At 32.7% G+C, this 270,612-nt stretch overlaps 7 protein-coding genes across 8 annotated transcripts; 5 read left to right on the top strand and 2 right to left on the bottom strand.

Moving 5' to 3' along the window:
* The first annotated feature begins 10,590 nt into the window (after positions 1-10,590).
* LOC133180629 (homeobox protein slou-like) lies at positions 10,591-14,938 on the top strand. The gene is made up of 2 exons (XM_061315103.1): positions 10,591-10,940; positions 14,011-14,938. Exons 1-2 carry the CDS (start codon positions 10,652-10,654, stop codon positions 14,568-14,570), a joined length of 849 nt encoding a protein of 282 aa, XP_061171087.1. The 5' UTR covers positions 10,591-10,651; the 3' UTR covers positions 14,571-14,938.
* Positions 14,939-36,678: 21,740 nt separating this feature from the next.
* LOC133181567 (uncharacterized) lies at positions 36,679-38,635 on the top strand. The gene is made up of 3 exons (XM_061316065.1): positions 36,679-36,795; positions 36,957-37,164; positions 38,559-38,635. Exons 1-3 carry the CDS (start codon positions 36,679-36,681, stop codon positions 38,633-38,635), a joined length of 402 nt encoding a protein of 133 aa, XP_061172049.1.
* A 1,822-nt stretch (positions 38,636-40,457) lies between these two features.
* Positions 40,458-41,492, top strand: LOC133181560 (uncharacterized). Its single transcript, XM_061316050.1, has 3 exons — positions 40,458-40,565; positions 40,730-40,916; positions 41,354-41,492. The coding sequence occupies exons 1-3, from the start codon at positions 40,458-40,460 to the stop codon at positions 41,440-41,442; spliced, it is 384 nt and encodes a 127-aa protein (XP_061172034.1). The 3' UTR covers positions 41,443-41,492.
* A 3,419-nt stretch (positions 41,493-44,911) lies between these two features.
* On the top strand, positions 44,912-46,119 carry LOC133181550 (uncharacterized). The gene is made up of 3 exons (XM_061316039.1): positions 44,912-45,004; positions 45,551-45,749; positions 46,043-46,119. Exons 1-3 carry the CDS (start codon positions 44,912-44,914, stop codon positions 46,117-46,119), a joined length of 369 nt encoding a protein of 122 aa, XP_061172023.1.
* Positions 46,120-50,928: 4,809 nt separating this feature from the next.
* LOC133194097 (actin-interacting protein 1-like) lies at positions 50,929-62,873 on the top strand. Its single transcript, XM_061330067.1, has 16 exons — positions 50,929-51,045; positions 52,694-52,818; positions 52,921-53,011; positions 53,116-53,263; positions 53,508-53,688; positions 54,032-54,109; positions 54,250-54,330; positions 54,686-54,777; positions 56,549-56,690; positions 58,603-58,684; positions 59,750-59,903; positions 60,139-60,217; positions 60,421-60,531; positions 60,678-60,851; positions 61,183-61,333; positions 61,455-62,873. Exons 1-16 carry the CDS (start codon positions 51,027-51,029, stop codon positions 61,559-61,561), a joined length of 1,815 nt encoding a protein of 604 aa, XP_061186051.1. The 5' UTR covers positions 50,929-51,026; the 3' UTR covers positions 61,562-62,873.
* A 67,681-nt stretch (positions 62,874-130,554) lies between these two features.
* LOC133194105 (5-hydroxytryptamine receptor 1-like) lies at positions 130,555-235,431 on the bottom strand. 2 transcript variants are annotated; one of them, XM_061330079.1, is made up of 5 exons: positions 235,219-235,431; positions 176,745-176,783; positions 158,870-158,963; positions 148,541-148,608; positions 130,555-133,592 (listed from the first exon to the last, which is right to left on the bottom strand). In XM_061330079.1, the coding sequence occupies exon 5, from the start codon at positions 132,551-132,553 to the stop codon at positions 131,102-131,104; it is 1,452 nt and encodes a 483-aa protein (XP_061186063.1). In that variant the 5' UTR covers positions 132,554-133,592; positions 148,541-148,608; positions 158,870-158,963; positions 176,745-176,783; positions 235,219-235,431; the 3' UTR covers positions 130,555-131,101. The 2 variants fall into 2 exon arrangements, with proteins under 2 accessions (XP_061186063.1, XP_061186072.1); XM_061330088.1 differs by lacking the exon at positions 148,541-148,608.
* A 1,252-nt stretch (positions 235,432-236,683) lies between these two features.
* Positions 236,684-241,235, bottom strand: LOC133198305 (uncharacterized). The gene is made up of 8 exons (XM_061334417.1): positions 241,109-241,235; positions 240,319-240,448; positions 239,152-239,306; positions 238,770-238,923; positions 238,297-238,412; positions 238,023-238,077; positions 237,723-237,887; positions 236,684-237,045 (listed from the first exon to the last, which is right to left on the bottom strand). The coding sequence occupies exons 1-8, from the start codon at positions 241,233-241,235 to the stop codon at positions 236,928-236,930; spliced, it is 1,020 nt and encodes a 339-aa protein (XP_061190401.1). The 3' UTR covers positions 236,684-236,927.
* Positions 241,236-270,612: the final 29,377 nt, after the last annotated feature.

Below are 270,612 nucleotides of genomic sequence, written 5' to 3'. Positions count from 1 at the left end.
TACCCTTATCAGCTGCATATGGGGTGTATATCTATCAGTTGATTCGATACGCAAGAGCATGCTCTACGGCTCTACGTATTCCAAATTTCTAAAACGAGGTAAGTTATTGACAAACAAGTTGATGAAACAAGAATATCAACAGTCTTTTTAAAGTCATAATTTCGTAAGATCTTTGGTCGATACAATGACCTTGTCAGCGAATACAATCTATCATTAAGTCATATGCTGACTGACATTTTTCATGCTAATTGTTAGGCCATTATTTACACACTGAATTGTCGAAGGGGTTTTCCGTTATTTCCCAGTCATGACAAGGAGCACACATGTGTGACCGGTCGGCAGGGGATGCTCGCTCCTCCGTGAAACCTGATCCCACCTCTGATGTTTTTGGAGATCCGTGTTTGCTCTGCTCCCTATTTGTAATGTTTAAATGCACTTTGAGCTTGAATCCTGTCCGTTAGTTATCTCAATATTTCATGAATTAATTCGATTTTTTAAAATATATTTTAAATGAATGATTGACTGTTTGCTGTTTAACTTCCCATTCAAAAAAAAATCACTCATAAAGAGATGCTTTAAATGAAGATATTTATGATCTTGGTCATTGATAACACATAATTATTTTTCATTTTATAGGTAGTTCTTTTTATTTTATGTGTATTTGACGGGGAAAGCCGAATGACATACAATGAACTGAAATTGAAAGACAAAACATACATGTATTAGAAAAAGAGTTGAAATTAAAAAAAAAACGTAGCCATTTGAAAATCATAAATAACCCTTTTTTTGACGCCAAAAGATATAAATGTAAGTTAAATACGTAGCATATTGTTTAACTTGAATAATTCTGTATTCTTTTCTTGGAAGTATTAAAGACATTTTTCATTTACAATAAAGCATTAATTCTAATGAAATTTTCATTCGGATAGCTTATTTGGTATATGTAAAATACACATCTAACGCTTTCCAATTTTCATACATTTTAAAGAATATCAATTTCAGCATATTTGTTGATTTCTATCAATTCTTTGTTTCTAAATAAGTTATGTAAAGTGGACGTAAAATAAGGTATGCAAGTTTTGTCCTCGAGCAAGAAATATTTGCGAACCATTTATTTAATGAAATGTGTTTTAATATTTCAGCTTGATAATAGATATTTTACTTAACACGTAGTCAAGAAACACGTCAAAGTAAGACTCTATCAGAAGGCACCGCCCTTCTTTTCTTTCATAATTTTCTCAAATTCAGAACAGGTAGAAATTTCTATATAAAGTCTTTACAAATGCAGTTTGTAGAAAGCTATACATATCAACATTAATATTTAATGATTTGATTAGACTTCAATAAAAACAGGTGAAGATAACAAACAGTGATCACCCTCATAAATCCTGTAAACCGAAAACAAGGCAAAAACACGGACCTCAGGAAACACCGGATAACACAGACCTCAGGAAACACCGGATAACACAGACCTCAGGAAACACCGGATAACACAGACCTCAGGAAATACCGGATAACACAGACCTCAGGAAACACCGGATAACACGGACCCCAGGAAACACCGGATAACACGGACCTCAGGAAACACCGGATAACACGGACCTCAGGAAACACCGGATAACACGGACCCCAGGAAACACCGGATAACACGGACCTCAGGAAACACCGGATAACACGGACCTCATGAAACACCGGATAACACGGACCTCAGGAAACACCGGATAACACGGACCCCAGGAAACACCGGATAACACGGACCTCAGGAAACACCGGATAACACGGACCTCAGGAAACACCGGATAACACGGACCTCAGGAAACACCGGAAAACACGGACCCCAGGAAACACCGGATAACACGGACCCCAGGAAACACCGGATAACACGGACCTCATGAAACACCGGATAACACGGACCTCAGGAAACACCGGATAACAAGGACCCCAGGAAACACCGGATAACACGGACCTCAGGAAACACCGGATAACACGGACCTCAGGAAACACCGGATAACACGGACCTCATGAAACACCGGATAACACGGACCCCAGGAAACACCGGATAACACGGACCCCAGGAAACACCGGATAACACGGACCCCAGGAAACACCGGATAACACGGACCTCAGGAAACACCGGATAACACGGACCTCAGGAAACACCGGAAAACATGGACCTCAGGAAACACCGGATAACACGGACCTCAGGAAACACCGGATAACACGGACCCCAGGAAACACCGGATAACACGGACCTCAGGAAACACCGGATAACACGGACCCCAGGAAACACCGGATAACACGGACCTCAGGAAACACCGGATAACACGGACCTCAGGAAACACCGGATAACACGGACCCCAGGAAACACCGGATAACACGGACCTCATGAAACACCGGATAACACGGACCTCAGGAAACACCGGATAACACGGACCCCAGGAAACACCGGATAACACGGACCCCAGGAAACACCGGATAGGTCTGATTTTGTGTCTAGGAGGAGAGGGAGGTGTGAATATGATTTGGATCATCAGATGTTGAAATAAAGGCATCGTCTAAAATGAAGTTGTAATAATGAGCCATTCAAACAAGGACCATAGATGTGTGTTGTTGCAAGCTTTTACGACTGGAACCATTAATCTGTATATGTAATCTCCCTAATGCCTTTACCATTTTCAGTCAACTGAAGGCAGAAGGATAGAATGTACACCCTATTCCTTTGGACTGTCTTTTCTGAGTCTTCAGTATGCATCTAATACTCACTATACACTATCCACTATGACAAAGGTCAGGGTCTTCCCCTTCATATGTAGCCCATTGTTTGGTATGTTTTCAACGGAAGTTATAGAAGAAATGAAGTTCTCTCGCCATCTGATCGGAGCTCCCTAATTTCTGGACCATTTAAAATGATTATTTTCGGGTTGCCATTTTTCTTTATATTTACATCATCAGTAATGGCGCGTCCAGCAGGACAATGGTTGAAAGAAGACGAAGAACAGGAGGATTTCGTTTTAGAAGTTCAATTATTTAGGCACTGTAGAGTTTGTTTTAATTGAAAGTTTTGGATGCGATTGAGGAATATCTGTAGGAAATACAGGGTGTAGACTTCAACTTAAAATATGGTGGAATGCAAGAATGAATATTCTGATGAAGAAGAAAAGAGACTGAAGGGATGATTCGTCCATTTCATTATAAAGAATCTCAGATAGGCAACAAATCACAAAACTACCCTGTATACTGATATCAATAATACAAGTATACACCAGGCTCCGGGGGAAATAAAACTTATAGACAAGCTCACTTTTGATCTCAGTCTCACGTTTCCACTATATATTCCTCTTGTAAAAGTGAGACTGAGATCAAAAGTGAGCTCGTCTAATTTTTATGGCCCCGGAGCCTGCTTTAGCTTTTTGGAATAGTCCATATAAAAGTTTCAAAGAAACGAGTTAAGTTTTGTGGGAATGTGAATGTGATATTTTATGGTATTCAAGCCACACGGTGCGCTTGAAGAATTCCTCATATTATTATGATAGTTGCATCCATGCATTTGGATGCAACGATCATATCAATAATATGGGGAATGTCGGTAGAGCAATCTCTGCTCGTGAGTTCAAGCCCCGGCCGCGACAGACTTAAGTCGATAAAATATGTAGCAACTGTTCCTTCGCCAAGCGCTCGACACTTAGAAGTGAAAATTGAGGGGCATCCGATGAGACTTTAAACAACAAGGCCCCGTGTCACGGTAGGCGTTGGCACGATAAAGATCTCTACTGCCCAATAGTCCTGAGTGCCGAGTAAAGGTCTAAATTTGAAGCGGCTTATGATGACGTCCCTATAAATGTGAAAAATTCTTCAATGGGACGTAAAACAATACAATCAATCAATCCATGCATTTGAAAGCGGTGCCCAATTACCTGATTTGGTATTTTTTTCTATTTAGTACTGAACAACCTCGTTTAAATGCAGCATTTCGTAAAATTCTGTGGTGGTTATATTGGTCTATTATTCAAACATGAAAAAGAAGACCTTGATACTTTGTCAAAATGGATTAAAAGTATCATATGCATGTTGAGATCTCCCATTAAACGGTTGAGGGGCGATATAAAAACTATTTATCCTTCTGCCTTTAATGATTCAGAAGTGACAACAAATTAAATAGATCACATGATCAATATGTATCAACATTGTTTTTGTTTTTAAGGCTCATTATTTTAATTGCATTTTAGAGGAACTTGAATTTAATTCTGCAAGTGGTAATTCAACTTACACTCATAGTTCCTTTTCTAAGGAGAAAATTCTTCGAAATCATTTATCAATTTTGAATATTTTTAACATTCGCTACAATGAAATTGACTTCGAATTACCATACCTAAACTGGATTCCTAAACAATACAAAAATTCTTACATAGATACATAACGGGTTCCAGTAAATGTTCTACCAAGTCTCTTTCCTTCCTCTAAAATTTTAATAACAATGTGAGAGAAACTTCAGGACAACTTTTTAATAATTAACTGTATAAATATCGAGAGGTGAAGTTTAACTAAATATTGCACACGACATCGTTTTACACGACGTAATTGTGATAAAAACGCTGTATATTTACATTTTCCGTATACGGGAAAAAAAACTATGACGCCACACGAAAGCATTTTGCAAGCAATATAAATGACATAAATACAAAAAAAAAATTCTGCTTATATCCAAGCAAAAAGTATTATTGTGTTTCCTCTTTCACTTAATACCTCTAAATGGGCTGAAAATAAAGTTGACCTTGTAATAAGGCTCAGGGATCATGAAACTGTCTTAAGTCTTAAGTCAGACATAACTCCATAAATTTGCACTTAAAATATAAGCAGATCACAAAAAATGACTTAGATTTAAGATTGGAATTTTGTCTTAAATTTTAAGACAGCCCATAGGCTTTTCATCTGCAAATTATTTTGCTAAAATTATTCAGATTGTACACACAAGTACTCTGAAGTTGATATTAAAAAGATGAGTTTCTGATTGACAATATCTATGCGGTTTTTGGAGACCAGGTCTTCCAACAAACTGTTGGAATCCCCATGGGTACTAATTACTAGCAGACCTTTTTTTAAAATTCATATGAAGCAGAATTTATTCAAAAACTTTTAAATGAAAAGAAGAAGTCTCTTCCTGTGACCTTCAATTCGACATTTAGATATATAGACTGTTAATTAATAATGTTAATTTTCAATCCTATGTTGATTTGATATATCCCTTTAAACTCGAAATAAAAGACACCACAGAGTCTGACATATCATTTTCATATTCGACTATTTTGCTAGAGAAAATTATTCATGGCATGCTAACAACAAATGATGTTTTTAGAAGTCCGTGTTTACTCTGCTCGCAATTTGTATTTTTCCAGTGGATTCTTTAGCTTAATTACTGTACGTTATCTTCATATTTCATTGTATAAAGTTTTGAAAAGTCGTACGTTTTCATGTTACTCATATTTGAAAACTTTTGTGATTATAAATTTTCTATAAGTTCTTTGGAGGTTTTCAGTACTTCTGAAGTTTCTCCTTTAAAGCAGTTAATATTTTTGTGAGAAGTAAAGATAGGGGCATGGTAGATCATTTGCTGGATCTGTCAATGTGTTTTTGTAAGGATTTTTATGAAGTTTAGAAATCCTTATAGGTAGGGTAGATCGAAATCTCCGTCGTTGACTGGAATGTAAAAAGTATTTATGACTGAAATGAGATTTTGAAGAATGTTAAATTATCCTTAGAAAGTGAAATGTAAGTATAAGTTGGATTTCCAGATGTAGAATTTATACAAAGTTCTTCTAAAATGCAGTTTTTACAATGAGCCTTACAAACAAAGACGATATCGCAAGAAGCCTTGTTTGCAGGAACCATAACATATTGTTAATGTAGATCTTTATAAATCTTTCATCACCTCTGATTTAGTGAACTTGTATATATTTTGAATCAGCCCCGATACTATGTGCCAAAGAGTTACGTGCAGATAACACATGCATGGGTTCGAACCCAGACCGAGACAAACTTGGGTCCATAAAAAATAGGTAGCAACAGTTCCTTCGCAGTTTGGACGTTGCACGCTACCCCTCCCCCATACACACAGCTGATTGGTTTGAAGCCCTTTATCGGCATTCAGTGACGTTTAACTTGCAAGGGACGTATAACTACAAACAATCAAAAGAAATATTTATAATAATATTAACAAACAAAAAACATTTCTTTGCTTCCTTTTTGTGATCGCAATGTGACAACGTGAGCAATGTTTTGAAAAACAAAAATTTTATAAAAATTCGTTGGCAAATTTTATTACATTTGACCCAGATCTTCTGGAGAACGTATGTGGATTCAAAAATGATCTCTCCCTATTTCTTCATCCTACTTCTTAACCATTCTAAAAGAGCATGGTCATTTATTTGAATAAAAAAACACCCCTACCAAAGAATATAGTATGCTAAGTTTGACTTTTGAATACTCTCAAATGTACTGAAGTCCATTTAGGACCTATCAAAATATTTTTGAATTCGATTTAACGAATTACAAAAATTGATAAACTTATTAAAACGAATTCAATTTGCTATATCATTTTTTTAAATCAGTTATTACGAATTTAGTCTGTCACAACGAATGATGAATTTGTTACGAAAATTTTCGATTTTTTTTTATAAAGAATTAAATTCTTTTCAAAGTATTCTTAAATTTGTTATAGCAAATTAAATTCCTTTAAACGAGTTCGATAATTTGTTACATCGAATTCATTAATATTTTCAATTCTTTATTCACTCAAAACCAGATTACTGGTACAAGAGGAACATATACACATATATACAAACAAAAATTACAGTCAAGGGTAAAAAAATAGACAGGTATATAAAGAAAAAAGAAAAGAAGTAAACATATAATCAGTTATATATATGGAGGATTCAAGAAGGACAGACAGTTTTGAAGATTTTCTTAATAAATTTTGACAATGATTTTTGTATTTCTACATTATTTGTGTTCATTAGTTCATTAAATTTGAAAGTGTTAGGATTTTTACAATATCTATTTTGGAGAAATATTTTTCTGTCATTCGAAAGGAACTTGCATTCCATAACATAATGAAATTCATCACCAATAGTTTTACAATCACAAATGGTACATTTGGTGCAAGAGGTCCTAAATGTCGAAATCGATTAAACGAATTTAATTTGTCATAACAAATTTAAGAATTCGATTAAACGAATTTAATGCCTTATTACAAATTTTGAAATTCGATTAAACGATTTCGACAAAACTGTTATCACAGTGATAACAAAAGTGCATGACAATTATACCCGTTATGTAGTATGCAATTTTTTTTTTTGGACAGTTGCTTATTTAAAAGTATTTACTCATCCTCTATATCTTGTTCGATGCAGATTGGCCTCTTCTGATATGTTTGTGCTTGCAACTTTTTATGTATTGCGTGAGGACAAACGAATTTTAATGATGCATCTAAATTAAAGTATCTGTTCTTACAAACTTGGCTAATTGAGAAATATGAGGTGGCGATAAAGTCCTTGCTGCATTGCTGCAATGAAATTGAATGTACATGTACCCTATGAATATATATTGCATAAAAATGACTAAGTTCACAACAACTTGTATTTTCTCCATGAATGATCATAAATGAAATAAAATGCCAGGTACCATGCTCAACTCTAATATATGTATACAATTGATTTGCCAAAAAAACACACACACACACACACACACAAACACCCTCACACACACACACACACACACAAAAGCAGACTTCCTATCTTTAGGTTTTATGAGGAGCTATCCGGACAAATTATGTACCCTTTAAGTAATATTTTACACAAAAATGACGAAGTTCAACAATTAAAGTGTTTTTTTCCTCATAAATTTTCAAAAATCAAAGTCCAATTAACATGCACATTTCTAATATATGTATACAATTGATCATCAAAATATAATTTCCTGTCTTGAAAACTGTAGGGGGAGTTATCCGGAGAAATGATGTAACCTTTTAGTAGCCACCCGCCCATCATTTTCACTATTTCCGATGGAATACCCACCATTGATAAAGGGAGAGTACCATCCAAGGTTTTGAAGCAGGTGTCCACTCCCTTTAAAACATTGTCAATAAAAAATATGCAAACAGAAAAATAAATATTGCATTTATTGCACTTATTATTGGGAGAATTAATAACCCTTTTAGTTAATAAAATGTTACAGCAGTAATTTTTTCAACCGTGTCTTTTTTTTCATTTTCTACATATCATTTTCTGTTTTTAGTATTGAACAAGGAATTCTCATTTTACAATTTGTAATGGTAAATGCCAGGATTGAACAAGTAATGAAGCCAATCAAATAGCACGTTACAATCAGAATTAACTTACTGTACATGATTTGATGATAAAAAGAAGCAAATGAAGTTGAATTAAGTCAATATCGTGGGTTTTTATTGGGGTGTATTTTTTGGGTTTGATTTTGTTTTGTTTTCTTAATTTTTAAAAAAAAAAATAATTTTTGGCAATTGTAATTCTTTTATGTAACACTTTTAAAAAATGCTTCCATCATTACCATATCTGCAAAGTACTCTTGAAAACCTACGTTTAATGCTTTTTCTTGAAGGCTATATCGTTTCCTTCAGGAATCAAAATTAAGAAACAAAATATTAACACCACCTCGCTCTCCCAGGAGTGGTCGACACATGTACGCCTAGAACCGACCAGATTTTTCTGAGACCCGTTCGTCTATTTTTTTTCCCTTTAATCCTTCTTAAGAAGAGTTAATTACCACTGTTCAAAGGTCTGTGTAAATATCCTTAATGACAACTAAGCCTTGAGTAAATATTGCCTTTATCTCGCTAATTCCAGGAATGATTTCAAGTGAATCAAATCTTCGACTGCTCATTACTGATTCCGGACATTTACATCAGAATAGGATTTCAGCCTCCCAATTTTCCCAGTTTTTGAAAATATTAAAATATGACCGAGTTCGTCATGTCAATTCCTAATCAGTGATTCATTTTAACTATTTCTAGCATGTTGACATTAGTTTTCTTTAAGCACATGCATGTACAAAAACTCATTTTTTTCAAGAAAAACACATGAATTTAATATTTTCCATATTTCTTACAAACACAATGGTTGAGAGTTAAAAAAGACATCTTTTTGAACAAGAATATCAAAGTTTATAACAATAAACATTACTAGAGGAATCAGAAAAATTATATCTTTTAACATAGACTATATCAAGACAACAAAAATAAAGGCAACAAAAATAAATCAGCATTTCTTAGACAATACCGTAGCAATGAAGAGCTCAAGTGTGTGAGAAAACTGAAATCTATGATTATTACCAAGTGAAAAAATTTGAAGACACCCCCTTCCCCTGCCCCGCAAAAGAGAGAGAGAAAAAAAATGAGAAAAGAAGAAAGAGATTTTTTTTTCTTTTATAACTTACTATGCAGAATCATAGCGAATAAGCTTAAGAGCTGGTGATTTATGTACTTTTTAACTTGCTTGGGTTTTTTTTTTACTAACATCTATCCCTTCTCTCAAAAAAGTAGAGAGAGAGAGAGGGAGAGAGGGAGAGATTTCATTTTATAATCATATTGCCAAATGAAAACTTTAAACTTATAATTCGTAAAATATTTCAAAATAATTATAATGTGCAAAGAATACAAAAAAGTCATACTTCAAAAATGAGAATGTAATATATTATTGATAATGCTATTCAAAAAATCAAAATCCCTATTCTTAGTAATCCTTTAAACAAATGTATACATTTTTTTTTTTTTTTTTTTTTTTTTTTTTTGAGATTTTTTTTTTTTTATTTTAGGTTTTTATGAAATAAATCAAAAGTTTTTTGAAGACGGACAATCGATTCATCACTCCATATGTTGCTATGTTTTTAATTATTCATCTTAATGTGTTTTAAATTTTGATCCCATTGTGTGTGGGATAAGATCGTATTGGACAGAGGATTAAATCATTTAATTGTAAATGTTTCTAAATGAGATCAAGCACGTTTTTATACATCACAGAGCCGCTTATTTAAATAAAATAACAGAGGAAAAGCTTATGCTAGAAATTGACTCCTCAAAATCCAATTAATGGACTAAATAAAGTTTTATTTTCTATTTGAAAAAATACTTCAATCCGTCACGGATGATTTCTTAGGATAAACTTTGCTGCCGGCTTCGGTTTATTTTCCACATCAAACAAGTGCACTGAACGACGGAGAATGTTTACATATTTTGTTTATTTTCACAGAAAATCTTTCTTCGAACCTTTGAATGATCGCCTAATTTTCTCTTCAGTGTTATCAATTAGCTTTATATCCAATTAAAGACACCTCGAGAAAATCAGTTGTCAGTCTCCGATATCCCTCTGTTTTTCATCCATCTGCGAACACGCGTCAATTTTAGGATGTCTTGCACATGCGCAGTAGTAGTCAAAAAGAATAAATTGATACAGTATACATTTCACACGAACCAATCAAAAAGGTGTAACAATTTCTACAATTGCGAGTCAAGGGACGGCCCCCTTTTCACAAACGTTCATCTATATCTCTCAGTTCTTTTGAGAATTTTAACACTTTATTTACACCGCTATCAGATAAAGTAGGAATTCATTTTTGTTACCCTAAAATGTCGTCGCCGAAAAAAGACGACAAATTGTCGCCATCAGAGGAATCTAAAAATGAAAGTAGTGATGCTGTAAAAGAGAGACTGCAGGGGCAGGAAGACAATAATGAGGACAATTCAGAAACAGTGCGGACCACTTCTTTCTCTGTGGCCGACATACTGGACCCTCGGAAATTTACGGGATGTTCGGTGACGGAAAAATCTCGAGTGTGGACTCCATGGAAAGACCGGAAGCGGCGGCTGACGGACAGTGGCGAAAGTACCTCAGATGACGACAGAACGGAAGGGCCAGGTACATATATAATGTATACAAGGGTTAGGGGGGTAGGGAGAGGAAACCAAACATTTGGTTGTTTTATACAGTAATATTTCAACCAACCAAAACAATACAAAAGGAAAATAATTTTATTCTTCCCCTTTAAATTTAATAATTATGCTATTAGTTTCATGTTATCTCGTATTTTCACTTTTTTCGCCGTGTTTTAAAGTCTGTTCAAATCGTAAGAATATTTGATTTTGATTAATTTCATATATTTTTGTTTTTGTTTTATTTTCAAGTTATTGTTTTTTTTAGTATATATATTTTGTTTTGTTTGTTTTCCAGTTATTATTATTTAGTACATTTTTTCTAAATATCCTTAGTTTATCTTTGCAGAAAAAAATTCTGTTTGGTATTTTATATACTTTCAAAAATATTTGATTCTGTTTGTTTAATTATTAAAATTTTCTAAATATTCCGCGGGGAATTCTTACTATGACATCTTCATTAGACGAATTAACGAAGCGGCTTCCCTTCGTCATTAATTAATTAGGACATGTTGCTAGATAAGAAGACTTGAAACATTAACCACACTTAACAGTGTGGTGGTCATTAGTTAAGATTTGTCCTAATGAAGATAAGCCAAATTAAGAGTCGCTGTTGACGCGATAACGGTCATTTCTGCCACACCAGCGCCCCCTGCTGGGAAACTGACACTTGGTACAGACGGGGACTCAATAAGTTTACGTCATAATGGAGAAACACAAAAACTCCAAATATTCCCCTATCTTAGAAGATTCCCAATGTGACAAGGTTTATTAGAGAAATTTTACAATCGATTTAGTTCTAATTTATGGTTAATTGGTTTATTAGTATACAACAAAGATCTCCAATCGTTCTTATCTGGATTAGATAATTGAATAAGTAATTGGCTGAAGATTTCCTGGAATATCAAACATTTTTACTCTCAATATTTTCGAAAACCCTTGAAGATAAAGAGAATGTCTGTCTTTTATCGTTACTATTTGAGATGCCAGAATACGGAAGCATTATCTAATTACCCCCCAAAACCCCACAGCGGCTAAATATGATTAGTGTGCATTATGCACAAATAGCATATAATAATTATTTTAGCAATTCATCGATAATTGATGTTAATACTTGTGTTACTATAACTTACGATGGCACACACCTTGTATGTTTCCTTGCCCAGATGTAGGTATAATAAGTTATCTTTGTTGGGGTTGTACTGAAAATGTAAACAGAGAGACAGATTTTGAAAAATAAATCAAACAGTGTTTACAAAAGCAAGGAAACAAATTAAAATATGGCGAGCGCGTTGACTGTCTGGAGGCGAAAGCATGTGTGTCCCATACCGTCCCAGGATGAAACACCCCCTCTCTTTCTTTCTGCTTCATTTAAAACTCTCTCACATTTGTCGTTGTCTGTCAGTTTCTGATTTTTGATGAAAATTTAACGTTAATCTGTCCCATACTTGTAACCAGATTTGCAGGATTTATCAAGTCATGAAATAACTTTTGTTTAAAATGAATGGAAATTCAAAAATCGTGAAAAATATTTTAATTTTATATTAACTTGAAAAAAAAGGGGAAAAAATGATCGTGATGGAAAGCGAATTTCATTACGGAATAGAAAATAGGAACGTTTTTATAATTGAGCTATATATCAATATTGCCAAATTTGTTTGAAAATGAAATGTTCAAAACGCAGTTTTCTTTTCAAATTCTTCAATGGACCAGGGGGACAGTTTTTAGCGAACAATTAAGATAATTTATATAACATGAGATAGTATTTTATGCAATTTCCCGGGCTATTACCCGTTCCTGTGCAAAACCATCCAGAGTAAAAATTTGTGGTATTTTATTGTCATCAAGACACCCGTTTACGTTAATAGCTTGTCATAATAATACATTACGTTTGATATCTCTATCAAGAAGTTTGTCACATATGTCAAATTTAATGTTTAAGGCATCAAATGACACAGATGTTCCTGCTATTCAACACTGTTGTATATTAATTATACAAAAAACGCACTCGTTTCTTCTGCCTTATTTTCTTTTGTAAATTGAGGTAAATAGAAAGCCTTATATAAATTGGCAATAAATTTTGTATTGTAACTTCCATTTAATTTTGTTTGTTCACAATTTACAACCATTTTTTTTTATTCATCTCAACTCATGAAAATTTTACCAGGATTTTGTTAATGTTCAATATTATCTTTGATTTTCCTTTTTCTGATAGTAGGAGATTTAGCATGGTATGAATAATTTAAAAATTTAGAAAAATCTCTGCCTGGTTCTTTGATAGATTACAAAGTATCTCCACTTCTTTGATATCAAAACAAATCATAAGAACTTTCTTATATACATTTTTTTCACAATAATAATTTTGTATTCAGTTGTATTCGCATTTGAATTTGATTTCTCATATCAAACAAGAAAAATGTATGCTTTAAGAAAGTCCAAATTTTAATAATAAAATAGCACATAAAATATTTGTGTACTGTAGATAACATTATAATTATCTTTACTTTCTGGACATTAAATTGTAGTTACTTTTCAATCATTGCTATTACAATTTCTTCTTTTTTTTATTCAAAAGAAATTTGTCGATGTCTGTGTTTGAAAATTTGTAGCTATATTGCAAGTAAATTAGCATAGTTTTTTTTCCCTTAAAATATCTTGATTCTGGAATTTTTCTGCATAGAATACAAATAAAATAATTTTTTTACAGGTTATAAACGACACACATAAATTATTGTATTAAAATTCACAAAAGAAATGGTTTCCATTTATACTGTAAATTAATTTTTTATTTTGGGTTCCGGTAAATTTTGTTGTTTTTTGAGTACTCAAGTGATCACATCCCTCATGACTTGTTTTGATTTTATTTTTAGAAAAATGAATTTTTGTTTTCTAATTTTTATATAATTTTTTTCATCATTGACAACGAGATAAGTTGAATAATTTATAGAATAATTAGTATTTATACACGAAATTAATTATTGTACATGACATATATTTCCAAATCTTACCAAAAGTAATTTTTTATAGTTTTCTTATTTTCTACTTCCCTTTTTCAGGTAGCACGGAGACAGCCACTGATTTGTCTTGCAAAAGTAGAGTGGGGTCTGAAGCAGAAGATGATCTACGTCATGATGACGAAATGGATGACGAAGAGGATTTGTTAAGTGACAATGAAGACTGTTTGGACAAAAAATGTAAAAACTTTGATTCTTCAAAAGCGGGAAAACCTCGACGAGCGAGGACAGCGTTCACATATGAACAGTTAGTCGCTTTAGAGAACAAATTCAAAACGACCAGATACCTCTCTGTTTGTGAAAGACTCAACTTGGCCCTTTCATTGAACCTAACTGAAACCCAAGTAAAAATCTGGTTTCAAAATCGTCGCACGAAATGGAAGAAGCAGAACCCAGGAATGGATGTAAACAGCCCCACAGTGCCAGTTTCTTCAAGTGTGTCCACATTTTCTTCCCCCTACTCGTCTCTTTATGGACAGGGGCTCCATCCCTATCTACCTAGTCATAACTTGATGGGGGCGCTAGGGCTACTTCGGGCCCACCCTGCCTATGCCGGTCAGAATCATCCAATGTACTACCCCTACCTAGGACAGAGTACGTAATAAATATATCAGTCTGAAAAATTGTGAAAATGTGTTTTTGTGGAATAAATGATTCCTCTTTGAAATGGCTCGGATTCGTTTTTGCGGTTTTGAAACGTATTTGAACAAGAGAAAGGAACCATGAAAATATTCACAGCATTAGTGACTTTGGTGACGCGCTGTGAGTGATACTAAAGTACCCCTAGGGATCGATTTTTGATCTCGTGCAAAAGAACGGTAAACTAATATTTAATATTTATTCACCAGACTCATTATATAATGACGAGTTGTCACGGAGAAAATTTATTAATTGTACTGATTTCAAAGTAGAAATTTATATTTCCCTGTATATGTGCTAGTGATAATTTTATTGTAAATAAAGAGAATGATTTATGGATATCAGTTGTGTATCATTGGCAATTATCTTAATTATAATTTCTTGGATCACATTTTGCTACATGGATCGCGGATAAAAAGTGTACAGTAATACACTTTTTCAACAAATTAGCAAATATCACTGTCATCGATGACGCAAATTTGCATTGAAAAAAAATTCTCTTATATCCTCTATCGCGTAATGGCATTCACTTAAGTGAAAGAAAATTACATTGGTTATACTTGTCTGAATGTTTACGAGTAAAGACAAATGATCTACAAATGAGAAAAGTTTACTAAGTTAGCCAAGAGGGAGAGTAAATTCATCATTTGATTGTCTGACTGACACGTGTCCCCAGATCAAATCATTACATTTAAGTATTTGTAATTAAGAAGATTCCGTTTGATTAGCACTGACTTGACAGGGGCCCCGGAAATGTTAAGCGAACCGTTGCATGGTGATAGTGTCACATGACTTGTATATTGCTATATGAATGTTTTACTCACGCAATGGTTTTGTGATTTCACTTCCGATTGAGAAAGATAACTGTTATCTCCGAGAAAAAAAGGTATCGTCTTTATTACAATATGCATCATAGTTACATATTCCACAGTTAATCAAAACTTTTTTTTTTTGTGAAATCTATGGCTTAAAATGAGTCCACAATCATATTCCGGCAATATCGATGACGTTTTATCAATTAACAATAATAATTTTCATTCAAACGTTGATTCGATATAACCAATTGAACTCAAAATAAAAGACTCCACGGAGTTTGCATGGATGCACTGCTTAATATTTGGATATTTTACTAACAACTAAACTTAATGATAAACCTGATGACTTTTCCATCGTCAACTTCCCTAATTTTGGCAGTAATAGACCATTATCACCCGCGTATGGGGTTTATGTCTTACATTTGATTCGATATGCAAGAGCATGTTCTTACGATTAATTTTTAAATTAAGACAGGTTACTGACAAAGAAGTTGATGATACAAGGGTGTCTATAATTTCGCTTGAAATCAATACTTAAAAAATTAAATTACAAAAATTAAATGGTCTATTCATTGACCTCGTTAGCAAGTACAATCTGCCGTTAGGTCGAATGTTGACTGATGTTTTTCATACAAATTGTTAGGCCATTATTTTCTTACTGAAATGACTACGGATTTCTCCCTTCACCCAATCGTGGCAAAAAGCACACGGCGGATGTGACCGGTCAGCAGGGGATACCTACTCTTCCATGGCACCTGATCCCACCTCTGATGTTTTTAGAAGTCCGTGTTTGATCTGCTCACAATTTGTATTGTTTAAATGGAATTTTGAGCAGGGTTATATTCATATTTCATCCATAAAAATATGACAATCTACTGTAATGTGCACTGTGAGCCTTCCTCATATTTACACATGCAGTCATCAACATGAGAGAACCTCAACTGAGCGTTCCAAGAAAAAAAAACACTTCAAATGTATACTTCACAATAACTAATAAATTATTGACAATTTGACTTTTATCATGTACAGAAACTACAAAGTATCACTTTGATAAGCAAAACTTTAAGGACAGACGATAATACGTTCCTCAATAATATATAATTTTTTCTACGATTTTGTCATTGAAGTATTGCTACTTTAACATGTTTACTCGCAAAAAATTGAAGTACCTTGCCAGGTATTCGTGCAAGATACCAGAGGATGTTTTTCCTATAAAATCCTTTTGGGGAAAACTTAATAATCAATAACACATTTTTTGGTGTTTCAAATTTTTAAAGACAAATAGAAACCAGTTTAGAAATCAGAAGGTAACTAAAATTTTGAATATTTTCCACACAATACGAAGATATTCAAAACAGATATTTGAGGAACGTATCTTCTAACCTTAACAGTTGTAATGCCTTAAAAGAGTTTAAAGACAAAAATATGCAGTAAATCAATGATCCGCATTTCCCATTGTACATGTAAGTAAGTAAGTAAATATTTTATTATAGTGACTTGTGTATAACATAATTTTACATTCATTAGACAAATAAACATACAACAACCAAGTCACTTTTACCAACATAGATATTCATTGCATATATGAATCAGGTATCTTCAATATCTCAGTCAAAAATTCCAAATTACAAAGGAAAATAAAACTTAATTTAAAAAATCCTTTTTTAAAAATTTATTTATTTATTTATTTATTTATTTATTTATTTATTATTGAGATGCTGGAAATTTATCTTTTTTTATGATAAACATTTTAAATAATCAATCTAAGTAATCTACTGCAATGTGAAAAATCAGCCTTCTTAATTGTATTTACAAACAACATGTGTAAGATAGTAACTGTTTGAGAATTCAGAACGTTCAATTAACTAATAAATTATTGGAAGATCTGAGTTTTATTGTTCATACAGGAACTGTATAGGATTACTTTGATAAACAGAGGCAGTAAAATGGAAAATGCCTCAAAAATAAGGCGTAAAGGAAACAAGGCGTAATTATGCAATGATTTATGCATCAGTATTTTTATCTCCCATCAAAAAAAGGACTTATGAACATCAGATCGAACTTCTGAATATTCCAAATTACCAAGAAAAATTGTACACCCCTCAAAAAAGATAGGTATCTTTTTTTTCTTATTCTTTTAGATGCAGTTTTTTTTTTTTTTTAAATCTAGATTAAGATATGACTAATCTATTAAGCTTATATACAAATAATAGCTGGTATATTACACGTATCAGCTGTTTATGTGATCCTTATTATTGTTATATCATATCATTCTTATTAGTCATCACCTCTTAAGCCGTCGAGTGCCATTTAAATCAAAATCACACAAATAAAATATTTTTCCGTGTTTATGTAATTAAACAAATTTTACCACTGAATGTAAACGTTTAAGTCATGAAATCCAATGTTTAAGTAGCTTTTAAATATTTCTGGAATGGTTTTTACAAGTTAATTTGGGGATAATGCAGGTATGTTAAATTTTCCATACTGGCAATTTTCCGTATTGTGTAGGCAAAAAGTCGGGCGACAGGTGAAAGTTCTCAATTTAAATATTTTATGAAGTAAAATCATATATGCTCCTTGTGTTAAACTATCTTTTGACTGGGACTAATTCGCATCCAAGCCGTCAAATCAAACACATGTACCACAAATTTGCTTAGTACTGTATATTCTCCAAACTTATTTCATGAAACATATTTGTACATGACAAAATATTTTAAACTTCAAAAATAAACCAAGCCATATTTGTAGCACTTGTGGCATTGCAAAAACAATCAAATCAAGCCTTATATTCTATGCAATTTTTTAATAAATAATACAGTAAGTAAGTAATTGTTTATTTAAGTGTCACAATTCCAAACAAAATGTACTACCATTACAAATAAACAACACAATTACAATTGCATGTAAAATATTGGCATCCTGTCTCAAAGACATGCAAGACTCTAAAAAATGTATGAATTATAACTTTTCCCACAATTTTAAAATATTACTAGTTAGATTACATCAACCACAGGACTTATTTTAAAATATCTGTATGTTTCCTTCTTTTGTACATTAAAAAAATAATATTTTGGTTATCACAGTCTGTATTTCAATGTTCTTCATTAAAAAGTATAACATAACAATTTCACTAAACGAAGAATAACACATACTAAATAGACCATTTAGATATTGCTTCATTTACTGTCTCTTATACAGGAGAAAATATGACAAGGAAAACTATTCATTTACAGGAACTTAGATCTACTATCCGCATCACACATGGGGCACATGACATAGATTCCACACAACTGAAGAAAATCTGACAAGTTTAAATAAGTTTAAACTAACTGTGCGCAAGCGTTGGGAAAAATTATAGGCCTACTTCAAAATATTATAGATATTTACAAAAACGGGCCACTATAAACTGAGTCGTTTAAGAATACTTTATCTTGTTTTATTAGAATATCCTTATATTTAATTATATGTCTTCTTTTTTTTAAACAGATGTATATATATCTGTTTAAGAATACTGAATACTTAGTGGTGGTTACACTATTTTTAAACAGAGATTAAATACTCTGTTATATATATTATCAATTTTCCAGTTGAGAGAGGGGATGGGGAAAAAAGAACATCCGTTTTGTGATGTCTTTGATGTTATCAGTAAAAGATTATGGTAATTATTTTATACAGAATTAATCATATTACTTACATAGCATAATGATCAATAATAGATAAAGCCAACATATAATGCTAATTACATAAAGACTGTCTCTGGCGTTTAAATAGATTCGCCATTACTTCTGACGTGAAATGCATATCAACGATAATCACGTGACAATATTATGATTTACCCTTTGCTCATCAAACAGCAATTCGGATATCCAACGTCTTTGATTCTGAGCATTACAAAGGAAATATGGACCTTTAGAAATCAGCGTCTTCTCTCTGTCGAGCCGTTTTTCCTGTTTACATTTCTATGAAAAAGCTATTTCATGGTTTAATTGGCGTTTGTGGAGGGTTAAAACTACATCGTTTGGTCAGAAAATAGCTACTTATATTGAGATATATTTAATTGACTCAGTTAATGTAAATCGGAAATCTCAAGAGTTGTAGAAACTTGTTGAAAGATAATCTATGTCTTCCAGATGGATTAGGCCATAAAGCGATTTGATGACCATCCCAGCTGTATACACAGTACCATATGGATATGTGAGAAAACTCTGGGAACTTTAATTTTAGCGTAATTTATTTACGTTATTGATTCAGTTAAAAAAAGAAAAAGAAAGATTCCATAATTTGATGAATTCATAGGGATACATTTTGTTTTGTAAAGAAGAATATTTCTATACCTTTAAAAATTTGTTTTCTATATAAATCTACACTAAAAAAGTCTAACTATTCAGTGTTTTATTGAGCGGTCCAAAAAAAAATCGTTGTTGGACCGCTGAGTGAGATATTGGACCTTTCGATGAGATATTGGACCGCTATGACGTATTTTACGTCACACTGTGGGCGGGATCAGCTATATCATCAAATATAGAAGCCAGAGCAAGATATGTAAAAAAAACAAAACAAAACTAATCGAAAAGTTATTTTAAAAAAATATATTCACTGTGTTATCGGGTTAAATGCGTTTTGTCGACCCCTCAGATCAAACTGTATGGTTCTTGGGGCCGACAAAACGCTTGTTGGCCTCGAACCCATTCAATAAATGTTTATTCTAATAATTTTGTTGCATTTTTTTTTAAAGTATACAACGTGACAATCCTTCAGTATGACCCTCCATGGTGATACAAATACTTTAATTAATTGAATAAAGGTGTAAAGCAAAGTGGTTTTGATCGTCCTTTATAGTAAAACCCCAGCTGAAGTACACACTTCTGTTTCTCGGCATTAGTTTGAAGACAAAGCACCTCTAAAGATGCTAGATTTCAACCATAAAATCATCCATATGAATCAATGTATCAAATATGAAATTCAATTTATTATGAAAATCAATTTAAGGCAATTTCTAATTTATTTGGAGCCAGATGTAATTGAATGATAGAAGGGAATCATCGTATTGTTGTCAATCCTTAATGACTACCCAGAGGGCGATCACGCCAATCATAAAATCCTCTTCTACAATTTCGACAAGTTTAGGCAATTTGAAATAAAACAACGTAACGGCCATTAGCCATCAGTGAAAAGAATATACATGTCGCGTGTTATGAGCCAAATGGCACAACCAAGATACCAAGTTTACATTAAATTTAATGAATCAAAAAATTGACGCAAAATTTGGGAAAGTTAAAAGCTCTTAGGGTGATTTTTAATAAAACGCCCGGCGGATCTGACAAATGATAAAGTAACAGTATGATCGGAATCTGTCCGTACATCCTTCACTATAATTTGTTACATATTAGTGCCATCCTTCGGCAAGATATTAGCGCCTTCCTTCGGCAATATAAGCCCATTTTTAACATTACATATGAACTTTTTATCAGATATACAAAGCTAAAAATATATATCTAATCTTTCGTCTTTTTTTCAAAAATTGAATCAAATTGTTAAAATGCCTTTTTCACAGGGTTTAACATTTATTGAAGATGTGTTCGATAACTGAAAATGTACAAGTTGGGTGAAAATAAAATGTATTGAGGCGTTTTATGTAGATGATGACCGTTTGATCCTAAACTAGTATTTGTGATTTGATTTAATATTATTTTTTAAATTTATGAATAATTGTACCACTTCCTGTTATCATCTGTAGGATTGTAGTCATGTTTATTTTATTTTTTTTTAGTTCATAACCAATAAAAATTGAAATGAATTAAGATTATGGAGAATGACAATTTATATAACTAAAAATATTTCTGTGAACTTGATATAAGTTCATTTAAAAACTGCGTTTTACAATAACATTGTCTTTTCGTACATACATTATTATGCATGTATAACATTATAACATTATGTAATAATGAGGATTCGTTTGTACTTTTTGCATTATACATTAGGTCTTTTGTCCATAAGCATGATACTGTAAAAAGTGAGCATATATAATCCGAGATTATTATGATTGCAGTATCATTACATGAATCAATTAAAGGTAAGAATGTTATATTAGAATTTTTTTATCAGTTTTAACCATTCTTTACCTGTTACAGAGGGCAAATTTATGATGCTTTGGTGCTTTCATTAAGAGCGCTATGCTGTAAGCTTCCGAGCCTCAAAATTAGCTAGATCATCGGATGTTAATGGAACTAATTCAATTTCCTTTAGTGAAATATTTTCGCTGGTTGCCGGATTACGGTTATCGCCATTCAATAAGGGCGATTTAAAGTGATAACAATTTAATTAAAATGGAAATTGCTACCGAATGGGAAGACTTGATCGCTTGTCATGGATTTCCTTCTATAGTAATAATTGTCTACAAATTGAAGGGAATTCCATCTAGTGGGCCCTTAGCCTCTTGTCTCCTTAGAAGAAATCGGGAATGGTTCTAACCATTATCTGCACCATTCTTCCAAAATTTGATTTAGCAGAAACAAAATTAAATTGTTCAGCATTAGCGTGGAATTATTTACTAATTGGATTGCTCATTTCGTTGAACAGCTTTCAATTGCCACCTTTTTGGCGATAAATAAGATTAAACGCTAAAAACACCCTTCAAACTAAGCCTCAACTTAAAGCACGTGTTATTAAAAATATGGCCTACTGGGTTGCAAAAACATGCTCATTTTTACAGCTGCATCTTCAAAACAGTTTCTTCAATGAATTTGTTCTCAATACATCCGTGTCTGTTTATTTAAATTTCTTAACAGTTTGTTGACAATTAAATCGTGAAGAGCGATGGCTATTCGTTATATTATAATTCCCTGTAACCACAAAACCCTAACTAAGCAAAATACAGTATATACCTGAATGGAAATATTTTGGCAAACATTGTCAAAACCCCTCCGCAAAGGAACGATGGTTCTATGTCTAATTTGGCGGTAATACTTAGCGCTGAAATAAAATTCTGTTCGTGATCATTATTCTTTCATTAAGATTTAAAAGGATAGATGAGGAAAGTTTTGATTTCTATTTAAACCTGATGAGATTGTTCATGATTGTACTATTAGCATGTTTATTGAAGTAGATTATCAAAACACTTCCAGATTATCTTCTTTAATGCGAGCTTTACTTTAAATATTTTCGGGAGAAATGTTGATGGTTTATTTCAAGTTCAATTGAAGTTAAACAAAATCTTTACTCCTAAATAAACAGCTCACGGCTTTAACAGATAAATGTTAAATAAATTCTCCCGATGTTATTTTTATCTTTTCGGTGTAACACTCAATATTTCGATTACTTGATTAAAAAATTCCACAAATTTGTACATGTGCAACAAACTTTGACGAACTGAAGACATAGTTCAATTCAAAATTGATTAGACTGAAGAATATATACAAACTGTAAATTATGCGTTTTATGTAATATGTCATAAAACTAATCAAAGTCATATTTATACTTATTCTCCAAATAATTACCGGAAAATTTCAGACTTATTTTAATATTAACAATTCATTAAAAATTTTAATAGACTTAAATTTTTTGGTAGATCTAATTTCCTCGGTTTTTCCAAAAATTTATATAATATGACAACATATGCAATTCGTCACTTTTCCTGGAAACTTTAATTATATTATTTAGATCGCTTTGTTTTCTTTGATAGATGTTGAATATAGTTTTGGCGACAAAGTGATTGACATTATATGCTTCATATACTTACTCATATCTATAAGATATCTTATTATTACTACATGTAGCAATTTTGTCTTAAAACATTTCGGAGCTTTATTTTTGGGATTTTACTTCTTTTTTATAACTTTTTTCTTCCCCTGCCTTATTATGACACAGACATCTCTCTCTCCCTCTCTCTCTCTCTCTCTCTCTCTCTCTCTCTCTCTCTCTCTCTCTGTACACACTGTATAAACTAGTACATAGACATAAATATATATAAATAGTTGCTTATGATTTGCTGATTTGTTCTTGGGGTGGGGATCTTAATTCCATTTGAAGGGTAACCTAATTCTGAGAAAGATTTATTGGGGCGCCTTCAGTTCCGTGGGACAGGCATATCTATAGGGCTATATCGTTAGTTGAATCAACGAACCAAATAAACGCCTGCAATGTCTTGCAAGATGGCCATTAAAATTATTTAAAGCGTATATAAACAAACGAAGACTTGATAAGAACAAAGTAAAGAAAACTGTTTATGTATACTTCTCTGACCATCTGCAATTAGTTCCAAATGGTGTGAAGTTATCAAGGCAGAAAACGAAACTAATATATTTTATGTAAAGCGAAAATAAACAAAATCAAATAAGCGTACTAGCTTTTCTGTTCAAAAAGACGCAAAGGAAATTTGATGTAAATTAAAGACGATTAGAAAACGGACTTTTAATGGGAAATACACAAAAATTTTATTGAAGACACTTTGGCAAATATTCCGTTTAATTTAGCGCGGTGTTTCCTCTTACCATAAATGTCTGAGCCGCTTTTCAGACGTTAATAACATTTGCATTAGTTCCTCGAAGAATGGCCACAACAATGCTCGATTGGCTGTACATTTCACGGATGATCAATTGCTGTAATTAGCTTGACCCTTCGGATGCTGCTTCAGTGAATACAATTTACTGATCCGGGGGTTTATCTACTTCATCCCGGGGCCAGGGGTCAGACTAAATACAAGTTAAATATTAAGTTTCTTCGAACATAAAATAAAGCTCGACTCACTGTAGAAAGACACCAAAAGGAGACATCATCTTCACTCTGAATTAAAATGGTTCTAAAGCCCTGGATACAATAAATTGAGGCAGTTAATAAATAGACAGAATTTTCCCCTTTTTCTATAATTTTAAAATATTCCAAACAATTACAATCACGTAGTTTAATTATTATCGTTACACAGAATAATTGCTTTTCTCTGAAATTTAAAAAAGTTGTCTATTAAATGTGCATATCAGATGAGAACACCTGGCCCTTTCACCAGTGTGTTTGTAAGATTGTCCTTATGTAGTGTTACTTTTTAATGTTGATGGTGTTTTCTTTTTTTAAATTTTTGTCATCGTTTTAAAACTGTATTGAACATATTTTTAAATTGAGAGGGTCAGTTATTATGATTTTCACATAATATCACTATTGGCAGTGTATTGAAAATAAAATTGTAAAAATTATGTTTTGTGTTTGTGTGTGTGATGTCTTTTTGATATCATTTAAAGAATTTGAAGAAACATACAATGTAAAATTATATCAGAGATTCCCTCTTGTTTTATAAAGAGCAGTTTCTTATTTCAAGTAAATAAGGATTTATGTAAAACTGTAGTAGTAGTAGTAGTGTTTATTTATTATAGTGACATGTGTTAAACGAAATAGATAATCACTTAGAATTATATCACAATTTACAAACACCTGGCACGATGGACCTATATGTCACCTTTAAAAAATACTATAATATATACATCACTTGACTTTCAGCTATAAAAATGTTTATGTCTTTTTGAATAAGCTTATACTATGAACTTTGCAAGTTTTCTTGGATAAAATGACATTAAAATTTTTAATTGTTCACAGTGGTACAAAGGTCGAAAATTATTCTTTCACTATAATTCCAGACTGTCTAATTGGCTCAGACTTGATCACATGATTAAGTACATGTATATAGGATTCCTAAAATGCATATCGATTTGATGATTCTATAAAATGGAAATAAACTTATATAAACAATCACTTTTCTTGAATTAGTGTTTAGCTCAGTATTCAAGTTATTTTTATCAAACCTTATATCATGATACATATACTATAGGAACGATTCAGCTTCACATTTTGACCTTGACTTTTCCTTTGAGCTTTCTTAAATTTGTATTTGGCCAAGTTTCAAAGACCTTTCTTTTGACATGACCTCACTTTTCAAATTTGTTTAGCTCCGTTTCAAAGAATATTTTTATGTAAACTTATGCGCTGATACATTATTTGGTGAGATTTCACCAACTATGTCCATTTTTATTTTTACCTTGACCTTCCCAATGACCTTTGAATTTACTATTTATTGTGTATAAAACTCAGTTTTAATTAAAGAAACTATTCAAGATATTTTCATTAAACTTCATACACAAATCCAAATTTTCATGTTGCATTACTAATGAACCCTGCGCGGGACCTACATGTCCAATGGACATATTTCTGGGTTTTTTTTTTTTTTTTTTTGGTTTTTTTTTTGGTTTTTTTTTTTTTCAATATTTCCATTTTTTTTACACTGTGAATAATTTTAAAATAGCAGTTCCTTTAGGGAATTCAAGAAAATAGAATTTTTAACAAGTCTTTATCAATATTTTCCACAGAGAAAGTGTAAGGAAGCAGAAGACATTACAGTCTTTCCATGCCATACAAGAAGACATTAATGACTACAATCAAATTACCATTAAAGACGGAAAATGGTTTGTTGCAGTCCTATTACGAGATAATTATACAATACAGAACCAAACAAGACGTAAAATTAGAAAACGTCGGTTATCATCACTATAATGAAAAACGAATCTCGTTGTAGCTAACGGGAAGCAGAAGATCTACAGACTCGATTTTTTATTAATTCCTTTAAAGCAGGGATTCAGTGGAGTTTAAATATGTCAGGCCGTTTATAGAATGGACCTTCTATTGACTTAACAAGGATTATTGAAATCTCCATCGCCTTAGAGGCGCAGCAAATTGGACTCATCAAGGGGGTTACGCTGGAAAACGCGGGAATAACGATAGGAGAATGGAGATCCATCATCTTACGATGGTCAATTATCCTGCCACTAGCCATCAATCACCACAGACGGAGCTAATGCGCATGCCTACTAATCTTTCTGAAAATGAAAATCATAATCAATCTGGCATTACGAAGGAATGGAACGAACGCGTATTGTTTCAATTTTTTGTCAACAAATGTTTAAGCAATTTCGTCAACATTCGGGTAAAATATATGTATTTTGCCCTCTAGATTTTTTTTCTATTCATTTGATTTGAAAAAATAAATTTATCGAGATTAAGGACATATATACTAACGGGATAGGCAACTCTCGCAAGTTCAGCGATATCTCATTTTTCAAGGGATTGCGTATGTCAGTTTCATATATATATATATATATATATATTTAATATCTTAATCAGACCAAAATCTATATTTGTCATTATTAGAATTATTCAAAATTTGTCATTTGCTAAATATATTTACTTTCAGTTTAGATTTTCCAATAAAAAAATCCTGATCGGTAGAATCGCTTGGTCATGATTACAGTGGTTGTTTACTTATATTTGAATTATCTAAGAAATTAGGTATCATTTTTAAACCTTTATCGGGATGTAAATACGGGTTGGTCATGTGATCAAATCCCATAAAGCCCGAAGGTCTTATGGTAGATTTGATCACGTGCAAACCCGTATTTACATCCCAATAAAAAAATTAAAATGATACCGTATTACTTATATTTACATTTCTAAATGATTTATTACAAATAGTTGGGTCCTATAGTCTTAAACCATAAACTGATTATTTTTTTTTTATTAAACCTCAACGGTATAAATTGAATGAGTTGAACGCTTCGATCACTTATGACGCCACTATGAAATTACGTAGATCGTTTATGACTAAACAATCAATTTATGGTCACATGACGAACCTATTTTTACACATGTGTAAAAACGACTTGCTCATATAGTTTTATTTAAGGAGGAATTCTTCTCATATTTCTAGTATTTAAAAATTAATGAAACTTTCATAGATACAAGAAGACATAATCATTAACTTATGGTAACAATTAGATTAAATTTGACTGTTTTATTTTAAAAGCAAGGTCAGGTCAAGGTCATTATCTTTTTCCTTGACCGTAAGAATAAAAAAAATTACTGTTGCCAATCATGTGATATCTACTTCTATTTCAAAAGATTAAATGTTTTTCTTTTAGCGTAAAAAGATATTACCATATAGGGTCTATCAGAAGATACTACCAAATTGACATAAATAATTTAACTAAAATAGATATTGGCTAATCCGAATTTCCCCCTTTTTTCTTAGATTTTTAAGATATATTAGTTATTTTTATATGCTTCGTATATTTAAATTTTTCTTATTTTCACATATGGTAAAGTAGTCATATAAAGATACAAATTGATACAAAAACAAAAAGTTTTGACCGTTTACTAAGAGAGAAAAACACTTTGTATGGATTTTTGCTCAAATCCGTACTTAGATTGGAAGCCTTTAAAAGTTAACAAAATTGTAGTTTGTTTGGGAAATCATATTTATTTGATATATTGTAAAACTTCAGTCCATTATTATTAATTTTACTTACATTTGAAATTTTCTCTAAGTTTTGATTGGTTAAAATTTTTTAACTAAATTTATTGTTCTATAGTAATTTTGAGAAGGAGAAAAGGAGATATTTTCATACGCCGCCATTCCGCCAAAAATATAGTCCCTGCTGAATTCAGACTCAGTTTACCATTTTTATTGAAGTTGTACAGTTATGTTGAGGAAAGAAAATATGATCTTTTAAATCCCTTACATCTAAATATATGACATATGAGCAAATATACGTTGAATATTTCATCTAGTCAGAAACCAGACAAGAATCCCTCCTTAAGGAAACGCATTTGCAAATGTAAATATTTTACAATGTATGCTTTCAAATATATCAAATAACCCATCCCCATTAACAAGAAGAACAGACTACATTGTATATTTATTAAAAAAAATATTTTACTGAGAATAAACGTAGTTTCAAAAACTTGTAAGTGTGCGTGTAGGTAATGTAACATGGCACTAAGTTGTACAAATATACACGTCTATATCCCGGTCGAGATAAAAGAAAAGAAGAGCTAGAGAACATATTTTCCAATATCTTAATTTGTCAATGATGAGATGTTTACAAGTTATTGATCTTAAGGCTACCGTTTTGTAATGATGATATTTAAATCTGTTGAACTGGGAAGGAATGTTTCTTTCTTTTGCTATCTTTCAAAATGTCCGATATGAAATGAATTATAGGGGGTCGGGCTCGCGATTCCTGCGCCAATGACTTCCATTAGATATATCATGACAGGAATTCCTGATTATATCGCAACGATTAAGAAATAACCAGTATTCAATCACAAAAACAGCGATATAATGGGCTTTTATCGTGATGCAAATCTACAGAGAACTCGCGATATTGCACAGAAACGATCTGTCTGAATTCTGATTTGCAAGCGAAACTCGGAAAAGGAGTCCTATTTGAACCCTTCTATCAAATATGACAATAATATAAATGACAAAAAATAATCGACATTTTGTTATCATTTTTCATTTTTTGTTATTGAGATTATTAGAAGATAGATGTGTTCAATCATTTCTGGAGCGTATCTGAGAGACATGTCATTTCATGCCTCTAATAAGCAATAATGATGGAACAAACGATATGGTAGATGCACATTGTTGCAACTGAATTCAACCTTTGGTAAAATGTTAATTTGTACCAAGTTTGAATAGGAAACAGTTTTGTCAGTCATGGAGGAAGTGTATTCTTCTTATTGTTTCTTTGCTTTAGAACAATGATCATGCATACTTGGATCGAATGATTTTTTTTCTATCAAAAATTGATATATTTGACTATTTTTACATATTGATGTTCTTGGCATAGAATTTTAAGCTGAACACGCATACATAAAGCTCAAGCAATTGTAAAAGTTAAACATATATCGACTTACTCTCAAAAGAAATTGAATAAATCGCACTATTGACCTTTTTCTGTATATACACATCCAAATACGAACACGTATCATTTGTTTAATCGTAATTTAATTACAATAACAATAAACTCAGTGGTAAAATGATGAGAATGTCTTTAAAGGGCTTAAGTCTATTAGACCCAACAACAACAATGAAAGGGGAAAATGGAAGAAAAATAAAAGTAACTGAGAAGAGAAAGGGGGGTAATACAGCGCTAAGTAGAATTAAATGAAACGAAAATAGCCGTCGGACCCCCTCCAAACAGGTGAACATGTTGTGGTTTACACAATAATCGGCCATTTATCATTTGACTGAGATTCAGAGGAATTTAAGTTTCTTGAATTATAAAGAAAAGGTATAAATCCCAAACACTGGTGTGTGTGTGTTTACTTCTTGTTCATTGTTTATATTTCCAATGTTATTTTTCTTGTCTAAGGATAGATATTATAACACAAACATTTTTTTCCATCCAAAATTCAAATATATTTGTTTAAATAGGTATCTCTCTTACTAAAGAAGTGAATTTTGATTAGGTAAACGGCTTCATGTTTTACCAATCCAGATAATTCGGCGAAAAGTGGGAAAATGTAACTTTAGTTAAATTAAAAATTCAATTTAATTTTTGAAAAGTTTTTAAAAATATGTGAAGTCTTCTTGATATAAAGTTTCTGGGAAATTTTCAAGAATCTATATTTACATTTTACACAATTAAAATATACTTATTAGATTTCAATTAAAAGAAATATTGAAAAAAAAATAGTAAAGTAACTCTTCTAATAAGAAAAAATGTTAGTTGTATGTGTATCTTTAAAATAGATTTTCAGTGGGTTTTTTTTAACTATATTATATCACTATTTGAATTAACATATTTTTGATTTACAGTTTTTTATCATAATGGCAATTATTAACATCAAAATTATGAATAAGGCCCGTAGGAAGCAATTTCACTTTGAGGGGGCACAACCATACATTTTCAGTTGAGGGGGTACGGCAAAATTATTGGGGGGGCACGCCCCCCACCCCGTGCCCCCCCCCCATTCCCCCGGTTCCTACGGCCATGAAGGTACTTGTAACCTTCAAGAAAATTTATGGTTATTTTTCAAATATACTCTTAGAGAGGGAGAGGACTATATATATTGCAAAAGTAAGAAGAACTTCAGTCTGTACATTAATTTCAATAAAATGTGTATATACCATTAAAACTTATAGGATGAGCTATGGGGAAACATTTGCCATATATGTGAACAGTTTATAAAATGCAGAACACGTATTGGATTGGCGTCAGTATGAATCAGTATATAGAGATATAAAGTGTCCATAAAATTGACTAGAAAAGATCGTTCCTACATCAGACTGTCTAGATCAAGATTGACCGCTATTTACTTCATTAAATTGTGACAACTTAAACATTTTACCCATTTAAAATTCGATTTATTTAAATGTTCTTTGGAAAAGATCCATCATCATGCCTCATATGGCATCAATTTGATAAATATCGCCGCTATAAATCCGAAACATTTTCCTGGGATTCGGTTAAATTTTTAATGAAGTGGTGGTCATTAATGTGTTTTTCGTCTGGATAAGAATTAAAATCGTCTCCTGATGACCGCTAGATTCTGATCAGCTTGATATTTACACATCATTAATGTATTTAAGTACACGATCAATGCATTATTCTGCCACTAAAAGTGTTCCCGCCTTAGAAGTCCTAAAATCTTAATAATTCAAAGATATATGTCATCAAGTCATCTTTTAAAAATAAATAAAAAATCAGAAATTATTATTTGAAACCTGCCTTTAAGTGCTAGTTAGTTTCATGCATTAGCTCGCTTACGATTAGAAAGGTTAAAAAAAAAAGTTGAAATTATGAAAAATCTTGAAAATAAATACATGCATTTGATTTGAACGTATATTTTATTGTATATTTTGTACAAAAAGATTGGCTACAAGTTAATTCTTTCTACTTAGCGGCACCTTTCCTAGATTTGCCAATGATTGTCAAACAAAAAAATCTCGTGATTATATTTTAAATTTAAAGTTATACAATGTATACATGTTATATATTTAAGGTAATCATTTTTATGCTAATAACTGTTTGGCTATCACGGTCACACATCAGTTAATTTGGAATAATTGGGAATACACCTTTATGGTTCCTCCCATAAATCCGTTTAATATAAATTTATATAAGACAGGATTGTTACGCCCATTTCGCTATCAAAATACAAAGCTGTTCGAAAGAGGAATGTCAGTGTTGATACTCCTATAATTGCTTAATCATAAAGCTCTATACGGGAGCAGGTGTGTGAGCGCTCGGGGCTTCTTGTCGTATGAATGGTCCACAGTCCGGTATAGATGGCTTAACCCGCATCTTGCCCATCGATGGTCATCTCATCCGAATTATTTATTAAGAAGACCAGGCCGTATTGTCCGCTAATGATTTCCAAATGAGAAATTAGCCTCTTTTTGTTGATCGCTGTTTAAACCCCATCATCGAAAACAGATCGGGTGCCAAGAATGGCAATGGATCAGATTGTGGCAAAGGGATGGATAATTGGAGTGTCAATCGGGGCTACTCAAAGGTCGGGATCGTTATACAAAAGAGCAGCTCCTATAAACATATCACTCAATCAATAAATCCTCTAACTTGTGACCAACAATTGAAATCAACTCTACTTTCTTTGAAATTTATGAAATACAAATAAAAATACACTCATTTTTTTATGATAAAAGACTCTTAATTGTAAAAATGATGTTTTGGAAGTTAAACATAATGGTTTCTCACCAAACACGAAATACTTCTTAGTACGTCTTTACACTTATAAACAAAGCGTATTTGCTCATCACTTAAACATTGTTTTATAGAAGTAAAAACCTTTATTCACAAGTTTTTAAATTCACATAGGGTTCAATTTACAGGAATCTTTTCCTTATTATATGCGGGAAAGACACTTCCATTCTCTTTAAGTTTCCTTGCTGCCAAACTCGTCTGTTTCGGAGCGAGGCTGATGAGGAGAAGATAGAGCATTCTCCCGCCTTTTTATCTGGACAGTGTCAAACACGTGAGGACAGACATGTCAGGGTCCCTTAATTACTCTGGGACGACTTTATCCCCTCGGTCTCAAAAGCAGCACGACCCTATAATGGGCTACAAAGAGATAACAATTTATAATAAAAACACCTCAATTTTCCTGATACTTAGAAAAAAAGTGCTGCCGATTGTAGTGTGTAATATATCACCATTAAACAGTTACGGTGCTTTCGTGTATAACAATTTTAATGTAAATGTTCATTTCTTAAATTCAAATTGACAGTATCATCTTCTTTCGTTTCAACTAGTATGAACCTGGCAAAAATTTATCGCTCTTATCTAGCTTCTGATAAAATTCTCCCACAATAAAAAATCAGATAACAAGGCTAACGACACAAGCTGGTAAGCTCATCAACCTGCAAAGAGGAATGAAAATATTATTTTTCAGTATGCATCAGTAAGAATAATGTGCCGCTTTCTGCAAATGTGAGAATGACAAATCACTTTTCTCTGTTTGTTCTTGAGAGATACCACCCCTGACAATAAAACGGAATACCTCCAGTAATCGCTTCTCTAGCTCACTTAATGGTAAGACACTCTCCAAAACGCTAGAAATAATTTAGCGTGCGATGAAAGCGCTACTTACATTACAGGTTAAGTCAGAAAACATGTGTGAAACGTCCAAGGAATCAAACGAATGACTACACAGTCAGAGGAAGTCATTTGTTGGGAATCGAGTAAACGGGCCGATGGAAAAAAAGGGATCCTGAGCCCCAAATGGCGACGGGGTATCATCAATGGCGATCAGGAATGATTTATAGACGAAGAATAATAAATTTTTTTGTCACTAATGAGACTTTCAACAATGTTAGCTAGAAATTAGATAAGTCAGCACTAAATCTTAGGTTGAGAAAAAAATGCATTGTTCTCGCAGAATTTGAGTTGTTCCCCTTATTTAAATTGAATTGAAGTATTTTTATGTATTTCATTTTAATTCAAAAGTCGTAAGATACTAGCTTTTTGCGATTAAACTTTCACTGTTCAATGGTACTACCAAACCTTTCCTCGTCTTCAACTAAATAAAAAAGGTATATTTGTATAATAAACTGACAATTAACTCCATTTCTAATGCATAAATTAATGTCAGTAACCAATCTAACTATAAGAATGACTTTGAGGAAGATAAAAACAATTGTCTTTATTTCAACAAAACACTAGAACGTATTCAGATATACAAGCCAAGTCAACCAGAGCGAGGCCTATGCCTCATTACCAGAGTGGGAAAACAGTCTGCAGTAAATTGGAAAATGTTTAACATTTCATATTCGGTTCACTTAAACTGATTTTTAGCAGTTGCGAAAACTGCCCCTGAAACGATTATTCCAGAGAGAACAATGTGATTTAGGCCTAGTATCCTAAGGCACAAGGAAATTCAGAGAGGGTATTGAAACCACAAAGTAGACCATATAAAATACACCTGCTACAAAAATGTGAGGGGAAAACTGTTTCAGCTTCGATGATTCTGAATCTATTGAAAGAAAAACCTCATTAGAATGTAATCTATTGTTGTTATGAAAGAGTGAATAACTGTTATTGTCCTTTGAAAGTATGATATGAAAGAGCAGGTGTAATGCTTGTAATATTCCCGTATCATGCAATATCTGCTGTTAATTTCATTACACTTTTTATCACATAATTACTTTCAAATATGGTTTCTTAAATTTGATCAAATTTAAATTTATTTTTGTCAATAACATGGGAGATATTTCTAACCTTTGTTACTTTAAGTGGAATTTAAAAATCAATTCACTTTCAATGTGTATATAAACGATCAATCTATTTTACATCAGAAATAATTCATGATAGTTAAAAGTTTTTCAAATATATTACAACAGATTTCAAAAGACTTGTAATGCTGTCAAGTGTGAATAATTGAATAACTTTATATATGTCCAAATATACATCGATTAACATTGCACCAAAGAGCCTTGGTTTAGTGGTTCGATATTATGTTGCAAGAGGAATAACTCAAAACAGCCGTAGCAAATCGAATATTTGTGCAAAATGGGAATACACCGTTTAGTTTTCCCGAAATCTAATTATCCCTGATTCGGGTTTTACTTGAATATGCTGCGTTTTCTTTGATGCAGAATTGTGCTTTATTTAAAAACAAAAATTATGTCACATAAGTGGCGAATTGAGAAAAGAGTGTCCTCTCTGATTCAAACATAATTTATTGTATGCTCTATATTATAGTTTTCAGTCCATGTAAATTTTAGATGAGGTGCAAAGAAATGTACAACTGAATTAAACATGAGAAAAGTAGATATATACGGAGATACATTAATCAGGAAAAACGAACCACAGATCTGTAATTACTTCATATACACAATATTATAGTAAGCGTTAGTAAAACACAAGTATACAGTCTTGAACAATACCTTAACTCAATATACATGTACATTAAACAATCTTTTTCTGGTAGTTGATAACGTGTGTTATTCTAAACCATACTGGTAATGGAACAAATTTGGAGAAGGGCAAACACGGACCTCTAAAAACATCAGAGGTGGGATCAGGTGCTATAGAGGAGTACGCATCCTCTGTTGACCGGTCACACCCGCCGTGTGCTCCTTGTCATGATCGGGAAATAACGGAAAAATCCGTAGACAAATCAGTGTGAAAATAATGGCCTAACAATTTGAATGAAAAAACGTCAGTCAACATTCGATTTATCGATATATTGAATTCGCTAACATAGTCTTTGTATCGATCATAGAATTTGCGAAATGCTGACTTCAAACGGGGCTGTTGATATCCTAGAAATATCAACTTACTTGTCAATAGCTTGTCTCATTTTTGAAAAAAATGTTCGTACATAGAGCATGCTTTTGCGTATCAAATTAACTGGGAGACGTAAACCCCATAACTATGCAGGTGATAATGGCAGGCTTATATTGCTACATAAGTAAGGGAAGTTGACGAAAGAAAAGTTGAAGTCATGACGTTTATAAAGATTTGTTGTTAGTTTGCCATTAACGTCTTTTTCTAGTAAAATATCCAAATATGAAACAGATGTGTCAGACTCCCTGGTGTCTTTAATTTCTAGTTCTAACGGTTATACCAAATCAACATAGGAACATGAATATTGTTAATTGATAAAACGTCGTCGATATACATGATCTAAATGTCGAATGGAAGGCCAAATCAAGAGACTTCTTTTCATGTAAAGCTTTTAAATAAATTCTGCTTCATATGACTACAAAAATAGGTCTGCTTATAACAGGGAGCAAAAAGTACCCATCAAGAAATTCCAACAGATCGTTGGAAAACACTACAGTAGTACATAGATTTATGTATTGTCAATAATAAACTCAAGCATCTTTTTAACATCAACTTCGGAGTACTTGTAAGTTCAATCAGATTTTTTAACAAAATAATTTTGCTGATGACCAATGACAAGGTATGTACTTTTTTATTGAAAAAGCAGCTGTCTATGATGTCAAAAAGTCTGGACTTTATTTGTCGTGGGGAATGGTTGTTTAATAAAAATTTGCTTGATTTATTTATTTATTCTTTACATTATAAAGCAATGCTTTAGAAATTGTGAAGGAATTTAACTCTTTGGGGATTGTATTTTCACGTATATACGTGCTAATTTTTTAAAATTAGACAGTTTAATCACCCTCAAATATCTACTGGATCTGTTTGTTGTTGTTTTACCAGTAATTTTGTTTAATTGTGAAATCTGGAATTTGATAATCTGGCAGGATGTTCAAATTTGTTTAAAAAAAATTTGTCGGATTTTTTAAGATTAGAAAATTTAGAATTTTCTTTTATTCTTCTGAGTTGGTCGTTCGTGCGCATGCTTTGTTGAGTTATTGGAGAAACATCTATCTTATTTTGTTTGATACTTTTATAATTTTTAATCGTTTTTCCTTAAGAATTTCTGTAGTTACTTCTGTTCAGCATGTCATGTTGTAAATTTTGAATTTACCTCCCCCTAGTAAATTAAAAATTTACAACATGATAATGTACATGTATGTTTTTCTAAAAAGTACTTTACACTTTGGTTTATTATTCTCTCTCTCTCTCTCTCATTTTTGTTTACATATGAAGTTCTATTCTCTTCGTGACAGTTGGGAAATCAACTATGGCTTAACAATTGTTTATTATTAACTAAAATATCTTTTTTATTAAAATAAAGAGACAAAGAAGGAGCAATATATGAGAATAAATATCTAACGTCCAGAAACACGTGATCAATACCTGTCCATCTTAACGGTCACTATCTGATGTCTACTTGTGTGATGACGTATAAAAATTGCCGAAAGGACGGCACATTTCACCTAATCGACACTTAATCTTTCTAGACTGTTGCTATCGAAACTACCATCGCGTGTTGACAGGATTTAAGGTGTGGGATACCCCGACAGGACCCATCTATCCTTTTGTTGTTGATCAGTATGGCTCGCTTAGGGATCATCATTTATATCGCTCTTACTTTGATCTGTTTTGTTAATTGTTTAACACTTCAAAAGAAGCATATTAAATCGGAAAAGAGAAATGTTTTAAAGGAACTGGTGAGTACCTTTCAAGTAAAAAAAATTATAAAATTTAATTTTAAGGGAAAAGTTAGCAAAGATATAATTGATTGGATAGAGGTACTTACTGTCATGTAGGGTATATTTTTAATTCTTACAAAACTCCAAAATTGTTTTAAGTGTTTGAAACATTTATGTAGGTTGATGATCTGAGAAAAGAAGAAAAACGTAGCGAACACGCCCATGGTATCATCTTCTTCTTTGGTGACCTGAACAGAGACGGAAGATTGACGGAAGTGGAACTTAGAAGACTCTTCTCCGGAAACGTGTTTGCTTCTCATCTCGATGACCTCATCACTGTTCTAATGTCACGTGATCTAGACAACAGTCAATCTCTGGATGTAAATGGTAACACTTTTTATTAAACAAATTATTCGTAAATGTTTCTTTTTTAAGCGGAAGTGACGTTAGTGCCTCTGGATTGCTTGGAATTGCACTTTTATTATATAACTACATTGCCTATTAAAGCATATTTGGCCGAATGACATTCAACATAAAAAATGAATGACATTGAATACTTTGGTAGCTAAACACAGTTTCGTATAAAATCCAGAGGGGTTTTATTAGAGAAAAGCATGATGGGTAGGAATTCCCCTGCTATTTTTATGCAGTGTACATGAAAATTGCAGCTTTTTTATTTTTATTTGCATAAAGCAGAGTCTTATCTTAAGATTAAATGAAAAAAGTATACAAATATTTTTTGAGAATTAATTTTTGTGTGACTTTTTAATAGTGAGAGATAACTCTAAAAACACCCATTTTTCACATGTGAAGAATTGCATGATTTGAGTAGCAGGTAAAGTATCTCTTTAAAAAGCTGGAAAATGTACCCTAAAAGTACAACAAAAAGAAACCTAAGGACTTGTTCTGTGAAATGCATAGCACTTATATTTGCTGATTTCTGCACTGTTTGTGATCAAGGGAGCTAAAATTGCATAGGTGTACTACCCATAAACTTCCCAATTTCCTCCATGTTTCATTTGTCAAATACTTCTTATTAGTAAGTGATAAATGCAATATATGTATATGTTTATAAAATTCACCATTTTATCTTTCTGTTGATATATAGATGTCTATGTAACAAGTCTTCATATTATTTATTTATGGGGGTCACTTTGCATGTCCCTCATTTAGTTACGTCGTGATAACGTCATACATAAAACTGTGTTTTGCACCCTTAGTATCGCGATTACCTCGGTTATCTAACTTACTGCCCCTCATTTGCGGCGGAGTCGAGGAAGCTCTAATATTCTCGCAAGATTTCCGGGCATAACTGACAATCGAATGATTCGAACAATCATTATGCTGAAAGTACAATGTATTAATGAGGGTTGAACTCCAAAGAGTAGGCTGTTTAATTAGGAATGTTTAGAGTATTTTATCAGGTTCTAAAAGCAATGATTTTCAGAAAGAAATGGTTGAATTTGATAAGAAGAGTGGGTTTATAATAGTGAACAGTATCATCAAAACTATAACACATAAGGAGTAGCTCCTCTAGATCTCGAAGTTTTATTCGCATTGTTTAACGATTGTTCAGGAAGATATTTCACCAGAACTTCTTTCTTGTCTGTCCTTTAAAAAAAAAGATCGATCTTACTTAGCCAACAGACGTTTCCTACCTCCACCGTGAAAGAGTTCCGTAAAGTTAAGTAATTGCGATACCAACTATCAACATCAAATAAATTTATTATATATACATCATGCAATACATCTACAAATATTTACCTTTTTTCTCTTCACAGAGTGGGAAGACATTGAGTCGATGTCCAGATCGGAGCTAGCCATGATGTTGTTAGCAGCCCATGAAATAAATAATTGAAACTTGATTGAAACAGGATTGAAGTCACGAAGTCTATAATTAGTTTTGTTAATGAACAAATGCTTTTACTGAATGTTTTGTTAATAAATTTCCTAGAAAATAAAAGACATGAGATGATTAAGGCTTTAAACTGTTAAAAACAATGGTATCTTACGAAAAAGATAAATCACTTTTCTTCTCCCCTGATCGAATCATCGATTTCTATTATTTGATGCCATATTATATCTAAAAAAATTACTATCTAATTTTAAAAAAAGTTGTTCCTGACTTAGCCGCATCTCCAAGCATTTTCCTACTGATCACACATCAACGCAAATCTCAAATCTCATAAAAACATTTCGTAGCACTCATTATGACAGTTCTACCTAGTTTCTTGCACAACTGTTTTGTTTTGAACATATGTTATTGATTAAATCAAAAGGATTGGAAACAAGTTCTAAAATAACTTACTAGTTCCTCTCCTTATATAATACAATATGTCATGCAAATTAAAGAAAAATAATAATACAAATGTTACAAATAAAATTTAAATATCAACTAAGAAAATCTACATGTTTCATCAATAAATTTATGAACAGCAGCAAAAATACTGTTACTTGCACAACTCAAACCAGTATGTCAGCTAACAAAATGATGTGAAGATACTTAATTCTAGTTTATCTCGGAGAAAATTCCCAATACCACATAAAAGGGATAATAACCTGCCTCCATCGACCAGTATTCTTTAATTGACACTTTGCAGTGTAAATAGATATGACATATTAATGAGCCGTTTAATTTGATGATCGTGGGTAACTGAACTGGTATCTTAATTATATTCAAATAAAATATGAAATAAAAAATGGAATCATTGGATATAAAATTTATCATTTTACTCTTAGTCATTCGAAGATCAATTAAACGATCTTCAGATGAAGAGTCAATTTTTAATTGAATGAATTAATACTGGAGAATGCACAGGTTGATAACTACAGACAACAAACACCAGATAGAAATTCACTAAACACATTAATTCAATATATTTTCCCTTCCAAAAAATTCATGTGTATAAGACCAAAACATTTTCAATCGTTAAGCTATGTTCACCACACCAAACTTTAAGACGACCCCAGAAGCAATGGGTTGAATTGCACAGCTGAAAATTTAGCCTAACTGAAAACTTATAGATTTTCTTCCCTGGAAATTGTACCTTGCTTCTATCAAAATTAAAGTTTAAATAAATGACAGTCTTCATGAGTGTAGTTTTTTATTCATTTTCTACAGATATGAAGCCTTTTTTCTTTTTTTTTTTTTAAAATATTTTAGTTTGTGTAGCTAAGTAAAATAAATGTTGGTCACAGTAAACTAAAAGGCGAACTTTTCGACGAAAGAATGTTTACTTCAAAAACCCTATAAATCTTCATCATTTATTTTTAAAAAGCACCAACCTCCAAAAAAAAGTTCACCATTGAACATAAACAATCTAATTAAAATCAGACTTCTTAGATCCGCGCCGTATATACTCTGCGTAAGAGTGAATACGGATCTACATGTGCAAGAAGTCTGATTTGATTATAGATTGTGAACATAGATTTATGAAATTAATAGTTGAACATGATTATACATATACTACACAGTAAACCATTTTCTCACTTTTATTAGACTGCAGTAATTTAAAACATTTAGTAATATGTTATCAACAAAATGATCTTAATTGAGCCGCTGCAATATCTATAAATGTACGTTTTAAAATCTCCCCTATCTTTGAATGATGTAGCTAGCCTATAAAAGGCTTAATTTTCAGGCTATTGAGACGTCGATATTTGTTTCTCTTTCTTTCAAGATGAAGTTCTGGATGCTAGCTGTGAGCCTTGCAGCCATTTTAAGTTTTACCCAAGGGTTTGATGTCTTGACAAGAAGTAAGAGAACAGCTGTTGAGAGACATATCAAGGTAGGATGTCAACTTTTCATTATAAGACCGCATGGCCTACGAAACAGAATCCTTTTGTAGAGATGCATGTCTTTGTCATTTGTTAAAAAATTAGCTTATTGTCGTCCGGATTAGCGATTTTAATATAATATAATATTAATAATATTATATTATACTATCCTTAGGTCAGACAGGAGGAGAAGTATGATATGGATTACCTGATATTTAATTATGGGGACACTAACAAGGACGGACTTTTGTCGGAGGAAGAGGTTAGAAAGCTCTTCAATTGTGGAACCTTCGCTCCCCACGTGAATGACATTATACTGAAACTTCGGAAGCCTGATGGCTCCCTGTCTATGGATATCGCGGGTAGGTACATGTAAATTGCTCGGTATGCTTAAGATTTTGCCAATAAGGCATGTTAGTAATCTATAGCGTTGTTTTTCGATTTGTTAATATATTGTAAGAAAGTAGAAATGCAAAATGTTTGGGTAGAACTCAAAAAAGGCACAAAGAGAAAAAATGTCATAAACAATCCCATTTTTCCCGCAGTTTATTTAGGGATTTAAATCATACTCACTAGTATTATAACGTCACATTCCAAAAAAAACTGAAATTATGCAAAAGGTTTAAATACATGTAAGATGTAGAATTTCTTGGAATTCCGGTCCCTGAATCCTTAGCCGATGAATTGATGCATATGTGAATTAAGCCTTATTTACCTGGACTTATCCGTTGTAACTTGTTCGTTGCTTCTTTTTTAATGCTAGAATGCACAGCCATCTAAGAACTATCTTATTTTGTAGCTTGGCGGGCAGTGGTGTTCACAGAGGCTGATATGAAGGATTTGACACGGTCTCCTTATGTGCTTATTTTATCCAGGAATAATAAATAAATTATGGAATACCATTTTCAACTAGATAAATAAAGATATCAAAATTATAATGTGATAGTTGTTATTATTGTCAGTAAACTATTTTACATGTAAATGGCTCAGGTTAGTCTTTTAAATCATAATATAATATAATATTAAAAAAATGATCAGTCATGAGCATTCAATCTTATTTTTTAATTTCTTACACATTGCGTCTCCCGCATGGCGCAGTGTGTTTGAGATAGTTATAAGAGTAATGAATCAGCGTCGATAAATAACGATTTGATATCCTTACGTCGTAAATTGGAATAATTAATCCACTGCAGGAAATGGAGACAAACTCATCGAATAAGACCGTATAAACCGAGTAACCTGGCATGGAGGTTAAAAACATTTTCTGTACTCCAAAACCATACTCATGCTTAAACATCCACTCTAAATTGTATAAAAATGTTGAGTTTGAGTATGCTTTTGGAGTACAGAGTTTGAGTTTTAGCACAGGGTACGAACTCAAAATGTTTTATAACCTCCAGGCCAGAAGGTGCTGGCACCAAAAAGATCTACTGCTCAATAGCTATATGTTCAGTGTAAATGTCTTAATATGCAGCCTTCCACAGGCAATTGATGCTTTTCCAAGGCTAAAAATTCAATCAAACTAACACAACATGCACACTGCAGCTATTTGTAGAGGCGCTGTACATGATCGGCAATTTGATTTTAATATCCATAATTAATTATATTACGATTGAATACCTGAAGACATCTCGTTTGTCATACAGTTGGCCCTCATCGTCTCTAGTAAATAAAACATCCAAAAAATGAAACTAAATCTGAATGTCGAGTTTAAGGCCAGAATGAGTGTTTTCTTCTTCTCATGTAGAAGTTTTTGAATAATATAAATTCTGCTTCATAGGAATAGAAAAACAGGTCGGCTAATAAAGGAGTATAATTCCAACAAATTGCTGGAAGACCTGATCACTGAGAACTATATAAATGCATCCCTTTAATAGATGCCTCTAAATACTTTTACATCTTTATTTCTAAGGATTTTTATGAAATTTAGAAATCCGATATAGGTAGGGTAGATCGAACTCACCTTCGTTAAACGGAATGTTAAAAGTTTTAAAGACTGAAATCTGATTTTGAAGAATCTCATCCTTAGAAAGAAGTAATTTTGCTGTATATTTAATTTTTTTAATATTTAAGTATCAAGTCTTAAACTAAGGGGAATATGGATGACTGATATATGATGTCCACCCTTGTATACTCAGCTATTGATTAGGGTTAGATACAGTTTTTACATATATTATTAAACAGTTAAACAGATTCTGCATCTCCACATATCTACACGATATATTTAATTGATAATTTCCACTTTCTTTGTTATCTTATTCAGCAGTTACATAAGCTTGTTCAATAAGTGTGTGCTTTGCAATAGCATAGAACAGTTTTTAAAACTATAAAGAAAACAAAATTAAAGATTTCATGATACCTTTATCATTAATGCCTAATAAAACTTTGTAACAAAAATCCAATCAAAAATTGTCTTCGGTTGATACTTAGTATACTTGAAATTTTACGATTTTTTCTCTTTGATATATCGAGTTATTCCTGGGCCCTGATCAAAAGTTTATAGAAGCATCCTACAAAATGTGTTTAAAATAAAGAGTTGCTCTCTAAATCAAGTGCTATGTCATGTTCTAAATTTTGAATTTACCAGGTGGGAGTAAAAACAAAATTTAGAACATGATAGCTATTTTACTTTGGCCCTAAATGAGTCTAGCTGAAACAGAATTGTTTGGTTATTATCATTATTTCTTGATAGCTTAGAAGATTAATTATGGAAATTGGAGAAATTATAAAAAATACCTTTGAGGAATAAAATGGTACGAGGGTCGTTCAATAAATAATGCAAAAGGTCATCTAAAAATAGGAATAGCATGTAAAGCAGATTAATACTTTCAATACCTCAAAACATTCCCTGTTAATATTTACACATGTCTAAAGTCTTTTTACCCATGACCAGAAAATCTCAGCATACTCATTTGTAGGGATGCCCTAAAGACACTGATGAATAGCACTTTCCATGATATACAATGTATCTGAAAATGTACAATCTTCCTTTGATTACTTTCGTATTAACTTTCTGGGTGAATTTTTTTTTACATAAAGGTTACTATTAATAGTCCTTCCTTTTGGCTGTATTACATGTTTTACTGGACTTCTTGAATTAAAAGAAAACTAATAAAACATATATGGAACCCTTGCTTCTCTTTGCAATAATAGGACGACAGTTTTCTCTTTTATTCCACATTTTATTCTTGATATTCCTTTTCGGCTATAAAAACTACACCCATGTTTCGTCATTCATCACTCAAGTTTATAAAATCTTTTTTGTAAAAATGCTTATTTTTAAATAGACCATGCATTTGCATACCGTATTTAACGTGTGTTTTCTCATAAGCATTTGTAAAGAAATAAGGCACCCATCTGATTGAATTATTGTTAAATTTATTTCATTTGTCAGAACTCTAAAACCTGTTATGACGATGAAATGTTTCGTATTTTAGCAAAGTCTATCAACGGAAATTTGGCATTTTCAGATTTCATGCTGTTCACAGTATCGATATTTATTGGTGCCCCTACAGATTTCGAACGACCAGTTTGACTGTAATCTTTTAATTGTACTTTTTTTTCTTTCAAATTTCCAAATCCATCTGAAAACTATATATAGCGTGAAAGACTAGTTTTCCACATATCAAAATCATATCTTTAATATGGGTTATTCAGATATTTATGTAATGAAGCACAGTTTTCATATACGCCCTCATTTTCATCTTCTTGGCAGATATAATTTCTAAACAGTTTTCAGTTCAGTGTAGTGACCATGCTTACTTTAAAAATGAATTCATTTGTGACAACAATAGGAAGAAGCATGGGGTTTTCTGTGATTAGGAGTTCTTTAATAGAACTTTTCAACTGTTAAAAAATAAAATTAAATACTTCTACATTTATTATGATAAACTGTATGTTGCATTACTTTTTGAATGACCCTCGTAAATAAAAGTAGAAAAAGAATGTTTTTAGTATATTCTAAAATTGACAACTCCGTTCGTATATATAAATTCAAAAGTCAAGGTGAAAATGAATATTAAGTAGATTATATCTCCTATATTTAGGAACCCCGAAGGTATCATTCCTTGAACTTTCACATCATTAGATTTTGTGAATAATGATGCTTCTTTTATTTTACAACTCTTTTTAAGTGTACATAACTATGTTTGCCAGAAATATTTTGCTGGTGATTAACTATTATCGACAATTTTATAATAACAGTTCAAAAGAAAGCATTTTGTGAACAAACATCTTTATTGCGCGTATTGCACCTTGTGGCGGATGTCCCTGGACCACCGGGTTAGACAGGAGTCATATAAAACCTGTCCACTCGGGGCAGGTTGTTTCTTACTTGGTACTGATTTCGGTGATCAAGATGCGCTTGGCGGTCATGGTAGTGATGGCTTTGGTCTTATCTGTAGAGGGACTGGAATTCAAGAAAAGAGATAGAGCGAATGCTGATTTGATGGTCAGTGATTTTTTTCTTAGCAGTTCAAACGGGTAAAAATTGTCTTTAAGATTACATTACTCAAGTAAAAGGGGTGGGGTGGGGGGGAGAAAACGGTAAAAATTGAAACTATGAAATAGATAAAAATTTATGTATTAATTTCTCCATTTTGATGAATTTCAGAAGTGTATGAGATAGTAATCAAGACATGATTTATAACAAGTGTTAGTAAATTATTGATTTATTGATTTATTTATTTATTTTACTTCATTTTTTTTATTTCAACGAATTAAGCAGGAAAATTAATTTTCTCTCTGAAGAATTTAATTATGAAACTTGCAATAAACTGCATGGTCTGAAACTTTTGATTTATTTAGGATTTTTTAGCTACGAGACAAAGTACATCCGCCTCTCAATTCAACTGAAATGTGATGTTATACTAATGTTACGTTAAATCAAAAATGAAACTAAAATTAAAATATATCGAATATTGTATATTACATGTTCAAAAAAGAAAGAGAGAACGGGGGATAGCAAACGACACTTTATCCACTTTTAAATTTGTAGAATCGAGAGAAGCGCGCGACAGAATCTGGCGTCCTTGACCTGCTATTTCAGTTTGGCGACTCAAACAAGGACGATAGATTAGATGAAAAGGAGGTTCGAAGTTTATTTTGTGGGCAATTGTTCGCCTCCCAAGTCAACGACATTGTCATTGCCCTCATGTCACGTGACTCTGATCAATCTAATAGTCTAGACCTCAATGGTAATAATTAAACAATTTATTTTAATACGTATTGAATTCAATCTGATTGAAATCAAATACGGAACATATCACTTTAAATCAAAATATTTGTGTGATCAAAACACACTTGCAATTTTCAGTCTAATCTTCGCCTAGTTTTGAATCATTTGTACTGAAACATAGCTCCGCGGAAACGCAAAGGCGTTTCAAACTGTTTTAAAGTGTCCCGTAAGAAATAAAATGCAGAAAAGAAATTGGTTATGTAAAGTTTCCCGGATATGTATTTACAGTGTATGTGTTTTTTTCTTTTTTAGAATGGCGATCCATTGTGTTTTCAGAAGCTGAGTTGCAAACATTCCGGAATTCTCCAATGTTCAATATCCTGGCCTAATTTTTTAGGAATATTTGAGTTGTGATATTTTTTTTGTTATGAAGCAATAAAGTTCATGGTGAGTTTTATGTATAATAGTACTTTTTGTTTTGTTCTGTTTTAAATTCATACGAATGAATTACATTAATTTAAAGAAATAAAAAGAATGATATTGGAAGGAAAATGCTCGGAAATAAATAAAAAAAATATTTGACTTAAAAAATAAATCAAACAAAAATTATTGAGTAAATTCATATTGCTTTTTTTTTTTTAGAAAGAAAAAGATATGTGAATTGAAACTAACATTTTGATGCGTCATTTAAAGTATGAAATGATTATATATATATATATATATATATATATATATATATATATATATATATATATATATATATATATATATATATATATATATATATATATATATATATATACATAGTTTATTGAAAAAATCATAATTTGAATTTCATACTTCGTGCTGAATTTTGTTGACGTCCATCGAAATGGATGCTGTAAATTATAAAGCTAAATGTACACTGATATATAAGTTATGTTGATGGACCTTTAGAAACGAAAGAAATTAAAACATGTACATGTAACATTAAAAAAAATACACATAAGATTTTATCTAATGTTTAAACAATTACGAAACAGTTGAAGCATATTTGTAAAAGGAATATGGAGTCTACATGTATGTTTTGATCAATAGTGAAAACAAAACAGGCATTATTTTCATTTGAAGGAAATAATTGTTTTTTTTAAACAAGATATTGTACTCTGATAATAAGCAAAATCAATATTCCCAAAATGATTCATGATTTTATTCTGTTTGAATTGCAAAGTGTATGTAAAATGTCACATAATATTGCACATATATAACAAAAAAAGTGCAAAATCGACAAACTTGCATTTTTATTCAAAAACAAAGAACTTAAAGACTCATGGTCTTACAAATATCTCGGTATTTTGTTTAATGCATCTGGCTCTTTTGTGAATTTTTAGCATGGTTTATATAAGCTTGGTTTGAAGGATTTCTTTCAACTGATAAAAATGTTTTGGCAATACTAACTTAAGGCAAACATAGCATATTGTTACGCCTTTTAGACCACACTGTGAAACCTAACTATAAATTCAAAATGTGCAGCTTCTTAAAACAAAATTTATTTATATTGTTGAAATTTCATAAATAATTTGTATGAGGATAAACTATATGAGATATGGACATAACGAACAGTATTCAAGCTCATAGTCCATTTAAATTTTACCAATCGGTAGCAGAGCAAACATGGACCTCCAAAACCTTCAGAGGCGGGATCAGGTGACATGGAGAAGTAAGCATCCCCTGTCGAACGGTCACACCTGCCGAATGCTCCTTGTCATGATCGGATAAACGGAAAAATCCAAATACTATTCAGTGTGTAAATAATGGCCTAGCAATTTGTATGAAAAACGTCAGTCAGCATTTGACTTATTGATTTATTGTATTTGCTGATAAGGTCATTGTATCGACCATAGAACTTACGAAATGATGACTTCAAACGAGACTGTTGATATCCTTGTTTCATCAATTTGCTGGTTGATAGTTTGCCTCGTTTTAAAAATTGATCGTTCGTAGAGCATGCTCTCGTATCAAATAATCTGGGAGACAAAACCCCATATGCAGGTGATAAGGGTATATTGCTAAATAAGTAAGGGAAAATGATGTGTTGAATTTAAGTCATTACGTGTTCATAAAGTTGTGTTGTTACCATATACGTCTTTCTCTTGTCAAATATCCAAATATGAAACAGATGTATCAGACTCTGTGGTGTCTTTTGTTTCAAATTCACAGGGATACATCGAATCGACATATGAATGGAAGTTTAACTTTTGTTTAATTGATAGTACGTCGTCGATATATCAAAATGTCAATTCCTTCGTTGGTGTATTGAAGTTTGAGGAACAAACGTGTTGTTTGAGCAGTGTTATCCTCCGTGAAAAAGCCTATGATTTGCAATATCCATAATCACCGATACGAGCCTGTACACTGGTGTCAAAGAATGATCAGAATCCAATTAACTTTCCTAGACTTTTACAAATAGACTATTTAAAACTTTCAAAGGGACAGAGTTGAGTTTGGTGCAATTGTGATGAAGACCTAACTATTTACATAAGGTAGTAGTGAATCAAAGGAGACATCATGTATAATAGGTTTATTGTAAGACCGCGATATCCATGAATACACTTACGTCTCTGTGTACTGCACAGGCACTTGGGGTATGGACCATTTTTCATAAAATCTGGGGTCGTCACCTTTTTCCCATTTTTGTATTCTAATGTGCACTCTATGTTATCAATAATGTAACTCTTTTGTCTCTATAAGCTGATTTTAAATATATCGTTTTCGACTGATGCATAAAAAGAGAGCTCCAATATTTAAAAAGAAAAAAATGGAAAGGGGGGTCCATACCCGAAGTGCCCGTGATCACATTCACATTGCTAAATTGTGGCCTTGAAAAATTCCCAACACCACTGACATTGTCATTGCTACCATATGGAAAGATCTTGCCTAATTTTCTGATCCAGCATTCTTCTCATTTTCAACGGAAAAGTGTACTTGCAAATGGTGATGGGCTATAAGTATGATGGTGAATCTTTTCTGCAATTCTAACTTTCAGTGACAAAATAGAATGATCAGGTAAATTAAAATGCTTGTATAAGAAGCTGCTGGCCCAGTTTAATTTGAAATCTGTGCCCTGATATTCTTCTATTCAGGGAACCTTTGGTTTCGCCAACATAAATTAGCCCACAAAGGGTCCATTCTATTCCGTAGACAACATTAGAAGATTTGCAATTCAGATTTTCCCAAGTTTTGATATAGAAGTTTACTAGAAAACGAAGAGCTTGTAATCAAAACATCGCAGGTTTTACAGTTTTTGACAGAACATTTTAAAGCTCTTTTGAAAACACATATATAGGAGACCCCTTAGCAACGGTTTCAAAAGGGGGGGGGGGGAACCTCCTCAAAAAATCTGACAAGCAAAAACCCTAAACTGTCCAAATCTTGGAATTTGCCAGTGCTCTACCTTACAGTAACAAAATGTGCTCGAGGGGGGGGGGGGGATAAGCATCGAAACGAAAATTACTTTTGCAAAATACTATACTCAGAAAAAAAAGTGCCCCCCCCCCGGCTTCTACGGGGCGGTAAAAAAGCCTCCAACCATGCTGTCATTGGTTATTAGAAATATTCATTATACATGTATTATATTGAGACTGTATCTGACTGTGTTAAATTTTTGCAACATATTGACAAATCATGACACAAACTCTTTGATGATTATTACTTGCAAATCCATTGGAACAGAACAAAATGTTCTATCATAACAAGAAGAATTGTCAGTTGAATAATGTTTATTTCTTACATATAACACAGAAAAGAACTTGTAGAATATATTCAAAATATTAAAACAAAAATTTTTCCACTTTATCAAATAAGAATAAATTAATGTGGCTCATGACAAATGAATGAAATGAAATAGTAACTTGTTCTGCGGAATAAATATGTAAATGTTTTCAAACAAAAAAAAAGACTTCACAGGATGAATATAGAACCATGCACTACATAATTATCTAAAGTACTCAGTGTTACTTGGAGACGTGTTGTTACTTTTATGTGATTGATGTCTCAAACATTTGGATCTTTCGCCCTCTCTATTGTTTATTTGTTTGTTCTTTTATTTCATTTTATTTTATTTTTTGGTTTGATAAAAAAAAAAAGAAAAAAAATTATTTTTGTTTGATGTTGTTCTCATATGCCCTTGGTCCCAAAATTGGAAATAAAAAAAATTATAACTTGCTTTCTGTATCAATGAAATCTTTAACCACTAGATTCATAATAAAAGGGGAGCAATATTTGATAAATACAGATAAATTGAATCTTTTGTACCATGATGTCATATAATAGCATAACTGTTGTTAAAAAGATATAACTAAATCATATTGGGTCATTTCACAGGTGCTTGGGGACGGGACATCCCCCTTTTCGTGTTCCGTATCCCAAGGGTTCTCTGACTTTTTTTAAATAAATATTTTTGTATGAAAAATTCACAAAGTATATATTACAACTGAAAAATCAAAATATGACCTAAAATTAGCCTTTTGTAAGAATTCACACTCTCTGATTCTAAAAGAGAACTTTTAGTATAAGAGAGTGTGAATTTTTATAAAACATGTAAAAGGCTAGTTTTAGGTCATATTTTTAAATTTTTCAATTGTAATACTCTGTGAATATGTCATAGAAGGATATTAAAGATATAAAAAGTCGAAGAACCTCTAGGGTACGGAAGTCGGGGGGGGGGGGTCCCGTCCCCAAGCACCTGTGGGTCATTTCAGCAAAGCAGTTTTCAAGTTAATTCTTATTTCAGTACTGCATATGCAGATGGGAAAGTAATCTTCGGTAATTATATTAAAAAAATAATACACTGACCTATATTCATGATGAACCTTAATTGCAATATTAATTGATCATCAGTTCCATTTCAATTTTCAAATTATATATTTGTTGATTTGTTTCTTATATGGTTTGGACGACGCTGATTCTCAAAGTATTTTTGTCTCAATAATCTTTAGATAATGTCAGAGACATATAAAAAAGTTTTTATATGTCTCTGATAATGTGCACTGTTTATATTTTGCCAACAAACGGCTTTTTAAATCAACAGGCACAAAATTAAGATTTTGGATGTATTCTCAATTAGTTCAGTTTTTTAATTTTTGAAATGACTCACTGGACCTTTTCTTTCGATTTGAAGTTGACTGCATGCTCTTACCATATATGGAAACAAGGAAGTCCCTTGGTGTAATGCGCATGCGTTATTTTGGGTTATTTTATTTCCGGATTACAGGCCGGTGTGTTTAGACTTGGTATAATTCACTTAATTCTACAGAAAATGGGGAGCTATGAACAAGGTAAGGTGTTGATCCCAGTAGAGACGTGGAAGTAAGGAAATGCTTTCTCTAAAATTCTCAGAATGCATGCAACAAAAATACTTAGTTCGAATTTTCTCAGTACGGAAGCTGAACATCTCGGGCTTCTGAGGTTGAACAGTTGAAGTAATGTTGCCAAGAGCATTGATGGTTGCTACAGATCATTGATGCACTGCATGTATTTAATACTGCTTATTCAGATTAAGAAGTGTCATGTTTTAATACTTCGTTATTAAACAATAGAATGCCCCTCCCCTTTTAGATCTTTATATTTTATCTAGACCTAGCCCATCAACTCTAACAAACGTTTTTCTTAAAAAAAAAAAATAATAATAATAAATAAAAACAAACAAAGAAACAAAAGTATTTAAAAGACGAAGTGTAAGTTTTTTTAACACCAGTGTTTACTATATAAATCCCCAAGGAAACTATAAGTATTGTGACACAAGTTGTAACAGGAAAGGAGAAAATGTATGACTGGACTGGGAATCGAAATTAGGACCCCTGCATTACTAGCCAGGTGCTCTACTGGTACCCAGGCCGATAACTACAGTGCAAACCATTACACTCCTCCCTCCTTAAATTGTCTTCGCCCTCAAAAAAACACACAACCCAAGTACTTGTTGCCCCTGGCAGGACTGATCAACGACACCAAATTATGTAACAGGAAAGGAGAAAGTGCATGGCTGGACCAGGAATTGAACCTGGGACCCCTGCATCACTAGTCAGGTCCTCTATCAACTGATCTACCCAGGCCGATAACATTGGTCCAAACCATTACTCAGATATCTTATCACATTCATGTACAGTATCTCAGTCACAGTATAAACAGATGAAGTCAGTTTCTCACATGGAAATTATGTTGTTAACCAACTATTATTCACAGTAACTTTTATTCATGCATTGTTAGTTTGAAATTTGAGTCAACTAATTTTCATGACTTAGGAAATATTCTTTGTAAATACACATTGAAATAAGTAGTTCACAGCAAGAAATATTTATGAGTACAGCAAGGACAAGAAACCCATTGATATTTCTTGCACGTGAATAAATGTTGGTTTACAGTAATTGGTGATAAAGCACTGGCTTTAAATATCCATGATTTTATACCAATGTTTTTGCATATATGACTGCATATGAACTTTATGTTGTCAGTACCACCTCTGGCATAAAACCTCATCAGTTCTGTCACTACAAATATTTCCCTTTTTGTTTACTTTTCAGAGAATACTGGCAAAGCAATTTTTTTAAATTTCTTCCTTCTGCATAGCTATTAAGAGTTTGTTTGTTACTGGTACTAAATTTATCAAATATTCAAATGTGAATAGAATTGCTGTAAATCTTTATAATTATACTTTAGTCTTAATTTTACTGTCGACAAATTACTTCAAAAGTAATACTGTGGTATTTTTTTTAGCAATTTTAATACACTACATGTATTGCTTTGACACTAAAAAAAATCATGCTTGTTATAAGACTTTTATTTTACTTTTTCTTCAGTTGAATATTTTAATGAAATTCTCAAGACACAAGAGTATAATCATTGAACTTATTTTTGGATATGTCTAGTCATTTGGTGGCTGTTTCATGTGAAATATGTAATCTGTAAATGTATATTTGTATTTTATAGTCAAGTGCTTTGCAAGTTTACCAAGAACAACAAGAGGCAAGCCCCTGGTCCTGAATGGAGACCCAAAGAACAAAGCCAACATGCTGTATACCAATGGAAACAGCGTCATAATTAGGGATGTCGAGGTAAGGAACTGAACAAGTGGACTTTGCTCCACATTTTGGCTATAGTGATTTTGTTGAATACTTGTTTTAGTTAGTGATTGAATCCTTTTTTTTCATTATCAGAATCCAGCAGTTTCAGACATCTACACTGAGCATGCCACTCAGACCACATGTGCAGCTTACTCCCCCAGCGGATTCTATATAGCATCTGGAGGTCTTGTAACAAAGATTTCTCTGCATTGAAGAATTTTTCTTATGACAAATTTGTCATTTTATGTTTTTTTCATAAGTTTTAATAGAGCATTTTTTGTCTTTTAGACATGTCTGGTAAAGTTCGGGTTTGGGATACAGTAAATAAGGAGCACATTTTGAAAAATGAATACCAGCCATTTGCTGGAGAAGTGAAGGACATAACCTGGTCTGGAGACAGTCAGAGGATTGCAGCAGGTGGACAGGGAAACCAAAAGTAACCAATCACTGACTAGCAACAGATTGTCATTTAGAAAAATGGTCTATGTCCATAAATGTTGTTGCAAAATCTTTAATTTAGTAATTACATGTTATCCTCTTTTGGGGAATTATAAGTTCATGCAGACAGACAGTTTAAAAACCTTTAAAGTCTAATGATATTTACCTGTAAATTTTAAAGTAAGAAAGAATGATCAAGTCTGGGAACAGTTCAAATCAAAGTTTGATGTTTATTTTTACAGATTTTCTCATGTGTTCACTGCAGACAGTGGGAATTCCCTGGGTGATTTGATTGGTCACAGTGCTGCAGTGAATGCCATCAGTTTCCGTCCAGAGCGGCCATTTAGACTGGTCAGTGCCAGTGAGGACAATAGCCTCTGCTTCTATGAGGGCCCACCATTTAAATTCAAAGTCTCCCTGAAGGTATGTCAGTGAACTAATTAGTGTTTAAGTTATATATAAGAATTGTCAAGGTTAAAAAAGAAATAGTGAATACAGCTATGATTTTTTAATACACATAAAAATTTGTTTTATCTTTTTTCACTGTTAATCTTCCCAAAATCCACTGTATCTTCAAAATCTTTGAAAATAATTATTTAAAACTTCTTATAAAAGGCTGTTTTCATTTAAATTCATTTTCAGTAATGAGTCCAAAACAAGTAGAAAATTTGATAGATGGCTGTGCAGTTTTTATAACAATCGGAATTTGCAGTCATTTTTTTTAACTTAAAAAAAGTGAATTGACTGTTTTTCTCTTACTTTGAAGGACCACACAAACTTTGTAAATGCAGTCAGGTACTCCCCAAAAGGAGAAGTATTTATTAGTGGTGGCGCAGACAAAAGGGTATGTTTAATCCATGGCATAAGAACTATAATTTTAAATAGTTAATTAGCTTTAAAACTAAACTATAAATAAAAGATTCTTTTTAATGGAGGATTGCCATATTTATTTTATTAAATGAATGTGTTTTTCATTTACCTCAGGCTTTTATATATGATGGAAAAACTGCTGAAAAAATTGGAGAACTTGGTTCACCTTCTGCACACAATGGTGGAATTTATGCTGTAAGTATGCTATACAATGATGGAATTTATGCTGGAAATATTCTGTACAGTGGTGGAATTTATGCTGTAAATATTCTGTACAGTGGTGGAATTTATGCTGTAAATATTCTGTACAGTGGTGGAATTTATGCCATATGTACTTTATGCTGTGGTGGAATTTGTAAAATATTATGAAGTAAATGTTAAACATTCTTTTGATTTCTTTATTTATTTTTATCAACCCTTTCAGCATTTGCTTTAAAGAAAAAAAGTAGTATTAGTTTTGTATCCAAGAAAAATTTCAAAGTTCCCTGATCTCTTAAACAATTTTGAATTTATTTGTGGTGTTGCATATATAAATTGTCTCCCTTTACAGCTGTGTTTCAATGATGATGGGTCACAAGTTCTGACAGTGTCTGGAGACAAAACGGCCAAAATATTTAAAGTTCCCAGTGGAGAATTAGTTCAGTATGTTAACTCAGATTTTCACAATCTACATTTATGTATGTATATCATCTAGTGAAAGTATTCTCATTATTAAAATGGTTAAATAAATTTTGAATAACCTGGTATCTTTCTAAAGGGTCTTTCAGTTTACAAACAAGAACTGTGAAATGCATGTCAGGTACAATCTGTTCAAGAAATATTGGCAGTTTCATATTTAATATTAAAAATAATAGTTCAGTTATGAAGTTAAATTTAAATTAATAAATCCATTGAATTATATTTTAAATGTTTTTCCCCTTGGGGACATTTGAGAAAGAATTACTTTGAGTTTTCATCTGTTGAATGTTTTTTCCCCTTGTAGGAAGTTTGAGATAGAATTACTCTATGAGTTTTCACCTGTTGTATTTTGTGTCCCTTTGTAGGAAGTTTGAGATAGAATTACTCTATGAGTTTTCACCTGTTGTATTTTGTGTCCCTTTGTAGGACGTTTGAGGTAGAATTACTCTATGAGTTTTCACCTGTTGTATTTTGTGTCCTTTTGTAGGACGTTTGAGATAGAATTACTCTATGAGTTTTCACCTGTTGTATTTTGTGTCCTTTTGTAGGACGTTTGAGATAGAATTTCTCTATGAGTTTTCACCTGTTGTATTTTGTGTCCCTTTATAGGACGTTTGAGATAGAATTACTCTATGAGTTTTCACCTGTTGTCTTTGTAGGACGTTTGAGATAGAATTACTCTATGAGTTTTCACCTGTTGTATTTTGTGTCCCTTTGTAGGACGTTTGAGATAGAATTACTCTATGAGTTTTCACCTGTTGTATTTTGTGTCCTTTTGTAGGACGTTTGAGATAGAATTACTCTATGAGTTTTCACCTGTTGTATTTTGTGTCCTTTTGTAGGACGTTTGAGATAGAATTACTCTATGAGTTTTCACCTGTTGTATTTTGTGTCCCTTTATAGGACGTTTGAGATAGAATTACTCTATGAGTTTTCACCTGTTGTATTTTGTGTCCCCTTGTAGGACGTTTGAGATAGAATTACTGTATGAGTTTTCACCTGTTGTATTTTGTGTCCCTTTATAGGACGTTTGAGATAGAATAACTCTATGAGTTTTCACCTGTTGTCTTTGTAGGACGTTTGAGATAGAATTACTCTATGAGTTTTCACCTGTTGTATTTTTTGTCCCCTTGTAGGACGTTTGAGGTAGAATTACTCTATGAGTTTTCACCTGTTGTATTTTGTGTCCCTTTATAGGACGTTTGAGATAGAATTACTCTATGAGTTTTCACCTGTTGTCTTTGTAGTACGTTTGAGATAGAATTACTCTATGAGTTTTCACCTGTTGTATTTTGTGTCCCTTTATAGGACGTTTGAGATAGAATTACTCTATGAGTTTTCACCTGTTGTATTTTGTGTCCTTTTGTAGGACGTTTGAGATAGAATTACTCTATGAGTTTTCACCTGTTGTATTTTGTGTCCTTTTGTAGGACGTTTGAGGTAGAATTACTCTATGAGTTTTCACCTGTTGTATTTTGTGTCCCTTTATAGGACGTTTGAGATAGAATTACTCTATGAGTTTTCACCTGTTGTATTTTGTGTCCTTTTGTAGGACGTTTGAGATAGAATTACTGTATGAGTTTTCACCTGTTGTATTTTGTGTCCTTTTGTAGGACGTTTGAGATAGAATTACTGTATGAGTTTTCACCTGTTGTATTTTGTGTCCTTTTGTAGGACGTTTGAGATAGAATTACTTTATGAGTTTTCTCCTGTTAAATGTCTTGACCCTTTGTAGGACGTTTGAGATGGGTAAGACAGTAGAGGACATGCAGGTGGGTTGTTTGTGGCAGGGAAACAGCATTCTCACAGTGTCGTTGTCAGGGTTCATCAACTACCTAGACGTAAACAACCCCTCCACACCACGACGAGTGTTAAAGGTGAGACATACTTAGACATTAACACCCCCACCCCCTACACACACACACCACAGTGAGTGTACTTAGACAACCCCTCCCTCCCCCCCCTCCCTTCACCCACCCACACACACACCACAGTGGGTGTTAAAGATGAGGTGTACTTGGACATAACCCCCCCCACACACACACACACACACAAACACACACCACAGTGATTGTTAAAGGTGAGACATACTTAGATATAAACCCCCTTCTCCCCCCCCCACCCCCCCCCCACCCCCCTGTACACACACACACACACACACACACCACAGTGAGTGTTAAAGGTGAGAAATACTTAGACATAAACCAGGCCCGTAGGAAGCAATTTCAGTTTGGGGGGGCACAGCCATACATTTTTTTTCAGTTGAAAGTTGAGGGGGCACTACCTAAAATTTATTGACAAGCCAAAAAAAAAAAAGGTCATCACAGGTTTTTATTGAGGGGGCACAAGCACATATTATCTATGTTTACAATAGTAATCTATATATCGGCAAAATTATTGGGGGGGGCATGGCCCCCCGTGCCCCCCCCCCTCCCCCCAGTTCCTACGGCCAAGTAAACATCCCCCCCCACACACACACACACCACAGTGAGTGTTAAAGGTGAGAACTACTTAGACATAAACACACACCCCCTTCCACCTAAACACACACAGTGAGTGTTAAAGGTGAGAAGGTTGTGGTATTATTAATGTCTTATAACCATCCCAAAGCTCTCTTTCTTCTGATCAGGTATGCAGTGTCAAAATGGAAAATACCTTCTGATGATATACATGCTCTTAAATCTTTTTAAATGCATTTTAAACTGTGAGTTTCCTGTTGAAAGAATGGGTGGACTTAAGTGTCCAGAAAAAATGCCATAAATTAAAATGTCATAAAATGCTTACTTCTTTCTATCATATAAATCCCCGATATCTTAACTGTACAATGTATATTTGTGGTACAGATATGAATTTAAAACACGCTCTTTTTGAGAAAAACTAAATAAATATCGAAGGCATGGGGCCCACAGATTTCTTGAATATCAATAGAGTATCAGGGTCACACGTTTTTCATCCTCTGAATACATACCGGTAGTCAGCGCATTTTTGTCGGCTGTTCTTAAGAAAACTGTAGTTTTATATTGAACAAAAAAATGTCATATTAAAAGGAGCAGAGCCCACAAATGTGCGCTCATACTTAAATTTACAAAAAAAAACGTGTTCAAAACAAACTTCTCGCTTCCATTGTTATGACTGCGTTGACCTTGATTTGACTTTGATTGACCTGTTCAATATTACAATTCATCACCTGATGTCCACCTGCTAGTGTACTCGTGAAAACAGTTACTTTGTATTCTTCAACCTGACCTTGATCCAAATCACTTCTTGGAGCTTGTTTGGTTGCAATTTTCAAAATTTAACAAATTAGATGTTATTATAATTTCGCGTGTCCTCACATTTTTTTTAAATTTCATATTAACATCGCTATAATATACCATACACAAATTTCTAGAGAGAGAGAAATGTTGACACTGACGCTGATCGATAGCCCCGCCTCCTATTAATATTGATTATGTGACTTAAAAACCACTCCGGGTACATATCAAATTCTGGACGGTGACACTAATGTATCATTGCTTCAATTTTGATTCATAGCAACAAGGCAGTGCTTTTGTACAAATTTTCTACCTAATACAATCCTGTATACATAGCTCTTTCTATTGCTTGTAAAATATTTTGGATTCATTTCATTTACAGCTTGGCAGAGGAATCGCAAAAAGATCCAAAATAGGGCATTAAGTCCACTCATTCTTTAAATAAAGTTAAGCATATTTATCATGATAGTCATGAGATGATGATTATATTAATGAAAGAATACTCGGATTTGACTTTTTCTTTTTTTTTCCCCAGGGACACAATAAACCAATCACTGCCATGGCTCTTTGTGAAGGGACAATCTATTCAGCTGCTGGAGCCCAGGACTCTCATATCAGTATCCTGTGTTTATATCACTAATCACCAGTAGAAATATTGGATATCTAGACATTTTACTAGATATCTTTGTTTATATCACTAGTCACCAGTAATAATATTGGATATCAAGATGTTTTACCAGATATCTTTGTTTATATCACTAGTCACCAGTAGAAATATTGGATATCTAGACATTTTACCAGATATCTTTGTTTATATCACTAGTCACCAGTAATAATATTGGATACCAAGATGTTTTACCAGATATCTTTGTTTATATCACTAGTCACCAGTAGTAATATTGGATATCTAGACATTTTACCAGATATCTTTGTTTATATCACTAGTCACCAGTAATAATATTGGATATCTGGGCATTTTACCAGGTATCTTTGTTTATATCACTAGTCACCAGTAATAATATTGGATATCTGGGCATTTTACCAGATATCTTTGTTTATATCACTAGTCACCAGAAATAATATTGGATATCTGGGCATTTTACCAGATATCTTTGTTTATATCACTAGTCACCAGTAATAATATTGGATACCAAGATGTTTTACCAGATATCTTTGTTTATATCACTAGTCACCAGTAGTAATATTGGATATCTAGACATTTTACCAGATATCTTTGTTTATATCACTAGTCACCAGTAATAATATTGGATATCTGGGCATTTTACCAGGTATCTTTGTTTATATCACTAGTCACCAGTAATAATATTGGATATCTGGGCATTTTACCAGATATCTTTGTTTATATCACTAGTCACCAGAAATAATATTGGATATCTGGGCATTTTACCAGATATCTTTGTTTATATCACTAGTCACCAGTAGAAGTATTGAATATCTAGACATTTTACCAGATACCGAGTATCCAAAAGTACAACAGCACAAAGTCACTAGTCATAAGTATCATTTTTATTAGATATTTAAGCATGTACATGTAACTAGAGATCTAAAACACTATTCTTGTAACTAAGTGACCAGTAGAACTGTCCTAATTAACAAGGCTAGACTGTATAGGTATAAATATAATGTGAAGTTTCAGTGTTGATTTCCTGAGCCTTGGTAAGATTACTGGGATGCAGGAACCGGAGAGAATGACCGGTTTACTGGTACCGGTCATAAGAACCAGATTCAGGATATGGTAATTTCTAATGGAGAATTAATCACAGTTAGTATGGATGACACCCTCAAGTTCTCCAACGTGGGTAGTAAACAGTTTGGGTAGGTCTTCATTTTTAATTTTTTTTAAATGTTTCCTCATAAAATAGCATTTCAGTCAAGTTGATAATTACAATGTACTGGTTCTTTCTGTAATGAGTTAAAAATTTTTAATTGCATTTCATTAAATAATAATGTTTTTGATGCCATGGACTTTGAAGTTTTAATTAAGACAAATTCATATTGTTTTACAAACTTCAGCATTTGTAGTATTAAGCTATCTTATTTTTTGTTGTAGAGAATCCCATAGCTTAGAATCCATGCCCAAAGCATTGGCAGCAGGGTCAATGTTTGTGGTAGTGGCTTGTATCAAACATGTGAGCATTGTAAATCAAACTGACAATTTCAGACAGAATGAATTAATGTTGTTGATAAATCAATGAGAGTATGCAGAGTTTTTTTCTGAATTGTAAATTCAAGAAGCCAGCTTGCATGTCTTTGCAGATAATAAAAAAAAAATCAAACTATGATTCACATAAGATGTCTGATTTCAAAGGACTCTTTTGTTTTTGTATTTTAGGTGGTCGTTTTCCAGAATAGAGCTAAGACTTTCTCTCAGGCGGTGCCTTATGAACCAGCCAGTGTGGCCATGCATCCCAGTAGACCTGTGGTAGCTGTCTGTGGAACCACTGTAAGAAAAACTTTTTATCTCTACACATGTTCAGTGAGAATGTGAATTATTTAAGAGTTATTTCCCTTTAAAATGCAACGCGTTATTATTTTTGAATGGACAGGGTGCACCTTAATATTTGTTTTTTTATTTGTTCTGTTTGACAGGACAAGAAGATTCATCTGTACAGTATCAGTGAATCCAATGGAGCCCTACAGGAATTACAGACCATAGACAACGAGGGCGTGGCGGGGGACATGATGTTCTCTCCTGATGGCGAGTATCTGGCGACAGCTGGGGTCGATAGATACGTCAGGTGCTTCAAACTTCCAGATTACGAGGTCAGTATTGGCTTAAGTCAAATCAGCAATTTTATTATTTAAAACAAAGTATGACTGTACAAGTGATATAAATAAAATATGTGGTATTATCAGATGTTTTAATTTGAATTACCACAATAAATGAATCATGAATAATCTGCAAATAAAAAATCAAACAAATTAAATTTTGATCAGATATCATTTTATTTTCATGTGTTTACAAACTTGCTACATGTATATAATAAAGGGAAACTTTTGCAAAGTTTAAAAAAAATTGAATCCAACTAATGTATAACAAATAAGAAGTCGGAAAGTTTTCTTTTTAATCTGTTACAAACTGTTGTTTTTACAGCTGGTGTTTAGTGATCCCACGCACTCGGCTCGAGCCACGTGTATTTCCTGGTCTCCCGATTCCTCTTTGTTTGCCTCAGGTTCTCTGGATCAGGGTATCGTTGTGTGGAAACCTACAGCTCCTCACAGTAAACGTAGTCTGGTCATCAAAGGTTAGACAAAATCTCAGCAATATTTAAGACCCTTGGCAAAAATATTTTATTTTTTTCAACTTAAAACGAAGCCTGAAATGACCATTGTAGAAGTAATTATGATGTAATATTCTATTTTTAGGTGCACATAAGATGAGTCATCCAACGAGAATTTGCTGGTTAAACAACGACACCATTGTATCAGCAGGACACGACAGTCACATTAAACAGTGGAAAATTCAGTTCTAATTAAACTTAGATAATAGACATTCATTCTATAAACTTGTAGTATTATCATCATTTCTGTTAGGATTGTGGCCATATTTGAGTGGATGTGTTCATATCTATAGAAAACCAAGGACTATTTTTCTATTGCATTATGATAATGTTTCACATTTTATTTAATGTTGAATATAATGATATAACTGCATTTCTATTTTTTCAAATTATATTATAAGATACTACACATTTTCAGGGCAATTTAGAGAAAATCTGCTGCACAGTAAAGACGAAGTAAAACCGTCTGTTGTGGGCAAATTTTAAATCATTATTGTCCAGATTTTTCCATTTTGTTTGTATAATGTAAATTTTACATAAAAATATATATTTAAGAATGATGTATGAATTGTAAAGCAATACAGTTATATGATAAAGTATAACTATATTTTAAATTAGGAGCACTAAAAAATTTGGGAAGTGTTTTACATGAAAATGTATAATTAAGAATGATCAATCATGTGTATATTTAAAAAAATGGTTAAAATACAATGTACAAACATGTATATATAATTAATGTCTGATATTAGAAATCTAAGAATCTTCACAAACTTTTGGTTTTTTTTTAACCCAAGACTGTTTATTGTTCATACCTATGGCTGCAATATACATGTACATGTATAAGACTTTTCTGTTGTGCAGTTATTAAGTGTCTTTTAAAGCCTGTATTGACAAAACTGAATGACTACATTGTTAAATTTATATTAATTGTGACTTCAGTGTGATATTCCTGTTTACTAACACTTCTGTTTCAATATTGTAGGTGTGTTGGTTACTGAAAGTCATTTAACTAATATGTTACTAAATAATTTGATGTATCCCTTGTTTTATGCAAAAGCCACTTAAAAAACCAAGCATATTAAAATAATTGATGTAACAAGTCTAAGCTGTGCTTCCCACTCAAGTTCTGGGTGTTATGACTACATTATTTACTTTAAAGTTATGTTTATATTTACATTGGATGGTTTCTGTGAGAATGCTCGCACTTCTTTCAATAAAAAATCCAAAGTTGTATAATAAAAGTTGATAAGTTGTATAGGGAGACTTATAGCTCAATCTTTTTCTTGAGATAATTGGTCTGCTACTTTCTTTTTCCTGAAAGCAAATATGAAGGTAACACAATGAATTTCACAAACACAGTATAGGACAAAGTGTCCTCTTACCTTTAATGTTTTATGTTACATAGTGGCTTTATAAAAAGAACTGTAGTATTATATTGAATCTACAAATCATCAGTATGATGCATTACTTTAACTCTTAAGAATTAAAAATGATATATTAGTAATTTTATCTTATAATTGTTTGATGGTGAATAAGAGAGTGTACAACTAATTGGGGGGGGGGGGGGGGGGGTAAAAATGTCGATAATCTCCTACTTCTCATATATTCTTTAAAGTAATATGAGCTGCAACATTGATTTCAGAAATTTTTTTTGCAAAATTGTAATTAACTATTTCAATGACGGAAAAAGAACATTTATAAACTTCTGTTGTTCATATTTGTGATGGAAGAGCTATTTATAAGCTTTGATTGAAGCAAAGTTACATTATTGTCATCCTGTACAATATTGATTTCTTATATATTTACATTTGCAAAATTTATGTTTTCTCTTAAATAACACTATTTGAACAAGTCGTTTTTACACCTGTGTAATAACAGGTTTGACATGTGACCATAAATTGATTGTTTAGTCATATTAGTACGTAATTTCATATTGGCGTCATAAGTGATCTAGGCGTTCAACACATTCAATTTATACTGTTGAAATTTGAAAAAATAAATAAATTTATGGATTAAAACTATAGGACCCAACTATTTGTAACAAATCATTCACAAATGTAAATATAAGTAATAAGGTATCATTATTAAACGTTTATCGGGATTTAAATATGGATTGGCACGTGATCAAATTTACCATAAAGCCCCTCGGTTTTGATCACATGACCAACCCGTATTTACATCCCGATAAAAGTTCAGAAATGATACCTTATTTCTTAAATAATATATATGTTTGATTGTACAGAATCCTTTACTCTGAAATTGATACTTTATTTCTCTCTTCTTGAACAAAAAGGTTTAAAATACATACACATTTATCATAATAAAACATTTCAACAGAGAAATAAATTCTCAAAAGTGCAGCTCATATTGCTTTAAAGAATGAATTTAATAGCTATCCAAGTTATACTGTATAACTTGGGTTGGGGCAGTTTACGCTTTATAAACTGTGAAGCGGTTTATAAAAAAAAGTGTAAACTGTTCCAACCCAGGTTATACCAGGATAACTTGGATAGCTATTGCATTCATTCCATATTATTTAATTTAACATCACTAAGTGTAGAAAATAATACAAGGTCTCCTTCGCCTTCAAATTGTACATAGTACATACACATTGTATGTTAAATGTAACGCCAAGAGGATTGATACGTTTTTGACGTAATTATAAGTCATTGTGGACGTATGCAACACAGCTAGGTTATACCATACAAGCTAATTTTTTTATCCAATCAAATGACGCTTTACAACCAAAATTGAATTATTTCATTTTATCTTCATCTTTGAGTAGCTTTTCTTTCTGAATATTGAAATATTGAAGGTCAACAGGAATTTTCTGATTTAGTTGCTTCTGTCATCATCACTGTTGCAGAGATGGTAACATGCCTTTTAGTGGACTTTTGCAAGAAGTGCTGACTTTTACAGTCAGCGGTTACTTTGACATTTAAACCTGCGTTATTTTTGTATTTATATGACGCAGAATCAACAATTGTTATTTTCATTCATATGTCGACACGATATATCCCGGTAAGATTGAGATAAAAGATACCACAGTCTGACACATCTGTTTCATATTTGGATATTTTATTAGAAAAAGACGTTAATGGTAATCTAACAACCAAGTTTTATGATAAACGTGATGACTTTTAACTTTTCAATCGTCAACTTCTCTTACTTATGCAGCAATATACTCTTATTACGTGCATATGGGGTTTATATCTCTCAGTTGATTCGATACGCAAGAGCATGATCTACGTATGAACAATTTCTAATACGAGGTAAGTTATTGACAAACAAGTTGATGAAACAAGAGTATCAGCAGTCTCGTTTAAGGTCTTCATTTCGTAAGTTCTATGGTCGATACAATGACGTCAGCAAATACAATCTATCATTTAAGTCAAATGCTGACTGACTTTTTTTAATACTAATTGTTAGGCCATTATTTATACACTGAATTGTCACGGATTTTCCCGTTATTTCCCGATCATAACAAGGAACACACGGCGGGTGTGACCGGTCGGCAGGGGATGCTCATTCCTCCATGGCACCTGATCCCACCTCTGATGTTTTTGGAGATCCGTGTTTGCTCTGCTCCTATTTTGTAATATTTAATGGACTTTTGAGCTCGAACACCGTTCGTTATCTCCACAAATTTCATTTGACCTACTTTTGAAAAACATTAACCTTGGCTATATCTTTTGAAAGGTTGGTGCTTGGGCTTTCATTCTTCATATGTGCAATCTTTGTGACAACACCTTTCTTTGGATACAATCAACTTTGACCCTTTGACCATGACCTAGGAGTTTGATCTCTTTTTTAAAAACTTTAACCTTGGCCATAACTTTAGAATGGTTGGTCACATCTTGGTGCTATGGCTTTTATACTTCACATATGTAATCCTTGTGACAAGACCTTTCTTTGGATACCAACAACTTTGACCCTTTGGCCTTGACCTTGGAGTTTGACCTACTTTTGAAAAACTTTAACCTTGGCCATACCTTTTGAACTTTTGGGGTTACAGCTTTCATGTTTGACATGTTTATTTCTTGTGAGAAGGCCTTTCCTTGGGCACCATTAATTTTGACCATTCGACCTTGCCCTTGATGTTTGACTTACTTTTGAAAAAAATTAACTTTTTCCATATCTATTCAATGGTTGTCGCTATGGCTTTCATATTTCACATGTATATTTCTCGAGACAAGTCCTTACTTTGGGTACGAATATATTTGATTTGCATTTGAGAAAGTTAAACCTTTGCTATAAGTTGCCATACAGGGGCATCAGTGTTTCACAAACACATCTTGTTTAAAACAGTTTCAAGCTAAGTGAAGTGACTTTATTCATTTTAAAAGTGGATTTTTTTTGCAAAGACAAAAGGAAAAAACATGCGGTTTTCGGTGATGAGGAGATGTTAAATAGAACTTTCCTTACGTTAAAAAAAGTCGACCGCGTGGCGCAGTGGTTAGAGCGTTGCTCTAGAGTCGCGAGGTAAGGAGTTGATCCTTACGTCGCGGGTTCGAATCCCACTGTGTCACGTGGAGACCGGTCCTTCAGATGAGACCGTATAAACCGAGGTCCCGTGTCGCAGTAGGTGCTGGCATGAAAAAGATCCCTCACTGCCCAAAGGCCGTAAGTGCCGAGTATAGGACAAAATTTGCAGCTCTCCACCGGCAAGTGGTGGCGTCTCCATATGAGTGAAAAATTCTCGAGAGGGACGTTAAACAACATACATACAAACAAACAAACAAACGTTGAAAAAATCATCTGTTTCTACATTTATTATGATAAACCGTATGTTGCATTTTCTTTTACTTTTTGAACGACCCTCGTTCGTAACTGAGGGGAAGTTGACGATAGAAATGCTGAAGACATCAAGTTTATCAAAATTTGCCATTAATGTCTTATATAGTAAAATATCCATTACATGAAAACAGATGTGTCACTCTCTATGATGTCTCTTTTTTTCGAGTGCAAGGAAATGTATCGAATAAGTGTAAGAATGAAAAGGAAAAATGTTAATGATATAACATCTTCGATAAATCTAAATTTTGAAATGGAAGCCACATCAAGGAGCTTCTTCTTTTGATGTAGTTTTTGCATAAATGAATAAATCATAATAAAATCATTAAAACAATACTATATTTCAGGAATGAATTTAATAGCTACCCAATTTATACGGTATAAACTAAGTTGGGGCAGTTTACCTCAAAGCGGTTTATACAAAAAGCAAATACTTTTCCAACCCAATAAGAAAAAAAAAAGTAAAAAAAAAAACAAAAAACAACCAAGTAAGGACGAGTCCAAAAGAGGGGATCAAAGTTATACATTGAAACATGTATGAAAAAGTCTTTAAAAATCTTCTCAAGAACAAGTGGTCTTAAAATATTGTGGGTCTTCTTATATGAAATAGTGTAAAACATGTGATACCTATGTGTAAAACGTATGATAAAAAGAAACTCCCAATGTCTGTGGTTAGAAATGGTTTTTTTATCCAACAAAAAACGTGGCAGATCATATATGCATTTTAAATAATAAAAAAGGATAGAATGGGGTTTTACACTTGACTATATACTATTAGGTTATATAGGTACATGTAAAATATTTTGAAAATTTTCCCAAGAACCAGAATCGATTCATTCAATCGCAAATATTATTAAGTTGTGTGGATTCATTTTTTTCCAAACTATGTAACCCTCGTTAAATTTAGCTAAAATAGGGATCAAATGTATGCAAAATAATGATTTTCTTCTCCATTACTGCGAGTCATGTTAGTCATAATGAAGTATCTCCATGTCAGAGACCTTTAGAGTTAGAGTGAGGCTATCATATGGAATCATATCATAATGTTTACTTAAACAAATCCGAATCTCGGAAAATACAATATATTTTTGAAATTCCATGTAGGTAAAAATTAAATGAAGTTCTGAGAGAAATGCTGGAATAATAGCTATATAAGATACTTGTAATAATTGTTGCATTACTCAAAACAAGAATTCTTGGAACTTAACATTAATAATCACATAGTAAGTACTGAGTATAAACTTTGACTGCAATACTATTTTGTTAATACGATGCTAGATTTATAAAATTCTCTCTCATAGTTCTCTCTCTCTCTCTGATATTTCGATTTTTGGGACACCTGAATCACTCGTTGACATATTGCTATCTGTTTTCATCTCGTCGTCCGTCGGTTGTTAACTTGTGAACCTTTTCAAATTTTTCTCTAGACCAATTTTTAGCCGTATTTTGCATATAGCCTTTATTGGTAAAAGAGAACAAAGATTATGAATTTCATGGTCCCTACTCCCATGAGGCTTGAGGGGTGGAGCCAAAACATCAAAACTTACTATCTCCTAAAATCTTCTTAAGTCCTGTTCACCAAGCAGTCAAACTGTTGGCATGATTGTAAAACGCATTGAGCCCGATATCAAATTTGTGAAATTTATGGCCCACATGTGAGAAGCTCTAATATTAATGTGGGGATCTATTGATCAAATATTGAAAATGCATTTATTCTGTGAAAATCTTCTTCCCTGCTCCTGGGTATTTAGCAGACAATGTAAGTGCATGATTATGATGAGCAAGAGTGCGTCTTCCAAAATTGTGAAATTCATAACTCCTGTGTCAGGGGTTCCGTATCGGGTTCTATAGATCACATAGTGAAAATGCCTGAATTCTTCGAAAATCTTCTTTAGGTATGTTACGAAGCTATCTTAGGACTAAGAAACATCCTATGATATACTTAGGAGTTATTTCACTTCTTAGCGCGGTTTTCGAAAGTATCTTTGCTTGGGAAATTTTTTTTTATCATCGGAAAAATTGAGATTCCTATTTGATTCATTATGCATATATAAAGCGAACGTGTGTGTCTAAATAGATTATAGTGTTGTTCATACCCACGCACAAATCTCGGGTGCTTTTCATTGTTCAAAATGAGAAAATGATATAATAAAAAAAAGATTTACCCTAACAAAGATAGATATATTACATTTGTTGATAAATGAGTATGTTATTTTCAGTATTTCTGGACATTTGCTATTAAAGCAAAGCTGGAGAATTTTAATGTAAAATACAAAAAGTACATTCATAGTGATTTAGACATGTAAATAATAGATAAATAAAAATGAGACAAAAGTACATTACATATGTTCATTAAATGCTATTCAGAGACCAAAAGAAGTCAATGGTTGAGGATCGTGCTTGCTTTACTATGTGAATATTATGATTTATTGTACAGTTGTATTTGGTGATAGTGATAGTGTGTAGATAGTACTGAAAGGCTTCTGGGTTGGTGCAGATTATTTTGTTGATCCCTGATCATCCTATTTCTCCTTTTTATTGATTATCTTATTGATCATTCACAGGGTTATATTACAATGTATATTCAGGTGAGTTTTAAGCCCCTTGGGCCTCTCGTTTTCAGCAGAAATAATAGAAAAATGATTTTTTTTTTTTAAATTTCACTTTCTTTTTGACACGACGGCACATTTATTTATGAAATGTTAGCCTTTTTTGGTCCCTGATACCTAAGTAAACTTAAAAAGGACAGCCAGCAATGATATCAACCATATAGATTATTTTTTTTTATCCTTAATCTACAAATGAATGTTTGTTCTGTGTAAAGAGGATATGTATCTGTGTATTCTATAAAACAGTCAAATAATTTAGATACATGTAAATGAAAAAAATATTATCTACCGTATGAAAATCTCTCTCTCTCTCTCTCTCTCTCTCTCTCTCTCTCTCTCTCTCTCTCTCTCTCTCTCTCTCTCCGTTTGTGTTTGTGTGTATTTTGTTTTGTTTTTTTAATCTTGAAATGTTTTTATTATTTATTTATTTTTTAAACATTTTTTTCAGTCATAGAAAGCCAAAAGTTTTGCCTCAAATCATCTGGTACTGTTCTATGGTAATTAAATAAGAAGTATTTTGGAAAATATTTCATAGAAAATCAAAATTTTTGGACATAATTTTTACATTATTTTAAAGTAAAAAAAAAAAACTATGTCAAATAAAACCATATGCATTTTTATTGGCTTGTATCCACAAAGGGCTGGGATAAACATCTTCTATAAAACTTCAGCTTTGTTGTATATTCATTGTGCTGGCTTAAAAAAAAAACGCTCACCTGAGTCAATCACCTGAGTCAATATGGTCCTGTTGTTCTTCATTTTCAGATTTTTTTTCTTTGCTTTTGCTTTTCTCTGCTTCTCATTTTTTATAAATGTAACCCACCCTACCAATCGGGGTAATGATTTGAACTAACTTTAATCTCGCTACCTCAAAATATTTAAATATTAATGTATGAGATTAAACATGATTTTGCTGTTCCTGAGAAAAAGATTTCAAACTATTTTTTTTTATACCTCCGTATGTTAAACTCTGATAGTACATTGTGGCCCAACCCTACCCTCGGGGATCATTATTTGAACAAACTTGAATCTACACTGCCTGTTTCCATATCAACAGGACTAAGCATGGCTTTCCAGTTCTTGTGAAGAAGGATTCTGAAGATTTTCTTTGTAAAACTTTGATCCCCCATCGTGGCCCCATCCATCCCCAGGGGTCATGATTTGAACAAATTTGAATCTACACTGCCTGAGGATGCTTCATTATTAATATGACTAAACATGGATTTGCTCTTCTTGAGAAGACTTTTAAAGATTTTTCCCTATATATTCGTATGTAAAACTTTGATTCCACGTAGTAGCCCAACCCTACCATCGGGGATCATGATTTGAACAAACTTGAATCTACACCTGAAGATGTTTCCATATCAATATGACTAATATTGGCTTTGCTGTTCTTGAGAAGAAGATTTTTAAAGATTTTCCTTTATATTCCTATGTAAAACTTTGATCCCCCCATTATGATTTGAAGAAATTGAAATCTAAACTATGTAAAAAAAGTTTTATATAAGTTACAAGTTATTTCATTCAGTGGTTCTTGAGAGGAATATTTTTAAAAGATACCACCATTAAAACAAACTTGATTTCCCTTTACCCAAGGGTGTTTTCTAGCAATTAAGTTTGGTTGAAATTGGCCAAGTGGTTCTGGAGAAGAAATCGAAATTGTGAAAAGTTTACAGACGGACAGACAGACGGACGATGGAAAAAATGTTATCAAAAAAGCTCATTTGAGATTTCAGCTCAGGAGAGCTAAAAAGTGTACATTTTCATTAGCTTGCATTCACAAAGGATTAGAATAAATATTTTTTTATAAAACTTTTACTTTGCTGCATATTCATTGGACTGGTTTTAAATAGATTTCGAGTGTATCTAGTTACTGTATGGGTAAACGTCAAAATAAATAACCTATACTTTTTAGATCCCAGACAAACATTCATTCGAATCTGTAATTAAAAAATGAATCCGTAAAAAGCCCAATTTCTAATTTTTGTTTATTTCACTAAAAATAAAAACGGGGTCAAATTGTTTAAATTCAAATGCAGTGAATCACTAAATAGGTATTTTAAAGCACACACAAGTATGTAAACACCTGTAAATTATTACATAACTTCATAATTCAGGTTTTTATAAGCTGTATAGTATCCTAAAAATACCACAACTTCTAAGAATCAGCAGATTTTTTTTGCACGGTATGAATTTTTGTCAAAACTGATAAAAAGATAGGCATATATAAATATATTTGTAACGTACATCGACCTAGTACATCCCGAGTATTTTCATTGTAAGGGGATTTACATGTAGGGGATTCTATATACTTCTAGATAAAACGTTTTTGTCGTGTTTAATCATTAAACTGTACCCCATTAGGACATCCATTTAAAATTCCGGATGTATTATATATTCATATATTGTTAATAAAAAAAATCTTCAAGATTGTTCAATATTAAGTTGTTATCTATTAAAGGTGATGTGTAACATTCCCACGGTCAATAATAATGAATTTAAATTTAGAAATTTTATCTATACGAAGAATGTTATACGTCCTGAAAACCCGGACAAGCCATTCAACAAAACATTCGAGTGGAACTAGTAAGGAGATTAATAAGTATGTAATTTTTTGTTGTTGTTTTTGAAAAGTGAGTTGTGAAACCGCTGAAACCAGCATCATTATTTTGCAAAGCAATGGCACAACATGTAATTAGCAATATATAAAATACACAAATAAGATGGTGTTTGGTCTTTTGTTTTATATTTGTAGAGCTATTATTAAATTAAAAGCATGATAATCAGATGAAGGTTAAGGCCCATTACTGCTATCATCAACTTATTTAAGTGATGAGATTGAGAGCAATAAATGATCTGATGGACATGTTCTCATTAATTCCTTTCATTAAAATTATTTTACAACGATTTTGTTAGAGGACAATGCACGTGCACATTAATTATTTTAAAGAGAACAAGAAAACCAACAAACAGATTTTTTTTTATAGAATAATGGATATATGGACTTGAAGATATTACAAATCAAATACATGTAGTTGCTCCTTCTAAAACAATTGTTCCCTGTATTAATTGAATTAATGCTAACAATAATAAACTGAAGTGAGTTATGATTTATTGATTGTAATTGAATTGATGCGCACAATTATTCAATTAAAGAGAGCAATATTTCAGATTATATTAAAGATATTAAAGATATTAATTATTAAACATTATTGCGCGCATTTATTGAATTGCGCAATCTAATGAATTGAAGTTCTATTCCAACAATGAAAGATATCCTTAATTATTTGAGCTTCTGTTAATTTGGCGCTCCCTATATTTTGTAGCTTTTAAACATCAACATTTGTTGAATTTTTCCTGCTAATGTCATTCACTCTAACTTACGAATTTGTAGATTCCCACGATCATTATCTTATGAATATGCAATCTAGGAATGTTGTCATTTCAGAGAATTTCAAGTCTTTGAATCCGAGCAAGAGTAAGAAACACACCGGAAGTTGTGAATTTATCAATGGATAGTAAACTTTGCACTGGTAAACTTCAATTAATTAGATTCACATGTTTGCACTATTTCAACTTTGAAATCTACTGTTAAAACAATACTAGTGTTGCAAATGTGGGTCCAAAATATTTGTCTGTGAGAACCTTTTTGGAAGTGATAGTTGATTATCACTTCATAATAAGGAAAGCTGACGATGGAAAAGCTTAAGTCATTTCGTTTGTCACACAGTTTAGTTATTAATTTGCATTTTTCGTTTAGAATCAGTAAAATATCCAAATATGAAAGGGATGTGGCAGACTCTGTGGTGGTTTTTACATCGAGTCGACATACGTATGAATGGAACTAACTATTGATAAAACGTCGTCGATATATCTGAATTCGATTTGAAGGCCATAGCAAGTGTTTTCTTCTTTTCGTGTAGGCTTTTGAATAAAAGCATTATGAGACTCCGGTTTGACATTTAGTTATATATTCATAATGGTAGTCAAATAGTTAAACCAAATTTGGAAAGTGAATAGATAATTTCTTGTTGTTCTTTCTAAGGTTTTTCCTATTCCAGATTTATTTAAATATTTGATATGCGCAACAATTCAGTTGATTGTCTTTCTAGAAAAAAAAAATAATTTTTTTTAAACTTCATCTTCTGAATTATTGCTGAATTTGATGCATGCAATTATTTATTTGTTGTTCAAATAATCAAATAAAAAAAAATCATTTATGTAATTAATGTGCGCAATTAGAGAGAAAGTATTTATAATAAATTAGTGATACCCTGAGAAAAAATGCTATAGTTTACTATAAATCAAAGTTTTTACTGCAGTAAATCAACGTAATTTTACTATGAATTTCAGATTGTTATATTATCTTTTCTCCAGGTTTTACATGCAATATTTTGATATTAAAAGGAAATATTACTTGTAAATTCACTTATTATTTCTAAAAATTTACATCATTTTTTGTAATAAAAAAGATGTTATGGTCTTGAATATATATATATATTTTTTTAAAAATTCTAGAGTAAAGTTCCATGGTAAATCAAAGTATTTAATATAGTTAATTATTGTAAACTACGATAGTTGTCCCGTAAAATCGTAGACAAGTTGTCTTAGAGTGAAAAATAATCGCCATTGCGTTCTAAAATTTTCACTATTCTTTAGTACATTTTTCATCAATATACATAGTAAATTTCAAATAGATATATGCTCAAATAAACAAAATATGAGATTTTATGTTAAGTGTGGTATCGCCTTATGGCGCACGGATGATTACGCCAAAGTGTCTAAAGCAGCGTTACGTTTCCTCTTTGTTAAAAAAAAATTGGATAAACCTTACTTAAATTCGGGAATTTCATTGATGCACATACTGGAGCTTCTTTTTATTCCTCCATAAACAGTCGAGGAACCAATTTCGCACACACATGGGACCTTCTGAAGATTTATTAGTAAGTTATGGACAGTACTCTCACTATAATTCAACTAAATATGGTATCTTATATCGACGGTCTACACTGACAGCGTCTTTTGCTATTGCCAGTTGCTGTTGGTCCGTATGTTTTGTTCTACCGGGGACTCGATCAAAAAGCTTCTGCTTAAAAAATTCCCATTTCACTTGTATACTAAGGATCTAGTTACAATTTAATATTTTATTTCTTCTGTAGTCATTCAAAATCTCTTGGGGCGTCATTACTACATCTAAATCAAACTGAACTACTGTGTGCCGGTGTGCCGTAACGACATCAAACGTCGCCATTTGTCGTGTCTTGTGTTTACCACTTTCCCATTTCAAATGCTCTGAAAACTGCCAAAAGAAAATGGGTGAACAAGGCGTGCAGAATGCCTATAGCTTCAGATATTTTAAAAAAATCATATTCAATTTGTGAATTAAGTATTTAAAATAAAGTTCTCATTATTGAAATTTATGAAATTATGATCAACAAAACTTTTCTGAGAAAAAAAAAGATCTCGGAAAAAAATATTCTTTTATCAAAAAATAAAATGGTATTCGTATCCTAGCAATACGTATCATATTGCTTTGAGACTAACACGGTTTTTTTTTAATCTTTTATTGATAAATCTTACAAATAATACAATACATATATATCACAGTCAATATCCACTATATGTAGTCAATACATCATTTAACAAAAAAAAATTTTAAAAAAATGAAAAATAAGGTTCCTTCTGTTTCTTTCAAAATAGGATTTTTTCTGTAATAAGTGTAATGTCTTATTAAGTATTTGCAGAATCTTTCCAATTCTAGTTTTTAATTGCTTTGTAAAAACAACTGTCTCCTTGTATAAATATTAAATCTACAAATTGATATGAAAAAATTAACGAAAAAAGTATTAACATTCTCAATACATGCAACTATTTATTTGTTGTTCAAATAATTAAATAAAAAAAATCATTTATCTAATTAATGTGCGCGATTAGAGAGAAACTATTTATAAAAAAAAATAGTGATACCCTGAGAAAAAATGCTATAGTTTACTACAAATCAAAGTTTTTACTGTCGTAAATAAAAGTGATTTAATTTGAATTTCAAATCGTTATATTTTTTCGAGGTTTAACATGCAATATTTTGGTATTAAATTTCTAATATTCCTCTACATTCAAATAATGTGCGTTTTTTTTTCTGGGAATGTTTTAAAATTATTTTAATAATTTAATAATTTTTGTAGATGTTACCCAATTTTTACTAAGTTATGATGTTTAGTGATAATGTGTTAAATTGGATAATGATGAACACGATGAAAGCAATGATGATGGCAATAATAATTGCAATGTAACGTCGACTGCAGGTTTATTAGCACTTCAGCAAAAATTAAATTATGCAATTTTTGAAATCAATATTCGGTGCAACAGGACGGATACTTTAACATTACAAATTACATCACTGATGAGAATGAACTGTCGCAGTTCCGCATTTATTCTGAGAATAAGCATATTTTTTATATACGAAATGTTTCTAAACAAATTGGAAACTAAACATTTGTTTCTAAACAAATGGGTACAAGGGCTTCTTACCGTGGATTTACCTGTAAGGGAGTGTACATATTTCTAGAAAAACTATTTGACTACAGCCCCATCCAAACTTCGGAATGAATCATACCTACATAACCTATTGCAAGCAAATTTCTATCTAAATATATTAAGCTGTATTAATGACATTCCACGAGTACTAATAAATATTTAAGGTGTGTGTTTTAAGTACGGTATGTCCGTTTAAAATACGGTAGATACGTGTGGGTTTTGTAAGGAACTCATGCACTTCTTTTCCTGATACTTGTCCGGTCTTCTCAAGTTGATATCTCTTGGACCTAAGTCACAACTGAACAAATACCGATAGTGAAACCGATAAACCGGACATGCTCCAGACACCGACCGTACGTCCGTTAGTCTATCATTCGTTGAACGTTTTGTCCGTTTTCCATGCGTTGCTCATTTGTTTTACACGGTACTCATTCGTTATGAGAAAAGTGAAATCTGTTAATTGGCCGTTGCTTGTACATACATGTCCGATAATTATTCGGTTTTAACTGGGTTTTTTTCACGTTTTATACGTTTCGTACGTTGATTGCAAAGCCTCAAAATGCGGCGGGAGACTATTTTCAGCAATATATTATCACCGAAATGCGTTCTGTTTCTGTTTCTTCATTCGTTTAATATCTGTTATAGTTCTATCTGGTAAGGCTTGACTGAGCCCTAAGGTTTTACAGTAAAGGTCTTCAAATCACATGTTTGTGACTTCACGTTGGACATAAAGATATTTCAGTAATCAAAGATAAAACAAGCTAAGAAAATTGAGATTTCTTAATTAGTTAAATAGTAATTCCTGTTTATTTTCAGATGGTAATGATAGGTATGTATTTAAATTTAAAAGTCCAGGTAGATATTATATTTAATAATGATGAAATAACAATGATGGTAAAATTTGTTATCATAATGAAAAAAGGTAGAGATATTGAAAGTGATTGATCTTTAAAAAAAATACAATTCTGTAAACAGATAAAAAAAAAAAGGACCCCCGGAAATTTCGGATTTAGGATCAGATGGCCAGGAGGCGTTTGCATCCTCAGCATCCTCAGACCCGCCGACAGCCCTGTGTACTTTCCGGTGGAGGGCTGCAAATTTAAACCTATACTAGGCACCTAGGGCCTTGAGCAGTGAGGGATCTTAATTTTTCAGCAAGCACCTACTGAGACACGGGACCTCAGTTTATACGGTATCATTCGAAGGACCGGTCATCATGTCCCGAAGTGGGATTCGAATGTGCGACGTAAAGATAAACTCCTTTGCATTAGTCCGCGACTTCAGAATAAACGCACTAACCACTGCACCATTCGGGTGACCTTAACTATTTTATAGGATACTGTATATAAATAGTATATAAATTGATTGAACTGAGTAATCTCTGTGCATTGTAATTGTACCATTTAATTGAATGTGTATTACACTACGGATATAGAAATATTACAGGAAGGAATTTTAAACAATACAGGAATGAAAGATAGCTTAGATTGATTATGGATATATTTTGTTCGCATCAACCCTTTTTATTCATGAACTCCAATATCTAAATCTGTATTAATAAATACTTGTGTAGTTGTTCTGTTTATTTTCTTCATAATCGTAAATATAAAAGAACCTAAAAGAACCTATCATGATCACTGTTTTAGCATAGTCATAAATAAATAAAATTCTATATATATCTATATTATCTTCCTTAACACTCACAGAATATAATTATATAACGCACCTGAAAAAGAGCAACACTGTATATTTTATTGTGTCAGATCTACTATAAAGATACAAGGCCACGATGGAAATTTATCAAAGCACTATAATAAGAAACGACACGAAAAATAGAAATTGGCAAATTTTCACGACACCCTGTCTCCCTTCCTCATTACAAAGAATAGATGATAAAGCCAATGAATTTTAAAAAAAAATCATAAATCTGATTTAAAACAAACATAAGTAGTGACGGTGTCGGATGTTTTTTTGTTTCTTTATTTGTTTGTCTGTGTGTTTTTTATTTTGTTTTGACGTGTTGTTGTTTTGTTTTGTTTTTTTGTTTAATTTTTTTTTTTATTTATTTATTTATTTATTTTTTTTTTTTTGTTTTGTTTTTTTTTTTTTGGTTTTGTTTTGGGGTTTTTTGTTTTGGTTTTGTTTTCTTGTTTTTTTTTTCTTTCAATCATTTTTAATATCTATTGTATTTTCATATAAATATAGACACCCTATTATTGCGTTACTAAATCCTAATAGATTATAGTTCAAAAAGAGTAAAACTAAAATCATTTATTTAAAGTCTATTAGTTATTTACGTTCTTCAATCGTCCCTCGGTCACTGACAATCTGTATGTCGTTCAAAAAGACATGCTTGAAAAAATCACGCTTCCAGTGTTCGAGGCGCCATTTGTTCAATCCTGCAGAGTTGTTTGTATTGAAGAATGTCTTTTGAATATTTTATATTACACTGAAACGTCTAGCGTAAGTATAGAAATACATTATAGATATTGTTTACTACAAAGTTTGAGGTAAGGAAACAATTTGCGAGCAGTTGTTTCCTCTTTATGAACAAGTTATGCAATATCATAGCGGAGTGTGTGTTATTATCTAAAAAAAAAATATGGTCTTCCTGAAAGTTTTTTTGAACAAAAGGAAGAAATAAGGTTCGATATCCAAAAATATTATAAGAAGATTCTAAAATATTTCAATTTTTATCCTTGCAATTTAATATGTGATTGTTAATATTTGATTGATTTAATACTTGACGAAATATGAAACTTTCATCTAGATAGACTATTTAACGTAGAGAAAACAATATATATGTGAATACTTATCCATCCAAATACAAAAAAGTGTGATTACCTCCTATGTTGAGCTACAATCTTTCAGGTCATCAACGAATGTGATTTTTACAAAACAGAACCCTTTCTTTAAAATATATGTAGATTGCATGACTTTGATGCAGCAAACATATTAATTATTCCTTTGAATTTAATGCTAAAACAAGACGTTTCTCTTTAAATTTTTCCATTCGAAAAATATAAAGTGCATTGCATCAAGCAGAATGGCACCTGATCCCACCTATGGAGTTTCCAGATGTCCGTATTTTATGCCCTGTTCAGAGATTTGTATTGTTTAGATCTTTTGAGATCGATCACTGTTTGTTATCTTCACCGTTTTAATGAAAAGATTTTCCAACTTTATTGCATAGCTATGATTTTAGAGACCTTTCATAAAACAAATAGATTTTCCTTATTTTACATCTATTTTTAAGAATTAGTTTTGCCCAATAAAGGTTTGTACTTTAGGAATATTAGTTGACAATAAAATATGTTGATCTTGTTCGAAACACTCTTTATGACCCGTCATCACCTCCTAGGCACCTGATCCCACCTCTGGAATTTCCAGGGGTCCGTGTTTTATGCCCTATTCACATATTTGTATTGTTTCCTAATTTTAAATATATAACCTATCATTGGGTCGTATTTTGGCTGAATTGTTTCATATTAATTGTTAGGCCTTTGTTTTTGAACTTTATATTCTACGGAAAGTTCTGTCTACCTGATCAATACATATGGCTTACGGCGGGTATGACTTGTTATCACCTCCTAGGCACCTGATCCCACCTCTGGAATTTCCAGGGGTCTATGTTTTATGCCCTATTCACAGATTTCTATTGTTAATATTTTTAGATTGATCACTGTTTATTAACTTCACCTTTTTCATTATATCTACATGGGTATATCACACATAAGAGCTTAGGTTACTTATTGCACGAGAATATGGTTGATGAAATCCAAAGATATACTAGAATTGCATATTTATAAAACATGTTTTTCAGAAAACAATTAAATAAAGAAAAAGTGCTGTACCATGCACAAAATCCACTAGCATCATTTTTTTCACTCCTTAACCAATTATATAATGTAATTAAACATATTTTTAGGACAAAAGAAGAGCGCCATTGTTTCTAAGTTTTCCATTTTTGGGGGAAAACATTTTAATTTCTACAAATGATATATATTTTACAACGCTTTTATTTTCTTTGTGACATTAATTCTTTGATATAAGAAAAAGGTGCAACGATTTTCAAATCTAAAAAAAAATATTCAATGCATAAATAATAAACGTTAATTTTAATTCAGGCTTAATTTACGTTTTAAAATCTGTAAAAAAAAATGTGAAGATAACAAACAATAATAAAGTATCAAATCCAACTAAACATTCAAATTCAGGGAAAAAAATTCAGATGGAAAAATCAGAGATAGGATTAGTTGCCATAGAAGAGTAACTAACCCCTGTCTAAAAACACACCCACTGTATTGTTCTTTGTTTAAATCAGGTTAATAGAGTTATCCGTAGACAAATTAGTATGAAAATGTGGTATTAAAACGTCAGTCAAACATTCAATTTATCATATGGTTGCGTTTGAAGACAAGGTTATTGTAACGATCATATGACTTCCACAGTTTTGACTTAAAAGAAAGATTGTTTCACCCTTGTACATGTAACGTCAACGTCAGAAGGCTGTCTCAGTTTAGTAGTTGATCGTACGCAGAACAAGCTCTACCGTATCAAGATCAATAAATGTGTGGGGTGGGGGTGCAAGCATCAACAATGAACCATATTAGAACATGATATCGAGGTAACCCCATGGTTAAAGGTGAAAAAATAACAATATAAAATGTTACAACACTGCTTGTTTAATCATTTCCTTCTGAGGTCAAATTCTGCGAAAGACCATTTATACATTTGATTAGAATTAAATAATGTAAAAAATAAGAAAATTAATTAATATATGATATATGAATAACATCTCCCTCGTTCTCTCTCTCTTCATCATTTCACAATAAATTAATGTAAACATGAACATTAGAATTGAAAAGAAAGAGAATAAAATACAGATACATGTATTGCCTATATCATTTCAATACTTTGAATTATCTTATTAGTAATGATGTATTGTTATTAACAATTATTATCCTATTCATCTATTTAAGTAACATCAGAATTTGAATGTATTTTATTGCTGTGTATATTTGTTTTGCGTTCTCATTTGTTTAGCTTTTTTATTTTTCTTCTAAGGTTTTGTGCACGGCCTCAAATCCCTCCAGAGTCGAGGTGTGATTTTGAAACACGTTTCTCTTTTCACAGACTTTGGTCATTTTAAAGCTCATCATTCGGCGAGATGGTCTGGACTTATTCTTTCTGCAGTAAATCTTACGGTTGACCATGACCAAATTGCACATTACTTTCATCAGTTCGTTTTTTATGCTCAAATGATCCCCTTTAAAATTATCCGATTCCCTTTTTAATATGTCAAACACATATGATATGTTGGAATACGTCTCATGAATAAAGCGGTCCTGCAAAATTATAACGTTAAGCCTACATGTGAACTCTTAATACATCAGCGATATCATAGATTTGTGTGCAAAAAAGGAGGTTTTCTTTCAAAAAATCATTAACTGAATATTATTTATTTTATGAATTAATTTCTTAATCTTGGGTTTTACATTTTTATAGAATGATATTGTGTGGCGAATGCATACCTTATACTTCTTTGGCAATCTTTGTTTAACTTCTTCCGTTAATGGACCCTGAATACTTTTTGGTGTGGAATATCCGGCATTTTGTATAAAGTTATATCTGCTTTTCTGCAAAACAGAATATTTATTAGTATAATGTTACTATAGTAAAGAAAGATGATATCTGTAAAATTTTCTGAAACGAACATTCATTTAAAAGAACTGCTCAAAGTTTCAGCATTTCATTCTCTAGTGATGTAAATGTATAATTCAGCGCTTTCAAAGAATTGAGAACAGCTTCTTTCGTTACATTGTGATCACATGTACCGGTTTTATTAATATATACTGCTGACCGACCAACACATGGGCGACATCTATTGGCATGTAAACCAGCTACGAGGGAGATAACTACCACACATGTTTGAACTATAGTAATTCTGATATCTATCAATATATAAAAATATACTTATATTACATGAAAACACCATTCTGAATATCAAATTTAAATTTGAGAAAAAAAGTTAAAATTTCAAAATTTTAAATTCAAAAAAGGAACAATATAAAGATAATAAAGGAATAGACGATCTAGAACTAGATTTACATGAGAAGAACACGTCTCATAATAACATTGTTTATGTTTGATTTCTCTTTACAAACCTTCCATGATTCAATATGAATTCTTTTATCAAATGTGTTTTAATACAGTTTATATACATGAAAGTTGCCTACATTTTGGTTTTTTAAAGGTAAAATAAATTGAAATTTATCACACTGGGTTGGTAATTTTACTTTATGACAATATCTGTTGGAATTCGAAACTTTAGGAGCTGCTGCTATTTTTCATCAGAATGTGAGGAAGGAATTCTTGGTAAAGCATTATTTAACATTGATCCAAACATAAATAAGTACCAGGAACCATATGTATGGATTGTCGGAATAAACATTATATGAATTGTTTTCCGGTGCTTCATGCATTGTACTGAATTCAAATTAACAAAATAAGAATAGAAATAATACATGTAATTTAACTTAACTTAATTATTCTTCAAAAAGCATCCCGGGTATCTAACCATTGTGATTATTAACTTGATTAAGACCGTTTATATTCTTACAAAATATTTTAGATATCAAAACCGCTGACTTTGAAAGAATGACTATCAGTCAAAAAATAAAACAGAAACTTTAGAACTTTCCAAAATAAAAATCAAGGTGAAAATACATCATTATACATGTATTGCATTTGATAAATTGTTTAATTTTATATATTTTAAACTATAATTATTTTGTTGACAAAGCCATGAATAAAAACTTATTTTATTTTATTCATCAATTTGTTTTGCTAAAGTTTGTGAATATTTTAGTTATAAAGATCTTATAATAATCTCAGTATTCGAATTATAAATCATTACTCCTCTCCTCCTCCTTAATAAAATTGAGTAAATATTAAACGCATTGATGAATGTGGGATTGGACGTTCATTTATGTTGTCTCGCACTTTGGAACCTTTGTTTGAAATGGGACTTTTAACAATATACAAAGATGTAAGTGTAGTCAAGGACATCAATATTACAATTATCCTGTTATACATGATGTCTATCCTGTTATACACAATGAAATATGTGGAGATAACGAACAGTATTTGAGCTCAAAAGTCCATTAAACATTACAAAATAAGAGCGGAGCAAACACGGACCTCTAAAACTTCAGAGGTGGGATCAGGTGCTATGGAAGAGTGAGCATCCCCTGCCGACCGGTCACACCCGCCATACGCTCCTCGTCATGATCGGGAAACAACGGGAAAAAATCGTAAACATTTCAATGTGAAAATATTGGCCTAACAATTAGTATGAAAAAAAAACGTATGCAGCATTCGACTTAATGATAGATTGTATTTGCTGACAAAATCATTGTATCAACCATAGAACTTGCAAAATTAAACGAGACTGTTGATATTCTTGTTTCATCATTTTGTTTGTCAATAACTTGCCTCTTTTTAGAAATTGTTCGTAGAACATGCTTTTGAATATCATCTGGGAGCCATAAACCCCATATGCTGGTGATAAGGATATATTGATACTTAAGTAAGGGACGTAGGCTGCGCCTCGGTTGATAATGATTTTCCTGGGGTGAAAACTTTCGATGTTACCCTCAACTATATGCAGTATTTATATATTTATTATATGTCGTCGATATATTTAATTGTCGAGTTTAAGGTCAAAACAAGTGTTTTCTTCTTCTCATTTAAAGTTTTTAAAAATAAATTCTGCTTCATGTGAATACAAAATAGGTCTGCCTATAATGGGGCACAATTGGTACCCATAGGGTTTCCGACAGATTGTTGGAAGTATTTTCTGATTGTACACACAAGATCTCCGAAGTTGATGTTTAAAAGATGCTTGTGTTACTGATTGACAATATCTGTGTATTTTTGGAGATCAAACATTCCGACAAACTATTGGAATTTCCATGGGTACTTATTGCGCCCCGTTATTAATAGACCTATTCTTGTACGCATATTTATTCAAAAACTTATACATGAAAAGAAGAAGTATTTTGCTGTGGCCTTCAATTCGACATTTAGATGAAAAAGCTGAAGATAGCAAACAATGATCGATCTAAAACACACACACACACAAACAATACAAATCTATAAACAGGGTCTTAAACACGTACCCCCTGGAAATTCCAGAAGTGGGATAAGGATGAATAAGAATCCCCTTTCGACCGGTCAAACCCGCAATGATCCCTATGAATTGATCAGGAAGATGGAATATTTCGAAGTCAAATTCAGTATTAAAAACAAAGGTCTAACAATTGGTATGGAATATTACATATTACCCGATGGTAAGTTATATTACCTAATAACAAATAGAATTTACGAAATGCTGACTTTAAACGAGATTGTTGAAAGCTTGGTAACATCAACTTATATGTCAGTAGCCTGCCTTGGTTTAAAAGCCATATCGATAACGTTTTATCAATTTACAATATAAGTTTCATTCCTACGTTAATTCGATATATTCCACTGAACTCAAAATAAAAGACACCACAGAGTTTGACACACCTGTTTCAAACTTGAATATTTTACTAGAAAAAAGACATGAACGGAAAACTAACAACAGAAGTTTATGATAAAATTGTCGACTTCAACTTTTCCATCGTCGACTTTCCTTACTTATGTATCAATATACTATTAGCATCTGCATATGAAATTTATCTCCCAATTGATCGATATCCAAGATCATGTTCTAGGTACAACATACATCAGTATATCAAAATTTAAAAACTAGCAGCTTGACTGATAGAGTGTTGTGATAAATTGATAAATAACTTCTATGACTTACGACATTTCCTATTTTATTCCTGGATTGTGCTATCAGTGATAAAAATAAATTCTCTATTTTTGTAATGGCATCAACTATATTCAGATAAATGAGTAACAACAGAAAAATCAGAAATAACCCTGACAATTTTCAAACTATGACTATCTTATAAAAAGAATCTCACATGGTTTGTGATTGGATATCACTTTTATTCAAAGTTGTTTTCTTTTTCAATAAAAAAAGTCTTAGTCAATTATCAAAAGATGGGTTATTCTTTTATATTATGTTTTACCCAACTTTCTCGGCTCTTGGTCCTTTTCCGCTCTTAGGCTCCAATACGGAATCAAGTACACTACGATAGTGTGCAATGTAATATAAATCAAAAGAAATATCTATTTTTCAATTATTTCACTCATTAATTTTTTTATTCTTTCTCAATCTTTACAAATGTACACACCTGTATTAAAATATAATATGACAATGCGTCGGATTTGTTTATTTTAATCAATATTTATGCACAAATTAGAGTGGGATTGGTCAGCACACAGCCTATTTTTAGTCCTCACCGTATATCAAGGTCAAAGTGACTACTCAGATAAAAGTTTTAATGTTGAATAATAAAATAGGATATAAAAAAAGAAACAAGAAAAGAGAAACAAGAAAATAACAGAAAAGTACAGGCTTGAAAATCGTAACAAAAGGTTTTGTTGCTGCTAAAAATGCATGTAATGCTTCAACTACAAAAATGAAGATAAGGAATAGTTCTGAAGCCATGATTAGGATTATCATATAATGATAGATGATCACAATTTATAGTGTTAATATTATTGTGCATGGCTGGGTAATATTCATCTCTATAAGATGTACATTTAGAACACACAAAAGCAGTGATAGGCATCTAGGAGTCAGTCTTAGAGTCTCTGATAAATGTTTGGTATATAAGTCTGTCATCAAATTACTTGCATGAACCCTAATTTGATAATGTACCATACACAGGAAAAATTGCAACTTATGTTTAATATATGTTGAACATACGTTGAACATATGTTCTGAAACATATGTTCGCCATAAAAAACGAGCACCATATGTTTTACATATGTTTATGAACATATGTTGATCATATGTTTAACATATGTTGCTTATATGTTTTGTATGAACATATGGTTAACATATGTTCAACGTATGTTCAACATATGTTACTCGAAATATATGTTGAACATACGTTGCAATTTTACTTGTGTATTATATTTCCAAAATGAATTTAAAAGGCTCTTGAATAAAGACATTTTTTAAAATAATCTGGCAAGATATTCCATTGTTTGACTAATGAAGGAAGAAAACTTTTCACATAAGATGTAGTTCCAATTTTAGGAATTTTGAATCGTGCATCATTGGTTCTGAGATTGTAAGAATGATTTGATGCCATTAAGATACTCTCAAATCATACAAATTTTGACGTGAATAACAATTAATAATTTTATTTAAAAAATATGAACATGAATTTTCCTCCATGTTTGTAAAGGACCTCACCTTTTTCATCATACAATTTTGAATATGAGGAATTAGGATTACTTTTAATCCAGTAACCTTATATTGTTAGGCTATCAGATGACTTTTTCACGTTCATTAATTTGAAACAGGTGCAAAGCTCAAGAATTTAAATGTAGAATACGAAAAGTACATTCATAGTTTTTAATAGTGAGTTAGACATGTAAATAATAGATAAATAAAAATGAGACAAAAGTACATTACATATGTTCATTAAATGTTATTCAGAGACCAAAAGAAGTCAATGGTTGAGGATCTTGCTTGGTTTACTATGTGAATATTATGATTTATTGTACAGTTGTATTTGGTGATAGCGATAGAGTGTCGATAGCACTGAAAGGCTTCTGGGTTGGTGCAGATTATTTTGTTGATCCCTGATCATCCTATTTCTCCTTTTTTATTGATTATCTTATTGATCATTCACAGGGTTATATTACAATGTATATTCAGATGAGTTTTAAGGCCCTTGGGCCTCTCGTTTTCAGCAGAAATAATAGAAAAATGATTTTTTTTTTTAATTTCACTTACTTTTTGAAACGAAGGCACGTTATTTATGAAATGTTAGCCTTTTTTGGTCCCGGATACCTAAGTTAACTTAAAAAGGACAACCAGCACCATATAGATTAATTCTTTTTATCCATTATATACAAATGAATGGTTGTTCTGTGTAATGAGGATATGTATCTGTGTATTCTATAAAACCGTCAAATAATGTTAGATACATGTAAATGGAAAAAAAATATTATCTACTGTATGAAAATCTCTCTCTCTCTCTCTCTCTCTCTCTCTCTCTCTCTCTCTCCGTTTGTGTGTATGTGTGTGTATTTTGTTTTGTTTTTTTTAAATCTTGAAATATTTTTATTATTTATTTATTTTTTAACATTTTTTTTTCAGCCATAGAAAGCCAAAAGTTTTGCTTCAAATCATCTGGTACTGTTCTATGGTAATTAAATAATTTAATAAATTTTGGAAAACATTTCATAGAAAAGCAATATTTTTGGACATAATTTTTACATTATTTTAAAGTAAAAAAAAACGATGTCAAATAAAACCATGTACATTTTTATTGGCTTGTATCCACAAAGGGCTGGGATAAACATCTTCTATAAAACTTCAGCTTTGTTGAATATTCATTGTGCTGGTTTAAAAAAAAGACGCTCACCTGAGTCAATCACCTGAGTCAATATGATCCTGTTGTTCTTCATTTTCAGATTTTTTTCTTTGCTTTTGCTTTTCTCTGCTTTTCATTTTTTATAAATGTAACCCACCCTACCAATCGGGGTAATGATTTGAACTAACTTTAATCTCGCGACCTCACGATATTTCAATATTAATGTATGTGACCAAACATGATTTTGCTGTTCCTGAGAAAAAGATTTCAAACAATTTTTTTTTCTATACCTCCGTATGTTGAACTTTGATAGTATATTGTGGCCCAACCCTACCCTCGGAGGTCATTATTTGAACAAACTTGAATCTACACTGCCTGTTTCCATATCAACAGGACTAAGTATGGCTTTCCAGTTCTTGTGAAGAAGGTTTCTGAAGATTTTCTTTGTAAAACTTTGATCACCATCGTGGCCACACCCATCCCCAGGGGTCATGATTTGAACATATTTGAATCTACACTGCCTGAGGATGCTTCTTTATTAATATGACTAAACATTGAGAAGAAGACTTTTAAAGATTTTTTCCTATATATTCGTTTGTAAAACTTTGATTCCCTGTTGTGGCCCAACCCTACCATCGGGGATCATGATTTGAACAAACTTGAATCTACACCTGAAGATGTTTCCATATCAATATGACTTATATTGGCTTTGCTGTTCTTAAGAAGAAGATTTTTAAAGTTTTTCCTTTATATTCCTATGTAAAACTTTGATCCCCCATTATGACCCCACCCTATCCCCGGGGGTCATGAGTTGAAGAAATTGAAATCTAAACTATGTAAAAAAAAGTTTTATATAATTTACAAGTTATTTCATTCAGTGGTTCTTGAGAGGAATATTTTTAAAAGATACCACCAAATTTTAACTATTTCTTAATTATTTTCCCTTGAAAAGGGCGTGGCCCTTCATTAAAACAAACTTGATTTCCCTTTACCCAAGGGTGCTTTCTAGCAATTAAGTTTGGTTGAAATTGGCCAAGTGGTTCTGGAGAAGAAATCGAAATTGTGAAAAGTTTACAGACGGACGAATAGACAGACGGACGACGGAAAAAATGTGATCAAAAAAGCTCATTTGAGATTTCAGCTCAGGAGAGCTAAAAAGTGTACATTTTCATTCGCCTGCATTCACAAAGGATTAGAATAATAAATATTTTTTATAAAAATTTTACTTTGCTGCATATTCATTGGACTGTTTTTAAATAGATTTTGAGGGTATCTAGTTACTGTATGGATAAACATCAAAATAAATAACCTATATTTTTTTAGATCCCAGACAAACATTCATTCGAATCTGTGAATAAAAAAATGAATCCGTAAAAAGTCCAATTTCTAATTTTTGTTTATTTCAATAAAAATAAAAACGGGGTCAAATTGTTTAAATTCAAATGCAGTGAATCACTAAATAGGTATTTTAAAGCACACACAAGTATGTAAACACCTGTAAATTATTACATAATTTCATAATTCAGGTTTTTATAAGCTGTATAGAATCCTAAAATACTACAACTTCTAAGAATCAGCAGATTTTTTGCACGGTATGAATTTTTGTCAAACTGATGAAAAGATAGGAATATATAAGAATCTTTGTAACGTACATCGACCTTGTACATCCCGAGTATTTTCACTGTAAGGGGATTTACATGTAGGGGATTCTATATACTTCTAGATAAAACGTTTTTGTAGTATTTAATCATTAAACTGTTCCCCATTAAAAGATCCATTTAAAATTCCGGATGTATTATATATTCATATTTTGTTAATAAAAAAATCTTCAAGATTGAACAATACTAAGTTGTTATCTATTAAAGGTGATGTGCAACATTCCCACGGTCATTAATTATGAATTTAAATTTAGAAATTTTATCTATACGAAGAATGTTATACGTCCTGAAAACCCGGACAAGCCATTCAACAAAACAGTCGAGTGGAACTAGTAGGGATTAATAAGTATGTAATTTTTTGTTGTTGTTTTTAAAAAGTGAGTTGTGAAATTGCTGAAACCAGCATCATTATTTTGCAAAGCAATGGCACTACATGTAATTAGCAATATATAAAATACACTAATAAGATGGTGTTTGGTCTTTTGTTTTTATATTTGTAGAGCTATTGTTAAATCAAAAGCATGGTAATCAGACGAAGGTTAAGGCCCATTACTGCTAACATCAACTTATTTAAGTGATGAGATTGAGAGCAATAAATGATCTGATGGACATCTTCTCATTAATTCATTTCATAGGCGTATCAAATCATTTGATGTGCATTATTAATTCAATTGATGAAAAATATAATAATGTGGTGGAATAATTTCAAATTCACAAAAATTTTACTTAACACCTCAATATAAATGAATTTTTGATCTCTTTATAAATTCAATTAAAGAAATCTTTTTAAAATTATTTTACAACGATTTTGTTAGAGGACAATGCACGTGCACATTAAGAATTTTAAAGAGAACAAGAAAACCAACAAACAGATTTTTTATAGAATAATGGATATACTGACTTGAAGATATTACAAATTAAACTGTTGGTCCTTTTAAAACAATTGTTCCCTGTATTAGTTGAATTAATGCTAACAATAATAAACTGAAGAGAGTTATGATTTATTGATTGTAATTGAATTGATGCGCACAATTATTCAATTAAAGAGAGCAATATTTCAGATTATATTAAAGACATTAAAGATATTAAATATTAAACATTATTGCGCGCATTTATTGAATTGTGCAATCTAATGAATAGAAGTTCTCTTCCAACAATGAAAGATATCCTTAATTATTTGAGCTTCTGTTAATTTGGCGCTCCCTATATTTTGTAGCTTTTCAACATTAACATTTGTTGAATTTTTCCTGCTAATGTCATTCACTCTAACTTACGAATTTGTAGATTCCCACGATCATTATCTTATGAATATGCAATCTAGGAATGTTGTCATTTCAGAGAATTTCAAGTCTTTGAATCCGAGCAAGAGTAACAAACACACCGGAAGTTGTGAATTTATCAATGGATAGTAAACTTTGCACTGGTAAACTTCAATTAATTAGATTCACATGTTTGCACTATTTCAACTTTGAAATCTACTGTTAAAACAATACTAGTGTTGCAAATGTGGGTCCAAAATATTTGTCTGTGAGAACCTTTTTAGAAGTGATAGTGGATTATTACTACATAATTAGGAAAGCTGACGATGGAAAAGCTTAAGTCATTTCGTTTGTCACACAGTTTAGTTATTAATTTGCATTTTTCGTTTAGAATCAGTAAAATATCCAAATATGAAAGGGATGTTGCAGACTCTGTGGTGGTTTTTACATCGAGTCGACATACGTATGAATGGAAGTAACTATTGATAAAACGTCGTCGATATATCTGAATTCGAATTTTCTTCTTTTCATGTAGGCTTTTGAATAAAAGCATTATGAGACTCCGGTTTGACATTTAGTTCTGGTACTGATATATTCATAATGGTAGTCAAATAGTTAAACCAAATTTGGAAAGTGAATAGATAATTTCTTGTTGTTCTTTCTAAGGTTTTTCCTATTCCAGATTTATTTAAATATTTGATAAGCGCAACAATTCAGTTGATGGTCTTTCCAGAAAAAAAATAATTTTTTTTTTAAACTTCATCTTCTGAATTATTGCTGAATTTGATGCATGCAATTATTTATTTGTTGTTCAAATAATCAAATAAAAAAAATCATTTATCTAATTAATGTGAGCAATTAGAGAGAAAGTATTTATAATAAATTAGTGATACCCTGAGAAAAAATGCTATAGTTTACTATAAATCAAAGTTTTTACTGCAGTAAATCAACGTAATTTTACTATGAATTTCAGATTGTTATATTATCTTTTCTCCAGGTTTTACATGCAATATTTTGATATTAAAAGGAAATATTACTTGTAAATTCACTTATTATTTCTAAAAATTTACCTCATTTTTTGTAATAAAAAAGATGTTATGGTCTTGAATAGATATATATATTTTTTTTTTAAATTCTAGAGTAAAGTTCCATGGTAAATCAAAGAATTTAATATAGTTAATTATTGTAAACTACGAGGGTTGTCCCATAAAATCGTAGACAAGTTGTCTTAGAGTGAAAAATAATCGCCATTGCGTTCTAAAATTTTCATTATTCTTTAGTACATTTTTCATCAATATACATAGTAAATTTCAAATAGATATATGCTCAAATAAACAAAATATGAGATTTTATGTTAAGTGTGGTATCGCCTTATGGCGCACGGATGATTACGCCAAAGTGTCTAAAGCAGCGTTACGTTTTCTCTTTGTTAAAAAAAATTGGATAAACCTTACTTAAATTCGGGAATTTCTTTGATGCACATACTTGAGCTTCTTTTTATTCCTCCATAAACAGTCGAGGAACCAATTTCGCACACACATGGGACCTGATGAAGATTTATTAGTAAGTTATGGACAGTACTCTCACTATAATTCAACTAAATATGGTATCTTATATCGACGGTCTACACTGACAACGTCTTTTGCTATTGCCAGTAGCTGTTGGTCCGTGTGTTTTGTTCTACCGGGGACTCGATCAAAAAGCTTCTGCTTAGAAAATTCCCATTTCACTTGTATACTAAGGATCTAGTTACAATTTTATATTTTATTTCTTCTGTAGTCATTCAAAATCTCTTGGGGCGTCATTACTACATCTAAATCAAACTGAACTACTGTGTGGCGTAACGTCATCAAACGTCGCCATTTATCGTGTCTTGTGTTTACCACTTTCCCATTTCAAATGCTCTGAAAACTGCCAAAAGAAGATGGGTGAACAAGGCGTGCAGAATGCCTATAGCTTCAGATATTTAAAAAAATCATATTCAATTTGTGAATTAAGTATTTAAAATAAAGTTCTCATTATTGAAATTTATGAAATTATGATCAACAAAACTTTTCTGAGAAAAAAAAGATCTCGGAAAAAATTATTCTTTTATCAAAAAATAAAATGGTATTCTTATCCTAGCAATAAGTATCATATTGCTTTGAGACTAACACGGTTTTTTTTTTTTTTTTTTTTTTTTTTTTTTTTTTTTTTTGGTGTTGTTTTGTTTTGTTTTTTTTTTTTTTGATAAATCTTACAAATAATACAATACATATATATCACAGTCAATATCCACTATATGTAGTCAATACATCATTTAACAAAAAAAAATTTTAAAAAAATGAAAAATAAGGTTCCTTCTGTTTCTTTCAAAATAGGATTTTTTCTGTAATAAGTGTAATGTCTTATTAAGTATTTGCAGAATCTTTCCAATTCTAGTTTTTAATTGCTTTGTAAAAACAACAGTCTCCTTCTATAAATAGTAAATCTACAAATTGATATGAAAAAATTAACGAAAAAAGTATTAACATTCTCAATACACGCAATTATTTATTTGTTGTACAAATAATTAACTAAAAAAAATCATTTATCTAATTAATGTGCACAATTAGAGAGAATTTATCTATAAAAAAATTAGTGATACCATGAGAAAAAAATGCTATAGTTTACTATAAATCAAAGTTTTTACTGTAGTAAATAAAAGTAATTTTACTTTGAATTTCAAATTGTTGTATTTTTTTCCAGGTTTAACATGCAATATTTTGGTATTAAATTTCTAATATTCCACTACATTCAAATAATGTGCTTTTTTTTCTGGGAATGTTTTAAAATTATTTTAATAATTTAATAATTTTTGTAGATGTTACCCAATTTTTACTAAGTTATGATGTTTAGTGATAATGTGTTAAATTGGATAATGATGAACACGATGAAAGCAATGATGATGGCAATAATAATTGCAATGTATCGTCGACTGCAGGTTTATTTAGCACTTCAGCAAAAACGAAATTATGCAATTTTAAAAATCAATGTTCGGTGCAACAGGACGGATACTTTAACATTACAAATTACATCACTGATGAGAATGAACTGTCGCAGTTCCGCATTTAGGTAGCATCTGAAATTAGATTTTGTAAGTAGGAAGTTTGTTTGTTGTTTAACGTCCCTCTCGAGAATTTTTCACTCATATGGAGACGCCACCACTTGCCGGTGGAGGGCTGCAATTTTATACCTTTACTTGGCACTCAGCGCCATTGAGCAGTGAGGGATCTTTTTCTTGCCAACACCTACTGCGACATGGGACCTCGGTTTATAAGGTCTCATTTGAAGAACCGGTCTCCACATCCCGCAATGGATTCGAACCCGCGACGTAAGGATCAGCTCCTTACTCCGTGACTCTAGAGCAGACGCTCTAACCACTGCGCCACGCGGGCGATATAAGTAGGATGTAAGCAGAAAGTAGTGACTGCTGAAAATAAAAGTAAAATATATTCGAAGTAAAATTCTCCATATAGTAAATTCACTTCCAGAATTCAACTTTGGTTGTGTATACATGTATATATGAAGTAATAATCTAACTTGAAGGGCATTCAGTCAAACTTGAAAATCCCCCTCCCACCTTAGAAAAATTAATTAACCGCTCTTGGTATTAATATAGGTATCCAATATGTTTATGTTTCTTTTATTTGTTTTGTATGTTTTTAAAGCTTCTCAAGAGCGAGTCAAGACTCAGTCAGGATCACATATGAAATATTTTCATACTAATTTTAGGCCATCAATTACACACTGCACTGTCTACCTATTTTTCCGTTAACCCAATCATGACAAGGAGCACAGGGTGGATGTGACCGGTCGACAGAGGATACTTACTCCTCCATGGCACCTGATTCCACCTCTGATGCTTTTAGAGGTCCATGTTTGTTTTTTTTCCCGATTCGATTGTTTCAATGGACTTTTGATTACTTGATAACTTTCTGAAGATCATGCCTTTTTTTTTTTTTAGTCTTTTCTTACAATTTCAGCGATTGTATCGAACAAAGATATATATATATATATATATATATATATATATATATATATATATATATATATATATATATATATATATATATATATATATATATATATATATAATATTATATTATATTATATTATATTATATTATATTATATTATATTATATTATATTATATTATATTGCTTGCAATTAGGTTTTATCTACGCTTGATTTCATGACTTTGAATTTGATTAGTGCATCTACGAGGAATGTCCAAGAAAAACGCAAGCATTTTCAATATTTTTGCTTCACTTTTACTTAAAAGTTAAAAAATTGGCAGGCACGATATTCAACATTTTTTTAAAATATAACATTGACATTTCAATCGTATATCTTTAACTGATATTTTTCTCTAAATCAAACGTATCTTACAAAATAGCTGTCGACGCAACACTGACGACGTCAAAACGTAACTCACGTGGCGTGTTTGAATTTATTCAGTTTGAAGCATTTTATTTTCTGTTAGATACTAAGTCACCAAAAGATCACCAATTAATAAAACAATTTCTCAACCCTAATTCTAAATTCATGTAGTTAAACGGGTGTCTCCAAGTACTACGTTCTGTTCCGACTTTTCAGTTTGTCGTCATTTATGTTGATCTACTAATTGCAAACGCCTTTTCAATCGGGTAACGAGTCCAGCAGCCCATGAATCTCTTTAAGTATGTTTAAACCTATTCCGAGACAATGTTTTTGTGTCGTTCCATTGTTTCCATTTCTTTTTCCCTTATGGAAAGAAGTCATACCCCGCTCAACACAGCACTGAATGATAATTTATCTCTCGACGTCGTCATTTTTGACAATATCTAATGGAGAGCAATTCTGCATATATTCGTAATGTTATATACTTGTCATTGATGAAGTCAAATTCATGAATATTCACAGAAATATCAGAAATAATAGATTTTTTTATGGAGATAAATTTTATCACATTATATATTACGGTGTGCCGACCACCGATATTTAACCCTTTAAATGCTGTTTCTACATACATACACTGTATGACATTACAACATGGGTATTAATAAATCTTATCTTATCTTAGCTTATCTTATCTTACAAAATTATTACATTTTGTAATAATGACTAAAACATCATTTCCCAACAATATGCAAAAATGAATGATTTTTGTCCGTTAGTTTATAAAATATTCAAAAAGTTTGCCTTTTTCTGGGACAACCCTGGTAGTTTTACTTTCATGGATTTTAAGGTGTGACGACGCTTTTTGTATTTTTTCTATCTCTTTGTGATAAACCAAAAAAGAATATATATATATATATATATATATATATATATATATATATATATATATATATATATATATATATATATATATATATATATATAAACTCCCCTAAAATAATCATCATTACTTATCTTCTAATTTTTACACTATAAAAATATACAAAAAATTTTATACTCTTGCAATTCTTGTGATTTCCAATAGGATTATATGGGAAATACTATCCTCTGGAATGTTGCACAAATGCTTCGCAATGTACCTCATTTTTTGTGAGAAAACATGTTAAAGTAGGAACTCTTTAATCATAAATTCACTGATTAATCATACATTATTGAGGAACATGTTGTCTGACCTTAAGAATATTAATTTTAAATGACATACAATATTTCAAAATACTGGTTTTCTTATAATGATTATAAAAATTTTCTCTTCTTTTTGTGTGAATAATTAAAAGTTAATTTTGGCTTGATACATTATTTTAATTAGAAAATATGAATTTATTGTTTTTAATTAGTATTGAAATAGTAAACATTATAATAGCACTTCCTGCTTTTTATATTTTTACTTCTTAAAAATATTTTAGAGAGTGTGCAATTAAGTGTAATTTAAATGTCAATGCAATGAGTCGCTGAATATATATTTTTCATATATTTACTTCCGCAAATCATTACATAACAAATTAACTAGACTAGACCAGAATTCGCAAATTCTGAGAATGAGCATATTTTTTATATACGAAATGTTTCTAAACAAATTGGAAACTAAACATTTGTTTCTAAACAAATGGGTACAAGGGCTTCTTACCGTGGATTTACCTGTAAGGGAGTGTACATATTTCTAGGAAAACTAATTGACTACAGCCCCATCCAAACTTCGGAATGAATCATACCTACATAACCTATTGCAAGCAAATTTCTATCTAAATATATTAAGCTATGTTAATGACATTCCACGAGTACTAATAGATATTTAAGGTGTGTGCTTTAAGTACGGTATGTCCGTTTAAAATACGGTAGATACGTGTGGGTTTTGTAAGGAACTCATGCACTTCTTTTCCTGATACTTGTCCGGTCTTCTTAAGTTGATATCTCTTGGACCTAAGTCACAACTAAACAAATACCGATAGTGAAACCGATAAACCGGACGTGCTCCAGACACCGACCGTACGTCCGTTAGTCTATCATTCGTTGAACGTTTTGTCCGTTTTCCATGCGTTGCTCATTTGTTTTACACGGTACTCATTCGTTATGAGAAAAGTGAAATCTGTTAATTGGCCGTTGCTTGTACATACACGTTCGATAATTATTCGGTTTTAATTGGGGGGGGGGGGGGGGGTCACGTTTTATACGTTTCATACGTTGATCGCAAAGCCTCAAAATGCGGCGGGAGACGATTTTCAGCAATACATTATCACCGAAATGCGTTCTGTTTCTGTGTCTTCATTCGTTTAATATCTGTTATAGTTCTATCTGGTAAGGCTTGACTGAGCCCTAAGGTTTTACAGTAAAGGTCTTCAAATCACATGTTTGTGACTTCATGTTGGACATAAAGATATTTCAGTAATCAAAGATAAAACAAGCTAAGAAAATTGAGATTTCTTAATTAGTTAAATAGTAATTCCTGTTTATTTTCATAGGGTAATGATAGGTATGTATTTAAATTTAAAAAGTCCAGGTAGATATTATATTTAATAAGGATGAAATAATAATGATGGTAAAATTTGTTATCATAATGAAAAAGGTAGAGATATTGAAAGTGATTGATCTTTAAAAAAAAATACAATTCTGTAAACAGATAAAAAAAAAAAAAAGACCCCCGGAAATTCCATTTACGATCAGATGGCCAGGAGGCGTAAGCATCCCCAGCTGTCGACCGGTCAGACCCGCCGACAGCCCTGTGTACTTTCCGGTGGAGGGCTGCAAATTTAGACCTATACTAGGCACCTAGGGCCATTGAGCAGTGAGGGATCTTAATTTTTCAGCAAGCACCTACTGAGACACGGGACCTCAGTTTATACGGTATCATTCGAAGGACCGGTCTACATGTCCCGCAGTGGGATTCGAATGTGCGACGTAAGGATAAACTCCTTAGTCCGCGACTTTAGAATAAACGCACTAACCACTGAGCCATTCGGGCGACCTTAACTATTATATAGGATATTGTATATAAATAGTACATAAATTGATTGAACTGAGTAATTTCTGTGCATTGTAATTATACCATTCAATTGAATGTGTATTACACTACGGATATAGAAATATTACAGGAAGGAATTTTAAAAATACAGGAATGAAATATAGCTTAGATTAATTATGGACATATTTTGTTCGCATCAACCCTTTTTTTATTCATGAATTCCAATATCCAGATCTGTATTGATAAATACTTGTGTAGTTGTTCTGTTTATTTTCTTCATAATCGTAAATAAAAAAGAACCTAAAAGAATCTATTATGATCACTGTTTTAGCATAGCCATAAATAAATAAAATTCTATATATATCTATATTATCTTCCTTAACACTCACAGAAAATAATTATATAAAGCACCTGAAAAAGAGCAACACTGTATATTTTATTGTGTCAGATCTACTATAAAGATACAAGGCCACGACGGAAATTTATCAAAGCACTATAATGACAAACGACACGAAAAATAGAAATTGGCAAATTTTCACGACACCCTGTCTCCCTTCCTCATTACAAAGAATAGATGATAAAGCCAATGAATTTAAATAAAATATATATATAAATTTTATTTAAAACAAAATTAAGTAGTGACGGTGTCGGATGTTTTTTTGTTTTTTTTATTTGTTTGTTTGTGTGTTTTTTATTTTGTTTTGCTGTTGTTTTTGTTTTGTTTTGTTTTGTTTTGTTTTTGTTTTGTTTTGGGTTTTCTTTTTTGTTTTTGTTTTGGAAAAATTGTCTTTAATAACCTTCTTTCAATCATTTTTAATATCAATTGTATTTTCATATAAACATAGACACCCTATTATTGCGTTACTAAATCTTAATTAGATTATAGTTCAAAAAGAGTAAAACTAAAATCTTTAACTTAAAGTTTATTAGTTATTTACGTTCTTCATTCGTCCCTCGGTCACTGACAATCTGTATGTCGTTCAAAAAGACATGCTTGAAAAAATCACGCTTCCAATGTCCGAGGCGCCATTTGTTCAATCCTGCAGAGTTGTTTATATTGAAGAATGTCTTTTGAATATTTTATATTACACTGAAACGTCGAACGTAAGTATAGAAATACATTATAGACATTGTTTACTACAAAGTTTGAGAAAAGGAAACAATTTGCGAGCAGTTGTTTCCTCTTTATCAACAAGTTATGCAATATCATAGCGGAGTGTGTGTTATTATCTAAAAAAAAAATATGGTCTTCCTGAAAGTTTTTTTTTAACAAAAGGAAGAAATAAGGTTCGATATCCAAAAATATTATAGGAAGATTCTAAAATATTTCAATTTTTATCCTTGCAAATCCAGTAGTAAATAAATAAGTATTATGAGGAATGTAAAAGGTAAGATAACGAACACTGATCGATCTCAAAAAAATCCATAAACAGTACAAAAAGGTAAAGAGGGCATAAAATGTAATATTTAATTGTTAATAGTTGATTGAATTAATATTTGATAAAATATGAAACTTTCATCTAGACCATTTAACGTAGAGAAAATCAATATGTATGTGAATACTAATCCATCCAAATACAAAAAAGTGTGATTAACTCCAATGTTGAGCTATAATCTTTTCAGGTGATCGCAAAATGTGATTTTTACAAAAAGAACCCTTTCTTTAAAATATATGTAGATTGCGTTTTTGATGCAGCAAATATATTAATTATTCCTTTGAATCTAATGCTAAAACAAGACGTTTCTCTTTCAATTTTTCCATTCGAAAAATATAAAGTGCATTGCATCAAGCAGAATGGCACCTGATTCCACCTATGGAATTTCCAGAGTTCCGTATTTTATGTGCTGTTCACAGATTTGTATTGTTTGTAATTTTTTTAGATTGATCACTGTTTGTTATCTCCAGTCACCTTTTTCAATATATCTACATGGGTATATCACACATAAGAGCTTCTAATAGGTTACTTATTGCTCGTGAATATGGTTGATGAAATCCAAAGATATACTAGAATTGCTTACTTATAAAACATGTTTTTCAGAAAACAATTAAATAAAGAAAAAGTGCTGTACCATGCACAAAATCCACTAGCATCATTTTTTTCACTCCCTAATCAATTATATAATGTAATTAAACATATTTTTAGGACAAAAGAAGAGCGCCATTGTTTCTAAGTTTTCCATTTTTGGGGGAAAACATTTTGATTTCTACAAATGATATATATTTTACAACGCTTTTATTTTCTATGCGACATTAATTCTTTGATATAAGTAAAAGGTGCAACGATTTTCAAATCTAAAAAAAAATATTCAATGCATAAATAATAAACATTAATTTGAATTCAGGCTTAGTTTACGTTTTAAAATCTATTTAAAAAAATGTGAAGATAATAAACAATAATAAAGTATCAAATCCAACTAAAGGGAAAAAAAATTCAGATGGAAACATCAAAGATAGGATTAGTTGCCATAGAAGAGTAACTATCCCCTGTCTACAAAACACACCCACTGTATTGTTCTTTGTTTAAATCAGGTTAATAGAGTTATCCGTAGACAAATTAGTATGAAAATGTGGTATTAAAACGTCAGTCAAACATTCAATTTATCATATGGTTACGTTTGAAGACAAGGTTATTGTAACGATCATATGACTTCCACAGTTTTGACTTAAAAGAAAGATTGTTTCACCCTTGTACATGTAACGTCAACGTCAGAAGGCGGTCTCAGATTAGAAGTTGATCGTACGCAGAACAAGCTCTACCGTATCAAGATCAATAAATGTGTGGGGTGGGGGTGCAAGCATCAACAATGAACCATATTAGAACATGATATCGAGGTAACCCCAAGGTTAAAGGTGAAAAAATAACAATATAAAATGTTACAACACTGCTTGTTTAATCATTTCCTTCTGAGGTCAACTTCTGCGAAAGACCATTTGTACATTTGATTAGAATTAAATAAATGTAAAAAAAAAATAAGAAAATTAATTAATATATGATATATAAATAACATCTCCCTCGTTCTCTCTCTCTCTCTCTCTCTCTCTCTCTCTCTCTCTCTCTCTCTCTCTCTCTCTCTCTCTCTCTCTCTCTCTCTCTTGTTCATTTCACAATAAATTAATGAAAACATGAACATTAGAATTGAAAAGAAAGAGAATAAAATAAAGATACATGTATTGCCTATATCATTTCAATACTTTGAATTATCTTATTAGTAATGATGTATTGTTATTAACAATTATTATCTTATTCGTCGATTTAAGTAACATCAGAATTTGAATGTATTTTATTGCTGTGTATATTTGTTTTGCTTTCTGATTTGTTTAGCTTTTTTATTTTTCTTGTTCTTCTTTCCCTTCCTCTTAATTTTCTGACATTTTCGCCTTTGCTGTCTTTCTTTGATCTGAGAACATTTTGCCTTTGCTTTTCTTTTTCTCCCTCTACATTGTTTTGTGACCTTCAGCTTGCCACTTCTGGGGTTTTCCACAACACAGGTGTCCCAGAATGCCATAGTTTCTTCTAAGGTTTTGTGCACGGCCTCAAATCCCTCCAGAGTCGAGGTGTGATTTTGAAACACGTTTCTCTTTTCACAGACTTTGGTCATTTTAAAGCTCATCATTCGGCGAGATGGCCTGGACTTATTCTTTCTGCAGTAAATCTTACGGTTGACCATGACCAAATTGCACATTACTTTCATCAGTTCGTTTTTTATGCTCAAATGATCCCCTTTAAAATTATCCGATTCCCTTTTTAATATGTCAAACACATATGATATGTTGGAATACGTCTCATGAATAAAGCGGTCCTGCAAAATTATAACGGTAAGCCTACATGTGAACTCTTAATACATCAGCGATATCATAGATTTGTGTGCAAAAAAGGAGGTTTTCTCTCAAAAAATAATTAACTGAATATTATTTATTTTATGAATTAATTTCTTAATCTTGGGTTTTACATTTTTATAGAATGATATTGTGTGGCGAATGCATACCTTATACTTCTTTGGCAATCTTTGTTTAACTTCTTCCGTTAATGGACCCTGAATACTTGTTGGTGTGGAATATCCGGCATTTTGTATGAAGTTATATCTGATTTTCTGCAAAACAGAATATTTATTAGTATAATGTTACTATAGTAAAGAAAGATGATATCTGTAAAATTTTCTGGAACGAACATTCATTTAAAAAAACTGCTCAAAGTCTCACCAGTTCATTCTCTAGTGATGTAAATGTATAATTCAGCGCTTTCAAAGAATTGAGAACAGCTTCTTTCGTTACATTGTGATCACATGTACCGGTTTTATTAATATATACTGCTGACCGACCAACACATGGGCGACATCTATTGGCATGTAAACCAGCTACGAGGGAGACAACTACCACACAAGTTTGAACTATAGTAATTCTGATATCTATCAATATATAAAAATATACTTATATTACATGAAAACACCATTCTGAATATCAAATTTAAAATTTGAGAAAAAAAGTTAAAATTTCAAAAAAGGAACAATATAAAGATAATAAAGGAATAGACGATCTAGAACTAGATTTACATGAGAAGAACAGGTCTTATAATAACATTGTTTATTTTTAATTTCTCTTTACAAACCTTCCATGGTTCAATATGAATTGTTTTATCAAATGTGTTTTAATACAGTTTATATACATGTAAGTTGCCTACATTTTGGTTTTTTAAAGGTAAAATAAATTGAAATTTATCACACTGGGTTGGTAATTTTACTTTATGACAATATGTGTTGGAATTCAAAACGTTAGGAGCTGCTGCTATTTTTCATCAGAATGTGAGGAAGGAATTCTTGGTAAAGCATTATTTAACATTGATCCAAACATAAATAAGTACCAGGAACCATGTGTATGGAATGTCGGAATAAACATTATATGAATTGTTTTCCGGCGCTTCATGCATTGCACTGAATTAAAATTAACAAAATAAGAATAGAAATAATACATGTAATTTAACTTTATTTAATTATTCTTCAAAAGGCATCCTGGACATTTGGTCATTTTGATTCCTCACTTGATTAAGATTTATATTCTTACAAAATATTTTAGATATCGAAACTGCTGACTTTGAAAGAATGACTAATTGTTGAAAACAACAGAAACTTTAGAACTTTCCAATATAAAAATCAAGTGTTAACCCTAACAAAAATACTATGACCGGTCGGCAGGGTATGCTCCCTCCTCCATGGCACCTGTTCCTACCTCTGATGTTTTGGAGGTCCGTGTTTGCTCTGCTCCTATTTTGAATTGTTTAATGGACTTTTGAGCTCGAATCCTGTTCATTATCTCCATATATTTCACAGTAAACTATAGTTAACTATAGTTTTATATAGTTAACTATAGTATCAAAGTAAAAACTTTGGAACTTTGATTTACTATAGCTAAAACTTTGATTTACTGTAGTGAAAACTTTGGAACTTTGATTTACTATAATAGTAAAACTTTTATGTTTTTTTTTTTTTGTTCCCATTTTTGACATTTTTTGATATCCATAAAAGCTTCAGAGAACTTTTTATTAACCCGACCCCTCCCATAAAAGAATAATGTACAAGAAATGAGTTTTAATGTTAGTTGTCTCTCGCGCCGATAGATAAGCAACATTTATTTAAATGTATTTAATTTAATGCAGATTTAGTGTAAGTTTTATAATGGAGAAAGGAAAATAATATCTATAAAATAAAAAGGACCACATACCTGCTCTATCAACTTCAGTAAACATGTATTTTTTCAATTTATAAATGTAAATATTGTATTTCATTTAACTAATTTGTAAATTTAAATTAAGATATCCTTTGATTCACTACTACCTTATGTAAACAGTTACTCTGTAGGTCTTCATCAAATTTCCACCAAACTTTACCCTGTCCCTTTGAAAGTTTTAAATAGTCTATTAGACAAAGTCAAGGAAAGTCCATATTTGGATTCTTCGACAGCAGAATGCAGATTCAGATCTTTGATTATGCATATTGCAAATCAGATGCTTTTCAAAACGCCACGTTTTACGGAAGAGAATACTGTTCAAGTAACCCATCGGTTCCTTAAACTTAAATACTCAAACAAAGGAATTGAGTAAATATTAATAAAGTAAATATTAGTAATTTTCTTTATCACAGAAAGGTTCAGTCTAGTATTCTGACATATTTCAAGGTGAAGTCCACACCTTGTATTTCTTACAAATATTCATCGATTATTGCTTCCAAATATTTTACTTACCAAAATAAACTTTACAGTGTCTGGATATTGAAAATCTGAAACATAATTCTCCTATACGTGTTCCCTCCACAGCTACAGTCCCCCCGGACCCTTCATTACTGGTAACAGAATCAAATATGAAGATAACGAACAGTAATCAAGCTCAAAAGTCTATTAAAATATACAAATTAGAGCAAACATGGACCTCCAAAAACATCAGGGGTGGGATCAGAGGTCATAGAGGAGTTAGCATCCCCTGCCGACCGGTCACACCCGCCGTGTGCTTCTTGTCATGATCGGGAAAACGGAAAAATCCGTGGACAATTCAATGAGTAAATATTGGCCTAACAATTAGTATGAAAAAAAAAACGTATGCAGCATTCGACTTAATGTTATATTGTATATGCTGACAAACACATTTTATCAACCATAGAACTTGCAAAATGATGATTTAAAACGAAAATGTTGATATTCTTGTTTCATCTACTTGTTTGTCAATAGCATGCCTTTTTTAGAAATTGTTCGTACGTAGAGCATGCTTTTGAATATCATCTGGGAGCCATAAACCCCATATGCAAGTGATAAGGATATATTCACACTTAAGTAAGGAAAGTATTTTATAGTAAAATTTCCAAATATGAAACAGATGTGTCAGACTATGCAGTATCTTTTTTCATGTTCACTGGGATTAATCGGGTCGACATTGGAATGGAAGTAAATATTGCAAATATTATACTTTCTTGTAAATTACTTGAATTTGATTCGTCGAGAAATATTTGTGAAAATAACACTGTTACCCTCTGAATGATGAAACCACGCCGTCCAGCGCATTGGAACTTAGCAACAGTCAACATTGCTTGACGACGGGTGATATTCCAAAAACAAAAAAGATAATGACTGCGCGGAATCTATGTGCGCGCGCTTCACCTTGCATTTAATAAAACATTCAGTATAATATGATAAATACTACATATAGTTGAGGATAGCGCCTCGGTTGGTAATGGTTTTCTTGGGGTAAAAATTTTCAATGTTACCCTCAACTACATGCAGTACATATATATATATATATATATATATATATATATATATATATATATATATATATATATATATATATATATATATATATATATATATATATATATATATATATATATATATATATATATATATATATATATATATATATATATATATATATATATATATATATATATATATATATATATATATATATAATGATTATACGTCGTCGATGTATTTAATTGTCGAGTTGGAGTCACAACAAATGTTTTCTTCTCATAAAAAGTTTTTTAAAAATAAATTCTGCTTCATGTGAATACAAAATAGGTCTGCTTATAACGGGGCACAATTGGTACCCATGGGATTTCCGTCAGATTGTTGGAGGTATTTCCTGATTGTACACACAAGATCACCGAAGTTGATATTTAAAAGATGCTTGTGTTACTGATTGACAATATCTATGTATTTTTGGAGATCAAATGTTCCGACAAACTATTGGAATTTCCATGGGTACTTATTGCGCCCCGTTATTAATAGACCTATTCTTGTACGCATATTTGTTCAAAAACTTATCCATGAAAAGAAGAAGTCTTTTGCTGCTGCCTTCAATTCGACATTTAGATGAAAAAGGTGAAGATAGCGGGGAGCTCTCGGCGGAATTGTCCGGTTGACAGGGGATGCTTTCTCCTCCATGGTGCCTGTTCCCGCCTTTGGGATTTTTGGGGGGATGCGTGTTTGCTTTTCCCTTAGTTTGTGTTATACCGGTAGACTTTGGGCTTAATTGCTATTCGTTATCTTCATATTCCATCACTATTAGGGATGTCAATTTTGTCAATAATTCATATTCGAATATTCAATGAAAGTATTCGAATATATTCGATAAAATAAATAAAATCTGGTTTATTTAAAATATGCATCATCCTACTCTCATGAAAGGTTTAGCGTAGGTATTCTTACATTGGAAGTAAAATTGTATAAAGACTTCTGTGGGTGTACAATAAGGAATTCCATTTGATATTTGTGACTGTTTGAAATAAATAATTGACTTAAATGTAGAAAAGAATCAATTTAACAAATGATACATGTATATTTATAGTAGCTCCAACAGATTTCAATACGTGTAATTAATACAATTATCATTCTAATAAGAGATATGATTATAATCTTCGATACAATGTTTTTAAAATATAAACAAGGATTTCCATAGACAATTTTCCTAGGTAATTAACTAATTTCCCGATAATTAATATAAAATTCAGGATTATGTACAACCCGAGATAATCAAGTAATTTACACATTTATTCTGAAATTGAGCCCTTTACAGTATTAATTACAGACTAATTCTATCAAACACTCATTCAATGATCAATTAAATTTATTTTGATACGTATACTCTTAGTGATTCACTATATTAAATTTTAAAAACTAGTAGCTTGACTGATAGAAAGTATTTGTGATAAATTGATAAATTACTTCTATGACTTACAACATTTCCTATTTTATTCCTGGATTGTGTTACCAGTGATAGAAATAAATTCTTTATTTTTGTAATGGTATCAACTATATTCAGATAAATGAGTAACAATACAAAAAGCAGAAATAACACTATTTTCAACCTGTGACTATCTCATGGTTTGTGATTGGATATCATTTTTATACAAAGTTGTATTTATGCACAAATTAAAGTGGGATTGGTCAGCACACAGCCTATTTTTAGTCCTCACCGTATATCAAGGTCAAAGTGACTACTCAGATAAAAGTTTTTGATGTTGAATAATAAAATAGGATATAAAAAAAGAAACAAGAAAATTACAGAGAAGTATCGGTTTTGAAATCGTAGCAAAACGTTGTATTGCTGCTATAAATGCATGTAATGCTTCAACTACGAAAAATGAAGACAACGAATAGTTCTGAAGCCATGATTAGGATTACCATATAATAATAATAAAAGACCACAATTTATAGTGTTTATATTATTGTGCATGGCTGGGTAATGTGCATCTCTATGAGATGTATATTTAGAACACACAAAAGCAGTGATGGGCATCTAGGAGTCAGTCTTAGAGTCTCTGATAAACGTTTGGTTTATAAGTCTGTCATCAAATTACTTGCATGAACCCAAATTTCACAATGTACCATATTACATGTATATTTCCAAAATGATTTTTGTTTTAAAAAAATAAAAAAAATTCAAAAGGCTCTTGAATAAAGTCATTTTTTAAAATAATCTAGCAAGATATTCCATTGTTTGACTAATGAAGGAAAAAAAAACTTTTCATATAAGATGTTGTTCAAACTTTAGGAATTTTGATTAATTAATAATTTTATAAAAAAGATATGAACATGAATTTTCCCCCATGTCTGTAAAAGACCTCACCTTTTTCATCATACAATTTTGAATATGAGGAATTAGGGTTAACCCAGTAACCTTATATTGTTAGGCTATCGGAATACCTTTTCAGGTTCATTAATTTGCATTAATATAAGTAAAAGTATATTTTACCTACTTTTGTTCAATCTCCCTAATTTATTTGTCAATAGATGACAAATGCTACAATAGCTTGAAGTTTTTTTTAAAATGAATAATTAAAATTGTGACGTGCATTTATATAAAATAATGCACTTTTAAGACAACCTCGATCGATTTTTTTTAATTAAAAAGAATGTATTGGCCACTGTATATTTTCTTTAAATAATTTTTTTCACTTTAAAACAGAAGCTCTCTGAAATTCTATAAGAAAAAGACAAAAAATATCTTAATTCTTTTGAAGTATATTTAAGTAATATACTTTTTGTGTATTCTTTTTACTAACATATAAAAGTGAGTGTTTTGTCTTTGGATGAGCGTTTTAAGTTTTGTTTAGAAAGCCAGCAATTTAGACAAAAGTCATTATTTTTAAAGATCTTATAAATAGGAATAAAGAACGATACTTTAAACTTCTGTATAAAAAGGCTTTAGAAAGAGACATTACCAAGATTATACTGGATCATTTTTTATAATGGTGGACAATTCCTTTTTTCTTAGGAGTATCGTAGATGTTCAGAGAAGTCGAATAAAACCGAGTGTAAAGTAGACTGGATATTCCCCTATTCAGAAGAAATAAAACATGACATGTCTGTGCAAAACAAATGTAAGGATGGGAATCAGAGTTGGTTTTGGGTTTGAACCATTTTAATGTTAAACTGCTAAAAAAGCTTTGATTAGAATTAAAATTACATACAAATAAGTATCATTATTAATATATCTTCCAATTTAAAAAAAAATTATGACAAGGAAAAAAATATTCAAACTTAATAAATAAGATTTTTAAGGTGTAGGTGATATAGATTATCAGGTGTTTTTTAAGTTCTATGGTCGATACAATGACCTTGTCAGCAAATACAATCTATAATTAAAAAATATGCTGAATGACGTTTTTCATACTAATTGTTAGGCCATCATTTACACACTGAATTGTCAACGGACTTTTCCGTTATTTCCCCATCTTGACAAGGAGCACACGGCGGGTGTGACCGGTCGGCAGGGGATGCTCACTCCTCCATGGCACCTGATCCCACCTCTGATGTTTTAGAGGTCTGTGTTTGCTCTGCTCCCGATTTGTATTGTTTAATAGACTTTGAGAGCTTGAATACTGTTCTTTATCACCATATTTATTTTCTCAGGTAAAAGCAGATTTCTCTCTCTCTCTCTCTCTCTCTCTCTCTCTCTCTCTCTGTTTTATTTCCTCGTAAATTAAGGTCCTAGAAGGGATTGTTTTCTCGAGGAGTTCAAAGTTATTGTTAGTTTAGTTTAGTGTGAAAATTGTTTAAACTGAAATTTCCTGAGGAAGTACATGGGGCCTGGACCCCCTGACCTACCTCTTACCAGATCAGTATTTGTTTTAGAACGTGTTTAATGTCTGTCTTTAAGTTAGAGCAACATCAGTAAAAAGCATGCTTATATTGAAATATTTAAAAAGAAATTCAGCTTAAATATCTTTGATTCGAGTAACATACAATTGAGAGTTTAAAATCCACATCTAGGTTTCTTTCTTAATGAAATATATGCAGATAACGAACAGTATTCAAACTCAAAAGTACGGAAGCCCAATGGTGCAAACCAAAAATAAATAAACAAAAACGAAATTATTAAATAAAGAAAACGAAATTATTAAATAAAGAAAACGAAATTATTAAATAAAGAAAACGAAATTATTAAATAAAAAACTGAAACTAAAATACGGAATTTATATATATGCATGGTAAGGGCCTGAACCCATGAATCATTCCATAAAGCACGCGTGTTCTATGACCTGATTTTGTTTCGACATTAGTGTGATAAGTGTGATATTTGCATTTACATCAGCTATTCCCGTATCGATAACATAACCAGTTGGAGTAGACAATCATAATAGATGAATAGGGGAGAATTTTACCTTTGGTTATCCAATATGCTTAGATCTATGTTTTTATCTTACATTAACATGATTAATGTGAACTTTGACCAGTCTGATGAATTGGCCAGTGAAGACAAGTTTACGTTAACATTAGCTTTCTTAAACCCTCAACTCAGAAGGTCTAATTATTAGCAAACAATGAATCTGGACATGAAACATCAAAGAGATTGTGCTAATAAATTGCACAAATATTTAAGATATACATGTCTGTTAAGATTCCGTTGTTTACGACTGCTGATCCTTATAACATTTAGGAAATTCCCATGGCTATACATCATTTTTCAATTATAGCAGTCAGTACAAAAAATGCTGTAAAATGATACGTTACCGATCGGAACCCATTATAAATTATTGTTTAAAGAGAGCAAGTACAAAAATTAAACAAGACAAAGTTGTTACAATGAGTAGATTTTAATGAAAGCTTACTTTATTAAAAATTAAGCAAAACACTTCTAATTTCTTGGTCATTTTATCAAAGCATAATTAGAAGTGATGCACTGACTATTTGTTCTCACATATTCTAAATGACAAATTCTCAATCTGTATTTATAAGTCAGTGATAGTAGTGAACAAACAATGCACACACTTGCATAACAAATCCAACAAAGTATTCAAATCATTCTCTTTATTGTTTCAACAACCTAAGATTTATGGGTATACAGATAGGGCACTAGGTTTAGTTCGGGGGGAATTCAGCGATACGATACGCAAGGTCTTGACCTTTCAGCGATTCATGAGCTCTTTTGGAATGTCATTAATTTTATGTAAGCAGAAACAGCCATCCTCGCTACGTCCAGGCTTACAGGCTCAAACTTTGACGTTGTGGGGATGCGACACAGCATCAAACTCCCGTAAACAAAATTGAACAGTTATGAATCATTTACTTTATAAATGCGAATTATAGGATGTGGGCACATAATGTTTTTTTTACGTTTGTCAATTTGACATTTATCTAAGTTTTTTTTTTAATTTTTCATTTCCCCCACACTTGTTTCAATGTCAAAACAAAATCAGGTCTATAGAATTACTAAGTGATGCTTTATCACACGTGCGCTTTATGGAATGATTCATGGGTTCAGGCCCTTACCATGCACATCTATAAATTCCGTATTTCAGTTTCAGTTTTTTATTTAGTAATTTCGTTTTCTTTATTTAATAATTTCGTTTTCTTTATTTAATAATTTCGTTTTCTTTATTTAATAATTTCGTTTTCTTTATTTAATAATTTCATTTGTTTTTTATTTAGTAATTTCGTTTTCTTTATTTAATAACTTCGTTTTTTATTTAATAATTTCGTTTTTCATTTAATAATTTCGTTTTCCTTATATAATAATTTCGTTTTTTATTTCTTATTTTTTTGGTTTGCACTATTGGGCTTCCGTACAAAAGTCCATTCAAACAATACAAATCAGGAGCAGTAATTTATTGCGTAAATAATTATTAGCCACCCAATTCCAGGATGGTTGGAAAAGAAAGTTACATTCTTAATAGTCCTATTATTAACATATTACGTTGTTTCAACAATTTCATGAATAGATACAATTGTTTTGGCTTCATAATTTTATATAATATCAGGCCTTTTTTACTACGGGAATATCCAAAATCTCGGGTAAATGAAAATCCACCAAAGAATAGCATGGCTTAAGATATCCACCTCTAATTCTATTCATAAAATGCAAATAAAATTTCCGAAATCTGATATGAAGGAGACTCCATATACTATGTCATTTAAATAATCGCGATCCAAAATTTATTCTAAAAATAAGGAAAAGAAAAATTAATGTTTTCTAGATGTTTGATCCCACTAAAAATAAAATCATTTCAGGTTGTGCATAAAAAAGTCAACCTCACTGCAGACAAGGGGCATGCATGGATACTGTAAATTGTTCATGCATAGTGTTTGATGAAATCTATAATCAATTTATAATAAATATAACGATCCAAGACAAGTCAAATATAGCTTACCTCGGTCACATTAGAATCAACAAAAATAAATCAGGTTATTTTACAAATAATTTTATTGTAAAGAGATAACAAAAACACCATATATATATAAATATTACTAATAACAAAATTAACACTATGCATGTACATATGCTGCAAAAAATCAACAATAATTTATTGTAAAACGAAACAATATATGAATTACAAGGCTGAACAATAAACAGGAATGGCAATGTTAATGAGATACATGTATGTATATTGTATCTAGATAAAAAAAAAATAGATGTTTTTGTGCTTTTAATAATTTCTGATATGTAAATAAGTGAGAGAATACACACTTCTGACACGATTATAATGAAATCATGTGACAATAACATAGAATATTGCTCAGTTATTTTTCTGTATTCACAGTTGTAAACAAACTGTAAATTTGGCATGCAGGAAGTAGGAAATTCTGAAAATAAATCAAAATGTTTGCAATACATTTCAATTAGTTGACTGAAACACATCGGAATCGCGTAATATAAAATTTATTTTTGAAATGTTTTGATACAAAGATAGAAATCTTAATGAAAGTCTGAGATGATTACTATAAAATTAAGGTGCCTTCTACTAGATAATCAATTTTCCACTGTTTAAAACAAGTAATCAAAGAACATAAAAATTAAAATCACAATTGCATAACATGAATACTACTTTGTGAAAATCATAAAAAAAATCTTGCTCTTTCAATACGACTGCCACCAGTGTATATGGGATATAATTGAAATACAATATTAATGCTTTTCATTAAAGAGGCACAGTAAAAATGTCATTTTAAAGGCTTTGCAATTTGATTAATGCTATATAAAAGCTGTGCAATGTGGCATGTTATAGATATGCATGTGCATTTGTTATAATTATACATGTGCATTTATTATAAATATACATGTGCAATTTTTAATACAATAATTCACCTTATAAAAATTGGCAAATGTAATCTGTAAATAAAAACATAATCACAGGGAAATGTTTAATACTGTAACTTAAGAACACATCTATATTTGGCAACAACTACTTCTTAATGTAGATTTGAAATATCTTTCTTATTTTAATATACTAGTAGCTGCTTTTTCTGATCTCTTTTGTAATTTTTGGGTTTATTTTTTGATTTCCTGTTCTTTTTCTTCCCTTTCTCTTTCCTTTTCTGACATTTTCGCCTTTCTTTTCTCCTTTTGATTTGAGAACATTTCTTTGTCACTTTTCTACATTTTTTCAAAACCTTTAACTTACCATTTTCAGGACGCTCTACTATGCAAGAATCCCAAAATCCTAGGATTTGCTCAATAACTTCCTGAACTTTTGCTAGACCAATAAGAGTCCATTGTGGTCCATGACATTTAAATACATCTCTCCTTTCACAGACCTCCGTCGTTTCGAAGCTTTTCATTCGGTGAGATGGTCGGGGATTATTATTCCTGCAGTGAATCTTGCGGTTCACCTTGACCATGTTACACATGACCGCTGTAAGTTCCGTTTGTATCCTCCAGTGCTTCCCGCTGAATTCGTCTGAAGCTTCCTCTAATACATCATATACATAGGATAATCTGGCATATGTTTCGTGAATAAATCGGTCCTGCAGAAATTATAATACAGAATCAAAATCAGTTCTTAAAAAATAGCAGAACAAAAATCAATAAAATAGTGATGTCAGATTTTGCTACCCATAGAACCGTTGTACATCTATTTCATCTTGCAAATTTAACTACTAGAAATATTAATTGAATGGTCATTCTATACAAAGTAATGCTGAATGGAGAGGACATACCTTATATCTTTTTGGCAAGCGTTTTTTGACTGCAGGAGTCAGTGGGTCTTGAACACATTCATTTGGGTATGTGATGGTCTGTATCATGTTATACATGGTCTCCTGAGAAATAAAAGAGAAAAACATCATTTGTAATTAACTATTTATACAGGGGAGAAAAAAAACATCAAAACAAATACAAAAAATCTACATGGACAACAAATAAACAAACAAGCACACAAAACAAAGCAGAAAAACAAACAAAACATAAAATTAAAAAAAAAAAAAAAAAAGCAAACAAGAACAAACCAAAAAGAAAAAAACAAGGAAAACATAAAAACAAAAGATAGAAAGATAGAAAATAAAACAATTGTAATAAAACAAAAATCAAAACCTCAAGAAGAAAGTCTCACCATTTCTTTCTTGAATGAGGTAAATGTGTGATTGAGCGCCTTTAGTGAGACGAGGACATTTTCTTTCGTTACTGTGTGATTACAGGAATTCAAACGATGGTCATAAACTGATCTCGAACCATCACACGGGCGACATCTATCGGCATGTAAACCAGACACAAGGGGGAGAATCACCAAAACAAATTGACCCAAAATAATTCTGAAACCTACGAAAAGCGGAAAAAAATTATGCTTCTGAATTTAGGATTAATAATATCTTATATATCTTGTTGAAAAATATTTCAAAATATTATTTGGCATGAAGCTAATAAAGTTCTTGATTAAAACTTTTTATTCTTGACAAAGATATTAAGGAAACTTAAGATTATATTATATTTGTACAAACCTTTCATTTTGCTGCAGATATTCTAACATACATAATTGGAAGTACATTTATGCTTATATAGGGCATTTTTGGAAATTTTAATCTCAGTGTAAATGAAGTGAAACTGATTACATTCTCGTATAATAATGAGTGCTGGAATTCGAAAATTTCGCTCAGTTTAGACGTGCGAGGGAGGGTTTCTCAGAATTGTGAGCGTAGTATCATATAGTACACGGATAGGTACCAGGAACCAGCTATGTTTTACTGAGACAGCAAAATAAAACGTTATGTTCCGGCTATTCCTGTACGGTTTATTCATGAATTTAATGTCTGATCCCGATTACCGGACATGCCAATCTTCCTGTTCGATATTTAAATATACTACCTTTACCATAAACATGGTTGTATATTAGGGAAGACAGTATTTTTCGAAAGTCTACGTCATATTATCAGCCAGTTTTGAGGGGAAAATATTAAATATTTCATATATGAATGGAGTTATCCATAGGCTTGTATCTACAATATGTTATATTTCTCTTGCGGAAACATGATGCATTAGAGACATATTTAAATGATACGCAAAAGTTAGTTATAACTTATTATCATATTTCCAAAAATGTTTTTTATGACTTAACATGTTCTTTTCCTTGCTTTTTTTTGTTGTTGTTGTTGTTCTTTTTTTTTTAATCATATTTTTAATTATTTCTTTATTTTTAGATGGATGGTACGAGCTAGATACACGGTCTTACTGTATCCCGTTTTACAAAAGAATTAACTTTAATTATCATATTTTGTAGGCATTATTTTAACTGATATTTTAATATGGATACACGTCGTACAATATTCAATTCACAGAGCTATTAATGGTACGAGTCTGTATTTTGGTTGCGCACTAAACTATCCATGCATTATTTACAATTTAAAAACATGTTTTATTCTGTATTCTTTCTTTAATCAGGATTATTAAAATTTCAATTCAATGCTAAGTTAGAAATAAAATGTTTTTAAAGTAAATAATAGAGCATGGATATTTTAAAAGTTAATTTGTGTTAGTTTTCCCTCCGTTACCATTTCTCCATTTTGCCCCTCCATTGACTAATTCATAATAAAAAAAATAATGAATTTTTGAAAATGATCCATTTCGTCCAGAATAAAGCTGGAGCTTATAATGTCAGAATTGCGGGGTGTTTATGGGTATGGGTATTTTATCATTAAAATTTTAATTTATTTCAATAATTTTTTGCCACTTAAGCACATAAAAGAATGGAATGTGTTATTATATAATTAGCCATGTACATGTACTTGTACATTGTTAACACACTAAGTTATAGCATTCTTGTCACAAGCTTTTGTTTCTAAGACTTAAGTCTCTGATATATTTTAAAGAAGTATATAGGGAAAATGTTTTATTTACAACTAAGTTCTTTTTCCTCGTTGGTTTATGAAATGTGCAGATAAAGAACAGTAAAAATGCACAAAAATCCAATTCAATATTATGGAAAACATCAGAGATTGGATTAGGTGCTATGGAGGAGTAAACATCCCCTTTCGACTGGTCACACCCGCTGTGGGCCCTTTATACCTCCACTTTCGTAAATGAGGACCAAGATATCATCTACGCTTTCTCCCTAACAAAAAGAATTATATTTAATTATAGTTTACTATAGTAAACTATAGTAAAACCTTTGATGTTTTGATTTACTATGAAATTTTACCCTGGAACTTTTTTGAGATTTCAAATCATAAAATCTCTTAAATTCGATAACAGTAAAGAAAGATGTGGAAATAATATGTGAATATATAAAAGATATTTCCATTCAATATAAGAAATATGCATACATATATAATTCTTAAAATTACCTGCTTAAAACCCTTTTTATCAGAAGTCTCGTTAAAAGTCGTCATTTCGTAAGTTCTAGGGTCGATACAATGACCTTGTCAGCAAATACAACTTATTGTAAGTCAAATGCTGACTGACATTTTTCATACTTATTGTTAGGCCATTATTTACACACTGAATTGTCGACGGTTTTTCCCGTTTTTTCCCGACCATGACAAGGAGCACACGGCGTGTGTGACCGGTCGGCAGGGGATGCTCACTCCTCCATGGCACCTGATCCCACCTCTGATGTTTGGAGGTCCGTGTTTGCTCTTCACCTGATTTGTATTGTTTCAATTGACTTTTGAGCTTGAATACTGTTCATTATCTCCGTACATTTCATCCACATTTCACACCAAAGACATATTTCAAAATTAAATCATCAAAATGTCCCCAAATTAAAATCTCACTTCTTAGAAATTAGGACAATTGAAATGGTATTACGGTAACTCATATCTAATCTTCAATAATTGTTAGCAATGGGACTGGCTTCAGTGAATTAGAAGGGACTAGGTTTTGTCTATTTTTATTTGATGCATAAAATTGCATACCATTCCAATTTGTCAAATTTTATCTATCCTTCAGGTGTTTATGAAAGGTTTAATACTTTTATGTTCAAAATATATATAGGTCATATGAATCATATCTCTCCAAGTTTAAAAGTAGACTCCTGACTATGCTTTCAAATTAATGTTGCATATTTTATACATCGTCTATGCTTTTAACGAACGGAATGTGTAGTATTACATTCCAATTTTAAAACCACCCTGAGGCCTGATGGTATGTGTTGTACGCATTTAGGATGGCATTCATGGTACAAAACATACTTTAAGAATTATTGATATTATTCATAACATATGTCTACAAATGTAGAAAAAATACCGATAATTTTTTTTTTACCTGGAATCGCTGTATAGCGGCAAATTGTTTGTTGCAAGAATATTATTTTCATGATTTTTTTTTTAGATTTTGCAGAATGATTATCTCTCTGTATCACTTAACTGGTTTACATCACAAAGATACATCCGGTTAAATTCTGCAATGTTGCTAATTTTAAAAATAATTTTTATCTATAAAAATTCAAAGAGAATAGACTTATCAAAATACGAAAGCTTGCAATCTTTTTCAGTTCAAAGGTTTGTTTTGAAAAGGCTTCAAACAGATAAATCTGTAAGTTTTCAATAACAAAACATGTCAACCAATGAATCAAATGTATATGATTTGAATTTCCTTTCAATAAAACAGGAAATAAATTTTAAAATAAGAATTCTAAGGCCGCGGTGAAAAGCTTTGGTGAAATAAGTAGTTGGTGTATTGTTGAATTAATTATGGAAGTAAGGTTTTTAAACGTTTACAATAAATTCCTACATAGGTTTATCTTTTTTTAAAATCGGGAGCAGGAGTGTTCCGGCACATAAAGTCTCTCATAGGTGTATAAAAGAAGCTAAAATCCTATCATACTCATGAATGAAAGATTTTTATTTAAAGATCTGTTTGGTTTTACCACCGAAACGATAAACGAAGTGAAAGCAAGAATACTAAACACGATAAATTAGTCCATTTGCAAAAACTGTAAAATTCAGGTATTTTAAAAGCCCACCATATTCAGAAAAAATGTTTATTTGATTCAGGAAATCATTCATACATGATTTTATCTGACAATTTAAAGGTGTGCTATACATGTTTCAAAAACGATGCATAGATGTTAAAGAGTGCATGTGAAAATTTATCATAAGCTTAAAAATTGATTAATATTTCCAATGTTGTCGAAATTATCTTACTATGTAAGTTTAACTCAAAAGTAAACAATAACAAGCAAAAAATAAAAACACACAACAAAACAAACAAAGCACCAAGAAAGAATGATACTTATCAATGAACTATGGAGATAACTAACAGTAATCAAGCTCAAAAGTCCATTAAAACAATACCAGTTGGGAGCAGAGCAAACACGGACCTCTAAAAAATTAGAGGTGGGATCAGGCGGCATGGAGGATTAAGTCTGTCGACCGGTCACAATCACCATGTGCTCATTGTCATGATCGGGCAAACGGAAAATCCGTAGACAATTCAGTGTTTAATAGTGGCCTAACAATCAGTATGAAAAACGTCAGTCAGCATTTGACTTAATGATTAATTGTATTTGCTGACAAGGTCATTGTATCGACCATAGAACTTGCCAAATGATGACTTTAAACGAGACTTCTCTTAAAAGTTAAACATGAAAGGCGAGTTCTCAGGAGTGTTTGAGCAAGCTGATGGGTGTATTTTATAGTTTTCCAAAAGACTAAGGCAACATTTGTATTATATCCCTAAAGACTATTTATGGTTAACTGTAGTTTTCTATAGAACATACTTTACCTCCTTTTAGCCTTAATGAAATGTGAAGATAACGAACACTGATAAACTATGAGCAGAGCCAACACCGACTTCTGAAAACAGAAGTAGGAACAGGTGCCATGAAGGAGTAAACATCCTCTGTCGACCAGTCACTCTTGCCGCCATGTGATCCTTGTCATGATCGGGTGAACGGAAAAATCCGTAGACTGTGTGAAAATAATGGCCTAACAAGATGTCTGTCACCATTCGACTTAACGACAGATTGTATTTGCAAACAAGGTTATTGTTTCGATCATAGAATTTGCGAAATGTTGGCTTTAAATGAAATTATTGATATCTTTGTATCTTCACCTTATATCTATACCAATGATCAAAACTTTGCAAACAAAATGAGAGCTTATATTAAAAAGTCACTAGAGTTCATCATTGACAATATTTATGTAGTCTATGGAGACCAGATCTTCCAACAATCTGTTAAAATTCAAATGGTCACTAATTGTGTCCCTTTATAGCCGACCTGTTTTTATATTCTTATGAAGCAGAATTTATTCAAAAACTTCATGAGAAGAAGAAAGTTCTTGCTTTGACCTTCAACTCGACATGTAAATATATCAACAACGTTTTATCAATTAACAATAATTCATTTCAGGCATATTCTATTAGATATATCTCAGTGAACTCGAAATTAAAGACACTACATAGTCTGCCAAATCAATTTCATATTTGGATGTTTTACTGACTATAGACGATAATGGCCCAGTTATAACTAAACTGTATGAGAAACGAGATGACTTCAGCTTTTCAATCTTCAACGTCCCTTATTTAAGTAGTAAAAGTATTTCAACATCACCTGCATATGGTGTTATGTCTCCCAACTGATTCGATACGAAAGAGCATGCTCCGAGTACGACCAGTTTTTACACCGAGGAAAGCCACTAACAAAAAAGTTGATTTCCAAGGATTTCAACAACCCGTTTAAAGTCAGCCTTTCGCAAATTCGACAGTCGTTAGACTGACCTTGTTTAAGATAACAACCTATTGTCGGATCTTATTTTATCTGACATGTTTGATGCCATTTTTAGGTCGTTGCTTTACAATAAATTTGAGTATTTTCTTTAAGGAGGGATTCTTCTCATATTTCTAGTATTTAAAAATCAATAAAATTTTCACAGAATGAAGAAGACAATATCACTAAGTGATGGTATCAATTAGATTAAATTTGACCGTTTTATATTAGAGGCAAGGTCAGGTCAAGGTCCTTACCTTTTCCCTGGACATTAAGAATAAAAAAAATTACTGTTGCCAATCATGCGATGTCTACTTCTATTTCAAAAGATTAAATGTTTTTCTTTTTGCATAAAAAGATATTACCATATAGGGTCTATAAGATGATATTACTAAATTGACATAAATAATTTAAATAAAATGGATATTGGCTAATCCGAATTTTCTGTATTTTTCTTAAATTTATAGGATATTTTAGTTATTTTTATATGCTTCCTATATTTAAATTTTTCCTATTTTCACACATTTTCACATAAGCAAGTGCTAATTAAACTTATTAAACATTTTTAAAGTTTGAAAATCATGTGAAAAAGACTTTTCGACATAGGTTCTTAACAAATATTTTTTTTTTTTTTTTTTTTGCTAGCCGGATTCTTCATTTAACAATTCTGATATACTAAAGACAAGAAGCTCTAGGGCCACAGCGGCAACCTGAGTTATATTAGCTCTGCTGTCCTTCAAAATATTGTTTTTAAAAAGTTTTTTTTTTCCTTTTAAATTCCCATGAACACTTTCAACCTCATATCGTGGCCCCATCCCAACACCAAAGAGTCATATGGGGATTCTGAATATTAATGTCTGACATGGCCTTGCTGATCTTGAGAAGTTTTTTTTTTTCAGTATAAACCCTTGTTTCTATATATCCCAATGTAAAACTTCGATTCCCTACTTGGGGCCCAACTCTTCATACCTCCTGAGGGCCAAACTTTAATTTGCACTTATCATGGAGAAGGGTTGGGCCAAATTATGGATTTATAATTTTACATACGAATTTAATTGGGAAAAAAATCTTCTTTGCAAGAACAGCAAGGCCATAATTAGTTATTTGAATAGACAAGCAACCTCAGATAGTATAAATAAAATATGCTCCCCGGCCTAGAATTCCCAGGCTTCACATTTATAACAACGTACTAATTTTTGTTTATTATTATTCACGCATGTTATTGCTATGTATTGAATTATTAAATTATCCATATGTTGTAATTTAAGTCTCTATATACTATTGTAAAATGGTGAAGAGATTCAAATAAAATGATTGATTGATTGATTGATTGGTAGTGCATATTGATTTTTTTGGTTGCGGGGTAAGTGTTACGCCACATTAGGGGATCGGAGTTATTCTTTGGAATACATGAATATTGATTTTTTTTTAAAAATCTTTCAAAATCTTAATCTCAAGAACAACAGCTAGGTTTTGATTATTCATATTATTAATATGCAAATAATCTGATGTAATTCAAATTTTTGTTCAAATCATGGCCTTCAGGGATACGGTGGGGCTGCAATATAAAATCGTAGTTTTATATTGGAATATACAAGGGGAAAATCTTTAAAATCTTCTTTTCAAGAGCAACGGGGCCATGATTTGATTAGAAAAAAAATACTTTAGCCCTTTGCTCAGGTATGCTAAAAACTTCAATTATGTGACATTTTGTATTAAACAATTTTTTTGTCTACTTCCATAAGAATTTTTTTCATTTTTTAGACCTGGGGTTTTTTTTAGTTGACAGAATATTTTGATTCACTACCCTTGTTTGCTCGACTTTGATTCTGATTATTTCTGTAAATACGATCTGTGGATTACATCCCTATTCGTGAATTAAATATTGAGATAACGAACAGTATTCAAGATCAAAGTCCATTAAAACAATACACATCGGGAGCAGAGCAAACACGGACCTCCAAAAACATCAGAGGTGGGATTAGGTGCCATGGATAAGTGAAAATTTCCTGCTGACTGGTCACACCCGCCGTGTGCTCCTTGTCATGACCGGGAAATAACAGGAAAATCCGTCGACAATTCAGTGTGTAAATAATGTCCTAACAATAAATATGAAAAACGTAAGTCAGCATATGACTAAATGATAGATTTTATTTGCTGACAAGGTCATTGCATCGACCATAGAACTTACGAAATTATAACTTTAAACGAGACTGTTGAAATTCTTGCTTCATCAACTTGTTTGTCAATAACTTACTTTTTTAGAAATTGTTCATGCGTAGAGCATGCTCTTACGTATCGGATCAAATGAGAGACATACACTCTTTATGCAGGTGATAATGTATATTGCTGCTTAAGTAAGGGAAGATGACGATTCAAAAGTTAGAGTCATCACATTTATCATAAAGCTTTGTTGTTAGATTACCTTTTAACGTCTTTTTCTAGTAAAAATATGAAACAGATGTATCAGACTCTGTGGTATCTTTTATTTCAAGCTCACTGGGATATATCGTGTCGACAAATGAATAGTATAACTATTGTTAATTGATAATACGTCGTCGCTACATGTATATCTAAATGTCGAGTTTAAGGCCAAAGCAAGAGATTTCTTTTTCTCACGCATAAGATTTTGGATAAATTCTGCTTCATATGAATACAAAAATAGGTCTGCTAAAAGCGGGGCGCAATTGGTACCCATGGGAATTCCAACAGATTGTTGGAAGACCTGGTCTCCAAAAACCACATAGATATAGATATTGTCAATCAGATACTCAAGCATCTTTTTAATATTAACTTCAGAGTACATGTGTGTACAATCAGAATGTGACTGGGGTAATATCAAATTGTGTATCTCGCAGAATCTGAAGAAATGATGCACACGAAGCTGTAATTCTATCTTGAAACAGGCCGTAGAAAGCAATTTCAGGTTGCCCTTCCTCCCCTCTTCTTATGGGCCGGAACCAAAACTAACTCATACATACCTGGATACAGCTATAATATCTACAAAAATGCTATGGTTTACCGTTGAGTTACCCACATTTATGCTCGTTTTATACTCCTTAGACTGACATCATGCGATACAAACATTGATTTTTTTTTTAATAAATTGAATGACAAAAATTTTGTAAATACAAAAAAAAGTACATAAAAATAAATGGTTAATTCTGTGGAATCATTTTAACTCGTGGGGAGCAATGTTCGTGGGCAAGCAACATTTTACTTGTTCGTGGGGACGTAATTTTGTGAGTTTCTCGTTTTAACGGTAGAAACGTTCGTGGGGATGTAGATTCACAGGTATTAGGGTGACCCACAAAATCCATGAACATTGGTCGCCCGCGAACAATGATGAGTTCACAGTATATCTAATGATGTGGGTCCAAAACTATCTAAAAAATATGAAAATAATGAGAGATGAATATCCCCAGAAGGACTATCATCTGTTTTGTATATATTATCACTGTACATAGGAAACCCTCTTTCTAAAAGTATTTTATCATTCGGAAAGACAGAATTCTATGATCTTGTGATAACTGATGAATAATTTCTTTTATTATGAAGTGATGTTTAGGTTTGGTGACTTCACCATGCCCTAATCTGGCGCATTCGTAATGAGAATTTGTACACGTAAAATTAACTTATTTTGCATATTTAAGTAAAAAATTACGTTAATTGGGTTGAAATTTACCTCACAGTAACTTATCATGGAAGTTGTTTTTTGGATGAAATATGTCAAGCTCGTAGCAACGGTTTCAGAAGGGACGGGGCAACCTCATAAAAAGTTAAGAAAAGAAAGCAAAAAAAAAAAAAAAAAAAAAAAAAAAAAAAAAAAAAAACCTATCCAGGCCCGTAGGAAGGTCATCAGACGTTATCATTGAGGGGGCACAAGCATATAGTAGCTATCGTATTCGATATATCAGCAAAATTATTGGGGCTGTGCCTCCCCCCCCCCCTCCTGGTTCCTACGGCCGTGCTCTCCAAAAAACGAGAGGGCCAACTTTCCAAAATAATCTGTCAAACAAAAAAACATCTAAATTGTCCAAAACATCCTGGAATTTTCCACTGTTTGACCTTACAGCAACGAAAGTTGGAGGTGGGGTGGGGGTGGTAACCAGCATCTAAATGATAATTTACTTAGCAAAAGACTATACTCAGAAAAAGTGGGGATGGTCCCCCATGCCCCCCCCCTCCCCCCGCGTTCTACGGGTCTGTATAGGATGAAAATTTAAATGATGACTCATTTATTATGCCATGCACTAAAGACTTTCGTGCTGTCTGATTTGTTCTATTTTAAGACAAATAGTATTATCAAAGCAAAGAAAGCTGTGTGTTATTAATCCACTACTCATATAGAATCGTGTGAGAAAAAGATTGATGTTAAAGTTACCTCTCTTGTTTAACAAAAAATTATGATACTCTATAGGAATTCATGATATGTGAAATGATGAAAATCAATTTGCCCATTTATATTTTTTTCCAATTTTAAGGGAAAGAAATCTCGTGAAGAAACTAAATGGAGAATGTTCTCGAACATACATTGTAATATCACTTTTCGTTGGTATAATGACCTTTGATGTTTTACATATTAATTTTTATTTCTACGTAAACGTGCCCCCCCCCCCCCTTTCTCGAAAAATCTTAAGTTGATTTAACTACTTTCATGAGAAAAAAATATTTTGTTCTTTTATTTGAAAAAAGGGCTGAGTTATTTCTACACAGTCTCTGTAAAACCATTTAAGTTATATGTATATACAAGATCCAATCCCCAAAAGCTATTGAAAGCTTCCGAATTTTAGTTGCTGTTTGCATGTTGTTCTTTATTGTCTACACCTCAGAAAAGTGTGATTTTATTTCCTGGCAAATTGTAGAGCAAAGCTTAAATGACCATTACACAATTTCGTCCATCAAGAGACTGGCTATTTAGTGAGCCACACAATGACGGAGTGATTTGCGTGACAGAGCCACCCGATCGAACACTTATGTGTCATAACAAATATGACAGCTGAATAATCCTCAATAATGCATTAAAGCTTATTTGGAAACCTAGGGATCATTCAGACTGCTACTGTTCTGCAGGACGGAGGTTATTGTACTCATGGTTAGGCTAAAACAGTCAATATTTAAGGTACTTATCAAGGTTCACGTGAAATTGGTAGCTTACATTAAGTCAGCGCCAAATCGAAAGCGAAAATCAAGTAGAGAATTTGAAAACCATAGTCATAATCCAACAAAAAGTTGGATTATGACTATGGTTTTCAGCATACATCATCTTGTTCTTCAACAAGACTAGTGCATTGAGATGATATTGTGTTTAACTCGGTGTCCTTTAACATGGTCAAACGCAATATCACAAATAAGCATCTCTTAAGGAATTTTATTAAGAACTCAATGATAGATCTAAAACGATCCTTTTTATTTATTAATTTTTAAAAACAAAATCAGATTCTCACCTTCACCTCAAATGTCCTGATTTTTACATTTATAAAAACACCCATTCCCTAATCTTGACCTTAAAGATATTACCTCTAAACAAGAACACGACACATATATAGCCTATGTCATTGTTATGGGCAACAATGTACTAATTTTAAGTGATCCATTTCAATTCGGGTTTTTAAAGTCCAGACATAACATTGTTAACATAATGGCAGTGACCTTGACCTTTGAGACGGAGTCACGACAATAGCTTTTAAAAATTTAATATATATAGTTAACTATAGTAGAGTATAGTATACTATAGGCATAATTTAATACTTTGAAACTTTACAATTGGACTTTGATTCCCAGTGAAGTTTTACTTAAAAACTTTTTGGGGGATATTAAGATCATCTCTCGGATTTCATATCAGTGATGATTATTTTTGGAAATATTGATTGATGGCAGGAAGGGCGTTATTTTCCTCGTTGAGTTTTCTACTTTGATATCTTTGATTCCCATAATACTTCCAATTTCCCTGTAAAAATAAATCACAAAGCAAAAAAATTACCGATGATTCTAAATATACAAGTAATAGTTCCATTAAATATATATATAAAGAAATCTCTTTTAGGAATTAAGATTTAAAAAATGAAAATGAAACACTAAAAAAATTATTGTTTTCTAAAGTAAAAACTTTGATTTACCATAGTTTTCTTTCTTTTTTTTCGGGAAGAGATGATTCAAAGTCAGTAACGTTCCTATTTAGGATTCTAGAGTTCTAACATGTATATTTTTTTATTCCAGCAGACAAAGAGACAACAATGTCCCTTCCTTCTCGAGCAAGACCAAAAATATCTATATATGTGAATAAAATATGCAGTTATAAGCAATACATCATATATATATATATATCTTTTCTCCACAAATATTCTCATTAAATCAAAAACAAAAGACAAAACAAAAGTCGTTTAATCATTTTCTCTTTGAATAAGTTATGATGTTGTAAAGAATACAATTAAAAACCTCTAAAAGGTAAAAGAATTTCAGTATCTTTAAATTGATCCTTAAATATTTGTGGAAGTCCTTCAATTACATAATGGCATAAAAGAATAACTGAAAACTGGGAAAGGAACAACTAGTCGAACAAACATTGACTTTTCTTAAACATTTGAAATCCAGCTCTCCTTTTTCACTGCGAGAAGATTATTAATACATTTTATTCAAACTCGCCGTAATCGACAAGCTGTTTTTCTCCATTTTAACTGAGGATGTGAATTTAGAATTTCTTTCAAAGGAACCTTAGAGAGAAATCCAATCTTATGTCAATTTATAGTACTTATCACTTAAACAGTAGACAAAAGAAGGTAAATAATTATAAAGCCATAAAATGTGATAAATAGTCTTAATCTTTTGAAAAATAAAGATTGATGACAAGTATAAACAAATTAACAAGCTGAAATGATAAATTAGGTAAGAAGCTTCTATGTTTGTAAATTCTAACGACATATCGTAATTTGTCATTCACTTTTCTACAATATGGCTATACTTTCCACTGTATCCCATTCCCTATAAATCTTTTAATTTATGATTATTATTTTAAAAAATGGATATGGTATTACAACATTTAAAATAAGAATCATCGATATTTGTATTTATTAAAAAAAGTTTATTTATTTTAGAATTGAGTTATCAGTGTAAATAATGCCTTTTAAATTAGGACTGTATTTAGCATTTACCCCACAAAATATTTCCAAAGTTCATGATTACATCATCATGTAGTATATATAGCTTATTTATTGCCAGAACCAAAGACATTGCTGCGATAATATATTTTTACTAAATGAAGACGCGACCCAGTCTATGGTTCAGAATCTTGTAAGATCACATTTAGTTCATAGGTATTCATACAGATAATCATAATCGTAATTATGAGCTTAAAAAGTTATCCTTTTTCAAAGTTCAACGTTGATGTTTTTTGCTGAATCATATAAAAACAAGTTTTTGAGATTTTCCCTTTGGTATTCATATTTCTTTAAATTGGCGGTACTTTTTACGTGTTATGATAAATGTTCTACTTCCTTTCTGGATCTCAATAAAATGGACTAGCGGCAATGAACGACAGTGGCTGAATTACAGAATAAGTTTCGTATTAAAGCTGATCGCCAAAAGGAAGTTGACAGAATTAATAGCCGCTTTGAGGTGATTACCAATGCATTTCTCCATGCGGAATGTGCTTGAGTATCTCGTTATGAAAGCGTGGTTCACAAATCATCATTAAATCTGCGGAGCTTCGCCATGAAAAAAATCACATGAATGCGATTGAGAAGGGAGTTTGTAGGTTTTTTTTTTAAGCATAATAAATAATGTTGCTAACAATTACCTTTTTTCCTTATTTTTGCATCGTATTTTTCAGCTTAATTTTTTTTTTTTTTAGATATAATGCATATGCATAATGTAATTTTTTAAGCCCAATTTTCTATATCTGTTTTTAAAAAAAGTAATGTTGTCTGCACTATGCACCTTTCGATGTAATCTGCATATTACTGTCATTTATTTTTCTTGTATTGACGAAAATTGACGATTTTTCTCCTTTTTTCTTCTCTCTTTGTTATTTTTTGGTAGAGGAAGATACACTTCACATTCAGGTAAAATTCTCCTTGGCTCTGCTTTTCTGGGGGTCCTGGGGGGAAAAACTGAGGAAGTGTCTTCAACACGTACAGGTTTTCTTGTTTGTAGTTTAACATGTAAATAAGAAAATGTAGGATAGATTGTCGCGGATTAAGTAAACCCTTAATAGACCGATCCCATTATGCAGGTAAGTAAATAGCACATGTAAGATCATCCAGCTACAATGTGTCAATCAATAGTAGAATGCAGGAGAGGATCCAGATTCTTGCATTGGGAATATCCAGTATCTAGCGATAGATTTTCCATAGGCAGCATTCACACTATGCTCTTTTACAATTCCATTCAATTATCTGTCTTGCTCGTGTAGAATTTCTATATTTCATTATTTCTTCTTTTTTTTTTGCGTTTCCAATGAATAGCAAAATATTACATGTATTCTTCATTAGCGAACATTCTGTGAAATTCTCGTTAATTTCGTTGGGTTTTTACCATTAGTTGAAACATTTATAATAAATATGTGCATGAAATATTTATTTTTTGCTCATCAGAATGATTGTATGTGTTGATGTTTCTTGTCTTTTGGATATCCACAGCATTGGATCGTAAAGAATAAAGAATTAACCATTAACAATCGCTTATATGTGTCCTCTCTGTTATTTAACGAAAGTTTGTGAAAGAAACTTAATTGATAGGCATTATCTTATCTATAAACAATCACAAATAAAGTCGCTAATTAAGCAAATAATAAACATGACTCAATATCGGCACATTTGATTTCTATATATAAATTTTGCTGTTATTGTCACGGATGTTTTGTAAATGAACATAGCTGGTTTTCAGTTGTTTTGTCTAAAAAAAGTGTTTGTTTCATCTTTGACTGCCAGATGCGGATGGCTTTTATTGAATTCAAAGTATATTTGGTCGATCTTCCGTAGAATTTCAGACGCTCTCATGCGTTAGGATACGATTTCAAATTAACTGAAGCCTAAACTGAACCCAAGTTAATCAATCACCTTAACATGCCTGGAAAAATTGTTTACTATAGCGGGCGAAAGTCTGAAGACAAATTTGACATGTACTTATATCTTATAGATTTGCCAAAAATAACTTCAATGTAATACTGTTAATTATAAGCTAAAGTGAGCTAGGGGTTTTGCAGATCTTAATTCAGAAGTAGTGATGACCTTCTCTGAAGGTTACTACGATGTCCTTAAAGGATGAACTCGAACTCAATGTTTCTGACCACTTCATTAAATTTTCATCACATTCTCTCTGATTAGATGATTGGTAAATATCTAATTACATACACAGGTTTTTATACTCAATTCCTGTGGGATTCCAGAAAGTTCTTATCTAGGAGCATGTTCGATATAATAAATACATGTAAAAATGATATCGATATTCCCTCTCGGTTTTGGGCTGAGAAGATTTATTATATTATTTTACACTATACCATCTACTAGTCTCTCTAGGCACTGTTCAGATGCCAGATTCGCGATGAAAATTTTGATTTATATATCAGTTGCAGATAAACCATTGAATTGAACAGATAAAGTCTACTTATGGCCTCAGGTTCGAGCGTTTTTGCATTTTAAGACAACCGAGACAAAAGGGTAAATAAAATCAGTTTGTATTATGTTTATTTCAAGATTCAAGCTTAAAAGGGAGAAAAAGAAAACGTTTTCAGCAGGTGCGAGGATATAGCTATTGAATTTGTTTTTCGTGCAAACATATGGCTAACAAAAACGCCTTCGCGTTTCGAAAACACGTATATAACTGTGCAGAAAGTGAATAATTTTGCTTATAAATTTTTGGGTAGGAAAACTCCAAGGTACAAACTATATGTATATTGGTCATATTCCCCATCTTCTCTTGTCTTTGACAACGGCACCGGCGTGTGTATTATGAATCAGGAACCTACATCCAGATAAGGTTTATTTCAGCTTTATATTGGAATAATTTATTTAACCGTCGATAAACATTGTAAGCTTAAAAAAAATAAGAGACAAATATTATTCTATTATTTTAGTTTTTTATTTTAATATTTTGGCGCAACAAATATTAATAAATGCATTTGTTCTGTACAAAAGCACTCAGTATTTCTTTCAGCAGAATGATCGGCTGAACAGATATTCAAAAAGTAAATCTATAAATAAAGAAATAATGAAAATAAAACAAAAAACAACCAGTTTTGGGAGTCATTAAAGTCACCATACTGGTGTGTTAAGCGTCTGGATGAAACGGAGTATTTCAAAAACTGAAAGAAAAACAAAACATTTTTGCAGTTTCAATATAATTAAATACATTCCTTTATCTGATGACATGTTTTAACTGCATGAAGCAATTTCAAAAATCAAATTATCTCAATATCAAAAAAGGAAAGCAGAAAACCCTTAAAGTATGCTAAACATGTATATATAGCTCGACTCAATAGAATTTAGTTTGTTAAGCACATTTTGAAATATTTAGTGAGTATTCGGGATCTTTGTCCTTAGACCTAGCACTAAATACATTTTATCAAAATTAATTTCTCACTAAGTTAACATCGTAACATATAATACAACCAAAACAAAACAGTCTGTATTAATGCTTACTTTCACTTTACAAGCACTGAGCATGAAGATGTAGCATACAACAAAACATTGAAATATTCACTTGGTGAATACAGAATGACGGATTTCAAGACGATTTCCAATCTCAACAACATAAATATAAATACTATTTACAATATTTACAATATAAATATTATGCTTTGGAAAAATGTGTTTTTTCTACAAATAAAAAATAAAAATAAATAATGAGCTTTCTCGGAATAATGATGCGGAGTATTACATTTAACAATATGACTTTCTCAGCAGTTTAGATGGAAACCCGGGATATAGCAGTTTTAAGTGCATGGTTTGGTGATTTTATTGCTAGAAATGTTTACTTGGAATAAACACAGTCTTGAGCATTGCAATATTTAACTAAGAAATGATGATTGAATGACAGCGATTCGCTGGTCTTATAACCTTGTATAATTTTTGCCTCCCCGTGAAGTGTTGCGCGGATAACCTGTAAGTGCCCCTCCTTAGAAGTTTGCTACCAGTCAGGCGCCTTATCCAAAGATCTACCAAATTTAGAAGAAAATCGGCTTAAATGAATGAGAGTTTGATACCTCTTAAATATGTAACCCTTGCGCTTTCTCTATTCGCGGGATTGACCTATTTCAAGTTTAAATTAGCCTTTGCTTATACAAGATCTCAAAAATAAAGATCATCATAGTATCTTATAGAACATTTACAAAAGACCAAACGTGTGTGAGAGAAAATGTTTTAAATTAAATATTTAAAACTTAAAACATTACGAATAAAATATTTTGAATCTGTCTTTGCGTTGGTGAACATTGTAGACCAAATTAACTTTAAATAACTAAATCCGGTTCGGATTTGTATCAAATGAAGTTGTATTTAAAAGATTTTAGCGCTACGAAACCTAATCGTTTAATCTAGTGGCGTCGTTCTTTGACGACGGATACAATCATTTCAATGACTATTTAGAAAGATAATGTTCTTAATTTAGTTGTTTTGTCTACGTAGTAAATGTCTTTAGTGCAAATTAAAAGTAACACTCCTCTAAATACATGGCTTAAACAAACTTTTAGATGTTTTATTTTCGTGTTCCGTAGGTTATATTTTTTTAAGATTGTACCGGTTACAGGTATACATGATAAGTGATAACTCTCCGCCACATTCATTTCAGATTTACATTACAACATTTGATAATCCTTCACATAGTCCTAATTTCCAAATAATTTTACTGCTTTGCAGGATTACATTTTTAGTTCTAGTCTTTAAAACTTTTTGGGAAATTCGTACTACATGCAAAACCAGAACTGCTCTATTCCCACACGTACACATTCTGTCAAATATAAATGACAAATATTGCAAAAAATATTACTGTAATATTATGTATTTCAAATGAAAAATGGTTTGCAATAGAGATGCCTGCTTTACAAAAAGATTTAATATTAAGATAAAGATATATTTCCGAAATATATTTCTTTCTTCAAAGAAAATGAACGTGAAATTTGTGTGAATTGGAAAAATTATTTAGATAAATTTTAGACAAGCATTTTTTTCTATCTACTATGAAAATTAAGAAGGCTAAAATTTTTACAGCTTAATTTTAAATCGATTTGTAAAATAGGGTCTACAAAGCAATGTATGTTCCTAATGAAAATCCCAAGTCATGGTTAATCTCAAATGTAGAATAATTAAACTTGATACCTAACAATAACTTATACATAAATTTCTGCAATTTGGCAAGTTCACATATCAACAAATTATAACAATTTACTTGTATCACAGATATAAAAGGGAGGGTTGCTCTGTATACAGAACCTTACATACCGTCATTAACAACAAGTACAGCGCTCGCTGCTCAAGCACTGACTTAGCAAACGCTTTGTGGACGCAAATTGTACCCTTATAGAAATATCATTATGCTCTATTTAAACAGCTAAGTGGCTGGTATCCATTATTACACAACACTTTCTCTGTCTTTATCGTAATTATCGGCACTGCCGTTTCCGATATGCACATTCGTTACCCCTTGGCTATCATACCGTACTACAGTGTCTGTAACGGGTTTCAGACTATCCCTAAATGTCGTGTCCCTTAGCACTGTTGGTTCACCATACTTCTCAGCATAACTTTCCGAGCGGATCCGAATGTTTATTTTACGACATCTACAGCAGAGAATTTCTATAAATGGAGTTCGGAATTCTCTGTTGAATCGAGCGTAAATCAAGGGGTTCAAAAATGAATTGAAATAACCTAACCAGTTAAAAATGCTCATAAGACTTCCTGGAATGGAACAATTTTCCTCGTTCACACCACAAAAAGGTCGAATGACGGCAAGAATAAAAAATGGCAACCAGCACGCGGTGAAACCGCCCATTATGACCCCTAGTGTCTTTATTGCTCGCCTCTCCTTATGAGAGTGCTTGCTATTACGACTTAGCAGTGACTTCAGTGTGAATCTCCGGCGATTATTATTCCTATGGTTAGCTAACATATCTAACATGGATTCCTCCTCCTCTTTTGAACTTTTTTTACTACTACAATTGTCACCACATCCACCGTTTTTGAGAATTCCGTTCGGATGCGTTCCATAGTCACTTTCTTTGCTATGCCTTGGAGTGCGATGAGACGGAAGGTAGAGTATTTCAGCTCCTTTATCAATACTACCAGGCTGAGATTTCATTTCCTTCTTAGCGAGACGCGATGATACCCGCCAAATACGAAAGTACACAAATATCATCGCCATTAGTGGAATATAGAAGGACAAAAGAGTTGCATAGATTTGGTATCCTATGTTTTGACTAATAAAACAAACATAGTCAGGCCTTTCCGATTTCCATCCCAACAGAGGGGGAATTGAAATCACAACAGATAACATCCACACACTAGCAATCATAACAGCCATCCTCCGTGGTGTACGCTTCATTGCGTACTGAAACGGTCGAGTGATTACAAGGTATCTGTCCACACTTATCATGCATAAATTCAAAATAGAAGCGGTACACAAGATCACGTCTAGTGACGTAAAAATATCACATACGATGTCCCCCAGCAGCCAATGACCTGCAGTCTCATTGGTTGCTGCAAATGGCATGACTAAGACAGCTACCAGAAGGTCGGATAATGCGAGGGACAAAATGAGGAGATTTGACGGCGTTTGCAGTCGTTTTACCAAAGCTACGGCTATGCATACCAAAGAGTTTCCTATGATCGTCCCGATCATCATTAAAATGAGGAAAAATAGTATAATCGCCTGTTCCCATGGTGTGTAGGGGGATTCCGGGATTCCCGATGTCGTTTCCTTGGGCCTTGGAAACTCGGTGGTGCTCAGATTTAGAGCAGTTAAATTTGAGAGCGAATACACCACTGATGTGTTAATATTGATAGTTGGAAATGTCTGTTCCTCCATTCCAGAAATCTCATTCAACCCAATACTGCACAATCCACAGTCTTAAATACTTGAGAAAACATTTTCTATTTGAGAAAATATTCCAGTTTCAATCGCGTCTGTGACACACTGTTGACAAATTTGATGCCTTACTTGATTTTATTAGAATTGTTTTGTTTGGAAGTAGACACCGTAATCGTGTCCAGAGGGACCCGGTTACTGACGAACACGACACTTATACTCCCCTAGGAACGAGGATTTCCTCAAAATTCAATGCAAGAAAAAATTAATTCTTTGTATCCGCTCTTGAAGAATGAAACATATACATCTGAGTCAAAATTGTGGGCAGATTACGCATTAAGTTAAAACTCCATCCTCCAACCCTCTATCCCTTTTCTCGAAATAACATTCTCCTCTGCAAACTATTTTGGCACTATCATAAAACACAAGAAGTAAAACTAAACTTCATTAACTTCCATTGACCAAAGACACGTTTTTCTGGAGAGGGCAGTCCTCATTTTGTGTATAATCCACAAAAAATTGGGATGTGGTGTACTGTCGGTAACTTCATCGTCATGTATCTTTTGTTTGTTACTTTTTCAGTATGCAGGCATTGTTTTCGGGGAAAATATACCTTAGTCTGGTGAGTAAACTGGTGTTAATGGCTAATCCCGACTGGAAATGAACTCTCCAACCTTGGCAATAGTTACCATAAGTCTTGTTTATAGTATAGATTTTTTAAATTCCATTAATCCACTTGAACTTTCCCAGTTGACAGACCTTTGGGTTTTTGTGAATTATAGGTCTTAAATATACCATAAATCGTGTAATTAAAAGAATTTTTCTCTACCACTGAAAGAGGCAAGAAGCACTCCTATATGATGAAAAATCCAATATATTTCTTTATATATCGTCACAGAGCACGGGGAGCGTAATCAAATATCACAAGAAATAAATTCAGTTCAATAAAATCAAACGTGGACACATCAGCTCGAAATTTGATTGGTCGATCAGTTGATTTGATTAATTATCGGCACCAATGACAGCATTTTCTCATCATCTGAAAATACAGAAAGGAGACCTCGTTACGTTATATAGTAATCTAATTTATAACTAATGAATTAATAAAAGTTTTGTTGGAAAACCAGTTTATAACTACAGACAACAGTAGATTGGCCATTTGCATTGTTTTGCTCCAGAAATACATATTTTTTTTTAAATTTTAAAAACAAAGCTATTGCTTTCTTTAAGTTATGCACGTGATACAGGAAACATGACTAAAACGAGTGCTAAACGATCAATGAAAATCCCAAACTAAGGTCATTGAAACAGGATTACCGACATTGTATCATTATTTCACACCTTTATTAAATTTTAATCTGAACATGCCTTTCACCTGCACGTGTGAATTTAAGCGTATTAATTTTACTTAGTGGTATCCCTGTATGAAAACAAACATGCATATACTAGCAATGTTCTAAAACTTTCTATTGTAATGAAGATTAAAAGAATATTTCATCAAGGATGTGACCTTCAGCTGAACACCTGATAACATAAACACCTGATCATGATTGATTGTTTCTTTGTTTAACGTCCCTTTCGAGAATTTTTCACTCATATTGAGACGCCGCCACTTGCCGGTGAAGGCATGTATTCGGCACTTACGGCCTTTGAGCAGTGAGGAATATTTTTTGTGCCAACACCTACTGCGACACGGGACCTCGGTTTTCACGGTCTCATCCGTAGGACTGGTCTCCACGTCCCACAGTGGGATTCGAACCCGTGACGTAAGGATCAACTCTTTACTCCGCGACTCTAGAGCAAACGCTCCTACCACTGCGCGGATGACTGATTACATAATCTAAGGGGTGTACATGTGTACTATTTAAATTGTAATAGTATACAATTTTTAGAAAATATTTCAACGTAAAGCCAATAGAACAATCTTGTATAGTTAAAAAAACATAATAAATACAATTTGAACTGCCTGATCCTGCGAAGTAGATAAGTATTTTCAGAGACATAAATATTATGTTATTTATGTCTTTCGTATTGTGCATCTGTATATCTATAACGCGCATGCCTTATTAGACATCTCTGCCCCTACATGCAAGATAAATCATGATGCATGTTAACATAATTTATCTTGCATGTAGGGGACAGAAATATATGCCACCATACTATGGACATCTTTTCAATGTGGATTGTTTTCTTTAAAGAATAATCGGTTCATGTACCCTATTTTACTGGGAAATAATTATGCTATTACAATTACATGTACTTCATGATTAATGTTATACTACAGGATAATAAACTTAAACAATATTATGTAATATCACTGAACTTATAAAAGGGACGTACACTTAAAGACTAGTCTACGGTCTCATAAGGATATATAGGTGAAAATAATGAACAGCAAGGTCGTAACTAGGCTCAACATTTTAGTGAGGCAAGGATTCTGGGGGCCACCCGAGTCCCAAATGGGTCGAGGGTAGTGTCCTGATGGCGTTCTCGGGGGGGGGGGGGGGGGGGGGTCTCAAAACCTGGGTTTTAGTACATTAAAGACTTAATCTTTGAAAATTTTCACATATATTTTGAATTTTTTTTTTTTTACATGCTTTCTAAACTATGATGAAGCATCTGGTGAGGTGATCGATTTGGAAGTAAAGTTGAAAGTATTATAATGAATTTAGTACAAAGATGCAAATAATTTCAGATCAAAGTAAAGCCATTATCAATTTTCAGAAAACTCTAAAATTTTAGTGAGGCATTTGCCCCACTTGCCTCAGTGGTAATTACGGCCTTGAACACTGGTCGATCTAAAAAAAAAAAGAATATTGTGACTTGAAAGCACATGTATAGAACGCACATTACAACATTCCTTCTTTCCTCTCTTGTAACGTCAAAAAGCAGAGTTTAATTAGGGAAAGTACTTCATAAGAAATTTACAGCTTATATAGGAAAGTGTGATTAATCAATTCAAAATAAAACACAAAACAGTTTTACAAAGCGATAAAATGGAAGCTCATTGTCAAACAAATGACTTTGACTTCAATCACTATCTAAAGGCATTCGTTGTTATTGTAAATTCTGAAGAAAAAAAAATGAAGAGATTATAAACTTATAAGAAACTGAGGCATTGCGTTATCATTCTACGTTCAGTCAACCATCAGAACAAAACAAAAAGAGCTAAGCCAACTAATAGTAGAATATCATAAAGAACTCAGCCAACCAAAGGTAGTATAACATACAGAGTTCAGCCAATCAAAGGTACTATAACATACAGAGGTCAGCCAACCAACAGTAGTATAACATATAGAGCTCAGCCATCCAACGGTACTATAACATACAGAGCTCAGCCAAACAACAGTAGTATAACATACAGAGCTCAGCCAACCAACAGTAGTATAACATACAGAGCTCAGCCAACCAACGGTAGTATAACATAAGAGCTCAGCCAAACAACAGTAGTATAACATACAGAGCTCAGCCAAACAACTGTAGTACGACATACAGAGCTCAGCCAGCCAAAGGTAGTATAGCATACAGAGCTCTACCAACCAAAGGTAGTATATCATACAGAGCTCTACCAACCAAAGGTAGTATAACATACAGAGCTCAGCAAACCAACAGTAGTTTAACATACAGAGCTCAGCCAACCTACAGTAGTATAACATACAGAGCTCAGCCAAACAACAGTAGTATAAGATACAGAGCTCAGCCAAACAACAGTAGTATGACATACAGAGCTCAGCCAACCAAAGGTAGTATAACATACAGAGCTCATCCAACCAACAGTAGTATATAACATACAGAGCTCATCAAAACTCCGTACTCTGTACTCTATAAGTGCTATAACACATAGAGCTCAGCCAACCAACAGTTGTATAACATACAAAGCTCAGTCAAACAACAGTAGTATAACAGACAGGGCCCAGCCAACCAACATTAGTATAACATGCAAAGCTCAGCCAACCAACGGTAGTATAACATACAGAGCTCAGCCAACCAACAGTAGTATAACATACAAGGCTCAGTCAAACAACAGTAGTATAACATACAGAGCTCAGCCAACCAACGGTAGTATAACATACAGAGCTCAGCCAAACAACAGTAGTATAACATACAGGGCTCAGCCAAACAACAGTAGTATGACATACAGAGCTCAGCCAACCAAAGGTAGTATAACATACAGAGCTCAGCCAAACAACAGTAGAATGACATACAGAGCTCATCCAACCAACAGTAGTATATATCATACAGAGCTCATCCAAACTCCGTACTCTGTACTCTATAAGTGCTATAACACATAGAGCTCAGCCAAACAACAGTTGTATAACATACAAGGCTCAGTCAAACAACAGTAGTATAACAGAACGGGCCCAGCCAACCAACATTTGTATAACATGCAAAGCTCAGCCAACCAACAGTAGTATAACATACAGAGCTCAGCCAAACAACAGCAGTATAACATACAGAGCTCAGCCAAACAACAGTAGTATAACATACAGAGCTCAGCCAACCAACAGTAGTATAACATACAGAGCTCAGCCAAACAACAGTAGTATAACATACAGAGCTCAGCCAACCATCGGTAGTATAACATACAGAGCTCAGCCAAACAACAGTAGTATAACATACAGAGCTCAGCCAAACAACGGTAGTATAACATACAGAACTCAGCCAAACAACAGTAGTATAACATACAGAACTCAGCCAAACAACAGTAGTATAAGATACAGAGCTCAGCCAACCAAAGGTAGTATAACATACAGAGCTCAGCCAAACAACAGTAGTATAACATACAGAAATCAGTTAACCATCGGTAGCATAATGTACAAAGCTCAGCCAACCATTAATAGTATAACATACAGGGCTCAGCCAACCAACAGTAGTATAATATACAGACCTCAGTCAACCAACGGTAGTATAACATACTAGTACAGTGCTCAGCCAAACAAAAGTACTATAACATACAGAGCTCAGCCAAACAACTGTAGTACGACATGCAGAGCTCAGCCAACCAAAGGTAGTATAACATACAGAGCTCTACCAACCAAAGGTAGTATAACATACAGAGCTCAGCAAACCAACGGTAGCTTAACATACAGAGCTCACCCAACCTACAGTAGTATAACATACAGAGCTCAGCCAAACAACAGTACTATAACATACAGAGCTCAGCCAAACAACAGTAGTATAACATACAGAGCTCAGCCAAACAACAGTAGTATGACATACAGAGCTCAGCCAAACAACAGTAGTATAACATACAGAGCTCAGCCAACCAACAGTAGTATAACATACAGAGCTCAGCCAAACAACAGTAGTATAACATACAGAGCTCAGCCAACCAACAGTAGTATAACATACAGAGCTCAGCCAAACAACAGTAGTATAACATACAGAGCTCAGCCAACCATCGGTAGTATAACATACAGAGCTCAGCCAAACAACAGTAGTATAACATACAGAGCTCAGCCAAACAACGGTAGTATAACATACAGAACTCAGCCAAACAACAGTAGTATAACATACAGAACTCAGCCAAACAACAGTAGTATAAGATACAGAGCTCAGCCAACCAAAGGTAGTATAACATACAGAGCTCAGCCAAACAACAGTAGTATAACATACAGAAATCAGTTAACCATCGGTAGCATAATGTACAAAGCTCAGCCAACCATTAATAGTATAACATACAGGGCTCAGCCAACCAACAGTAGTATAATATACAGACCTCAGTCAACCAACGGTAGTATAACATACTAGTACAGTGCTCAGCCAAACAAAAGTACTATAACATACAGAGCTCAGCCAAACAACTGTAGTACGACATACAGAGCTCAGCCAACCAAAGGTAGTATAACATACAGAGCTCAGCCAACCAACGGTAGTATAACATACAGAGCTCAGCCAACCATCGGTAGTATAACATACAGAGCTCAGCCAAACAACGGTAGTATAACATACAGAGCTCAGCCAACCAACGGTAGTATAACATACAGAGCTCAGCCAAACAACAGTAGTATAACATACAGAGTTCAGCCAAACAACAGTAGTATAACATACAGAGCTCAGCCAACCAAAGGTAGTATAACATACAGAGCTCAGCCAAACAACAGTAGAATGACATACAGAGCTCATCCAACCAACAGTAGTATATAACATACAGAGCTCATCCAAACTCCGTACTCTGTACTCTATAAGTGCTATAACACATAGAGCTCAGCCAACCAACAGTTGTATAACATACAAGGCTCAGTCAAACAACAGTAGTATAACAGACAGGGCCCAGCCAACCAACATTAGTATAACATGCAAAGCTCAGCCAACCAACGGTAGTATAACATACAGAGCTCAGCCAAACAACAGTAGTATAACATACAGAGCTCAGCCAAACAACAGTAGTATAGCATACAGAGCTCAGCCAACCAAAGGTAGTATAACATACAGAGCTCATCCAACCAACGGTACTATAACATACAGAGCTCAGCCAACCAACGGTAGTATAACATACAGAGCTCAGCCAAACAACAGTAGTATAACATACAGAGCTCAGTTAACCATCGGTAGCATAATGTACAGAGCTCAGCCAACCATTAAGAGTATAACATACAGGGCTCAGCCAACCAACAGTAGTATAATATACAGACCTCAGTCAACCAACGGTAGTATAACATACTAGTACAGTGCTCAGCCAAACAAAAGTACTATAACATACAGAGCTCAGCCAAACAACAACAGTAAGACATATTCAGCCAACCAGTAGTATAACATACAGAGCTCAGCCAACCAACAGTAGTATAACATACAGAACTCTGCCAGCCAACCATCGGTAGTATAACATACAGAGCTCAGCCAAACAACAGTAGTATAACATACAAAACTCAGCCAACCAACAGCAGTTTAACATACAAAACTCAGCCAACCAAAATTAGTATAACATACAGAACTCAGCCAACCATCGGTAGTATAACATACAGAGCTCAGCCAACCAACAGCAGTATAACATACAAAACTCAGCCAACCAAAATTAGTATAACATACAGAGCTCAGCCAACCATCGGTAGTATAACATACAGAGCTCAGCCAACCAACAGCAGTATAACATACAAAACTCAGCCAACCAAAATTAGTAAAACATACAGAACTCAGCCCACCATCGGTAGTATAACATACCGAGCTCAGCCAACCAACAGTAGTATAACATACAGAACTCAGCCCACCATCGGTAGTATAACATACAGAACTCTGCCAACCAACAGCAGTTTAACATACAAAACTCAGCCAACCAAAATTAGTATAACATACAGAACTCAGCCAACCATCGGTAGTATAACATAATGAGCTTAGCTAATCAACAACAGTTTAACATACACAACTCAGCCAACTAACATTGGTATTACATACAGAGCTCAGCCAAACAAAAGTAGTACAATATACAGAGTTCAGCCAAACAACGTTAAACAACAGAAAGAGCTCAGTGCAAAGAGGTTATGCTCAAGCAATCATCAGTAATGCAACGTAAAGAGCCTGATCATTCATTAGTAGTTAATCATTATGATTTATAACATCCATTCTGCTTATCCTTGATGTAGACGCCATTGCCTTATTATCAAAAGGACTCACAAACAAGGCAGTATATATTACTTCTCAGTGTTTACAACTCTTTGACATAAGCGTGATATCTGCAGAATACTGAGGACAAACATGCCTTTTACATGACAACAGGGAAAAGAACACTGACTTTAAAAAAGTAATGTTCGAAATAAACTGATTAGAAAAATCATTGCCAGTTCATTTTAACCAAGGAGCAAGGTGCTAAGATAGGTTTATTGTAGTTTTTTGCGCCCTCTCGGAGAAAATGTTACAAAGGGGACACAACTCGTACTGGAAACAAATTGCATTGAAATGTGTTCCACACCTAAAGCACTAAAAAAGGGCACTTCTGACAACTAAGTTCTACCAATATCTGTTCCTGAAGACAGAGAAAGCCTACTAATAATTCCCATTTTATCTATGGAGGCCATGCTAAAACACCTTATCAGTTAACCTGAAAAATACAGGTTACATAAAGGAAATATTTGAGAAAATCAAATGAAATTCTTCATTTTAAATCAAACACTGAATTATATAAGTACTGTTCACAAAAAAATGCATTTTATGTTTTATGTTATGATATTTGTTAGGAAAGGCACAGCTGAGCTGTTTGTATAAAATGCAATCTAGTTATTTAATTATTACTATAATAACATCAGTGTCTCCACACCACTGATATGTAAACTATATTAAGGGGAAAACGCCAGATAAAAGATTACTGCTTGATAAATAACTCAGGAAATACTTTAGACCGGAGCATCATGAAATTCAAGAAGATTCATAAATACTTTCAGCATGGAGAGTGCTATGCGTCCTTCCAGAAATCCCTACCTCTGACCTAGGATGCTGCTGTTCCCATAGAAAAAAAACATCATAATATCCTCAATCAGAAATAGACTATTGTGTGTCCATTCACAAGTGACCATTAAGGCATCATTAATGTATAGAACTAGAACCAGGTCGACCTCCGTCGCCTCTCGTGTAACTTGAACCGTCGTACAACTTATCAATATGACAAAGACGTTTATTTTATCATAATTCTCATCTATCACATAACACTCAAAAGGCTAATGACTTATAAGGATAGGTAAACAACACACACATATGTGTTATGTTAAAACAAGACAATGTAATTAATAAATCTGTTGTGATAACTTGTTTATTTTTTAACAACCGTTTTGACGCTTGTCTGCATGACTAACCCAACCTGCAATTTTTAAAAGTTGTCACATATTTATAGATATGTTTGTTTATTGAGATCTGCATTGCCAACATATACACATGTACACGTTGCCACTTATACGTAAAGAATGACACAATGCCCCCTGGTGATGAAGAATAATACATGAATTATGCCGAAGTGACCAGTCGTGAAATTAGGTCACCAGATCCCAAGCTTTGCAGCTGAAAGACGAAGAGTGACATCTACATGCTAAACAATTAAAACTGATAAATCATTTTTATTATTAATATTAATTTTATTTATTTATTTGGCGTTTGCAAGTTAAGTGCTGTTAAAGTTTTATTATTTTTTTGGCAACGGGAGGTATTTGTAATGTATACTGCTTCCAGTCAAAAAAAAATACACTTCATAAAATGTTTATGAAAATATTTAAAGAAAAAAAAAATTTAACTTCATTATCTTGTCTTATTAACAAAAAATGTGTAAACACTATCCAGTAACATATCCGATGCCACTACGAGGGAACTGAAGGCTGCACTCTATTTAATGTCGTTGATTATTATACAGGGCAGAATGGTTTGCCAGCTTTTGGTGTATATCCTGAATAGTTAGCCATATGTAAATTGTAACTATCCAGAATGGTTAGCCAGCTATTGGTAAATATCCCGTATGATTAGCCACTTATACATGTATATAGTAACTATCCAGAATGGTTAGCCAGCTAGTGGTAAATATCCGGTATGATTAGTCACTTATATACTTAATGGATGTCTAGAATGGTTCCAGCTAAAAATGTATGTATCCGAAAGGGTTAGCGAGTGTTAATTAACACTATAACTATTAGTGGTTAAGCCACTTGCTTTATTGTCATAGTCATGAACATTTTATCTCTCATATTGTCCTCTCTAAGCAAAGTGTTAAAGAGTTACTGTAATTATGGTATAGGACTACGATAAGAGTTGATACGTAGCTTTAAGACATCTAATCTTTATATACTCTTATACAAGTGATGTTATTGTTTGAGGCATATCATGGTTATCTTTAACTGAATCGGAGAGGAAGAATGAACGATCTACGATATTTGATATTCTGACACAATATCAAAATTCTGTCCTTGTGAACTTCAATCATTTGTTCTCTTACTGAATAAATGCTGATGAAGAAATTGCAATTATTCATACTTATTGGAAGAAGTAGAGAATGCGGCAGCTGAAAAGTACTCACCTTATCCGCTAACTCACCATAAACAGTAACTAGCATACTAGTAGCTGTGATTTAGATATGAAACTACATTTCCAGGTATAACTCCCGGTTTCTCATAATTTCATGTTAGTTTTTGAAACAGTCATAACAATTTAGTAATTACAGTATGTGTTTGATTTCTTGTTTTTATTGTCCGTCTTATAACGTATGTCAACAAAACTCAGGAATACAGGGACACATTATTGTGTGAACTTACACAAACGCTTTATCCAGAAACTTTAAAAACCAAAACATATTTATTACGTTTTATCTGATAATTTATTTTTATGTGTTTAATTCAACTGCAAATAGAAATAATTATCATTTTAAATGAGTTCATTCATTGGAAATGAGCTTATAGTGCAGCTAAAGCCAGGCAACTCCCGCAATTTGTTGGAATTTCCAACTTGAATTTTTAAAATGTTTTAATTATTCCGAATGCTGGTGTAATTATGAAGATAAGTCACGTACCTTATTGTCTTGGTTTTATGCACACTTAGAACAAAGTCAAATTCTATTTTCAAGAAAAGGAAACTTTCAGAATATATCCATTAATGTTAGAAGTACTGCCGGAAATTGCCTGTAAGTGTTTTACACGGAGGAGTCGTAAAGATAGGGAACATTTGGGCACTCGTTCTAAATTAAATCGGATTGGTAGTGGATTATAGTCACAATCAATGATCAGGCTTAAAATATTATTCTTAAAAAGACCGAGGTATATTAAAGTCTCAGCGAGTATTTTCAAGAGGAAACCGACCGTGAATATTACTTTTTCAGTTTACGCATCTAAGCTGCATTAATGATCCCCGGGTTATGAGTATATAAATACATTTCCCGCCAACTCCCGGTAAGGACATTCAAGGATTTTTATCTTATTGTTATGGGGAGGGGGTATACTCGTTATTGCTATAATAATATTTCCGTGTTTCTAGTTATGCTAGCTTGGACGGTAGTTTTCATCTATATTTTATTTTCGATCGAATTCAGAACACGATAACTTATGGAATTAAAAATATTATTTTAATCCAATAATGGTGGCTTTATGATTTCATGCTAAATAATTCCTCCTCTAAATATTAAATATTTACCCACTGGCGAATAATATACACGTATAAAGAATGAAATATCTCCAGTGAAAACAAATTGGTATAAAAGTTAACGGATACAGCTCTTGAAATTCCAAAAGAATTCAGTCCTTGCCACTCACAAAGAATTGATATGAAAGAGAATATATATATATATATATATATATATATATATATATATATATATATATAATGTGCCATGATGTTGGTCCATGCATGGTACTTATTTTAAAGCCAAGGGGTTTATGACAGTCAAGAACTTTAAAGCTGCACAAAAGGATGACATAATACTTCAATACTGTGTGTAGTTTATCTTGCTTATGCAAATTGACTAGTATATATAAATCAAATAAAGGACAAAATAAGTAATAAAAAAAAAAGAAAAAAACCAAACATTACTCTAGCAAAACCATTAAAGAGAAGTCACTGGACAAAGTCATATAGAAGTTCTAAAAACTGCAAACTGAAGGGTTTTAATTTCCTGGTTGTTTTGATCTGCCTTATGATGCAAGATAGAATCAAATCTACAGTGATTGACTTCAACTGAAGTAGATTAAATTATTCTTAACGTTATTTGAGACAATGACAAAGTTACATATATATTAGATTTTAATCTACGACCAAAAAAAAGAGACTTTTGATAAAAATATGAATGAATATATAATTATGCACATTTTACAACAACTCTTAAACTAACATAACTGCCTTAAGTGAAGAAAGCACAAAGAAATTTCATTGTGCTTTATATATATATATATATATATATATATATATATATAATTTCTAGTTTACTTGTTTGTTTTTAAATTTTAATTTGGATCAATGTTAACACGTAATTATGCAGTCTGTGCCTCATTCTTTCGATAATAAGCTTTCAAGCATATTCATAGGTAACTTTGATGGACCACATTTAACATTTTTATCAGGCTTTACATAAATGAATCATTTTACTAAGGAACCTAAGCATATGATCCATTTTTGCTAAAAGTATGTTATCCAGCTGTGAGAGTCTTTGCAAACACAAAAGAATGATATTTTAAATCCATATTTGTGGACATGTATTTAATCGAAATAAAGTAAAAATATTCCCCTTCATCCTGTTAGAGGCCTATTTGTTCACAGTTAAATATTTTGAAGTCTAACACCGTTTTACCTTGAAGCCAGCTGGACCGTGGGTATTAATATTACCAAACTTTTACAATTATCTACGAAACATTGAAAAGAGAAACTTACATTATAACGTGTGTTATACTTATTGCAGAAGCTGGTTACGCACGCTAGCAAATTTCATATTTAATTATTTAATTTTTAAATTTTATTTATTCATTTATCTTGAGCATCTTGAAATTTTTTTCTTTCTTATGAAATCAACAAGTTTTTTTCCTATAGTAAAAAGATATAGCTACCTTCTATGTGACGTGGGCGTTGAACTTTTTTGGACAGATATTTAAAACTATATCTAACGTTTTGATATCAAAATCTAAAAACATGACCAGATGATGTACATATCCAAGAAACTATAGAAATCAAATACAGTTACAAAACATGAGTAGAAACAAACGGATAATACAATTAACTTACTTTTTGATGGTTTTTACACTCCACAGATTCAGTTTACAAACAAGTTTTAATACTCTGATTGTGTACACCCACGTGGTCAACATTTATGCAACAATGAATCCGAAGCCCCCCAGTGTACCTATAGATATTCCTCTGTCCAGCATAACCTTTTGGACTCGGTCTATTATTGGTACAGGTGAGATAAAGATTCTTGGTCAGTTTCAGAAATACAATCCAATGTTATGGTTTGTTAAGAATTGTTTATGCTACAGTGTAATACACTTATGACAACACTAGATCATGAAGTGACAATTTACACACAGAAGGTTGGCTGAATCAACTGGCCTGGGACAAATTCTTTATCAAAATTTAAACCTGTTTTCATATCATTTGTACCACACATCTCATTTAAAATATGTACTTTAATGGAGCAATATTTTTTAAGACATTAAAAACACGAACAATTTAGAATCAATTTGTCATGAAATGTCTCCCAAAGGGGAAGAAACAAACTGGTGTGGCAGGTCAGTCTGTCTGTCTACCACAGATTCATAGGAATAGTTTCATATTTGAGTATTTTAGTGCTCATGACCTTAAGGTGTATATGTATCAGTAATACCTCAAAAGTCAAGGTCATTTGATAATAAGACAGTAAAATAGTGTTCCAGTCATAACTCTAGAACTAACAATTGGGAAGGAGAAATATTCATTTTTGTCAAAAAAAATCTGGATATGGTTAGATTAAGATATAATAATTATTAATAATAGCATAAAAATTATTCCACCTATAACACCTTTTGCTATTAATTAAATGTTTAATTAGTGTGTCATTTGTTCAAACAAACGACCATTTTTGGTGAAGATGAACTCTGCATTTTTATGTTTATTTTATTTCATGAAGATGATATTGTTATTCTGTTTGTGATTAACAACACGCATTAAATGAATTTTCAATAAAATTAAAACTCAAAGATTAGTTTATACAAAATGATATAGTGATATAAATAATTCCAGTAAGGGTATAATAAACAGAGTTTTTAAGACAAAGTTTGACAGTGAAGAAATAAAACTGATAGTTGGTAGATAGAATAAAATTGAAAGAAATGAAAGCGTACATGTTATTTATGCATCAATAATCAAACTGGAGATGAATTTCACTACTTAGAGTGAAATGCAATGTAATATATTCGGAATTATTATTATTAATATTTTTTTTTTTTTTTTGCTACAAAAATATTATGTACTTCCAAATGTTATAAAATTCTGTAATTTGATGACAAATACTGATCCTGAATTCATATGAAATTACCAATCTTTATTACATCCTCTGTTCTCCTCCATCTAAATAGTAATCTTTGTTATTCCCATTTCTGGAGTATCTGGGGGTCCGTGTTTTATACTCACCCAGTTGACAGATTTGTATTATTTGTTTGTTTTTTTTATTTATTTTTATTTATTTATCTATTTTGAAGATCGATCACTGTTCGTTATCTTCACTATTTTCATTGTAAATATTAAATATATAAACTAGTAATTTGTACCTCTTTACAAATTTTATGGTTTTCTTGAGAGAAGAAATATAAATGAATGGCGATTTTAATCATTTTTCCTGTTGTGGAGTAAATTACGTAATACTCTCGATTTATGATAATTTGCAAACATTTTTAATTAAGAAAGGTTCACTCAAGTGTTACAGTTACATCACCATATTATAGCTGTTGTATAAATTTTATGTATTAACGAAGTAAATACATAATTTTTTGCCAAAATGTTTACATGTAAAATAAAAGCTAACATATTAAAAGATATATATAGAAATATATATTCAGCATAAAAATGTGTATGCAAGAGAAGAAAAAGATTCAGATGAAATAAATGGAGATAACGAACAGTATTCAAGCTAAAATGTCCATTCAGATAATACAAATCAGGAGCAGAGCAAACACGGATCTCTAAAACATCAGAGGTGGGATCAGGTGCCATAGAGGAGTGAGCATCCCCTGCCGACCGGTCACACCCGCCGTGTGCTTCTTGTCATGATCGGGAAATAGCGGAAAAATCTGCCGACAATTCAGTGTTAATGGCCCTAACAATTAGTAGGAAAAACGTCAGTCAGGAAATGACTTAATGATAGATTGTATTTGCTGACAAGGTCATTGTATCGACCATAGAACTTACGAAATGATGACTTTAAACGAGACTGTTGATATTTATGTTTCATCAACTTGTTTTTCAATAACTTACTTCGTTTTAGAAATTGTTCATACGTAGAGAATGCTCTTGCGTATCGAATCAACTCAGAGATATAAACCCCATACGCAGGTGATAAGGGTATATTGCTGAATAAGTAAGGATAGTCATTATGTTTATCATTAAACATTGTTGTTAGATTACCAATAACGTCTTTCTGTAGTAAAATAGCCAAATATGAAACAGATGTGGTATCTTTTATTTCAAGCTCACTGGGATATATCGTGTCGGCATATGAGTGGAAATGACTATTGTTAATTGGTAATACGTTGTCGATATATCTAGTTGTCGAGTTGACGGCCACAGCAAGAGTTTTCTTTTTCTCATGCATAAGATTTGAATAAATTCTGCTTCATATGAATACAAAAATAGGTCTGCTAATAACGGGACGCAATTGGCACCCATGGAAATTCCAACAGATTGTTGGAAGACCTGGTCTCCAAAAACCACATAGATACTGTCAATCAGAAACTTAATCATCATTTTAATATCAACTTCAGAGTGCTTGTGTGTTTTTTAACAAAATAATTTTGCAAATGACCAATGACAAGAATGAAACGTTAAACTTAATAATTTTATAAAGTAGTTTCAGAGAATGCCACATTTTACATGCTCAATAGCCTCTTTATTGCCATACAATATTTTCCTTGTCTTATATCTTATGTATATCCTGTAAATTTTAAATTTTAAAAAACTAAAGTTCAGTTGTCAACATAAATGTAAAGACGCCCATATTACGGTGATTACATTAAGCATGCAATGTGCTTAGCTAGAATTTCCTCTGCTTTAATTTTGTACCAGTATCAATATAAGGATATTACATGCATGTTCAAACATTTTGTACCACTTTATCACTAGCAGTACTTCCTTCATTAAAAGATAAATTCTGCTTTTTTAATTAAATGCCACCTTCAGAAATTAGTTAATCTTTCTCCCGATTCATAAACTTTCTTTTTTAATGTGGGTTTTTTTTTTCACACAACTGCTGTAATATACTTTATTTAAAATCTTGATTTTTTTTTAGAAATAACAATTGCCACTACTACTTGATAGTAGAAAAAGTATGTCGTCAAGAATCAAACATACCTTCGTTTTAGAATCTATTTTCTCTGTCCAGTTTGCGATTTAGATCTTTGCAAAGAACTCCGTGTCAACTGGAAAAACGGAAATAGGTGTCATTATGATTATCCTGCAAAGAGTGATCGTACGACAAAGCTATTGAACCTTACATAAAGTGATTAGTAAGCTCTTAATAGGACATGGCCATAGATTAAACATTCCCACGTATTGATAGACTTTGTTAAAAAAAAAAAAGACTTTTAATCTGATATAAAACTGCACTAGGACAGATGTGCTACATAATTTCACATCATAGAAATTGAGAGTAGGGATAAATAAATCAGAGTCATTTAAGAGCAGTATATTTCTCACTCATACCCCGCTCTTCAAAATATTAAACTAGCAAACAAATAAAATTAAGCTCTATTGGTTTGACCCTTTTTATTTTACATGTTTTTCCTAGGAATTATTCTATTTATATCTCCTTCTGGCCCTAGACTTTCTTAAATGAACAATGGCATTTGAAATAAAAATAGATGTAATCCGATAAAGTACATCAATTTTTAATTTATGTAATATAGGTCAATATTTCTTATTTTCTGTCGATCGGTACTATTTTAACAATATTCGCGTACTGATTTGTGTAAATAGGGATAGATGAACAATGAAAATTACGGTGTCGCCGGACTATTTCTGGTGATGAAAGAAATGTCTTCTTTTTTTGTTTGAAAGGATTTTTTTGTGAATGAGCTTTAATATTTAGATACATGTATTTACTTGATCGAACATGTATAGGCTTCAGGCGATAGGATCGAGGAATTCTTTTTCTCGGTCATTTGATATTTTCTTTTCCCTACCTTTCCACATAACCCTTTTAGAACTTGATAATGTATACAGAATCATATAGTTTAATGTTTTGAATTTATGGCCTTTAAATTTTAAATGCTTTTTGAACATTTTCTTCTGTTTATGATTCCGCACGCTATACATGTGTATTACAACAGATTAATTAATATTCCTTGTTCAATAATTACAATTGAAGAAAAAAACATCAAAATTTCTCTTTCAAAAATTCCATAAAGTCAAAAATAACGGAAATTCACTTGTTGAGAATTCTTATTTTTTTCTATGACGTTTCATCTTTAGTGCCTACAAAAAGTCCATTGTATTTGAAATCATTTTATAAACAAGGGTCAAACAAAAAGCGTGAATCTTTTGTATTTAGACAAGAGACCCAAAAACCTTAACAGTCACCTGAGTATAATACAACACTGTAAAGGATCCACATACAAAATTAAAGAAAATAAGTTAAATTGATGCAAAGCATCAAATCGGCCGCAAAAATATATTTCAATTTGAAGAATTTCCACAAGAAAGAGTCCAAAGAAAAAACATCCAAATAGAAAAAGTATATGATACATTTTTACACTTTGCTTTACTTTTCTGTGCATTTTTTTACACTAGTTTTCAGTGATCAATTGTTAAATATTTAAGCAAATAAAAATAAATTCATTAATATGAAAATCGGACGGCAATAAAGGATAGGAATGTATTATCACAAAATTATTTGATTCAAGGACAATTGCAACATATATCTAAAATAATTGATTATGAATGCCTGAATGCTGAGAAAATGGACACAGGCTTCACGTGCTGATACCCTGGATTTTTGTCACGTGATAATGCCGAACAGTGTTGCGATAGATATGTATGTGAAGTGCAGAAAAAAAATTCATTGTGTCACTTGCAACTGCAGTGTAAATTCAAAACCAAATTCAGTTCTTATTCCAATTTATTAATTATTTTAGGCACTGTAATACATATCCGGAAAATCAATACGTTTTCTTTTCATATCTTACGCACGCCCATGTTAGGGAGCAGTTCATGAAACAACTTAAAATAATAAATATCTGACGAGAAATGAGAAACAAATTGAAACATAATAACAACTATTTAGACTTAGTTATAAGCAAATTTTTAAGGCTTTTATTCGTAATTTTTATGTTTGTTATCAATAAGGAATTATTCCAACGAAGAAATAGAAAAAAATAGCGTCTCATTTCCCCATGTGCACATTCTAACGCAACCACAAATAGATCGGCCGCTGCTGCGGCCCATAATAAACGGACAATTGAAAATATAGTATAACCATTGCATTCTCTCATACTGACCTTCCTTGGTCTTTGAAGACTATATATTTAATGTACTAAGATGAGGTATTTTTGTCTCATTTTTATTTATCTACCTGGCTTTTAAAAACTATGTATTTTTGTATTTTATGTATCATGCATAAAAAAAAATCTTGTATAATTCTTTTATTTAATTGATCTACAATTTCAGTTTTATCATTGGCGATTAGCAAAGGAGAATGGTATCTTTCAGTGAAGTACTATTTTCCCTCAAGATCAATGCAGCCCTGCGCCAGGGGCCATGAAATTAACAATTTCGGAAGAGACGCCCTTGCTCGTCATAATCATGCACTTAGTATGTTTTTAATCAAATACCAGGGGGCAGAGAAGAAGTATGCATTTTCACTATATATTTAATAGAGCCCCGGCCTACCACCTCAACCCCTGATCCTTGGGCCATGAAATTCATAACCATGCACTCCGTTTATTTAATACCCAATAGCAAGAAGATTTTTAAAGAAATAATGATTTTTACTACATATTCAATAGAGTTCCGCCCATACACCTCAACCCCTAACCAAGGTATGGCGAATGAAATTCTCAATTTTAGGCATCTTGCTCAACATAACTATGCACTTAGTTTGTTTGCAAACATGGGAGCAAAGAAAAAGAATTTTAAAGAAAGCATTTTCACTAAATGATCAATGAAGCCTCGCCCACCACCAGGGCCATGAATTCCCAATTTGGAAGAAGCATCCTACCTTATGATAAGCATGTACATTAGTTTGTCTGCTAAATGTACATGGGAAGAGAAGAAGCTTTTTAAAGAATTTATACATTTTCATATTATATGATCAATAGAGCCCCATCCAAACTCCAGAACCCCTGACCCTGGGGCTATAAATTTTACAATTATGGTAGAGGGCCAAATTTTCATTACAATCAGGCCAAAAGTTGGACTTCTTGATGTCAAGGAGTAAAGAAGATTATTGATTGCCTTAATTTTCATGGTTTTAACCACAACCCTCAGGTTCTAGGGGAACAGGACCATGAATTCAACAATTTTTGTTCCTTTTCAGCAATATATGATATATACCAAAATGGTTAAAATTGGTAGAGAGGTTCCAGAGAAGAAGTTGGAAGTAGCTGGAAAATGTAAAAGCACGTCACATGATGGACGACGCACAAAGACGGAGGAAAACAGATAGCAATAGGTCGTCTGAGTGACGAAGGTGACCTAAAATGCACCCTATGTTTCCCTATGTCATATTGCTTAAAACTTAAAAAAAAAAAAAAAAAAAAAAAAAAAAACTCAGAATATGCTGCAGAGTTTTTTGATTGCCCAAAGTAACAGCAACAATTAATAACATCATTTCTGGAGACTCCTCCAATATTTTTTATTATTTTTTTTCACCTGAGATACTATATATATGGCGATGATAAGGTCAATAAAAATCTGTCAGGTGTTTCAGAGTCGCGAGGGGCCGTAAATCACAACCTCGTATCATTGTTGGATGATTCCAGTTTTATGAGAAGCAATGATATATTTTCCAATTTATCTCTTTTTACGAAAACAGATCTGAATTAATTTCTTGCCAAATTAATTTAAGAACAAATCAATTTCCTATCAAAACGCTCTTGTCATGCAAAACGTAGAAAATATGGCCATTTTAATGGTGGCGGAGCATCTCTTTTGTTCGGAGATAAGGACGCGCCGTAAGGTGAAAAAGCGAGAGAAAATCGTTCTTAATGGCGTCATTAGGTTTCAAATGGTATTTTGACAAAACAACGAGAACAATAAAACTGGGAGTTTCGCTTTTATCTTTTGTCATTTTTGTAATCCACAGATAAGAAAGGCTGGCAACATTGCTGGTTTCAGAGTAACGTGGTAACCTCGGACGGGTTACCAGACAGAAAGGTTTGGGGGTTAAATTCTGTACTTAGCTGTTAGTGATTTCATAACAACTTAGTCTCTTAATTTATGGGAAAACCTTTGATGCGTGTTCAAAAATCGACCTGGCTGCAAACAGTTTCATCAAATACCCTTTGTAAAGGTATCTAAAGTACGACTTAATCGTGTTTCTTATTAAATGGAAGCACTATTCACCTGTGTTGAACCATGTTTTCACCTTTTTGGTATTGAAGTCAAATTGTTCAGATTTCATAATGGCAGGTTCTGGGGTAATGCTCTCATCTACCGTTTATTACAAGTTTTACACATTAATACTTTTAGTAAGCAATTTATCTTTCAGTAATATGAAATGTGCTAAGACGGTCATCGCGTAAAACCATATCTCGTGACCTGTTAGGATAGCACTGTGGTGTTATTCCTTTTTCAAAACCTTAAATATGATAACATCTTAAAGAGAAATGTAGAATTTCTTTAACGTCTGTAGTGCTTTTTTTATGCAGTAAAATACGTTATATCCACATGATGTTTGAATTACTAAGTACGTTAACTAAATGATTTTTTTTTCTTTTTTTTTTTTTTTTGGATGCAGTGTGAATATTTTGATAAAAAAGATATGACTGTATTACACCTGAATGCGATAAGACAGTGTTTTACATTTAATACGTTAACATATCGATTCTGTTATTTGCTGGACAATGCTAGATGCAAGAAAGAACATATTTTATATAAAAGATACAGATTAACGAAATTTAATTGATCCTTTTAATTTGTAAAATATTCCGATATTCTGGAAAAAAGAGTATAATATAGAATGCTATTATCACTAAACCAAGTTCTTCACCATATTACATGTAATTAGTTTGATATATCGTGAAAAACATTGACAAGTCAAAACAATATCCATCTTCACATAATTTCTGGATGTTGATGCCAGTTTAAAGTCATCGTATGCCACAATTTTCATGAATTTAAAATCTGTAAAAACGAATTTCATAATTGTTAGCCCGATCATAACAAGGAGCACACGGTGGGTGTGACCAGTCGACAAGGGATGCTTACTTCTCCATGGCACTTAATCCCGCTTCTAATGTTTTTTGTAGGTCCGTGTTTGCTCTGTATTTGTATTGTTTAAATGATCCATAAACTTGAACACTGTTCATTATCTCCATATTTCATTGAAGAAACGGCTAAACTGTACAAGAATTTTAAAAAAAACCAGATATGGTATATTATTTACAATTCAATTGATATATGAAAATGATAATGACTCGATTTCAAATTGATTATCTGACTACCAAATATTAAAAAATTTCAACATTGTAAGTCATGTGGAAATCATGAATGACTGTGAACGTATTATTGACACAACGTGTCTTCTCTGCCATGCTATGTTTTTATCAACAAAGAATGTCAATATGTCAAACACTATATGTCACTATGTGAAATACTGTCATATTAATTGTGATAAGTTCCGACAAACTTTATGCAATTGTTTGTCATATGATATTGACGTATTTATCGGGGGAGTGAAAGTTTATTGTGAAAAAGAAAATTAATTTTTTGTCTTGACATTTCGAGAAGTTTTATCCTACATTTATAGATAAAGTATATATAAAATGAAAATCGTTTATATTTATTTTACATTTGAATTTGACAAATTTTACTTCAGATAACATCTTTTTCATTTTGACGTAAATTATTTTGTGGTGATAAAGCAAATTCTCAGCTTTTCGCTTGACTTTTATAAAAGAAATTCCATATCTGAACGAATTAAATCTTAGGTTGGATATTTACAAAGACAAGTTGCATGTTTACTTACTTATCTTGCACACACACACACACACACACACACACACACACACACATATATATATATATATATATATATATATATATATATATATATATATATATAGAAGGAAAACTTTCATGTGCTGCCACTTATCAGCGTATCGTCGTTTCTGTTAGGCAGAGTTGTTCCCCTTGTCCTTGACTCGCGTACGGGTGTATACCATATATGCGAAACTTGCTTATGTTGCATCATAGAAAGACTACAACCCATTCAATTCTATTTAAGTACTTATTCAACATTGCAAAAATACTTGTAAGTTTTGATTGATGAATATGAGCATTTTGGTAAAGTGTACATATATAATATTAAAAGAGAACAGTTTTCCGAGATAGAATAGTATATTCCACCAAAATTTCTTTAAATTTGATAAAGCCAACAAAAGAGGGAAATTTTAGTTAAAATATTTTTTATGATAGTGGCAAGGAACCGAACACAGTAACAGGGAAATAGGAAGTTGCATCCAATCGGACGACATGCAGGGCATACAGTAACTCGCTACTCAAGGACAACCGTTCGTAACCCGCTTGATAACATATCTATGGCTTCTGTATTGATATTGTCAACTTCTCATCATGCAGTTGCTCAGTTCACTCAATGCAATTTTTGAGGATATAAAGAGAGGGTTAAAGATTGTCCCTGTAGTAAATAATTTGGTTAAATCGATTCGGCTCATTTCATCTGTTTATTTCATTAGTTTATAGCATTTTAAAAGTTTCGTTTATTTTCACAAATTCTATCTTAATAAGTAGGTACATGTTTCTTGTTATAAATAAGTTTAAATTTATAAATTTTAAACTTTTAATGTAACACATGTACCAACATTTTTGTAGTGTACTGATAAAACAGTGTTTCATCGATACACTTGATAAATTATTTCTGATAAATATAATAGTTTTGATTTCAGTTGAATTTATACAATATAAGATTTGATACGGTAATTTTTAAAGACAGTGGAAGTAAAAATTTATAATCGTTCCTCAGACATGAATATAAAATCAATCAGGTCCAAATTAAGCCCCTACCCCGATTAGACCTTAAGAGGTTTAATGATATAAATATAAACTTAATATTAACCAAATAGGAGCAATGTTGTCTAACAGTTATTTAATACACCATTCATAAACAAGCGTCAAACATCTAATACCACTTCATCAAGTATAGCATTATAGCATATTAGTCCAGAGGTATTTTATGTTAACTGAGTTACTATGTCTTCATTGTTTTCACTCATACTATGGCAGTGTAGGCTTTGACGCAGTATTGTGATATTAATATTCCACTACTACAACTTAGATGCTTTCATTATACAGTAACAGATGATACGAAGAATTTCCAAATAGATTGTATTTTATTCAAAGGAAAGTTGTTAAGATGTAAGCATATGACTAACCACAGATTACAAATTTCAAGTGGCCAAAGACATTTCTGTTAGAATTCATACAACATAATTGGGGATAAACCAGTTTTGAACGGCTTGGTTTAAAATTGACAAAGTATAAGTTAAGGTTTGCAGCAAAATAATATGCAATCCACCAAGCTCTAAAAATCGATTATCTTTATTACTAATGGCCTTTTTAAAAAATATAATGTTTCTGAAATGCATAAAATATTACAATAGGTGGGATAACCCCTTGGGCTAAGTTACACTTGTAATTATCAAAAGTTATGGAATAAAACAAGCTAAATTTTCTCCGTGATGAAACTATGATCGCGACGTTATCGACACATTAACTTATCAGACCATCGCCATAAAAAGGTATACTGCCGGTGAAACAATTCCGAACATCATATAAACGTGCTTTTAATGTCTGACGTTTAGTAGACCCACAAAATTGACGCCTGCTTTGGTTTCCAGTGAAACTAGAACTCCAGGCACACTGTGTCATTTTCAAATGATAGTCGGTGCATAACGTTTCAATTCAAAGTAAGGCTAGGACTGCTATAGTGCTCTTTGACTCCTCAATAGCCGTCAGAAGAATTAAAGATAAGGCTATGGTGTAAGAAATTCATTCACAGCCATCTGATTTTTAGATATCAAAATGTCTAACGTATAAAGGAGGTTAATATAAAGCAATCATAAGTTTACTAGTCACCTAACACATTTAAGTAAAACCCTCGTCGACTTTATTTTCTTGTCACATAGATTGTTATCATTGTGGGTCTGTTGTATTAAATTTAGTACATTTTACAGGTATTTCTGCAAAAGTAGATGAAAGAACAACGTAAAATGAACCAGAATATCCATTAAATAATGTAAGAATATTGAAATGCAATAATTAATAAGATGAAAACAGTAAAAATTAAATTTAAATAGCAAGTCTGATTGTATGTTTAATACAGAATTCTTATTTAGTTTCAAACAAATTTATACCCTTTCCAGGGTGTTTCCTCTGTTTGACAAGACATTGCATCATTGCAATTGTATAACATGCTCTTCTGGGAGTGAAAATGAGGCTACATTCCTTTTGATTTCTATCGCGTAACTTCCGGGCAGAGTTCTAATTGGTTTTGTAGATCTTCAATCAATCACTACATCTTCGTTTGTGTTGCGAAAGGGCTTGAATCTGCTCCAACTCGCTAGATATTAGATTCTTTATTTTCTTGTTTACAGTGGTATCGTTTAGTGATAAACATGTCTTTTTTTTCCCTTGTCATAGAACCTAGTTTCATTAAATGAATCTGTGATTTATGGAATAGCTGCTACAGAGTAATAATTGGTCGGTATCTTTTTTTCTGTATTTCCTTCAGATAAGATAAAAACAAATATTAGTAGAAACTGGGTACTTTTAAGTAAGCCAACTGTTTTTGGGACGGCATATATAGTCTGCCAAATTGTGGGTGAATTAACATTGTCTTCAACACTGCACAATTTACCAACACAGACAGTGCTACAACATAACCAAGCTTTCTTAAAATTATTCTGCCACTCAAATCATTTACCATATCTGATGAATTTTGAAATGTCGAATAGAAACAGTGCTGTATCCGATTCTTGACCTAAATTCGAACAACCTTAACAGTAATGCTTACGGAACATTATCATAACAAACTTATATACCGAAATATGCATCGAAACATATCAAAAGTTTGACTACTGAAACATTTTCTTATGTATGAATAAATCCTACTGGATAACTACCTAGTGGCCAGGCTATCTACCTAGTGTCAGGGCTATCTACCTAGTGTCAAGGCCACAAACAAAGAAATTTACTCTCTGTTTAGGTACATCTCATTCAATGATCATCATAGGTAAAAAAAAAATCCTATTACTTATACTCATTGTCTGCAAATGTCAAAATCTTCCCACAATGAATAAAAAGGTGTAAAGAGAAAATCTTTATATATAAATGAATTTTTTGTTCTAATTTTGTGGTCAAAGGCATGAATAACTTAATCCCTTATAAAAAAAATCATCCAAAGCATCCTATGGAGAAAATTACTGTTGATCAACAATTCTTAGCTAAGAAATAATTAATTCTATGAATTATTAATCAATAAGCACAAAAGCGAAACAAAACTGGTGTCAATGATAAAAACGTCGACCTTAATTGCAACTGAACATATTTCTTTTTTAAACATTATGAAAATAGATTTACTCTAACGTATTGTATATTTCTTGTTAAATCTGCCATAATTTTCAACTGTATCTTAATTATCAAATTAAGCTATCATTAAACGGTAGAGACCAATTGCCTTTTTTTGGTATTGATTTTTTTTTTTACAATATGGAATAGCGAACCTTACTATACGTATGTTTCAAAATAATAAAATATATATATATATATATATATATTACAGTTATTGAATCGGACTCGGAAACCAAAAAAGCATTGCAATTGTTTCCGGGTTATCGGGAGATCGCTGACCCTTTCTCAATATACAACGATGCTTTCAATTAATTCAGTGATACTATTCAATAATGATAAAAGTCTCTTTTTCCGCACAATAGTATATTGCAGAGCACCTGTGGGGGGTATTAGAGATAATATATAGGCAGTGCGAGTTATCAAGTAGCTATTAACTTCATGCAGAAACCACCTTAAGATTTTGATTCAAAAGCATGTATATTCAGAGAAAAAAAATATTACCGGTAATATGTTCGTCGACGAGACATTTCCTATTTAACGATTACTAACAACATTAATTAAGTTTTTGTGGAGAAAGTCAGTTTCAATTGAAAAGTTAACACTTTATTCAAACATGTGTAAAACATATTACAAAATAGTTTCATAAATGCGGATAGTAGTGAACTGTAAATGTTTTATTTCTCTCAAAAGCCGTAGTTAATAAGTTAATAGTTAATAAAAGTTTTATTAACTATTAGTATTATTTTTTTAAGTTAATAAACATGATTATTGTTTTTGCAACCACGCATTTTTTCTAGATAATTGCATCACAAAGTTTGATACTGCACTTGCGTTACTATAAAAGTTTTGAAAAATAGAAAAGATGACATGGTTTACCTTATTTTAGGGTGTCGTCAGTCCTGTCTTGTGTATTTCCAGGGAAAATCAAGATAATGGTTGAAAAAAGTGCAATGGGATCGATCTATGAGTTCTGAAAAATTGGAAAAAAGAAAATATTAAATCCGATCCGAGTTCCTTTTTTGTCGAAGATCCCCGATGTCACGTAATATGGTTAATGAATTCTAGCTTTGCTTTATACATTCCATTCTACAAAGCTTCATACCAAATGCTGATTGATCGACTGAGAAAATATCCGATATTGGGTCCCAATTCTTTTACACTAAAACGCTCACGCTGAGTTCATGAAAGGTAAGTATTCATGTACTTTAATTTTCAAGCCGACATTTCTTTAGAATCACTGTCAGTCCCTCGATCAATTTCTCTTTATTGCCAATTTTAGTTTCATATTAGATACTTGATTTATGTTGATGTTTGAGATTTCCAGGTTTTTAACCAAATGATTTGATATTCCGACTGAAGTAAGGATTTACACTTACTGGACACGATACAAAATGTAACAATGCGAGTCAATACTAGGTGCAATAGAACCAAAAAAAATGATACAAAACAAAAGGAATGGAAAAAACACCACAAACCACTAGCAAAATATACAAAATTCAAAATAGAAGTATAACATCATATACAAATGCAAAAATAATGTAGTGTCAAAAGTAAATCTAAATTACTTCCATAATTTAAAGAAAAAATCTTCATTAAGAAGAAAATAATGAAACACCATTAACAGAATATAATATAAAAAAAAAAACAACCAAATATAGGCTTCACATGAGTATTTATTGATAAGACTGTATGTAATGATGATTAAACAAATATAGACGTCACATTAGTACCGTAAATAACTTTTTATTCGCGAGAAATTTATTTTCGGTTAATTACGCGAGTCTGCTCGCGAAAATTTTATTCTCAGTTTATTTGTATTGCTAAGGATTATATAAAATAGAAACCACAGCTCGCGATCATTTAGTCTCGCTTATGAATACCGAATATATATCTCGCAAAAATAAGGTGTTGCGAAAATATAGTGATCTACAGTATGATCCTGGTATTCGTAAGATTGTAAGTAATCTATAATGATTAATCAGTGTTATTCTTGACTAATTACTGCAGAAACACTTTCTAACTAAAACTTAAAACATTTCTCTTGTATTCCGGGGAAGCTATGAACTTTAATAATCTCTTTTCTTAATCAATTTCAGAGAGAAAAAAATCATTATTTGGAAAAAGCTAGAATTATTCACCTCAAGTGTGTGGCTCACCGTATTCCAGAGATGAAAATCTCTTTGTGTCGTGAATTATTGGTTAAAACCTCAAATCTGTCTGAGAAAACTGACATAGTGAATTAAGATGCATTACTTTATAACTACAAAGCATGCAATGAAACTGTCTCATTAAAACCTTCTTAATACAAAACGGTTTTCTTTAATCATATTTAATTCCAATTCATAATAACTCAAAATGTAAAATTAGTATTCCACATGTATTATTTCGTAGTAAAATATACAATGACTGCAAATATGGTGTTGTTTCTTAAATAAATTCCAGTATGCACTTGAGAAGTTTGTTCACCAAATAAACTTGGAACTGATACTTGAAAAGGAAGTAGCTGCTACATTGTAGAATTCCAATGCCCGATATCACGTTAGGAGTTTGAACTCAAAATGACGTTTGAGAAATTACTTTTTGCCTCCCTATTTTCATGTAATTGTCTCTGATTTGTCCGACATAGAATCATTATTTAGTCAATTGTTTTGTGTCATTAGTTGTTTAATTCAGAACTGTGTGAATCAGTTTTTTTTAAATAGACATGTTTTACTTATAACCTGTATGATACACCGTTACACACAGTAACAAGGTGAAAATACAATAGTAGTACATTTATACTTGCTAGTATCAGATATTCCTAAGTAAACTGATAAGCTATAGAGGGAAAACCTTTTCCCCATTAATAATGAATTTATTTACGGCTCTTTTTCCGCGAAACAAATCTAGTTTATTCTTTTTTATTACTGTTTTGTTTGGGGAACATTTTTCCCAAGTAAAAAATATCATAATCCTGCACGCATCTGTAACAGCGCTGTAATTTGCTGCGAATAAGTTGTTAAGAATATTAGCACTGGACAGATTAAAACTATGGTTTATGACAAATTCGGTAGTCCTACAGAGATTGCTCAGATTTGTAAAAGATAAAGGCGAAATGAACATGACAGATACCGGTACATAATTCTACTTTGGCACTGTTAACAAGACATGTCTAGACTAAATAAGATTTACATATTAGGATCTGATTTTATTATACATAGTATACTGTAAACAATTGTTTTTAATGTGGAATCTCTAGCCATCTTTTGGGCTCAAGTCGAACAAAATATTCTGTTTTAGAGTTAATATACCTATCTGTTTTTGTAGCCTATAAAGTACACGTTTTTCCAGTATATATAATATATACTAGTATATGAATTATTAATATTTTCAATGACTAACGGTTGTCGGTTGTTTGCTCTACATCTCTGATCACCCTCTTTGTTATAATGTTGTAAATTTTGAATTTCCCATGGTATGAAATATAGAGATAACGAACAGTAATCAAGCCCAAAAATTCATTGAAATAAAAATCGGAGGCAGCGCAAACATCAAACGTCTAAAAACATCAGTGGCGGGACTAGGTGCTCTCGGAGGAGCAAGCATCCCCCGCCGACGGGCCACACCCGACGTGCGCTCCCTGTCATGATAGGGAGAACGAAAAAGCCAGTGTGTGAATAATGGCCTAACAATTTGCATGAAAAACGTTAGCCAGCAATCGACTCAATAACAGACCCAGATGAGACCGCCGACATCCTTGCCCCATCAACACGCCTGTTAACAGCTTGCCTCGCTCCGCCTGCAGGCAGAGCATGCCCCCGCGCCCCAAACCAACTGGTAGACACAGATTCCACATGCAGGCAACAAGGGTACACTGCTACTTATACCATTAACGTCTTTTTCTAATAAAATATTTAAACATGAAACAAACGTGTCGGACCCCGTGGCATCTTCCATGTCAAGCCCACTGGGACACAACACGAACGGAAACAACCATCGTCATCCGAAAACGCGTCGATGATATATCTAAATGTTGAGCCGAAATCCACAGCAAGTGCCCTCCTCTTCTCATGTATAGATCTCCAAACAAACTCCGCCCCATATGAATACAAAAAACAGGTTCTCCAACAAAGGGGCGCAATCGTACCAATGGATAACACAAAAGTCTGGTCTTCAGGATCGGCAGGGATTCGAATCCGCGACGAAGAAACGAGCTCCTGAGACTCTAGCTTTGCAGTCTAACAATTGCGCCACGCAGTTGACCCTAGACTATGACTGATAGTATAAAATTAGAAAATAAATTGAAGAAAATATAATAACACTGGGCGAAAGAAACATCAAAGTCAAGATGAAAAAAAAGAAAAGTTAGGATGCATATAATGTTCAGAAAACAAAGACAAGGATAGATTCATTCAGTAACACCAAAAGATTATAGCAATGCCAGCCATACTTCCGGAAAGAATCCATTGTAAAGACAAATATCAAACCTGCTTCTCTAACGTTAAAGATTTCAGTTATCACTAAATGTGAATTACATCGACTATGATGGATTCGAACCACTCATTCAATATCAGAGAGTCGCTAGCTCTGAGCTTAATTATTTAATGCTTAAAATAGTCTGATAAAATTATCAATATTGTAAATTTTTAATGAGATTCTTGTTTGCCTTTCCATATTGGAGACGTGTCTTCACGTAATACGGCTCCGTAACTCTCGATTCCTATTGTGAATCGATCGCAAAAACTAATCCTCATCTACTTCCTAATGTGCCATTTTCTTCTAATATGCAGCACAGCGACGTGTAAGTCTGGCAATATCCCTCAATACAAATGTGACGAAAGATTTATCTCCAGCTCAGCTAATGATACAAGGGAATGGAAATTATGATAGGCGATCACACATGGGTGAATGCCAGAATACCACATCAAATTCCAGTTTCCGGTAATACAATTTCGTTTTTTCAACCAAATTACAAATCGCCAGTAGTCATCAAGAGGAGCAAATCCCTGCTGACGATATTAAGAGAAATCAGGTGTTGTCCATTTTGACATCCACCTACTTATCATTTTTGACTTGTGAAGTAAAATATAGATCCCAAGCCTCGCGTCTCTTGAAAATTAAAAAAAAAGAAGTTTGAGAAAAAAAAACGGGTACTAACGAACACTGGTTATGGTCTCTCCCATTATACGAACATGGACTGATACATTTTAGGATCACTTTGAAACTGAGAAAAGCAGCCAATCAAATTCTTCCTAAGTACAAGTAACAATCAGGTGTTTTATAACATTTTATAAACACAAAAAGAACAACTGGGGTGGGGTGGTTGTGGAGGGTGATTAAACACAGTTGATAATGAGAGAACATCAAATAATTTTTATTCGTCTAATACCTCGTTTTAATTCAACAAAGGAGTGAAATATTGTTTTCTGAAAAATGCATTTATACTGGTCTTTGTTAGCTCAGAAGTAACAATATTTAAGTTATGTTGCAAAATTTCTTGCACCGAAAGGGTGATAATCTGAAACAAAATTCATATCATACTTTTCTGAATCATTAGGTTATTAAGTGTTTCTGTTACATTTTACATAAAAGTTGTTTGATTAAAAATGAAATCGATATAAAATCGATTTCCTTCAAAAATGACAAATTGTTCAATTCGTTATATGGTACATATACTTGTAAGGGCAGCGTTGATCTAGGCCAATGGCAGAATACACAACAGTTGTTTTAGTAATAAATAACTTGAGTTGTCAAATGTCAAGGATCCAAAAAGTTGCATAGAAAATTTTGATATAAAACTTGTATGATAATAAGATCGATATTATGTTTATGACTGCATCATACCAATTTGAAAGTGACTACTAACTTATTTCCTAATTTCCGAAGTCATTGATTGGTGTTGTCTTGCTAAATCATGAGGGAAAAAATTATCATGGAACACTTTTCTCATTAAACAAATAATCTACATTCTATAGGAAGAATGTTGACCAATCAAAATCCGTGTACCTTTAAGCTACTGTTTGCCAAATGGAATGTTAAGAAATATGTAATACATACAATTTAAAGTGGGTTTTCCCTAAAAACAAAATATTGCTACATGGCACAATTTATTTGTATCTATATCTAGCAAGGTCAACGATTCTAATTATGGTATACCCTGAGGATGTCCAATAATGGGGGCAGCTAGTTCTTAATTGAATTACTTGAATCACTATTTGAATTGACAATTATTTGTGTATTAATAAGGGCTTTTTGTGCTCTTAATTCTTGCCAGCAGCCAAAAAGCATGCCTATTGGAGATTGACTCGTGGTTTATGCACAGCACGCCACACATGGCTTCTCCGTTCCAGCTTTACTGTATATATTGTAGCGGATTGCGTTCGGTTGGGAAACAAATATTGTAAGGCATCTATTGAGTACTGAAATGAATAGCTTTTATTCAAACGCTTCCACTGGAAACTTTCTCACTGATAAATTGTTTTCGAATGATGCTGCTGAACTGATAGATGTGTCAAGAATAACATACACTGAAGCCAAACAATCGTCTGGATAAAATAAATCACATGGCATCTTATATCGGTTTTCATATTGAAGGGTTGTATTAAATCTTATCCGTGCCACGATTATTTCCACATGTTCCTTTAGTAGTATCTATAGCCTATATGCATTCAAAGATTTTCCAAAATCCTTTTTTTTTACATTCATTTCTGTACCAAACAGTACAGGATAAAAAAGAATATATAATTAAATAATAATCAATTATTATAATTAAAAATGATTACTCATTCCCACTCTTGCATTCCATAACATTGTAATATTTTGTAGAAAAAAATCGATAAAAAGTGATTTAGGAAATCAAGTTTCCGGATTCAGAACCAAAATAATTTTAAACAAGATGTGTTTGTGAAACACTGATGCCCCCGTATGGCAGCTTATGACGAAGGTTAAAGTTTCTCAAATGCAAGTCAAAATCCAGGCCAAAGATAAAAAAATGTTTGATTTGAAAGCCCTAGCTGCAACTTTTCAAAAGTTATGGCCAAGGTTAAAGTTTTTTAAAAGTAAGTAAAACATGAAGGTCAAGGTCTTATGTCAAGGTCAAAGGGTCAAAGTGGTTGGTACCCAAAGGAAGGTCTTGTCACCATAATTACATATGTGAAGTATGAAACCCCTATCACCAACTATTCAAAAATTATGGCCAAGGTTAAAGTTTTTCAAAAGTTGGTTAAACTCCTATGTCAAGGTCAAATTAAAGTGGTTGGTATCCAAAGGAAGGTGATGTCACAAAGATTACATATGTGAAGTATGAAAGCCCTAGCTCTAACCATTCAAAAGTTACGGCCAAGGTTAAAGTTTTTCAAAAGTAGGTCAAACTCCTAGGTCAAGGACAAAGGGTCAAAGAGGTTGATATCCAGAGGAAGGTCTTGTCAAAAGGAATACACATGTGAAGTTTGAAACCCCAAGCACCAACTGTTCAAAAGTTATGGCCAAGGTTAAAGTTTTTCAAAAGTAGGTCAAACTCCAAGGTCAAGGTCAAAAGGTCAAAGTTGTTGGTATCCAAAGGAAGGTCTTGTCACAAAGAATACACATGTGAAGTTTGAAACCCCAAGCACCAATTGTTCAGAAGTTATGACCAAGACTAAAATCTCATAAAATTTTGCAAAAGTGGGTCAAACTCCAAGGTCAAGGTCAAAAGGTCAAATATGATGGTACCCAAAGAAAGGTCTTGTCACAAGGAATACACATGTGAAATATGAAAGTCATAGTTCCAACCAATCAAAAGTTATGGGCAAGGTTAAAGTTGACAACAGACAGACAGACAGACAAACAGACAAACACATAAACAGACAAACAGACACACAGGACAAAAAACAATATACCCCCGGGATCTTTCGATCCGGGGGCATAAAAATAAAAAAAATATGGTGAAAAATTAACGGAAACGCAGAAATGATTTTAATTTGTTGTATTGTTGGCTATGTTAAATATCATCAATTGCAATTCCTTTTTTTCCAAAGGCCATAAGACTAAATGTGATCTACATGTTAAACACCTGCTTACGACTTGTTGAATTCTTTGTTTGTACATGTATATCTTTTCGAGGACCAGTTCATAGGTTTTCACAAAATAACAATAAAAGCTTGCTGTGGTGTTCCACAATTTCAGAGCAGTGGTTTGCATGTTAAATACCTACATTCTTAATACAATCTCGCTAACAATGATAATTTCGTACAAGGTTAACATTTACTGCTTTTTTCCGTGTTGTTTTAGGTGTTTGTTTCAATATCGCTGATCAATGTCTATTTCCTAACAGAAATTGAGGTAGTTTTCGTAATGAGCTAAGGACATACCTAATAGAAATTGATATTGAGAGGAGCGGTATAATAAAATTATGAACTTTTCCTGCTGAAGAAAGGAAGATGACGAAACCAGAGGGTCGGTGTCATTGGTTTCAGCAAGTAATAAACATTTTCGCGAACCAATATCAAGGGAAGGAAATGGAATCGATTCCTGCTATTCAGATGCCAATCAGAGAGGACTTACAGATTAGCCAGGAGACGTGGACCTTGATGGCTAAAAGAGATCTAGTGAGAGTTCTGGTCAGGCCCTCGGATAATGGATTTTTGCTGTACCATTCAAATACGGGTACCGGCAAAATCTGAAATCCGCTGGTAGACCTTTATACGTGTATACCAATCTTTTAAACGGACTCATTGCATCGGCACATTTTCTTTTGTATCTTTTTTTTCCGCATGTTTGTGTGTCAAATAAGGAATTTGATTTCACAACTTTATTTGATATTTATATTTTTTAAATCTTAAAATAAACCAGGGAATTTTTTTCATTAACGCATATGGTTTGTTTCATATTACTTTAAACGGTAGGATTAGTATGGAATTCTCATACAACAAATGAAACCAAAGTTTTCATTAGTTGTTAGATTTCTAATGGTGATAATGATTATTTTGATTAGCATCTCATGCCTATAATGGATAATGAAAATCTTTCATCGGCTAACATAGATTTAATCCACAATGATGTATGTTTTTATCAAATTATTGGGGAAAGAATCAATGACTATTATCCGGTCTTAACCCCGGGCTGACAAGAGCCAAGATATACATGTCGGATAAACTTTACAGTAAACTGAAGCATCTATAATTCCTTAATATTACATTCTGTTTATCTAATTACATTTCTCAAATCATCTTCATTGTGGAAAACTGTATCATGTCTTCTACATGAAAACTGACTTTTTTTTCTATAATCAGCTGGTACAAGTATGCATATTTCATCACTTCTTGTTTTGTTTTTTTTAAAGATGAACACTGCATAGATTTTTTTTTACATATTAAATTTCTTAAATCATAAAATATACATATTTTTCTTCAGCCGGGCCGGATATTAGAAAGAAAATATAAAAGATCTATCCATTTATGAAATTACCACTGCTTTTAAATGAACAAAGACATCTAGTTTGGTATTGATATCCAAAGACTTCTATCTTGGTCTAAATGTACATTACATGCCTTTATGAAATTTCTTAAAGACTTCAATTACAATTTACATATTCATCAATTCTATCCAAAGAAAAACACGGCGGGTTTTCTCACATCCAATTATGGCTTTCCATGAAATATGGGCTCTTATCTTGGATAAAAACATCATATATATGGATAAGGAAATCTAGACCAAATTACAAAAATGCATAACTTTATAGGGTTTTGTCTCCAGTCTAACTTTAAGGGATTACGTACAATCTACATAGTAATGTGCTGAATCTTGTATTTATGTACAAACAAGTCCCTGCGCCACCAACTTTTGAAAACGAAGAAATTCGGTCATTAATCACATGATTTAAGATGGCCGACTGCCCATACATCAAGAGTGTTCCTTATGCTAGTTTTTAACTTTAAAATGCAATAACATCAGTTACATAATATTATAATGATTGATGACTTAGTTTTTCTAAAGTGTAATTGATCATTTGGGTCACACAGCACAAAGATACAAGACCCGATCTTTGAACAATCTTCTTTCGTATTATGTGTTAAGAAAATTGTCGCTGCTATTATAATACGTGTTTGTCAACTCTTTATAAAAAAAAAATATGAATGGGTAAATGCTTAAGTGTGTTTCTTTCTTTCTTTTTTTCTTTTTTTTTTTTTTTTTTGGATTAATTATAATTAGATTGACCGTGTAAGTAGTTTAATGTATATATTCTTTGAAGTGTTCAAGGATCTTTTATAAGGTTTTGAAGAAATTAGATGCATTATGATGAAATACCGGTATTTATTATTTCATAGTAAGTAGATATCATAAAGAAAAATTATTCTATCAACTGAAAATATAAAAAAAAATCGTTACACTTCATTTGTTATAAAACTGTTATGTGAGAAAAAGGCATGAAAAGAACAAACGTGCATTTGTGTTTTCTCTGCAGTTATTTCAACATGCCTCAAGAAAATGACTTAAACATCAGAGACAAGTATGATATTGTCCACAAATTCAATATTCTATGAGTGTTTTGAACAGCAGATAACAAAAAAGATGTGAAAAAGATGGTTGTAGTTATCCTCAGTGACACCAAATTAAAAAAGAAAGGTCGGAAATATGACAGTGGCAAGTAATGAGGTAAAGTCAGGGGACAGGGGAAGTCCCTCTGTGACCGATTTTGTAGCGGAGCATACATCAAAAGACCCCATTTCTATCAAGAATATCGACAAAACATCAGAAAATTCCCTTCACTAGAAAGAATTACAGATAGGAAAGGAACATATTCTGGATGGAAACTTTGTCCCACATGAACGATTTCACTTCTTTTCCTTTTTTGCTTTTTACGATTGATTGGTCTTAAAAGAAAATTTCACCAACATGAAAAATTGAAGATAACGTACAGTGATCGATCTCAAAAAAATCCAACAAACATTAGAAATCTATCAATAAGGCTTAAAACAACGGACTCCCTGGTAATTCCAGAGGTGGGATCAGGTCCTAGGAGTAAGCTCCCCCTGTCGATCGGTCTCACCCGCCGTGAGCCCTAAATTTTGATCAGGCAGATGGAATTTTCCGTTGTCAAATTTAGTATAAAGAGGATAACACTTTGTATGAAATATGTCAGTCCAAAAACAACACATTGATAGGTTATATTTGCTTACAAGGTCATTACAACGACCACAGAATTTACGAAATGCTGACTTAAACGAGGTTGTAGAAATCTCTGAAACATCAACTTATCTGTCAGTAGCCTGCCTCGATTTAAAAATTGATCGTACTTAGAACCTGCTCTTGAGTAGCGAATAAGTTGGGAGACATAAACATCATATGCAAGTGATAGTGGAATGTTGTTATATAAATAAGGAAATTTGACGACGGAAAAGCTGAATCATCTGTTTGTTTTCAGTTTAGTTGTAAGTTGATCCTTACTGTCTATAGTCATTAAAAAATCCAAATATGAAACTGATAGGGCAGACTTTATGTTGTCTTCTATTTCAAGTTTACTGAGATATAATGAGTCGACAAATGAATGGAAGCAACTGAAGTTTATTGATAAAATATCGATAAAATTCGATATATTGTCTTTGTATCTGAATGTCGAGTTGAAGGTCACAGCAAGTATTTTCTTCTTCTACTGTAGAAGTTTTTGAATAAATTCTTCATGGGGTGATAAAAACAGGTCGGCTGATAAAGGAGCACAATGATTGCCCATCGAAATTCCAACAGTCTGTTGGAAGACCTGGTTTTCAAAGACTAAATAGATTTTGTCAATGACGAACTCCAGTATCAAGTTCAGAGAACTTATGTGTAGAATCAGTGATTTTTTTACAAAGTCAATCACAAGATATGAAAATTTCTGAGTTCTATGTTTATTGAAGAAATAGTTTCTATGATACATGTATCAAGAAGCCTAGTTTTAAATTTATTGTAAGGAATACTTGCATAGAGTGTAGAAAAGTCATACGTTTTGATATTAGTAATTTTTGAAAAAAATTGTGATTTTAAATTTTCTTAAAGTTCTTTGGATTTTTTTTAGAAGCAGAACGTGATTTAGACTTCTTCTAGAATATGCTGTAGCAGTCATCTGAAGTCGCTCCTTTATAGCAGTTAACATTTTCGTGAGGAGTAATGATAGGGGCTTGGCAGAGCACCTGCTGAGTTTTATTATTTCCAAACCAATTTCAGGGATACAAGTATACAACCCGGACAAACCAGTATAAATTTTTTTTTTCATTTGTAAAGTTATTTTCGACTATTGCTGACACACGTACTAGGGAGTAGTCGTTATTCCTAAAGATCATCCGATCAAAGGTGTGCTACGTCACAAAAGTGTGCTACGTCACAATTACGAATGATGATTTCTATTCCCCGTAGGCTTATAATTTGCTGCTGTGTCAATACACTAGTAAAATTTAAAGAATTGTTAAAAGCAGAAAGTTTGGAAAAAAATATTCTTCCTTGATCGAGCCAGGGTATGGGGTAATATGTAGAGCAAAACTTGATGACGTTTGATCTGTGAGAAGGCTGCATAAGTAAAAAAAAAAAAAAAAAAAAAAGAAGGTCAAATGTATCTCTAGCCTGAGGTTTTCCTTAAAAACACTCATCTTTAACCGAATCATAAAAAATTTGAGTCCATTCATATTCTGGTTTACAGCAGGACTTAGTGGCATACCAGACTATGATTTATTTTCTATATCTGGAAGACATACATTCGTAATGAAGATATATGAAAAGGCTACTGCTATAGGGCAAACCACTTGTCTCAAAAAAAAGAACGTGTCGATTTTCAAGTACTATATAAACTGTATGAATATAGTATGGTTATCTTGGATGTATTGAGACTAATATTATCTAGTTCAGACTCTACTTGAAGAGTTAATCGCAGGCACGTTGTCTCGGGGAGGGGAAGAGGGCTGGTTTCCCACTAAATTGAAAAGCCATTTGCCACCCCCTTTTGGTTGCAGAGTCAAATCAACCCAATGGTAATGTCTTACAATGACCTTGTTAGCAAATACAATCTATCGTTAGACTGGCGTTTTTCTTACCGATTGTTAGGCCATTAATTTTACACAGAATTGTCTACGGATTTTTATACTCCTGCTCCAAAGGAGAGGGGGGTATAATGTTTTACCCTTGTGTGTGTGTGTGAGAGAGTGTGTGTGTCTGTGCCTGTCCGTGACAAATTTTGATCGCAGTTTTCTCAGCAACTACTCATCGCAGATGCTTGAAAGTTTTGCACATTCTTTGTTTAGGCATGTCATATGGTGGGATACATTTCTGTACAAATCCGATGTCAACTTCTTGTTCATCCGCACGTCCGATCGTACAATACAAAACATTTTTGTCACAGTTTCCTCAGCAACTATTTATAGCTGATGCTTGACATATTAGCATACTCTTTGCTTAGGCATGCCATATGGTGGGATTCATTTCTGTACGAATCCGATGTCAACTTCTTTTTATCCTTGTGTCTTTCCATAACTGAACTTGTGTATTCACATCAGAGCGGGGGTGACTAGTGGGTTACCAGTTAGCATTGGCTCAAGGAGCCCAGACGGGTGTAACCGGTCGACAGGAGATGCTTACTCCTCCGTGGCACCTGGTCCAATCTCTCAGATTGTTTTTTAGAGATCTGTGATTGCTCTGTTCCCAATTTGTTTTATTATGTCATTGAATATCTGGGATTGATTAATAGTCGTTATCTTCATATTACATCTGAATAAAAAAAATTGTCGAAAAAGTAGGAACCCTCTCCCCTCTCCCCGAAATAGGATTTTCGAGTTTGGACAATACATGTATCCTTTTTTGTTTTGCATGTCAAAGATTTTACAGGTGTCAATTTTTCTTACGGGCTGCTTCCCTTTAAAAACGATACTGCATCAGTTCAGGATCGTTTTAAACAAGTATTCATAGAGGCCCATTTTCTCGTTTTGCTTACTAGCTACTGTCTTTATGTTCCTATCAGATTTTTTCTTGAAATAACTTTATAAAACAAAACTTTTCAATTAAATGTTCTTGGATTTGGCGTTTGCACGGTGAGACAATGCAATTGTAAAATATCAATTTTTCTCAACTAGCTGCCACGGTAACTACAGTCGGTAGAGCGCTCGCTCCGTAATCGGAAGGTCGTGTGTTCCAATCACGGCCGCGACTGACGTAAGTCGATAAAAAAAAAATAGGTAGCAACTGTTCCATCGCAAAGCGCTCAGCACTTTGAAGTGAAAGTTGCGGGCTCTTCGGACGAGACCTTAAAAACCGAGGTCCCTTGTCACGGTAAGCGTTGGCACGTTAAAGAACCCTCACTGCTCAATGGCCCTGAGTGCCGAGTAAATGTTTAAATTTGAAGCATATATATGTTGACGTCTCTATATGAGTGAAAAATTCTCAAACGGGACGTAAAACAACATACAATCAATCAATATCAATAGCTATAAATATATTTACCTCAAGAAATGCGCTAAAAATCTGTTTTGTCGAGTTACGTAATGCAGTTCCACACTCAATATAGATTGTTGATTCTAATTCTGGTACGCACTACTTTACACACTTTACGTTCCTTAACTAGCTCACTAGAACACATTTTGTATGGTATTTAAAGAATGCAATTGCAATGTTATTATTTACACTTAGATATGATATTAAAGTACACCCATGTCTATATTTAAAAGGAAATATTACTAATTACCACTTATCATTGCGGAAACTAAGTTTTTATATTTAGATTCAAAAGGAAATACTAGTTTTGTTTTTAATTGCTGAAAATTTGAAAATACTTATTTTCAAAGAAGTTATATTTAGCATTCCATGTAACTTCCTAGTGACTGAGAATAAAAACTGTTTTTATAAGCACGTCCACATATTACGCAATGTTTAAATTTAAACACACAGTTTTAAAACTGACTTCAAGGACAACTGGGTAAGATAAATGAATTTCTTTTTGGCAAATTAAAGAGTCGTTGCTCTTATAAAGACTCAAACAAGAAAAGAAAGAAAGAAAAAATGAGGATCAGAAAATTATGAAATTATTTCCTGGCTTGTTTAAGATATAATAATTAATTCTTCTATAGCCTTTAGCACCATACGATCTACCTGCATTACTGATGCATCAGAGAACAAACATGTTACTATAGTATCCCTGTCAATTTGACTCCATACATATACTTACATGTAGTTAAGGACAATCAATTAAAGGTGATACCCATTTCTGCTTCATAGCCAGTTAGAACTAAATGCATTAATAAGTTAGACAACATTAAGATATCTGCACTGAAAAAGGTGAAGATAACATTGATCGAGCAAAAAAAGAATCCACAAACGAAACAATACAAATCTGTGAATAAGACATAAAACACGGACCCCGGAAATTCCAAACGTGGGATCAGGTGCCTAGGAGGAGTAAGCATCCCCTGTCGACCGGTTACAGGTGACATTGTTATTATACAGTAATTCTTCAGAAGGATATATAAAATTTTATATATAGACCATGGTTTGTAAGACTTGGCATTTTCGAAGATGTGATTAAAATGCTTAAAATATCCTCGTTCGTTTTTCGCTATTTGTTTAATACATATGACAAACAGCGACACCATTCATTTAAATGAGTCTTAATTTTATTTATTAGAAAACGCATTGTTTAAGATTTTATTGACATCAAGAGATTGATTGCAAAAAAAAAAATAAAATGATTGCAAGATATATTGTGCACATTTGACTACCGACAGAATTTACTGTCTTTTGGCTCAGGTGAGCTAATAAGTCCAAAATTTATATATTTAAGTTCATTTCGTCTTATATTGATTTCTAGGTTGACAACCTTCTTGTCGATCAATAAAAAATATTTTAAATTGACAGAATTTTATTGAATATAACTATTATTTAACAGGATATCTGAATTCCAAAAATGTCTAATGAAAGCCGCAGAAAAAAAATTTACTTGTGCATAATGTATTTAAAAAGCCAACTTGAATCTTTTTAAATAAAATACTTTTGATCTAGCTTGCAAGTTTCTTTTTTCCGTTCTGCATGGAAATATTTTCTACTCATTTGCTCGATGAGGCAATAACATAAACATTGAAATTATACGTGAAAGGAACATGTCAAATCGCAGTGTATGTTTGTATATGCACCGTCTTTCACAAGTCTATGTACCATAGGAAACGAGCATCATAATTATGTAATTATGCTGAACATATCTTCATAAAAAATATTCTTATATAAATAACTAATATAGTTCATACTAGTATATACTGAAGACTAGCGCGCTGTATAGTCTCCGAACTCGATCGGTGGGATCTCCAAGTGAGCGACAGCGCGCACCTTGAGAACGCACAAAGTACGCACTGTGTTCTGATATACATGCAGTAGAAACGCCGTAGTGCACTGTAACACCGTGGGAAGGTCTCCAACAGCGCCACAAGATACGTACACGATATCACAGTATCGACGCAGTGGTATAGTCTATGGCGCTTGCAGGAAATTAACAGCAGCATTACGCTTTCTTTTGTAAAATATCAAAGAAATTTAGAGCAGTGCACGTCCTTTATTCTGTATATTACAACATGCAGGAAATTTACAGCAATCTGCGTACCTTGTCTTCGTTATGACAAGAAATTTAAAGCAGTACACGTACTTTGTTCTGCAAAGGATTTTTTCAGCAATACAGTTATTTTTAGTGTTCATTTTAACAGAGGGTTGTTTACAAAGTAAACGTTTCATACATTAACTGTATCTTTTTTGGACAGAACTTTCCTCATCTGACATTGATCATGATGTCCTCACCTAATAGTGATGAAATCATCTGATAGTGATGAAATCATCATCTGATGACGTTGCTGTCGTCAAACTAAATTTATTTTAAAATACGCTATTTAAGTCCTTATACACTGGAACACAATCACGTTATGACGTGCTCACCTCTGTTGTCCAGAGACATTCTCTTAAGATAAAAGATGTGTCAACTCATCAGACACACGATAATCATCTTAAAATGTTTTCTTGTCCCTTTGATATCTTTAGTAGCATAGGCTTCATTGGTCGGAAACCTTTATGGTGCGTATTTGATGTCGCCAATGAGGAGAGAAAGGAAGAAAGCAAGACATAAAAGGCAGAGTAAAGCATGAGAGAGAGAGGAAGAAAAAGGCAAGGCATAAAGGCAGATTAAAGCATAAGAGAGAGAGGAAGAAAGCAAGACAAAAGGCAGAGTAAAGCATGAGAGAGAGAGAGAGAAAGAGATGAAGAAAGCAAGACATTAAGGCAAAGCATGATAGAGAGAAAAAGAGACATAGAGCAATGTATATGCCAGAGAGAGAAAGTAAGAGCGACATTTAGAGGGAAAGAGTATTGCTACGTAATCCTGGAGATATCATAGATGTGACATAAACATTGTTATATTCATTGTTTGTGAAATGAATACTCTTGGCAACTTCTCCAAACTTACTACATTATCGTACAAGCTGAATTAATATACATATTCATTACACAATATTAATCAAGAAGTTTTAAACAGACTTAGAGGTTCACTATATGTAATATTCTGGGAAAACATATATAATATCGTTATTAATACAAACTACAAAGAATTCTATACATATTCCGATGTAGGTAGCGGGTGATTCATTATATATGTAACCATTTCAAATTCTTATAAAAACTTTTTTTTTAACAGTCCTTAAGAATAAGACAACAAAATGCTTGATAAATCTAAAAGTGCATTTTTTGTGAAATGTTCAAATCGTCAACATTAAGACTCATCATAACATTTGGAAGGTGAAGATTACGAATTACATGTATCTGAAATGAATGTTGCCTGACAACGAGTCCAGTAGATATTCGGAATATTGTACATGGGCATAAAAAGTACTTGGGAGAAAATATAATGTTTTTAAGCATGTTTTTGGCCAGAAACAAATTAAATAATTTTCAGCAAAGCTTACATTTGATTAGTAGATGCTCATCACATGGAGTTTATGTGAGTAAAAAATTAAAAATCAATAAATATATTTACGTTGTCCACTCTATTGTAAATTTGAACATAAAGCTTAAAAATATTTCGTAATTATGCAATAATCTTTTATTGTTTCTTAATATCAGAAAACCGATACTTTTTAATAAAATATTGTTCTTGTGGGCCGTAGATTTGTCGATCAGCTTGAACCCATAACATTTTCCGATAATGTCGTCATTTATCTTACATCAACTGAAATAAAATCCTTTTTCAAATTTAAAAATCGCACAAAGTTAAAATTTAATCTTTATAATGTTTTTCTTTTTTTCAAGTACATGCCTGTATCGAGGTGGTGGTTTTTAGTCTACGTTAACTCCTTGCTTATAACATTTCCTTAGCAAAAATTTTTTTCAAGACTTAATAATACTCATAAAAATCGTTGCATGTTTTGAGTAATTGAAAAAAATTTCAGATCTTCAAATAGTTGGGTATAGCAACAAATATACAATTAGAAAGAAAACGATACTTTGTCGACAAGCTGCATGACTTTCATTACGTATTTATCAATTTTTCCCCTTTAAAAGATATTAAAACCAATAAATCTGTCAGAAAACTTACAGCATTTCGTTATTTATGTACATGTAGTAGAAAACCATAATAGACGTATATAAAACAAAAACAACAACAAACAACAAATACAAACAAATACAAATTGAATAAATTAAAACCAAAAAAAAATTAAATAACTACTTGTATTTGCTCACTGATTACAAGATAAATTTTGTTGCTTATTTTATCAGAGAAACTCTTAACTGTTCTGAAAGCTGTACTCACCTTATTGGGATGTTTTAATTCCTTTGCATTCAAATCCAACTGTAAAAAAAAAAAAAGAATCTCAGTGAGACATTTTCACGTTTACACCAAAAACTGTTTCAATATCACAGACAAAGCAAGTCTTTGATTTGCCAAAAACAAAAGGAAAGTGTCATGAAAATTATGGGCCAGGGGCAAAAATGAACAGGATACATCTAAAATCAAACCAAGCCCCACTTGTTCTGAGAGCCGTGATTTCGTTAATATTCAAAACTGGTGATGCTATAGTGTTTGCCTGGAATCGATACCGAAAAGAAATTGATCATCGGGGCAAAGGACTTTGAATGAAACTTACACTCTGTCTTGAATCAACTATCCACACAATGCCAAGGAATAGCATTCATTTGCTTTTTGTGATTTCATAAAAAATAACGGGGTATATAATTAAGTTTCATAGCAATTACAGAATGAGGGGAGGAAGTAGTAGACATTGCTTCATGGCGTCAATTAGATTCGTCATTTTATAAATCGCATGGAAGTAGCATCACATGATGAAGAAGACTATTTCTTTTGCTGCCAGTGAAGGTATTTGGTCAGAGATCGATTTCGAATTTCCGGAAGACTTCAGCTTTAGGATATTGACTTTAGTATGCAATGATAATAGGAATTAGAAATCAAAAACAAGAAAACTGCCAAAAGCAATTAAGAAGATAACCACTTTATTGGTACGTATTAAATATCCACATGGTGCATAGACAATTAGTGCTATATATATATATATATATATATATATATATATATATATATATATATATATATATATATATATATATATATATATGTTGGATTTTAGATTTTACTACATGTACATGATGGGTGTAATCAAGGCTTGTATAAAATCTAAATCGACATGTGGAATTATCTCCTTTACCCAATTTGAAGCCTCGATGCGTTTTCTTTTATCAAATTTGCTGTTTAATAAAGTGTCATCATAAATCTGCTAGCCTGAGGGTTTGACAATTCTGAATCCCTATTTGGAGTCATCGATCTTACTCACCGTTTATTTCAGCTAATTATAGAACATTATTGTGTTTTTATACATGTATATTTAAAATAAAGAAAACTATCCAATACGAATAGAGATTTTTTTACAGCATGCATCCCAAGAATTTGAAGAAATATATTTCATTTTTCATTAACATTACATGTTTTGGCAAATATGAGGCATAATTTGAGAAAATGTCAACACAATTAATACCAATATCACGACTCCCTCTCAGATTTATAATTAATGTTCATATCTTATTGAATTAGACACATACTACAAGTAATACATAAGAATTACAAAAGTGAAATAATACATGGGATAAAAGGAGGGGGGAATAGTAGTACTTAAAATGCATGTGACATAGGGATAATACACATGTGCATGTGACAAACGGATAATACGTGTTGCTTTGAGAGGGAAAACATGTGACAAAAAGAATACATATGACAAAAGTGACAATAGGGGAAATATACATGCGATGGCGGAGGAAAAAAGTGGGGGGGAAACATGAAAGAAAAACAGACAAAAGGGTAAAAAAGGGGGAAATGCATCTACAAACGGTTTAAAAGTTTTTTAAAAAAACATTTGGAAAAATGATAAAAAAGGAGAGATAATAGAGAGGTTGAGATTTCATACGTGTACGTGTACGGGTACGTCTAGTAGGGGAATTCCTTAAATTTCTTGCGTATTACGTCATCAGTTTTGGTGTTGATAAGCTTTCTACACGTTCCTACAACTTGTAAAAAGGCATCTACACGTAGGTGTAAACTTGTAGCTTTTTCAATAAAAAAACTAGTCAATTTATGTGTGAAAATGTTATTGTTGTTAATTATTTAGGATGTTAAATTTCATGGACACTTATTTTAACCATGTTTTGTTCACTAACTCAAGTCAAACTAATGTCACAAAACTACTAAATAGTTGAAACAGAGACACCGATTACCGTCTACACGTTCATGTTACACAACAGACAAATTACAAAAAACGCATACATGTTCATGTACGTCAAAGTTTGTGCACACGTACACGTACAAGTTTAAAATCTCAACCTCTCTGTTACAAAGCAATACATATAGCAATAGGGAATATATGTGGCCAAATAAAAAACATCCCTCATGTATTATTTTTGTCGTATGCATTCTCTCCCCCTTTGTAACGGAGTAAATTCTTGTGACAGAAAAGGGAAAATGACAAAGAAAAAAAAGGCCAATGGGCCATATCGCTCACCTGAGCACTTTGGCTAGGAAAAAGCAGAAATAAGTTCAGTATTAAAAAGTTTTAATATAAAAGTGGTCCAGACCAGCCCTGAGGGCGGGGGGGGGGGGGATGATTTGAACAAATTTGAATCTACGCTAACTGAGGATACTTCCATATTTCTTTGACTAATAATGGCTTTCGAACATTTTTTCCTATGAGTTTGATCTTCTATTGTGGCCCCGATGTACCTCTGGGGTCATGAACAAACTTGAACCTACACTACCTGAAGATGCTTTTATGCAGATATGACTAATTATAGCTTTGCTCTTCTTGAGAAGAAGATTTTAGTACAAATCTCTTTTCTGCTTGAACTTTCAGTAAGGCGTGACAATCTCGGCGATACATAATTAGCGTCTCTCAAATGGTGACCTAGATTCTCATTGGTTAAGAAATTAATAACATTAGCAACTTTAGATTGTTGTTAACAAACAATGAGATGACATAAGCCACATCTCTTTACTGTAAGAAACGATGTAATTGGTTCTTTGCGTCACTCGTTGACGTCTGAATCATTTTTATCCCATATGTATTTCACCCGTGAATAAAAAGCTGTGTAAATTTCAGTGTTGATGAGCTAATCTGGCAATCCATGAGAATCTAGGCCACTATTTGAGAGACGATAATTATGTATAGCCGAGAATGTCACGCCTTATTGAAAGTTCAAGCAGAAAAGATATTTGTACTAAAAGATTTTTCCTATGTATTCCTATGTAAAATTTTTATAAATCATTGTGGCCTCGAACTACCCGCAGGGTCATGATTTGAACAAATTTGAATCTACTCTGCCTGTGAATGCTTCCATAATAAATATGAAAAATGATGGCTTTACTATTTTTGATCATGAAAAGAAGATTTTTTAAAGATTTTATCGATGTATTCCTATGTAAAACTTTCATTGCTCATTGTGGCCCTATCCTAACCATGTTCAGGGGTCTTGATTTGAACAAACTTGAATGCACACTTCTTGAGTATGTTTCCACATTATTTTCATCTTGGTTCTTCAGAAAAAAGATTTTTAAAAGACTCCAATGATTTTCCACTAATTCGTAATATCATTATCTCTCCTTGGAAGAAGGCGTGGACCTTCGCTTGGACAAAATTGAATTCCCTTTATCCAAGAATACTCTGTGGCAAGTTTGGTTAAAATTGGTCCAGTGCTTTCATGAGAAGAAGTCGAAAATGTGAAAAGTTTACAGAAGGACAGACAGACGGACGCTGGACAAAATGTGATCAGAAAATCTCATTTGAGCCTTCGGCTCATGTGAGCTAAAAAGTGATAAAATTAAATCACTTGTGATAAAAGAGAAGAAATGCATGTGATTAGAAGCAAAACAAGGTGATACAAGGAATAAATAATTCCGAAATGTGAAGAAAATACATGTAGCAACAGCGGGAAACGCGTTATGCTATTTTTTTTTCTATTGCCATGAAAGAAAGTTTTCCTACATATACAAGTAGTTAAAAAACCGGTCTTAATATATTTGTCTGAATTCATACAAGGAAAATTCAATTTTGGCCTATTAGATTTTATTTTTCACTGTAAAAAGTAGAATTTAGCCGAAACTGAATATAAAAGTCAGAAATAATAGTCATGTTTAACACGAAATGAACTGTAAAAGACAATGACTTGATAATCAATAAATGACCCCCAGACTTTTTACCAGTGAAATGACAGGAAATCAGTTTTCGCTATCTCTTAACAATACATGACAGGTACATCAAAAATACATCTAATATCATTTATCTTTACAAGTACCCTTACGCTGATAAAATGGTAGTGAAGAGTTGCAGAGGCGTTTGGGTGCGAGTGTTCCCTCCCAAGAAAACGCTACCAAATGCAATGATAAAGAAAATGTTCACTTTTTGTAGAAAATTATGTAACGAAGGTATTGAATTCCAGTCGTTATAAATATTTACTCAAATTATGCTCATTGAAACACGATACAAAACTCTTCAAACCGCACAAGATGAGATGTAATGTGAATAAACTCAATACTCAAAAGCAAACTTTGGTCCGTGGCTTGTTATTGTGTTAATGTTTTCTCAGCTCTTCGCATTCTAACGTCAACTGATTAAGACGAGATAAATCGTAAAATTTAAGAAGGAATTAATCAGAGGACATATCTCTCCAAGACAACAAGGGGGAAATCCTGCAGGAATAGCGGAAGAAGCAGGGATGGAGGAAAATGACAAATTGGATAACTTTTAATTCAATGTGTCATCAGAAATAGTATTTATTCTCTCTTTAAAGACAAGCTTGATTTCACTTGAAATTTATTGCCACATTATTGATTTTTTTTAATCTTAACTTAATGTTAATTCTAGAGATACCAAAGGAAGTGATGAATTCTTCAGCTAAAAGGATAATTATTGTTCCATGATAAATTGTAAATGCATTTATTTCCTTACAGTAATCCCAAGTTCTGCATACAATTACCCTGTTCACGTATGGATAAATATAGGAAACAGGGTTGAATTCGAGATTGGGACTCGGATAAAATTAGATTTGGTGGATAAATTATAACTATGCAGACAAACGAGTTATCACTTACGGTATGACCTTTTATGCTGTAGCATATATATTGTTCATGGACAAAGCACAAAATCGCTACATATGTCACCTAACAGAAGCTGCTGTCATAATACACAATCAGACATTGCCTTAGACCACGGGACTTTGTCTGACATTAAGACGGCCTTTATTAGTCGAGGTAATAAGATGGATGGTGGGGAGTATCGGGCCTTGCTTGAGGGATAATGTCACAGAAGGAATGCTCCCTCCAAGTTATATTAATAGATCTGAATTTACAGATGAAGTGTTTATAAAGTATATATATTGAACACATTTTACGTCAAATCACACGGCACTCTCTACCACCGGCTCATACATGTACATTCACCCTGTCGTTGGTTTATGTATATCACAGTGATTACCAAGAGAAATAGTGCGTTTGTTTTAATTCATTATGATTAAATGTCTTCGCTAATGTTTGCCCTTTAAGGTAGACATTTACTGAGTAGATCTGGAACTATTAGTTTAATTTGAAATAATCCTTGGAATATCATGTATTTCTTCACGTTATGTCAAAAATCTTGACGCGGGTCGAACAGATAGGAACGAACGAACGACAACTCTGCAAGGTAGATTGATCATACTGACCATTTGACATGGAAAATGTCACAGAAAGAATATTTGTTTATTTAAATTTACGGGTACATAACTATTATGGCAGTAGTACTTCCACTTTACAAAAGATGCAAAACACAATGGTTCCAATTCTTATCGAAACTTCAAACGTATTAAAATGCCTGATAGATAGCTGTTCTGCAACAAGTTGGAAGTACCAATTTATGAAAGGGAGAAATTATTCAATTTTGAATCAAGATCTTTCTCAAATTAAAGTTGTTTTTTTTTTTTACAAATCAATGTAGATCATTTACGTTTACTTACCTTCAACAGCTCGATCGATTGTGTTTAAATTCTATTCAAAATGAAATATTTGCCGACACCTGATTATTAGTATCAAACACGCAGCAAGCAAGACAAATTGCTTTTTTCAGCCCCTTGAACTTTAAAGCGATGCTCTTCATTCCATAGAAAACCGACGTTTTCTCTCTCCTTTGAATAAGCAATAAACGATTATGTCTTTTGAAAGCAAAATAAAATATGAATCGGTAAAAAGTGGTTTAAGGTTTTATCATCTTGATTGACAACTCTATTAACCGTCTATTATGGTAGACAGGAGATTTGAAATTGAACAACTAGATCAATTTCAATGTTAGGTTTAAGCTTCTCATGAAATGTTTACGTTGACTTCTGTATAAGCAATGAATCAACATGGCCAGGACACTTCCGCAATCTCAATACATTATATAAACGTTTAAAATTTGTTTCAAATTATTTTCGACAGAGTGCTTAAATTGATCATGTCGACAAGAAAGAAAACCGCCTCACATATATATAATTATAGTTATATTTCAAACGAAATACATGATCTGACAGATGTTTTTTTGTTTGGATATGATTTTTATCCAGTTATGTACATATGGGTTATATATTTTCTATATCCCTGAGCCTTTGGATAAAAAGCACATCTTATTACAAAAACAGCGAAGTTGCATGTTTATTTTTCTTTAATTATTTTTTTAACACTATTTTTACATCTATATTTCTCTTTACCTTCCCCGGCTATTTCTCCCAACACGTAAACAATATTAAATCACTAAAATATACTCCCTATTGAAATTAGGAAATTTAAATGCCTTTGTAATGTAAAACCTTGTATAACACCGATTTATTAATTAATTATGACATCATTCCTGTATTAACAAATGCAAATATATTTCTTTGTTAACAAATTAAAGGCGTTGGGATACAAAGTGGGGGGAAATATATGCATTCAATGACTGACACTCTCTGAATAAAGGGATAAACATGCGTTAATATATACATGTGTGTAACAGAAATCAACTACCATTAAATTTTTTTTTCCGACTCCAGAAATAATCCCTTTTTTTTTATATATGTTGCAATGAAATTGCATTATAAAGAAAATTTGTACAGTATTTCACTTTATATTATAGAGGTATCCATGCATTCTCAACATAGGAACTCGAGTTTCTCTAACTTAGCGAATATGCATGCATAACTTTGATCTATTTTTAACTGAGTTTTAAAAAATTAATCTTTTGTGTGTGTGTTAAATACACTAAGTCAGTGACATGCATTTAAAAAGTTGTGAAAAATTTTAATTAAATTGTACTGAGTGGTCTAGCCGAGTCATGGTGATGATCACGTATGATTCAAATCGAATTCGGTGAATATACATCCTATATTTTTTTTACCCTAGCAAGCCTTAACGAGTTTGAAATGATCCCACCGATATCATTGTTTGGAGATGTATTTTAGAACACTTTATGTTCTGTACCCCCGCGTGGATACAGTTTCCTGCTAAGAAAAGACATAAATGATTGAATTCAATCCGATAGGGTTTCACAAAATTGTCCCAGGCAAGGACTTACCTTAGACTCTAGCTATATTTAGAGTTGCCCTTGCCTATCATGTTTGCGCTAAATTGTGGTCTGCATTCCCAATGTTATCCTTTAAATGGTTTCTATAGGTCAGTGACCGATAAATTATACCTCTATTTTAATGAGAAAAAGTCTGAAATATACGATATATCCATTACATATCATATCTCTGTTACCCGAGTATTCCTCGCAGATTGTCAAAAAGAAAATGGTCTTACCTTTAAAAGTAAAAGTACGATGTAGTTCTAGACCAAGTTCAATTATCGTTAATACAAGCGTTATTTCAAAGACCTCATGCTTTTGATATAATGATTATTTTAATATATATGTGTTTGTTATTAAGCAAAATAGAAAAGGAAAGTTAGACAAGTTGGGGTTAATATAGAAGGCTATAAGTATAGCCAAGTACATAATATCCTTATGGATTTAGTGCAGGTTACACGTTTCCAGAAGTTCTCGCCTACCTTTTACTATTCCGCCATACACAACAGTCACTAGAATATCCACATAAAATCAACAAAAATTCGTTCTAAAGTTCAGTAATCCTATTTTAATTTTAACTGTAACATGTTTAAAGTACGATGTGCGCAACACTGGACAGGTATCGATAACATTGCACAGACCTGTTCTAAATTTGTGTCCATTGTCTTTGACTGTTATTTAACTGCACCAGATAATCTGATTTAACTGATATTATTGTATCCATATTATACTGACACAACACGTGTGATTTCTTTATGTCGTGTATAAATGAGGAAATTCTTTATTTGAATTTCTACCTTCATGTGCACATGTATATGGAAAGCCAACGGGTTCAAAATTCTAACTCTGTAATTCTTAAAACGTACACATGGACAGCCTTATTTCTAAAGTGTAAATCATAATTTCATAATTGTCAATTGTTCAATCACAAGGCATTACATATGAAAATATTACAGACGTTTTTCACTACAATATGCACCTTTCATGCCTGGCCTACGCATTAAAAAATATGGATAGGTCTTAGCATAATGTAACCTTGCATAATTTACAAATCACGAAAGTTCAATTTACATTTCACAAGTTAACAAATCGCAAGTCTACAAAATACACGTGAACATTGTTACACTTGCAAAGTTATCCTAAATAGTTATAATTTACAATTATGATAGAATAATTGACAAATTATGAAATGATGATTTATAATATAAAAATTCAGGTTTACATGTTTACATTTTAAGAATTACAGATTTGGAATTTTTAACCTGTTGGCTTTCCATACATGTAGTCTAGTTCAGTGAAGTTTACTCGTTCAAGCCAACGTATATGGTACATGGGTGACAAAAAAATCATATTACAGACATTTACATAGGAACGAAATTTCTGGGTCAAAAATGAGCTAAAGCATTAAATTCTGAAATAAAGTGGTGTCCATCTCTTATTTGTATACTACTGCATAATATACAATATATTTTTGTCCTTGAGTCCAATTCCACCTGCGTATGGAAGGTGGGGACTTTTTGATATAAATTTTACAATTAGTTAGTATTGAATATTATCTTTCAATTACATGTATAAGAATTGAATGCAATACATGAATAATGAATAGAAAACCTTATTGATAAACGTGTATACATGTAAAAGTATAGTGATCAGTGTTAAAATATTAATTTCTGTAATTTTTTCCTATAAATATATCCTTGTAGCGAACATTATCTACAGTACCCGAGTATGAGTAAGAACTAATTGATTTTGAATCAGGAAGAAGAGGTCCAAAGGCCTAAATGGTTACCTGAGTATAATACGCCCTATTAATTATAACAGGTGAATAATCCAAGGGAAATAACTTCTCTCAAAGCAGGATAAAAGTTTCCCTACATGTTCAAAAAAGCCATGTCCCAGTACCAATTTCCCTAACCCAGTGGTCATTGATTTCACAAAACACCTTTGCTAATTACATAAAGGTACTATGAGCGAGCTCACAAAATAATAATACACACCCCGCTGCCATTTTAAGTGTCTATTTGCAAAGTTTTAAATGTGACCTTGAACTTTTCAATATGACGTATGTTTTAAAAATGATAAATTCTCAGGAGATAGGTTATTTTTGAGTAAAATATGGACATCCAAAGTTTATCCACTAGGAAATCATAGACATGTTATGAATTTTACAATTTTTAGGCCAGTGACCCTAAACTGTTCACAATGACCTTGGGTAAAGATCATGACACACTCTCATGTCATGAAGACTCTTTGTACTTAGATTGAGCTTCCAGTGATTCTTCATTACAAAGTTATAGCCAGGACAAGAATTTTCATACTTTTTCTGACAGTGACCTTGAACATCCCAAAATAAAATTAGGTTAAGATCAAACCAAACCTGCAGGTCATAAACAAATCTCCATTACAAAGTTATAGCTCGGAGAAAATTTTTATAATTTTTCTTCCAGAGACCTTAAATTTGCCGGAATGACCTTGAGTCAAGGTCAGGACACATCCTCAGGTTATACAAAATTTTTGTAATTAATATAAGCTTCCAATGATTCTCCATTGCAAAGTTATATTCCACACAAGAATTTTATCATTTTTCTGCCAGTGACCTTGAACATACCGGAATGACCTAGGATCAAGGTCATGACACACCCTAATTGTCATAAGCAATTTTTGTAACGATTACTTGTACTAGCTTCCAATGATTCTTCATTGCAAAGTTATATCCCACACAGAATTTTATAATTTTTCTGCCAGTGATGACGGAATGACCTAGGATCAAGGTCAAGACACACCCTCATGTCATAAGCAATCTGTATTAAATAGGAGCTTCAAATGATTCTCCATTACAAAGTTATGTCCAGGACAAGAAAGCAAGGACAGACGGACAGCACGACTTGCAGACAGATGGACAAGGTAATTCCTATATAACCCCCTCCCCCAACTTCGTTTGCAGGGGTATAACTTTGTATATCTGATTAATCTGATTAACCTGCTAGATGCCCAGAAGCAGAAAAGAATATTTCCAAAACTAATGCATTTCACTTAACGATCAATACAGCCCTGCCTTAAAATCAGAACCCTTGTTCCAGGGGCCATGTATTTCACAATTTAAGTAGAGACACCCTTGCTCATCATAACCATTCACTTAGTTTGTCTACTAAATACTCAGGAGCAGAGAAAAAGACTTTCAAAGAATTAATGCATTTTCACGACATGATCAATGAAGCCCCTACCTAGCACAAGAACCCCTGACCCAGGGGGCCATGTAGTTTACAATTTTGGTGGAAGGCTGGATGTTATTATAATCGTACTAACAGTCTGACTGCTTGATGTCCAGGAGTAAAGAAGAAGATTTTTGAAGATTATATTAATTTCGATGGCTTAGGCCCCACTACTCAGGTCCACGGGAAGCAAGGACCATGAAAGTCACAATTTTTGTCCCCCTTCGCCCATAGATGCTACATGTATGTACCAAAATTGGTTGAAATTGCTTCAGCGGTTTCAGAAAAGAAGTTGAAAATGTTCAAATGTTTACGGACGCCTGACGACGGACAAAAACAGATTGCAATTTAGGTCACATGACCAAAAAATTTAAGAGTCCAGGTAAATAAAAATATTCTGAAACTCCCAGTCTTCTTTACATGCGTTACAACATGATACCTAAAGCATTTCGGGTTCGTCAAAATATTGTCCGAATATTTTCAATAAGTCCGGATTCTCAAGTGTTTTGACAATCATCAGTTGGAGAAACATTACTATTTTTATATTTGATACCCGACTATTTTCAAAGTAGTATTCAATGTATATACATGTACATTATGCCGAAAAAAAATGAGGTCATCTCTGGACAATGAAACTGCACGTGACCGTAGTCAATTAACTGGATACGAAATTACAACCAGTAGTCTCTGACGAGACTGTAGCTCTATAATAATAAAAAGGCTATCCAAGTAAAGTCTATTTGTGTAAAAAGTTTCACCAGAATAAAACTGTAGGAGGAATAGCGTTTTAAAAAATTTTAAAGAAAGAAAATGGGCGTACTTGGCGTGCGATCTCTAGGAATCATGCGTACGAAACATTTGTGGTTTAAATGTCCACGATTTGGTCGGCTGACCAGAAGTGGACAGACTTTACAAAGTAACTGTTTAGATTTACATTGAAATAGCTTTCGAATTTGAAGTATTTTAGTCCACTGATCTTAATAGTGACGATAACAGTTAATTGATACTTCACATAAATAATAAACACCTAACAAGATAATAGGGTATGGTATATGAAATGAAGTTTCAGTAGGTTTGAAAAATTACTTTCGCTCCCCGTGCAACTGAAATTTATCTTTTTTAAAACTTATAAATCAATAAATAAAACTCAACTGATAAACGACTTGATTGTTTGTATAAAAAAAAATTCAAACAAAAATAAAAAAATGCTCCATGCGAGGATCGAACCAAAAACTTCTCGACTCCTTAGTGCGCTGGACTGGTAACGCATACTACTAAGCTATCATCGCTATACAATTACAGTGGAATTTAAGATGACAAAGAAGCAACTCATGTACACATTGGTATTTTTTTGGAAAAAGTTCATTTTTTATAATCTTTGGGTCTTCTCTCCATTTTTTACAAATGTTTGTTCGTTTCTTTGAATACAATTGCACACAAATGTTTTTTTAAAATCGTGGAGAGATGCCCCAGAGATAGCAAATTTTCTGAAAAACGTGTTTTAAAAATGTAACATTTTGTACCAGAATGACTCATCTAACCATGTTTCAAGCTATTTTTAAGGAAACCAAAACACTCTATAGGGAAAATATTTTCCTTTCCTATTTCACGGGAACATAATACATCAAAAGAATGTTAAAATTTAATTTTACAGTTCAATAAAGTTTTCACTTTTCAAGTGCGCCCAGATTCCTGCCGAATGTCAATCAAAAGCGCCCTCGTTCTTACCACTTTTATAAACCATTGCAACATCGTTTGTCAAAATCAAAATTCCATACACAGAATTATGTATCTTAGTATAGTCTACTCATGTACCAAGACTTATTGAAATTGGTCCAAAAATGTAAGAGGAGTAGTGTTTCGAAAGAATTTCAAAGAAATTTCTATTTTTAGTAACCAGGGCATCAACGTTTGTTTAAATCAAAAACCGATATACGGAATTATGTGATCTTAGTGTAATCAACTTACATTTCTCTTGCTTTCTGTTTATTACAGACTCAAAAACAGAATTGTGAGGTTGAAAGGTTACACTTTGTAAGTATCGTGAAAACCAATAGGCATAATATCATTTAATTTTTCATTATAACCAGAAAGAAGAATCCATCGGAGTTTAAAAATAGCACTGAAGCACTGCGTTAAAACTTTCCTTATAGGCTTATAAAATAAAATAAAACTTGAATAAAATAGTTTTTGCATATTGTCTATAATTAACAGAACTTTCCATTTTCAAAAAAGAAATAGATCCTGAGCACTCTGTTTTCCTTAAATTTAACTAATGAGATATCCTTATATTATGCACTAAATCTTTTACCGGATAATGATTAATTGCAATGACATAGTATCTCCATTAAACAGAGGATATAGGACAAAACTTAAGCGGGTCACTGTCACAGAAAAAAAACACATTATGTTTCCCTAGCCCCACAAAACACCTAAGTAACCATTTTTTTTATACGCTAGATAAAAAGATTACCTGTTTATGGCAATGATATTAAATTGGTCAATTACTTCGTTTAAAACAACCCAGTTAAGTTTACGACATTTGGTATAAATTGGATTAAATTGTCCGTAGAACGATTCCCTGACAACCAATTCTAGACATTAGGGATAAATTATAAAAGAGATTTAATCTCTGTCATCAGTAGAACATCTCCGGACTGTTTTCTACGACAGATAAGATGACAGGAAATGAAGGGAAGCTTCACGTACTGATGACGTAACACGTCATCGCCATACACCTACAAAACCCCGTACTATAGTATTCAAATGCATGGATGAGTGGAAGTTACGTATAAAATTAAGAATTTTGCTTGCACTATGTTTCTTGTTTGTTTGTTGTTTAACATCCCTCTCGAGAATTTTTCACTCATATGAAGAGGCCACCACTTGGCTGTGGAGAGCTGCAAATTTTGACCTATACTTGGCACTTAGGGCCATTGAGCAGTGAGGGATCTTTTTCGTGCCAGCACCTACTGCGACACGGAACCTCAGTTTATACCGTCTCATCCGAAGGATCGATCTTAACGTCCCGCAGTGGATTCGAACCCGCGACGTAAGGATTAACTCCTTACATCGCGACTCTAAAGCAAACACTCTAACCACTTTGCCACGCGGGCGACGCTTGCACTATGTAAACATTGTAACCATTCTCGAAATATATACATTAACGATATTCATTGAAACAAGCTCCTCCAGCAGGCGAATTATCTGTAAATATAGTTAACATGATGTTTTTATTACTATTTAATTATAGGAACAACTACTGTTGTTGTATTTCTTTCTTGGTACCATGGAATCAACAGGTTTTCGAGACAGTTATACCAAATGTTGTCATTTTGTCATCATACATAGAACATCCTAAACAAGGTTCACTTAAATTTTACGCAAGTTTTCATGACTATCTTAAGAAATGCACTCTCTTATATTAATTTCCGGTAAACTAGTGGAATTTCGATGGGCACTAATTGTGCTTCTTTATTAGCCGATCTGTTTTTTTATATTTATATGAAGCAGAATTTATTCAAAAACTTCTACATTAGAAGAAGAAAACACTTGCCGTGACCTTCAACTCGACCTTCAGATATACGTTTTATTTGTTTTTATACATGTACTAAATTTGACTGCGGAATGTTCCGTCTACTTCAATACATAGGGCAAACGGCGGGTGTGACCAGTCAACAGGGAATGCTTACTCCTCCTAGGCCTCTGATCCCCCTTTGAAATTTCATAATTTGTATTGCTGTGACTGAAAAAAGAATGATTTCAGGCTCAGAAGGATAACAGATTTTTTTCTTTATTTCTTTCTTTTGACACATTCATACTTTTGTTTGGCACACTGACAAAAGATGAGCAAGAATGTTCCTTTTTATTCTTTGATTACATGTATCGGGGACCGGGGAGAGAGGCAGAACTTTGCTATCAAATGACCATCCCAGAGGCCAGTCATACTCAAGCCCCTCCCCACCTACCCCCAAAATTTTTCTTTTAAATCTAATTAAGAATAAGACGTGGTTCACCAACTGTCTTCTTGTGTGTCTTTGGAGAGCTTAATTTACAGACTTGTATTATCTCTCTTCGCTAAATACTTTAACAATTTACATCTTAATTTGGCAAAATCATTTTTGGATTTAAATCAAGAACATTCTAATACGCTGTGTGACATATTCATTGAGTCTATCAACATAAGAATCTATTTAATTCACAATCGTAATTGGCATGGAGCATCAATTAAAATATAACGTCCGATTAACTTGCAGCCATTTAGGGGACAAGTCGACCCACTTGTTGAATAATTAATCAGTGTTACCTAAATGTGGAACTGAAGGAGATAAGATCTCAATTTAAAGGCTTTACAATATGGGTTTAAAACTTAGATCGTCTTTATATAGACAGAAACAAAAAAAAATCCACATTTTTCATAGCTCATGTGATAGCAACGTGAAACTATCATGATGTAACATAACTATCATTATGTAATATCCTGAACACATCTTCAGATCGGGGTTTTATCGATATTAACAAGATAGGTCCCAAAACACACCTTTCATCGCAATTCATCAATGAACAGGTATATCATTTGTTCAAATGATGGATTCCCTCTGATAGGGAAGAAAATCGACTACAAATCTAAAGTTCTCATGGGAACAATATAATTGTAACAGGTTTATGAAGGTGTACAGATGCCAAAGCTACGCATCGTAAAGCAAACATAAAATATTTTCATTAAGAACTTTTTTTTTGAAAAGATGCTGAATACATTTTACAGCAATACAAACAAAAAACCGATATTAATAAACAAAATGAAACAATAGTACCTTGATCTTAAATGGCATATTTCCCATACGATAGATACATGTAGTCTTATAGTAATACAGATTATCAAACATCATATGCATGTATATGGTTCAAAGACTACAGTTTATACCAGTACAATACAGTATTATATACCTTTATTGTACAACAATGTTTACACTAAGTACCGTAAGGTTATTAGCAGTATGATGGTCTTGGTTTCATGGCCACTGACATTTTCCTGTCATTAAGTGGAAATCTAACTCTACACAGAACATTACTCCATAAAATGTCAGACTACAGCATTCCTATCATAATTGTATTTTAATAGTATCGATGAGAATATAGTAAAATTTATTTACTTGTAATTAACTAATTATACAATGTCATGCAGTTTATTAAAAAAAAAAGTGATATAAACGTTACAAAACTCCAAAGTACCAGTTTCAAGAGAAGATAAGCAGTACAAGTTGTTTTATATTCTTACAGGGGCAAAAAAGAAGAGTTGTAACTTGTATACACAGTGCGCTGTGTACCATGGTACGACATATTCTTTAGCGAAATGTGATTCAGCTGTGAAATTTACCGAATTAACAATACCTACAATTCAAAATTGTACCAATAAATCATGACCTGAAAAGATCTACCAAAACAGATGAAACATGTAGAATATCCCAAGGTATTGTAATTAGAGTTTAATAAACCATGACTATATCATTGGAAGGTAGTTAAAAGATTATAGAAGTTTATTTTTAGAAAAAAGAACATTGGAATGAAACTTTAATTATGTAGTTATGTATCCATTAAACCCAAAAGTAGATACCGCACTTTGAAAGGGGTGAATATTTCATTATTTGAGAAATATCAGACACCTGATCAACCAATTCTACCTGAGAATCTAGCATTCCTGTGTTCGAAATCTCCTACACGGAAATGTGACAAAGCCCGCTAAGATAAAACTTGTTATATGAAGTAGATTATAGCTTAGAACCGCCTACAATTATACGTAGAGAATGTTTTAGCCTTACGGCAACCGAAAAGTGGATTTCTTTACCAACAGATTAACATCATTGTCAGTGTTGTGTCATTCTACCATTCTATATTGATATAGATGAAACTAGACATTTGAACATGTACAAGCTTAGAGTAGATGTAATTATCCCCACAAACAGTAAATCTCCCAGTGATTATACATAATAAACTCCCACTGCTTGTACCATTACAACACAATTCTGTATAATCCAATAACTACAACAATTTGTGATTGCATTGCATAGGAAAATGAAATGACTCTAATATAATACTCTGGATTAACCAACTGTACCATAGTCCTTCAAGCTTCAGAGTCAAACAAAAATATATATTGCTTTCAATGCTTTGAACCAAAAGCACCGAAAAAGTACACCATGAAGTTCGCGTGTTCCCTATTTAGATTTTCAATGAACCCTAAATTTCTCTCCCTACATCAGTACTCACAGATCAATTTCCTAATGTTACGGGTTCTTATAATTATCCAAATTAAATACAATATATAAAAAGAAAACGTCAAACTCTGTTAAAGTGCATAATATATCGATCAAAAGTCCAGTGATTATAACGTACTTAATGAAAGTTACAAGTTTTTTCTTCTTTCCAGATATCGTGTATATATACCACCAAAATTCTTATTTCAATTTAAAAATAATTTTATTCATTCTTTTGACAATGTTAAAAAAAAGTATCAAATTTTGAATTCTGTTGTTATCCATAGTTATACATGTATTTGGTATATTTCAACAAGTCATTGCAATCGAATTACAATGGGATCGATCTATCGAGAGACTGATTGATTGATTATGTTGTTACATCCCAGCGAATTTTTTTTTCACGTACCAGTTATACAAAAAATTCAAATATAGACATATTTTGTAACGAATGAAAGTAAAACAGAAACTATTTGTATTAGAAGCGAACATCAGACAGGTCCTATAGTTATTTTTTGAGTCACTGCAATTTGTCGTCCTTGAAAGAGAATTTAATTTCCTCGCTTTATGAGATCTCTGTTTAAAATCTAAAAAATAAGTCCCTAAATAGCAAATTTGTTTCATTTAGGTGTTTATTACGTAACTTGACTACTGCACAAAATTGTCAACTACATACTTAGTGACGGGAAAGTGATTGCTACATTTAATCAATTCTGGGGAAAAAATCCGTCCATCTTTTGCGAGATAAAGATGCAATTGGGGATGGGAAAACCCCTGAAATTATTATTATTAGCAAATTTTATATTTGGTCGTATAAGCATCATTTTGCCTTTGACCATTTCAAAATGAAAACGGCAAAACAATTTCTTGGTCAAAAATAGACTTAGTTGTAACATCGATTTCTGTACAGGAAATATGCTTAATCATTAAAAAAATGTACACTATATTTTTTTTAAAAAAATATAACACTTTTACCCCCCCCCATCCCTCACATTTAAAAGTACATACACAATATTCAGTCTCATGCACCTGTGTCTAGCATTATTAAAACTACAGTACTTGATTTTGTACAACATTTTCCGCTTGATCGGAGTAATAAGTTGTATCAGGACTTTCACTGAAACATGGAGCAGGATATTAGATTCTGTGATTGATAAAGTTAAAAACATCATTAATGTTCTATACAGAGAAAAAGTTTATCTCCCTACATCTAGGCGGAAAATCATATTATAATGTAGCACCCATCCCTAAATTATTCAATTTTTACAGAATTTATGATATTACAAACCACAGAAACAAGTAGAAATAGAAATAACGTAGTCGTCAATAGCAAAACTATAGTATTGCTCGAGAAATGGATAATAGAAATATCTTAACTTTTTATCGATGCATTATTTCTTCCCCAATATACACAGTTTAGGGCTAAGCAAATGCATATAAGCAGATCTACTATGACATCACATGTTCGAGTGTTTTTTACAAACATAATTTATATACTCGAATAATCTTTTAATTTTGTTTATTATTATTTATCCCAGTTTGCGACTTTTAAGTCATAGAAATGAATAAACAGTTTGTATTTAAGATTAGATTTAAGTTACAGTGTGCTTTTTCAATTAAAACATTTAAGGATCATATGAAATGTTATATATTTTTAAGATTCAATACTTAACCAGCTTTACAAATCAAATTGTACAATTTCTCGCATAATGTATGGAACATGTTTTATCTTTATTTTTTCTTCATATATTTAATTAATGTAAAGTTCAACAACTATAAAACAACACAATGTTTGGAAGTTACCAATACCATTATTCATTAGGAATGTAATTGACATTTTCGTTAAAACAATGAATAGCCTACCTGGAAAATAGCCTGGGTGACACCAGTTCTCATGTACACGAAAATGGAGGCAAATGGTTTTAACGCATGACCACGGTCACATTAAGTGACAACAGTACATCGCGGATCTTGTTCGATAAAAAAAACTGTCCACTGTAAGAAAATAATGAACCACAATATTTCTTTTTTAAAAAAAAGCTCATTGAATGTAAACACATCACATTTCTACCGATTACGGTGTCCTGTCCCGATCACTCTTTCACACGGATCAATTCCTATATAACGCAGTCTTGGTGTGGATAATCTTTACATCCAAAAGCCTTCACAGCATAACCGGGATTCATTAGGTATCAATTCTTATTACCTAAACAAGTCTCTTAGTGGTTAAAAGAAACACACTGCCATGGACTCTTCTGGTGTCGATGATTTAAAAGTGCAATGGAGCAGAGAGTAACCATAATAGGATGCCCTTGGTGTATTGAGCTGTACTGATATAGTTATCTGAAGTCAAAGATCTAACAACGCTTTGGAAACATATATTTCACAAAGCTGAAACAAATTAAAGGGCTTTGCAGAACTTCTTATACACAATGCAAAACACAGACAATTAACTGTAAAGGAGATTTAAATATTTGGTTACGAATTAATTCTTGAACTTTTTGAACTATTACAACATCTGGGCTCCGCATGGTAAATTTTAATTACTTAAAAAGTTCTAAAAATAAACTTTTAAATAGTTAAAGAAATAATGAAGATTCGGACTTTTTAAATTTCGGTCGGGATCGATGTCTTTGACGTGCCTGGTTGAATCTCGTGTACCGGGCACTGAACGGGGCGACAGTAATTTGGCGACGGACACTTTCCTCTTCTCAATCTGATTTAATCAAATAGAAGCACGTTTTACAATAAGCCATGGGTCGGTCACCTTTTTACGTTCCGATACATTTCTGAAGGTATTTGTAAAGGATTTGTATTCAAACGCCTAATCGATAACACACAGCGGATTTGTGAGTAGAACCCACAAATCAAATTGATAAAAATCAATTACTAAGGCATTTTATATAGTTTTTGTCAGAAATGCTCATCAGTATTAAATTAATAGATGGGGCAACGTCAAGGTCAATAGTGAAAGTGTTGAAATTCTCATACACTCAAAAAGCCATTGCAATCGCTGCTAGATTATGCACCAATCTTAAACCAACCAACAGCTTTAAGATGCCGAGGCAGAACTCAGCTTCTACTTGCGACTGAAGAAATAATCCATTGGGACAGTATTTTATATGAAATACTTACGTAGCATGTTCGTCATCGACAAAATGTGTTTAAGCAAAATTCAATGTCCTAAATATATCAGTAATTGAACCTTAATGATACTCCTAGCTAAATCAAATAGAGGACATTGTGCATTGTAATTTCAAAACAAAATATAGAAGTTCTGCAATGTGTTCAATAGCCTCTAGAAGTGCGTGGCAGGTATATGTCAGGGAGATGATAAATTGAATAAACCCTCTTTTCTTATTACACTTTTGGTCCTGCATATCGATTCTAAAGACTCTTTCAGTTGAGCTACGCACTGAAAAATGTATATCGATGAAGAATATCACGCAAGATGTCATAAAGAATCAATTTTAAAAATAAAAGTGACACTTGCGGATCAAATATTTTGAAATGTGGCAATTCAATACCTCAGCACTTGAACAATGTGTCATGTTAGTACATTCGGTACAAACCTCGTAAAGGCTTCCATACGATTTCTTTTACCTCGATAGTATTTACATTTGGGACTTTGGAGAAGTCAAAAATGAAAGTACGCCAAAGGAATCGAGGACCCGGACTCCCTCTTTACTCTTTACTTTTCGGATTTTCTTCACAGTCACACAAAATCGATAGAAAGTAAGAAAAAAATGTATGATTTGCTCCCTCTCTCTATCTCTCTGTCCGTTAGGACGTCCCTTCGGCTTTGAAAAACACTTTACAGGCTTGAGTTATAAAACCGGTACAACCATTCAAAAGTTAATATATACATTTGTGATATCTCTCTATTATATAAACATGCAGAGAGCAAATATCTTCATACCTGTATGAAGTTTTTCGAAGGTCATAGGTCATTACGTGACCTAATCACACAGCGCAGTAATATCTACATAAAAAGACTTACTCCACCAAGCAATATAGCATGTTTTTCATGCATAAAAATGTACAAAATACGCAAGTAAAATAATCATCATTTTATTTACAATGTTAACGAGTATTTAATACAGTTCTTGATCAATTTTACATACAGAATAGAAAACTACGTGTTATAAGTTTCATGTCTGAGCTGCATAGTCTCAACGTTTACCCTTATTTTTCTCGCAGACCTCTGAATGCTATAATTTTTTTTTCATTAAACTTTACTCACAATAAATTTGAAAATCTGTTGAAAAGCATCAATGTAATGCAATCACGCCACAAACAGCTGACAAACACTGTACTTTGGAAGTTCGGTAGGCACACCTCCATCATCGAGATCGTTGTGACGTCTTCACAATGTAAGCTGTCGCCAGTGTCTCCATGTCAACATCATAAATTAATAAATATGCCTGACTGAAATCGTAGATTTTATGTTTTTGATCAAATTGTGTACTTGATTTCAAGTTATCTGGTCCGGACAAGTGTCTCCAGCCATCCCTTTCCGACCGAAATTCCTCCAACTTTTTTATTATCAAACATCGGACGTGTTTCTTGTGTTTTTTAACATCGAATATGGGTTCTCATGAATACAAAAATTCCCAGACACCAACATGCTCACTACAATTGATCACAAGTAGCCTTTCACAGAATATTCCCTTCAAAACAGAATCCTTTGCCAGATGAATTTGAAGCGTAACCGCTTTTCAAGCCAATTTACACCTAGCGTAATTTGTCAAAATCTACGACGTACAGTTAGTGCAATATTTATATTCGATTACATTCGATTGTCCGTCTCAAATGTATATATAAGTAATAAATAACAAGTTTAAAAACTTCAATGGGAATTGAAGTGGGTCGGTACGTGATCAAATCTTCTGAGAAGGCCTTCGGCCTTCACAGGATTTGATCACGTGACCGACCCACTTCAATTCCCATTGAAGTTTTTAAACTTGTTATTTATTTCTTAATTGAAAAGGTTAACGTTTTTCAAAAGTAGGTCAAAGCACCAAACATTAAGTTATGGACAAGGTTATGTTTTTTAAAAGTGGGTCATTACTCCAACGTCAAAATTGATGATATCCAATGGAAGGTGCTGTCACAAGAAATACACCTGTGAAGTATGAAAGCCCTAGCATCAACCGTTCAAAAGTTATAGCTAAGGTTAAAGTTTGATAAAATTTTCCAAAAGTGTGTCAAACTCCAAGAGGTCAAATATGTTGGTACCCAAAGAAAGGTCTTGTCAAAAGGAATACACATGTGAAATATGAAAGCCAATGTTCAACCAATTAAAAGTCATGGGCAAGGTTAAAGTTTTTGCGGACAAACAGACGAACAGATTAACAGACAGACGGACGGACAGGACAAAAATTATATGCCCTCGAATCTTCGATTACGGGGGCAAAACAGTTTCTTTCATATGATCAGTTTATACTCAAAAGACATAAGCTGCTGGACATATTGTTTGCTTTTAAAAGAGATATTTATATACTGTCTTTAAACGGTGGTGAAACCTCAAAAAACATTTCGAATTTTAGCAAAGTGAACTTAGTAACAGTGTAGACATCAAAAGGCACCATTGCCTGACAATGTACTAGTATACTCTCTTCCTTAGTTTTGCCTCTTTACCACTATACCTATATACTTATATTTAATGACCATATAGCTTTTCTAAAAGTTGTCTCCATCAAATTCGTTTCTTTTTTATTTTTAATTTTGAGATCGATCTCTGTTCATCACTTTTTTCATTTAGCAGAGAATATATATAATGGAAAGGAAAACCAACTTTAACTAGCGACTTTTCTTTATGCCTCTTTTCCTTTTTTTTAGTCAAATGTAAAGATGAAAAAATTATTTATTAACAAATGATGTATCTTAAAATTAAGTGGCAAAAAAATTTGATAAACGTCAATAGCATCTTCATATACATGACAGGACAGACTCCATTCAGATGTGACTAGAAAGCAGGCACGTAGTAGGGGGGGGGTGCTCCCCCATTTTTTTTTCTTTTTGCTTGTAAAAGATTTTTCAGTTATAATGTCAAGTATTTTTTCTGACTGTCTCCCTTTTTAAAAAACGATACTACGTGTCTGGAAGGTCGATGGTATGACCAAAACGTGCCTAAATTCAACGGAGATCCAAACTTTTAGTGGGAAGAATATGAATTAATGTAACTATCGTTAATTGATTAAACGTCGTCGATAAATGTAAATGTCGAGTTGAAGGCCACAGGAAGAGTACTCGTGTAATATTTGTTGGAATAAATTCTGTTTCATAGGAATATAAAAACAGGTCGGCTAATAACGGAGCACAATTAGTTCCCATTGGATTTCCAAATGTTGTTGGAAGACCTGGTCTCCAAAGCTTAAGATTAAATAAACATTGTCAATGAGCATTTCTTAAATCATTTATATACATGTATCAACTACTTGTATGAAGAATGATTTTTAAGTTATTTTGTAGATGACCAATCACAAGAAATGAAATTTGCGAGTTCCATTTTTATTAAGGAAGCAGTTGTCTATGACGTCAAAAAGCCTGCTTTTTAATTTATAATGATGAATAGTTGTATAAAGGGTAAAAAGTTATATGTTTTGATGTCTTTGACGTTTGAAAAGTTTTGAAATTTTAAATTTTCCAAATGTTCTTTGGTTGTTTTTTAGAATCTATATTTGATTTACACCACTTCTTGAATATGTAGTTACACAAAATATCAGCTGAAGTTTATCCTTATCAGCAGTTTCATGTAATATTTTGGTGAAGGGTAAGGATAGGGGCTTGACTGAACATTTGTTACATTAAAAGTTTAAATCTAAAGTTTAAACTTATCTATAATTATAGATAAGTTTAAACTTTAGATTTAAACTTTTAATGTAACACATTTACTGGACCCTGCAATAGATCTTTGCAAGAGTCTTTTATGTAGTTTTGGAAACAAATTCACTTCCATTGACTGGAATGTTGAAAGTATTTAAACTGAAAAGTAACTTTGAAGAATTTCATCTTTTGAAAAGGAACTCTTATTTCTCTTAAAATGCAGTTGAAATAATGAGCCTTACAAACAAATAATTGAAAAGTTAAACTCCCAAAAGTACAATTTGTACTCTGATTGTTATATTAGTCTCGTTTTTAATTCCACTGACATCAGAAGCCAAATTCTTCGATAAATTGTTTTTAAATGAAATAACATTGTTTGTACATATTCGTAAAGCAAATAAAACCATAAAACTTAACATATTTTATACCCATAGTTGTTAAAAGTGTGCAGCTCTTATACTTCTTTAGTTGCACTAAATGGGTACCTATAACCTACCACTCACCTATTAACCTGCAATATTCGTTTTAGACCTGATAATTAACATCTAGCTCTAAAATATATATAAACTTTATTAAGATGAGATGAAAGATTCAATGTTTTGTAAATAGGCCGAGTAGACTCCTATCGTGTTTTACAGTCATTAAACGAGTTTTGGAATCGAAGCAAACTTTCATCTTACGTGCGCACCCTCCAACAGACCTATTTTGATTCTTAAGATCCTAAAAGTTCTCATGAAAAATTTAAATTTGCCTTCAATCTTGTTTTTCCTATTCTATCCAAAGGATAAAACGCTATGCTTATCTGTTATGTATTAATCGTTCACTATCGGATCTTGTGTGCAGCAGTGGGGTAAATGTCGAATTGAACATATGGCAGCGATTGTTAGAGGCCTGTAATTGTTAAGCTCCTTCGTTTGATTTATGTTTAAAAATATATGAAACGCGTCATCATTCAGTAATAAAACTAGATCGTCATCTGCAAATAGCATCTTATTTCCTTTATTATTAAGTACATTGTGTTGGCGTTTAACGTTATCTTTTAATATGTTGTCATTGATAAGCGATTTATTTAATTGTGGATATTTCATGTTAGCAATTAAACATTCTTAGGTCTTTATCGTGCAACTCACTCGAGTGTATTAATTTAAAAAATCACACTTTTTTGAAATATATTCTTAGAAGGAACACTTTTCATACCAAGACATTAGATTCTTATTTAAAAAAAACTATGGTGCCCCTCTGCATTTTACAAATGGTTAAGCATACATGTACAGAGCACTTGTTATTTTGTATAAATATAAAAAAACCAACGTGAACTTATTCTTCTAAGAAACGGATGGTCCTTCCATTACCCATCTTTTAGTTAACGAACAGGCATCATTCTCAAAAGTCAATTCAAACAATACAAATGATGAACAGAGCCAACGCAGACCTCTGAAATCAGAGGTGGGATCATGTACCATAGAGGGGTAAGTATCCCCTGTCGACCGGTCACACCTGTCGTGTGCTCCTTGTCATGATCGGGGAAATCCGTAAGCAATGCAGTGTGAAAATACTGGCCTAAAAGTTTGTATGATTCAAATTCAATGAGATATATACGAATGAACGTGTCGCCGGCGTGGTGCAGTGGTTAACGCGTTGCTCTAGAGTCGCGGAGTAAGTAGTTGATTCTCGGTCGTGGGTTTAAATACCATTGCGCGACGTGGAGACCGTAAAAACCGAGGTCCCGTGTCGCAGTAGGTAGATCCTTCACTGCTCAGAGTTCCTAAGTGCCGAATATAGGTCAACAGGTAAGCGGTGGCTTCACAATAGAAGTAAAAAAAATTCTCTACAAACAAACGAACCAACATACAGGAATTAAACAGATAAAACGGTATGTATCTTTTTTATGGATTGTCATGAAATATAGGAATCCAGTACAGGAACGGTAAATCAAACCCATTTCCACTGACTGAGTTTCACTTTAGTTGTAAAAATATTTTGAAGGACATTTAAAATTCATTGACGTTAAACTGGACCAAAATTTCAATTTACCATTGCTTGGAGTGAACTTGGTCTTTGAGACATGACCTTGCGTCAAACTCAGCACATATCTGTAGATCATTTACAATAACATACAACTCTGAATTTATTTCAATTATGACTTCAAATAAAGGTATGACCTTAACAGGATTTAAACAACTCAAGGCCTAATGGATTAATCTACAGCTATGTCAAACTTGGAACCTGGTTAATGGTCATGATACACATGCAGGTCTTGATCAGATCACTGAACAAAATTTAGAATTGTTAATTCCAGTCTCGTGGTTTTCAAAGGTCTAGCGAATACACAATAATTACACTTTCTAATTTTTCGACCGAGCGACAAATAGAAAGCCATAACATAATCAGCAAATAAATTTGATTCCTTAAGTCAGATATATCAATTGTATGTTTTCTATATAAAAGTATGCTTACTTGTTTTCTGTGAATTATATATGTTGCTTTTGGGCAACATTTTACAGGTATGTTACCAAACTGACTATAATATTACGAGGAACATCATTGCGACGCTGTTCATTTATTTTTAAAGCCGTAAAGAAATGAACAAGACACTCAAGTTCTGGCGCTGAATTAAATGATGGATTTGTCACACAAATATTATAGAAGTTCAGTAAATTTACAACCTTACATCTTACATGCCTTACTCTGGATACAGATGAAATATGGAGATATATTATAGTGCTACCCGTACAAATAAAAGGAAACAAACAGAAAACTTAAAATTCTACCAACCTTACTGACGTCGGACATTCTCTCCTACGTCCTCTATGTGTTCAGTGTATATCGAGATTTCCTTCAAGTTGCTTTCCGGTCATCTAAAATCTAAATACTTTGCAAAGTATGTGCACAATTTGCCCAAAGCGAAATTGATTCTGTGATAAACTATTAACCCAGTTTTTTTAATCAACTGAAGCGTTATAATTTTTATTGATAACACTTTATCTCTATCGCTTAATGGACATCATTTTAGTTTTACAGAGCAAACTTACAATGTAAAATTTGCTATTACTGCATGCCAACAGTAAAAAAAAAGTTACAATTGTAATGTAACGATTACTGCTGATTTTCATTCTAGAGAGAGAGAGAGAGAGAGAATTAATATAAAATTTAGATGTAACCATATACTTCCTTTAAGACAGTATTTTACTTGTCGGGAATAAATTTCTTAAAGGACAAGGTACAGTAAATGCCTTATCTTGCCCTTTCTTTGAATAAAATTAAAACAGTTAAAATTATGGAATTTTGTAATTACGAACCTTAAATGATGACTGTATCAAAACCAGTACTGATTTTGTTGAACAGCATACATAACGACCATTAGAGGGCGATAAATTAGAACATTTTCCCGAATTATCTTCGGACGAAATTTGATAAATTTTAAATTATACTTTCACTTTTAAAACACAGAGCGCTAGCTTGCCTTATATCTTTAAACAGATGTTCTTAATTTTTTTTAACTAGTGCATGAAATACTAAGTACGTAAGTATATAAGTTTGGTAGAGAGGTAAGCTTCTCTGTGTGTTTTCTAAAACAAAATGTGCCTTTAAATCATGAAAATTTTAGTAGGAATAAGAAAAATTAGAAATCGGTCAAATATGTGATCTTTGCATATGTTATAACTTAACATCAAACTCACTAAGAAACAATGATGACAACATGTTTCTTGATAATGAACTACTGAATCCTTCTTAGAGACACCCCAAAGTAGTGGCCAAAAAGGGTTCTTAGCGTATCTTGTCCTTTTATCAAACCTTTCCCATAATTAAAGCAAATTCCACTGTAAAACGTGGATACCCTAATATTGCTTGCTGACAGATGATGAAAAATCAACGACCTAATTGGATACACGTCTCTGATTGGAATATCATTAATATATTTATTCTTTGATCTTCCATTAATGTTTTTCAGGAAACATTTCTTTAGATCTGACCATTTGTATCTAATTAACTCTTGTCATTTAGATCTCAAGCCATACGTAAACCGAATGGAATTGCATTCTTCAAATAGTTGTCAAAAAGCAATATTTGACAGGCACCTGCTGTCAAGATCTTAAGCTCAATTTTGCATTTTCAGAGTCAAGGCTCGGTCTGTCGACATTGCTGATTTGTCCGCCTGCTTTAGGCAAGGGAAGAGGTCACTTGCCCAGTCTTCTGCTATCCATCAAAACTAAGTGAGTATAAGAAAATTGAATTCCAAACCAGGAACACCGAAGTAAGATAGAATTCATCTTACAAATCCCTTAAAGACGTCATTCCTGGCAAAAGCTCGGAATAAAAACTCCATGTCAACGTGGAGTGAAGACGTTAATGAAGGCATAACACGCGTGGAGAAACAATGATTTACATGAATAGGATTTGCTATTTGTTTGTAAGATAAATGATACTCATGTATAAAATAAAATTATTAAGGGAAAGAACTTGGGATTGGGCAACAGGCATTGTCTATATAAGCTCTCTCTACAGGTACAAGGTTCATTTAAATTATACGTAATACTACATACAGTTATTCTTTGGTTGAAAATTATGCTTGATATTTTTTTTCGTATTCAAATACCTCTTTATTTACGTTAAAGGTGGCATTAAGTTTCAAAATAAGAATATCAACTTTGTAACTTTTATGTACGCAAGTTCCACTTCGATTTCACAAATTGACTTACAATGCAAACCTGACTATTGCGTTAGTACTATTCAACAAGCAACAATTATATCATATAAATAATTGATTGCGACCATAATACAATCAATAGGTTGAGTAAGACAGACACACCCAAGAGATTCTGTATTTAATTAACATCTAATCTTATTGCTGCATTTTTGCCCCATTTCAAGACATGAACCATGCCACTCCGTACAATTTTGACTTAACCACAATGTGGGTGACGAAGCACACAATTAAAACAGAGACCCAAAAGTGCTCTGGGCGTGATTTTTGTCTTTGTTGAAATTTATGCAGATTTAAAATCTACAATGTTTATGTATTTTATATTTAGGACTTTGTCTATTAAGGATAACAAAATATTTTATAATATTGAGCTGATTGTCTATATTCGGCCAACATCCCTGTGTCTTTAATAAAGTTTAAATGTATTGTGTGATTTGAACATGTTTTAATATGTAATAAAACATAAATGGATTGGGCAGCAGTCATTGTCTATATAAGTTCTCTCTACAGATACAATGTTCATTTAAATTATACGTACTACTACATATAGTTAAAAGGTACATATCATCAATAAGTTTAAGTTTAATAAAACAAAAATGAATGGAAATTAAGCAGAAAAAAGAGGAGAACAAAGTTATAAATGATTACAGGTTTTAGGAGAATTAAAAAAAAATGTGAATGTATATTTGAGTATTAAAGTTACATAAATTCATATCATCTATGAAACATTTTAGTTTGCAAAATACATTGATGACCACAATCTTTTTTTGTGTAAGGAATATTAACGACACCAAATAACACTAAATTTAAAGATACAGGTTTTTGCAGATCCATACAAAATATACAGTTAAAAAGAATATTTCTTTGTTCGATATAAAATGGACATTTAAACGTAAAATGTTATGCATTTTCATTATGAAAACCATTTTTCACATTTGGAGCTTTCACTTCTAAAACCTTTCTGTAAATCAGCATTTAAGTTGAGATATATATTATTGTAACATCTCATGATTTGTGCCTTGATCTTTAATGGATATATTATATATATATATATATATATATATATATATATATATATATATATATATATATATATATATATATATATATATATATATATATATATATATATGATGTGGTTCTAGCTTGAGGGATAAGAAAAATAACACCATCATGATTTCTCAAGGAATATACGACTGGGATGGAATACAAGGTTATTAATTTAAAGAGATCTTGGAGGTATTTTGGTGCTATCCCATACACTATCGTGTAAAATAATTTACTTTATGTACTCTCCTTCTGACAGATAATGTATCCCACCCCCCAGTTCATCATATAAAAGTGTTCTTGATGAATTCACTCTCATTCCTCTAATATTTCTCGCAACATTGATTTGAACATCTTCTAACAGAGAAGATTCCCTTTCATTACAATTATCCCAAACAATAACACCATGTTCTAAGACTGGTCTAATAAATGACATATATATATATATATATATATATATATATATATATATATATATATATATATATATATATATACATATATATATATATATATATATATATATATATATATATATATATATATATATATATATATATATATATATATATATGGGGGGGGGGTGTATTAACGCATCTCGATAAAGGGATGTTTTTATATTCGTAAAATTTAAACGTTTACATGTTTTTTTTCATATATGATTTATACGTAGTATTTTCAAGTCGTAATACTCTGAAAATTTAATTAATACTACATGTAGATGTGTGTGATTGTTTGAAGGTTCATTTATTGAACCATTTTTACCAAATTTAATATAGGGATGAGAAATATTTTTTATGGAGAAATTAACATTCACTGTTTTGACCACTGATCTAACTTTTCCAAGTCATTTGTCAATGAGTATTGGCTATATCATTGTCAACAATAATGTAGATTGATGTATCATCAGCAAAAAATCGATCATTGTTTGTTAGATTTGAAGAAATATCATCAACATATATTAAAAGAAACAAAAAAGGTCCTGAAACAGATCTTTGAGGGACACCTGAACTAGTTGGTCTAGAGTTTATGAATAATCATCAAGGAGACCGCCCTCTGTTTTCTATCCACTCAGTAATTTTTAACTCAGTTTATAACTTGATCTGATATTCCAAATTGTTCTAATTCACATAAATATAACGCCTTCATGCCAAACCCTATCGAAGGCTTTAGATATATCACAAAACATAAATCTTACATCGCAGTCTTTATCGAGGTTGGATATAATAAAATTATAGATTCCAGCTCTTTAGTGGTTGAGTCACCTAGCTGCTTGAAAACCATAATGAAACTTATATAGTATATTATTTTAAATTATATGGTTATGTAGATTCTTTACAATAATTTTTTCTAAATAATTTACAAACAACAGATGTTACTGATATTGGTATCATCTGCATTTCCTTTATTTTTATAAACAGGTGTAACTTGGGCAATTTTCCAGATGTCAAGAAGTGTTTCACTGCTAAGTGATATATTAAATATTTTTGAAACATATTGGATGTAATGTTTACCATCATATTTATCTAAATTGACAAAAAAGACGAAAAGACTCTGGTTGGCTGTAATTTTTCGCAGTGCAAACACTCACCCTTTTTTCGGTGTATCTTATGAAATGGAAACATTCGTCAACTTAGTTTCTCAATTGCTTGTTAAATGGAAGTTTATGTTCATTATTAACTGATAGTATTTGAAAAAATAGATAATTTTTTCGGTATATTGTTTGTGTACGCCCGTCCGTTGGTAACACTTGGGGTAGCCATCCCTTATCCGTAATTCCTCTTACTCCAATGAATATGATTGAATTCAAAAACATTGTATCATGCAATCTCAATTACATAGTGGCATTTTGCATCTTTTATTTTACGTTCGGATCGGACACATATTTTGGGTTTTCCGTAGCAAAACATGAACACTGCAATTATTTCTATCATATTGGGGGTATTAATCTCTTATACGCAAGTCCTATTATATCGCTGAATAAAATTTGAAAAGGCTTTTTATTTTTAGTAGTCCAGTTAAGACCTCCTCTTACACTTTGGATAGGACTGATATGGGTTTCCCCATTAAAATTATATTTGCCATCCTTGAAACATATAGTCATCAGTTATCATCCTAAACTTTTCTTACACCACTGAATGTAGTTTAATGAAATTTTCACAGAACCTGAATCTCATAGTGCCATTTTGAATCTCCTATTTAAGTTTCAGTTGGATAGATATTTGGAATATCCCATAGCAAAACAGGGACTTTACCATGCATTCTTTATTTAATATTAGGGTACATCTCTTATCTGCAACTCCTCTTACACCACTAAATAAAATTTAATGAGACTTTCACGGAATCATTTTACATTTTCCACCCCCTTATTTAACGTTTTGATAAGACAGATGTTAAAGCAAAACATGGAATTTGCCATTTTATTCGATAAATGGGCTACCCATTTTTGGTACCTCAACTCCTCCTAAAGCCCATCTTCACAATGTCAAGCTTTTATGATATCCTTCCTCTCACAAACTCTTGATAAAAGTCGCTATTTAAAAGTCGGACTGAAAAGCTACTTTTTCATTTGTTCCCGGTCTAGAACTGGAAACCAATAATAAACAGTTTTTATAGTACAGTGTAGTTTTAAAGTTTGTAAACAAATATGGCTCATATCGGAAAATGCCAATATTGTAGGATTTGTGACTAGTACATGTAACCTCAAACAAAATATCAGAGATTAATTTTTGGAATATCCTTCACCTTACATTCACAAAAGATGTGTTATGGCTTTGAGCCACTTGATAACAACGAATCTGAATGTTGGTTTATAATTAAGCATTACGCCATGTGTAACCGGCTTTTAAATAGCGACTTTTGTCAAGGCTGTGTGAAGAAGAACGATATCACAAAACCTTGACTTTGTGCCTAAACCCTTGAATGAAATTCAATATGGAACTTTCACAGAACCACATTTACTTACTGCCTAGAACTGCACTTTGCCGTTATATTCATCGTATCAGTTTGTGATCCATGTACGTACAATATCTCTAGTTTAAAAAAGATTGGCACATTGGTTGAACTACTGACTGAACTAGAGAGAGATATTCATCTAGTCCGAAGAAAGCAAACATATAAACAATACAAGATTTGGATTAAAAAATCTAGTCAGTTGACTTGAAAATTCAAGATCAGTTAGTTTATTATTAAGTTAAGATATTCGAATGATAAAACACTTATAAATTTTCAAAAGTTCGTAACCATGCAATAGATACAACATTTGAGAAAAGCAACATTCACTTAGCATGAAAGTAAGCATATTTTACTTAAACAAATTTAATTATGTTGGCTAACTGAATGAAGAGTCATTGAATTGAAACTTTTGGTTTTTATGATCATGTAATGCAAAATATATTGCCTTCTTGTCACCTTCCTGGCCCGGTGAATGCTATTTTCCTCAATCTCAAAATGTGTTGACCTCAGAAAAGAAAATAATTTTATCATACATATATGTTAGGGAAAATACTAAGTAATGATGTGCATAAACTACTGCAGTAACTTATCTCTCACCTGATTTGTCCAAAAATATTCCCAAATCAAATTTTCTAAATATTTATGACACAAAACTGCAAAAATACACGTTGAACACCAATCAAAACTGAAACTTAAGTATATAAATGTATGATATACCTTTATACTGCATTATGGGTAGGACTGCTTGACCATGCTAAGACTACAATTACATTGCTTTATTATTTATGAATAAAGGCTCTTCTTCTCCCCTCAATGGAGGTCCCCGTTAGCAATCAAGGTGGAAACATTTTGTATCGATTGGAGACAGCTCTGCTCAATTAGGCTGTATTTATCATAGTATTAGACGACAGACCGTCCAATATGGGCACCATATAGTAATTGTTCTTTTTAAGCAGGCCATTTTGTTTCCTTTATGTGTAAGATAATGCTTAATCTTCCTGCCTCATGCAAGACAATTATAGAATATTAAAGGTGTGTGATCAGCTGTAAAGCTGTTCGGGAAGTTCCTCAAGAAACTAAAACATTGACACACGATGGAGCCACTGGTTATCTAGACCTTTATACTTCATCCCAGCAATAACTTACTATAATTGCGAATTTGACTTCGATTTACAGTTGTTTATATTCTCTTTGTAAAGCGTAATTTTTTTCTCTTATTTATCGAGATAAGAAGTTACGGAGTCAAAGAGCCCATCTGAGCCAACGTTGAACATTTATAAAATATGAACATGATGAGGCTTTACTCGAGAAGATGCAAACTAAATTCAGCCAATCAGATGCTAATTTCATTTAGACTGATGTTTCGTTGCTGTACGTTTCTAATCTTAGCGAGATTCGTCGAAACTAAAACTTTTCTACTGACCTCTCTTCCGAATCTTAGACCAATACCATACAAAGAGATTTGGGAAATCTTACCCGAACTTTACCGCTTGTCACGATCAACATATGGGTTGAAATGAATTCCCTGCCCGCTTCATCTGTCCGCTTTGGACAACCTTTTAAATCCCTTTCACTACAAAACTTTTCGTTTCTCACATTTACAAGGTTTAAATCCAACCAAAAATAAACTTGTTGATTAATATTTATTATAGCATTGACATTATATTCGTTAAACCCCCAAACGAAGAGTTCCAGTCAAGGTCATAAATAGTCTGTTTCAAATACCTCCTACTATGATTCGTTTCTATATAAAATTATAGTAGAACGAAGTATTTTGAAGCAGACTAATTATGAACTTGATTTGTATCGCATTGGTCTGAGATTTGGAAGGGACCTGAGTACAAAAATTTTATCTCGCTGACATTAGTATGTCCCTTCGCCACTCATTTGAGAGGTCACCAAGAACCTGTGAAGGGCTTCAAATTTTAGACCTATTCTCGGCATTGAGTCATTAAGCAGTGAGAGTTCTTTATAATGCCAAAGCCCGCCATGACACGAGACCCATTCTTTAAGGTCACATCCGAAAGACATCTCGACTTTCACTTCAAATGCTATGCGCTCGGCTAAGGATCAGTTATTAACTACATGTATGTTATACGTTTTCGATTTGACGCAGCTCGGGAACGAGAATCGAACCCCGATCTCCTGATCATGAAGTGAGCACCATACTACTATATTACCACGCACATAGTATCAGGGGGAGCCTGTCAGTTCCCCCTTTTTTTCTAAATACATGTATAACCTTTTACTGTTGAAAATGTTCATTGAAAGGCTGTCCCTCTCCCCCCCCCCCACTTTTTGTTGCAGTATAGTCAAATCTGGGTAATGTGGTAATAATGAATGACGCAGGAGACATACTAATAATAATGAATGAATTTTGGTTATGAAAGAGGTTGGAACACCCCCTCCCTTCTCGAATTAGAGTTTCAGAGTTTGGACAATTTTCCTTTTTTTCCTCCTTTTTACAGTTTGTCAAAAAAAATTCAGGTAAGCTGTCTAATTTTTTCTGCCACCCCCCCCCCCTTTATTAAAAAACGATAATACATGTACATGTACGTGCCTGGTTAATTTTTACACTGTCCGTCTATTTCTTCAGAACCAGTGGAATATTTCTGTATGTGACACAACGACGGAAATCCACGGTCGGTCTCGCTTCTAGTCTTACGGAGGTAAGCAAAGTAAGACGGACCATGGGTTTCCGATGTATGTGACAAATCATGAAGAAGATCAAACAGATAACAGCTCAGTATCCTAAATTTTCATTCGCTCAAAAGATTAAAAATTATTCTGTAGTACCAGGGACTATTAATACTTCATGCCTTTTATGGATGATCGAAAATTCAAAATAAGAAACAGACGGAAACATAGACTAGAAATCTCATAATTCAGATGAATATTTAGGTAATTATATAAGAAACAAACATTCGAGATTTTCTCTGAGTTTTTGAGGGCTGATTACTGTATATGTGTAAAATGCATATTGTAATTGCTAGCGCTCTCGAGCGCTAGCAACTACGTTAGTCTAAATTTCTGGAATACGCATGCTCGACTTCACGGTCGGGCATTCTTGGAAAACTACTGAAGATAGACTGTACGATGATAATTTCGTTTTTTCATAAAAAATAGATATGATCCGAATTCTGAATTTCTTAATTGTCTAACCTACGATTAAAAGTACAAGAAAAATTTGGGTCATGCCAAGATTGTAGAGATCAACTGGTAAAACCTAGCTTTCCATACAGCTAGCCATTATACTACCTTCTTAGATAATTTCGGCAAGCTCAGAAACAAACCAAGGAAATCTTTCAGAGTATGTCGGAAAGACACGAGAAGCGATTGATACAATGCAGTAGCACTGATATAATTATAATTCTTTAATTTTTCATTTTTCCTTTTTTGACGGAAAAGCCCAGGTAATGATCCGATTACGTTAGTCTTTTTTACTGGAATACGTATGCTTGACTTCACGGTAGGGCTGGGAATACTACTGTAGATAAACTGTACAATGTCCATTTCGTTTTTTAATCTGAAAATACTTATGATCTAAAGTTTCGTGTTTTGTTGTCTAATCTTAAATAAATGTACAAAAGGTAACAGTAAATGCCAAAACTGTACAGATCTGTTATAATTTCTAAAATTATAATTAAAAAACTAGCTTTTTTTAACTATCTTCCTGGATCTTTCGGGCAAGCTCGGAAAACCAACCTCGGATATGTTTTCTGAGCTTGCCGGAAAGGTCCGAAAGGATGTGATTGCTACAAAACAGTAAAAACAGTACCACACTGGAATATTTTTAAACTAGGTGTTCATTGGTTCTACTTATCTCTTATTTTTCACTTCAAAATTGAAATTACAGTAAAATACAGAATGCTTAAAGCACAGTTAATGATGCATGCCATTGTCAATGTGAAAACTCACTCTAGATTCACCATTCTGAATTAAGACACATCCCCCAACACCACCTCCAGTGTACCACTGTGTCTTCCTATTAATAATTAGGGACGACCATTTGATTCTGATGGGAGGGGGGGGGGGCTGGCAGATTTTGGAAATATATAATCTGTGCTCAAAAAAGTTGAGAATAAATAATTGTCTTTCCACGACCGGCAAGGAAATAAGTAATCTGTTCTTGACTATTACTACCCCCCCCCCCTTCCGTCCCCGTTTGAACTTTTTTTTGTCGAACTTTTTTCAGTGAAGAAGAAAATAAATAATCTGTCATTGACTGGAATGAAAATAAATAATCTGACTCGAAAATTTTTGCCAGACCCCCCACCCGACCCCCCTCCTCAGAATCAAATGGTCGTCCCCTTAATCGATTCAGCAAATTAATCCAATAATTCAGATATCTAATTCTGTGGTTTATGATAGCTACAGCGCTAGCTCACCAATCTTTTTTAAAAGATAAGCTTGTTAAAATATACGATAGCAGTCTACATTAATACAAACAGAGAGACATAGAGACTGTATTTTTACGAACTGATTGAAGTCTTCACAAGGAATACAGTGTTTACAAGATTTCGACAGAAAATATGCTGGTTAACTCCTATGTAATAGGAAACCTTCTGTGCCTTTTATTTCCATACAAGAATCAGGGAAAAAAAGAGAAACCAAATCCCCTTCAAATTGGATTGGGGAGGAACGTCGATATAAAGCCTGTCTTGTTGACTGAGGGACGACGACGAGTATTTGTCTGGACTCTGATGAGTATTTACATAAAATTATAACAATCAGGAAAGAGAAATGGCAGTAGGTTACGCTGAAGGGGACTCGGAGGCACAAAGAGGAACTTAATACTGTGGTCTTTCTGTCCATATCCTTGCTATTTTTTTTTTACAACAGAACTAAGAATACAGCGTACAAGACTAACAGGGACGTACTGTATACAGGGAATTTTTCGCCCCCGTTTTATTTTCGCCTCTTTCAACCAACTCACAGATGGACGAATTAAAAAAAAGGGTCGAATTCAAAGAACTCCGGGGCCAGAAAGGGGTCTTAGCCTACATGTACCTTGTCCTTTGCAATCCTGATTTTGATTGTACCATTATTATGTTTTATCACGAATTTCAAAGGAAGCCATCCTAATAAGGAGCTTAATCCTATCATTCTTTCATGAGTTTGTCGCACAGAACTTTCCCTAAATTTATAAGTCTCTTTTTAACATAAAGCTTTACTCTAACTCAGGATAATAATCTTTGCAAGCTTCATTCAATGAAATATTCACGGACTTACAAGCTTAGGATCAGGTATGAGTTCCGGAGACATGAGAGATGGGTATGAGCTAAAGATTCTTTTACATGGGAGTTCGGAGTTTTCATATCAAACGAACTTCAACATTACAAATTATGTACAAGAATATTTCAGGTTAACAAAACTCTTTTAATATATATTCTTTTTACTATATGTTATTTATACAATTATTTGTTATGCTTAATTGATCTGGATCTGTGTGCGCTTGCGTGTGTGAGGGAGGGGGGTGGATGGGTTGTGAGGGTGTGTGTTTACCCGTATCGTAATTTATATATTCACTCGGTTCATTATTTTTGTAACCTTGACTTCTTGTATAGAGAAGGTATTTATAGACATTTTATACCTGTTGCCCAATCTATTCAGTATACTGAATAAATATTGTTTGAACCCGGTCCGGAGAGTGCATTTACATGTACATGTATATGCAATTAGGCATCAAAAGAAATCTTCCGGATTAGATTATTTCTTTCCCAAATTATTGTATAAGTATAGCCAAACATTAAATTTAAAAGGTTAGCCATTTGTTCGATATTAAAATTTGTCATGAAATGTTCATAGAAAAATCAAAACAAACTCTTCAGGAGAGATGATAAAAACAAACTCTTAAAAACCATGAAAATAATCACTAGTCATATTTACATAAGTAAAATGAATAAGTCTCATATATTCTAGTTTTCATTCAAAGTTTCACAATTACGTCCTATAAAGTGACGAAAAGTTGTATAGGTTCATAAGGAAGAAGGCAAAAAGGTAGAGCTCTAAGCATAATAGAAAGTTTACATTTTCTTCATATCTTAGAAATTTGATATTTACTTCATTTACAATCAAAATAGGTCCAAAAATACGTCTCAATCCATGCATCTATATTTTATGCCCCCGTATCGAAGATTAGGGGGTATATAGTTTTTGCCCTGTCCGTCTGTTTGTTTTTTTTCTGTCTGTTTTTCCACAAAAATATTAACCTTGCCCATAAATTTGATTAGTTGGAGCTATGGCTTTCATATTTCACATGTGCATTTCTTGTGACAAGACCTTCCTTTGGGTACCAACATATTTGACTTCTTGACCTTGGACCTTGGAGTTTGACCCACTATTGCAAAAAATTACCCAACTTTAACCTTGGCCATAACTTTTGAACAGTTGGTGCTAAAACTTTCATCTTTCACAAGTGGATTCATTGTGACAAGACCTTTCCATGAGTGTAAATATTTTTGACCTTGGTTCAAGAGTTTGACTCACTTTTAAAAAAACATTAACCTTGGCCTTAACTTTTGAGTATTTAGAACTAGTGCTTTCAAATTTTACAGGTATATTCCTTGTGACAAGACCTTTCTTTGGATACCAACAATTTTGACCTTGACCTTGGAGTTTGACCTACTTTTTAAAAAAAAAAACCTTTAAAGTAGCTTCCCCATAGCTTTTGAACAGTTGGTGCTAGGGCTATTATATTTTGCATGTGTAATTCTTATGACAAAGTATTTCCCTGTGTACCACTAATTTTGACCTTGACCTTCGAGTTTGACCCACTTTTAGAAAACATTAACTTTGACCATAACTTTTGAAGGGTTGGTGCTTTGGTTTTCTTATTGACCACATATATCCGTTTACACAAGTCCTTTCTTTGGGTAACATTTTTTATCTCTTGACGTTTTCCTTGGAGTTTGATTTGTATTTGAGAAACTTTAATCTTCGCTATAAATTGCCATACGGGGGCGTCAGTGTTTCACAAACACATCTTTTTTTTGTTTTTGTTTTGTTTATTTCATCTGTCCTTAACAGAAAAATTCGAAGAAAAGAGGGACAGAAAAAAGTATGACGGCGCGCACCTGCAAGTTTCTTTTGTTTATCGATTGCTTTGTGCTTTGTTTCATTTGAGAGATCGTGACTAATTGTAAAAACACAAGTTAATTAGAAAACTTTGTGACATTTCTTTCTTGTATGATGATAAAGTTTTGTAAAGCCTCATTTGACAAATAAATTAATTTTTTCATTAGCAGTAACATTTTTTTCCTGTCATTGTTTCCAGAAAGCAGAATCAATAAATGAACTCTGTATATATATATATATATATATATATATATATATATATATATATATATATATATATATATATATATATATATATATATATATATATATATATACATCCCTTTCATAAGTTCAATCCATGGATTTTTACAGAGATTGACCCAAAAAATCGAAAATAATGAAAACAAGCCACAAGTTTTCTCCCTTGTCTTCTTTTAACATTAAGTCACTAGAGATCAAAATAAACGAACTTAAGCTGTTTAATGTTATTATTGTCCTTTATAGTCAATGGAGCAATTTAGGGAATTTATTATTTAAAAGTCTACATTTGTTTATCATATTTTGTATAAATTTTTGAAAAAAAAAATCTTTAATATGTTTTAAGATAAAACTAGATCCTTCTTCAGGGCATTGTCTTACCAATTATTACAGAACATCACAATTATAAATAGGAGTTGAAGTCTTTTTTTTTTTTTGGAAACATCAAGTCATACACTGTACCAGCTATTGTGAAATCAAGCACTGTTGTTGCTTTACAGAAATCTATTCCTATTTTTAGAAACATCAAGTCGATATGCTTTTCAGAATATATACTTGATCACGTGATCAAGTTTGAGCCAATCAGCGAGCTTAAAGTAAATGAGAAAAATAATATATCCAGATATATCTAAGTTGTTCAGGAAGAGAAGTGGTCTGGCAGATAAAAAAAATGGTAATCAAAATGTCCAAACGTCCAAATTTAATAAGACTTTAAATGAGATAGAAAATGCAATTGTGGTTTGAAATGTATTTAAGATAATTTTTTTTATTTGGCCCTCGACCCGCACTCTGAAATACATAAGAGCTTGAGAAAGATACTTTCCGTTTCAATCATTAACTTACATCTCTCTCTCTCTCTCTCTCTCTCTCTCTCTCTCTCTCTCTCTCTCTCTCTCTCACACACATCAAGTAGCCATTTCAGTTATATTGTACATGTACACCTTTCGTTTCTACAGTACTGATCTGCTTTCATTGAACTCTTGGTAATATAGGTTGCGAATCTCTGTCTTTAAGATTTCTTTATTATCCCGACTCGTCAGAAATATTTGTTCAGATTTTAAATACACCGAATATGTGTTACTGAGTTTCGTGAACAATGACAACCTCGTTTACGACAATTAAACCAACTTAATTTACGTCTTCACCTTATTTCACCCTTGCTTTATTATTTAACGACACTGAAAGCACTACTTTACGGCTACTCTGAGAATGTTATGTCTTCTTTATGTATTTCAAATCAATAAAAATGTTCGTTATATTCCCTGATTAACGCATTTTAGAGATAAAATTTTGTATTAAGTACTTAGCTAATGTTATCATCACCGAACGCGTGCCAAACTATGCAGCACGAGTTGTGAATAACTTGCAGTCCCTTGATCTTTGAAGATAGAATTGTGTTTTTTCTATTCAGAGTGCATTAGCCTTCTTTACTGATTAAGCAGGTTATTTGCCTCTAGTGGATAGGTACTGAATCATTCCACGGTTTGTATGTATTTATACAACACCTACATTAGGAGAGCTTTATCTCAATGATCTCAGGCGTTTTGTCAAGCACATTTCATGTTTCTAATATAGTAATCTATCATTATATTGCTGAGATATTTTTATTAAAAAAGATTCTGGTAAAATCAATTTTAAATGACCTATTACGAGTTGGTATTTAACAACATAGACTACCTACTGGAGATTGCGTAAATACCCGGTTTAATACGTTGTAATCTACATGTGTGTTCGTCCATACCCTTAAAGTGGATTTTTTTTACAAATCCATGTGCCACGATAGGACCTTGGTACTTTATGTGTATGATATACATATTTTGTGGTGGATCCTAGCGGATTGGGAAGGGAAATAATACACATGTTCATTGTAGCAATCTCTAAACCATCCTCACATCGTGCTATCACATATACATAGTTTTGTTTCGCAATATGTTTTGAAAATACATGTACGTACATATTAATACATAATTATTATGCTGTCAACATTAAATCACCAAATGAATTCAAATCTGTATTTATAAGATAATTATAAAAATTATGATAATTAGAAATAAGCTGAAAATCAAAACATTCTGGTGAAGGAGAGTCTCTGTCTAGTTAAAGCTTTACATGCAGAAAAAAGGCTTAGGCGTAAGGGAAAACGAAACTACATGTACATGTATGGTAGCATATTTCTACCCCCTATGAATGGAAGATAATTAAGTCGACCATCGAAGTTACCAATCTTTTTTTAGAGAATCTAATTTCAATACAGATGAATTTTCTTACTAAGGCCGGAATATAACAGATACATGCGAGAAGATTGTGTAAACGTGCAACTTATTTATGTCTACATGCAAGTTAATTATGTTGACACGGCTTATTTATGTCGACATGCGATTTAATAAAGTCGGCATGCAACATATGTATGTTGTCATGCAACTAATTTAGATCTATGTCTACATGCGAAATACATGTATATGATAACATGCAAGATATTTATGTCAACATGCAAGATAGTACTAGTACATGTAAGTTGCATGTCAACATAAATATCTACCATGTTGACATAATTAACCCGTATTTCAACATAGTTATCTCGCATGTGGACATAAATAAGTCGCATGTCTACATGATTATCCCGTATGTTAACATAAATAAGTCGCATGTCTATATATTATTTTGCATGTTGACTTAAATTAGTCGCATGTTCACATAATTATATTGCGTCATGGATGTATGATGTCAGATAATGGCATGTAGGGGACAGAAATATGCCACCATATGAGGCAGACGTTATTTTTGACACTATTTTGGTAGAACTTGGTAGAATATTTGAAAAAATTTGAAAGACATCCCTCCAACTGAAAAAAAGAGGCAGATTTCCTACTTTCTCTTTAATCGTGCCTTTAGTACTAGTAGTTAATAGATCCGCCCCTTCAAACGGATGATGTATATCTATAGTAATAATTAGTAACACAAGTCAATTAAACATTATAAACGAAAGCTTCATCATACCTCACCATTTAATCCAAGATTCAGATTGATACTAACCTACAGTTTATTCTGACCTTGAACTGTCACATGTACATCTTTATCAAAGTTTTTAACATAAGGTGGGTTTTTTTCTTCTTTGGTGCGAAAGTTTTATCAATCTTTTCAAAATATTCAATCATATTTATCTTGAAATATCGCTTTTCTCTCACCCTGAATCCCCTGTCCTGTGAAAATATTTTTATAATGATGTGAACACGTTATCATGTTTTTGTTTTTTGTTTGATTTATTTTTCTAAAAAATGTATAATTCAAACAAATATTGCATGTTGATAGATAAATATATGTCAGAATTCCTCTCTGAATTTGATTTATGATGTACAACCATATATTTTTGGCGAGTTTTTCCTCAAAAACATAAATATGAAAATAGTAAACAAGACTAGAATGTACATACACATAACATACCAGGGGTTGAAATATACGGTAGCCCGACGCCCGGGGCTAGTCGTTTTAAGACTCGGGCTAGCTAATTTAAGTGTAATGATAGTCCGTCGGACTAGCAGAATGAAAAAAAAAATCTTGTTATATGATTTACTTTTGCTTTTCTACGTAGACTGGTTTCTTTTGCAGCCATTACCAAAATCCACAGGTCTGAGCCCAGTAAAATTAGCTAGGGGCCGGTAAAGTTGAAAATCAAGTAAGTCCTGCAGGATTTTTTAAGGCCCAAATTTTAGAGCTAAAAAGCATGTTTTCCCCCAAATTTTTGCTATAAAATTTCCAAACAATTAAAAAGATTAAATCTGTATAACTTCATTGGTCGGTAATCTCCTTCATCTAATACAATTAGCAGTGCTATATGACTTATTTACTCCTAAAAATGATCGTCTTTTTTTCTTAATCCGAATTTCCTCAATACCTCTGTTCATACGAAATACATGAAGATATGCCATTACATATTTTCATTTACTTAATCAACTAAAGAGTAAGTGTTATATGAGTTATTTCAGATACAAAAATATATTTACACTTGCATTTAAAATATTTAATATAAAAAGAAAATGAAAAAAAAAACAAACAAACAAAACAACAACTGAAAGTGTGTCACTCCACTTCGGACTCAGTCAGAGGAGCTAGACTCCTGCAGATTTCTTTTCATAAAACAGCACTGTAAATTGAAAATAATGATTGAACTACATGTATTTGAGGGGCATTCTTAGTTCTCCGGGGGCCTGTATTTTTCATTGACTGACAGGTCCTACAGGCCCACGACGCAAATAAAGACTGCTTTTGATTGAGAACTAGTTTAATTTGTTTCTGTCTCCGAAGCGTTTGAAACTTTAACTTATGCTTTCATTTTGCTTAAAAAATTTATCGGGCTAGTTAAATTGATGTTTGGGCTAGTAATTTTTTACTGATCAGTAGCCCCTGGGCTAGTGGGTTTTCCAGGAAAATTTCAACCCCTGCATACGAATTGAGTTATACATATGTATGTGTATTACATATGTATTTACTATTAATTAAATCGCATTATACATTGAACCTGTCTTCCGATTACGATTATACTGATTAAGAATACGAAAACACATCATAATGGTAATTAATTTTTTGTTGGGTCTATCTGTAGTGTATGTGTGTGCTGAGAGCATACAGAAGATCCCCTCTGTTTCAGGTCATTCTCGACGAGAACTTAGCTCCAACATGTCTGAAAAAACATTAATCTTAAATGCATGTTTGACTGCATCAACTCAGTTTTCACCGAAATGAGTTGTGAAGACGAAGAGGTGATGCCGGGGTTATTTTTAGACTTGTTTGTTAGATGTTAATCGGAAAACATCGACAAGCGATAAGATAAAAATCAAAGATTGGCTGCTGGATATTTCATTGCAGACAAATTTGATTCAATTAGCAATTTGGGCTCTTTAATACATGTATTACTACAAACTACTCCAACTGCTATATTATTACACGCATTCGTGAGTAAACATAGAATGTGTCGATCTCACACGGTTTTCCCTTTTCCATAAGCCCCGGAAACACCAGCAGAAATTGGACAGAGGATGACACACATGGAGAGGACATGGAACTCTTGACCTTGAATATTTCAATTTTTTCTCAGGGTCACTGCTTATTTTTAACTCTGAAGGACATATTTATGAATTAGACGGAAATAGAGTTACATGTAAGAGATTTTTCCCAGAATGAAATTTTCAAAGAATTTTCTTAGAGAATAGTATTGACCATGATCTTTCATACACCTCTTTTCAATTTTAATGAACCTAAATATCCAAAGAGTAATCAGTAATTGAAATTCATATGTGGCAATGAAATATATGGAGAGAGATTTAAGATTTGACACGATGTGGTTGAGAATCTGGCTAGAATTAGGTGTGGAGTTTTGACGTAAATGTCCTTGAGTACGTGTATCATATTGTTCCATAGTTACAAACATACAGTGATTAGGCACAACGTACTTGTATCAAATGCTCATTCGTGACTTTCAAAAAACAATTTAATGGCAAAATGACTGTTAAAGTGAATTGATAAAGACTTTATTTAAACCATACCATCAGTATCTTTAAAACTAGTTAAATAACAAATAAAAAAACAAATGTTTCAACTCACTGATTTCTGGTTGGTATTCACCATTATCACCCGCTGCCATATCTATTTTTTCATGCAATAAATCAGATAATTCTCAGCATGTGGAAATAAATCTGTGATTTATTCTCTTTCTTACTTTGACTCGTTTCAATCACGTTAAGATTTATAGAAACTGAGATACACAGATCTCTATAGTTTTATCTGCTTTCTTTAATTTCATTGGGGGTATTCATTCTTCTACATCGGGGGGGAGGGGGAGGGAGACCTGGCTAAACGGGAAGACATATTGGTTTTGACATGAATGTCTGTCTCATTGTTAGATCCATAACGATTGGAAATTCAATATACTGTTGATCATTACCTAAACTCTTGTCATGGTGTCAAAGGTCAAGGACACTGGTCAACGATACATAAAAATGTAATATAATAGTTTACAGGCTTTGGTTTTAGAACCCTGTGTCTTATATTAAAAGTTGAATTTAAAATTTACAGTATGATATCTGACTCAGTTCAGACTTGAGTGGTTTGTTATCAATGACCCAAAGATGTGACCCCTGACCTTATCTAAATGCTCGTTCAGTGAACACCGTCTGGTGGCTATCTGGAACCTTTGATTGAAAGAATTCGAACTAAACATATATATGTAGATGTGTCATCATTTTACTTAAGGTCAAATCTGAAAGATCTTATAACAAAAATATGGAATGGGATATATTTAATTTTATCTAGTAAAATGTAAATCACATTATTTATATATATTTTAATATGTCTTAGACTTATTATTTAAATAAAAGTTGTTCGAGGAAATCCTGAAGACGTATTTTTTTTATATCAAATACAGCATGATTTTGAAAACGTGTCACAGACACTGAATCACAAATACAAAACATTGTGTTGGAGACAGCTCAATGTTTTGTCATCATATATTACACATACAAATTTGCCAGTGACTAGTAAATCACTGTACTTTTGCTGAATATTCTTGAAGTACAGTGAATATTTCATCATAATTCTGTATTCAGATAAGGGATGAAATATTCTTTATATACAGTCATTATTCAATCATTCAGTATAATATTTGGTGACAGAATATCCGTTACATACAGTGAATATTTAATCATTCTGTATACTACACATATTTGGTGATTATTCGTTGTAATACATAGTGAATATTTAGTCATTTGAGTATAATATTTTGATGACAGAATATTCATGACATACCATGAATATTTAATCATTTTGTATGTATACTATTTGCTGACGTTCTTCAAAGAATATTCGTTTTATACAGTGAATACCATCATTGTGTAATTATCTGGAGATAGAATATTCATTATAAATGAGGTTGAATATTTAGTCATTCTGCATCATTTTGGTGACAGAATATCCGTTGTATACAGTGAATATTAAATTTTTCTTAAACTTTTAGGCATTTTTCTGTTATTATTTAAAGGGAATATTACATCATTCGGTGTATTATTTAGTCATTCTTTTATATTCGTTAAGTACAGTGAATATTTTATCATTCTGTATACTTTTGGGTGATTTAATATTATTCATTTTTTTACAGTGAATATTTTATCATCTTTTATACTACACCTAATACAATGTGTCTAAGTTACAGAATCTGTCGTTCTGCTATCCGCAGAAAATTCGCTGCTGACATGTTCGTTATATATCCATGTTTGACCAATGTTTGACCATTTACTTTAGATAACAGTATTAAATCATTGGATAATCAGGGATTTTTACTCCTTTGAAGGATGAAAGTTTCAAATTAGACTGGAGTAAAGGGGAATCTATATCAGTTCCAATAGTTTACAAGCAGAGCCAAGCAAAAGGCCAAAAATAATTATGTTCCCCAAACGAAGTTTGGGAACATATTGTTTTTACTCTGTTTCTTATTATTATTATTATTAAGGTCTTCCGTCTTCACGGAAGACCTTATAGCGATTCTACTGTTTCTTATTATTAAGGTCTTCCGTCTTCACGGAAGACCTTATAGTGATTCTACTGTTTCTTATTAAGGTCTTCCGTCTTCACGGAAGACCTTATAGCGATTCTACTGTTTCTTATTATTATTATTATTATTATTATTCTTATTTTTTTCCTAAATTTTGTGCACGCGATTTCTCAGCAACTATTCAGTGGTTTTCTATGAAATTTTCAGGAATTATCCGCATTTATAGGAACTTGATACATCTTGGAGGAATTTTGAAAATTCGCTTCCGGTGCCAAGTTATGGACAATTTCCTGATTTTAAAATGAAATTTTGTCGCCCCTTTTTTGCAAAAATGGTAAAAGATATGAACTGGAGACTTGTAAGAGAGTATAGGGCATGACTTATAGGTGAACAGAATCACCTTTTCGTTCGTCGTCGGCACTTCCGGTCGCTTACGGAAGTGATCAAAGAAATCGTAAAATTTCAACTTTGCATTTTCAAATCAAATCCTACACAACATTATTGCATCTCTTTCGTAGCTTCGAAATATGTTGGTCCCACCGGAAACAAAAACGTCAACTTCCGGTTATAAGAGAAAAACTACATAATTTGAGTATTTTTCTTTCCCATTAATATCCTTTGTAGATAAGGTATTTGAAATGAATTTTACATATGTTATTTAGACTGCAAATATCTAGAGTAACATTAATTATCTTTGTAAAATTCACTTCCGGTCGCGTGTTTTCCTGTCCTCAAAATGAGAAGTTGTCTGAGCAAGATCTCGGAAACGGTGAGAGATTAGGACACCAAACTTATACGAGCATCAGACCTTAAGATGTAGGCAAAACCAATTGGGTTCAGAGCGTCGGCCGTCACTTCCGGTCGTCACAGGAAGTGATCCAAGAAATCGAAAATTTCAATTTTTCTTTTTTTAAGTAAAAATTGCATCACTTCATTGCATCTCTTTCAGATTCGAAAGATGTTGGTCCCACCGGAAACAAAAATGACAACTTCCGGTTATAAGAGAAAAACTACATAATTTGAGTATTTTACTTTCCCATCAATATTTTTTCTAGATAAAGTATTTGAAATGAATTTTAAATATGTTATTCAGACTGCAAATGTCTAGAGTAACCTTAAATATCTTTCAAAAATTCACTTCCGGTCGCATGTCTTCCTGTCCTCAAAATGTGAAGTTCTCTGAGCGAGATCTCAAAACCAGGTAAAAGAATAAAACACCAATCTTTTATGAGTAATAGACCTTGAGGAGTAGGCAAAACCATTTGGGTTAAACGCGTCAGTCGTCACTTCCGCTTGTCACAGTAAGTGATCAAAGAAATCTAAAAAAAACTAACTTTTCTTTTTTAAATTAATGCTTGCATCACTTTATTGCATCTCTTTCGCTGTTTTGAAATATGTTAGATTCCACCGGAAATAAAAACGTCAACTTCCGGTTCTAGGAGATAAACTACTTTATTTTGATATTTAACTTTCTCATAAATATTGCTCATCGATAAAGTACTTGAAATGACTTTATGTATGTTGTATATACTGCAAATGTCTAGAGAAAAGTCAGAGATTTTTTATAAAATTCACTTCCGGTCTCGTGTTTACCTGTCCTCAAAATTAGAATTTGATCTCACAATATTGCTCGGCAACGACAGTAAACGACTAAGGTCTAAAACTTTCTGGACTGATGGTCAGTCATCAGTTTATTTGAATCGTGAGAAAATCTTGTATCGCCGTTACTTTCGGTATTTCCGGTCGTGACCGGAAGTGATGTAAAAAAGTGAATGGTAAATGGTTAGCACGTTGGATTTTCACGCTGACGACTAGAGTTAAATCTCCAGAGTGTCTGAATTTCTTTTATCTCTTTTTCAGCTTGAATTTTCGTTTTTATTTTCAAAATCGGACGGAAGACCTCTCATTGCTCGCAATGAGTTTCTAGTTATTATTAAGGTCTTCCGTCTTCACGGAAGACCTTATAGTGATTCTACTGTTTCTTATTAAGGTCTTCCGTCTCCAACGGAAGACCTTATTGTTTTCGTTCGGTTTCTTTTTCCCTATTATTAGGGTCTTCCGTCTTCTGCGGAAGACCCTTCTATTATTCTATTGTTGATTTTTCACTTTTCTTTTTAGGGTCTTCCGTCTTCAGCGGAAGACCCTTCTATTATTCTTAGGTTTCTTTTTTACCTTTATTATTATTATTATTATTATTATTATTATTCTTTTTTCTCCTTACAAAATTTGTGCAGAGGATTTCTCGGAGATGGCTCGTTCGATTTTATTCAAATTTTCAAGGTAGATGCGTTGACATCTGAAGTTAATTCCGGCAAGTCCGTTAAGGGATATTTACTTCCGGTCGAAAGTTATCGCCCTTTTATTAAAATTCAGAGGACCTCCTTGTCTGCGATGGAACTCATAAACGGCTTAAGCTAGAGTGCTGAAATTTTCAGTGATGATAGAGGACATGTTGCCATTATGCACCTGGGTTTAGATATTTTCCGGAAGTGCCTAGTATGGAAGATCGGTAGGGGTCGAAATTTAGGACACGAATCATGAGTGAATTTTTGAGACATTTTGTATCATATCTTTTAAAGTATAATTATTTTGTTAAAACATATTGAACAATATTTTTGCAGAATGACAGGATCTTTGACATGATATCAAGAAAAAAGGGCTGACTTATCATATGAGGGGCCGAGAGGGGCCAAAAGTCTTTCACCTATAACTCTTAAACAAGCAATATTTTTGTATATATTATTGAAGCAAAAATGTTCATATTTACAATCTGCAACCATATATTTTAAAATTTTTATCAAATATTACGTAATTAGGGGCCATAAGGGGCCAGAATGCTTAATCTTTGACGATTTATATCTCGAAAAGGGGAAACATTTTGAAAAGCATTATTGAACAAAAGTTGTTTAAAATGATGTTCTCAACAATGTGCATCCCTTTAATTTTTCCTAAACATCCCCTATAAGGACTTAAAGGGACGGCCCCTAAAATTTTCAAGGCTACATATCTTGAAAACGAAACGAAACTTCTGAACAGTTGTTGAACAAAAAGTCTTCAGAATTACAAGACCTTTCATGTGATATCAAGAAAAAGGGGCTGACCCCTCAAATTAGGGGCTCAGAGGGGCCAAAAGTCTTTCACCTATAACTCTTTAACGTTAAATAATTTGATATTAATTATTGAAGCAAAAATGTTCATCTTCACAATCTGCAACCATATATTTTAAAATTTCATCAAATATTACGTAATTAGGGGCCATAAGGGGCCAGAATGCTAAATCTTTGACGATTTATATCTCCAAAAGGGGAAATATTCTGAAAAGCATTATTGAACAAAAGTTGTTTAAAATGATGTTCCCAACAATGTGCAACCTTTTAAATTTTCCTTAACAGCCCCTATAAGGACTCAAAGGGACGGCCCCTAAATATTTCAAGTCCACATATCTCGAAAACGAAACGAAACTTCTGAATAGTTGTTGAAAAAAAAAGTCTTCAAAATCACAAGACCTTTTATTTGATATCAAGAGAAAGGGGCTGGCCCTTCAAATTAGGGGCTCAGAAGGGCCAAAAGTCTTTCATCTATAACTCTTTAATGATCAATATTTTATTATAAATTACTGAAGCAAAAATGTTTATCTTAAAATTCTGCAACTATATATTATAAAATTTTGATCATATGTTACGTAATTAGGGGCCATAAGGGGCCAGAATGCTAAATCTTTGACACATTATATCTCGAAAAGGGGAAATATTTTGATAAGCAATAATGAACAAAAGAAGCTCAGAATAATGTTTTAAACAATATGCATCCTTTCACTTTTTACAGACGAATATCCCAGTCAAGATCTTGACTAATCTTATCCAAAATCAGACGGAAGACCCACTCGTTGCTCGCAACGAGAACCATCTAGTTATTATTATTATTCTTTTTTTTTTCCTTACCGATTTTGTGCAGAAGATTTCTCGGAGATCGCTCGATCGATTTGCTTCAAATTTTCAGCGTTAATGCGTTGCTATCTGAAGTTTATAACGCCGCTTCAGTTTTTGAAAAATCACTTCCGGTCAGAAGTTATCGCCCTTTGATCGATTTTTACATAGACCTTGTGTCTGCACAAAAACTCAAAAACGACAAATGCTAGAGTGTTGAAACTTTCAGTGGTGATAGAGGACATGTTCTAGATGTGCACCTTGATTTTCAAATTTTTTCGGAAGTGCGAAGTATGGAAGCTGGGTAGGGGTCGAAATTTAGGACGTGATTTACGAGTGAATTTTAGAGACATTTCTTATAATAACATTTTAAATAGAAGTATTTTGTTAAAACATATTGAAGAAAAAGTCTTCAAAATCACAAGACCTTTTATTTGATATCAAGAAAAAGGGGCTGACCCCTCAAATTAGGGGCTCAGAAGGGCCAAAAGTCTTTCATCTATAACTCTTTAATGATCAATATTTTGTTATAAATTACTGAAGCAAAAATGTTCATTATAACAATTTGCAACTATATATTATAAAATTTTGATCATATGTTACGCAATAAGGGGCCATAAGGGGCCAGAATGCTAAATCTTTGACACATTATATCTCGAAAAGGGGAAATATTTTGATAAGCAATATTGAACAAAAGATGTTCAGAATAATGTTCTAAACAATATACAGCCTCTTAATTTTTGCAAGACATCCCCATTAAGGAGTTGGAGGGCTGGCCCCTAAATATTGTTATTCTATATATCTCTTAAACGAAAGGAAATTTCTGAATAGTTGTTGAACAAATAGTCTTCAAAATCACAAGACCTTTTATTTGATATCAAGAAAAAGGGGCTGACCCCTCAAATTAGGGGCTCAGAAGGGCCAAAAGTCTTTCATCTATAACTCTTTAATGATCAATATTTTGTTATAAATTACTGAAGCAAAAATGTTCACCTTAACAATTTGCAACTATATATTATAAAATTTTGATCATATGTTACGTAATAAGGGGCCATAAGGGGCCAGAATGCTAAATCTTTGACACATTATATCTCGAAAAGGGGAAACATTTTGATAAGCAATATTGAACAAAAGATGTTCAGAATAATATTCTAAACAATATACACCCTTTTAATTTTTGCAAGACATCCCCATTAAGGAGTTGGAGGGCTGGCCCCTAAATATTGTTATTCTATATATCTCTTAAACGAAAGGAAATTTCTGAATAGTTGTTGAACAAAAAGTCTTCAAAATCACAAGACCTTTTATTTGATATCAAGAAAAAGGGGCTGACCCCTCAAATTAGGGGCTCAGAAGGGCCAAAAGTCTTTCATCTATAACTCTTTAATGATCAATATTTTGTTATAAATTACTGAAGCAAAAATGTTCATTATAACAATTTGCAACTATATATTATAAAATTTTGATCATATGTTACGCAATAAGGGGCCATAAGGGGCCAGAATGCTAAATCTTTGACACATTATATCTCGAAAAGGGGAAATATTTTGATAAGCAATATTGAACAAAAGATGTTCAGAATAATGTTCTAAACAATATACAGCCTCTTAATTTTTGCAAGACATCCCCATTAAGGAGTTGGAGGGCTGGCCCCTAAATATTGTTATTCTATATATCTCTTAAACGAAAGGAAATTTCTGAATAGTTGTTGAACAAATAGTCTTCAAAATCACAAGACCTTTTATTTGATATCAAGAAAAAGGGGCTGACCCCTCAAATTAGGGGCTCAGAAGGGCCAAAAGTCTTTCATCTATAACTCTTTAATGATCAATATTTTGTTATAAATTACTGAAGCAAAAATGTTCACCTTAACAATTTGCAACTATATATTATAAAATTTTGATCATATGTTACGTAATAAGGGGCCATAAGGGGCCAGAATGCTAAATCTTTGACACATTATATCTCGAAAAGGGGAAATATTTTGATAAGCAATATTGAACAAAAGATGTTCAGAATAATGTTCTAAACAATATACAGCCTCTTAATTTTTGCAAGACATCCCCATTAAGGAGTTGGAGGGCTGGCCCCTAAATATTGTTATTCTATATATCTCTTAAACGAAAGGAAATTTCTGAATAGTTGTTGAACAAAAAGTCTTCAAAATCACAAGACCTATTATTTGATATCAAGAAAAAGGGGCTGACCCCTCAAATTAGGGGCTCAGAAGGGCCACAAGTCTTTCATCTATCATTATTTTGTTATAAATTATTGAAGCAAAAACGTTCATCTTAACATTCTGCAACTATATATTATAAAATTTTGATCATATGTTACGTAAAAAGGGGCCATAAGGGGCCAGAATGCTAAATCTTTGACACCTCCAACAAGGGGAAATATTTTGATAAGCAGTAATGAACAAAAGATGCTCAGAATAATGTTTTAAACAATATGCATCCTTTCACTTTTTACAGACGAATATCTCAGTCAAGATCTTGACTAATCTTATCCAAAATCAGACGGAAGACCCACTCGTTGCTCGCAACGAGAACCATCTAGTTATTATTATTATTATTATTCTTACCGATTTTGTGCACGCAAGTTCTCGGTAACGTCTTTGCCGATTTTCATGAAACTTTCAGATCTGATAGGTATTGATCTGAACCTTATTGGAAATTTTTTTCGTTGATGACGTCACTTTCCATCTCGAGATATTTAGGATTTTCTGATTTTCAGAGGGTCGGCTTGTCCTGGAAACTCCTCCGAAACGACTTAAGATATTGAGTCACGATTTTCAGTGAAGGTAGGGGAAGGTTTGTAGATTTGCAGGCAGGTGTCCAAATCTCTCTAGCGCAAAAGGCGCCGAAGCTCGGTACGGCTCAAAAAATGTCTCAGAAACATCTCACAAAATTTTACACCTTTTCTTTTATATCTTCAAACATGTTAAGAATTTGTTAAAACATATAGAAGAAAAGTTGTACAGAATGATACGACCTTTCATTTGATATGAAGAAAAAGGGGCTGACCCCTCAAATTAGGGGCTCAGAGGGGCCAAAAGTCTTCCATCTTTAACTCTTTAACGATCAGTAATTTGTAATACATTACTGAAGCAAAGATGCTTAACTTAACGATTTACAACAATATATGATGAGATTCTGATCATATGTTACGTAATAAGGGGTCAAAAGGGGCCAGAATGCTAAATCTTTGACGCTTTATATCTCGAAAAGGGGGAATATTTTGATAAGCAATACTGAACAAAAGATGGTCAGAATAATGTTCTAAACAATATGCAGCCTTTCAATTTTTGTCAAACGGCCCCATTAAGGACTTGGAGGGGTGGCCCCTAAATATTTCCATTCAGCATATCTCCATAACGAAAGGAAATCTCTGAATAGTTGTTGAACAAAAAGTCTTTAAAATCACAAGACCTTTCATTTGATATCAAGAAAAAGGGGCTGACCCCTCAAATTAGGGGCTCAGAGGGGCCAAAAGTCTTTCATTTTTAACTCTTTAACGATCAGTAATTTGTAATACATTACTGAAGCAAAGTTGTTTATCGTAACGACTTACAACAATATATGATAAGATTCTAATCATATGTTACGTAATAAGGGGTCAAAAGGGGCCAGAACGCTTAATCTTTGACGCTTTATATCTCGAAAAGGGGGAATATTTTGATAAGCAATACTGAACAAAAGATGGTCAGAATAATGTTCTAAACAATATGTAGCCTTTCAATTTTTATCAAACGGCCCCATTAAGGACTTGGAGGGGTGGCCCCTAAATATTTCCATTCAGCATATCTCCATAACGAAAGGAAATCTCTGAATAGTTGTTGAACAAAATGTCTTCAAAATCACAAGACCTTTCATTTGATATCAAGAAAAAGGGGCTTACCCCTCAAACTAGGGGCTCAGAGGGGCCAGAAACCTGTCATCTATCGCTCTTTGATAATGTTATATAAATCAAAAGAATGAAATCTAATTAGGGAAGCCTATATATTATTATCTTTTGACAAAGTTCATAGTCAAAATCATATTTCATCTTATCGAAAAATCGGACGGAAGACCTACTCGTTGCTCGCAACGAGATCTCATCTAGTTATTATTATTATTATTATTATTTTTTTGACCAAATTTTGTGCAGGCGTTTTCTCGAAAACTATTCAGTGGTTTTTCGTGAAACTTTCAGGAAAAATTAGTCATTGTATGAACTTGTTTCATCACAAGGAAAATTTGGAAAATTCCATTTTGGTTCCAAGTTACGGGCAATTTCCTGATTTTAAAATGAAATTTTGTCCGCGAGTGTTCTCAAGAATGACTGAAGATATGAACTGGAGACTTATTGGAGAGCATAGAACGTGACTTCTAAATTTGTGGAATCACATTTTCGTTCGTCGTCGGCACTTCCGGTCGTTTACGGAAGTGATCAAAGAAATCATAAAATTTCAACTTTCTTTTTTTAAATCAATACTTACATCACTTTATTGCATCTCTTTTGTAGTTTCGAAATATGTTGGTCCCACCGGAAACAAAAACATTAACTTCCGGTTATAAGAGAAAAACTACATAATTTTAGTATTTTTCTTTCCCATTAATATACTTTGTAGATAAAGTATTTGAAATGAATTTTAAATATGTTATTCATACTGCAGATATCTAGAGTAACATCAAATATCTTTGTAAAATTCACTTCCGGTCGCGTGTTTTTCTGTCCTCAAAATGAGAAGTTCTCTGAGCAAGATCTCGGAAACGGTGAGAGATTAAGACACCAAACTTATATGATCAACAGACCTTAAGATTTAGGCAAAACCATTTGGGTTCAGAGTGTCAGCCGTCACTTCCGGTCGTCACAGGAAGTGATCAAAGAAATCGAAAATTTCAACTTTTCTTTTTTTAATTAAAAATTGCATCTCTTTATTGCATCTTTTTCGCAGATTCGAAAGATGTTGGTCTCACCGGAAACAAAAGCGACAACTTCCGGTTATAAGAGAAAAACTACATAATTTGAGTATTTTAGTTTTCCATCAATATTTTTTCTAGAAAAAGGATTTGAAATGAATTTTAAATATGTTATTCAGACTGCAAATGTCTAGAGTAATCGTAAATATCTTTCAAAAATTCACTTCCGGTCGCATGTTTTCCTGTCCTCAAAATGAGAAGTTGTCTGAGCGAGATCTCAAAACCAGGTAAAAGATTAAAACACCGGACTTAAATGAGTAATAGACCTTGAGGAGTAGGCAAAACCATTTGGGTTAAACGCGTCAGTCGTCACTTCCGCCTGTCACAGTAAGTGATCAAAGAAATCTAAAAAAAAATTAACTTTTCTTTTTTAAATTAATGCTTGCATCACTTTGTTGCATCTCTTTCGCTGTTTTGAAATATGTTAGATTCCACCGGAAACAAAAACGTCAACTTCCGGTTTTAGGAGATAAACTACTTTACTTTGATATTTAACTTTCTCATAAATATTGCTCATCGATAAAGTACTTGAAATGACTTTATGTATGTTGTATATACTGCAAATGTCTAGAGAAAAGTCAAAGATTTTTATAAAATTCACTTCCGGTCTCAGGTTTACCTGTCCTCAAAATTAGAATTTGATCTCACAATATTGCTCGGCAACAGTAAACGACTGAAGTCTAAAACTTTCAGGACTGATGGTCAGTCATCAGTTATATGAATCGTGAGAAAATTTTGTATCGCCGTTACTTCCGGTCGTGACCGGAAGTGATGTAAAAAGTGAATGGTTAACGTTAGCAAGTTGGATTTTCACGCTGACGACCAGGGTTAAATTTCCAGAGTGTCTGAATTTCTTTTATCTCTTTTTCAGCTTGTATTTTCGTTTTTATTTTCAGAATCGGACGGAAGACCTCTCATTGCTCGCAATGAGTTTCTAGTTATTATTCTTTTTTTCTACTTTCTTCTCCGGTACTTTTTTGTCCGGGAGTGTTCTCATAAAACCTCTCATCCGATTGACATGAAACCTTTTTAGGGTTAATAGGCATGTTGTGTAGGTGTGCGGAACGAAGGTCATTTTGCGCGCACATGCATGCACGTGCGCGCGCGTGCATTGAGTGAAATGACTGATATACTTGATAAAGCCGTAACTTTTATATTTCTTGATGAATTGCTTTGAAACTCAAAATATAAAGATATATTAGTAGTCTAGACAAGTTGACATGGTCAAATTAGCATGAACTCACGCGCATGCACGTGCGCTCTCCTCTGATTGGCTGATACAAAAATCTCAATAATTTCCTTGTTTTTTGACGAAATACTTTGAAATTTAAAATATAAGTATATATTATAAGGTGCTACAACGTGTTACATAGGAAATCTCTTGAAACCACGCGCAGGCAGGTGTGCTGCAATCTGATTGGCTGAGACTTTAAATGTCTATAACTCATTTGGTTTTCAACAAAACATGATGGAATTTACGACATGGATATGCTCATAGGGCTCCTACATTATGATACTATCAAAATTGAATGCAAGGCCATGCATGCGCGTATGCTGAATTCTGATTGGCTAATACTTAAAGGGTTACATCTCTCTTGTTTTTCAATGAAATTCTTTAATATTTAACACAAATGTATGTATTGTGAGACACTATAAGAAAATTAATGTGAAAAATGTAGAAGCAAGCACATGCGCTGAAATTTGATTGGCTAATACCCATATGGCTATATCGGAGTAGTTTTCCAATGAAATACCCTTATAAATAAAGTGTCCATCTATACTACAAAAGTATAGTCTAATTTATTGAAGCTTGTAGGGAATGGGGCATCATAAGGAATTGGGGAGCCGTTTGGGGAACATCTGTAACGGTTCCCGTTACAATTAGCACTAGTTTTATTTGCAATGTTAATTATTTCGTTAAAGAGGATTAATCAATTTAACTATAATTCGACCCATTTTACTTGAACTGCTTTTAGATGTAGATCTGTTTAATTATTAAGCACACCTCCCTCAACGCCTGTTTTCTGTCGGGGAACAGGTGCGTGATTATTTTAATACCCTCTGTAGCACTGGAAGATATGCAGATTTAACAACTGGATGACATATGTCATACTATGAATTTCATATCCTCTGGTTGATCTTTATCGTGGAATCATATAAAGAATCCAAAAAGTTTTTTTTTGGAGGTACCCGTAAAGTATTGATGACGAGCAAGTATTAATGAAAAATCACATTAATTTCTTAATTTTCAGGAAATCTTCGAAATTAGCTTTTGACTTCAATTATTTTTGTTCAAAATGGAAAAAAAAATATTAGTCATCAGACTTTGGTTCTTAAAATAATAACAAGTACATAGTTGATTTATATTTCTAGTCATTAAATCATCATTGGTGGTACTATATTGATAGGTGAATTAAGCAAACCCTTACCTTTCACTAGTTATTCCCACAGTAAGTGATGTGATGGATTTATCTGTGGTTACGCCAATTGTAGAGGCCTGGTCACGCCAATAGTAATAATTACATAGACAGGGGTCTGCTTTCATCAACAAGCAATTTACGCCTTGTTCGCATAAGCTTAAAACACATACAAAAATATTCCATGTGAAAGCATGCGTCCTGTCCACGATTTTACAACATCAGAGTCGGAAAAAGACATTTGCCTGTAATACTGGCTCTCTTGCTATGATGGACGGATTTGCTACACGCTCCTTGGGTTGTGTTTGGCGGTAAATCAAAAATATATAAAAATAAATGATTGGAAAACGAAAAACTTCATGTACCGGACAGCTATGTCTTCAAACAGCATCTATCTTTGGAGATTTTTAGCAATGATATTCTCAAAATAGAAAAGATCGCGAGAAAACACTCTTTAGATTAAAGCTACGGGATGTAGAGAGGAAAGCTAATTTTGACCGTTTCTTGTGGATAAACTCATTAATTGAGGCATATCTATAGCTGACCGATTTCTGGAAAGCTTCAAGACCAATTTATTCTGTTTTTATTAATATATATTTATTCTGTTTACTCATTTAGCACCGTTCTAACTTTGAGAGAAAACTTCCGTTTAATCTTATCTGCATATAAATGTATAGTCATGTAAAGTTTTTCTTTTGCACTTTTAATAGTGTCAACTACCAAAATACAATATTTTTTCCAGTAAGTATTATAACCATAATCGAGGTATTGTTGTATGAAAATGCAATTCAGTTTATTTTTGCATCTTTTCTTGAGAATGACATATATGCACGTAGAATCTTTTGACTTGAAATTCCAAAATCTGGCATTGATGGCGATTTAACAAAACGGATGTTTTGCGAAACGGAATGAAGTGAAATTCTGTATATATCTTAATTAAAATGAACAATTGTGGGTTATTCAGAGAAACCATAAAATATATACATAATAGACAGATTATATCTTTGTTGATAAATAGTACATAAAAATGCTGCGTGCTGCGTCTATTTTAAGACTTGTAGGAGTTTTATGTAGAAAATATACTGGTCTGGTTTGACAGGAATTGCGGCAGTTGACGTGCATGACACCCGACAACGAGTGAGTAATATTATATCTCTGTTTGTTCCTCTGTTCTTTTTTCTTGTTTAGTTGTTTGCAGAATTCGTAACATGTTCACTACAGCCGTTACACATGTCTGTTGACAGATACACTTTGTTGTGTAAGATTATGTGCCTTTGGTGCACTTGGTTTTACAAACACGTTTTCATGTATTTTCACTGTAAATGCACATCCAAAGTGATTGATACCTTTTTTTTTGTTTTTGATTGATATTTTTAGATTAAATGCATACAAGTACCTAGCATTTTATGTTTCCATGCCTGAACATATACAAGCTATCAGCCTCATTATAAAAAGTGCATAAAAAATGCAGATAAAATATGATTATTTATATTTTATTGAGTTAGATTTATATAATAAATAGCAACAAATAAGTATGTCAACAAAATAACAACATGTTATAACCTATTTACAGAGAAGCCTCTCAAGTAAAACGTTTTGTACACAGATTTTCAATATATTCAGTTTGTGGTAAATGGTATTACCATTCGAACACACTTGGATTTCGGCACTATTATAGTTTATCACAACTGGGATGAATCGACAACGTCAAGATGAGCTTCTCACAAAGGGATTGTGGTTGACTGGTATACTGGAACATGCGCATGGGTATAGTATCCACCGGAAGCGACGTACTCAACCGTCATGTCCTTCACTGGGTTGTGGTATCCGCCCTGTCCCCTGTAATAAAGAACAGATTACATATTATATCGAGAATAATGTGTTATAATTGTTAAATAATTCAATTTTGTAGACCTTAAAAAAGCAAATACTTAAAAAAATGTTGTATTATATTTTGTTTCCACATCAGCCTTGCCCTACATACACGTGTAGAGGGGGTTGCTACATGTAGTAAGGATTTTCTAAAAAAAAAAAATTTTCAAAAACGTTCATTGGGGATATATTAAAAATACTCCGCATCTTTAAACATTATATTAAAAATACTCCGCATCTTTAAACATACATATATCAAAGCTAGGGAGATCTAAGTAAGATGAGTTTAGCAGGCGTTGATGTATAATTGGTTCCCACATCTCCCCATTGTTATGAAGGATGATGTAAGTGATCCGTAAAATACAAGTTCCTAGAAAATAAACCGCACAAAAACAATACCTCAGCGTTACATAGGGCACGGACAACGACCGGGGTTCCACAGACTAACACCTAAAGCTTATACATACAGCCATCACAGTACCTAAAGCTTGCGTTTGGTGGCCTTACACACATTTTATATGTACAAGTATAAGTGGTGTTTTGCAATTCTTTACAATAAAATATCCTACCCTCCTTAACCTTCACATGCTACCTCAGAAAATTAACAAACAGACAGATCATCAAATGTTCCAAATAAAACTTACGGGTAAGAAAATTCTGGGGGTACGTATCCAGTCATGAACGTGGAACAGCCAACGGGAGCCACCCTGGTGTTGTCATCCCTGTGACCCACGGGAGTTTCGTTGATGGTGTCAATCTCGGTGTAAATGTGCTGGGAAGGAGCTCGGGGTACGGATGTTGTTTCATAACTGAAATAACGAGAGATAATTAATAATTATACAATTATTCAAAGATTAAATTAAATGTTACGTTGTCTTTCTTGATTTTTTTTTTTACTATGTTGTAGGTTAATTTTTGAGCTGTATTATTTAGCAGTTTTGTACCTTGTGTGATGGAGGCTGTGTTCTGAGCTCAGACCAGTAAGAGTGGAGCGTGTATCTGGAAAAAAAATATCAAACTTATAATGTGTTTCAGATACATCCAATGGTGTTGCGATATGCTTTTAGGTTATCTGAATCTACATGCTAATATTGTTTAAATGTCATGGACAACTGCTACATAAACTTCACAAAACAGATATATATTTTTTTATTATTTTAAGTTGAAAAAGTTGGCAGCCATGTTCATGAGTACACTGGACGATTTACTCTGACTTACCCGTGATGTTCATTTTACAGGGCTGTTGTAGGGCGCCACCTGGTGGTGGAGCTGTGAAGGGTTTCCGCTTGCCCTGCTGACTTTCTTGACACTGAGCCGTGGCTCCCAGAATCCTCCTGAGATAAGATCAATTATAAATAAATATCAAAACATAAATAGCTATTTTAAAAAATACCGAGGAATAAATGTTTATAGCCTATCCATAATTGATATCTTTAAAGAGTTAAATGCTTCCTTTAGTTTCTAGTTAGCAAATATCCGGACAGAGGCTATTATCGTGTATAATCAGATCGATAACCTTGGAGGATATTACTTATTCTCTATTGAGAAGTTGATGGCTTGTTTTAAAAATACTTCCCTTCAACTTTATTTACAAACAAGAATTCCAATAACAATATCAATCTCACTAAAACATAATTTTAAGTAATTTAAAACGATCAATGCATTCGTAATCGGTTTATTGTCAAATATACCTTTTGAAGATAACGAAGAAAATCATGGTGAGGATGGACATGACCGCTACCCCCAGGACGATCCCGGCTACCATGGCAACCTGTGACGTTTCGCGGACATCCACAAACGCTGCGCGACCTGGCGGTGTCGGGGAAATGGTGGTAGGTGGAATATCTGAAAAAAGGAAATTACGTTAAATTGACAGCTGCTTTGTACATTATTTGTTACTTTTGCCAATTGACTTCAAAATTTAATTCATTTTGGGTACATGAAACAGAACTATCTTACCGTAGGAATTCTAATCTTATCAAAATACAAATTTTCTAAACCTCTAGTGACTAATTCTTCATCTATTCACTTAAATATTTTTATTTATTTATTTATTTGATAATTCAGTAATACCTGGATAAGGACACCCCCGTATGTCCACACCAAAATCTGTGAAGATTTCTGTCTTGAACCAGGATGCAGTATTATACCGATCATGCGCAGTGCACTGATCCCCGAAGTCTTTTTGGATTTTCTTCTCAAAACATCGGAAGCCCTCTTCAAATAACCTAAAACCAAACTTATAAATTAGCAACGTTTGAAATAGTAATCTGATTATACACAGAGTTCAGATTAGAGTTGTTTTTCTTTCAATAATAACATTTAGACTTTATCAGTGTACATGTACCAGAATGGTCTCTCACAACATGGGTGGGAATCCACAGAGTGGCGATAAAAGTTTTGAAAACCATAGATTGTTATATATGAAGTTATCAACAGTTCTACCGAGTGTTTTATTCTAAATCAGTTTAATCATTTATTAAAACAGATAATGTCGCCTTCTTGTTAAATAAAAATAAAACTGCAATAAAAACGTCCTGCGATTTTGGCAGTTTGTAAGCGAGCAACAGCTGGGGTATATTAATTAACAAGTCGTGTTAATTGTAAGAAATGCTCACAATAACAAACTTGTCATATAAGTAGGAAAGTTATTTATTTATTATAGTGACATGTGTTACACACATGTATCAATTTATGAGTACACAAATGAAAAGAAATTAAGCACCCGGTCTCCAGTGTCTTTGTCACAGTTTGACAATAGCTACGTGTAATATGCATGTGAAGGTTCTATACTTAGAGTTTGTAAACATGAGGCTTGTTCATAAGCAATATACATTAAATTGTAATAAATATGTTCAAAATTACCTATTATAATTCAATTTAAAAAAATTGTATTATATTGCATTTTTCTTCTATATAATTTATTTTTTTATTTTATTTTTTATTTTATTTATTTATATTTTTTTCTCCTTAAAAATAAACTTCAACTTAAAGTGCATATGGTATACATATTATTTTAGAATTTTAAAGTTGAAAACATTTTACAGTCATTTTACAAAGTTTAATATAACTTTGTTGTCGTGTTTTAACTTAAGAAAAATCTTTTATGCCATCAGAATCAATAAATTTTATTCAAAGTCAGGTTTTATACATGTACCTCTGTAGAGCTGAATTTCAGTAAGGTGAGATTTGTAAACTCTGTCTCTCAAAAAAGTGATTAGGATAAAATAAAAAACTTACGTGCACTTCTTTTGGCTCTTCATCTCTCGCTGTTCAATCTTGGCAACATACGCCTCTTTCATGAAGTCCCCGAGACACCGGTACAGCGTCTGACCCACAAAGGACCTGTCTACACACGGGTTATCTGCTCCTGAAATGATGAACAATGCCATAGTTAAAGATATGGAAAGAGAGATAACTTTGACTACTCTGATTTAGATAAACTGGAGAAATTCTACACAAAAATTAATTAATTAAATCAGGGACCTATATACTAACTACTATATTAGTATATAGGTCCCTGATTAAATTATATAAAAATATTGTGAAACTAGTACAATCTTAATTTCATTGCAGTTCGTTAGAAATTAAAACAATTTCACTTTCTTTTCTTGTTTCAATGTCACTTACTAAGGATAATTGTGGACTAAAAAAGTAAAGAGCCTAATAAGAGTCTTAATTTTATTTATTCTGTACAAGCTGTAAAACTGTATGTATATTTTTTGTAAACTATCGTGTAGGGAGAGGGTAAATTTTAAACGTAAGCATGTCATTTAATATACCCAGTATTTACTACAATAATAAAATATGTCCAAAACAAATCAAATGTGCAACAATAAGTAATTTGAATACAACTATCAAGCAACTTTTTTTTATCTATCAATTAACAAGTTAACAAAAATATTTTATATGTATCTTGGAATGAAATGGTTCATCGAAAGTTCATGCAAGCTTAATTTTGATCACGGGAAAAAAGATATTCAATTCCTATATATATCGTATTTTTTTGGGAAAAGTTAATTAATCCTACCTGAACCAGACATAATTCCAGATCCTTCAAATTCTGTAAAGTCTCCGATTTCAATTTCACTGTCTACCTCGAGTTTCAGGAAGGTAGTGTTAGGGTTGCTTCGGGGAGCCGAGGTTTTATCCGACATAGGGTGACACTGGGTTGTAGCCCCTGTTTTTGACACGCGGTGTAAACAAGGAGTACAAGTTCCTCTATCTAGATGTAATCGAGCAATTAACAGCTGATTGTCTCAGCCCGGAGTGCCCTCTCATTATATACCCGGCTACCTGTAGTAATTAACTCCCAGTGTACACTTGACAGGTCGTGAGAAAATACTTTCAATTTAAATTTAAATAATTAATGGCAAAAACTTAATGGAAGCTGCATTTTGCGGATGATTGGTTTGATTTTAATCTTTTAAAAATGCTTTATCTCTAAAAGCTCGAATTTACGGACACCGTGACAGGTGTCATAATCGCTTAATTTGGATAAACGTATCCACGGGTGCAAATTCGACGCTAATTGAAAAGAAAACAAATGAACCAGAGATCTATTCTTTTAGTTTCTGGTTTTATCGTAACACCATCACTAGTTTACAGGACAGAAATCATAGAAACACTTTAGCTCAAAGGGTTTTATCACATTATGTGTATTTTTCTTTTCTATTAAATAAACTCCTTCAAAAGGAAATGAAAACAGTTCAAAGACAAACTTACACACAAACATTAAAGTTAACCGAGATATGTTTTATCAGATAAACCAATTATACTTTGTATGAATATAAAGCCATGATGTTTGTACTAAAAGAAGACAAAAATTGAACTAGAATATGAATTTCTTTGAACTATTTTCATATTATCTATTTTTTCACATTAAGTTCAGTTGTCTCGCTTTCCCTGCTCTAAGCATCCCCGTCCCAGTATGGTTTTTACAACAGTTCATATAATCAGAATACCGTTAATTCAGTACATTACAAGATATGCAACAATCAAATACAATTTTAATAATTATCTTGTAAACAGACTCATTAATGGTGATATTTTTACGCCATAACGAGAATGTTTGGCACAAATGACTCTAGCTCTGCGTGAGATAATATGTTCCCGTCAATAAATTAGCCTTTCTAATTAGTATCACACAGAGTGAACGATTCTTAAATTAATTAAAATTTTTGTATTGTTAGCGCTTTGGTTTGCTGCACTTCAGTTTTTATTATTTGTTTTTAATATGTAAGCCAAGTGCAATAAAGCAGTTAAGAGTGCATTTTAAACGAAACGTCAATATGCATTATATTGGTAAAAATATATTTATACCATGATGCCAATTGTTTTCTGAGAATGAAGATGAATTTGAAAGTTATATACAAAATCATCTGCTTGCAGAAATATCAGATTGAAAAGGGGGTTTAATAATCTACGCTTCATCAACACGTATTGTTCAAACCAAATACTACATGTATCTTCATTAGAAATGCAATGAAAAAATAATCAAGTATCGTCCGTTTTAATTAATATTATTTCTCCCTCTCTCCAAAATCATTTTGTATGTTTGATTTATCAATAAATCCTATTTGTGCACTTGCACTTCTAACATACATGTACATATCATCGCAAAATCAATTATCCTTGTACCCGAATTATTTCATCAATATATCAAAATATGCATATGTGACAGTGTTCAAAATAACCCGTGTCTAATTTTTAATAAGCTGATAGAATGAAGTTTCATTGATGTACATTTGTTATGAATTAGCACTCTCTTACATGTATACAAAGAAAATAACCTGGTTCATTACATTTGATTAAATCAAAACAATAAACCCAAATCAGACATGAAGCGGGATTTTCAGTGGGGGGATTAAAGCCTTTCCCGATCAGGTCGGCGTTGGACATTTTACCTGATTGACAGGACCTTCTAGCGATAAATTTGTTTACGGACAATTTTGTGGACATTTTGATTTTAAAATAGGATGTTAACATTTTTAGCGTGAGAGTTAAGACAAATATACATAGTTTTATGTCTCGTCTGTTAGTCTGTTAGGGAAATTTATTTTTCATGCAATGATATTAAGAAATGATGAGTAATTTAATTTATATGTATATCATGTATAGATTTTTTTCATGTATAATGGAGAGTTTAATGCATACTGTAATTGTTGGTGTTGAGGAGTCGGACAGATGGACACTAGGGGTTCCACCCCCGTAGACTCTCGCTATGCGTGCATAATTATGTTAATTTTGTTTATACTAATGGCTTAAAGTTGTTTAATAAAGAATTAAAGTAGTCAGGAGAATTCTGCTGCTCAAGTACAGTAGCACATTCACATTCAGTTGTCGAAAAAATGTTGATTGTGGTGCATGATAAGTTTTAATTTTATACTATTAATTAAAAACAACGATATTAAAAACACTCTCGTGTACAGGAGTATGATAAAGGTTAGTTGTTATGCATTACCAAGTAGAAATTCCTAAAGTTTTCAGCCCCCCCCCCCCCTTCCAGAAAAAAATATAACGCCAAATTTACAATAGACACCACTATCTGTAGGTACTGTAAACTTTGTAAACTTGAAGATAAAAAAAACAACAACAACGAAATGATTTCCCCAGGAAAAAAATATGAGAGTATTGGGTTTTTGTTTCCCCCTAGGAAATCAATAACAATGCGATGAACATGGGAATATTCACAAAATTCAAAATGAAATGAATTTCTTGATAATTTGAAACGAGAAACCATGAAAATTATTAGTCATTTTATAGTTCAACACATGAAAGGCCAGATTATTGGTAGATTATATCAACGCATTACCTAACTGAAAACAAACAATTTAACAGACCAAGATGAAAGATTCCCAACCATAAGAAAGGTCAAGGTTCGAGGTCGACTTGTGTCTTATTTACTGCTTTCATCTAAAATTAAGATATATTCTGCCAATATAATTCCCTCCCTTGGGATTTTCACATATGTGACTAATAAAAACCTTCAATCAGCTTTTATTTTATCTTGATGTGCAATGTAATTTCCTGTGATTTAAGAATCTCAGCTAAATAAATTTCAATGAAAAGAAAGGCGTGCTGTTTAACCCCTTAAAATACTCCAGGTCAAAGTTAATACAGAACTTTAAAGAACATTGCAATTTCTCGAAGACCTTGGAGCATTATATCTGATACTCAAATGTTCTAGCACTTTGTTTCACCCCAGGGGAGGATCCGAAATTTTTTTGCTTGAGAGAAAAGAAGGGAGCGAAGCCTATAGCCCTCTCAGCGGGACCTGAAAGGTGCAAGGGTACCAAAGTACCTAGTCGATCGGCTTTTGTTATTAATCATAAGAAAACTAGCATAAAACAGTATATTGTATGTCTATATTGAAAAGATGGTTTTTGCTCGAATGATTTCAGTAGAGTATGTACATCTATATTATCATACTGTTTTAGCGGTAAACATTTTCGTATTTGAATTAATCCACAAAAATAGAGATTGCCAAAAATCTTTATGATATATTCTTTCAAATCATCACAAGGAAGTGGACATCAAACCTGGAATATTTTTAAGTTGGGATCTACCCTATCGTTAGCTTCGTGTTAAAAAGGGTGCGTATCATTACCGCTACATTTTTCAAAATTGTCGTTACCGCTACCTACTCACTACCGCTTCAAAAAAGTATACATTACCGCTACATTTAAAAGTATATATTACCACTACATTGCCCCTTTCGAAATTTCGAAGAAATGTAGCGGTAATGGGTTGAAATTTTCCGCAATGTAGCGGTAATGACCTCCCGTTAAAAATATGCTAGTGTACCTTTCCGTTTAAAACAAACATATATTAGTTTAAACCATATTTTATTTGAAAATGACAAACAGAAAATAAAGGTAATACAAAAAAAATCAAAAAGGATTCGGAAACAAGTTTGAAAACTTATACTAATCCGTTTCCTTATTATTACGATTAAGATGACAGACCCTTATTAGATAGTTACATAACACGGTTTGAAGCTGCTTAAAAACTAATATTTGAAATTGACATACATGTTAAATTAGAACTCATGTCGATTCACACAAATGAATGAGGTTCTAATTATACAAAAGTATTTTTTTTAGTATTTAAACATATTTTATTGAAACATAATCAATAGGATTGGACACAAGTTTTACCAACTTAGAATTGTCCTCTCCAACACAAACAAAATGACATATACATATACACGTGATGTGCAACCAACAAATGTACAATACAAAAAAAGTGCAGGGAAATAAGAAAAGGGTGGAGGGGGGGGGGGGGGGGCAAAGAAAGAAAGGAAAGGGGTTGTAATAGATACAGGATGGTTACGCTGGTTATTCATAAAAATCTTTTTAATATTTTAATATACAGAAGAAGTCTTATGGATTTGAACAATATGCACATGTATATATGAGAGAGAGAAAAGCGACAGAATATGGTTGAATTTACAGGAAAAATAATTCAAGAACAAATGCAGGAGATTTACAGCAGTAAAAGATATTAATTCAAAATTGAGAAGAAAAATAACGATGAGAAAAAAAAATAAAAATGACACTTGCTACACACACTTAAGAGAATATACACAAGAACATACCCACGGGGGAGGGAGTAGTGAATAGATACTAAGGAAAAACTGATTAAATAAATCTCTTGGTAGCTACAATATATTTTTGGACAGATTTAAAGATTGCAACATTTTCTGCCAGTGGTAGATTTTGGTCACCAAATAATAATATATTGGTGTTGATGTAATGTGGAAGTGTGTATATAAATCTATCTCTGAGGTTTTCAAAATAAGGACAATGTAGGAGGAAATGTTCAGAAGTTTCATTCTCGCCACAATTACAGTTTGGGCTGCTGGCAATATTTCGAGAAAATAAATGACTTTTTAGTGAGTTACAATCAAGTCGTAGTCTTCTGTGTAATATCTGTTCCTTTCGTTTACCAGTATAATAATATTGAGGGGGTTTACGATTTGCATTGTTGGCATTTAAATAACGTTTTAAATTTGACAACGAAGGGTTTTGTTTGATAGAATCGGGCAATTCGTTCCAGAGCTTGATGGTTGATGGGATGAAGGAGTTACTATAGTGGTCAGTTCTACATTTGACTTGCTTCAAGTTGATGTTACACTTTTGTCTAGTGGAATGATTGTGTATATCTTGATTTTGTGGTGGGACTAGATCCGAAAGGTATTGAGGAGTTTGGCTGTAGACCATTTTGTTGAACTGTATAATTTTATGTTTATATCTCCTATCTTTTAGAGATTCCCAACCAGTCTCCTGATAAAGACTATGAAGACTTGCAAGTTTCGTAGAGCCGGTTACTATGCGAGCGGCCTCAATATTGATATGTTCGATTTTATTGACAAGATCACTAGACATATTATCCCATATAACGTCACCATATTCGAGTAGCGGTCTAACGTAAGAAAAATACAAATTTTCAAGCGATTTTCTATCAATAAGAAATTTTAAGTTTTCTTAGTAGATGAAGACGTTGAGATGCTTTCAGAAGGGTTGATTGTATGTGCATATCCCAATGGCCATTTTTTGAAAAATGTATTCCAAGGTGTTTTTGACTTTCCACATTTTCGATAATTTGGCTATTCAGACAAAGCGGGGGATGTGTGATGGGAATGCGTTTATTGCTAAATAATAAACATTCGGTTTTTGAGGGGTTGAAATCGACCAGCCACTGCTTAGCCCACGCACTTATCTCATCAAGGTCATTGTTTAATATCTGACTGGCTGTGCAAGCATTATCAACTACTATATACAGGGTTGTATCGTCTGCAAACAATTTAATTACACAATTAATTCCACATACAATATCATTTATGTAAATGAGAAATAACAGAGGACCAAGAATAGATCCCTGGGGTACACCAGCTTTGATGCTATCACAGGCTGATGAGGTGGAGTTGAGTATTACTCTTTGCTCCCTATTTGTAAGATAACTTTTAAACCATTTAAGCAAATTCCCATTTATCCCTGCAGTTCTTAGTTTGAACAGGAGACCCTCATGCCATACTCTATCAAAGGCTTTACTTATATCACAAAAAACAGCTCTTACTTCTTTTCCGGAATCTAGTGCTTTGCCTATGTCATTAGATATATCGAGTAATTGATTTATTGTAGAGTCACCTGGAATAAAACCTGACTGGTTAAAACATAAGAAATTATTGTTGGATAAGTATAGATATACACGATTGTAAATACATCTTTCCATTACCTTTCCGGTTATGGAGATAAGTGATATAGGTCTAAAATTAGAAACATTATTCCTGTCATCTTTTTTTATAAATTGGGGTAACGTTTGCTCCTTTCCAGTCCATCGGAAATACTGCTTTTTTAAGAGACATATTGATAAAGTTTACATAATGGTAATTTTAATATAGAAGCTGCCTCTTTCAGAAGACGGGGATTAATAAGATATGGGCCTGTAGCTTTGGAAGTATCTAATGAAAGAAGAACTGTTTCGATTTCGGTTGCATCAAGAGTTAAGTCAAAGAATGTTTCGTAATTACTAGAGGAATCTGTATTAGGTAAACATATATTGTAGAATGAAAAATACGTTGTTATTGTTTTGTGTTTGTCGAGAGAGAGCACACTTATTTCATATCTAGCGTTATTCGATACAACCAAGGATTATAAAATGATAAATTTTCTTGACAAGAAAATAATACATTTTTTTTAAAGATTGATCACATGTTGACAAAACCGCAAACAAAATATTATGAAACAACTACAAATTATGCCCAGAATCATTTGCGAAGTCGTACGCTAATGAAAACAATCCAAAAATAATCAGAAACATCATGCTCTTCGAAACACCTGATTTAACTCTCAAGATAAATGATATTTGTATTTGAATCAGGATAATCATGTATTCAGTCCTACGTATTGTAGATCTTGTAAATTATAAGTTTGCGTCTTGTTACCTTCGGTTATATGTTGATGTTTCTAGCATATCATAACATAAACTGCGTATGTTGTAAATTCACAAAAGAAATATACATGTAGATGGAATGAATGAAACAAACACATGTAATAGAGTATATGCTACAATTTTTCATGTATATCCTTCAGGGTGATTATACAGTACAGTTTCATAATACATTGTGTCAAACACACTTTCCTACGTCGACAAAAATAATTCTATGGTAACTAGAAATGAAATTTCTGGGTGAATTGAATCCAATGCTCCCTATAAATATCATAGTATTTTTCGTCAATAGGAGCAATTCTTTAATAATTGCATACTCATTTTTTTTTAAAGTTTAATGAGGTTTTAATTTTGCAAACGAGCTACAGATGTATGAAATCAAGCAATAAAGAGGAAAAATAGGATTTCTCAAAACATGAAAAATAGGGGAATATGTGCTACAAATGAATACGTTTCTTCACAATGTTAAATTTCTTTGTTTTTCTTACAATTTTTTATTTTACAGAACATAACATTATTATTAATATTCAGTTGTGGTTAAACCCTGACATTCATGATAAACTAGACAGTGATTCCTTAAACAGGCGTGCCTGATATCTTTACTTAACACTATTTAATCAAAAATATTATTTAATACGATGTGATACCTTTCTAAATCTCATCAACATGTTTTTATGCACTTGAAATGAAATAAAAAGCGACAAAAGAAAGTCTCGTTTTTTTTTTCTTAAAGGAACATCTATGCTAGAAATTCACATTCTAGAATGGTCGAGTGATATGGTCATTCAGACGTTTTTCAGTCTTCGTAAATATCCGACGCCGGGGACGAGCAACAGCACAACATTTACAAAAATGACATTAACCTGCTTTATATGACATTAACCTGCTTTATATGACACTAACCTGCTTTATATGACATTAACCTGCTTTATATGACACTAACCTGCTTTATATGACATTAACCTGCTTTATATGACATTAACCTGCTTTATATGACACTAACCTGCTTTATATGACACTAACCTGCTTTATATGACATTAACCTGCTTTATATGACACTAACCTGCTTTATATGACATTAACCTGCTTTATATGACAGTAACCTGCTTTATATGACAGTAACCTGCTTTATATGACATTAACCTGCTTTATATGACATTAACCTGCTATATATGCTCATAAAACAGCTCTACTCAGTATGGTAACATCAAGTTTTTCTTGTTTGTTTTGAAGTTAAGTAAAGGTACCATGAAATTTTCTTGAAAATAACACAAGAAACCCCAAAGCAAACAATGCAAGGTGCGTAGGAGATGGAGTTCCAATATTTTAATCTGCTGCCATTATATCTTCTTCTTCTTCTTCAACTTTGTTCATATGCCAGGAAAACAGCCAATAAAATATCTAATAATTCAGAAAATGAACATTAGCAGCCTTGAGATAATAGAAATAAGCATCAAAATTCTGAAGGAAATGATAAATTAAACTGTTCACAGACCCACAACTCACGAAAAGCAAATAAAACATTCTCAAGCTTCAGTGCCTGAATATCATTAAGTGAAGCATTGTGTCAGTAAATGCAGCACACCATGTGTGTGTGCGTGTGTGTGTTTGAGAGAGAGAGAGAGAGAATTGCTTTTTAAATTGTATTTATTGCTTCATTTATATATATATATATATATATATATATATATATATATATATATATATATATATATATAAAGCACATTTTACAACAAATCTTAAACTAACATAACTGCCCTAAGTGAAGAAATATTAATATAGAAAGCACAAAGAAATTCACTTTTATAAGAATACCCACTTCCGCCCCAGCCCGGGGTTGAACTCTCGACCTACGGAATCTGTCTCCTAGCAGTACAGGAACAGCGCGCTGGACCGCTCGGCTATCTAGGCAAGTCAAAAAACTTGCTTTCGATGCCGATGGAATTCTCGCGGCGCTGCCCTACACTACACGGTCAATGAGAATGGAAGTGAGATACAGTTATTTGGACATTAGTTTTATTAGATCCTCTAATAAAACTAATGTCCAAATAACTATAAAACTAATGTCCAAATAACTGTATCTCACTTCCATTCTCATTGACCGTTGCACCTGAAAGGTGCAAGGGTACCAAAGTACCTAGTCGATCGGCTTTTGTTATTAATCATAAGAAAACTAGCATAAAACAGTATATTGTATGTCTATATTGAAAAGATGGTTTTTGCTCGAATGATTTCAGTAGAGTATGTACATCTATATTATCATACTGTTTTAGCGGTAAACATTTTCGTATTTGAATTAATCCACAAAAATAGAGATTGCCAAAAATCTTTATGATATATTCTTTCAAATCATCACAAGGAAGTGGACATCAAACCTGGAATATTTTTAAGTTGGGATCTACCCTATCGTTAGCTTCGTGTTAAAAAGGGTGCGTATCATTACCGCTACATTTTTCAAAATTGTCGTTACCGCTACCTACTCACTACCGCTTCAAAAAAGTATACATTACCGCTACATTTAAAAGTATATATTACCACTACATTGCCCCTTTCGAAATTTCGAAGAAATGTAGCGGTAATGGGTTGAAATTTTCCGCAATGTAGCGGTAATGACCTCCCGTTAAAAATATGCTAGTGTACCTTTCCGTTTAAAACAAACATATATTAGTTTAAACCATATTTTATTTGAAAATGACAAACAGAAAATAAAGGTAATACAAAAAAAATCAAAAAGGATTCGGAAACAAGTTTGAAAACTTATACTAATCCGTTTCCTTATTATTACGATTAAGATGACAGACCCTTATTAGATAGTTACATAACACGGTTTGAAGCTGCTTAAAAACTAATATTTGAAATTGACATACATGTTAAATTAGAACTCATGTCGATTCACACAAATGAATGAGGTTCTAATTATACAAAAGTATTTTTTTTAGTATTTAAACATATTTTATTGAAACATAATCAATAGGATTGGACACAAGTTTTACCAACTTAGAATTGTCCTCTCCAACACAAACAAAATGACATATACATATACACGTGATGTGCAACCAACAAATGTACAATACAAAAAAAGTGCAGGGAAATAAGAAAAGGGTGGAGGGGGGGGCAAAGAAAGAAAGGAAAGGGGTTGTAATAGATACAGGATGGTTACGCTGGTTATTCATAAAAATCTTTTTAATATTTTAATATACAGAAGAAGTCTTATGGATTTGAACAATATGCACATGTATATATGAGAGAGAGAAAAGCGACAGAATATGGTTGAATTTACAGGAAAAATAATTCAAGAACAAATGCAGGAGATTTACAGCAGTAAAAGATATTAATTCAAAATTGAGAAGAAAAATAACGATGAGAAAAAAAAATAAAAATGACACTTGCTACACACACTTAAGAGAATATACACAAGAACATACCCACGGGGGAGGGAGTAGTGAATAGATACTAAGGAAAAACTGATTAAATAAATCTCTTGGTAGCTACAATATATTTTTGGACAGATTTAAAGATTGCAACATTTTCTGCCAGTGGTAGATTTTGGTCACCAAATAATAATATATTGGTGTTGATGTAATGTGGAAGTGTGTATATAAATCTATCTCTGAGGTTTTCAAAATAAGGACAATGTAGGAGGAAATGTTCAGAAGTTTCATTCTCGCCACAATTACAGTTTGGGCTGCTGGCAATATTTCGAGAAAATAAATGACTTTTTAGTGAGTTACAATCAAGTCGTAGTCTTCTGTGTAATATCTGTTCCTTTCGTTTACCAGTATAATAATATTGAGGGGGTTTACGATTTGCATTGTTGGCATTTAAATAACGTTTTAAATTTGACAACGAAGGGTTTTGTTTGATAGAATCGGGCAATTCGTTCCAGAGCTTGATGGTTGATGGGATGAAGGAGTTACTATAGTGGTCAGTTCTACATTTGACTTGCTTCAAGTTGATGTTACACTTTTGTCTAGTGGAATGATTGTGTATATCTTGATTTTGTGGTGGGACTAGATCCGAAAGGTATTGAGGAGTTTGGCTGTAGACCATTTTGTTGAACTGTATAATTTTATGTTTATATCTCCTATCTTTTAGAGATTCCCAACCAGTCTCCTGATAAAGACTATGAAGACTTGCAAGTTTCGTAGAGCCGGTTACTATGCGAGCGGCCTCAATATTGATATGTTCGATTTTATTGACAAGATCACTAGACATATTATCCCATATAACGTCACCATATTCGAGTAGCGGTCTAACGTAAGAAAAATACAAATTTTCAAGCGATTTTCTATCAATAAGAAATTTTAAGTTTTCTTAGTAGATGAAGACGTTGAGATGCTTTCAGAAGGGTTGATTGTATGTGCATATCCCAATGGCCATTTTTTGAAAAATGTATTCCAAGGTGTTTTTGACTTTCCACATTTTCGATAATTTGGCTATTCAGACAAAGCGGGGGATGTGTGATGGGAATGCGTTTATTGCTAAATAATAAACATTCGGTTTTTGAGGGGTTGAAATCGACCAGCCACTGCTTAGCCCACGCACTTATCTCATCAAGGTCATTGTTTAATATCTGACTGGCTGTGCAAGCATTATCAACTACTATATACAGGGTTGTATCGTCTGCAAACAATTTAATTACACAATTAATTCCACATACAATATCATTTATGTAAATGAGAAATAACAGAGGACCAAGAATAGATCCCTGGGGTACACCAGCTTTGATGCTATCACAGGCTGATGAGGTGGAGTTGAGTATTACTCTTTGCTCCCTATTTGTAAGATAACTTTTAAACCATTTAAGCAAATTCCCATTTATCCCTGCAGTTCTTAGTTTGAACAGGAGACCCTCATGCCATACTCTATCAAAGGCTTTACTTATATCACAAAAAACAGCTCTTACTTCTTTTCCGGAATCTAGTGCTTTGCCTATGTCATTAGATATATCGAGTAATTGATTTATTGTAGAGTCACCTGGAATAAAACCTGACTGGTTAAAACATAAGAAATTATTGTTGGATAAGTATAGATATACACGATTGTAAATACATCTTTCCATTACCTTTCCGGTTATGGAGATAAGTGATATAGGTCTAAAATTAGAAACATTATTCCTGTCATCTTTTTTTATAAATTGGGGTAACGTTTGCTCCTTTCCAGTCCATCGGAAATACTGCTTTTTTAAGAGACATATTGATAAAGTTTACATAATGGTAATTTTAATATAGAAGCTGCCTCTTTCAGAAGACGGGGATTAATAAGATATGGGCCTGTAGCTTTGGAAGTATCTAATGAAAGAAGAACTGTTTCGATTTCGGTTGCATCAAGAGTTAAGTCAAAGAATGTTTCGTAATTACTAGAGGAATCTGTATTAGGTAAACATATATTGTAGAATGAAAAATACGTTGTTATTGTTTTGTGTTTGTCGAGAGAGAGCACACTTATTTCATATCTAGCGTTATTCGATACAACCAAGGATTATAAAATGATAAATTTTCTTGACAAGAAAATAATACATTTTTTTTAAAGATTGATCACATGTTGACAAAACCGCAAACAAAATATTATGAAACAACTACAAATTATGCCCAGAATCATTTGCGAAGTCGTACGCTAATGAAAACAATCCAAAAATAATCAGAAACATCATGCTCTTCGAAACACCTGATTTAACTCTCAAGATAAATGATATTTGTATTTGAATCAGGATAATCATGTATTCAGTCCTACGTATTGTAGATCTTGTAAATTATAAGTTTGCGTCTTGTTACCTTCGGTTATATGTTGATGTTTCTAGCATATCATAACATAAACTGCGTATGTTGTAAATTCACAAAAGAAATATACATGTAGATGGAATGAATGAAACAAACACATGTAATAGAGTATATGCTACAATTTTTCATGTATATCCTTCAGGGTGATTATACAGTACAGTTTCATAATACATTGTGTCAAACACACTTTCCTACGTCGACAAAAATAATTCTATGGTAACTAGAAATGAAATTTCTGGGTGAATTGAATCCAATGCTCCCTATAAATATCATAGTATTTTTCGTCAATAGGAGCAATTCTTTAATAATTGCATACTCATTTTTTTTTAAAGTTTAATGAGGTTTTAATTTTGCAAACGAGCTACAGATGTATGAAATCAAGCAATAAAGAGGAAAAATAGGATTTCTCAAAACATGAAAAATAGGGGAATATGTGCTACAAATGAATACGTTTCTTCACAATGTTAAATTTCTTTGTTTTTCTTACAATTTTTTATTTTACAGAACATAACATTATTATTAATATTCAGTTGTGGTTAAACCCTGACATTCATGATAAACTAGACAGTGATTCCTTAAACAGGCGTGCCTGATATCTTTACTTAACACTATTTAATCAAAAATATTATTTAATACGATGTGATACCTTTCTAAATCTCATCAACATGTTTTTATGCACTTGAAATGAAATAAAAAGCGACAAAAGAAAGTCTCGTTTTTTTTTTTTCTTAAAGGAACATCTATGCTAGAAATTCACATTCTAGAATGGTCGAGTGATATGGTCATTCAGACGTTTTTCAGTCTTCGTAAATATCCGACGCCGGGGACGAGCAACAGCACAACATTTACAAAAATGACATTAACCTGCTTTATATGACATTAACCTGCTTTATATGACACTAACCTGCTTTATATGACATTAACCTGCTTTATATGACACTAACCTGCTTTATATGACATTAACCTGCTTTATATGACATTAACCTGCTTTATATGACACTAACCTGCTTTATATGACATTAACCTGCTTTATATGACAGTAACCTGCTTTATATGACATTAACCTGCTTTATATGACAGTAACCTGCTTTATATGACATTAACCTGCTTTATATGACATTAACCTGCTATATATGCTCATAAAACAGCTCTACTCAGTATGGTAACATCAAGTTTTTCTTGTTTGTTTTGAAGTTAAGTAAAGGTACCATGAAATTTTCTTGAAAATAACACAAGAAACCCCAAAGCAAACAATGCAAGGTGCGTAGGAGATGGAGTTCCAATATTTTAATCTGCTGCCATTATATCTTCTTCTTCTTCTTCAACTTTGTTCATATGCCAGGAAAACAGCCAATAAAATATCTAATAATTCAGAAAATGAACATTAGCAGCCTTGAGATAATAGAAATAAGCATCAAAATTCTGAAGGAAATGATAAATTAAACTGTTCACAGACCCACAACTCACGAAAAGCAAATAAAACATTCTCAAGCTTCAGTGCCTGAATATCATTAAGTGAAGCATTGTGTCAGTAAATGCAGCACACCATGTGTGTGTGCGTGTGTGTGTTTGAGAGAGAGAGAGAGAGAATTGCTTTTTAAATTGTATTTATTGCTTCATTTATATATATATATATATATATATATATATATATATAAAGCACATTTTACAACAAATCTTAAACTAACATAACTGCCCTAAGTGAAGAAATATTAATATAGAAAGCACAAAGAAATTCACTTTTATAAGAATACCCACTTCCGCCCCAGCCCGGGGTTGAACTCTCGACCTGCGGAATCTGTCTCCTAGCAGTACAGGAACAGCGCGCTGGACCGCTCGGCTATCTAGGCAAGTCAAAAAACTTGCTTTCGATGCCGATGGAATTCTCGCGGCGCTGCCCTACACTACACGGTCAATGAGAATGGAAGTGAGATACAGTTATTTGGACATTAGTTTTATTAGATCCTCTAATAAAACTAATGTCCAAATAACTATAAAACTAATGTCCAAATAACTGTATCTCACTTCCATTCTCATTGACCGTGTAGTGTAGGGCAGCGCCGCGAGAATTCCATCGGCATCGAAAGCAAGTTTTTTGACTTGCCTAGATAGCCGAGCGGTCCAGCGCGCTGTTCCTGTACTGCTAGGAGACAGATTCCGTAGGTCGAGAGTTCAACCCCGGGCTGGGGCGGAAGTGGGTATTCTTATAAAAGTGAATTTCTTTGTGCTTTCTATATTAATATTTTTCACTTAGGGCAGTTATGTTAGTTTAAGAGTTGTTGTAAAATGTGCTTTATAAAATAAAAATTAATTTCATTACAACGTGTATTGGTAACGATCCTCTAATAAAACTAATGTCCAAATAACTGTATCTCACTTCCATTCTCATTGACCGTGTAGTGTAGGGCAGCGCCGCGAGAATTCCATCGGCATCGAAAGCAAGTTTTTTGACTTGTCTAGATAGCCGAGCGGTCTAGCGCGCTGTTCCTGTACTGCTAGGAGACAGATTCCGTAGGTCGAGAGTTCAACCCCGGGCTGGGGCGGAAGTGGGTATTCTTATAAAAGTGAATTTCTTTGTGCTTTCTATATATATATATATATATATATATATATATATATAAAATAGAATTTTCATTATAAACAAATAAAGATAAAATATTTCATGGATGTAAAGATATCTAATTACATTCACAAATCCAAAATTAAAGAAAGAAAATATTTCTTAAGGTTCACTTACCCTCTGATAAGAGAGATAACTCCCACTTGGAAAAATGTCTATTGTTCCTATATAAAATTGTCAAGCAAAACTGCATTCCTGTCAAATTTATTGAGGTATCCTGAAACTGGAGAATCATGAGCATTAACGAAACTCATTGAAGAGTTCTAATTCCATCCTAGTTTCATGTAGTTAAAGTGATCTGCCCTTTGGTGTAAATAAAGGAATTAACAGAAATTTACAATGAAGGAGAGGATTTGAAGTAGATTTTTGTATTCTTAGCATTACTTATTTACATCCACTGAATATTTTTTCCTTTATTTGTAAAGAAAACCATTGCCGTTTATATAGAAAATATCTTTAAAAATCTTCTTCTCAAGAACTCAGTTCATGAACAACACTAGGCACATCACCTGTACAGATTTCTTGATCAGTGGTTGTTCCATCAATGAAACGTACTATGACGTACATACCAATAATACAATAATTAATCTCTTCAATCCTACTTTAAATGATTATTTATACATTATTATACATATTATTTATACATATATAAATATAAACAATAAAATGTCTTTCTTTGGTTGTTCGTACGGGAATTAACGTCACAGCTAGTGCAGAAAAATTTACATAACCCGCTTACGCGGTTTATGTATTTTTTCTGCAACAGCTGCGACATTAATTCCCGTACGAACAACCAAAGAAAGCATTTTGTTGTTTAAATATATTAGACCAAGGTAAAGTAACTGAAAACATTATATGCATGTATTTTCTCAATGTAAGTACAGTAACACAACATTGATTTCTATTAATTTATACCTTATTGCGACAAAAAAATTCCTGGAGAAATATGACAGGTATCCTATGCTGAAAATGAACTATATAAACTCAATATGCTTATCTTTATATATGATACAGTTTCCTGTAAGTTCAAGAAAATATTTTGCGTTCATGTTTAGAGATTCCTTAAAGCAAACTTCTAAATGAGTAAAACATACGGACGATGAACTTTAAAACGAATTCGAAATTCTTTTATAACCGTGTTTTACTGTCGATAGTTCTCTGCCCAATAAACTGAATATTTGTCTTTACCCATAGGATCAACGGACTTCCGCCAACAACTGTGACATCTTTTAATAAATGTCCTATGGGAATTTCTCGTGGTTAAGTTTATTAATTCTAAAGGTCAAAGAATGGTCATCTAGTAGTTCTCGAATTAGCCGTGTACATATCACCACCACTCACTACAAATGGTATCCTAGAAGGCTTGTCTTTCAAACGAAAATTTAATGAAAAGAATCTACCTGATAAAATTAATTCTTAAAGCAAAGCTTTTCCAGTTATGCGAAGAAATAAATCAAAACGTAATTATCCTTATATGTTAAGGAAATGCAAAGAAAAGGATAAAGGAAGAAATGCAGATTTATCAATTAAGGATTTAAATTTTTAAAAACAAAACTAGAGAACATAGGATAATAAAAATAAATATGTTGTAGAGATATGTAGATCAGTTTGCATAGGCTTCATAAATGGTTATAGGGATATGTAGATCAGTTTATTTAGGCTTTATAAATGTTATAGAGATATGTAAATCAGTTTATGAAGGCTTTATAAATGTTATAGGGATATGTAAATCAGTTTATGGAGGCTTTATAAATGTTATAGGAATATGTAAATCACTTTGTAGAGGCTTTATAAATGTTATACAGATATGTAAATCAGTTTATGTAGGCTTTATAAATGTTATAGGGATATGTAAATCACTTTCTAGAGGCTTTATAAATGTTATAGAGAAATGTAAATCAGTGTTTGTGTAGGCTTTATAAATGTCATAGACATATGTAAATCAGTTTTAGAGGCTTTAAAATTGTTACAGAGATATATAAATCAGTTTGGGTTGGCCTTATAAATCTTATAAATGTTAAAGAGATAATTATTAAATTATTAAAGCCTTTACAAACTGTTTTACAAATTTCTATTGCTTTTTTTTTTTTTTTTTTTTTTTTTTTTTTTTACAAATTTCTCTACATCCATAAACACGAGAGGGTCTATATATTATCCTGCCTTGGTTAGCCACGGGTTGTTTGAGAGGATTTTCTAAATTGCATTCACCTCCAAAGTTCTGGACACACAGTCACGGGTGGGATTATTGAATAAAAGTGATATTCTCTCATAGTGTGAGAAGGATACCAAAGTGATATTCTGTCACGGTGTGAAAGGATACCAAAGTAAGTAAAAAAAATAATTTCGAATTCTGGCCTGTAATAAGATAGAGATAGTTGTTTTCGATCTCTCAACTGCTAAGCTATGACGTCTCAACTGCTCAACTATGACACTGTGTTAAGAAAAGACAGAGACAAAGGGAAAATCAAAGAAAATGTAATAAACAGAAAATTCAATGTTTTGAAGTTGGATATGGTATTTATTTTACTCGTGAGACAGGATTTTTTTTATGTTTTCACTTGTGCTTCGCACTCGTGAAAATAAATATCATACCAAACTGCAAAACATTGAATATCTTCTATGTATACCACTTTTGAAACAGAATTTCATAAACAATTTCTCTGTTGGAACAAGACATTATTCACCGAGATTTAGAAGGTAAAAATTACAGTGAGACACGAAAAAGAAACTTTGTCGTAAAGTGGGTTAACCGTATAAATCAGACAGAAAGACTTGGGAGATTTTTTTCATAATTAAATCAAGAATAAATTAACTCTAGACATAATTCATGCAGAACAGCATATTAAAAAAAATCAAAACACAAGGGTTAGAAAATTTCTTTCTGTTTTATGTTTTTAAAATATGTATAAACTTAAGGTATATATGATTTTTATTTTATAAAAGGAATTGACACTCTATTTACTGAATTACCGTGGTCAACTTAGAATTATGTCCAAATAAATGTATACATTGTATAAATCGTTTGCCATTTAGTATACCAATGTTATTCTGCACGAATGCTCGTGTCTAAAGACACTCTTCTACACTGTACATGCAAGTTATAGTCGCCCGAGTGGCGCGTTGGTTAGAGCGTATGCTCTAGAGTCGCAGAGTAAGGAGTTGATCCTTACGTCGCGGGTTCGATTGAATCCCACTGCGGGACGTGGAGACTGGTCCTTCGGATAAGACCGCATAAACCGAGGTTCCGTGTCGCATGCGCTGCTCAATGGCCCCGAGTTCCGAGTTTAGGTCTAAATTTGCATCCCCTTCACCGGCAAGTGGTGGCGTCTCCATATGAGTGAAAAATCTTAAGAGGGACGTGAAACAATAAACAAACACATAAGTTATAATTTCAGTCCCTCTTAACATCTAACGGTTGTAAGTTTCTTTCGATTACATATTTTTCCATATAAATAACAAAATTCTATCATGCAATAGTAAAAAAAAATGCCACGTTCTCTTCATTTAATCACTTGGGTGGGTGAAATACAAAATACGTATATACCTCGTGTAGTGGTAATGTTTCTGCATTGGTGTTTTTCCCCAAATTTTATGGAATGTTTTTGTTTCTCTTCGAAATAATCATTACTCTGATCCCTTTCGGGTGTTATCCTTTTATGACATTGAAGTAGTATTTGGGCTTATTTACCAGAATACGTCCATCTCACTTGAAAGTTTTGTTCGGATTGAATATTCAGATTGCTTGCATGTTCAGTTGATTGATAACCCAATCCTCTCCACGAAGAATCATTGCGACTTTACTGACTGAAGACCTAGAATGTTGCATGCTGTGGGAAAACTTAAGAGATGACAAAATACCAGAGGGTATCTGATGTACTTTTTGAAATTTAATATAAAATATCGTCCGTGCAATTGAAACAACGACGAATAAGCGAAATGAGGAGTCAGATTAAAAATGATAGACAGGTATGTTTTCAATGTTAAAGCTGATGACTTGTCACTCACGAAGCCTTTCCATTTTAATGAGAAAGGGCACTTACAGATCAAAGCATTGTACCTTCTGAAGATGCCAAATGGAAGGAATCTTAGATGTTACTCTGAGGTTGTGCTCGAATGCTGCTGAAAGACTAAGCTTTGAATTGGGCTCTTAGACATGCCTTCTTTTGTGTAAATACCCATTTTTAGTTCAGGCTTTCATTGCACTAATCAAATATTGCCAAACGATCAGATCTCGAATGCATCTATATGCCTCGAATGAAACTTTATCATTATGCCCAGGATTCTGTTTTTAGATCACACACAATTTAGGTTCAGAAAAAAAAAATCTAATCGAATTTTCAGTAATTGGCTCTTAGGAAAAATGGTATAGTTGTGGATGAAAGGCCAAGGCTCATATTTAAGACAATATTTAATCATACGTATTTTCTCAAATTTCTACGATTTATGCCCTTTAAAATCTCGAAGTAAATGCCAAGTGTCTTATGATCATTCTACCTTGTTTTGATAATTCGATGGTATAGAAAACATATCGGGTATATAACGTTAACCAAATTAAGATTTTCGAATTCAGCTGTAAATTTCAGTTCGATTACGAGATGGTCTATTCATCAATGTGTCTATTTTTATGATTCTACAGGAAGTTAATTTGTTATATTGAGTGTCATAGAAAGGTTTTCTCATTGATTAAACAGCTGATAAATGCTCGCTTGATGTCACTCATGTCATTTAGAATCATTTCAAATTCAAACATTCAATCAACAAGAAACCATATATTCATGGAAATGTCGAGCTTGAGGACTTTTGTAATTTTCTTACCCACAGTAACATAACATCCAAAGCTTTGAAGATAAATATGAACAGAAAAAAATCTTTTTAATCCAGAACAAAGAAAAAGGACGTTCACGTATAGGGCTCCCTAAAACGAAAATAATAATTATTAACGTTATTCCTGATTATTACATGCATATTATTGTATGTTAGATAATCTGTAATCCAGAGATTGGTGTCATCGTTATAGTTGTACATTTTGTTTTACCTTTTGCCGACAATTTTAAAATCAAGTGCTGTTTCTTGAAAATATATTTATGTATAATGGCTTAGAGACTTTCAGGCAAAGTTCCAATAAACATGAACAAGACTCATGTGCTGAGCCGTATAGAAGATAGATCAGCAATCACATTCCTTAATATTTCTGTCATCTAAATCAAAATAATTCCGGATAATATGCATGCTTTGGGCTATGTTATTTAAGAGTTTATTTCACAGCAGATGGATGTAGATCAAGAGTCCCAGCAGAGACTTTTGCATATCTCTTGGTCAAACAGTTGGCTTTCAGTATATAAATGGAACGAAAGTTAACAGTCACCAAGACATCCTTTAACGGTTCTACTAAAATAATTTTTTTGTCATGATTTTCAAAAACATCTAATTTATAAAACCGATTTTTCTGGTGAGCATTAACGAATTGTTCAAAGTTAACAGGGTTTTCAAAATATAAAGAGGTGAGAACGCGTTATGAAAATGGACCAATGATCAATATTGTGTGAAGATTTTTGATTCACAAGGCTAGACTATATATAGTTGGCACGCTAGCTTATTTGATTACCAAGGTCAGACCAAACTGCCTTATAATGAAGAGCTAAATTGTATCCACGTAAATACTGTTAGTACTGTAAACTTAATTTTAGATTTCTTCATTTTATGATATTTGATATCATGTAAAATGTTATAGAACGATAAATGTCACTATTATCCGTCTAATGAAGCTTTAAATTATTTGTTATATTTTTTATCTTCCAAACTCGTTAAAGCGAGGCAATTTTAAGCTTTAGAAAGACATGGACACTAATATATATTTTAGGAAACGTAGTCTATAGGTAAATATCACTGTAAACGTAGTCTATAGGTAAATATCACTGTAAATGAGCGAATCCAGGTACTTTTTTTAAAAGGGGGGGGGGGGGGTCCGCTCAAAAAATCCGACTCGCAAATTTTTAGTTGCAGAACTGTAACTCTGTGGTTGAGAAAACTTGGACAGAAAAACCAGATAGCTACAGATCAAAGCATTGTAAAAACCTCCCATTTACGGTGCCACTTTCAATGTCGCACGCTTCGAGTATTCTTTTTTTGTATTTTATACTTTCCCCGCATGGTATCCGTTAATTTACCATTTATACCACTCCCCACCTTCTTGCCTTACCTTTAAACGGTTCTTTTCAAACAGTCATCTGACCGTTCATGGTAGCTCAGTCGGTAGAGCGCTCGCTCCGTGATCGGGAGGTCGTGAGTTCGAATCTCGACCGCGTCAGACCCAAGTCGATAAAATGGGTAGCAACTGTTCCTTCGCCATGTGCTCGGCACTTTGAAGTGAAAGTTGCGGGTCTTTCGGATGAGACCTTAAAAACCGAGGCCCCGTGTCACGGCAGGCGTTGGCACGATAAAGATCCCTCACTGCTCAATGGCCCTGAGTGCCGAGTAAAGGTCAAAATTTGAAGCCCTTCACCGGTATATGGTGACGTCTCTATATGAGTGAAAAATTCTCGAATGGGACGTAAAACAACATACAATCAATCAATCAATCAATCAAACGGTCATCTGTATCAATTATTTATATCGCAATCGCTTAATCAATAGATAGAGAAAAAAGTATGTTTTTATTGGAAGTTAAGTACTAAAAAAAGGAAACATATCTTGGTATATCAATTTTGGTCAACAGTACTTGGCTTTGGAAGGTAAACAATTCTCAATTAATCTACTGATATATTGTTAGGTGGAGAGGAAATGAAAAAAAATCACTCAAGTTAAGCTGCAGATGTAAAAATAAAAAATTAATTAAATTGAAAATCGTTAAAAAGTTGACACGAATAGGAAAACCTACTGAAGATACTGACTGTTGGAATTGAGGGAAAAGCCATTCACTGGTTGGACCTCCCTTTATTTTTTGCGAAGTGGAGAGAGAGAGAGAGGGAGAGAGAGGAAGTATAAACATGTTTTCCGGATTACATATTTTTACGTCTTGTACGTTTTGAATAAACAGCTCGATCGACCTGAATGAATTGTGGAAAATATTCTTCTTGTTTCAATATATGATTAACATGCGAGCTTCAATTTGACATTAGATTCTGGCGATCTGTGGCCATATAATATTTCCGTACATCTTTTAAAGGAACTAACTTTAAAAAGTTAATAAAGAGAGTAATCTATGCATAACGCTATATTAAGTTGGGGGGGGGGGGGGTTAAGTTTTCAGGAGAATCCAGTTATAAAAGTTTCTCAAAGTCTCAAATATACATGTATTTTTTCTGTATTTTTATTTTTTGAAATATTGCAAATTGATTCAATTTTAAGACTACAGTAGTGTTTGGAATATGTCTGTTTTTTATTCGGACTGGAGGGCACCTGTTTTTTATTCGGACTGAGGGGGGGTGTACCTTTTCAAAGAATTACGGGACATAAAACAGATATTCCTTACCTCGGGCTAAGATGATTTTTCTCTCCCTTTGTATGTAAATCTATGTCTGAGTGTGTATGTGTGTGTGGGATGGGGTGGGGTTACCCTGGATTCACTCTTTCAACCAGAAGTCTCTGTCGAGACTATAGCTCTACTGGTTTGTACTTATAACAAAGGAAGAGAAAAGTAGCAGTTGGACTTGAAAACTTTACAACTACATTAAATAGAATAATGGTTCTTGATTAAGTCTCTTTTTGTGGCAAGACTGGAATCAGACTAAAAGGGAGGAGAAATCTTTTAACAGAATTTTACAGAAATTTCAAATTTAGTTACCATGGCAACATCATTCATCAAAATCTAAAAACGACAAAGACACTTATGTATCTCAGTGTAGTGTACTTACATGCTGTTATATTAAAATCAGACCAAAACTGTAGGTGGAGAAGCATTTTAAAAGTATTTCACAGAAATTACATTTTTTAATAACCATGGCAACACCTTTCATCGAAATCAAAAACCGATAAACGGAATTATGTATCTTATTGTATTCTACTTGTGTGCTAAGTTATATTGAAATCAGACCAAAACTGTAACAGGAGTAGCATTATGAAAAATTGTTTACAGACAGACGGACACCTTACTATCGCATCTCTTCTGGTCTCTGACCAGTAGAGCTAAAAATTGCTGGATCCGCCCCACTGATGGAGTTGAAATGTTCAGAAGAAAGACAACAATGTTTGATATTAAGAGACAAATAGAATACAGCTGAAATCTCTAGTGCCGGTGCCCTCATTTCTCCAGTAACATTGTTTTTGTTTTTACCGGAAGAAGTCATTTTTTGATATTTCGAGCCCGATTCAAATGGAGCATGTGTGCCGTATCGTGTTTCACATTGAGATTCTGTTTCACAGTCAGTTAATTCAATGTTTCTATCCTCCGCAGATCCAAAGTTGGTTTTCGACTGCGGCTGTGTCCCAGAATTGGGCTCAGTGTTATCAGTGTTTTCTAACCCAGAATTGGGTACATGTAATAAAGAAGTGCTTGTCCCACAATTGGGCCCAGCATCAAGCTCCCGCCTTGCGGTGCGTGGCATCCTGTGTTTACAGAAATTATGCCACTGTTTGGAATAAGTTTCAAAGTTGTTCTGCAACTATTCCGTAAGTTTTAACACATCAGAATACTGAATAAAAGTCAGAATAACGGTAAATATCAATAAAATCCAGAGAGATGAAGATGCACGTCTTTGTAAACAAAGAAACCTCAAAGCACTGACCATCACGTGACCTCGAAGCAATCTCATTGGTTCCCTCAGTACGGTTGATTTGGTAAAATACAGCTGAAATATAGAGGCACTAAAGTAATGTATTTAACAAAATGATTTTCATCATCAAAATATAAGACGGAAAGGTCTACGTATCTTAATTCTGACTGGCTACACGAGATAGTTGAAATTGTGAGATGCTGCCATTGCTCAGTGATGCCTTGTTGTCCAGTTAAACTACCATAAAAATTGATAGAGATGATCAGTACAGCAGCAGGTCTGCCAGAGCTGGGTCTAATTTATAGCATCTTGATGGAAAGGCGATATCAAAACCTATCCAGAATTCACTGTTTTATTTCTAAAGGATGAAAGGTTGATCGGAAGGCGAGAACCTCTGGAATTATATGAGTTCATTGTTCCTGTTAATTTCTATATCAGTTTTCAAAATTACCATACATTATAAATTACAGTACCAATATTTGTCAAGTAGCAATGTGAATTTCTTTTTCTTTATTGGATGAGCTGATATATATATATATATATATATATATATATAGATAGATAGATATAGATATAGATATAGATATAATGTGTGTGTGAGGGAGAGTGTGTGTGTGTGTGTGTGTACGGAAGCCCTGGTTTTTCAATGATTTTTCATGTAGATATATACATGTAAGATAATTATTTCACAATTTTATTCATCTATTATTTACCCTTGTTAAGTGGTTTAAAGATAAGCAAATGCAAGCCAATCCTGACAAATTTCAAGCTATACGTCTAGGAAAGAAAAGAAAACATGAAAATATTTGTTTTGAAATAGATGGTTATATAATTTAAATTACTTGGCGTTACTATAGATTTGGAGCTTAAGTTTAACTCTTTTATTTAAAAATTTGTAAGAAAGCTTCATACAACTAAATGTCCTTAAAAGAATAGGGGTACATCTGACCAAATTGGGAAAACTCACAATTTATCATACATTCATCATGTCAACCTTCAACTACTGCCCATTAGTTTTGGCATTTCTGTGGTGAACGAGAAACAAGAAAAATAGGGGAAAAAACTATAGGAAAGAGCATATTGCGTTTCGTCTATGACTACTACAAAAATTCTTAAGTTATCTTCTGGAAAAATTACCATGTCTCAAACTCAGGCGTAACAGAACATTGCTATAGAGTGTTTTAAGATTTTAAACAAAGAAAGCTCATCTTTCTTGCACAATTTTATCCATATTAAAGAAACGCCATATTTCTTTAGATATACGAAAACTGCTGTTTTACCAAAAACAAGATCAACAACATATGGTTTGAAGTATTTTACACATGATTCTGCAAAACTCTGGAATTCTCAACCAGAATTTTTAAGAAATATTACTACCTTTAACCATGCAAATCCAACATTAGTAGTTGGTATGGAAAATGTTGTAATTGCTGCGCTTGTCGCTAATTTTTATTTTCAGAAACTAGTAAAAGATTTTATTTCAGTATGTCGGTATTCTTGTGACAATTTATGTGTCAAGTCATTTAATATGCATCATTGAGGTATACTGATATTTTAGTAGTGTGATATTTAAAAGTGATATTTAAAAATACTGTTTCTTGTTTATTTTCTATGACTGTTTTATTTTATATATAATAATACATGTATTATGTAGTCGGAAAATGTTTCTTGATGTCTTAACTTTAATTAAATATTATCTTTACAAATCTATCTGACTATTGATCGATTGATTGTATGTTGTTTTACGTCCGATTCGAGAATTTTTCACTCATAGAGGCGTCACCATATACCGGTGAAGGCAAATTTGTACCTTTACTCGGCACTCGGGGCCATTGAGCAGTGAGGGTTCTTTATCTTGCCAATGCCTACCGTGACACAGGGCCTCGGTTTAGAAAGTCTCATCTGAAGGACTTCAAAGTGCCGAGCGCTTGGCGAAGGAACAGTTGCTGTCTATTTTTTATCGACTTAGGTCAGTTGCGGCCGTGATTCGAACACAAGACCATCCGATCACGGAGCAAGCGCTCTACCGACTGAGCTACCGTGATGGTGCCATGGAGGAGAAAGCATCCCTTGCCGATCGGTCACACCCGCCGTGTGCTCCTTGTCATGATTGGATAAACGGAAAAATCCGTAGAAATTCCAGTGTGTAAATAATGGCCTAACAATCAGCATTTGACCCAATGATAGATTGTATCATTTTGCTGATAGGGTCATTGTATCAAGTTTGTCTATCAAAACATCATAGGTTTCAAAAACCCGTGTACACACCACACCAACGGACTCTACATCATCACGCCGATAGAACTAAGTGAAATCAGAGATTTCTGACCGTGACGAGAATTTTGCTCTTCTGGTTTGAACTTATAAACATAGGAATGGAAAGCAGCACTGACTTGAAACTATTATCTTCTGTATGTTCGTTTCAAATGGAGAAGTAGCCTTATGAAATAATTTCACGGAAATTTCTATATCTAGTATCAGCATGATGGCAAAACCTATACATGTGTAACGATTTATAGCTTTGTGTATACCGTATATGCAAATCGGCTTTTGAAGATCTGTTAGTGGCTGAAGGAAATCACGTGACCTAAAACAAAGGTATATGAGCAAGCAGAGCTAAGATGCAGGATTCTTTTGAGTCCAGGCAGCAGATAGAAGAAGTCGGTTCTTTCAGAGATTAGGTTAGTTGGGTGGATTGCCTAATATTGAGGCTTGCCACGATTATTTTATCTGCCTGACGGCGAAGGCTTGCCACAATAAATAAGTAGTATTGCGTGACTAACCATTTAGAGGCCGACCAAAGAAGGAAGACAACCCTCAGAGGCTTGCCTGGTAATCTTCCTATACAGTGTAAATCTCTGGTAGCAGTAGATGACTGTACGTCCTGAATAAGGACTACTCAGTATATCTTCTGTTGTCGGAGCTGACCACGAGTAGCAGGCTAGGACTTGGCATCGTGACAGACACTACGAGCCTGAATGTGGCATTTGTTAACCTCCACTTTCTTTTGTAAATATGATTAAGGACGACCTTCAAGTGTGATTTCCCCCTAAGTAAGGGAATGGTCATACCTGTATATATATCTGCAGGCCAATCATTTTAAATAATCATTTTTAAGAGGAAAATTATATGTTATTTTATTAATCCAAACCCGAGATCCTGGAATCACCCAGGTACGGACCCCTCAACACGTTACACATGTACCAGAATGACGTATTTTCGTGTAGTCCACTCATCTTCAAGTTTTACTGAAATGAGACGAAACTGTAAGAGGAGTAGCATTTTGAAAGAATTTCGAAAAGAAAATTCTATTTCTAGTAACAATGGAAACTTCGGTCGTCGAAATCATAAACCAGTAATTTACGAAGACTCTGAAAAAGAACGAATAGTAATCATGCTCAGAAGTCCTAAGAAACAATTTCAATCAAAATTCTCTGTCGAGACTGTAGCTCTACTGGTTGCACTTTAAACAAAGGAACTGGAAAGTATGCAAAAGCAATAAATTAGAATAATGATCCTTAATCACGTGAATAGATTTGAATAGAAAGTATAATTTTAAATCATATGATTTATTAGTATTTTATTGAAGAAAATGGGTAACCTATCTGAGAAATTCCAAACCTTTATTTATGTATACTCACAGTTTGTCAGTTGGATTAAGGATATACGCAACGTAGTTTGAACTTTATTGTCTTTTTCCCTGGAGTTGAAGAGTTCTGATACTTAAAGGAACTGTGTGCTACATTTTTATGTCTATATATGCTGTTGTACACTTCTTTTAAAGCAAGTTTGGCTCAACAAAACATCTAGAATGTATGTTTAGTAATTTTTGAATATATTTCTTTGAATTATACAAGAATTTTCATCAATTGAATCTTTTCAAAACCCCTGGTAATGCATGCTGATTTTTGTCTTCGAACATCTGATGGCACTATAATCTTAAATTAAGAATGTCTTGAAAAATTATCAGTAGGTAAGGTACGTTGTGTATATCCGTATATAAAGCGATCTAAAGGCCTGTGGATTGTATGTTTTACGTCGCATTCGAGAATGTTTGACTCATGGTAAAAACGTCACCAGATTTAGTTAAAGTGAAACCAATTTTTAAAATCTTCAAAGTTTAATAAAAAACAAAACTTCAATTCCAGATATTAAACTTTTTGTATTACTTTACATAGTATTTATTTTGTCATTTGCGATGCCTTTTACGGCGTTATCTTTATATGTAACATTCTTGACCCAAACTGTTCTTCACTAAAAAAGGACAATGGTTATTTCCATAATTCACCACGATGTAGAACAATAGAACGAATCTTTAAGAAATGGCTATTGAATGGATGAGAAACATCATAAAAAGTAATAAACTGTCGGAGTAAGATGAAACACGCTTGCGATGCGAAATATACAATAATAATCACACAGAAATAGTGTTTTAAATTGCCGGAACTCGGCTTCGTAATGAACCAATGCCTTGAACCATCGGAAATAATCGAACATTACTCGCATAATTTACGTGTATAGAAGTTTTCTTAGTGCCAGAAGCCTTCTCAATAGTCGGTTTTTCCTTGACCCGAGAAGACAAGGAAGTTCATTTTGAGTCACGTGCTGCTAATCAATTTTTCCCGTAGACGTTTACAAAAACAATAAAGACATGAACAGGTCGTTAAAGAGCAAAAGAAAAAGGATAATAACAAGTTATTTGCAATGATTGCACTTCAATTTTTCCGAATACAAAGGTTTTAATTAATAAGAGTATTTTTCAGCACGTTTATAATGCGATGTTCCGACAAAATTCTTTTTTGCGAGGTCAAATCATAGTGACGAAAATATTCAACTTCACAAGATTATAAAAATAAAGAATTCTCACAATTTTGATTAGTATAGTAAATAAGCTGTCTAGAAAATTGCTCACTTATAGTGTTGGCATGTTTATGAGCCGCTAACAGTAAATGACTAATGAGGATGTGCTCGAGTGGAATTCTTGTATAGCCATGCGAAGATTCGAACACATTTGTCAAATTTCTGACACTTTTTCACAGACTGACGACAGATGAATTATTTATCTACCGATTAATGAGAGAGGCGATCAATGCATATTTGTCAGCGAAAATAATAGATTTGTATTGCAAACCGCAAACATAAGAGTATATTCGGTAAATGAAGCGTCGACCTCTCTAATCTGAAGGTATCTCTGAGAAGCAAGCATTCCTTTTACTCCTCAAAACCGTGTTTCATTAGTGGACCATCTTGACAAGTTACAGAGGCATGGTTTAGTTCTTGACCCTAGAGTTTTCTTAACGGTTTCTACTAAGACCGTGTTCCGAACTCTTTCGAAAATCAATGAACAGCTTTACAAGCCATTGCCCAGGTTAATCAACCTTGTTGGTTTGTCAAATTAGTTTCTTTTCTGCTTTCTGGGCAATTATCTTTTTTCTTCGAAATGACGAGTTGTTCTAGCTAATTTGATTTT

This window comes from Saccostrea echinata, unplaced genomic scaffold, assembly GCF_033153115.1.
Source record: "Saccostrea echinata isolate AGI-Se365-2 ecotype Australia unplaced genomic scaffold, CSIRO_AGI_Sech_v1 ptg000001l, whole genome shotgun sequence".
Classification (NCBI taxonomy): domain Eukaryota; kingdom Metazoa; phylum Mollusca; class Bivalvia; order Ostreida; family Ostreidae; genus Saccostrea; species Saccostrea echinata.
This window is presented reverse-complemented; position numbering and strand designations above follow the sequence as displayed.

Coding starts and splice junctions, on each gene's coding strand:
- LOC133194105 (XM_061330079.1), bottom strand. CDS start 132,553: ATGGAGGAACAGACATTTCCAACTATCAATATTAACACATCAGTGGTG.
- LOC133198305 (XM_061334417.1), bottom strand. CDS start 241,235: ATGTCGGATAAAACCTCGGCTCCCCGAAGCAACCCTAACACTACCTTC. Junction 238,078..238,296: donor CTGTAAAATGAACATCACGG/GTAAGTCAGAGT, acceptor TTTTTTTTCCAG/ATACACGCTCCACTCTTACT. Junction 237,046..237,722: donor CCCCCAGAATTTTCTTACCC/GTAAGTTTTATT, acceptor TCTTTATTACAG/GGGACAGGGCGGATACCACA.
- LOC133181560 (XM_061316050.1), top strand. CDS start 40,458: ATGAAGTTCTGGATGCTAGCTGTGAGCCTTGCAGCCATTTTAAGTTTT. Junction 40,566..40,729: donor CTGTTGAGAGACATATCAAG/GTAGGATGTCAA, acceptor TACTATCCTTAG/GTCAGACAGGAGGAGAAGTA. Junction 40,917..41,353: donor CCTGTCTATGGATATCGCGG/GTAGGTACATGT, acceptor CTTATTTTGTAG/CTTGGCGGGCAGTGGTGTTC.
- LOC133180629 (XM_061315103.1), top strand. CDS start 10,652: ATGTCGTCGCCGAAAAAAGACGACAAATTGTCGCCATCAGAGGAATCT. Junction 10,941..14,010: donor CGACAGAACGGAAGGGCCAG/GTACATATATAA, acceptor TCCCTTTTTCAG/GTAGCACGGAGACAGCCACT.
- LOC133194097 (XM_061330067.1), top strand. Junction 52,819..52,920: donor TCATAATTAGGGATGTCGAG/GTAAGGAACTGA, acceptor TTTCATTATCAG/AATCCAGCAGTTTCAGACAT. Junction 61,334..61,454: donor ACGTAGTCTGGTCATCAAAG/GTTAGACAAAAT, acceptor TTCTATTTTTAG/GTGCACATAAGATGAGTCAT.
- LOC133181567 (XM_061316065.1), top strand. CDS start 36,679: ATGGCTCGCTTAGGGATCATCATTTATATCGCTCTTACTTTGATCTGT. Junction 36,796..36,956: donor GAAATGTTTTAAAGGAACTG/GTGAGTACCTTT, acceptor ACATTTATGTAG/GTTGATGATCTGAGAAAAGA. Junction 37,165..38,558: donor TCAATCTCTGGATGTAAATG/GTAACACTTTTT, acceptor TTCTCTTCACAG/AGTGGGAAGACATTGAGTCG.
- LOC133181550 (XM_061316039.1), top strand. CDS start 44,912: ATGCGCTTGGCGGTCATGGTAGTGATGGCTTTGGTCTTATCTGTAGAG. Junction 45,005..45,550: donor GAGCGAATGCTGATTTGATG/GTCAGTGATTTT, acceptor TTAAATTTGTAG/AATCGAGAGAAGCGCGCGAC. Junction 45,750..46,042: donor TAATAGTCTAGACCTCAATG/GTAATAATTAAA, acceptor TTTCTTTTTTAG/AATGGCGATCCATTGTGTTT.